The sequence below is a fragment of the Hippocampus guttulatus genome, chromosome 17, assembly GCF_054856545.1.
Source record: "Hippocampus guttulatus isolate MCC_2025c chromosome 17, RoL_Hgut_1.0, whole genome shotgun sequence".
In the NCBI taxonomy this organism is placed as follows: Eukaryota; Metazoa; Chordata; class Actinopteri; order Syngnathiformes; family Syngnathidae; genus Hippocampus; species Hippocampus guttulatus.
Genome location: NC_141277.1, coordinates 891,100 through 1,120,945, shown reverse-complemented (window position 1 = coordinate 1,120,945; position 229,846 = coordinate 891,100). Strand labels below are relative to the sequence as shown.

The 229,846-nt window shown below is 46.4% G+C and overlaps 30 protein-coding genes and 1 long non-coding RNA gene across 50 annotated transcripts; 14 read left to right on the top strand and 17 right to left on the bottom strand.

Moving 5' to 3' along the window:
• Positions 1-7,464: 7,464 nt before the first annotated feature.
• Positions 7,465-13,976, bottom strand: LOC147191384 (uncharacterized). Of its 2 annotated transcripts, XR_015103555.1 has the most exons (4): positions 13,776-13,976; positions 11,582-11,712; positions 8,408-9,915; positions 7,465-8,315 (listed from the first exon to the last, which is right to left on the bottom strand). It is a non-coding gene; the product is annotated as an uncharacterized LOC147191384 (long non-coding RNA). The 2 variants fall into 2 exon arrangements; XR_015103556.1 differs by lacking the exon at positions 11,582-11,712.
• Positions 13,977-14,449: 473 nt separating this feature from the next.
• LOC147191383 (protein FAM240C) lies at positions 14,450-17,640 on the bottom strand. Its single transcript, XM_086135100.1, has 3 exons — positions 17,191-17,640; positions 16,972-17,107; positions 14,450-15,134 (listed from the first exon to the last, which is right to left on the bottom strand). Exons 2-3 carry the CDS (start codon positions 17,091-17,093, stop codon positions 15,005-15,007), a joined length of 252 nt encoding a protein of 83 aa, XP_085991226.1. The 5' UTR covers positions 17,094-17,107; positions 17,191-17,640; the 3' UTR covers positions 14,450-15,004.
• Positions 17,641-18,379: 739 nt separating this feature from the next.
• tdgf1 (teratocarcinoma-derived growth factor 1) lies at positions 18,380-22,232 on the bottom strand. Its single transcript, XM_086135090.1, has 6 exons — positions 21,879-22,232; positions 21,715-21,770; positions 21,117-21,305; positions 20,386-20,500; positions 19,968-20,077; positions 18,380-19,580 (listed from the first exon to the last, which is right to left on the bottom strand). The coding sequence occupies exons 1-6, from the start codon at positions 22,040-22,042 to the stop codon at positions 19,477-19,479; spliced, it is 738 nt and encodes a 245-aa protein (XP_085991216.1). The 5' UTR covers positions 22,043-22,232; the 3' UTR covers positions 18,380-19,476.
• A 1,633-nt stretch (positions 22,233-23,865) lies between these two features.
• Positions 23,866-29,752, bottom strand: LOC147191381 (leukemia inhibitory factor receptor-like). Of its 2 annotated transcripts, none has more exons than XM_086135803.1 (18): positions 29,459-29,752; positions 29,219-29,389; positions 28,640-28,791; positions 28,401-28,554; positions 28,047-28,319; positions 27,799-27,925; positions 27,119-27,255; positions 26,873-27,018; positions 26,634-26,787; positions 26,471-26,532; positions 26,167-26,383; positions 25,820-25,999; positions 25,642-25,743; positions 25,386-25,547; positions 25,016-25,144; positions 24,807-24,900; positions 24,657-24,723; positions 23,866-24,453 (listed from the first exon to the last, which is right to left on the bottom strand). In XM_086135803.1, the coding sequence occupies exons 2-18, from the start codon at positions 29,286-29,288 to the stop codon at positions 24,052-24,054; spliced, it is 2,628 nt and encodes an 875-aa protein (XP_085991929.1). In that variant the 5' UTR covers positions 29,289-29,389; positions 29,459-29,752; the 3' UTR covers positions 23,866-24,051. The 2 variants fall into 2 exon arrangements, with proteins under 2 accessions (XP_085991929.1, XP_085991930.1); XM_086135804.1 differs by having other exon boundaries at positions 29,219-29,300.
• A 707-nt stretch (positions 29,753-30,459) lies between these two features.
• crata (carnitine O-acetyltransferase a) lies at positions 30,460-39,229 on the bottom strand. Its single transcript, XM_086134665.1, has 14 exons — positions 38,967-39,229; positions 37,538-37,834; positions 37,243-37,361; positions 36,967-37,020; positions 36,399-36,564; positions 35,764-35,938; positions 35,413-35,591; positions 35,193-35,293; positions 34,099-34,218; positions 33,900-34,022; positions 33,319-33,454; positions 32,467-32,529; positions 31,876-32,013; positions 30,460-31,640 (listed from the first exon to the last, which is right to left on the bottom strand). Exons 1-14 carry the CDS (start codon positions 38,988-38,990, stop codon positions 31,425-31,427), a joined length of 1,911 nt encoding a protein of 636 aa, XP_085990791.1. The 5' UTR covers positions 38,991-39,229; the 3' UTR covers positions 30,460-31,424.
• Positions 39,230-39,517: 288 nt separating this feature from the next.
• Positions 39,518-52,669, top strand: ptpa (protein phosphatase 2 phosphatase activator). Its single transcript, XM_086134667.1, has 10 exons — positions 39,518-39,556; positions 40,318-40,421; positions 40,886-40,972; positions 41,178-41,303; positions 41,380-41,497; positions 42,428-42,527; positions 43,273-43,397; positions 43,725-43,825; positions 47,511-47,618; positions 51,541-52,669. Exons 1-10 carry the CDS (start codon positions 39,532-39,534, stop codon positions 51,613-51,615), a joined length of 969 nt encoding a protein of 322 aa, XP_085990793.1. The 5' UTR covers positions 39,518-39,531; the 3' UTR covers positions 51,616-52,669.
• Positions 52,670-58,674: 6,005 nt separating this feature from the next.
• On the bottom strand, positions 58,675-64,527 carry ier5l (immediate early response 5-like). The gene is made up of 2 exons (XM_086135906.1): positions 64,439-64,527; positions 58,675-64,344 (listed from the first exon to the last, which is right to left on the bottom strand). The coding sequence occupies exon 2, from the start codon at positions 59,552-59,554 to the stop codon at positions 58,697-58,699; it is 858 nt and encodes a 285-aa protein (XP_085992032.1). The 5' UTR covers positions 59,555-64,344; positions 64,439-64,527; the 3' UTR covers positions 58,675-58,696.
• Positions 64,528-71,008: 6,481 nt separating this feature from the next.
• On the top strand, positions 71,009-74,426 carry ntmt1 (N-terminal Xaa-Pro-Lys N-methyltransferase 1). Its single transcript, XM_086135270.1, has 4 exons — positions 71,009-71,263; positions 71,826-71,982; positions 73,243-73,495; positions 73,735-74,426. The coding sequence occupies exons 2-4, from the start codon at positions 71,827-71,829 to the stop codon at positions 73,989-73,991; spliced, it is 666 nt and encodes a 221-aa protein (XP_085991396.1). The 5' UTR covers positions 71,009-71,263; position 71,826; the 3' UTR covers positions 73,992-74,426.
• A 431-nt stretch (positions 74,427-74,857) lies between these two features.
• ndor1 (NADPH dependent diflavin oxidoreductase 1) lies at positions 74,858-79,290 on the bottom strand. 5 transcript variants are annotated; one of them, XM_086135267.1, is made up of 15 exons: positions 79,191-79,290; positions 78,500-78,639; positions 78,344-78,421; positions 77,844-77,941; positions 77,662-77,760; positions 77,318-77,419; positions 77,021-77,224; positions 76,708-76,835; positions 76,380-76,591; positions 76,185-76,292; positions 75,923-76,037; positions 75,663-75,806; positions 75,461-75,579; positions 75,272-75,366; positions 74,858-75,203 (listed from the first exon to the last, which is right to left on the bottom strand). In XM_086135267.1, the coding sequence occupies exons 2-15, from the start codon at positions 78,632-78,634 to the stop codon at positions 75,059-75,061; spliced, it is 1,782 nt and encodes a 593-aa protein (XP_085991393.1). In that variant the 5' UTR covers positions 78,635-78,639; positions 79,191-79,290; the 3' UTR covers positions 74,858-75,058. The 5 variants fall into 5 exon arrangements, with proteins under 5 accessions (XP_085991393.1, XP_085991391.1, XP_085991394.1 ...); XM_086135265.1 differs by having other exon boundaries at positions 76,185-76,591; XM_086135268.1 differs by having other exon boundaries at positions 76,185-76,591; positions 78,500-78,595; positions 79,191-79,289.
• Positions 79,291-79,569: 279 nt separating this feature from the next.
• lrsam1 (leucine rich repeat and sterile alpha motif containing 1) lies at positions 79,570-88,875 on the bottom strand. The gene is made up of 25 exons (XM_086135430.1): positions 88,590-88,875; positions 87,670-87,876; positions 87,486-87,542; positions 87,247-87,291; positions 87,047-87,124; positions 86,699-86,767; positions 86,526-86,610; positions 86,324-86,445; positions 86,110-86,200; positions 85,812-85,921; positions 85,671-85,700; positions 85,190-85,312; positions 84,922-85,061; positions 84,806-84,850; positions 84,573-84,643; positions 84,382-84,481; positions 84,191-84,278; positions 83,981-84,055; positions 83,370-83,450; positions 82,898-82,993; positions 82,233-82,331; positions 82,009-82,140; positions 81,656-81,722; positions 81,198-81,397; positions 79,570-81,096 (listed from the first exon to the last, which is right to left on the bottom strand). The coding sequence occupies exons 2-25, from the start codon at positions 87,739-87,741 to the stop codon at positions 80,974-80,976; spliced, it is 2,199 nt and encodes a 732-aa protein (XP_085991556.1). The 5' UTR covers positions 87,742-87,876; positions 88,590-88,875; the 3' UTR covers positions 79,570-80,973.
• Positions 88,876-90,070: 1,195 nt separating this feature from the next.
• lmo4la (LIM domain only 4-like a) lies at positions 90,071-93,802 on the top strand. Of its 2 annotated transcripts, XM_086135673.1 has the most exons (5): positions 90,071-90,290; positions 90,946-91,183; positions 91,504-91,600; positions 91,852-92,010; positions 92,662-93,802. In XM_086135673.1, exons 2-5 carry the CDS (start codon positions 90,951-90,953, stop codon positions 92,668-92,670), a joined length of 498 nt encoding a protein of 165 aa, XP_085991799.1. In that variant the 5' UTR covers positions 90,071-90,290; positions 90,946-90,950; the 3' UTR covers positions 92,671-93,802. The 2 variants fall into 2 exon arrangements, with proteins under 2 accessions (XP_085991799.1, XP_085991800.1); XM_086135674.1 differs by lacking the exon at positions 90,071-90,290 and having other exon boundaries at positions 90,298-91,183.
• Positions 93,803-100,360: 6,558 nt separating this feature from the next.
• cdk9 (cyclin-dependent kinase 9 (CDC2-related kinase)) lies at positions 100,361-107,070 on the bottom strand. 2 transcript variants are annotated; one of them, XM_086135247.1, is made up of 9 exons: positions 107,005-107,070; positions 103,535-103,691; positions 103,299-103,412; positions 102,861-102,942; positions 102,371-102,461; positions 101,998-102,164; positions 101,658-101,829; positions 101,237-101,385; positions 100,361-101,140 (listed from the first exon to the last, which is right to left on the bottom strand). In XM_086135247.1, exons 2-9 carry the CDS (start codon positions 103,573-103,575, stop codon positions 100,775-100,777), a joined length of 1,182 nt encoding a protein of 393 aa, XP_085991373.1. In that variant the 5' UTR covers positions 103,576-103,691; positions 107,005-107,070; the 3' UTR covers positions 100,361-100,774. The 2 variants fall into 2 exon arrangements, with proteins under 2 accessions (XP_085991373.1, XP_085991372.1); XM_086135246.1 differs by lacking the exon at positions 107,005-107,070 and adding an exon at positions 103,974-104,076.
• On the top strand, positions 103,962-109,743 carry fpgs (folylpolyglutamate synthase). The gene is made up of 15 exons (XM_086135245.1): positions 103,962-104,126; positions 105,082-105,210; positions 105,353-105,406; positions 105,653-105,717; positions 105,876-105,990; positions 106,540-106,617; positions 106,807-106,868; positions 107,032-107,134; positions 107,258-107,335; positions 107,618-107,765; positions 107,852-107,935; positions 108,256-108,406; positions 108,485-108,560; positions 108,670-108,736; positions 108,912-109,743. The coding sequence occupies exons 1-15, from the start codon at positions 103,980-103,982 to the stop codon at positions 109,292-109,294; spliced, it is 1,740 nt and encodes a 579-aa protein (XP_085991371.1). The 5' UTR covers positions 103,962-103,979; the 3' UTR covers positions 109,295-109,743.
• Positions 109,744-110,242: 499 nt separating this feature from the next.
• On the top strand, positions 110,243-114,472 carry skp2 (S-phase kinase-associated protein 2, E3 ubiquitin protein ligase). Of its 2 annotated transcripts, none has more exons than XM_086134409.1 (10): positions 110,243-110,353; positions 110,932-111,194; positions 111,611-111,722; positions 111,883-112,026; positions 112,186-112,320; positions 112,484-112,582; positions 112,832-112,959; positions 113,291-113,342; positions 113,599-113,706; positions 113,785-114,472. In XM_086134409.1, the coding sequence occupies exons 2-10, from the start codon at positions 110,975-110,977 to the stop codon at positions 113,990-113,992; spliced, it is 1,206 nt and encodes a 401-aa protein (XP_085990535.1). In that variant the 5' UTR covers positions 110,243-110,353; positions 110,932-110,974; the 3' UTR covers positions 113,993-114,472. The 2 variants fall into 2 exon arrangements, with proteins under 2 accessions (XP_085990535.1, XP_085990534.1); XM_086134408.1 differs by having other exon boundaries at positions 110,243-110,370.
• nadk2 (NAD kinase 2, mitochondrial) lies at positions 114,473-118,597 on the bottom strand. The gene is made up of 12 exons (XM_086134406.1): positions 117,618-118,597; positions 117,446-117,534; positions 117,254-117,342; positions 116,938-117,019; positions 116,688-116,771; positions 116,119-116,258; positions 115,933-116,026; positions 115,764-115,859; positions 115,548-115,603; positions 115,415-115,468; positions 115,218-115,341; positions 114,473-115,144 (listed from the first exon to the last, which is right to left on the bottom strand). Exons 1-12 carry the CDS (start codon positions 117,837-117,839, stop codon positions 115,006-115,008), a joined length of 1,269 nt encoding a protein of 422 aa, XP_085990532.1. The 5' UTR covers positions 117,840-118,597; the 3' UTR covers positions 114,473-115,005.
• An 825-nt stretch (positions 118,598-119,422) lies between these two features.
• Positions 119,423-123,973, top strand: LOC147191369 (excitatory amino acid transporter 1-like). Its single transcript, XM_086134401.1, has 10 exons — positions 119,423-119,536; positions 119,745-119,887; positions 119,973-120,110; positions 120,293-120,497; positions 120,590-120,632; positions 121,015-121,301; positions 121,400-121,633; positions 121,726-121,920; positions 121,997-122,131; positions 123,106-123,973. Exons 2-10 carry the CDS (start codon positions 119,749-119,751, stop codon positions 123,314-123,316), a joined length of 1,587 nt encoding a protein of 528 aa, XP_085990527.1. The 5' UTR covers positions 119,423-119,536; positions 119,745-119,748; the 3' UTR covers positions 123,317-123,973.
• Positions 123,974-124,174: 201 nt separating this feature from the next.
• LOC147191368 (sepiapterin reductase-like) lies at positions 124,175-126,306 on the top strand. Its single transcript, XM_086134412.1, has 3 exons — positions 124,175-124,581; positions 125,499-125,789; positions 126,013-126,306. The coding sequence occupies exons 1-3, from the start codon at positions 124,290-124,292 to the stop codon at positions 126,201-126,203; spliced, it is 774 nt and encodes a 257-aa protein (XP_085990538.1). The 5' UTR covers positions 124,175-124,289; the 3' UTR covers positions 126,204-126,306.
• dqx1 (DEAQ box RNA-dependent ATPase 1) lies at positions 125,984-143,259 on the bottom strand. The gene is made up of 19 exons (XM_086134398.1): positions 143,141-143,259; positions 142,659-143,041; positions 142,355-142,548; positions 141,135-141,588; positions 140,686-140,985; positions 140,064-140,163; positions 139,753-139,911; positions 139,182-139,373; positions 138,934-139,059; positions 138,568-138,758; positions 137,953-138,143; positions 133,019-137,652; positions 132,834-132,915; positions 132,400-132,502; positions 130,275-130,864; positions 128,963-129,357; positions 127,555-128,266; positions 126,318-126,399; positions 125,984-126,152 (listed from the first exon to the last, which is right to left on the bottom strand). Exons 1-12 carry the CDS (start codon positions 143,145-143,147, stop codon positions 137,439-137,441), a joined length of 2,511 nt encoding a protein of 836 aa, XP_085990524.1. The 5' UTR covers positions 143,148-143,259; the 3' UTR covers positions 125,984-126,152; positions 126,318-126,399; positions 127,555-128,266; positions 128,963-129,357; positions 130,275-130,864; positions 132,400-132,502; positions 132,834-132,915; positions 133,019-137,438.
• On the top strand, positions 127,606-130,996 carry LOC147191367 (sepiapterin reductase-like). Its single transcript, XM_086134411.1, has 5 exons — positions 127,606-127,752; positions 128,104-128,268; positions 129,035-129,341; positions 130,210-130,500; positions 130,725-130,996. The coding sequence occupies exons 1-5, from the start codon at positions 127,744-127,746 to the stop codon at positions 130,913-130,915; spliced, it is 963 nt and encodes a 320-aa protein (XP_085990537.1). The 5' UTR covers positions 127,606-127,743; the 3' UTR covers positions 130,916-130,996.
• Positions 131,676-136,695, top strand: LOC147191366 (histone-lysine N-methyltransferase Smyd1-like). The gene is made up of 10 exons (XM_086134405.1): positions 131,676-131,957; positions 132,410-132,586; positions 133,342-133,555; positions 133,629-133,759; positions 133,836-133,874; positions 134,152-134,338; positions 134,436-134,528; positions 135,025-135,188; positions 135,633-135,801; positions 136,477-136,695. The coding sequence occupies exons 1-10, from the start codon at positions 131,821-131,823 to the stop codon at positions 136,528-136,530; spliced, it is 1,365 nt and encodes a 454-aa protein (XP_085990531.1). The 5' UTR covers positions 131,676-131,820; the 3' UTR covers positions 136,531-136,695.
• A 380-nt stretch (positions 143,260-143,639) lies between the features above and the next one.
• thnsl2 (threonine synthase-like 2) lies at positions 143,640-150,467 on the bottom strand. 3 transcript variants are annotated; one of them, XM_086134404.1, is made up of 10 exons: positions 148,611-148,749; positions 147,931-148,159; positions 147,635-147,829; positions 147,311-147,463; positions 146,415-146,654; positions 145,993-146,141; positions 145,763-145,888; positions 145,500-145,654; positions 145,194-145,281; positions 143,640-144,650 (listed from the first exon to the last, which is right to left on the bottom strand). In XM_086134404.1, the coding sequence occupies exons 2-10, from the start codon at positions 148,148-148,150 to the stop codon at positions 144,627-144,629; spliced, it is 1,350 nt and encodes a 449-aa protein (XP_085990530.1). In that variant the 5' UTR covers positions 148,151-148,159; positions 148,611-148,749; the 3' UTR covers positions 143,640-144,626. The 3 variants fall into 3 exon arrangements, with proteins under 3 accessions (XP_085990530.1, XP_085990529.1, XP_085990528.1); XM_086134403.1 differs by lacking the exons at positions 143,640-144,650; positions 148,611-148,749 and adding an exon at positions 150,328-150,467 and having other exon boundaries at positions 145,065-145,281; XM_086134402.1 differs by lacking the exon at positions 143,640-144,650 and having other exon boundaries at positions 145,065-145,281.
• On the bottom strand, positions 149,039-161,372 carry tbc1d13 (TBC1 domain family, member 13). Its single transcript, XM_086134410.1, has 15 exons — positions 161,233-161,372; positions 158,891-158,971; positions 158,460-158,506; positions 155,181-155,346; positions 154,111-154,184; positions 153,988-154,028; positions 153,778-153,839; positions 153,252-153,351; positions 153,014-153,096; positions 152,714-152,873; positions 152,143-152,353; positions 151,772-151,935; positions 151,430-151,590; positions 151,287-151,344; positions 149,039-150,757 (listed from the first exon to the last, which is right to left on the bottom strand). The coding sequence occupies exons 4-15, from the start codon at positions 155,201-155,203 to the stop codon at positions 150,692-150,694; spliced, it is 1,203 nt and encodes a 400-aa protein (XP_085990536.1). The 5' UTR covers positions 155,204-155,346; positions 158,460-158,506; positions 158,891-158,971; positions 161,233-161,372; the 3' UTR covers positions 149,039-150,691.
• On the top strand, positions 156,937-166,812 carry zer1 (zyg-11 related, cell cycle regulator). Of its 2 annotated transcripts, XM_086134399.1 has the most exons (17): positions 156,938-157,044; positions 157,129-157,260; positions 158,035-158,252; positions 158,370-158,520; positions 158,826-159,280; positions 159,514-159,687; positions 159,764-159,878; positions 160,537-160,683; positions 160,788-160,961; positions 161,190-161,405; positions 161,492-161,533; positions 161,702-161,821; positions 161,942-162,057; positions 162,333-162,521; positions 162,909-163,006; positions 163,187-163,289; positions 163,949-166,812. In XM_086134399.1, exons 3-17 carry the CDS (start codon positions 158,086-158,088, stop codon positions 164,034-164,036), a joined length of 2,355 nt encoding a protein of 784 aa, XP_085990525.1. In that variant the 5' UTR covers positions 156,938-157,044; positions 157,129-157,260; positions 158,035-158,085; the 3' UTR covers positions 164,037-166,812. The 2 variants fall into 2 exon arrangements, with proteins under 2 accessions (XP_085990526.1, XP_085990525.1); XM_086134400.1 differs by lacking the exon at positions 157,129-157,260 and having other exon boundaries at positions 156,937-157,044.
• A 263-nt stretch (positions 166,813-167,075) lies between these two features.
• Positions 167,076-176,528, top strand: sh3glb2b (SH3-domain GRB2-like endophilin B2b). Of its 5 annotated transcripts, XM_086134474.1 has the most exons (13): positions 167,076-167,250; positions 167,977-168,118; positions 169,844-169,855; positions 170,117-170,245; positions 170,451-170,584; positions 170,666-170,758; positions 171,352-171,414; positions 172,171-172,236; positions 173,277-173,300; positions 173,410-173,499; positions 173,710-173,810; positions 174,643-174,880; positions 175,171-176,528. In XM_086134474.1, exons 1-13 carry the CDS (start codon positions 167,188-167,190, stop codon positions 175,276-175,278), a joined length of 1,263 nt encoding a protein of 420 aa, XP_085990600.1. In that variant the 5' UTR covers positions 167,076-167,187; the 3' UTR covers positions 175,279-176,528. The 5 variants fall into 5 exon arrangements, with proteins under 5 accessions (XP_085990600.1, XP_085990601.1, XP_085990596.1 ...); XM_086134475.1 differs by lacking the exon at positions 169,844-169,855; XM_086134470.1 differs by lacking the exon at positions 172,171-172,236.
• A 267-nt stretch (positions 176,529-176,795) lies between these two features.
• Positions 176,796-181,589, bottom strand: pip5kl1 (phosphatidylinositol-4-phosphate 5-kinase-like 1). Of its 2 annotated transcripts, XM_086134469.1 has the most exons (10): positions 181,469-181,589; positions 180,221-180,421; positions 179,649-179,699; positions 179,422-179,576; positions 178,740-178,864; positions 178,243-178,277; positions 178,110-178,165; positions 177,749-177,861; positions 177,492-177,654; positions 176,796-177,302 (listed from the first exon to the last, which is right to left on the bottom strand). In XM_086134469.1, the coding sequence occupies exons 2-10, from the start codon at positions 180,419-180,421 to the stop codon at positions 176,876-176,878; spliced, it is 1,326 nt and encodes a 441-aa protein (XP_085990595.1). In that variant the 5' UTR covers positions 181,469-181,589; the 3' UTR covers positions 176,796-176,875. The 2 variants fall into 2 exon arrangements, with proteins under 2 accessions (XP_085990595.1, XP_085990594.1); XM_086134468.1 differs by lacking the exon at positions 181,469-181,589 and having other exon boundaries at positions 180,221-180,801.
• A 793-nt stretch (positions 181,590-182,382) lies between these two features.
• Positions 182,383-191,983, bottom strand: dab2 (DAB adaptor protein 2). Of its 2 annotated transcripts, XM_086135418.1 has the most exons (15): positions 191,821-191,983; positions 188,417-188,704; positions 187,585-187,724; positions 187,326-187,424; positions 187,047-187,178; positions 186,885-186,968; positions 186,512-186,538; positions 186,410-186,445; positions 186,172-186,234; positions 185,158-185,706; positions 183,934-184,057; positions 183,249-183,833; positions 183,017-183,174; positions 182,744-182,826; positions 182,383-182,662 (listed from the first exon to the last, which is right to left on the bottom strand). In XM_086135418.1, exons 2-14 carry the CDS (start codon positions 188,679-188,681, stop codon positions 182,761-182,763), a joined length of 2,328 nt encoding a protein of 775 aa, XP_085991544.1. In that variant the 5' UTR covers positions 188,682-188,704; positions 191,821-191,983; the 3' UTR covers positions 182,383-182,662; positions 182,744-182,760. The 2 variants fall into 2 exon arrangements, with proteins under 2 accessions (XP_085991544.1, XP_085991545.1); XM_086135419.1 differs by lacking the exon at positions 185,158-185,706.
• A 4,221-nt stretch (positions 191,984-196,204) lies between these two features.
• Positions 196,205-199,769, top strand: c9 (complement component 9). The gene is made up of 11 exons (XM_086135851.1): positions 196,205-196,351; positions 196,688-196,778; positions 196,992-197,142; positions 197,346-197,487; positions 197,578-197,716; positions 197,781-198,002; positions 198,215-198,455; positions 198,532-198,663; positions 198,729-198,904; positions 199,030-199,264; positions 199,428-199,769. The coding sequence occupies exons 1-11, from the start codon at positions 196,287-196,289 to the stop codon at positions 199,583-199,585; spliced, it is 1,752 nt and encodes a 583-aa protein (XP_085991977.1). The 5' UTR covers positions 196,205-196,286; the 3' UTR covers positions 199,586-199,769.
• Positions 199,770-200,468: 699 nt separating this feature from the next.
• LOC147191357 (fructose-1,6-bisphosphatase 1-like) lies at positions 200,469-203,164 on the bottom strand. The gene is made up of 8 exons (XM_086135852.1): positions 202,916-203,164; positions 202,329-202,491; positions 202,076-202,168; positions 201,839-201,979; positions 201,620-201,757; positions 201,409-201,528; positions 200,762-200,951; positions 200,469-200,626 (listed from the first exon to the last, which is right to left on the bottom strand). The coding sequence occupies exons 1-7, from the start codon at positions 203,083-203,085 to the stop codon at positions 200,763-200,765; spliced, it is 1,014 nt and encodes a 337-aa protein (XP_085991978.1). The 5' UTR covers positions 203,086-203,164; the 3' UTR covers positions 200,469-200,626; position 200,762.
• A 1,305-nt stretch (positions 203,165-204,469) lies between these two features.
• trim23 (tripartite motif containing 23) lies at positions 204,470-210,217 on the top strand. 2 transcript variants are annotated; one of them, XM_086135849.1, is made up of 11 exons: positions 204,470-204,600; positions 205,236-205,398; positions 205,631-205,752; positions 205,822-206,100; positions 206,193-206,375; positions 206,462-206,677; positions 206,760-206,894; positions 207,658-207,787; positions 207,876-207,986; positions 208,352-208,476; positions 208,693-210,217. In XM_086135849.1, exons 1-11 carry the CDS (start codon positions 204,502-204,504, stop codon positions 208,870-208,872), a joined length of 1,743 nt encoding a protein of 580 aa, XP_085991975.1. In that variant the 5' UTR covers positions 204,470-204,501; the 3' UTR covers positions 208,873-210,217. The 2 variants fall into 2 exon arrangements, with proteins under 2 accessions (XP_085991975.1, XP_085991976.1); XM_086135850.1 differs by having other exon boundaries at positions 204,484-204,600; positions 205,819-206,100.
• A 115-nt stretch (positions 210,218-210,332) lies between these two features.
• ppwd1 (peptidylprolyl isomerase domain and WD repeat containing 1) lies at positions 210,333-214,102 on the bottom strand. Its single transcript, XM_086135848.1, has 11 exons — positions 213,950-214,102; positions 213,561-213,663; positions 213,364-213,467; positions 213,111-213,231; positions 212,436-212,883; positions 212,062-212,252; positions 211,792-211,981; positions 211,500-211,681; positions 211,349-211,430; positions 210,617-210,799; positions 210,333-210,533 (listed from the first exon to the last, which is right to left on the bottom strand). The coding sequence occupies exons 1-11, from the start codon at positions 214,074-214,076 to the stop codon at positions 210,390-210,392; spliced, it is 1,875 nt and encodes a 624-aa protein (XP_085991974.1). The 5' UTR covers positions 214,077-214,102; the 3' UTR covers positions 210,333-210,389.
• Positions 214,103-214,402: 300 nt separating this feature from the next.
• Positions 214,403-228,142, top strand: cwc27 (CWC27 spliceosome associated cyclophilin). Its single transcript, XM_086135871.1, has 14 exons — positions 214,403-214,577; positions 214,669-214,765; positions 214,850-214,962; positions 215,136-215,279; positions 215,351-215,449; positions 215,522-215,625; positions 215,727-215,796; positions 215,866-215,945; positions 216,148-216,178; positions 216,247-216,371; positions 222,712-222,812; positions 225,504-225,613; positions 225,720-225,829; positions 227,746-228,142. Exons 1-14 carry the CDS (start codon positions 214,536-214,538, stop codon positions 227,906-227,908), a joined length of 1,389 nt encoding a protein of 462 aa, XP_085991997.1. The 5' UTR covers positions 214,403-214,535; the 3' UTR covers positions 227,909-228,142.
• Positions 228,143-229,846: the final 1,704 nt, after the last annotated feature.

Below are 229,846 nucleotides of genomic sequence, written 5' to 3'. Positions count from 1 at the left end.
TTTTTAGCCGGAAAAAACGACCATGTATAGTAAGGCGTTTTTAGCCGAAAAAAACGACCATGTATAGTAAGGTGATTTGGGACGAATTTATGGCGAAAAAAACGACCATGTATAGTAAGGCGTTTTTAGCTGAAAAAAACGACCATGTATAGTAAGCCGTTTTTGGACGAAATATTTAGCCGAAAAAAACGACCATGTATAGTAAGGCGTTTTGGGACGAAACTTTTAGCCGACAAAAACGACCATGTATAGTAAGGCGTTTTTAGCCGAAAAAAACGACATAGTATAGTAAGGCGTTTTTGGCATGGAAAAAACGACATAGTAAGGCGTTTTTGATCCGAAAAAAACGACCATGTATAGTAAGGCGTGTTTAGCCGAAAAAAACGACCATGTATAGTAAGGCGTTTTTAGCCCGAAAAAAACGACATAGTATAGTAAGGCGTTTTTGCCCCGAAAAAAACGACATAGTATAGTAAGGGGTTTTTGGCCCGAAAAAAACGACATAGTATAGTAAGGCGTTTTTGGCCCGAAAAAAACGACATCATATAGTAAGGCGTTTTTGGCCCGAAAAAAACGACATAGTATAGTAAGGCGTTTTTGCCCCGAAAAAAACGACAAGAGTATAGTAAGGCATTTTTGGTACGAAAAAAACGACATAGTATAGTTAGGCGTTTTTGGCCCGTAAAAAACGACATAGTATAGTAAGGCGTTTTTGGCCCGAAAAAAACAACAGTATAGTAAGGCGTTTTTGGCCCGAAAAAAACGACATAGTATATATAGTAAGGCGTTTTTAGCCCGAAAAAAACCACAGTCTATATAGTAAGGCGTTTTTAGCCCGAAAAAAACGACATAGTATAGTAAGGCGTTTTTAGCCCGAAAAAAAAACGACATAGTATAGTAAGGCGTTTTTGGCCCGAAAAAAACGACATAGTATAGTAAGGCGTTTTTGGCCCGAAAAAAACGACATCATATAGTAAGGCGTTTTTAGCCCGAAAAAAACGACATAGTATAGTAAGGCGTTTTTGCCCCGAAAAAAACGACATAGTATAGTAAGGGGTTTTTGGCCCGAAAAAAACGACATAGTATAGTAAGGCGTTTTTGGCCCGAAAAAAACGACATCATATAGTAAGGCGTTTTTGCCCCGAAAAAAACGACATAGTATAGTAAGGCGTTTTTGGTACGAAAAAAACGTCATAGCATAGTAAGGCGTTTTTAGCCCGAAAAAAAACGACATAGTATAGTAAGGCGTTTTTGCCCCGAAAAAAACGACATAGTATAGTAAGGCGTTTTTGGTACGAAAAAAACGACATAGTATAGTAAGGCGTTTTTGGCCCGAAAAAAACGACATAGTATAGTAAGGCGTTTTTGCCCCGAAAAAAACGACATAGTATAGTAAGGCGTTTTTGGTACGAAAAAAACGACATAGTATAGTAAGGCGTTTTTGGCCCGAAAAAAACGACATAGTATAGTAAGGCGTTTTTGGCCCGAAAAAAACGACATAGTATAGTAAGGCGTTTTTGGCCCGAAAAAAACGACATAGTATCGTAAGGCGTTTTCCCCCCGAAAAAAACGACATAGTATAGTAAGGGGTTTTTGGCCCGAAAAAAACGACATAGTATAGTAAGGCGTTTTTAGCTGAAAAAAACAACAATGTAACCTAATGGTTAGCCGAAAGAAACGACCCTGATTAATAAAAAAACACAACTCCACTGTTCTATGTGGTGCTTTGGCTCAGTGGTAGAGTGATGGAGTGCCACACCACAGGTTGAGTGTTCGATCCCTGGTTGTTGCAACAATGTCTACTCTTTAACCACCATATACAACTTATTTGAGGACAAACACAAAACAACCCAAAGGTTCATTGGAGTGAATTAGCTCAGTGGTAGAAAGCTGAAGTCCCAAATCCAACAGTCGGGTGTTCGATTCCCAGTGTTTGCAACAAGGTCTCATCTTTCTTTAACCACCATTTGCAGCTTTATTGAAGAAAACACAAAACAAACTCGAAGTTATGTGGTGGTGTGGCTCAGGGGTAGAGAAACCATTTCCCAAACTAGCGGTTGGGTGTTCAATCCCCAGAGGTTGCAACCATAACCATGCTTTCCTTGACCGACATGATAAGTAAGGCTTATTCAAGTCGTTTTTTTGTATCGTAAGGCGTTTTTCGCCCAAAAAAAACGACCATGTATAAAGGCGTTTTTGGCCGAAAAAAACGACCATGTATAGTAAGGCGTTTTTAGCCGAAAAAAACGACCATGTATAGTAAAGCATTTCTAGCTGAAAAAAACGTCCATGTATAGTTAGGCGTTTTTAGCCGAAAAAAACGACCATGTATAGTAAAGCATTTTTAGCTGAAAAAAACGACCATGTATAGTAAGGCGTTTTTAGCCGAAAAAAACGACCATGTATAGTAAGGCGTTTTTAGCCGAAAAAAACGACATTATAGTAAGGCGTTTTTAGCCCGAAAAAAAACGACATAGTATAGTCAGGCGTTTTTAGCCCGAAAAAAACGACATAGTATAGTAAGGCGTTTTTAGCCGAAAAAAACGACATAGTATAGTAAGGCGTTTTTAGCCCGAAAAAAACGACATAAGTATAGTAAGGCGTTTTTAGCCCGAAAAAAACGACATAGTATAGTAAGGCGTTTTTAGCCCGAAAAAAACGACATAGTATAGTGAGGCGTTTTTAGCCCGAAAAAAACGACATAGTATAGTAAGGCGTTTTTAGCCGAAAAAAACGACATAGTATAGTAAGGCGTTTTTAGCCCGAAAAAAACGACATAGTATAGTAAGGCGTTTTTAGCCGAAAAAAACGACATAGTATAGTGAGGGGTTTTTAGCCCGAAAAAAACGACATAGTATAGTAAGGCGTTTTTAGCCGAAAAAAACGACATAGTATAGTAAGGCGTTTTTAGCCCGAAAAAAACGACATAGTATAGTAAGGCGTTTTTAGCCGAAAAAAACGACATAGTATAGTAAGGCGTTTTTAGCCCGAAAAAAACGACATAGTATAGTAAGGCGTTTTTAGCCCGAAAAAAACGACATTGTAAGGCGTTTTTAGCGGAAAAAAACGACATAGTATAGTAAGGCGTTTTTAGCCCAAAAAAAACGACATAGTATAGTAAGGCGTTTTTAGCCCAAAAAAAACGACATAGTATAGTAAGGCGTTTTTAGCCCGAAAAAAACGACATTGTAAGGCGTTTTTAGCCGAAAAAAACGACATAGTATAGTAAGGCGTTTTTAGCCGAAAAAAACGACATCGTATAGTAAGGCGTTTTTAGCCCGAAAAAAACGACATAGTATAGTAAGGCGTTTTTAGCCCGAAAAAAACGACATAGTATAGTAAGGCGTTTTTAGCCCGAAAAAAACGACATAGTATAGTAAGGCGTTTTTAGCCCAAAAAAAATGACATAGTATAGTAAGGCGTTTTTAGCCCGAAAAAAACGACATAGTATAGTAAGGCGTTTTTAGCCGGAAAAAACGACATAGTATAGTAAGGCGTTTTTAGCCGAAAAAAACGACATAGTATAGTAAGGCGTTTTAGCCCAAAAAAACGATTTAGTATAGTAAGGCGTTTTTAGCCCGAAAAAAACGACATTGTAAGGCGTTTTTAGCCGAAAAAAACGACATAGTATAGTAAGGCGTTTTTAGCCCGAAAAAAACGACATAGTATAGTAAGGCGTTTTTAGCCCGAAAAAAACGACATTGTAAGGCGTTTTTAGCCGAAAAAAACGACATAGTATAGTAAGGCGTTTTTAGCCCCAAAAAAACGACATAGTATAGTAAGGCGTTTTTAGCCCCAAAAAAACGACATAGTATAGTAAGGCGTTTTTAGCCCGAAAAAAACGACATTGTAAGGCGTTTTTAGCCGAAAAAAACGACATAGTATAGTAAGGCGTTTTTAGCCGAAAAAAACGACATCGTATAGTAAGGCGTTTTTAGCCCGAAAAAAACGACATAGTATAGTAAGGCGTTTTTAGCCGAAAAAAACGACATCGTATAGTAAGGCGTTTTTAGCCCGAAAAAAACGACATAGTATAGTAAGGCGTTTTTAGCCCGAAAAAAACGACATAGTATAGTAAGGCGTTTTTAGCCCGAAAAAAACGACATAGTATAGTAAGGCGTTTTTAGCCGAAAAAAACGACATAGTATAGTAAGGCGTTTTTAGCCCGAAAAAAACGACATAGTATAGTAAGGCGTTTTTAGCCGGAAAAAACGACATAGTATAGTAAGGCGTTTTTAGCCGAAAAAAACGACATAGTATAGTAAGGCGTTTTTAGCCCAAAAAAAACGATTTAGTATAGTAAGGCGTTTTTAGCCGAAAAAAACGACATAGTATAGTCAGGCGTTTTTAGCCCCAAAAAAACGACAAAGTAGGGCATTTTTGGTACGAAAAAAAACCACAGTATAGTAAGGCGTTTTTGCCCCGAAAAAAACGACATAGTATAGTAAGGCGTTTTTGCCCCGAAAAAAAACGACATAGTATAGTAAGGCGTTTTTAGCCCGAAAAAAACGACATAGTATAGTAAGTAAAAACAACCATGTATAGTAAGGCGTTTTTGGTCCGAAAAAAACGAACATGTATAGTAAGGCGTTTTTAGCTAAAAACGCCTAACTATATACATGTTCGTTTTTTTTCGGCTAAAAACGCCTTACTATACATGGTCGTTTTTGTCGGCTAAAAACGCCTTACTATACATGGTCGTTTTTTTCGGCTAAAAACGCCTTACTATATACATGGTCGTTTTTGTCGGCTAAAAATTTCGTCCAAAAACGCCTGACTATACATGGTCGTTTTTTTCGGCTTTTAACGCCTTACTATACATGGTCGTTTTTGTCGGCTAAAATTTTCGTCCAAAAACGCCTTACTATATGATGGTCGTTTTTTTCGGCTAAAAACGCCTGACTATACATGGTCGTTTTTGTCGGCTAAAAACGCCTTACTATACATGGTCGTTTTTTTTTTTCCAGCTAAAAACGCCTAACTATACATGGTCGGGTTTTTTTCGGCTAAAAACGCCTTACTATACATGGTCGTTTTGTCGGCTAAAAATTTCGTCCAAAAACGCCTTACTATATGATGGTCGTTTTTTTTTTCGGCTAAAAACGCCTTGCTATACATGGTCGTTTTTGTCGGCTAAAAATTTCGTCCAAAAACGCCTTACTATACATGGTCGTTTTTTTCGGCTAAAAACGCCTTACTATACATGGTGGTTTTTTTCGTCTAAAAATGCCTTACTATACATGGTCGTTTTTGTCGGCTAAAATTTTCATCCAAAAACGCCTTACTATACATGGTGGTTTTTTTCCATCTAAAAACGCCTTACTATACATGGTGGTTTTTTTCATCTAAAAATGCCTTACTATACATGGTCGTTTTTGTCGGCTAAAAGTTTCGTCCAAAAACGCCTTACTATACATGGTCGTTTTTGTCGGCTAAAATTTTCATCCAAAAACGCCTTACTATACATGGTGGTTTTTTTCATCTAAAAACGCCTTACTATACATGGTCGTTTTTGTCGGCTAAAAGTTTCGTCCAAAAACGCCTTACTTACTATACATGGTCGTTTTTTTCGGCTAAAAACGCCTTGCTATACATGGTCGTTTTTGTCGGCTAAAAATTTCGTCCAAAAACGCCTTACTATACATGGTCGTTTTTTTCGGCTAAAAACGCCTTACTATTCATGGTCGGGGTTTTTTGGGCTAAAAACGCCTTCCTATACATGGTCGTTTTTTTCAGCTAAAAATGCCTTACTATACATTATGGGTTTTTTCTCCCCAGAAGGATACCAGTATTCACTGCAGTACAGTACTCACAAATACAGCGTACCGATACCGCTAGACGCCAGCAGCTTTCTCAAGACGTCCTTCGGCAAGTTCCCCTACCCGACCAAAGCCGAGCTCTGCTACCTGACGGTGGTGTCGGAGTTCCCCGAAGAGCAGATCAAACTGTGTACGCCTTACTATACATGGTCGTTTTTTTCGGCTAAAAACGCCTTACTATACATGGTGGTTTTTTTCGTCTAAAAACGCCTTACTATACATGGTCGTTTTTGTCGGCTAAAAACGCTTTGCTATACATGGTCGTTTTTGTCGGCTAAAAAATTCGTCCAAAAATGCCTTACTATACATGGTCGTTTTTTTCGGCTAAAAACCCCTTACTATACATGGTCGTTTTTGTCGGCTAAAAACGCTTTGCTATACATGGTCGTTTTTGTCGGCTAAAAAATTCGTCCAAAAATGCCTTACTATACATGGTCGTTTTTTCGGCTAAAAACGCCTTACTATACTGTACATGGTCATTTTGTCCGCAAAAAACGCCTTACTATACTTGGTTGTTTTTTTCGGCGAAAAACGCCTTCCAATATATGGTCGCGTTTTCTTCGGCTAAAAATGCCTGACTATACATGGTAGGGGGGTTTTCAGTTAAAAACGCCTTACTGTAGATGGTCGTCTTTTTTAATCAAAAAAGCCTTACATGGTCTTACATAGGGACAATGTAGAGTGTTCATGACCTGCCTGGTAGTCGAATGGTTTGTGTGTCTGTGTCACAGTGCAGAGGTGCAGCGTTCGATTCCGGCTCCGGCCTTCTGTGTGTCATCCAACCTGCGTAAAATGTCCAGGGGAAGACAGTCGGAAAAAGCGCAGGAGCACCATAAAGAGCCGATTCACCAGACAAGTCAAGTAAAGGAGCAGACAGAACAGTTAAATCCGAGCTCGGAGAACAATGAAATGCGCGCCAATCTTGCCTAAGGCTGACATTTGAGGTAAATGATGGAACAAAAAAATAGCAGCAGAAGAGAGAAACTTACAAAAATAAATAAAATAACAGACGAGGCCGAGGCAAGATAGACACTTTTAGTTGTTGCTCGAGCAAGCCTGTGTTGAGGGGAGGGTCACCGAGAGCTGGCGGCAGATCAAGAAAAGTGCTGATGGAGCACCAGTAGAAAGATCCAACTTCCAGGGTTATTCATAACGTCCGCCTAAATCTCAGAAAAGAAGATCAGCGGTGTCATGAGAGTCACGTTAACGTGGGAGCGAAAGGTCTGAAAGTTCCTGGCCGCATGCCGGATTGAGCATAGGAAAACCGAATTTGCCACCGTGTTGAGGATGACAGCGGTGGTACAGGTGGCAAACCTGCCCCCCCACACCCCCACACACCCACACACAAGGATTTGTCTTCTTAAATCGCGCAGGAATTGAGGTGGGCGCAGCTGAAGTGTAGCGAGGTTGAGTCCGTGTTGAGCGACCTCCGTCTGGCGTCTCTTCAAAGAGTCTTCATCCACTCCGGACGCGCGTTCCCGGCGGGGAGCCGCTTCGGGCTGGAGACTGACCCAGTCGTGGTGAAGTCACTGGTCCGTATGCCACAGTTGCTGTACTGCCGGGGGGGGCGACCGTGAGGGGTTAATTACTCTTCGTGTGTGAAATTAGGTGAGGAGAGTGCAATCGGACAAAAAAAAATGCACGCTGCTAATTTGTTTCTTTATTTCAAATGATAGGCAGAGCATTTGGGGGGGGGGGGGGGGGGTTAGAACAAAGCCTGTAAAGCGGAGTGACATTTGTTGTTTTTTTCGTTCAAGCGTTGTGTTGGACAGGAGAAAAATTGTATTCCAGCAAAACTCTTTGAATTGAAATGCAATCCTTTTTACTTTCATGATTGTTCTCCATCCATTTAGTTTCGGAGTCACAAATTGTCACCGATGTTGATCTGTCTTGCGGCGATGCTCCCATTCATCTTTGCGTGCTTTTTTTTTTTTTTTTTTTGCACTCTGCCCGTGCGCTTTTCATTTCTCTTTTGTATGTTGTTGTATTCTTCATAATCTCTGCAGGGTCTGTTTGTGTCTTTTCTATTTTCACCCGCTAGTTTTAAGCCTCTTTGTGTTTCCCTAAAGTGCATAAGAGGGCGTTTTTTTTTCTTCCCCCCCCCCCCCCATCAGGGATGGAATATTGCAGCAGCAATTCTTTTGAGATTATGCTGCGCCCGACCATATTTTCTGTCACATCTTAATCCGACGGCTGCGTTAATCACGAGCGCAGATTTTAGAAACTGCAATTCAGACATTGAAACCTTCGTCATTTGCTGAGGTGACGGTTGCCGGGTCGCAAGGTGGCATGCGTGCGGTTTTCAGAATCCATTTTCATGCTGGGCGCTTGCCAAACACCATGAAAATGGATTCGGCGTGCTCCTTCACATTCTATTTGACCGATGGCCAAGAGTCAGTCGTCTTTCTGTTGGGAGCGACGGGAGGAGGAGGAGGAGGGGGAGCGAGCTCTGCACACGCTCGTGACACGTCAGCACGGAAGCTCCTTTGAACAAAGCTGAAAAATCATTCCAAGAGCCAAACGTCACTTTCAAGTTGAAAACATTTAAGATGTTTCTCTTGCCTGGGATGAAGCGGCGTCAAGCTGACCTGGACAAAGGCACGAGCGGATGACGACCGACAGTGCCGGCGGAGTCTGGGACTGACTCACACTTTCTGATCCCATTTGACTGCAAAAAACAAGAGGTCACTGCAGATGACTTTTTCAGCTTTTTTTTTGTGCGCGTCTTTCTTTTAGATATATTTAATAATTGCCGATTTGATATCTTAATTGTATGCCCATATCTCTCTCAACGACGTATTCTTCCGCTGCCGCTTCTTTTGCTCTGCATTTTCGCGCTTTTCTCTTCAATGAGATATTTTCTTTCACCAAAATGGGACTTTTGGGAAAGCTCGAGACAACATCAGCATTTGTCATGATTCCTTTCATTTTGACAGGGATGGGAATTTTATTTTTAACTTTAGAGGGGTGAACATATTCCTTTTTCAAAAACGGTATCTGTACATAAAAGTTGACAAAAGCCTTTTGACGTTTGCTGCGTCCGCCGTGCGGTGCAGGCGCGCGGGAATATTTGGCCACGGTCATCGCCGAGCACGGCGCCGCCGTTTGCTTGCGTTTACATTTTCTAATCCGGCCGCATCGAAGCTCACGAGAAGTCCTGCAACCAGAGGACTCTCGTGACTTGAATCTTTCAAATGGTGTCATTGATTTGCACGTTTCTCTGAGCGATTCCAGCCCGTCTCGTTTGTTCTTGTCAGACCGCCAAGAGGGGTGTTCCGGGCAGACAAAAGAAAATCCCCGCTTTGATTCATTTCAGGCTTCCATTTGATTATTTTGCTCTTGAAGGAAAGGGAAAAAAAAAAAAAAAAAAAAAGAGCAATGCCGAGTGATAGCGCTAGGCAGGACCGGGCGCGTTTCCCAAACAGGGAAGAACAAGCACACACTCGCTCACAATGAGATTCAAGCCGAAGCGCGCGAGCGGGCCGGCGCTGGCTGTACAAACGCGGCGTCCAAAGCAGATGGTGCAAGGAACTCTGTGAGCGCCATGACCACGTCTTTGCCAACTGTGTTTTCCAAAAACTCGCTTGTTTTTTTTTGGGGGGGGGGGGGGTTTGTGAGTCCAACAAGATTGAAAGAAGATGCGACATGGGCCCTTCTAAGCGGTGGAGTCAAAAGTGGGTTCAAAATACAAAGACGGCGACGCGAAAAAGAACGGAAGCGCCTTTGGCACTGTGAGCGGGGTCAAAGGTTGCGGCTGGTGGACGCTTAAGAAATGATCCCAACTGAATGAATAATTGCTTTCGCATCTTGCGCGCGCGCACGCGCGCGTGCGTTAATCCCCTCAGTTTTGCTGCTGATTTCCTTCGTCAAGCGTGAGAAAGTAATTAATCAGATCTGAAATGAGATTCTCAAATTAATGCCGTGGTGTGTGTGTGTGTGTGTGTGTGTGTGCGTCACCGTTTTAGCCCTAATTAATTCTGACAGGCAAATGATGTCAGTTTGCAGCTCCTCATCAGTTCTTCGCCGCGCACCGTCTCCGTCTGGCTTTTCTCCTCACTTTTCGGCCACATCTTGGACTTCCGTTCTCGTCATTTTCCTGATTAGACAGACGGACTTGATTAAGTTTGATCATGTTTCGGTGCTTCTCATTCCGGTAAGTATACTCAGAAATAAAAAGAGTCAAATGACGGTAAGGCGGGCAACATTTTGGCATCGCACATCAATTCGCGGTCCGGGAATAGAGTCGCTTTCATTTCATTGTGCAAAGCGGGCTAATTGGCTGTCAGTTGGCGAAGGCGGAGCTGTCAGATTCACTTCCTGTTTATCGCAGAGAGATTCGGGCCGCGGCGGGACAACAACAGCACCTGCCGGATGCTTTCGTTCCGTGTTCAATACGATCGCGATGGAGCGTTCGTACAAACGATGGGAGCAAAGACGAAGGTCTGACCGAAAGGTCTGACTGGTCATGTAATCTAGCGATCGACTTTATTCTTTAGATGAGTGCCCCCCCCCCCCCGATCGTTTTTGAGTCACGGAGCGGTTGAGACGAGTGCGTTCTGTTCCTGGACAGGCAAGCTCTTTTGGGTTTTCTCCGGGTACTTCGCTTTCCTCCCACTTTCCCAAAACACGCACGGCAGCTCGATATTGCGCCGAGATGCGATCGCGAGCGCCAATGGTCGTTCGTCTACGCGCGCCCCGGCGATTGGCTGGCGACCGCCTCCTGCCCGAAGACAGCCGGCATCGGCGGCGGCACGCCCGCAACCCCCGCGAGGACAAGCGGCTCGGATAAGAGATGCTTGCATCATAAACTTGAGAAAAGATGAAAATTCGGAAGATCAATTCAGAGCTTCCTCCTGGCCGCAACCACGGCTTGCGCGCCGTGCCAAATATACACGAGTCGTAAGGCTCTATTCCTGTAGGGCGTGCACGTGCATGAAAATAGCCTGAAATTATTCTTCTTCTTTTTTTTTTTTTTAGATCCCCCGATTTCAAAATTGCATATAAATGCCGCGAATGAATAATCAGAGCTCATCAAAATACAGCAAGTCAACTGGCGGGCTATTACACACAGGTGAACGCAAACATAAAGAGGCACTGAGGCATCCCACTCATGATTAAATCAAGAGGCACCGCTGGCGTTGGCGCGAGACGGCAGATGGATCAGACCTCGTGTGTCTGGAGCCCAGAACTGAAGATGGAGGCGGGGGTAGATCGGGTCCAGCCCAGAGCGCAGCCTCAGGATGGCGGCGCAGAGGTCTTGAGTCAAGTCGCAATCTCTGGACTGACCTTTTTTCTTTCACCCCAATGGCAAGATTTGTCCCAAATTGTAGCTTAGCATCGAGCAAAGAAAAGTTGGCATTTGACTTTTTAGCGTCCAAACTCCTCCGAGATTCCAAATGGAAGACTTTTAAAGAATTTGTCCTTTTGTTTTGCTCTCCATCAATCATCTGGTCCGCATTTGCGAAACACGGTAAGCCCTCACCAAAACGGGACCGCTAGCAGATTTGAACTCATGGGCGAGCACTCATTTATTTTCATTCAATCTTTTTTTTTTTTATGTATTTATTTGTTTGTTTATTTATTTCCTTCTTCTCTTCAAAGACTCACAAGCTGTACTGATTTTTTATTAATATTATTTATGTAATGTAATATTTTTATTATATATACAATATAAATATTTATATCATATTATTTTCATAATATTATCACTTTTTATTTTTGTTGTTGGTGTATTATTTTGGGCTGCTGTGACAGCACTTTACCTTGCTGCGGGGATGTTCCCATTCTGCCACAAAACCAAAAGTGAGGTCCGACGCTGATGCGAGCTGATCACGTGGGTCCGGTTGAGGGGGGGGGTCGTGGCTTTGTGCGAATGACCCCCTTCCAGAGGGAACTTCATGAACCGCAAAGTCGTTGGCGTGTTTGGACGAAGTGAAAGCCCGGAGAGAAAAAAGTTGAATAAATAACCCGCGTTGCACTTCAGTTTCATGAAAGGTTGTGGCAAACGCTTTCAACACCAAACTAAATTATGGGGAAGGACCATTCCACGTAATTGATCACAGAAATGACTCGCTGACATTTTACCACTTGTGGGTTGAAATGTGTGTTGCTGTTCGCTAGTAGTTAAAATAAGTAAATACTAAAAAGATTGTTTGTAGTAGCCACAAAACCTCTCTCTTACATCATTTTGCTTTCTGTGCAGGATGTCCCCTTGGCTTAAGCTCTCAGAATGCATTCAATCAGTACGGTAATAAAATAAACAACATATTTCTTTGTTTAGAGGGCCCACCGTCTGGGTAATTGCCATTGTCACCTTTGCGCAGGCTGCGAAATTCGCTGCTCCTCTGTGAAAATGGATTGAATTGTAAAATCACGGAAAGTTGAGCAAAATAAGCAAAAGGGCAACTGTTTTCAGAATCATTTCCTTAAGCGTGTGTGCGTGTGTAGAGTAGAACAATGTCTATTGTGTTCCTGGCCAATTTCCCCGTTTCTGTTGTGTGGAAGAGCAAGTTGCCAAGGAAACGGCATAATGAGAGCAGACCTAACTGACATCTGCCATTTTTAAATTGGGCAGAATTGTACCAATTCTGCAGTCGTTGTCGGAGTCCTGCAATTCTAGTGAGCATTTGAATTTGCACTGTTGCCATAGCGAGAGTACTCGTGTTGAGTCTTTCAGCGCGATAATGTATTTCGATGCTCTTTTGGACCCAGAAAATGTCAAAGCTGTGTCCTTGAAGTGCAATAATTTGATGGTATGAATCAGCTAGTGACTGGGAAATGGTTTGACACAATTTGCTGGCAGCTCATGAAAACAGGATAGCCAGACTGTGTCAAAGTATTACAAGTCAACGGGAGCACTTAACATCGCATGTACACCGTGACTATAACTGGAACCAGTGGAATAAGATATGTTGTAAATACCTGGCCGGATTTTCTCACGGCAGAATGTATGTACAGCATGGCATCAAGCGATGCCTTTATTTGAGCTTTCTTGGTGTATTAATGTCACCCCTCTAATTTTAGACGTACATTAAAATACCATGACGTCAGCAAACCAGTATGACACCCTTGCTGTAACCGACCCCCGTTTCGAATGGGGTGGGCTGGGGACAATGAGATGAGCAATCTTGCATACTACTTAAGGAATCTCCCCTGAGGGGGCCCAAAGGTTGACATGATACCATGATGTTGAAATGGCATGGGACTACTTCAATATTTCGTCACCTTCTAAAATGAACGGCCTAAGTCACACACACCTTCGTACAGTGCTTTGCAAGTTGAGGTACAACAGAATTCGCAAAAAGTAACGGTACCAAATTGACCAAATGTGCAGCGAAACGCGGAGGTGCTGGGGCAGCCGAGATTTTCGAAGATGAAGCGATTTGGACAAGAGAGTTCCCCCCTAGCGTCGGAAATGTTGTGTGTGCGCTATGACGACAAAAACAGACGAGAAACCGGTTGAATCATTTGAACGAGTAGCATCCAAGTGATCAAGTGGGAAGCGTGAAAATGCGCCCACCGAAACATGAGCAGTTTAGTCGCTAATGACGAGCCGGCAGCCACCGGATAAACGCAGCAACAAGCCTGGCGTCTTTGAGCAGTCACGTTTGCAAGTAGCAGTGATGCTAACTTTCTTTGGCCCATAGTTACAATACCCGTCACTGTTATCACGGTAACAGCGCTGCCTGTCACAGGAGTGCAAACCCGGAAGTATGTTGGCTTTCTCTCAGGAGTAACAAGCTGGCTTTTAAGAAGCTGCCTTTTGAGGAGCTGGCTTTTAAGGCTGCTCCTTAAATTTGCCAAGAGGACAAATTTACGTGCGCAAACAAGTTAGAAAGTGAAAAGAATCGTTTGATCCTGATCATATGCATAACAGTAAACCGTTCAATCAAGGCTAACTACTGTATTTTATGCAAATGTTGGTTTAAAATGTGACAAATAGAAGAGAGGACATACCTTAGCTCTATCCATTATTTGGGAAAGCTGTCAGATGAGGTCACGTTCTGCATGTCGTGGGATTCGTTGCTTTCCTCTTCTTCTACTATGCTAAAAAAGTGGTAACAGGGTTGCGTGCGTGCGGTGGCACACGCGTCGCGTGAATATTAATTATGATTTCAAACATTATGACGTGGAAAAATAGGTGACTCTTCCACCTTCTTAAAAAAATACATTCTTTGAGCAGACTCGTGCAACGTTCATGTCGCAATCAAAGACCAATTTAATGCAATGCTGACCTCCAGTGGAGGTTTGTAAACTGCCGGTGATGATTTCATGTACGGCAGTCTGCATTCAAAATATATTTTGGGGGTGGTGGGGTCTGTCACTCACGATAAAATGATCCATGCTACTTGATTACTTTAAAAGGCACTCGATTTTTCTTCATCGTTGTATTTACATTTATTTCCATGCACGTTTTGTCATCAGCATGCAGCTGACATTTGCATCCAAAAATGAGTACATAAACAATGATTTCTGTATAGTTGTACTACTACTGATACAATCTCTCATGAAACGCCGAGCAAAGCGGAATCGCAGCTTTGCAGATTATTCCTTAATTTGTCCTGTACAGTCATAAGTCGAAACTCATACAGTTATGACTATAACATGTGAACAAAATATATGATTAAAAGCATGGTACAAACTGTTGGAAGTTTTATTTCATCGTTAGCATCAACATGGTTTGCAACACTACAAATGTGCAACGTCCGGCCGTGACAAACAATTTGCACTTCTCAAGACATTAAACGGCGAAGAGAGATTCATCGCAAATCGATTTTAGATGGATTTAAACTGCGTCAACGATGCAACCGATATTGAAATTTTGTAAAGATCATTTTCACGTTTCACTTCTGGCACGAACAAAACACTGATAAGGCAAAAAAAATTTTGGTTCAACAGTTTTAACTATGAGTTAATTTTTCAAGTTTTTATTTTCATTTCAAATAGTTTGTAACAAGGACAAAACTCAGGGGTTAAAACCATCTTTTGCTGAGAAAATGAGTCATTGCTTTTGTTGGAGGAAAAAAAATTGAAGCAAAATCAGGAATTGGAAATCGATTGCAATCGGGGCTTGCGCGTGAACGGTGACGTCCCTAACACCGTGCACACGTCGTGATTCTTCCCTCAGTCTCCATTTTAAAGCTGACCTGGAGCACATTGGATGTTTTCTTTTTCGTGCGTTGCGGTCACGGTGAAGCAGAATGAAGTTCTGCGAGCCGCTGCCGGGCATTCTGAGATCGCCTGATCCTCTCCTCCAAAAATCCTCGCTGATGCTCGTTCCTCTGATCCAACTTGACTAACCACTGCATCCTCAGCCTGGAGAGAACGGAAGAGAGGCCTGTTGTACACGCCCACGCCGCAATCGTTGCCAGTAGGACACGATCAATACGGCCGGTTCACACTTAACCTGCGATTGGAACTGGCCAATGAAATCGCTTAGCCCGGGGCCCCCCCCAACCACCGGTACCGGGCCCGGGCCCATTTGGGACCGCTGTTTGGGGAGAGATGGACCTGTGAGCAAATTCACTCACTTAGACGTGGTGCGAACTGGTCCCAAATCCATCCGTTTTTATTTTTTTTGTTCGTTTTACTGAAATCCCTGTTCACCGTTTCTAAAGGACACATCTTATTGAGAAGCGTTTGCAAACGTAGCGAATGTTGTTGTTTTTTCCTTTCTCATCAGGGTTCAATCAAGCTTGCAAAGATATCCGAGAGCCGTTCACATTTTTTACTTGTCGCAACATTCGCTACGCGCGCACAAGCTATCGCGAACAATCGCGAGCAATCGCCGCTCGGTCGGGTTCGGACTTGAGGAGAGGAACGGCGGCAAGACTAAAGCCGGCATTTCCCCTGGTACCGTCCATCTCGGGTTTGGGCTGGGATTAATCGGGCAGGCATCTACTGCAACTTGAGCTGAGGTGACTGCTGCCAGGCATAATTAAATTGTAAAAAAAAAAAAAAAAGGGCACACATCAGTACGGTGCCGGTGTCTCGATCCGCGTTGCGATGTCAGTGAAAATCTGTCATCGCGCACCGTCACATCTCACTTGATGTGAATCATTCTACTCATCTGTCCTCGGATATTCCCACTGATCTGGGGGATTGAAATGGATGGCCAGGCGGCCCTAATCAACATTCCCAGGCTACTCCGTGTTGACAGACAGGCGAGCTGTAAACATCAGCGAGACAATTTGGAATGAAAGTTGGCTCTCGCTACAACGAACACAACGTACAAAGCTTATAAAAGAAAAGATCACCTCGCCAAAGAGATATTGGAATGCCGCTGGAACACTCGTCAGCTGCTTCTTTCCGTACCGGCACCATTTTAAAGAGTGACAATAAAGCCATCAATTATTTGAGTTGCGTCGTATATTTCGGATGAAGCTGCATGACAAATGAGAGCTGCTTCCAATATTTCTGTTTGTTATTCAAGCGTAAACCTATGTTATTAAACATTATCATTTTATGTTTGAGCATCATATTATTTCATGTTTAGAATCCCTAAATTATATTCTGTGGTTTAATAATTGCTTCGACATGTTTTTATGTTGATAGGTTCTGATTGGCTGTTGAAGTAAGAGAAGCAGGAAGTGATGTGAGTTACGAGGGTGCGGACGTCTTTTTTTCCCCTTTTAATAAAATTGCATTTAAAGGATTCCATCTCTCCTTTTGCCGGTCGTAAAGCAGAGCTATCAACTAAAAACAACGAACCCCTCCATTTACACAAGCAAATAAGACCGTTTGAAATGTAAGACAGAAACAATGCTGCTTCCCATCACCGAAAACAGTAAACCCAATTGTCAACAGATGAATCATTTTCTGACGGCGTCACTCAAATCAGATTATTATCTTTTAACGGAGGTGTTTTTAGTGCGTAGTGCTTGTATGAGTTGACACACCGCGCAAGTGCGCCAAACATAGCGTGCGTTGAGCGTCTGCTCGAGTTGCTGACTTTTCATCAGAAGTGGCTTTCCCACTTATTCCCAGCGCTAAATGTAGCTAAACAGCGAACCCCCTAAAAACTCAAACCCCGAATCCCCTTAATCTCCGCAACTGGAGTCCATTGGCTTCTTTCTCACGATCCATCCTGACCAAATTGGTGCCGATCGTCAAAACCAAACAGCATTTTCGACGTGTGTGGTTGGGTGCCGACCTTGTCAGGGCGCTGCTCTTCCTGCGGCTTTCCTCCTCGACCATCTGTCGCATGTGCCGGTCGATCCTGCGCTCCCAGAAGAACCTCAGGTTCTGTTTGTCGTGGATGCGAGCCACGTTCATCCTTTGGCAGCAGCCTGTCAAAGCAAGATGAATTTACGCCCGCTTTGTTTCGAGTTGATTTCTTTGCAATCTTCGACCGACTGGTTGAATGACTTACTGATACTTTCCAAGGAATTGGAGTCTTCCTTCCTCCGCGCGCTGCCGTGTCTCACTTCTCACTATTCTTGCGATTCATCTTCCCTCATCCTTTTCTGTTCTTTTTTTTTCCTCCCACCGTCAGCCTCTCTATTCCTGTCTTTTAACTCCACCCCCACCAAATCTTCGGCATTCTCTTTCATTGTCTCTCACTTGTCATTCGCTGCCACGCCTGTCATGAATACAACAAATTTTTTTTGTCGGCCCCCGCCCCCTTCCAAACTGCCTACTGTTGCATTAATATCATTCATGTCTGTGAAGGCTTTGAGACATTCATTTCATAGCCTCTGGTTTTTACCCTCCAGATAGAATTTTTTTTCGTAAAGATACAGTGGCTTGCCAAAGTACCCCGGCCCCTTCTTTCGTTAATCCTTCTGATCACTCAAAAAAAAAAAAAAAAAAAAATCCATTGCTGTTCATAACATCGTAACCACTCCCTCCAATGCTACGTGAAGCTTATTAAATCTTCTCCAATCCTGCCCCCCCCCACCCACCCAATCAGAAGACCATTACGACATTCCGCCACCAAAGAGATTGGGGAGCTTCCAGAAATGTCACGTTGCTCGCGGAATTCTTGCTTCGCCAAATCCAAAGACTTTTTCCCATCTTTGGAAATCCAACCCTGGTGAGAAGCTTTCAATGGAGATTTTCGCTGAACCATGAATGATGAAAACCTTGTCGGGGGTTCTTAATAGGATCTGTGGGTTTAAGTCACCACTTCATTCTTGGCGACGCTGCTCGCTCGCCCCGAAAGGTTGCTTAACAAAAGGAGGATTACAGTCATATTAGCGGGAGATTTATGATGTTCAAAACAACTGAAAAGCGCTCCACCCTCTCTGCCCACCTTCACCTTTTTTAAGAAACTTTGTGGCCCAAGTCAAATGTCATTTTTTGTTGTTTTTTTTTTTGGTCAGGTCATGGGCCGCTGACAAATGGATGGCGAGCCGTAGCTTGAACACCGCACTGGGTGTCATGGACGGCATTTGTCATTTGGATATCTGCTCCTCAGTTCTGAGATTCCAGATTGGACTCGTCTCGTTTTACGTGTTCTCCCTGTGCTTGTGTGGGCTTTCTCCTGGTACTCCGAACCCCCGCGCCGCCCCCCCCCCCCCAGCCTTCCCAAACATGGAAGTTAATTGAAGACCCTCAATTGTGCATCGGTGTGAATGCGCGTCTGTCGCTATTTGCCCTTCCGATTGGCTGGCAACCTGTCCAGAGTGTCCCGCTTAAAAAATGAAGGATGCAGCCGTAATTCACACGATTGTGGGCCACATGTGACCTTTTGCATTTATTCGTCATTATTGAAGTAAAGATAAGACCGAGCGTGCCAACAAGCAGAGCAACAACTGATGCGCGTGTTTAAGATAAGAAGGCAACAGAGATTCAATTCGAGCGCCATCACCAAACTGGAGATAAGAGACTTGTCACTGAAAATTAGATAAGAGGAGGAGGAAGGGACGCCTGCATGGGGAAAGAGCTTGGAATTTGGGAAATGCTTACTCTTTGAAATACTATTAAGTGTGTAAACAAAACAGAAAAAAGTCATAACTGCCAGTAAGTAGTTCTTACACTACTTTGTATTAGTGAATGGGGGTTTTTTTTTGGCTGGCAATGACCTCCCTCCCCGCCCCCCCCCCTCAAAAAAAAAAAGTTGGAAAAGATGTGACGCATGAGGGACAGTTGAAAACATTTTCTTTGAAAATTCTTCGGACGCAGTGATTTATCCCTTGTGCAAACCAAAGACAAAAACTTTTTATCTTTCCTTCACGAAGAAGCAGCCTGCAACATAAAATATAACGGAATGAGATCATTTTCATCAAGCGTTTTTTTATGTACCGCCGTCTCACGGGTAAACGCGCACAAATTTGGATCGTGGTTGAATGTCTGGGAATAAACATTGCGTGTTCACTTCCGTTCACAAAGGAAATTTTCAAAGCCCGTGATTGAGAAGCACTTCATAATATTAATCGCACGGCCTTGCCTGCCAAAAATGTCCGTCGGCGTCACCCGGCAGCTCCGCGGGCCATAAAACACACCAGTCGCTGAACTTTATGGCTACTCATCAGGGTTTGAAAGACTTCACTCATCAGGAACAACGTCTGGCTTCCAGTTTTCCAGAGATGCTTTTCATCTTCTGCGAATGACACTTTGAATAAAATAAATATTTTTAAAAACAGATTTGATGCTCGGACCGCTGCGGACATCCGTCGTATCTATCCGGCCTTGATATCGATCTATCCGTCTCCCTTCATAAGAGGAGACGCAGTAGAAGCGGCGTCAGACTCAGCACGCGGCTGTACCGAAGTACCCCGACAGCAGACGAACGGTACCACTGCACCTCCTCGGAGTCATCTGGAAACGACACAAACACACAATTTAAAACGTACATCGAGCGATAATCAACTGTTCTCATCGTAGCGCCGTGTGATACGACTAACTTTAGTGGTGGAAAAAGAAAGAACTAGCACCTAACCCGGGCACTGGCCCGGAACTAGCGTGAGCGCATACGTGTGGGAAAAGGGGAATGAGGGAATGAGCTTATGGGCTGCTCGTGGGATGCAAACTGGGAAGGTTTGAAACATTGCCGTCTAACTACCGCATGTTTATGCCTCGTCGACACACAAACGGAGAGAAATGCACTTCAGTTGGGAGCTTTGTACTTGGGAAAGCAACAAAGTCCGCCCGACGCGCTGCGCACCAAATAATAATAAGAAGAAGAATAATGTGTGGCGTCCATACCGCAGTCTTTGTGGAAGACGCGGGGAAAGCAGTGCAGCAAACCGTACCCACAACGACAGTATGAGCAGCCCTTGCGCACCCATTCGCCATGTGGAACCGGACCACAGCGCCTGAAGACCAAAGAGGAGACGAGGCATCATTTCACCGATGCCATGATTTCAATTACATGCAAGAAGCGGATTTCGGTGATTTCGACCATCATCTGGCTTTTCTATGAATGTGAAAAAAAAATGGCATCGTTAATGACTTTTCAAAATATGATACAGCGTATTTCGGTATGACCGAATTATGTGAAAGTGACATTTGGCCTCAAGTATCTCTGCGAGGGTGTCGGTCTCATTAGAAGGTGAATGGAAAATGTGTTGAGAGCGGTAATTCGGCTGAGTGTGGGTGCTTTTTTTTTTTTTTTTTACATTACCTGATGCGCTGGTTGTACTCGCAGCTGCGACCAGTAAAGAAAGGAGGACAAGCACAGAAACTGCCCAGAATGCAGGTTCCTCCATTCTTACAGCAGCTTCGACTCTGCTCGGCGCCTAGAAAACAAAGTGAAAGTAAAACTACACTTCTGCAGGATTTTTTTTTTTTTGGACGTTGTTTCACAAAACCATCAAAAGAACCAAGATTTAGGGAAATCTGTGTTCATTTTGTGTTTTCAGTTTTTTTTTGTCCCAGATCTCAGATTGGGCCCCTCCGTGTATGTGTGTGTGTGTCTGTGACGTAATCCATTAACCACACACATACACGTACACAGAACCACACACACACACACACACACACATTCTTGGGGTGCATCTGTTTTACGTCAGCAGACAAACACAAAGAGTCTGAACAAACATCTGAAAATAACAAAAATACACTAAAACTCCCGTGACTGTGTGTCAGCCTATATTGTGGGTGGAAACACACGTGCTTTGAAGTGTGTTTTGTTTGCCTCGGCGCATGTAAAAAGTCTTATGCGATATCTTTATTTCACAATGTTGATTTAAAAGTTGGGGGGGGGGAAAAAGTATTGTCAGTCATTAATCAATTAACACAGCAACAGAAAACCGTCGGTCATGAGAAGTCGAGGCCGTGTGACAAATGTTGCCAACGCGCGGGCAGGTTGGCTGCCGGCGTCTGTGCACACGGCGACTAATTGGACAAACTTACTGTTGGTGAGGCCGACGAAGGGCATGACGGCGTTGGCATCACGGTGTTTACGGTCCCCGTTGTTTGGCAAGTTACCTTGGGCAAATTGATCAAGGAAGTCTTGAGAGGGCTCCTGGGATTTGACCTCGGCGGGGGACAACAGAGGAAATGGAGGAGTCGGGCCTTTGTGGCACTCCTCTCCCATACAACCTAAAAAAAAAAAAAAAAAAAAGCATGTCAACCAGAATTTTTTTTTTTTTTTTTTTACTAACCTCTTACTTATCCTTACGCTTTTCTTTGTGGGTCCTAATCCTTTTGCCAATTATTGAGTGTGTTCGTTGACAACTCTTGCAAGATTTCGGTTAAGCATAGTGAAAAATTATAACGATAATACTAGATAGAATAACAAGGTCCAGAGCTGTACTTGAAGCCGTGACGCGATGGAAAAGTACCTTTGCCGAGTAAAGCACAAGGCGAACCACACACACCAAGTTGTACTTGTAGTTCTCGCGCGATTCACGACAAATCGCTGTGCGGCGAGCAAAATAAATACTGGACGGCGAATGGACGACAAAAAAAAATGAATGCCACAGACATGGTGCCGAATTATAACACTGACCTGAATTACGGAAAGCAGCAGAGGAACCGAGACAGATCAGAGCGAAAAACACAATCCTGCAAAAACAAACAAACAATTTAAAAAAAACACATAACGGAATAATTACTGAGCAGCACTCGCAACAACAACATTCGTCACTGTTTGGTCGGTTATTTCAGACTCACCTGCAGAGAAGCATCGTTGTATTTTGAGTAGAAAAAAAATGCTTGGGGAATGAAAAATGGGGGGGGAAAAAATTAAATCCTCGCGCTATCTCGCTCTGGCTTGGCTGGGAATAAAATACTACAAGACACGATTCACCACAGCAGAAACGAGCATCATGTTGCATTTGCCGTCCGGTAGCGACAAATGCAATCGTCTTTGATCTAATCCTGGATTTGGGTTGAAATGAAAATCGCCTCCGGCGGGGCGGAATGAGGAAAAAACGAAATGAAGTCCTCCCCCCTGAGGCTCCTCTCGGCGAGGAGTCTTCCGAGAGTGTGAGGCTCACCGCAGGTGACTCTCATCCAGGTGGAGGCGTCCCCCCCCCCCCTCCCGGAAGTCACGCCCACCGCCCGTCTCGCTCTCTCTTGCTGCTTTGGCCCAATCAACAACAACAACGCGAGAAACTCGTCAAAGTGCCGAACCGAAAGTGACCTGGATCGTCAGCCCCCCCCCCCCACCGATATTGCGCGTAAAACAATACGGAGACGCACAATTCGGGTTACCATCCAAGTGACAATCAATCGACGTCATTTCGATTCAAATGTATCTTTCATATATTTCTTTCCTTTCCAAAGTTCACTTTGTGTTTTTGTCGAAAGCTTGAAATTTTGACTGCCCCCCCCCCCCCTCCTTCATACATATGGAAATGAGCCTCACTCGCCCATTCGGCTATTCACACGTTAAGTAGGATGCCCACCACCAGGAAACCCATTTTGCAGCATATAAATCTTTTTTTTTTTTTTTTTTAAGTGTCTCGACCTTCTTAAAAGGATAACAGGAACAGATATTTCAGGTCAAGTTTAGATTTGAAGGTTGCTACATTGTGGTTGTTTGTGAACGCCGCACTGACGCTTGATCAAGTTTTTCCAAATGATTTTATTTCAAACCAACGAGTACCGTTTACAGTACTGTATTGTAACCTTTTTATGTAGACACCGTATTTAACATATTCATTTATGCTGCTAAATAGCAAAAAGCATTTAATGTCGCTGTGCGTAAAAACAAAATTCCCAAAACAACTTTTTTATCTTGTTGAATCTTGATAGGGTACTGAGCACATTCAAATATCAAATGCGTATTATTAGACGCTCTCTACAGCATATAATTAGAATTAGAATTTCTAATCAACCTCAAATTATCTTTGGTGTCAGTAGCGGTGCTTTAAAACTGGCAATTTAAAAGCATTTTTTTTTTTTTTAAAGGGTTTCGGGTCCAACCACGAACAGCATTTACTTGTCTCAACTGGTCGGTGACACAAAAAAGGTTGGGGACCACTGCTCTAGAACAACAAGGCCACGTACTTGTTTGTTAAAAGATATTATTGGCTAATCAATCTTAAAAGATGATGATTATTCCATTCCATTTCCGATAATCTGAACATAACGCTTATGTCCTTGTTTTCATTCTTTCTTCGACTATACCAACCCCCCACAGCCTAAGTGACCATTGAGGGGACAATCAAGAGGTGGAAATGGGTGTTTTGTAATCTGTGCAGCATCACAATGTAGTCTGATCTCATGCTAATGCACAGCAGGAGCACCAGCAGCATGAAGGCAAAGCTCATCTGAAACCTCCAGGAAATCTCCATCCGAAAAGCTAAGCCAGGAGCAAGAAATGAAACGCGAGAGGGTACGTGAAGACAAAAAGAAATGCACCATGGGGCCGGAGGGGGGCCGGGGGGGGGGGGGGGTTACTGCTGTGCGTACAGTTGTGTGACTTAGGCGAGTCAAGGGGTGTACGTAACATTTTTTTCTTTTTTTTTCTCTGGGGTTGCCCTCATCCTTTTCGTAATAGTTTTGTTCTTGCTCGCAGGCCGGAAGCGGTCGGCGGAGATCCGGGGTCGCAAAAAAACAGGGCTGCGTTTTCCCGTGCTCGGTGTGCCGTTATTTTCAAATACTTATTATTTATTTTAGATCTACGATGGGTAGAAATAAAAAAACAAAGAAAATCGACATTGACTTTTAATGTAACAGGAATTTGTTAAGTAAAGTGACATGCGATTTCAGCGAAACACTGGATGCGGTAAAGTGCTTGAGCCGGTCTGTAAACTACTAAAGTGCTATTGAGTGTCGTGACTATTTCCATACTGAACGGTACGTCGTCATTGCTACCATGAAAAGGAGTGCGCAGAAACTATTCAGAAGGCAACTGTGGCAACGAAATGTAAGTTAAGACACAAGGCAAAGGAGTATCTGGAGCTTCTTCGAGCTGTCCCTTTTGCTTCTGAGGCTGATATCCATGGGGGCCTTCCACTAAGGAGTCCGTTGAGCTCAGGTTGTAGGAAGGGTTGAGACGTCCATCCTTCGGGAGAGATGAAGACAATGGTGGTGGTGGGGGGAGTAGCGGTAACTGACACGGAGCAGCGGCGCGCCGTGCGGTGAGGTTTTTAACTGGCTCGCTGAAGCATCCGTTTCCCTGGTCGGAGCGATCCAAACCCGGGGCTTCTGATTTGCAGTGCAGCTCGGGAATCGCCATCAATTCTGCCTCAGTGTGATGACTCATTTCCACAAAAACAGGACGGCAACTTTTTTTAGTCTGGGGAGGGGGGGGGGGGGTTGACAAAGCGATTCACACGAATTTCACAATGGGACAGTGTGAAACACTTTCCTGAGACGTTTGTCAATGTCCACGACTATACTGGTTTGGTTCCCCATTGCCCAATTAGGTTATTTAAATGTCATTGACATTTGTTAGCTCAACTTCACGTGTAAGCCATAACCTGTAAAAAGAATGCTTACCAGTGATGTCATCCACTTGTCCTTCAATACCGGCATTGGGATCGGAGGATAGACCTTCAGTTTGATACTACAAAAGGTAACAATGGACAAGCAATATTTGAAGGCGCAAGATGAGTGTCGCATGATGCGAAACCGTGCTATGCTCCTCACCATTCCCAGTTTCTGTAGCAAAGGATAACAATCAAGCAGAGGAGGACAAAAATAGTCGCGATGGTGATGCCGACGGCCTTGATCAAGTTATCAGCTGGTGGAAGACAAACGGCGCGGATGAGGAACCAGGGAGGAGTGTTCAGATCGATGGGTTCTTTTCATCAATATTTTCCATGCACTTCTAAGCCAGTTTCTCGCCAGCGACATACTCAGTGAATTCAGGGTGACGGTGATGGACGTCGCACCGCATTGTCCAACGGTTGTATTTGCCTTCACCGTGAACGTGTACGAGTTGATTTGGAGATTTCTGGCTGTCAAGCTGGTGTCTCGAGGATTGTCTGAAATAAGAGAGAGTTTGACATTCTACATTCACACTTGGAAGCTGGCCTTGATCGGAACACCGGCCAAATGCGGATGGCCTTCCGCAGTGCCGAGTAACACGGCTCCCCCTACTGTCCATTTTAGGAAACGTTTTCATATTGATCACGTGCGTTTGCGCGTAATGGCGTAGGCGCGCGAGTGTGTGTAATTTTGCGTTCGCTGTGTCCATCTCAGAAACGCAATTGAGTTCCACATTACCGGTGCTGATATTCACGACGCTGCTGTTGTTTTCCCAATAGTATAAGATGTAGCCTTGGATGAAAGCAGACTGCTCTTGTAGGGCGACAGGATCCCAGGATACCTCAACATCCATATCCCTCTGTTTCCAATTCAGTGTTCTAAAAAGACCGTCTGGTATGACTGGAAAAGCAGAGGAATCGGGGAAACCCTTCACAAACAAAGTAAACATTTGATAACCCTTACATCGTTCACAGATGCCACAGGCAGGTCTTACTTTTTTCCTTGACATATCCTTCTCGTCTCTCAAGCAACACGGGAGCTCCGGGTGCGCAGCCGTAGATCGACAGCAGGTATCTGACGCCTTCGCGGAAATTTTCTGGTGGAGACGTAACACACAGCGGCATGTCATTCTGTCAATGCACCTGAAGATATCTGCAGGAACCTGAACTTACTTGAAAATATACCGACATTAGTTTCACTCGGCGGGACCCTCAACCAGTCGATTGTGCACGGCCCTCTGCTTGGGCACCAGTCCACAATGTAGCCACGGCTAGCGATCGGACTGGCGGACCAAGACAGGTCGAAACCACCGTTACTGCCTTGGGTCTTTGAAGATTTAACTCGACCACTTCCTGTCAGAAAATATGCCTTCAAAGTTAGTGAGGTCATAAGTTACATTAGTTACAGAGACCAACCACAATGGGGTAGGTAAAGAGATAGCTAGCTAGCAAGCTGGATGGATCGCTAGCTAGCAAGATGGACAGATGGAATTTACAATGATTTATAATTCGTCGCACACCTGTATTGAGGACAGGGATGGTGATCGTTGAAGGAGAAGAGTTTCCATATTTATTCCTGGCTGTAACACTGACCACATGTTCTCGCGTGGCATCCAGACTGAGCGCTAAACAGCGATTTGGGTGCAACACTCTGGATTTGTTGCGTCTCTCGGAGGTTGGTTCCCAAGTAACTTCATAATCTATGATGTTGCCGTGGCTTTGGTTAGCCAGTGGTAGCTACAAAAAGTGAATATTAGCCATTCTGTGAAGCAGAGCAGAAGCCCGCGCGCATGCGCGCGCACCAACACGCACGCCCGCACTTACTTTCCAAGTGATTATGGTTTGGCTGTCGTTTCCCTGCATCCATACATCGAGAGCGTCGGGAACTGTAGGACAATTAGGCGCAATCGGCAAGCGGAAAAAAAAAAAAACCCCGTTCGTGCGGCGCGCTCGTTTCATCTATCGCCCATTTTCATGAAATACCAACCATCGCCCATTGTGAGGAACTCGACACTTGAGCTCCACTCGCTCCACTTCCAGAGATGTTGAGCTGTTCCACATCGCATCGTCACCTTGTATGGCCAGTTGGGAATCAAGTCATCCAAGACTGCGAAACGAAGAGCCACTCCAAGGCATTCCCTCTAGGATCACAGTCAGGACAAACAAAGGTTTTATTTCGCGGTTGTGATCATCGATGCCTTTCTGACACTTGCTTTGTAAACTTACCACCGCGGATGTTTGATTATCACTAATCTTTAGTTGGCATCGTATGCTGAGATCGTCATACATTTGTATTGCCCAATTCCACTCTAATCTGACACTACTGGCATTCACTGATGAGACCTTAACTTCTTGGGGAGCAAACATGTGCACTGGAATGACACAAACAAGAATTTAATGAATTTGTGGATGATCGAATGCAGACCCTTTCCACGATCATTTATTATTCTTTGACTTTTTAAACGGATCTACCTCTTCTCATAAGGTCCGCTCTATCCGTGAGATTGACTGTACCAAGTTGGTTTCGTGCTGTTAAAGTCCAATTCCTCTCTCCAAAATCCACTCGCACTTTTTGAGAGCATCTCCCATCGGACCCCTCGGCACATGTACTGGAACACAAAACGCCAAGAGGATTTTTTTTTTTTTTTTAATCGGACGCGTGTCAAGTACATCGATTCACATTTTGTTTCATTCTTTCTTCAACTCAACCCAACTACATTGACAGAGAGAGCACTTTTAAAACAACCACGGCTGTGTACACAGAGCGAGAATAATTCAAACAACAAACCAACTGATTTTTTTACTACTTTTACTTTCATTTAAATGTTGAATGGAAAAAAAAATGTTGCAAACTTAAAAATGTGGAAGTTGAAAAGGACAATCTAACCGCTGACGATGACACACCGTCAGCACCATTTGAGCCCTTCTGTGGAATCAAGATGTCGGCCGTCCACTGCAGCAGCATCAGTGGTGGCGAGTTAAAACTTCACTACCGTACTTTAGATCAGGGGTGCCCCAATAGGTCCATCGCGATCGGCCGGAAAAAGCGCAGCGTAAATCAAGTTTTACAATCATGAAATCATACGGCCCCTCTTCAACTGAACAACTTGCTCAGGTGCAACCTTTCACAGAGGAAAAAGGGTTTTCAATACCTTCCAAGTAGTCGATAGGTCGTTGGACTCTTGAGAGCCAAGTGTGTGTTTCGCCCCACGGTCCACAGGCACTCAACCGATTGGAAATCACGAGTTTCACAGGTGAGATCGTGATCGGCGGGTGGGTCTGGTCAATCATCAAAAGATGTGAAAAATCAAAGGATTCGCCGACGACGCAATTCTCAGCCCCCTCATTCATCGACATCCCAATTTTAAGGAGGGGGAAGTACGCCGTGTCCCGCACTTACATCCAATGTAAGCACAAGCGCCGTTGTGCTCCGTTTGCGTTTCACAAATCACATTGGCGCCGCTTTCCACTGACCCTTTGATCAGGTCGACCGTCAGGGAATGCGTACGATTGCCGATCTTGCGACTGACCCAGTTGGTGCTGCTGTCTCCGCTGACATTCAGCGTTATCAAAACTTGGCCCGTCGGTAAAACACAGCAGAAGGTAGCTTGAGTGCCAACTTGAAACACCTTGTCTCGTGGATAAACCTCCGGCGAAAGGGAGTGACCGTTGCCTGCCGTTAGACAACGCAAGAACGCCGTGAACATCCGACGTCAACCAACCTGTGATCATGAGAAGCGGAAGCATTACGAACCGGGAATGATCCGCTCCATCCGCCACGGACTTGTCCGGCCTTGGGATCGAGACCTCAGCTTCAGTGTGAAGGGAGCACACTCCAGCGCTAAATGGGGTGACCAGCTCCAGGAATGAGGAGATCCCATCTCGTCTGGCCTCACAGCCACTTCCTCCTAAATAAACGGGCAACCGCAAGGACCAAAATGTTCACGTTTCGACTTCTCTGTAGCCTCCCGGATACGATGATGGCAAACTTACGTTATGTGCCGGCTCGTCAGCTATGAGCACCTCCAGCTCATACGTCAGCGTATCGCGCGGTGACGTACATGATGGGTCATCCTCCCATGTTAACAGGATGACCTGGTCCGAAGTGCTAACGGTTACATTCTGTGGTCCGCAGGGAAAAACACCTAATGGAATATCAACGTATGATCATGACAGAGAGCCATCCGTTCAAATTGCAGGGCAATTTAACGAGGGGTGTCCAGAATGTTTCCGTGTATGAAAATAGGTCATGTTTCTTGACCCCCCCCCCTCCCCCCACCTCGTTGGGAGGGTCGCTGATATTTGCACTGCCAGTCAAAAAAATTAACTTTACATTTCTTTGTATTTACGCTTGACAACATTTGTTTGATGCTACGCCGAAACTGCCACGGTAAAATGTGAAATGGAAGCACAAGGTGGGAACAAGAGCGACTGTGTGAGTGAACGTTTGTGACAAGCAAAGAAGTCTTAGTGACGCCGATGTGAAAATTCTCTCATTTGGAGTAAACGGCAACAGAGCCTGTTAAAAGCATGTCGTGTTTCTCATCGAATAGACAAGTTTGGGTTACTCACCGGCGTCTTTTAAACGTCCATCTTGCGCGCTGCTGCAGAACAGTGAGACAAGTAACAGCCACGCGATCATGATGCTGAGACTCTGTGGCCAAGATCCGTGGAGGACAACGTTTCAGTACATCTCCACACAGAGTCAGTGCAATTATTTGTCTTTTTCCCGAAGCCGCTTAGCTGTGGAAATTCATTTTTGTTTAATGTCACTCATTATCATTAAAGATGAAGTAAATCAAATGGTCTCACCTGAGAAAACGGTTCCAGAAGAATGAGAACAAATCATAAGGGCAAAAAATATACGGTATATATATATTTTCTGAATCCAGTTTGTCCCTGTAGCACCGCTCGGACACGCTGGAGTCCATTTGCTGGCTAACCTTCTAATGATTGTGAAATCCACGGGGATAGGAATGCAGGAAACGGAGAGGCTACTTTCTCGTAACCATTAGTCATAGTGGTCAGATAAAGACATGAACTCTCAATGCTCGGAAATGGAGAACTCTGTTTGCAGCGGGGTGGGCCTCAGGGAGGGGGAAAAAAATTTCTACGGGAGGAGTTAAAGGGATTTGGGGTAAGAGTAAATTGTGGTTGGGGAGATGCTAGTTTTCTTCTAGACATCCTGTCGCGGTCCCTCCGAGCAAGGCACGGAATATTGAAAGGGGAAGTCAAACCCCCGCCCCAATTCTTTACAACAATAAGTTCTATGCAGCCCTATTAGTCTAAAAACGGTTGGTGGAATATGAGTCTCTTCCAATCAGTAGTTGAGACAAGTGGCGTATATCATGTGATGGTTTGAATCTCGCTACGGATGGAAAGAAATTGCAATTGTTTTGCTTCTCCTGAACACGCAGCCCCCACCACCTCCGCATAGATTTCTCTCAGGGACCTCAGGTGACATTCCTCTCATTATTTTGAAGGCACTACCTTTGAAGTTGTGGTTTTGCGCATCTGACTCACTCAGAGTTTGGGATTCTGATTTCGACACCGGCCTTCCTGTTGTACTTTGCATGTTGCGTGGGCTTTCTTTGGATATTTTCCCAAGCACCCGTGACCACGATGTCCATTTTTTTTCTTTTTAATCATGACGGATGGCTATTGTTTAATCTTCTCAAGGGAATTTCACTTTCTGTTAAGTACAGCCCGTCGGTCAAGGAGAAAGTTTCCTTCCTCTCATTGTTTGCATCCGACCTCCAAGAAGTGGAGGCTGCATTTCCATGCGGTTACGGCTTAAACGTTGGTCGCGCCAGTTCAGTTTTGCACTTCTTTAATTCTTGACTTGCACAATGACAAAACATAATTGCAAACTTGAAAAGCGCGTTCAAAGAAAAGAATCAAAATTATTGGCCAAGTATGTTCACAAACAAATAAAAGAAATCGAGTTGCCCAGTTACAACCGGTCCAGAGGAAGAAAGGCAAAACAATGACCAATAGGGGGAGACAGAACGGGAAGCCTGGCGGCGGATCGCCCCGAAAAAGGTGCCCTCTCCTGAGTCGTTTAATTCCTCAGTCAATAACATGAACTAAAAGCCTGAACTTTGGTCTCATGTTCAGTTCGTCCGAAACCCAAATGTCTTCACAAAAGCCAAAGAATTGACCTTGCTGTTCCAATACTTTTGGAGGGCACTGTATCTGCACTACTAACACATCTGAGCATTTTCCTTTATAATAAAATGTTGCAAATGGTCATACAGCAATGGTCAACTCTTGATCATATGATATGACGTGTCGTTTACACAATATCATTAAACGCACAAAAATACATCCTGCCGTGTCACAAAAAAAAAAAAAAGATAACTGGCCATTCAAAGTAAATATCAATGCTGCACGGACCGCGTCAAGTGACAACTTCAGTGAAGGCATAAGTGAGTCTTTTAAAACTGGCAAGTCGGACAATAAAATCTTTTGAAGTAGGGATAAGGGGAAAAAACAGAATAAATATTTGACCGCTAGCCCACAATTTATCTGCAGCGCGCAGGTACGTCTTGCAGAAAGTAGAAGCGTTTCTGTGACATGCGATATTTTCAGCCATTTTAAACATCACTAATTTGACTGTGCTTCAAGCTTCTGTTCACAGACAAACTACAAGTACATTACTTAGTTGTGTTCAATTAGGATTTTTTTTAACAGTAGCAATCATTGGACTCTTGGACTCTCCTTCAAGTTTTTTGTTCCCCAGCGCTCACTAAACCTGATTTGCGATCGAGAGCGAGCATCACAGTTTGGCTCTGGGAGTTTGTTCCAGCAGTGTCCTCATGTCGACGAGTGCGCTCTCCACAGCTTGAGCCAAATCGGCCGCGTTTGTTTCTTGACACCCATTGAAAGACGATACGGCAAAGTTGATGTGGTCGTTCATGGGATTGTAGCAGACGCCATATCCGTTCGGTACAACGGGGCCAAAACACATGACGCAGTCAGTCTTGGACGGCACCTTTTGGGAAAAAAAGAACCGAGGGTTTTTGAAGCCCACACATGCGAAGCGCAGGTCACCCCTCCTATTTGTGTTCTTGTCCAATGAAACCGATCCAACACAATACTTTATGTCAGGGGTGTCATTTTTTCTCTATGCGGCCCTCAAACGAAAACAAAAAAGTTCAGACACCCCTGCTGTAAATGATCATGTTTCCTTTTCATAATTCAAGACAATACAACCTAACAAAGTATACCTGACTTGTAGATAAACGGTAGTGTAAGGCTTTGGCATAGGAGGGATCTTTGAAGACATCGGGAATTGAGATCTTTTCTTCGGCAGCCTGCATCTTCAGCCCAAGTAGGTGTCGGTCGATGGCTTGACCGCCGATCGCCTGACAAGGCAGACAAAGTTGCGTCGTCCGTGTCAATTTCTCATACGTGCCGACATACAAAACGAGAACTTGCCATTCCTCAAAAATCAATGCTGGGTAATTCGACAGTATATCCCCGGCACATTAGGCAATCGAACAAGCTGGGGCATGATGACACGAGACATGATGACATGGGGTACTTTCTGGGGCATCGTTGCAAATACCGCCGATCTTGCTCCAGACACAAAGTTAGGGCAGCACCTCTCCCTTCGTGGATTTCACATTTGAGACGACGTAAGCCAAGGAGGTTTTCGATCAAAATAGCTTGGGCGCGCCTGATGTAAGCGGTCCAATCAAATAACAAATTCTGTATTGCAGCAACATTGCGTGCCAATTCAACACCCGGAACCAATTCGTAAATGCGGAAAACAAATCCTTTCCAACGGGAACCGAGAAGGCAACCGAATCACTCACCAGGTTTGTATATGACCTGTGTGCTACGACAGCTTTCTCCAAGAGGTCCACCTTCTCAGTGTTCTGCAGCAACGAGAAAGATGACAGACAGTACATCACTGTTCGACAAGAGGACGCCTCAATACGTCATTCAATTTTGCACACTGACCCTTTGTTCGGTGCCTTTAAAACAAGTGTTGTTCAAGTGCTTTGACGACAGAAACACATCGGTACAGATAACACGAGGAGGAGGAGTGCCATGCTCATAGACTACCCCCCCCCCAAAAAAAAACATAAAGGATTTGGGAAAACCTAGGCAATCCAAGAACCCAACAGAGCCAACTGGGACTCGGAGGGGAAGATGTGGGTGGTAAAAATAGATCAATACATTTTAAAATACATAAAAGCCACTCTAGAAGTCAATATGATGAAGGAATGGGGATTTTGGATGCCAGTCCCTGTCCTCATTTGAAGTTGCAGCTGAGTATGAGTGCGATTCATCGTCAGAAAAATACAGTAAGATTGCTGAGAAAAAAAATCTCAGGGGGCTGCCATTTTGATTTGCGCCGCCACTTGCTGTGGACTGTAAATGACATCACATTGTCGAAGGCCTCAGCTCGCGCACGACACATGACCAAACCCGGACAACGGGTGAGCTGCGGACGTTCTTCGTTTTCAAAAGCGGGCGTTTGAGTCATCTCTGGTCACTCACAAGACTTCTTTTACCCGCCGGGTGACCCTACGAGGGCCATAAAGCCCATGACAATTTGGCTCTTGGCGACACTTGGACACACAAACTCCTCCGCCGGAATCAAGTGACGGCTCCCGGAAGAGTGCTCGGAACATCAGGTTTCAAAGTAAAGGTCACCGCACCTGCTTGTTTGGATCATCGAAGGACTTCACAAAAGCAGCAGAGGCACTCGAGGCTGATCTGATCGTATCGGTGCGACCGAGTCGAAACATACGCAGGGAGGCGCTTTCATAGGTCGCGCAACAATGCTGATACATTCTGCAGAGAAAGAAAAATGGAACCAGTGGTCAATGAAAACATACAATACATGATACGATGTGACTTCAGTCATCATCAGCCATACGGCGAGTTTTGGATTATTGCTTCGTTGGCCAGAGAGGGATGTCTTGATCCTGATCGCATCGTCGGAAACTGGGCCCAATCACGTGATCGGAATTGGGGGGAGAAAAAAAAATCGGGTTTAAAAAAAAAAAAAAAAGTTTATTCTTTGAAAATATTTTTAAGGGCTACAAAGCAACACAATAATCTGGGGGTAACAAAAGAAATTGCCAAAACAAAACAATATGCATTTTTGGGAAGGCACAGAGACATGATACAACCCCCCCACCCCGGGAAAAAAAAAAAAAAAAACACCCTCTTGGAGAGAAATACCTGTGACTCAACGGCTTCAAATACCAGCGGTCGAGGTTTTCAAGCAGCTCACCTGTAGTAAGCCAGTTGTAATGCCACCTGTATGAATGCGTCGGGGCTCATTTTGTGGGCTTTTGCAATGTTTTTTCCAAAGTGGGAGAACACAATAACCCTCATATCCAGGTCATTAGCCAGTCTGCGGGGAAAGCAATGCGAGGTGATTACTTAAGTGACTTCATGATCGATCCTGAAGTGGAAAAGGCGGTGCTCACTCATTCATTTTCTGTTTGGCCTCTTCGATATCCTTCTTGATCTCAGGGGTGATGTTGAAGTGGAGCTTTTGGGGCGTAGCCAAAGGCACAGTAGGAGAGTGAACCATCTCTGGCTTCCTCCTGTTTTCACACGGGATGCAAATCATAGGGCCCGATTCACTACCATCTCAGATAAGCGGGCCCCAGTTTACGCGTTCACTCCAACAAATTGTCTATCGGCATTGCAATCTTCGACTGGGATCCGAAAAGGCGGCATTGCAATCTTCTACTGAGATCCCCCCCCCAAAAGCGGGCAATAAATTGTGTGTTCAATCACTTGAACGGATGGCATACGTTGTTGGCAATTGGTGTCCAAGTGGTAAGGACGGTAGAATTTGAAAGAGGCTTTTGTGCTTTCGGCAGTTCTGATGACTTTCACCGGGGAAAATATGGGAGAGCGCTGTCAGCGTCCAATGGCATTTGAATCATATGCAGAGTACTGCATATTATACTGTTGAATATTATCCTCAGCTCTCAACCCAAAAGAGTATTTCTAGAGCACTTTAAAACAACCACCGCTCTATTCAACGTGTTGTACATGGAACAAAAACGATTCATATAACAAACAATGAATTCATAACAAAGACAATAGAAAGCACAAAAACAGTCACGTTAAAATGAAGTCTCACGCCGAGTCCAAAACCAAAGAATAAAATATTGTTTCAACAAGTGTTTGAAGGATGGGCAGCGAGGGGGCTTGCCGAACGTTCAGCAACAGGTCATTCCATGAAAGACGTTTTCTTTGGAGTTTACTTGCCCCAAAAGCATGAAAATAGGAGTTTCCTGTCCGTCCTGCGTTTAAAATTTTGGAGAGGCCAGCACTAATTTATTGTCACAGTGTGTTGGCAATGACCCGGACGCAAGGAAATGCCGACTCGATTATCAAAGGAGACTTTGCGACTAGCTGCTAATTGGCTCTAAAATCACACTTGCCGAATTTGCGGCTGCTTTTTTGCAAAACAAGCCCTCACAATTTGGCTCAAGTTCAATAAAAATGCACAGCTATTTCAAGATTTACCGTGCCCATGTCGTGATCGACAACTACCAGTACCTACGTGTATTCCACAACATGGTCAATCAGAGCGACAATGGGTGGGCCCTCTGCTGGCGCATGCTCATAGTTGGCCCCGCATGTCCCGTCTTCCCCGACAATGAACTGAAACAAAGAATTTATTTCTTGACAACAAACATCATTTCAGAACGCACGATTCTAGACGCGCTTCCATTCAGGAAGCTTTTCTCAACTGGAGGCCCGGTTTGAGAGTGGCACGTCACCTGCAGTGTTTTGTCAAACCAGCGGTTGCCGCTGTTCCACAAACTGCCGCCTCCGTGCAACATCTGCACTGCCGCGCAGCTGCGATAAGCGTCCTCTGCCACTCGAGGCATCGGCCCATCCAAACACAGCGTGAATATACTCCTTTGAATAGCCAGCACCGACTCTTTGTTGGTCCGATCTAAATGAACAAAGAAATGATGAAGTCAAAAGGAATCCAGGGGGAAGACTTGACATGATACGGTTGACTTTAGTTATTTTATGTTCAATGCTCGTGATTGGTATTGAACGGTTACGACCGCTCGAGTAAGCAGAATGTACCGACAAAAAGGCCACACGTTTGCACGTTTTACCCTCGATGAGGTCAGCGTAAGTCTTGCCCCAGGCGTCGCGATGTTGGGTGGTGAGGATGCCCACGGGCTCCGCGTTGGGCGTTAGGGAGGCGTCGCGGATCCGCTCCAGCTGAACACAGAGCTGTTCGCTCGTCAGCGGTGTTCCATCACTGTTGTAAACATCCAGCATGAAGAACTAAATTGCAAATGAGACAAAGAAAAGACCTTGTTATGAAGGCAACGGCAATATCGCTCTATTAAAATTGCCGCCATATCGTCATCCAATCACTATATTAACAGCGGCGCCTCTGTTCAAAGGGCCAAATTGTCTCTCATTTATGCAGTTGCAGCACCCTCGGGTGGTTAGTTTATTAGTGCAGTTTAATTTGAAGCAGGCGTGATTCGGCCACCGACAGACTTAATTGGAACAGAAACAAATATTCAAATGAATAATGGATTTGATTTTAGCTTTGACTAAAACGGACACATTTTCCAAACATTGTAGAAAAAAAAAAATCAGCTGGTTTCATGTCCGTTTAGCAGGATATCATTTTGGCGGCGTGTCAAACGTCCCAGCGTCACCGATATGAGTCAAGAGCCCATTCTGTCAGGTAGACCGAAGTCAGATGAGAGTGAATCATACTTGTGCTCCTCACCTGAAAATTGTGGACAACGGTGATATGTTTCGGGGGCCTGGAGCTTTTTGCATGATTCACCACAGCATCCCTCTTCAGACCAGGGATACGGCAGGACGAGAGCACTTCATAGTACTGATTCATACACAGTGGCTTCCCTCCCAGGTACTCCACCGGGATGGTCTCGCTGCAGTAGTACAACAGCTCATTTTGATTCCACCAGGGACACAGCATTCATCTGGGTGTTCAAGTTATGTGTACTGCCGTATGAGTTATTTTATGTTGAATGTTTCATAGAGCGCTTTGTGATAACGGCAGCTCTTGTGAAAGCGCTATAGAAATATAAGATTTATTGTATTTTATCGTAAAGAACAAATTGAGACACGGGCACGTCCTATTTTATCAAAGAAATCATGTCAACATTTCCAATGTTTTTGACTGTTTTGCTGAAGTGACCGAACCGAAACCCTGACTGTGGTCGTGCTATGAAACCAATGCGCTTTAATAAGCAGTGTATTCTACAATTGATTCTATTCGACAAAAATGTGGTCGGTCTTAAAACAAAAGATGCTTCAACATATGTGCTTACTTGTCAATCATTGTCTTGAATTCCAAAACACCTGCAATCAGTTTGGCAGCAAACCTGTAGACCGAAAGTGAAGAACAAGGCCAATTATAGTGTAGATCTCGACTTTTATTCGACGAGTCGGTGGCCACTTGCCATAGGGGTGGGGAGAAAAGATTCAATACTTCATAACATAGCGATGTGAATAGATTAAGCGGACACGAGACAATTACCGTAGTTCTCTCATAATACAACGGATAGAGTGAGTCTCTTTCAATGCTGGAAGCATAGTGTGATCACCTGATTTGTCCCTGCTTATCACTGAAGTTCATTCGAGGTAAAACCAAGCCGGGACTCGAATGGATCACCACCGGCAAACGGTAGTCAAGGTAAGCGACCTGCACCCACCATTCTGACAACTACAAAGACACAGTGAACCACCTGAAATTCTATGCACCAGGTATATCCCATTCTAAAAATTCATTAACTATCTCAATAATTTTGTACAACTAATGGAACAAAATCAATGTTATGGCAACAAGTACTGTCCAAAAGCTGGTCGATTTTCTATGTATTTATTTTGCCACAAGCTCACCCAATTCTCTGCATTTTGCGCTCTCCTCTCCAGGCCCCGCTGCAGTTTTTCACCAACACCTCCAGGTTTCTGAAAGTCATTCACAAGTTCCTTTGTGTGCATCAACTCGTCCACCTCCACGATGGGCTCCAGAGCTGTGATGTAGCGCTCAAAGGTCTGCTGCAGAGGGGGAACAGGCAAAGTGGGCAACCCCTTCTGGTGGGTCAAGTATCTCCCAGTGATCCGGGTTGCTGAAACTGGCTTCACCAAGTGGCAAGGTTTGACCAAGCCACCGGGTTTCGCAACGCCCGCCTTGACCTGGAAGATGAAAGACTACCATTAAACATTTAAATTCCGATACGTCATGGCGGTTTTGGTGGATCCACTTCAATTCCTTTGGGTACGATGGTTTCTTCCCTCTTTACACCAAATTACCCATCAGTGTGAATATGAGTGTGAATGGATGCCTGTCTGGATTTGCCCTGTGACTGCCTGGGGGGTGGTATCTTAGTATATTGGTTGTGTCTTCTTGCCAAAAGTCAGCTGGTACGAATGACTGAAAAAAATCAACGCATTCCACTGCAAAACTCACCTTTCCCCATCCAAATAGTCGGATAAACAAAGATCTAAAATGCCTTATTTTACATATATTTTTTAGTACGGTCAACATATAATGGGGCACCACAGATACGCCCATAATGTTTTATTACTAATTTTGCAAGTTAATAACGACAAGTGCACCGATTGCTTTTGGGTCAATCTGATTTCTTTGAAGTACAGTACTTTGCTGTATTATTTTCACCTGTAGAGGGCAAAAGCTGCACTTATAATCAAAGAACGGTGACGAAAAGACGTATTACCGTATTACACAAATAAAAAGAACGCAACGTTTTGTCCCCTTGGTCTGACATAAATATTAACCTCTTCAAACTGTTTTGACAATTCTCTCTAAGGACTGAACTACAAGCACCGACTGTTCTGGAAAACAAACAGCGTTGTACCGCCAGACCGAATGAGGATACAAGCTTCTGTTACTTTTAATGATGTAACACAGATTTCACACTCCTTGGTGTATTCGGTTCCGTTTGATAGCGTTTTAAATCTTGTGTTTGCATATCTCGCCGACATAGTACACACAAAACGCTCCTAAGAGACCCCAAAACACGAGAAAAGCGTTGCCATTAATTGTTTCAATTTTTATGCTAGCTATGCTGAAGTTTAAAATTGCAAACAAAAATAAAGCCACAAATAACCTTTTACCCAGTTAGCGTGCGTGCTAGCCAACGTACTAACAGCGAGTCTGCGCAAATGTTGCTGTGAACTGCCACCAACTGAGACCAAACACATCAGTCGAATGTCAGACATTATGTTGTTCATGACACAAACGATCAACCGGTTATTGGAAAATGTACAACGTGATAGGGCTCAACTTTCAAGGTCAATTTCTTACCATTCTGCTGCAAATTCCCCACATTCTGAATCTTGGAAACGCCCACTTCACAAATCATCAAAAGTCAGTGCCCGAAGTCCATCAGAAAGATTCGATTCAGTCAAGTCCGATTATCTTTACTTTGGACCCATCAATAGACGGCAAACTTAAACACGCCACCGCAGCTGCACAGTGCGGGTGCCGAGCCGCATGCAGAATACGACTCGGAAGTCGCAAATGTTTTTCATGCGTATATTGTGACCATTGAGAATTCAGGCAAAAACTCATTTTTAAAAAAGGATCCAAGTACAAAAGTCATGTAAATTGCACTTTCCAAGCACTTCCGGTATGCATTGGTCGGGGAAGCAAGTACAGTACAACTGTTACTTATTTCATGAGTTTATAATTTGATGAATAACACGACAATAAATGGAAAATCAGCATGAGTATGTGTATGTAAGGCACTTATATAAAAATGGCATTTTCGAAATGTTTTGTATAGTTAGCCAACAACGAGGGCGGTAGTGAGCCATAGTTCCAGTGTTTTCTCCCTCTGTAATCCACGAAGAAGACTGACAGCTTCAAAATGGCGGAGTCAGACCAGCAGTCCGGTAAAACTGAGTTGGATGTTTGTTGTCAGCATCTATGAACTTTGTTTTGCTTCTGCTCATGAATCTCGAACATTTAGGAAGATTTGAATGTATGCCGCACGTTCACATTGCACATCAACATGTAACCGTCTAGTCATTGTATAATTATCACAACCGCAAGTCTTGGGGAGTCCACAAAAAAAGCTTTATTTCCCTCGTTATGCACGTTTAAATAAACGTTTATGTCAGTCAATACCAAACATAGATTTTTTTTTCCGTTTAGTTACTAGCTACAATCTGCCATAAACCCCGAGTCTGTCGGTTTTACTGAGTAATCACCTTTGAATTGTATTTATACAGTTCAATACTTTTAATCATAAATAAGAGTCTTTAATTATGCTGTGACCTGCTTTTGAGTGTCTGAAAAATAGTCATTGTTAACTCACACAGGGAGAACATGCATTCTCCGCATAGGAATGTCAGTACCGATTTCAAACCCTGAAGCTCAGTGAGGCTGACGTGCTTGCCGCAATCGAAATTGTTATCAGATACAGCATGATCACCATCATGGATCCTTGTCCCACATCCATCCATCCATCCATCTATTTATCACCCACCCATCCATCATCTGAACCGCGTGGCGTAAAAGAACTAGCAAGAATATTGAGTACCGGTATATTCACAGTAGATGCCTTTTTTAAAATATCTATTGTGCTCATGTTATTTTACTAGCAGACAACTTTAAATTACTGCACATTTCCATGTGACTTCATCTTTTGTAGGAGCCATTTCTGAGAATGAACCACTTGAGGTCACAACGCCCTTCATGGTACCCAAGAAAGAAATTAGCATGGTGCCCGACATGGGCAAGTGGAAGCGGTCTCAGGTGAATGAATGTCCTGTCAGTCGAATCGGCACGTCCAAATGCATAACGGTAGAGCTTGGAATTATTCACCTGTGCCTTTTACAAACATTTCACAAGCCAAGTGCACATTCTCACAACCGATGCAGGTCATTTCCTTGATATAATTCAATTAATCAAAACCTTTCGTCAGCGAGAAAATGACAACCCGTTGAGACCGAGGTCTCTTTTCCAGGGTGATCTGTCCCAGCACAATTCGTATAACAATAACAGTCCAATGTATACATAAAAGAACTAAGTATACGTAGAAGTAGAAAATAAAAGAAGTCAATATGATCACAAACAGAAAACTGACGTAAACCTCTCAATCGGTGATCTGGAGAAACACATTGAAAATGCTTGCTTAGATGGTCAGCGTGAACGATTGTAATCTGTTGCAGACATTTGCCTGACTGCGTATTCACTGCAAGTTTTTTTCCTTATTACAGGCTTACGCTGACTACATGGGATTCATTCTGTCTCTTAATGAAAGTGTGAAGGGAAAGAAGCTAACCTGTAATTATAAAGTGTCTGAGGTATGATGGGGTTTTTTTTTTTAAACGAGTGAAATGGTTTTCTGATGTTTAATAGCATATTCTGTTTTGGGGATTCTGGATTGAATGCATTCTTCATGTTTTACAAGACTAACATCCAAAATGAATGAGTAACAAAGAAGAAGTAGTGGTGGTGTTGATTGGTGGTCTCGTGTCTAATTCCGATTGTTGTCCTTTTGTATGACAGACGGTGGAGAAGTTACTAGATCTTTTGGGGACTCTGGAGCGATGGATAAATGAGACCCCTCCTGTTGACCAGCCATCCCGTTTTGGTAATAAAGCCTTCAGAACCTGGTTTGCTCAATTAGACAAGGTTAGTCAGCACACATACACAAAACACTCCCCCACATTGCGCGGCTTGTTATATGTAGCAATGTTGTTGTTGGCAGGAAGCAGAAGTCTTGGTGTCAGCTGTGCTACCCGCTGACAAGCAAGCCGCAGCTCCAGAGATAGCCGTCTACCTGAAAGAGTCTGTGGGGAACTCTACCCGGATAGACTACGGAACAGGTCTTATTATTGTTTTGTTTATTTTTTTATATTTTTTTTATTGTGCAAAAACAAAAGGCACTGATTAGCAGAAACTATGCTCGTATGTGACGACCTGTTGTCACATACGAGCAGGTCGTATAATGTCATGCTTTGATGCACGACGTTACACCGTTGGCTCGCAAAAGGTCAAGTGCCCCTCTACAGTTAACGGTTGTATATGTCACCTGGTTGACTCTCAAACAGAATACTGGAAAATCCCTTAGTGCTTGCGGGGGGGATACGGCCCTGCTGAGAATAGTGAAAAACCACCCAGACCCCTCTTAGAAAGCTTCCTAATTCTCTACAGATGCCACAAGATAGTGCCATTGCACTCCTTTTCTATTAGAAAGGCCTTTGGCATGTCCGAATGAAGCTCCTCTGTTCATGTGAACATATTTCCTTGGCCACAAGATGGCGCCAAAGTACCACGTTTCTTTCAGAAAAATCTTTAGTGCCATCTTGTGGCACTTTTGGGTCTTTCAGAAATAGCAAAAAAAAAAAACACAAAAAACTGGAAAGGCAAGTAACAGGATAGATTCCTCCCGAAAAAATACCAGTCAGTGGGGGAGTTCATGTGTAGAAAGCCTGAATAGTTGGAGGCATATTATTATAAAAAAAAAAAGACACTCAAAATGTGAACAAATTGAATTCAACTTTCCAATGTTGTTGGTTAAACTGATTTTGCATTGTTCACCAAGGGAGTTCTATACAAGCGCTTTCATATGTGAACCGGCCATTAAACAAATTTATTGTACATAAATAAAGAAGTGACATACTGCATTGGTAATTACTGACTATTTGAATTTATCGAAAAAAATGATAATCATTATAAGTTCTTTAAGCGCCCCATTTCACATTTGGCTCACAGAGTGAAATTGCACATTTCACATGTCATGTTTTTCTTTTCAGGTCATGAAGCTGCGTTTGCTACATTCCTTTGCTGCCTCTGTAAGGTTGGCGCTCTTAAAGCGGAGGACCAGCTCGCTATTGTTTTCAAAGTTTTTAACAAGTAAGTAGTTGCTACTGTGGACCTGGTGTTATTGGGTTTGTTCTTCCCATTTAACACAATAAAACAAATCCATGACTTCCAATTCTGTTTTCTTCAAAACCATGGCATTCCACAGCTTTTTGTTACTGCCTTTCATATCTCCCAGTCCATCACTTATCACTTTAAATTGGTGCTGCTGTTAAATCTGGCGTCTTTCATCTGAGGCAGCTGGCTACAGTCAAGCCTCTCCTTTCTCGGGAGCACTTTGAAACAGTCTTTCTTGCCTTCGTCACGTCTCGGCTGGATTACTGTAACACACTTTACTTTGGAGTCAGCCAATTCTCCATTCAGCGTTTCCAGTTGGTCCAAAATGCTGCTGTTCGCCTCTTCACTGGCCCCCCGATACATTTTAATAGTTCTTCTATTATTTGTTTTCAAATCTTGAAATGGCCTTGCCCCACCTTACCTGTCCGCACCTGCCCGGTCTGCCTCGGGTCTGCGGACCAGACACTATTAGAGGTACCGAGAACTAAGTGGAGGCTCAGAGGGGTTGCCTGTCCCTCTCTTTTGAACGACCTACCACTGAACGTTCTGCAAGCTCACTCGCTGCCTATCTTTCAAACCCATCTCAAAACTCATTGTTTGTTGTTGTAGTAAATATTTTTGCCCCATGTACAGCACTTTGTATACAGCGGTGGTTGTGCTCTAGAAATACACTTGAGTTGAATTACATCAAATCATGACCAGTTTAAATACTTTTTTTTAGGTATCTCTTAGTGATGCGGAAACTTCAGAGGACCTACAGAATGGAACCAGCTGGAAGCCAAGGTGTCTGGGGCCTTGATGACTTCCAGTTCCTACCTTTCATATGGGGTAGCTCACAGTTTGTTGGTACGAAGATTTTCAAATAAGAATTTACAAAAGAAATGTTCATATTGCATTTTCCCAGCATCAACAAACAATGGTTTGTTTTTTTGTGTATCTAATGAACATACCAACAAGTGCTGGTTGACTATTTGGAATAGCGAACGTCTTCAAACGGAATTTCTGGATCTGGACCATTAGATGCATGGTGGAGTAATGCTTGTGCTTTCATGAGTGCATTGTTGCTCTCCCGCCTGACCTCCACCAGTGTGAGAGCGTTGAAATGAGAGCATGACAAGTTAACTAGCGACACCTGATGGCCAAGATATACAATTGCAGCACTGTCTCCCATAGATCACCCAACCCTCGAACCTCGGCACTTCGTGGATGAGAGGGTGGTCAACGAACATCAGCAAGACTACATGTTTCTGGAGTGCATCAAGTTCATTAACGAGGTGGGACAATGAAACTCTTGACATTTGACCCCCCAAAAAATAATAACAATGATTGCAAAGCAGGATTTAGTTGCAGGAATGCAACATCAAATACTCATTGGTCATGTTAAAACTGGCTTAAAACTAATGTTAAAAAAAAAAATGTTGATTTTAAATTCTTTGAATCGGTGGTGCCCAAAATACAGCCCGGGGGCCATTTGTGGACTACCCATCCATCCACCCACCCATTTTCTGATCCGCTTATCCTCACAAGGGTCGCGGGGCGTGCCGCAGCCTATACCAGCTGACTTCGGGCAGAGGGCGGGCTACACCCTGAACCGGGTGCCAGCCAATCGCAGGGCACACAGAGACTGAAAACCATCCACGCTCACACTCACACTCACACTCACACTTAGGGACAATTTAGAATGTTCCACTAAACTGCCACGCATGTTTTTGGAATGTGGGCGCAAACCGGAGTACCCGGAGAAAACCCACTCAGGCACGGGGAGAACATGCAATTTCCACAGAGGAAGGCCAGAGCCGGAATGGGACCTTGCATCTCTGCGCTGTGAGGCCGATGAGCTAACCAGTCGCCCACTGGGCCCATTTGTGGGTCGTCATCCATTTTACAGCGGCCCGCGACGACTAAAAAAAAAACAAACAAAAAATGACATTTGACATGGGCCACGAGATGAGTCAAAAAAGGTGAGGTGGGCAGAGTGAGGCATATCTATACTTGAAGATACAAATACATGATTAAAAGAAAAATGCAATTGATTTTCAAAACACGAGTGAATCAAGATAATTCAATTTTCAAGGCAAAAATTGTTTCTCGCACTTCGTGCTGATTGATGAAGGCATCACATGAATGAGCCTCAAGAAACTGATGGGATTTGGCTGCATCTACTCTATGAGATAGACGGCTGTCGGCCACCACAAAAACTTGGAAAAATCCTCAACTAATTTCCTCAACACCTTCAACAGAAAGCCAATGACAAACGCCATACATCGAAATTGCTCTCTTGACTGACATTAGCGGGTATCAAAAAGCTGACAAATTATTTTTTTCATGCGGGCCTCCACCGAAAAAGTATGGACGCCCCTGTTTTAAAATGAAGACCGCCCACGTAATCTGCGTTTTGTGTCAAATCAAAGCTCGGCTCTCGGATGAAGCACATTGGTGTGAAGCTGGCAAATGCTTCCCAATCTAGTGACGCCGACTTCCTCTGCACACCCAGCCCGCTCTGAGCACCAATCTGATTGGCCCCGCAAATGCGTCAATGCAAACCTAGCCGGGGGCCTTTTTTTTTTTCTTTTCTCAAGCACTTTTGGTGAGTAAGGCCCACCGTCTTTTAAATGGCGATCGTAGCGCATGGAGGCTCTGATTATTTAGCGCCACTTAGCTTTGTTGACATGTATCTGCTTTGTTTTAATTCACCCAATTGACTTATTTTGTCTTTTAGAATAACAATTTAAGTGGATAATCTGGAGCCGAGAGCTGTTGCAAATGGATTGTAGGGCAATAGCTGAATAGGGTCTTCAGGAAAAAGGAAGACGGGGACTTATTCCGGGAAAAGCAGATGGAGTCTGTTGGTCATGTGCCAGAGCAGGAACTGTACGCTTTGTTTTTGTTTTGGGGAGGAAAAGGAGGGGAGGGAAGTCAAGGGGAGGGGTATTGGTAGAGCATGCGACATCCTTTTCCTCCTCCCCACTCAGACACGCTGCCTCCTTCCCTCGATCTCCTCCTTTCCCCGTTTGACCTCTTCCGCCCTCCTCGCAGTTGTCAAAGGAGTCTGCGCACGCTACTCTGTACGCTTACAGCCTTTCGTGGAAGCCTCCGTACATCGCAGACAGATTTGGAGAGCATGACCAAATTGCCTTGGACCACTCCGCCACGATCTGGAAAAATTGCAACAAGAGTGCCACTAACAAAAAAAAAAAGGGGGGGGGGGTTGTGGTTGAAGGGGGGGGGGGGTAATTAGTATTGTTTTGGTTTTTACTGTGGTTCCAGGCCCAGTTTTGCCTATTTACAGTGGAACGGTTTTGTATTCAAGTGTTCGAAGGCACAGAAATCTGTCTGATTCTAGTTTCAAGCAGAAAATCTACTTCAAAATAGTTTTTGGCCTTGGTTGTGTGTCTTGTTGTAGTGGTATATTTGGAATATTCTGTACTGGGATGAGCACAGACATCATGCCAAACCACATTTCTGCAGGTGCTAACAGCGTGGCTTCGTATTAAAAGAGTGCGAGTACAGTACTCAACTGGCCTGCCTGCAGTCCAGACCCGTCTCCCGTTGAAAATGGGCGGCGCATTAAGAAGCGTAAAATATGACAACGGAGACCCCGGACTGTCAAACTGCTGAAGCTGTACATCAAGCAAGAATGGGAAAAAGAGAACGTTTCAACAAATTGTGTGCTCAGTTTCCAAACATTTATTGAATGTTGTCCAAAGAAAAGGTGATGAAACACAGTTGTAAACATGTAAACATTTGTTTGTATTCACGCAATGTCCCAACTTCATGGGATTACATTTTGTTGACCGTTAGCATACAAACTGCGTATGTCTACCGGACATTCCCGCTTTTCACACGTACGGGCACTTCAACTCGACGCAAATTCCGATTTTGAATCACACACATAAGGATTTTTATGTGTGCGTGCATGCATCAGCCTAAACATGAGTCACTTCCTTCCCCACATGCTGCTGTGAATCACTCCTTCCTCCGGGGAATATGGGCCGTCTCCTCCCCCGCCCCCTTTCCTCCCTCTTCCATGCCCCTCCCCCCTTGTGTTCTCATGCGAGGCCATGGAAAGTCTCTGGAGCGGTGGGGGTGGAATGGAAAAAGGAGGGGGCTGTTAGATTGATGCCCCAGGGTCTGGGTTTGGGTTCCTTTGCTCTGGGGGGGTGGGGGGGGGGTATATTTGGGGAAAACAGCATCGAACTTTATGTTCATTGAGATTTCCATTTGGACTGAAATTACCTTTATCGTTGGTTTTCTGTCCTTTAGATGCTGAAGTGCTCCCGGAACCCACCCTCTTGGGCTATTTTAAAAAGCTGCAGTTTAGTGGGACGATTACTAGCTTCACATATAAAGCATATGTGTGTGCGACGTAGTCGTCGAGGGCCTCAAACTGAAGTACATACTGTATATCTAACCGGCCAGTCTGTACTTGTCCGTGCTGGAAAGTCGAGTTCCTTTGTTGGTAACTGTCGGAGCTGAGTCTGCAATTCTGCTCACGCATCTGTGCGAAGGCTTCCTACTTAATTGTTAAATAAAAATCACAAATTGCATATTATCGTGTTGCTTATCTTCAAGTACAATGTGAATCATTTTAGCCAGTACAAAGACTCAAATTGAACTTTCGAGTCATGCAAAGAAGAGACTACAGGTACATACGCGGATACAGTATGAGTGTAGTTGTTAAACAATTCCAATTTTTAAGAAATCTTGGACGGCTAAACCGTCAGTTCCGGAACAATTGCATGTTTGGATGGACGTCGGCTTTTCAGTCGGTCGTCTTTCGTTCAAATTCCTTCCGGTTATGTTCGGTTGTCGTTCTCATCCGCGTCCAATCGCAAGCAGGCGTCTATATGTTTTTGTCATACAGGGACGAGGACGACTTCCCGTTTCTGCCTCTAAGAATCATGGGAAATGCCTGCGCTATTTTATGTTTTGTCTTCCGTCTTTTCTTGGATTTTCTAGATGAAGACGGGTCCCTTTGCTGAGCACTCCAACCAGCTGTGGAACATCAGCGCTGTTCCTTCCTGGTCTAAAGTCAACCAAGGTCTGATTAGAATGTACAAAGCAGAGGTGAGTTGATGGATTTAACGCTCCGGTTCGCCTTCCTATCATCGATCTTAGAGATTATTTCCTTTGTATGAAATGAATCCGATCGTGCGTCATTGAAATTTCATTATGCGAATTTACCGATCCGAGTCACAGCAGTGAGAACAGAATGGAAGTGCCCCACCTGGTGGAAACATGGCCGAGGGCTGACCCGGACTTTGTTTCCGGCACCTGAAATGGAACTCGGCTTTCCCAAAACTGGAAGCGGGCAAATACTATTTCACAGCACTGTCTATAGTTTGGTTGGACAAAGACCTCATCAAATTTCTTAGTGGAATACATTTCCTTGAGACGACCTCAACGGAAGAACACTCGGCACATGCGTCTGTGTCTCTGAACAGGCGGTTCTACTAACTTCCCGGTCACTTTACTTCAAATGCCGGATTTTCCCGACCAGCCCGTGCTCACATTCACTGTTCACTTTGACTTGCTGTTCTGGTAGCCGTCTACTCCCCGCTCCACTCTGCTCTCGTGTCCGCCTCCCCCTCCCACTTGCTTCCACCCAGAGCATTCATGCCTCACTTTCTTAAAGGAGCCGCCCTTCTGCTTCAACACTCTTCAGCCACGTGGATATACCGGAGAAGATGTTTTGAGTAGATACACCTAACAAGGAATTCCACGAAAGGCGCAGTTTACCAGCTTTCTATTGCCTACTATTCAGCCCGTACTGCCCCGGGTTGTTGCAGTTTGCCATTGAGCATTTTGCGCTGGACACAGTCCATTGATTGGTCAGCACTGCACAGATCCTTATTGGGTCTTTCCTTCTCCGTTCAATTCCTTGACCTGCGACTACGAAGTCACACTACTTTTAATACTTAACGGAGTTAGCTCCACCCCCCCCCCCCCTTTACTTTTACACCCGGTGGTGGAAGTCCAACGTTGACCAGAATCTACAGATCTCAAGCACAATGTCGCAAAATAAACCGAACCGGTCAAGTGGGTAGAATTTGGCTACGTCTACCCATCTTCGGCCATATATATGAAAGCAAAGCGCCTTCCCGGTTCTCTGTCCTGTGTGTCAGTACTGAGGAGGTTTGAACCAGGATTTTGCCGGCTTCTGACATAGTAACAGGCGAACTACTGACTGTCGCGAGCAGAGTGTGAAGTTTAACACCCAAGACTCACTGCCAATGTCCCTTTGTGTCACCGTCTCGCTGACGTTGCCACGCATGTAATTATTTTAATGGCACGAGCCGCGATTGCCGTGAACGGGCGAGTACATCTCGACTCTACTCTTAGGCCTTTGATGCGCTAATTATCCGGGTATGCAGTGTCAAAGCAACGACTCTTAATTGGGATTAATTGATTTGCTGTCGGAGGGAGAGACTTCTTTGTCTGGAATGTCTCAAAGTTAGTAGTAATGTCAAGTCACATTTATCTATTTAATCCCAAACAGTCTCAAAGGGCTTCACGTGCCCACAGTTGATATAATATTAATGACCGCCCCTGACTTTAAGCCCCAGAAGGGCAAGTAAAAACTATTAAAAAAAAAAAAAAAACATCTGGGGAAAAATGAGAAACCTTGAGAAGGGTTTGCAGATAGGAGAATCCCCCCCCCCCTTCCGGGAGGAGCAGGCTGCAATGGATCCCGAGTGGGCAACATTTGACACAATATTGGACTATACAATGCTAGTTGGAATGACATTTAACAAGATAAACGCCTTCGGAGAGGTGGGTCCAATGTAAATTATAATAAAAAAATTATAAACTAACAAACAGTTGCCCTGTGACCATTCTTTGGGTTTCGTTTAAGTTTGGATTCACGTTTTTTTAACTGTAAATTCGCATTGTACGATTTGGGGATATTGCATCGCCTCGGGCTGTGAGCAGTATTTTTAAATTCTTTCTTGTTGAACATTCCATTGAGGAATATGTATCGATTTACTTGCGTCCCGTTCGGGAAGCGCTAATTTCTCGTGACTTTATGCAAATAATGATATAGGAGAAACCCAAGACTTGAACCGTCTGCAAGCAAGGGAAGAGGCAGGAAAGGGTTAACAGAGGACCAGCGAGAATGGAATTGTGTGCATGTGTGCGTGTGTGTGGGTGGTAGGGGGTGGGGAATGGGGTCGGGGTGTGTGTGTGTGTGTGGCGGGGGGCGGGGGGTTGTCCAAGCCTTCTCCCGCCTGCATGCCCACATCCTGTGTTTTCCAGTGCAGCCTACGAGTCTTCCCAAAGAGCTGAGGGGCCAAACTGTCTGCCCCCCCCCTCCCCCTCGTCCTTCTCCACCGCCATTGCCTTCATTAAATCCACCCCTCCCTCCCTCCCTCTCTGCCGACCTTCCTCCAAGCCTGGAGCAACCATCAGCAGACTCGCATTCCTCACTCCCTCTTGCTGGCCCCACACAAGGTTTCGGGCAGAGTTGTACTTGGCCTGGGGAAAAGCAGGATCCTGCGCCTTTTCTCTCTGAAAGGGGCGAGCCAATGTTTCCAAAGGCACAAACTGACACATTTGGATGGGGAAAGTTTTGAACTCTTTTCTTTTTTTTTTTAATGGTGTCTTTTCAAGTTGTCCTGATCCAATCACGTAATTTTCAGATGATCCATAATTGTGTGAAAAAAAGGACTAAATTATCTCCTTAATTTTATGAGATCATAAAGCGGCAAAATAATCTTGAGTTTCAGATCTTGTGAATTTAACATCTTAGACGAGTTTTCTACGACACAATGTCATGGAGACGTGAGGCGGGAAAACCACGTCCACACGAGTTCCACAAACTTGCTTGTCATTTATTCTGCAACTTTTTTTTTTTTTTTTTTGGACAGAAGCTCTTTGCTCATACCGTACATGAACCAAAAAAAAAAAAAAAAAAAAAAAGGAATTACGGGGTGAGTGAAGTGACAAAATTGAAGAGGCCATATCCAAACGCGTTCTTCTATGAGCAGGCGTGCTAAGACAAGATTTTCGAAGAGCGCAACCGCAGTCTGAATGCCTTGCCAGAGGTTTGGCCTGGTCACTTTGCCGGGAAAGACCAATTGCTTGTTCCCCAAAAGTAGGTGAAGCGTCTCTGCCGGCCACACTAGTGGTGTCATAAATAAAAACACACTGCCGCCGTTGTCTGAAGTGTTATCAAACTCAGGACCCGGCTTACACAATACGGAACAAATTGTGCTGTTTTGATCCCATGCTTACTCAACAGCTGTCTTTGGAGGAGGAGAAGGAGCGCCAACCTTTTGAAACCTGTCCCCAAAATGTTTTGGAAAACCCCCACAATTATTGTTGCCTTCAAACACAAAAATGCTGCCAAAACAGAGATGCGCAAGACCTCGCAGTCAAGTCACGGAGGTTACAAAGCACGACTCCGGTGGGTGGGTGTGCCGCTCGCAAGTCACCAGCTCGCTAACGCTTCGCCACTAAAGTCCACAGTGCCTTGCAACGTGCAAGGTCAAGGTCAACTCCACTCAAGTGTATATTTCGAGCACTTTCAAACAACCACCGCTGTCTACAAAACAATTAAATAAGCAATTGCAAAGACCGTCGAAAGCCCAAAAACCATCCAGCTAAATCTCCGGTCTCAGGCTGAGTCAAAAGCCAACGACTAAAAATGAGTTTTAAGACGGGTTTTCAAGATGGGCAGCGAGTGAGCTGGCCGAACATCCATTCCGAAGAGAGGGAGCGGCAATGGAAAAAGGCTCCATCTGTCCAGGTTCTCGGTCCCTCTTAATAGTGTCTGGTCCGCGGACCTGAGCCGCAGCGCAGGTTGCGTAGGAGCTCCGAGAGCTAAGGTGCGGCCATGCCGTTTCAAGATTCGGAAACAAATCGTAGGATCTTCAAAAGAACTCGAAAATGAGCTGTTGAGGACACTCTTTAGAATGAGCATAAAAGAGACGTTTTGTTTTGTTTTTGGTGTTAATGTTAACTTTTGCCTATCTGCACGAATTCTTAGTGTCTGGAGAAGTTCCCGGTCATCCAGCACTTCAAATTTGGGAGCCTGCTGTCCATCCAGCCGTCGCAGCCGTGACGCCGACGGCCGCATTCAAGGAATGAATGAAAAGACCGCAATCGCCAGCACGCCGGCTCCACCGTTTCCCTTTCTTCCAACATCCCGTCGTGGATTGGTAACAACCTCCGATCAGGACAACAGCGCTCGTTGGAGCTCGCGGCGAAACGCAACCGGAGCGTTGTGCGCGCAACGCAGACAACCACGACATTCACCTGCATCGATCGGCACCTTCCGCACTGCATGTCACAACGCACCTTTGTCAAATAAAAACGGACTTCTTCATTGCCGTCGTGTTCCAAATCGGAAGAAAAAGGTGAGCAAGGTCCTAGACCGGCGGCCCAAATGTCGGAATCCACAGCAATGTGCTTGTGCGTGCATTCGTTCTGCGAGGTGACGCTTTTGTGGCGCGACGAGGTTGAAAACCGTCCATCGTTTGTGGAGTTGTCATTTTCTTTTCATCTCTCTATTCCTCTCATTGTATTTGTGTCCTGCATCAACTTTGGATCCGACTCCGATTTAGGGGCAATGAAATGTTATTTGTCTGGGGGGTTTTTTTGTTTTGTTTTTTATGAGCGCTTGAGTTGCTTTCAGATTTGCATCCTTTAGTGACTGAGAAAAATACTCATTTAGACATGAGATTGAATATACGGTCATGTGATTTTTTTTTTTTTTTTGCCAGATTTGGGGTATTCTCATTGTATTGATTTGAAAGTCAAATGTTTTCATATCTTTCCCAGTGTAAGTTTTTTTTTTTGTCTCATTCGTCTTAACATATAAGGCACAAAAAGTCAATGAAGAAATAGGCATCATTTTTTGATCAATCATTTATTTTAATGACGGGGAAATTATTGTGCCTAAAACATGGGCTGCTTTTTTTTTTTTTTTTTGGAGGGGGGCAGGGGTCACTCAGGTTTGATAAAAATGATGATTGTTGCCCAAATTCCAACGTTTTTAAACGACGCCATCTTGTCTCTTTAATTTCTTTAAAGAGTGAACGTGCAACACCGTGCGTGTGTTTATTTTTGCATTCACTTGTCGTGATGTAATAAATGTTGCTGGCTGCACCTTCCTATGTCGTTTTGCTTTTTAGTTCATTGAGAATTTGTGAAGAAATAGTCTTGGATGATAACTTGCTCGTAGGAAACTTGATTTTGTGTTTGTCAAATTCCCAAGTGCCGTCTGGCGAAAACCAGGAAGCGGCGATTCCATTTTGAGCTGGATTTGTGGGTTTTGCTTCCGGCCCAAATGTCCAAAATTTGTTGTTTTTAAAGTAAATGACTTCCGTCACAAAATATTGCCATGCAAATCCACAATTCCGCTGCAAAAGATTTTTTTTTCTTTTTCTTTCCCTCCCCCTCTTCATACAATGAGCCCTCTCAAGCAAGGACGGAGGTGGAAATCCCCACGCATGGAGGAAGTTAGACGGCAGTGAGCGCCAAGCGGCCCAAAGATGACGGAAGGACTTTGCAAACGTTCAAACGCTTGGTCCAGATTTCTGAATGTTGAAATCTTGAAACGTTGCCTTTTTCGACAATTGGAGACGTTTGACAGACGAATCATTGATGTAACACACAAACACTTGTCCTTTGACACACACACACACACACACATTCAAAAAAAAAAAAGCAGCGGACCATTCGCTAATGTCGTTCTGCTCATTGTGTACCGCGTCTCCGTGTTGAGTCGAGCACTTGAACTTCCAAAAGGCAGAAATCGAGCTTTTGCTTGCTTACAACTCTTCGCATCGATGCTGCCCACCCCCAAAATTCAAAAGAACGCACATAATATCTCTTTCTGAAAGACACATCCATCTTGCTGCCCTCTGGAAGACACAGAAGCTATCGTTACAAGCAAGGGCCCCAATCATTTCCATGTTGACCCACCTTCACTTGTTTTTATTATTATTATTAATAGCAGTGGTGTGGGAGACGGGGGAGGGGGATCATGTTGCGGGGCTGCTGAAAAATGGATGGCGAGCCATAAATGGCCCCCGGGCCGTGGTTTGGACACCACCGATTTGGCCAACAACGGAATCGCCGTGACCAAGCGCCAACTGCTTGAAAGTGAGGGTGATTTCCGGGTGTCCAGATCTCTGAGCCGAGTAGGACTGAATATCCGAGTCTTGTTGGGAAGAATGTCGGGAATGGGGGAGCCGCGTTTACCCGTCGCAACGTGTCAGGTCTTGAAACGGCGACGAAGGCGGAGGAGGCTCGTGAAATAGAAGAGCAGCGCAAACTCCCGATGGTGGAGGGAAGGAACTTAGAGCCCCTACCAAAGTGCAGCTCTCTTCCAGGCCTTCACTTTTGCCCAAAGTGTTGCAATGTGCCTTTTTTTCATCGCCGCAACAGCCCGCAGTGGTTGGCCGCTATGGGATCTCAACGTTTTATTGGTTGTTTTTTTTTTTTTAAGTGAAGACAATTTGGATTTCACCCTTCATAGTAATTCTCTTTACTACCACCTATGGGACTGGAAATTCACATTATTGATCACTATTTCCGACAGTTGCATTATGGATAGATTGTGTGTGTGGGGGGGGGGGTATTTTTTTATTTATTATATATTTGATACTCTTCCAGCGCATGTTCCACGAGACACCGCAACTTATTTTGATTCGACAGACTCTGGTGTGCATCACATCTCAGACCGATGACCTGTGCGATCTCTGCTGCCACAGTCTGACTCCCCCCTCCTAGTGCACCTATTCCACAATCCCCCCCACTCCCCACTTCCCCCTCCACACACACACACACACACACACACACGCACACACGCACACACTCCTTCTGCTGTCACATGTGGTCTCTGCAACCCCCAACACATCTACCCCCTTATCCTAACAAAGCGCCCCCCCCCTCCTCTTCTCCTCTTGCTGTGCCCCACCCCCACACCACCCCTCCTGACTCTCACTGTTCTCTTGCCTTCCCCTCCTCCCAGGACCTCCTGCTCCACACACACACACACACACACACACATTACTGTGCCACCTGGTATTGTCCTTTTGTCATCAGAGGATATATATATATACATATATATATATATATATGCATACACACACACACACACACACACACTTGGATTTTATGATCAGATTTGTTTTCTAATGCATAATCTATAATCAAAATATTGCGGGAGTCACTATTATGAGGTAAATATAAACAAACAAATCAATAAATCCATCCATACATCGGGCAAAGGACTCTCTGAAATGCGTCTGGTGTCATTTTCTTGTTCACTTTTATCTGGGCTGCATGAACTAGTCAATCGTCATCAGGCAGGGGTGTGCTAACGTCTTCGTTGGAGGGCCGCGTAAAGAAAAATGGAAGGATGAAAGCGCCACTTTTAAATTGTTCAACTTTTTGAAACGCTTAAGGCAGTCAAAAGAGCACTTCTGTATGGTTTGTTTTGTCTCGTTCATCGTTCATTTCATCATCTTTCTGTGAGAGGTGTCAAAGGAAAATAGTTGAGGATTTTGGGGTGGCCAATAGCCCTCAATCTCACAGAGTCGATGCAGCTCTCATTTATTTGTATCTTGAGAAAAGTTCTACTGTACGCCCTCGCTTCTCTGCCCACCTTCACCTTTAACGAAGCTTGCGGCCCATGTCAAATTTTGTTTTTGTCATGTTGCGGGCCACTGAAAAATGGACGACGGGCCGCAAATCGCAGCCGGGCCGTAGTTTGGGCACCCCTGCCAAAAGCTATCATTACAACCAAAGGCCCCACCATTTCCATATTGACCCACTTCCACTTGTTCTTCTTCTTATTAGTCATATCATAATTACTAGTAGTGGTCGAAGTGTCAGGGCACGCTTCCGTTTTGCTGGGGAAGCAGCGGACAGCCGAGGGAGCAAAGTGCCATCGCGGGAGACGCCATGCGTTGCGGTAGAGCGCGCCGTTCCCGTTTGAGAAGCGGAAGGAGCCAGCCAAGAGGAGGGAGGAGGAGGAGGAGAGGGGCGGATGCAGGAGGGGGGGGGGGGGGGGGGAGGGAGTCGGAGGGAGGGCCCCCGCCAGAGGTGCCTGCTCTCTCTGCATACGGAGCCCTCGTGATCAGCATTCATTGATTTTAAAGAACACCACCAAGTGGCACACTGCAGAGATAACAGGGCTCCAACCTTTTTCAAGGGATATTTTGGGAGTCCTTTCCACACGCGATGCAAAACTGTTGTGCCGGCGAACCGAATGATGACAAACGTCTGGAAACGCGAGTGATGAACAAAAGTCTTTCAGGTTAGAAGGCATGAAAAGTCAACAATCAGGCAATTAGCTTCCGCGTTGACTAAAACGTCGATGTGACATTTTCTTTTTCTTTTTATAAGGAAAAAAACATTTCCAAACTGTGTTCACAATGTTTGCTCCTATCTCCCATCTATGAGTGTTAACTCCCCCCCCCCCCGAGCTTTTATGATGATCATCATGTGACCCAAGTGTGCAGAAATCAACAAAGTGTTTGTCATCCATTGCGGAGGACGACTTTTTTTAAAGGTCACAGCGTCACAGCGTACTTATGACACAGCGTGGCTAGCTTTGCTAGCTACGCTAGCTTTCGAATGTGGAGATTCCGCTGCTTTGCTAGCTACGCTGTGTCATAAGTGGTTCAATGATATCCACTTTGTTTTTTTAACGTGTTTTCAGTTGTCGCCGTTGAAAAGTTAGTTCACGAAATGACTCATTTGGATGGCGCGTATTCAATCCACGCGCTCCTGTTGAACATTTTGCGCCTGTGGCTGCAATCGCTTTCCACCCCGTCATGATGTGGTTGCTGCGCCTTTAAGAAATCCTCCCACGTTTTCGGTGACATTGTGAATTTCTTTCCTCGATGTGAACGGAAACCACTTGCTGACTGACTCGCCTCGCTAAGCGGAGGTCAACCGCGTGCTCGTTCAATGCTAACACGAAACTTGAAAAGTCCACCCCGGTCATCGGCCACCTTTCAATCGGCTGCCGTTTGCATTTCAGTTGTTTGCATTTAAAAAAAAAGAAAACTGCGGGAAGTTGACCACTAAGCAATGTTAGCTGCATCTCCAGAATCCAACGGAGGTCAATGAAGAATCGAGATTTTTGGTGGTGGGGGGCAATGGGACAATCTCAAAGGCACCTTCCACTTTTGTGATATTAATACATTCCTTTGTTTGAGATGATGTCATTTTTTTAGTACATAATCAGTAACAAGAAGCTTGTTTTCATGATTGACTCGGCGCCCAGTGTGTCCAAATTATGGCCCGGGGGCCATTTGTGGCCCGTCAGTGGCCCGCGACATGACAAAAAAATATATATCCTAAAAATGACATTGGACGTAGGCTACAAGATTAGTTAAAAAAGGTGAAGGTGGGCAGAATGAGCAGGGAAGGTGTCAGAAAAATAGCTGCCCTTACTATTAATACATTTGTTTATATAGTGTCAAACTTTTCTCTATAAGAGAAGGTTTCAAGAAACGGTTTTCTCTTTTTTGGGTTGTGAATGTGGAGATGGGATTCGGTTGCGTCAACGCCTTTAACAGAAGGCCGATGAAATGAGCTCGACAATACAGAGAGCATATCCAAAAAGTTGAAGAAGTTTAAAGTTCACCCTTCCATCCGAGAGCATGCAAACTAACTCCCTTCCTTTAAATCCTTTCGACAAGTCATAAACCTGAAAACAATCGTGATCATTTTCTGAATATTTATGACACTGCTGATGTCTACGTGCAACAAAACAGGCCTCACAATCACAATGGAGATTTATTTTTTATTATTAGATTATACTTTTTTTTTTTTCTTTTTTTTTTACAAATACTTTCTGCAACAGTTTTACCCGGCAATATACAATTTTCAAGCACAAAAATACAAGAATAGCAACAAAATATGCAGAGAATGGCAGAATATTCTCCTTTATTTTGGTACACGTAGTGCTCATAAAGCTAACGCATGGATTTTCAGGTTATGGCTAAATAATGGCTTTGCCTTTTTTAAAACAAAAGGACAAACATTATTCCTTGACAAAAACAGAGTAGAACTCACAAAACCAAGACAATTTGGAATCGTTTTGAATATTTGACCTTGAATGCTTCAAATGGCGAAAGATACTGTGCGTGTCAAACTCCCAGTGAAACTGTTGGCTGTCAGGATTTGATGTGTTGGCACTGAATCACAGTCTTTCAACAACAACAAAAAGTGTGAGCGAAAAGAGAGAACAGTTGACATTCAGTCACTTTCCTTAAACTTGCCATTTTATTTTTGACAATAGCTAGCAAGAGTGTGCGTTTGTTTTGTTTTTTTTAAGGCAACAGAAGTCAATCCACCATCAAGCTCACGAACGCCTGCGTGTTATGCCGTTTGTGACACGACTCCGGAACATTTCTCAATGTTAAATAGGTCTTTGCTGCAAAATTCTTATTTTCTAAAAATCCTTTTCACTCCGACCTCGTAGGGGAAAGTGGGCTCAATTGCTGCCGATCAGGAAAAAAAAAAATGCGAGTGACGTCATTGGGTAGGGACTGATGAGGAAAACGAGGTATCGATTCTTCATCCCTTCATATCGAACACACTGCGGGTCTTGTGCTTGTTCGTAGCCGTCGTTCAGAGGGTTCCGCGTTCGGAGCCGGCTGCCGCTTTGACCCAAGCGTGCACCTCCTGTTGACTAACGTGCGGCGCGGCGCACGTGTTCTGTGGCTGCGCGCGTCACGCATTGCGAGAAGCACATCCTCGGCCACTGACTCACAAGTACGCGCGAGTGGGGGCCACTCGTTCCCGACGCGTTACGTTCTCGCGCGGTTCCGTTCAGTTGTACAACAAGGACGGCTTCCTGCCGATTGACCTGTTGAAGGGTTCAGGTGACTTCCACCATCGCGATGTCAGTCACGTTCGCCCAAGCCTGTCCTTTTCAAATGTCTCCATCTACAGAACATTTGGAGAACCACCCTGCGCCACCTTTTATTTTTTTTTGTCACCACAACTCCTTTGGGAAGATCACCCCGCTCACATTCGGGACCTTTCAATGTGCTCAAATAAATAAGCGATTGCAGTATCCCCCCCCCCCCCCCCAAATCGGTGACGCGCGGGGAACGCGATGCGGTTGAGACAAGATACCCCCCCCCCCCCCCCGCGCCTTAAATAAAGTTTTGGATTCAAAACGCCACGATGGTTCGAGTCCACGCTCCCAGACTGGCCAGCGCCTGTTTGCTACAGATCTGCTCCAAGTCCGCCTGCCTGCTGAGCAGCCCCGTAAAGCCCGAGCCGAAGATGGAGATCAGGTTGGAGATGTTGGAAGTGTCCGCGTAGTCCGGGTTACAGTTGGCGTACTCCTCGCGTTTCGGCCGTTTGCGCGAGAGGGCAAAATCCGACACCTCGTCCACGTCGCACAAGCAGCATCCAAAGTCAACCTTTCGTTTCTTGCCGGGGGGCTGCGCGCCCTGAGCCGCTTGGAGCGCGTCGCAGCAGCAGTCCTGGTGGAGGTAGCCGTTTTCCACCGTGGTCACCACATGCGTGTCCAAGTCCAGCACGGTGGTTTTGTTGCAGTGCGCGTTGCCGTTTGCGGGCGACGGCTCGCAGCGGGACGCGTCGGAGACCTCCGCGCAGCAGCTTCTGTAGTAGCAGGGCTCGGGCTCTTTGCAGGCGTCCGCCGGAGAGGCGCAGCCGGAGAGCGCGCTCGCCGGGCGGCCGGGGAGAGCGGCTTCCTCGCCGCAGCACGCGGCCCGCGCCCGCTCCTCGTTCTCGGCGTCCTCCGCGTCCGCGTCCGCGTCCAGCGGGTTGAGCTCCTGGATCTCGTCGCAGACCGCCATCACCTCCTCGTATTGCTGCATCCGGTAAATCTCGGCGTATTTCTCCTTGATGTAAAGCTGCCTGGCGTTTCTCAGCACGTAGGAGACCAGCAGGTTTTTGTGCAGCTTGATGCCGCCTCGCTGAGTCCTGGAGTTGTGGATCTTCATGAGGGAAATGGAGATCAAGCTCTGCGCGTCAACGTCGCACTCCACCGTGTTGATCATGTTTGGCTTCCTTTCGGCCAACTCCGACTTCCAACTATCTCGGGAAGGTTCTTTTCGACTGAGGAGAACGCTTCGAGTCAGCTCTGTGAAGAAACATCGGGAGCGAGGACCCTCCTCTGAGCGCGAGCTTAGCAATCATTTGCAGATGCCGTGAAGCCACAAGATATATATAAATATATCGCGAGGGAGAGGGAGAGAGAGGGAGAGAGAGCGAGGCGGGCTTCGCCCCGCCCCTCCCGCTTGGCGAGCCAATCAGGGGTCGGGAATTTGTTGAGTGACGTGACTCAACGCTGGAACTATGTCGCTCCCGACCAATCGGCTTCTGGCGGTTCCTCTGTGCCATTCAAATTCCGCTCAGGCTGTCGAACAGGAATGTCCTCATTTCAGCAGCCCCGTAACTGAAACTTCCAACAAGCGGTCCACTTCCTCGTCGTTGGAAACGTATGAACCGGCTGTTCCGGGTAGACATGTTGCAGTAAATCCGACCGCGACGCAAGTGAATGTCAAGCTAGCGCAGCGACGGTTCAAGTCGACCTTGCCACCGACGTGGAGGTGAGCAAAATCCGAAAACATCGACAAGCGAAAACTCGGATGGCTTCAGTCGTCGTATTTGCATTCATTAATTACGTTCATGTTTACACATATTAACTTGGGAGACTATTTGAATTTCTGTCAGGTATTTTTTTTTTTTTAAAATCACTCCAAACTGTGTTTGATTTACTTCCCGTGACACCCTATGGCCTCTGCTCACAAACTGGCCACCCGAACTGGCACGAAGACAAAGTAGCAACTACAGTCATGCAGAACGAAACATATTTTGGCTCCCTCGTGCATCTCAATACGATATTTGCACCCGCCCCTTATTAAGTAGTTTAGTTCACCGCAGCAATCCGCCGTTTATGTTGCTCACTTAGCACCTCATCAAAACCTTTGGCGTCGTTAATTTGTGACTCCTGCAATCGGCCCGGCGGCCAATCCCAGGGTGTTTTGTGCCTCTCGTCCAAAGGCTTCTCATCCATCCATTTCCGAAACTGCTTATCCTCATGAGCGGGATCTGGGGCTATGCAAGATGACTACTGCAGGCGAGAGATGGGGCCAACCCTGGATTGGTCGCCATCATATCGCAGAGCTAGCATTCGACAGCAGAGAACAACGGATAGAGATTTCTTTCTTTACTTCTTTTTCTTTGTGATGAAGGGGATATCTAAATCCATTTGACTCGACTTCAGGCCACCCCATCTGGAATGTGATGCAGACGCGAAGCGAAGCACGGGGGGGGGGGGTGCCCCATCTGGCCACTAGATGGTGGCTTGTCGGGGAGGAGACATACCGCAGAGCTCCGGTCAAGATTTCGCCTCTTTCGTGCTTGATGCCGCGTTCAGGGCAAACACTTTTATTCCGCCATCACGTCATCATCGTAATAGCCTGCTTCTAAACGCAAGGTGTATTTTATTTGCTGAAAATCTCTTGAATAATGAACGTCGACATCTTTTACAGAATCGGTGACGATTGCGGATCTTATAAAATACAAACACTGTTGGAATCATTCTAATCTGTGGCTTTGTTTTACAGCGCGATGACCCCCATTGTCATCGCTACACAATAACCCCACATGACTGAACAGAAACAAGGCCCTCTCACACGCATGCCAGACGCTCATACCGGCGCCCTAATAACTCCCCTAACTTGTTATTCTTATTACTCTTTTTTTTTTTTAATCGTTTGTATTCTTTTGAAACACAACACATTTGTCATATCGTTGACTCTCAGGACCAGATGGAAAAACGAACCGACTTTCCATCCTTACCAGTTACCCGTGCAAATTGCTTTTCACGTCAATCAACAGATTCGGCCGATAAAATGGCGTCAGGGGTGCAATCATTGATCACCACACTCAATGAGATACTATTGAGAAACGCGCGTCAACGCGCGAAATCGGAGCGCAGAAGAGACGCCGCACTCGATCGGGCAATCCGCTCAAGCAGCATTGCAGTGGCCTCTACAGATCAATCATAGGTTGAAATGTTTTGCCAAATGAGTGCAATAACCCGCGTTGAACCTGTAGAGGCCAGTACAGCTCTAGTTTTCCTGGCGTGTGATTAGTATTTTGTGACGGTTCCTAAATTCTCCCCTTGAGGAGAAAGTGACTTCATACCCTGCAGAGCCCGCCCCGACATTTATTTTCAGACAGGATGAAGTGTGGCAGCTCCACGAGCAACTTTGACTGCGAGCCACCTGACACTCGTGTTCTCACTGCATGATGAAGATCTGATGCAGGTTGGGACTGCTGTTTTGTTTTGTTTAGTTTTTTTTTGTTTTGGGGGGGGGGGGTATATTAGTTTGTAACTTGCCGGGTGAAATGGCTTTTCCTTTACTTTTCATGAGGATCTCCCCTCACGAGATGGAGGCTCGCGAAGCCGAACAAGGGCCGATAACCTGCGAGCCGCGAGCGAACGGACTCCCATCGGAAATGTGCGCGACTCCAGCCAATCGGAGTTGCCACTTCGAACCGTTGTTTAGCAAGTTGAAATCAACCGAATCCGCCAAGGACTGAAAGTAGAAGTAGCGAACGGAAAACAATCGGAACCAAACGTACACAACTAAACGTAGAGCCGACGGGGCAGCCGTGACTTCCGAAGATGAAGCCGTTTTGACAAGAGAAGTTCCTCCCCTGGCGCGACGCGGGAGGAGGAAGCTGTCGTGCGTGCTATGGGGTCAGAAACAAGGCGATACGAGAAAGTCGTTGAATCATTTGAACAAGTAGCACCCGAGTGAATCTTCTTCACAATAGTTTTGTTTAGCGCGTTGTCACTTGAACGCGGAACCCGAGATATGTGACGGGGGCAACGTCAATGCTTGGCGGCGGGCCGGCTCCTACCCGTGACACACCCGCAAGCGGGTCAGTGTCTGCGATTAATTGGATAGCCAACTAATGAGCTTGAAATCAACCGTTCTGCTCTGCGATCATCGAAGCCCATCTCGACACCGTCCGCAACCCCTCCGTCGTTGGTTTTCTACCGGTTTCTCTCTCTCGCTTCGTCAAGCACGGCCGCGAGTCGACTTCAGCCCGGGAGAGAGAGCGTCTCCCCAATTAGTTAGCTCGCCTAGCGATAGGATCCGGCTGCTCCGTCCTCTACGTATAATGACTACAATTAGCGCTGCACCGATGAGATAAAAGAGGAGTTGAAATGTCCCGGTTGAACAGCGCATCCGCCCTCGGGCGGCGGAGGCCGGCACGCCAGAAGGAGCTTCCCGTTTGCCCGATACGGCGTACGATATCACCGAGTCCCATTTTCCGTCACTGAAATATGCGCGCCGATCATTTTTGTTCTCGCCTGTCCGCGTTTTCCTTCTCCTCCTTTTTCTATTTTCAGTCTTGCCGTGTTGCATCCGCACCGCCCTCCTCTCCCCCTCGCCCATTTGTGTTCTCCCCTCATCGCTTCAGCCTCGCTGCTCAATTGTTCACCACTCCCCCCTGTTCTTATTTTCAGCCCTCTGTCTCTCCCTAAGCATGTTTATCTCTCTTATGTGTCTCAGCGTTGGGGGGGGGGGGCATTTGCAGGTGTCAGCAAAGCACAGGTTGATTTCTTCTTTCATCTCCCATCTTTTCCTCCTTATGAAGGCCCAATTGCCATTCTTGGTTCGCTATCGCCACACAACGAGCGCCTCTTTTTTTTTTTTCTTCCTCCCTCATTGATTTCAGAATTTCAAGTATTCCATGACTCAACATCCAATTACTGCACTTGAATCCTCCTTGCACCCGCCTCGCTCGTACCTGCGCTGCGGTTTGTACACAAATAGACGGCGGCTCCAGGGTTTACTGCGCGGCTCCCTTCAACAGCACAAGACTAACGACGCAAATTTAAAGGACACGCATTCAGCCAGGTCGCCAAGTCGACGCCAACAGAGAGCGGATGAAAGGATAGGGAGAGTAAAACAAGTCGGAATTGGTAACTTTAGATTGCGGTAGTCTAGAAATATTTGTGCGGGTCATTTTCCGGAATAAATAAAGTACAAAGTGAGGCTACGTTGGAATTTTGCTAGCAGCTTGAAAAGGGCAAATTCCACCTCCAGTTGCAAAGGATTTGGCAAATACCCAAACGACAGCTCCGAGACCCCCTTTAAGAACCACTCACTGCTTACGGGGACTTCAAGTAAATCATACTTTGAAATAAAATTACATGGGGGGGGGGGGCGACCAAAACAAAATGCTTCTTTGGTGTGCAACAGCGTTCCTAAAAGCGCTCACTTCGCAATACCCGTTCCAAGCACGGACTCGCAAATCCTGATTCGTTCTCTCTCTTGCCTTGTGCCGTCCAAAAAAAAAAAGAATTTGCGGAAAGACTCACGTCACGGCTTCCCGACGTGCCGCCGTCGCGCTCGCTCGTCCCGCCCGCCAACGAGCACAGGCGGCGACTGCATTTTCGTTGACTTTGATCTTATTCGTTTGGGGTTTTCGCACCGTTGTTTTTTTCATGGCATCGGCATGCCAGGAGATCTCCTCTCTCGCGCATCAACATGACACAGCGCGTCTTTCCGCAATATGGTTTCCGAACATGGCAGTATTTTTTCATTTTATTTATTTATTGGGGGGGGGGGGCGCGAATCACTGAAGCCGCAAAATTTGAAGGGCAAAGCGGCAAGGGATCGCGGCACTATCGTAATCGCGGGCGTCTAATTTCTCTTCTGCCGCAACAAAAGGATGTCGGGGAGCGTTTCCGCCTGTTCTTCTGGCTTCGAATCGGGTCGCGTCTCTTCCCGTAGACGCCGGTGCCGACCCAACATGTCGCCTGTCAAAAAACACCTCAAAGTCATCCGAAGGAGCGCTCGCGGAAAGCCGCGCTAAGAAGGCCTTTGTGACGACAGCCGCTTCGGCGGACTTACTTTCAAACATTAGCCGGACTTGAAGGTGTAGAGAGCAGGTAAACCCGAACGGCACGGACGGGCCTGCTGCAGCAGCCCGCAATCCTTCCCTCCCTCCCACCCTCCCTCCCTTCCTGTACTTTGGCCGGCTCTGCTTTCATTCCACCCCCCCCCCTCCATCCTCCCTCTGGAGAATAGGGGTCATTGCACAAATGATTACTCAGACCCCGGTCGCCATGGCGATGCTGCCGAGTAACAGACGACAGGCACGCATTGAGCACAGCAAAGACGCCGATTAGTAAGCTGGCGACGGAGAGAGCAAACGCTGCTTTTGTGTCTCCCGCTTTTGCCTCCATTTTTTTTTTCTGTACGTCTCCAGATAACTCGGGTGGAGGCAACGAGGGAGGGGCGCGCGAGGGGGGCGGGGGTGCGCGATGCAACGGAAAGAAAGCCAGCAAACATTCTGCTCACAGCCCTCCAGCTTTGTCTCCGATTTTGGCTCGCCTTCTCGTCTCCGAATGAGAAGCGCCGTTGGAACGACGGTTCCAAAAAAAAAAAAAAACGGGTTTCTTGAACGGTTCTGTTGGCTTTTTGTACCAGCGATCTCTCAGGAGAGATCCACAGTTTGCGTTTTCACAAAAGACTGAGAACTGGAAGCAAAACAAAATGCCTTCGAATCATTTGCTGCTGAAGCCTCGGCGAGGTTTTCTCTCGACTGTCCTTTTGATCAACCGAAGCCACCGTTTGTAGGTTGAGTCACAGTTCAACAATAGGGGGAGCTGCAGCACCGCTTCCGCTCGAGTAGATTGAGAAGAAATGGCAAACGGAAAGGAAAAAAAAAAACAACATGCGTTCATCATGACCACTCCGTCTGAATCGGAATGTAATGCACAGAACGGAGTCGTGGTCAGAGGGAAGCAGACTCCGGCGCCTTGCGATCTCAAGACAAATAGCGCCGCAAGAAAAACAAGACGTGGGTTAAAAAGAAGGTTGCCGTTGCTTCATTCCTCGGCTAGCAAGCGGCGAGACTTGAGCTAAACGCCGAAAAACCCGACACTAGCCGATCGCTTCGGCACGGGCCGAATTCAAATCCGACTCGGCGCGAGCTAACGTAGCTGACGGAATTCGTAGCCCATTAAAAGCAACGCGTCCGCTTTCCTCCCGCGTTGCCCAAACGCGCACGCTAGGTAAAGTGAACACCCCAAATTGCGTGAGCGCAGATGGTCGTTCGTCTCGGTGTGCCCTGCGATTGGCTGGCAACCGATTCAGGCTGTGCACACACCCCCCCCCCCCGCCCGCCTACTGCCCCCAAGACGGCTGGGAGAGGCCCCAGCCCGCCCGCCGCCCTCCCGAGGAGAAGCCCCATTCCAAAATACTTTCTTCAGTGTCTCCACACAAAAAAACTTTTTCCACATTTGCTGTTCACACTGCCGTGTTTGTGCACGGTTCCGTCGGCTTTGCCCCACAAAGAGACGCCCCCTCCTTCTTTTTCTTTTTCTAAGAGAGGAGAGAGAGAGCGAGAGAGGGGCTGGAGCCAGGCGTCTGGAACAAGCATGACAGAATTTGAATTATAGAAGCAGCACAGCAAAGAGGAAAAGAGGCGGGAGGGGGTGCGGGGGGGGGGGAGGGGCATGTCTTTCTGTGTGTGTGTGTGCGCACAAGTGCCGGGGAAACAGAGGGAAGCAATTTAATCATCCAGCAGAGGAGGCTGTTGTTTTGAAGGCATGGCTGAATTGTTTGTGAACGTGTCGCATGGCTTCTTTTGAATTGAAGCGGGCGTTGGGATGGGCGAAAAGGAAAGCGCGACACTTAGGGTGGCGCAGCATCCGATAACGACGACCGCATGAAACCAATCCAAATAACCTCCCAAGCCACTTGGAGGTCCCCATCACACCGAGGGACAATTTTCATATACCAGCCAGATTCCGTTTTTCTGGATGGATGTAGTACGAGAAGCGCCATCTGTGCACATTCAAACGGTCCTGAGAGCTTTTTTTGGGGGGGGCTAGGGGGGGTCACTCTATGCGCTCGGTGGTCCTGTGCACGCAGTCCCACTATATGAAGCCAGCAGCCTGCTGAAGCTCCCCGTCAGAGGACCTTTACACGGGGCAGGAAAGAGAAAGGGAGGGAAGGTGAGCTTGTGTGTGTGTGTTTGTGTTTTAAAGGGGGGGGGGCGGCATTCCAGAGTAGGCAGACAAAAAGAGAAACAGAGAGAGGGACAGACATCATTGTAATGGCATGCAACTCGATACTCTTGCATACTGAATATTCTCCCCCCCCCCCCCCCCCCCGCCCCCCCATCAAGCCAGAACGATGAAGTCGTTTCGCTGTTCCAGACCAGCTTTCCCTCCCTTTCTGCTTTTGCTCTTTTTTTTTTCCACACACACACACACATTGTGCAAATGTAACCTTTTGCAAGCAACCCCCCCACGGCCCCCGCCCCTCCCGCTCCCCATCCCTTGGAAGCTGGCTAGCCACTTTACTGGCGAGAAATAGGAAAAACTGGCAGGCTGCCCGTTTCATCAGCAAACACACAGCAAAGGGGAGGGAGGATGGAAACGGCATGAGATGGGGGGGGGGGGGCGGCGAGGGTGGAGGTGACACAGAGGAGAAGGAAACGTTGCTGCTGCTGAGCCGAGTGAAGCAAACAGAAAAGGAGCCGCAGTCAGAGAAGGGACGGAAAGAAGAAGCCGCCTGACTGACTCAATCGAAGCGCACCCGCACACGCACCCGCACACGCGACTTAGCAAAACGCGGGTTGTCATATGGGAATGAAACACGAGCTACACTTCAAAGTGGCACCTGCTCCGTCGGGCGGCTGGGAACCCGTACTGATTTTCCGACATTCTTTACAATCCCAAAGTCGGGCGATGCGTCTGCGGGGGTTCGTCAGCGCGCACAAGATTCTTTTCAAAGCGCGGCACCGGCCGGCGCCTTACATTGACCCGCTAAAGTCACGTTTAGGGATGAAACATTGGGCTCTATGATGGGGGGGGGGGGGGGCAAACTTTTTTCGCCAACACATCTTGTAGCTCGTCATTGTTGACACTTCAGGAAGTCGTGGAAATCGCAACTCCGCCTTTCAATTCAGCACTTCCCTGCCTTTCAACTCGTAAACAAAATTCCCGCTTGAGGTTGGCGGACGGCGCGGATGCACCCCAGCACGAAAATCGGAGGATCCTGAATTTGATGCCGCCCGCCGCGAGCCTTTTGGAGGAATTTGGGTTCATCTCGGAAATATTGTTACTGGCGATCATTCGAATATTTGAGGAATTTTACATGTTAATGCAGCTGAAACTTCATGAAGCCGCAGCGGGGACGACAAACCGAGAAAAAAAGGGCCGCCGCTTCAGAAGGACCTTCAGAAGTATCTTTCACGGCAGAACATCTGGGAGATGAGTCTTTTTTTTTTTTTTGGCGAGCCCTTCCTGTGGTTTTCTTGCCGGCAAGAGATGCCCTTCCTGTCTGTTGCCTGGCAACAGAGCGGGAGAAATAGATGAGGTGATGAGTGAAGGTGAGCAGGGGGAGATCGGAGGAGAGGAAAAGAAAAAAAATGCGGGGGTGAGAAGCCCAGTTGCTGTTTTCTTCTTGTCGAACTGGCGCAAATTGTTCAATATCCATGCAAAGACCTCGCGGATCAAACAATCACAAGGCCGCTCGTCATTGAAGCAGAGATGAACTTTGGCTAGCAAAGGTTAACACAATAGAAGGTGGAATCCCCCCGCACCCCCCCCGCCGCACACGTCATCTTTCGCTCCAGAGTACGTTGAGACCGAATGCGGAATATTTTCATGCTGAAGGAAACCAGATGGCGGAGTTTTAGTGGCCGTTTTGCCATAAATGTATCGAAATGCTAACATGATGTACAATTATCCAAAGTATGGCGAAATAGGAGCCGGAAACGAGGGGACATGAAGGAAAAAAAAAAAAAAAAAAGAGTCCCAATAGGGAAGATTTCCCTGGAGTGACGAGTAAGAAGGACGAAATGAACTCGAGGGAATGTCCACAAGGGGGGAGGGGGGGGGTGGAGTCTCAAAACTCGTGAGCGTGGGTGGAGAACGGGGTGGAAGGATCAATATCTAATTTCAGTGCCGGGCTCACCGTGGACGCTTTTCCAATAAGACTGTGACGGAACGGCAAAAGTTGAAATGGCTTTGTCTGTCTCGGCCTTTTCTTGCGTCGCATTGTTCAGCGCGTCTTGAAGACAAAAATACAAGTGCCATAAATGCTATAAAACCTGCCTAGGTTGAATCTAAGTAGGGTATCTGAAGATGGCGGACTTCATCGAATGCAGGGTGTGGTCTGGAAGGTAACCCCCGTGATGGAGTGGGGGGGGGGGGGTAGGAGGGGGTTCACTGTATCAAATTCAGGAAACAGCAGCCCGGGAACACCAAATTCTCAAACTGAGCTCAGTTTCCTGGAATCGGCTTCCCGCTCTGGAGCTCCCCTCACTGGTGGCCGATAGATGACAGTTTGCAGACAACCCAAAGGCTCCATGCATTTGAATGTGGGGCTCTTTTTTTTTTTTTTTTTTTTATAATGCAAGTCAATGGATAATGATGGCCTATCCCAGCCGACTTTGGGCGGAAGGCGCACTTCGCCCCGAACCGGTCGCAGAGCACGCAGAGACCAACGAGCAATCCCACCGCCGCCGAGCGGGAACCGATCCCACGCTGACCGCGCGCAAGTCAGGCAGGTGTACCACGACACCCTCAGCGACTTTATCTCTGCTATTTACGTTGTATCCCGGGGGTGGGCAAACTACGGCCCGCGGGCCAGATCCGGCCCGTTGGCCTTTTTAATCCGGCCCGCCGAAGGTCGGTCGACAATTAAGGTTCGATGTGAATGATTGCATTCATTTCATTTGGACTTGTAATGACAGGCATTTCACAGCCAGGTGGCGCATTGACTTGAAGTTGCAGAACACAGGCTGACCTGGCCCTTCTGTCAAATTTTAAAAGTCAATGCGGCCCCCGAGCCAAAAAGTTTGCCCACGCCCGTTGTATCCGAATGACAGATTCAGTAAGTTCTCACATTATTTCCTATTCGAAAAGTAGTTTCAAAGTCCAAACAGTTCGGAGATCAAACAGCATCAGTGAATTCCAATCGCAAGACACGACAAGACAAACGACGGAGAGGGATAATACCGAGCAAGATTTGTCCACAGGGACCTCAGATTAGTAAAAAGAGAAAAAATCAATACATGACAGGGCGATAGAGAGGAAAGTTCCACCTCTGATCAACGTCTGCCATGCAGTGTGGCAGAATGTGCTTCCACTGTTTTGTGTGTGTGTGTGTGTGTGTGTGTGCTGTCCAGTTGCCATGCCAACTGGCCGGGCTTCTTGGCATGAAAGCCAATGTAAAGATTCTTCAATCGACCAAAATGCTGATTCAGGTTTTGGTTGATGGTACCTCTGCAGAAGTGGGCTGGGAGGCCTTCATAGTGTAGCCGGTTAGAAGGAAGCCTGACTGCACCAACCTCCCCGCTTCCACACCCATGGCGGGGTTTTTTTGTTTGTTTGATTGTTTTTAGGCACCTCGAAACAATTTAGAGAGTGGGGTATCCTGGACAGGAGTGATGAGCTTTTCCGATCACTTTGGTAGTGTAAATTCTTCAAAGCATTTTCATATATTTGCTGGAACTGCACTGTTTAATAGGTCTTTTTCTCCATGTGAGTGTGTGTGTGTGTGTGGGGGGGGGGGTATGAGAGCTTCTGCTCAGATCGATCATTAAGCAAATCACACAGACAGTCAAAAAGACCAATTCTACATTTTAAGACAAATGTCAACTCACGCCATGCGGTCCATCATTTCCTGTAGCTTTTAACTCTCGTCTCAGGCTCATCAGCCAATAGAGGTGAGTTAGTTGTCATGGAAACACGGCAAAATAGAAATAAAACCGAATCCGAATCATTCGTTATAATTTTCCCCAAGCGGTGAGCGAGATACGACGACTGTGTGATTGAGAATTGTTCATGAACAACTCTGATCAAATGTATCACGACATCTTACGTCACGATGTTAGAAAGTGTTGTTCCGTTTTTACTGTCGACCGATGTGTTAATGCTGTTGCTTCCCCAAAACAGTCGCTTTATTTGTTGCAATTCTTGGTGATGTTGGCTGGCATTTTGAGGCAGGGAGATGCTGCTGCTGCTGTTTTTGAACCCCACAGACAGAATTGCAGAATATCAAACTTTAGGTGATACTATTGGTATTGGTATTATTTGGTAATTATGGTTTCAACTTAGCAAGTGGACCCACGAGGGTTACGTTCGCGCAGGTGAACTAGAGCGATGAGTCCGTTTCACGATCTTATGTGGCTCTTTACTGCCCTCCAGTGGATATGAGAGCGGTCGTCGACGGTGAGAATGACCTTTCACCTCCTGGGACGGCCACAAACTTGTAGAATGAGTCGACGACGTGTTGTTCCGGAAATTGAGCGAATACAAGTTTGAAATACTGCATAAGGGTAAATATGAGGACTAATTTGGGAAGAACAAGCGGTTGTGAGCACTTTCTGAAGAGATGCTGACTTGTTTTGTAAGCACTGTCAACGTATCCTTGAGCAAGAACCCCCCCCACCCCCCCCCCCCCACACACACACACACACACAAAGTCAAACCTCAAGACTCTCATTTTGGTAAAGGACAGTGAAGGCAAATTGAGGCTTAGCTAAAACCGGCCAACAGAGGGCGCCCGTGACGTCCCCTTTTCTGTCGGACCCAAATAAGGAAATGACGTCTAGCGTCACGGCGATGGTTGCAAATAGAAAACTCGAGACCTGACCCCGGACGGGTTGACGTGGGTTCGAGGGCTAGCTGGTCCGTTGAGCTAACAGAGAACGAGGTAAATCTTGATCCCGTTCATGTGTTTTCTGTCTGTGTTTTTTTTCCCCGCTGAAGCAATTTGCTGTCGGTTAGCGAGCTAGATGCTAAAAGCATTGCATTGCACTGCGATTTGGAAATACAGTAAAGTTCTACTTATCATTCATTCATTCATTCAAGTCAGTCTGTGACTAGTACATTTGCTTTGAGACTGTATTTAACATTTAACTCGATCAAACGCCTGCGTTTTAAAAGTTAATGTGCATCCAGTGGTTGTTGTGTCGTTATTACCACGTGTGTGTGGAAAACAGAAATACTCCGTGAAAGGTTCCATCTCTACTTTTGAGTCGCGCTCGATTTTGGTTTCGATGAATTTGTGTGCCTGGGGTTGAATAGACAAAACCGAGTATTTCTATTTATTTGCAGTATTGCTGGTTACAAAATTGGAGATGACACAAAGAGTTCCATGTTTTCATGGAAAATAACAGGCACATATTCAAAGGACACGGAGGGAAACGTTGAACGCAGTTTTGGGAAAATTTGCCCGATTGGTAGGAATTTTACGTCCTCTGTATATGTATAAGGATGGGTGACACAGCGGGAGAGACAAAGTTCTACTCCAATGCTGAGGGCTACTGGAAGGAGGTTCCGCCCACAGTGGACGGCATGCTGGGAGGTTATGGGAAGATCTCCAGCATCGATATCAATGGATCCAAGGCTTTCCTTCGCAAGTTCCTCGGAGTAAAAACTCTTTTGAAACTATTCTCATTGCAACACACAAGACATCCCAAGTGCAGTTACGTACAATAGTTTGTCCGGATTGTTTTCAAAAAGGCACTGCTGTCTTACTAAGGTTATAATAGTTCACCAAATAACGAAAACTAAAATTGGAATATATATATTTTTGTTGACAAAATAAAAATGAGAGCGCAAATTTTTTTATGGTGATAAAGTAAAATATAATATGTACAGTACTGATTATTTACTAAAGCACACAGCAGGTAATAAATTAAAAGTAAGCATGAGTGCAACAAAAAATAACGTGCCTATCTTCACACATCACAATGTAAATAATGTAAAAAATAGACATGAATTTGTTACAAAAGAATACATTTTTCTTTCAACTGTATAGCGCTTTCACAACAGCTGTTAATTCCTTCATCTTAATAATTTTATCAACCATGATTTTATCACAACCCATTGATTTTAGCATGGTGTATTATCATTGTCATAATCACAATTATTTACAATGTCATCAAGATTCAGAGTCTAAACACACCTAGAAAGCATCCACGTGGAACCGAACAAAAGGACTACAAATCCCAGCAGTCAAACCCGGAAGCAAAACGCCGGCACGACCAAATGGAGCCGTGACGCAAAATCAGCCTTCAAACTTTCCAATGCAGCCGGACAACCGCGGTGTGGCAACACTCCAACAAAACACAACTAAACGTGGACACCACTGCAATTCCAAGCCTTAACTTTAAAACTTTTGCCACACGTTGTTGAAACGCCACTCCAGCGAGTGTTTGCACTGCCGATTGCGAACAAAAAGTAACGTTAAGCGGAGTGGCAAACAAAGCGCCACGGGCAAAAAGCAAAGCAGACAAACAAAGCAAAGCAAACAAGCATGATTGAATCCAAAAGACAAAAGAAAGCGAACATAACAAGCGCAGCTTACCGTTGGCTGATGCGGGCGACGGAGTGAGTAATTTCCGAATGAACCAAACCGGGAAACCATTTTTTTTTCTTTTTTTAATACGTCAGGTGAATGGTCACCTGTCAGTGGTAGCCCCGCCCCATCTTAAAGGCACAGATATGCAAATCCAACAGCTATGCAACTAAGAAATGCACCGTGAGCGCATCTGGCTCGAGTCAGCTGCTTTTTTTTTAATGTTTGTTTTACATGCCAGTCTACTACTAGACACCGGATTGAAGCTGAATCTTGCATCACGCCCTCAATGCATTCTTGACACCCGTGGCTGCTCGTCACCGCTGCAGGAAGGGGAAGGCAAGACAAGCGCCGGCTGCGCTCTGGACTGCGGCGCAGGCATCGGCAGGATCTCCAAGCGTCTGCTGCTGCCTCTCTTCAAGACGGTGGACCTGGTGGACGTGACGCAGGAGTTCCTGGACAAAGCAAAGGCGTACCTGGGAGAGGACGGCAAGAGAGTGGGCAACTACTTCTGTAGCGGCCTGCAGGACTTTGTACCGGAGAGTGGACGCTACGATGTCATCTGGATCCAGTGGGTCATAGGTGATTCCGCTCGACACCAACGGACACTTCATTTGCTGCGCACTCGGCGTCTTCCCTCGTCTCACATACTGTATCTTAGTGATGTGTTCACGAGAACTTTTTTTTTTTTTTGGTTCGCAGCTCTCTGGTCCCCATTAACCGCCAAAAACAAGGGATTACCGTAGCAATAAGGACAGAAATGCAGATTGCGGTTATTTCTTTTTTAATTAATGACAGTGGACTCAAATGCTCCTCTCCAGGCCACCTGACCGACAACCACCTGGTGGAGTTCCTGCGGCGCTGTCAGAAAGCCTTGCGGCCCAACGGCCTCATTGTCATCAAGGACAATGTTTCCTACGAAGGCGTGGTCCCGGATGAGGTGGACAGCAGCGTGTGTCGAGACCTGCAAATTGTCCGCAATCTGGTGGGCACAGCGGGTCTAAGCGTCATCTACGAGGAGCAGCAAGTCAACTTCCCAAAGGAGATCTACCAAGTCCACAGTCTGGCGCTCCGATAAGAAGTGCTCCGATATTTGAAAAGTGCCACTTTTTTTTTAAGAGGACGCTTCTCGTCCACGCCCTGAAACGATGTGATCTTGTTTTACTACGTTTTGAGCAGAGAGGTTTGATTCATCTTGTCCGACCGCGTCTTTGCTGCGGGTCTTATTTATTTTTTGAACGCGTTTGTCCCAGGCTCAATAATCGGTCGGATCCTTTTAACTTGAAGCGGACGGCGGTCCATCGCGACCCCTTTTTCCAAGAGGACTGCGGGTCAGAAACTTTTTCTCACTGACCAACAACTTATATCCGAAAGATGAGAACACCTTTCGAATTTACTTCCTCTGAACAGTCATCGCTTGAATATCCCGCGTTTCAGACCGCCGAATGTTTTTCCACAAGACGTTACACAGCAAGGTGTTAGCGACATTAAAAAGCATGCGGTTTCTCACGACCCCCCCCCCCCCCCCCCCCCCGTTGACTTCTCTATCGCAGCCGACTTTTTGCCAACATCAACAACGCCCAGCGTAGATTGTTGGGAGTGATGAGAAAATCAAGCGCTCGTGATTTCTTTGTACTCCTCCAGATGGCACACTTACTTGAAAGATGCAGCGGAAATGCAATCCATTCCCATTCCACTCGCATTTATCTTTAAACCAAGAGCACCATCTCGATGAGTTAAAAAAAAAAATTGTTGGAAGGAGCAAACAAGAAATTAGCAACATTGCGCTCTAATCAACAGAACACGCACCTCCACAGCTCTTGTCATACTAATATACTGTATATATCATCTGTTAACATTCCCCGAGGACAATTGGGCTGAATTTCCACGCCGCGGTTCAAGTGAACAAAAAATAGTTACCCGAATGACACTTTGTAACTTGGCTTGAGGTTTTGGTACTTATTTATTGCTGCAGTGGCAGCTTTGGAACATCCTTTCTTCTTTTCCAACCTTCCGTTTTGAATTCGGTGCAAAGACGCGGCAGATGCTCCTCCCTCACAAGCGCGCGGCGCACCGAAGGGCTGGCCCGATGCGACGCGCGCTTCTGCGGCGGAACGTGAACGTCGAAGGTCTGACGCCAGCTGATCAGGACCAGGTCTCGCTCTGGAATCTGCCGGACTTCTCCATGGCCGCCAGCATCATGTCGGCGTCCTCGTCGGAGAGGCCTCCCCGCTGTCGGAAGCCCGCCTTCAATGCGTCGCGCACACCGTTTGGCATGTCTTTCGCATTTCTGTACGGATAAATCGCCGTTAGGGAGCGTTGACGGACGCGTGGCCGACGCAAGTCCGAAGACCTCACCCGGCGATGTAGAAGTAGGCTCCGTCATTCGCGATCAGGTCCCAAATGAGAGCGGCGTTCTCTCGCACACGCCGCTGCACATAAACCTTTTCCTCCTGTATTGACAAACAAATCGGTTTCACACGACAGCGCCGAGCTGTGAATCGTGGGTTTGAATCAAGTTCAAATGCGGACGGGGAAGCGTTTGACCTGATCACGAGAGAAGGCGGTGAAGAGGGTCAACTGTCCGGCTTTGGTCATCTCCTTCCACTCGGACCTGAAGTAGAAGTCTTTGGACTCCGAGCGACAGCCAAAGAACAGCACATTGGCTGCACCGTGAAAAACATCGCGATGACGTCACCGCTCAGCGAAACGCACTCAGGAGCCCCCCTGCAAGGGGGGACGTACTCACCGTTTTTCCCCTCGGCGGTCCTCTCCTGTAAAGCCGAGCGAAAGGGGGCCACTCCCGTTCCCGGTCCGACCATGATGACCGGGGTCTTTTGGTCCGCGGGAAACCCAAGCGTTCCCTTTTTTACCCAGAGAGGCACGTAAACATCTGCAAGACGATGGAGGGGACGCGCATGAGGACTGCGCGAACGGCGCTCGGGGGCTTCAGCTGACGCAGCAACGCAGTTGTGGATCGGATAGAGATCAAGAAATAAATGTGAGGACCTTTGGCGGGATCAAGGGAGGCCAACCAGGTGGAGCAGTGACCTCGCCGCGGTTTGTACATCTTGGTTTTGTATTTGACCACGGCGACCAGAATCTGGAGCCTGTGCGGGTGCGCCTGCGTGTCAGAAGGGAAAATCACGGTCACTCGCTGCACTGGGACGATACAGAGATGTCGGGAGAGACCCCCCCCCCCCACCCACCCCTCCGGTCTCCCCCCCCTTGGATGTTCGAATCTCTGAGAAGAAGCGGCCGCCGAGCCTACCCGCAGAGAGGAAGCGATGGAAAATGAACGGGGCTGGATCGCAGGGAAAAGGTCCAGCAGGTAGTCGAGCTTAAGTTGTGCCGTTGTGCGGGGGAAGTCTGCCAAGACCTGAAGCACAAAAAGGACATTGCGTTTTTTTGGGGGCCGGAAAAAAAAGACGAGCGAGTTCAACGTAACGCAACTTCTTGTCAGCACCTCCAGCGCGGTGCGGCGCGGCCGGTTGCAGTAGCCGCGCAGCTCCTCCTGGCCTTCGGCCGAGCTGAACTCGGCCAGTTTTTCCCGCTCCAACTCATCATTGGAGAAGGTGAGGAGCTGCTCAAAGAAGGAGCGGCGAGGCACGGCTGCAATGTCCAGGTAGCTCTCAACCAGGTAACGCAACGTGCGCGGCTCTTGAAGCCTCGCCGGAACTGAGCGCAAAAAAAAAAAAAAAAACACACAGACAGCGTGTGGTGATCGGTGAATTAAAAACAATATCATTGCGCTCGACGGGACCGAATGGTACACAAACGCCCTTTGCGCTTACCTGCGGAACCATCCGTCGCCGTCAGCGAGAATGTGGCCTCGGGGTCTAATCGCAGCAGTTGACAGAATTCTTCAACGTCTTCGGCCGCATTGCAAGAACGCATCACAACAACGTCACCTGCAGTAAAACTACACAGAGCAACGGCCCGCAAAGGTCGAGTCAATTGAATTGATGCAAAACTTTTTATTTTTTTTAAAAAGCAATCAAGAGGAGCTCTCGGACGAGCACAGTTGAGGAATTACAGTGAGCTGCGGCAAATCACGGTAAGGGGATCGTCATTCAAACAAGTTCTTCCCGCCAAGGTCAGCCTTACTGGATGTCGGACCCCGCGATGTCAAACTCGATGCGCCTCACATCTTGAAAATGTTTCGGGTGAGTGACTCTCTCGTTGGACAGCAGTTTGGCGGCGAAGGGATGCGACCGGGAGAGGCCGCTCGCTTGCGCGGAGATGATGAGACGGTCGTCTGTCTTCTCATTGACATCATCCAGAAAGTGAAACGTGTACGACGGAGGAAGCCTGGAGAGAAACCGGACCAAATTCAGACCGCATGTTAGTAAAAAAAAAAGAAATCTCACCTAAGAATGAAACGAAATCGGATTCAGTACTCACGGCTCCTCTTCCCTCAGTGGGATCATCTCTGCAAGACGTGGGTACAGAGCTAACACTTTTCCCCAAAATGACGAGAGCCAAACATCAATCACTGCATCGGGCCTGTTTGAGAAACACGTTTTGACGCATCGCCTACGAATGACTGCAACGGCACATCCGGCGCTTCGACCTCCAGCCGATGGAAGGATTCAACCGCAGCAGGTTCAATATTGAGAGCTCGCCGAAACGGAAAGAGTGCGCATTGCACGTGGGGGGGCTTTTCCATAAAACAAGAAGTCGTTTGGGCCGAATGAACACGCAGGAATTTGGGGTTGCCGTTCCTCAACACTCAAAGTGGGCGTTACCCGAGGTCATGTTGGTCATCGGCGAGGCCGACGGGCAGCAGCAGAGTAGCGGCCAACTGCGCCAGACGCTTGTGCAGCTTCTTGGCCACAAAATTGAACCTACAAACAAAAAAATGCAAGTTGTAATCGCCAAAGTTGACGGGTCATTCCGAACGAGCGCTCGGATGGTGAACAAGACTTACTTTGGGTAGGACGAGTCCCCCAGACCCAGCACGGCACATTGCAGCCGGCGCAGAGATCCGGCCGGTAAAGACTTTCTGAAGAGAAACCTCCAGAAGCTCTTTGGAGAGAAACGTAAATGGCCACCGTTAGAGACTTTGGAGGGGCCAAGAGTAGGTAGGCCGCGGTACATGAGAAGTTCGTCCTCAAATTTCACACGGTGGCGGAATACCCCGAACGTTTTCTAAGCGGGGGATATCAATCCCAACAAATTCTCACAAACTGGATTTGTTTTTTTCAGGCTGTTGTGCATGACGGCGGTTATGGTAAATGACTGGCAGATGTGCTCAGCGCAGGTTGCACTGCGCCGCTGATTTTGCCCATGTAGAATAGAAAGTTAGGGCTTTTTTGGCGCAATAAGTCCATTTAAAAATGTTTGAGGTGATAACATTTCTACAGGTCTGTTTGTCCTGATGAAATTTGCAGAGCAACCAGTTGAAGCAACGGGGACTTGATGGATTACCTTCATGTTGTCAGGCGGGTCTCCTTGGCCAGTGGTTGAGCAGACAAAAACAACCAGTGACTCTGAGATCAAGTTGGCCTGTTAGAAGAGAGGGAACACCACAGGGCACAACCACTGAGCGCAGTTCTATTTGCCACCGTGTCGTACACAACTTACAACATTGTAGTCATCGAGTGTTGACAAATGCACCCGCAGGCGCCTTCTGACGGCCTGCCTCGCAATCCTCTGGGCTGTGTCCTGGGCAGTCCCAGTCTGGCTCCCGTACAGGACGAGCAAAGCAGGGACTGACATTGTGACTGAAAGAGTCATATTCAGATAAAAGCATACAAATGCCATATGAAATTTATTGCGTGTCTTTGCGATATGTATATGCGATAGTTTCACTATATTGTGCAACCCTAATTGTGTAACAGTTGAACATTTTTTCTTATACCGACTTCCGATTTCTTCATCAATATGTCGTGTGTAGTTTGTGGATATATAAGGGCATTATGCATTTTTATGTGTTCACTCATTACGGCCCTCCAAAGGAAACCATAAAAACGAGATCAATGAGTTTGACAACCCGACAAACAGTACTCTTTAGCATAATTATATTAGCTACATTACCCACCTCAGGCCCTGTGTGAGCTCGATCGTTCTCAATACCGACCTAAAGTTGTCTAAATTATAAAACCAGCAATTGGAACATACTTTTACGTCACCCAACTGTGCGTAGCAGTCTTATGTTAATTCACGACATTCGTTAGCAACTAGCAGGATAGCAAAATAATGTGACATCGTGTGTGTCTATGTTTCTTCCCAGCTTATACATTAATTGAAAGCATCCAAAAAGCCAGACACTTACGGTTCCCGACAACGTCAATGACGAGAATCGCTAAAAAGTGAAGAAAAGTCCGTCTCGGACAGATGATCAGAGTTCATCATTCTTGACATGACCGTCACACTTTACGGCAAAGAAAAAGTCGCGCTGTGGTTGGTCGGTCAACTGACGCGACGTTCAATGTTCATGAAAAGGGTCGGAATTATCAACCAAAATTGCATTTTGTCAGAGCCCCACCGCAATTTTTAACAAGAAGCACAGTAAAAAAAAATTATACATAATTTGATGATGCTAATCATCGGTGATCGCTTTCCCCAACATTTATTTTCACACACTTGGTGGGATATCATAACTCCAAGTTATTACTCCACCCACCTGAATAGTTTATAAGAAAACAAGAAGCCATCTTCTCACCTTTTATTTGTGATAATACTCATCAATTAATTTAGACAGCGATATCAATATATACAGTGAGTACACAAGAGAGTAAGAGAAAGTGGCATATATTTTATATTACATCATATTTTGACATATGTGCACAGTAAGAGCACTTGGAGAATATAACAGTTAGTGACGGCTGCAAACAGGATTTCTTAGTTCATATATATAGTGCATCACATACAATCATAATAAAAGTGACAGTGGTCCAAAACATATGGATAAGGCTGGAGGGCCATGCCGGCAGGACTTAAGTCCTTCCCCCGATAGGGAACTGTAGACAACATCAGTTTTAACTGCTAGTTGGTTGCTTTACCATTGCTTTTCGTGTGTTGGTTCACAAGAATGAATACACTGAACACACGAGCACTTACATACTCCGGCAAGCATAACGACTCTCTTATGGTGCTTTCGGCATTTATCCATGCTTCGAAGTGATTAAAAATGAAAGAAATGCTCGGAATAACAAGTTGTAAACTCGCAGAGTCATTATCAGCAATGTTTGCCATAAGTATAAATAGTAGAACGTTTTCCAAATAGAAAAAGAATGCTGAACAAATATACAATAAGTATTACATTCTGCAACTCAAACGGTATCCAATTTCTCTTTTGCACACCTGCCAAATTTTGCATTTGCAGTCCATTTAAGCTTCCGCTGAGAGCTGTTGCCATGTATCTTTTTTTTATTCTTGTTCTTCTCATTCAAAGTTTGCTTCGTGTACAATTCACCGAGGGCACTGGTAAAGAATGGCCAGGAGAGGCGTTTCAAAAACGGTACACGTACGTACGATGGTTTCTGCACTTAAGACGCTGCCAAAGTGCGTGGCATGCCTCCGCGTCAGGCCTCCACTACGGCGGGCAGCGATTTCCTTTTCACAAATTCACAAACTCTCGTATCGGCTTTATTTTTTGGTTTTGTACATGTTGGGCTCCACTCTGGCCGCTGCTCATCATGGCGCGCACACATTTAATGATCTCTGTTCAGGTAAGAGTATTCGATACAGCTCTTGGATTGGACATTATATTGTGCAAGTGGTCATATAACGTTATGGCTCGTCAGTGTTAAGTGCGTCGGTATGTCGTGATGGCGTGCAGAAACAAAAGGTATTGTTTGGACCCAAAGAATCTATTTTCACAAAACGGCACCTTATCCCTTGCGTAGAAAGGTCAAAACGAGTCCATCGAAATGAATTCGACATCAAATGAAAATAGTCCAAACGTCTTGCATAATAATGCGGCATCGAGTTTTTGGTTAGTATGGGAAAAGTGACTCGGCATTTTTCAAACACCTACTCAAAGCGCGCCTACATATGAACTCGGCAGCAGCGTTGTCGTCATGCACGTTTCCCGAAAAAAGTCGCGGTCGCTTTTAAGTGCGGTAAAGGCGTATGCGCTGCGATATGGCGCCTCGACACAGAGGGCAGTTCCGCAGGGCGTCGCTACAAATCTGACAACAGCAAACGTGGCCACAGGGCAGAAAGATGACTTGGGCCTGGGGAGAAGCAAAACCAAACAATGAGTCATTTGGCACCAAGTCAGAAGGCTCATTCAGCTTTTGTACGCGAGAAAGATTTTTTAAATTTTTTTTTTTACCCCCGTCTCCATGCAGACCACACACTCGGAGCCTCCCGGTCCCTCCACTGGGCTCGGGGCCGAGGGCGTGATTGGGGTCCCGGGAGTGAGCGGCGGGCTCGGTGTGGAGCTGCCGGAAGTGTTGGGAATCGATGGAAAGAAGGAAGAGGACGGCTCCGCCGGGGGGATTTCTTCGCTCGGCTGCGCCAACTTACAGGCGCCTACGAGAACGGGGGCCATCGACATGCAAATATGAAATACAAACGTCTTGCAGCGCCGTCAAATAAAAGTTTCTATTCAATATACCGTACGCCAGTAAGGCGAAGGAACCGCAACAGCATCACCGGCACGTTGCATAATTATATTCGGAAGCGTGTTGAAGAGCATCTTCTCCTTTACGATCGATCATCAAGATGAATTTGATTGCGCGCGTGACGTGCGGTCGGTGTAACGTGCGTGACTGCGCGCGCGTGTTTTACCTTCAGGCTGGCGTTCTCCAGCCCAGTTCAGAAGAGCTTTTTGGATGCCAACTTCAGCAATGCCAAGCTACAAAACCACAAGATATGAAACGATGAGCCAAGAGACCACAAAAGCGCGGAGAGATTTTCCTCTTTGAATACAAAGCAAACGAATTATGACTGAAATAATGAATGATGACTCGATGATGAGGCTGCTTCGTGGCACCCTTTCAGTAGAGACTCCAACACAGGGATGCCAAACTTGCGCGTGCAAGGTCAGGCGATTTTAGATGCCGAATCGTTGTTTATCGGTTAAAACGTGGCACAAATCCAAGCAAAAGCCGACACGTTTCGAAATGGCGTTGCCTTCAGACCTTCTTAAGGTCAGCTGAGTTCATGTGGCGAAGGGCCTCTGTGGTCACACGATGGTGGGCCATGATGGGCAAGTAATGCTGCGCGGACAGCTTGCACAGTAGATTTACTAACTCTTTTTCCACCCCGGCTTCCTGCGACAGACGCACATCGGGAAAGAAAAAAAAATTGTTTGCAGATGAGACGCTCGGGCCAATCCGACGCGTCGAGATGCGTGACGCGGTACCTGCATGCGCAGCGACAAGGGCTTGGCATCCAGCAGTCTCTGGTACTGAATCATCCAGTAGTTCTGCTGGGTGGACTCCGACTTCAGCTCCATTTCCGCCTAAAATCCAAACGTGATCAGCGCTCTCATGAAACCACTTGAGTCACAGCAATAGGGGTGGGGGGGGCTCTAATTCCCATTTGTGCAAACTGAGCCAACAAAAGCAAACACTACAAATAATGTCTTTTTCGCAAAGGGGAGAAAAGAAATCGTAAAAGTCAAGGATTCAAAGTGACATGAATGCCGAGACATTTCATGATTTTTCCAGCCTTCGGATGACAACAAGCACTGCCAGCACTGTGCTTTACTCGTGGCATCGTTTTCTTTTGATCAAATGTTGTGCCATTTTTACGCCAGAGGTTCGGATTTAAAAAAAAAGAATAAAATTTTGGGCCTTAATAAATTGAACTGTCATTTGAAAACTGCATTTTGTATTGCCGTGGGCTGTCTCCGGTTTGATGATTTGAAACCATTGTGTGTGCTAGATGTGCAAAAAACCCCATAAAACATCAGAAATCAGGAGGGGGGGGGGGGCAAGTACTTTTTCCCCGCGCTGTAGTACTGACGGTAGTTGGGAAGAAAGCAGAGCAATGACGCCGTCATAAGAACGAGTTGAGTTTGCTTACCAGAACTTGCAGTAGTTCTTGCTCTCTCTGGTGCTTCTGTTTCAGCAGTTGCTGCAACAAATCGCCGAGAGCCGTGCGCTGGTCCGCGAGCACTTCCTGCATGCGCGCGCAGGCGCACGCAAAGGGACAAGAAGATGCACACAATACAAGAATTCATTTTCACGCAGCCATTAATTATTGGGGAGCCCACCCCGACAACTGGCGCGGCAGCGCAAGAAGCGATATGAAGCGCGTGTTCGGTCAGAATTGCGCGCGCAATGCTTGGACAAAGCAAAAAACAACGCCGCGCATTTACCCGCTGAAAATACCCTGCCGATAATGACGATGGCTTCCATTAATCCGTGCCATGTTGAGCTGGGACCAAGGTAGCAAAGCGTGCCATTACAACCAAAGTATACCGTCGTGGAAAAGAAAGATGAAACCAAAGAGTGGATGAGTGCGGGCAAATGAAAAATGAGGGGGTGACACCCACCTGCAGGCTCTCGGCATCCAGATTGCGTCTTTTAACTTCGAGTTTTGTCAGCTGCATTAATTCGCCCTCAATAAGCTTGATCTGGAACAGTGAAAAAGCAACATGAAACTAGCGGGGGGGGAAGCGGCATGCTGCGGACTGCGAAGGTTAGGATGAACAACTTGGGTGACTTCATGAAATGCGCTTTTAGCCGCAGGGGGTCGAGATGTTAAATATCTTGTGGAGACTACTTGAGGTGCAGGGTTCGATTCCGGCTGCCGCCTGCTTGTTCGTCTCCGCGTGCCCTGCGATTGTCTGGCAACCGGTTCAGGGTGCGCCCCCCGCCTGCTGCCCAAAGGCGGCCGGGAGGGGCGCCGGCACGCCCGCGACCCTCATGAGGAGAAGCCGATTAAAAAAAAAAAAATGGACGGATGGATGGATGGTCTGCCCACATGTGCAATGTAACGGATTGAAAAAGGCTTGTTCCCCCCCCCCCCAAAAGAATAACGACGACATCTTTAAAAGTCAAACGTGTCTTCAGCAGTTTGGATAAGCCTGCCCATCAACTCCGCATCTCAAAAGAGACGCGGAGCGAGGACGGCTTTGACCCGTCTGCATTCCTCCAGACCGACCTGGTTGCGGATGTAACCGTGGACGGAATCTTTCTGCAACTGCAGCGCTTGGAACGCCGCTTTCTGCATCTCCTCCTGCGGAGGGTCGAAACGCAAGTCGTGAGCGTTCGCGGGGCTTCAAATCCCGTTTATAACGTCTCAAGCGAATGATAAACGGCGAGCGATAAAAAGACAAAGAGCTGCGATTTGGCGAGTGAGGACATACTGTACCTCCTGTAGAATCTGGGCAATGGCTTTAGATTTGTCCAAAACTTGGATGGAGAGCATCTTGTCAAACTTTTTCTCCAAATTCTCCATGCTGTTTACACAACACGTGGGGAAAGACCATCGAACAAACATCATCAGACTTGGATTGGGGGTGGGGGCGCCGTTCTTTCTGTGTCTGCGTGTGCATCCGCAACCTTCGGTAGGCCTCGGACACCAAGCTCTTTCTCCGATAGTCGCTGGCCTCTTGCAGGAGGCTGACGGCGCAGCCGTCCGACAGCATCTTCTGCATGGCCGCTACAAACGATACCGAGGGAAGAAAGAAGAATGGCTTCCGTTTCTACAGTTTCAAGTCGGCCGTTAGAAAAGGCGTGAAAGGCGTCCATACCGGCCACCTCTCTCTTCCTCAGTGAGCTGGCCTCTTCCTGGGTGACGGCAGTCAGCTGTTCCAAACGGATCCTGTCAGAAAAACAGACAATCGGTGAGGGCGGAGAAATATTCATGAACATAAAGACGGCGCGCTTGATTCATGCCGTGAGGAAAACGAACGCACGGCGATGCTTGAATTGGACTGAATTGTTTTTTTGTTTTTTTTTGCGTGACCGACGATCTTCCACTCACCGATCTTCCTCCATGGCTTGGAGAAACTCGGCGCTCTTTTTCTGCCTGCAGAGGTACAAAAAGCAAGCGGTTTATCGAGCGAGCAGCGCGTCGGCGGGCTGGCCTTCAGGCGCTACCTGTCGTCATCCAACAGCATGTTGCTGATGCGACCGCTGATGTCGTCTTCGGCGCGTCGCACTTTTTCCAACAGCAACAACCTCTCGGACTCCTGCGCCCGCCGCTGCCGGGTGACGCCGTGCTCCAGACGCTCCTGCTCCTACACGTCGGTGCGAAGGGTGAGCCATTGAGCGGTTTGCGGGAGAAAAAAAAATCATCCTTATAATAATAACAAGCGATGACTGCGCCCACCAGGAAAAAAAAAAAAAAAAATTGAGAACGGCGTACCTGACGAACCGAGTTGAGGATGTTTACTTTCCGAGAGGTGTTCATGAGCAGAAGCTGAGTGTGCTCATTTTGTTTTTCCTCTCGGTGTCGCTCAAAGGCCAGTTTTTCCTCCTGCTTCTGAATCTGACAAAAAAGGGACAGGCAATTTTGCTTTTGACATCATTTACAACTTTTTTTTTTTTTTTTTAACATTTGAGCTTCATTTAGGGTTTTTTTTTTTTTTTTTTTTTTTGCAATTTGAAATTGCTGCTGTGCTGAAAAGGCGGGACGCTTGCAGTGATGCAAGCGCAACATGTTGGAAGAACCAAAGTGTTGGTCAAACATTGAGGACAATAAAGCATCAACATGAGGGCAGATGAGTACGGCTCTGTTGTGCCAGGAAAGCGAATCTCTAATTCGAGCTCCGGCTTTATTTCAGTTTGGCTGCGGTGAGCAAGAAACCTTAAAGGACAGGCTGGTTTTGGAAGTTGAAGACACATACCTTCCTCTTCTCATAGTCACTGAATTTATTCTGCAACGACAGTGAGGAAACATTTCATCGGCCAACTGAACGGGACGTACTTGGAAAAGGTGACGATACAAAGTGGGAGTGAGATTGACTGGAACGGAGGGAGTCATCTACCTGCCAGGCGGCATCCGAGGCATCCACACAGTCGCAGCTTTGTTTGCCACTGTCATTTTCCAGCACAGGCAGGAGATACTGGGATGGAGGACAGTACTCCTCTCCTAGCTCTGGGGGGGAAGAAATCATTTGTTTTCAAAAGTACAGTTAAACCTCTTAAGAAGAACCCCCATATTAAGCAGAGGTGGACCCCCGCCAGCACTGACGGATGCCCGTTTTGCTGACGATTGACAGGAAATGATGCATCGTATGTCTAGTAATGATATCTTTTGTGATTATGACTTAAATACGTCCTCACCGGAGCACAGGAAGTGTTGGATGCTCGCTGTACCTTCCACGCATACGGATGCGGGAGGATAAGTCATCGTGGCTGCATCCAGTATGAGGTTCTGTCGCAGCAAGTGTAGACACGCAACAGAGTCACACACATTCACTCGCTGTGAGAAACCGTTTTGTGCCTCGCAGCTTTTGAATGCGATAGTCTGAACTGGGTTCCAAAGGCGAACGTGTACCTCGAGCGTGCGGAGGTAAGCAAAAGTTTGGGGAATCTGGATGATGAGGTTGTCACTCACGTCCAGAGTGCGTAAACTGCATAGAGAGCTCATTCCCGACGGTAACTCACTGAGACGGTTGCCTAAAGCGACAGGGAAAATACCGGGCTCAATTCAAAAGGACATGAGAATTAAATATGACGCTCAGGCGTAAGAATTCAACCTTTCAAATTGAGAGTCTGCAGGAACTTTAGATCCTCAATGGATTCCGGAAGGCTCTTTAAACGATTCTTCTCCACATTCAAAATCTAACAAAACACAAACGGCAACAGAGGAGGTGAGGTGACGCGCATTCTGAACTTCCGTTTATCTTCAAGGGGTTCGGAGGGGCTCTACCTGCAGACACGTCAGCTTGCCAATGTCTTGCGGGAGTGAGCAAAGCTTGTTATCATGCAAATCCAAAACCTTGATTAGATGAGAGACGGAGAGAAATAGTTTTGCTTGGTCAGGAAGCTTCAAAGAGATAGAGAAGTTCATTGCCCCATTTTGTGACATCTGTTTGAATTAAACCCGTCACGCGTGGTTCTGTTTTGATAAAGAAGCCAGTTTCTAATCATTGTGCCACATTCCACGTTACCAAACAGCAGAGTATTGCACTAACTATACTTCCCACCTGTCACCCTTTAAATGGGCGGACTGACCGATTTGAAGTTTGAAGACGCCTTTGATGCGCAGTGACTTTACCTTTAGAGTGCCAAGCGAGGCGACGTCGCTTCCTTTGGGAAGCAACGACTTGAGCTCATTGCTGTGTAAGATGAGGACCTGTGGAAAATCCCAACGAGAAATGTCTGTTCAAACGATACGACATCGTGCCTTGTCGGCGAGAGGTGCGGACGCACAGTTGCGTGTATTCCGTTCTTTTTAGCTTTTTATTATGCCCTTACCTTTTTCTGGAGAAATTTGCAAATCGAAAAGGCACTCAAAGGGACCTGTGAAAAAAACAGAAAAAAATTTTCGGTTCAAACTTCTGACAGGGTCTTCTAAACTTTTAAAATATTATTATTTTTGCGTTTGTTTGTCAGTTTACGTATGTTGAGCTGAGAGGAAAATACAGCTGAAGGTTACATGGGAAAATTGGCGGATCTAATTGAGCACACAGAGAAACAGGACACAACATTCTCACCTCTAAAAGCTCGCAAGATGAGATGTCCAGGATGTCATCAGCACCTGCTTCCTTTGACTGGAGGAAAGAAGTTAGTTGGTTTTGCATGCATTTCAACATCCTTTAATATTCCTCATTGCAAGCCGTTTTGTCACTGTACAAAATAACAAACACTGTAGTATCCACTCATTAGCACTTTTTATACCCGACACAGCTGATATTCAAGTCTCTTCTGGGAGTCATCGCTGGGTTTCTTCTTTCTGAAGAACAGAGGCATCCTGTATCCTTCTTGTACTGCTGTGAGTCGGGCCTTCTGGGTTTCACTTCAGCGAGTGCACTTCAATTAGAGCTACTCACTTGAAACGGCTGATGGACCGGTTGGAGGCACTCAAGACACCTCCCCCCCCGTACTCTAAAATGAAGAGACAACGTACATAGGTTCTGTACTGCAGAGCAAAAAAGATGGCTGACCCCCAGTCGTCCTGACATAAGGACAAGCAAATCCAATTTATCATTAAAAATAAGTACCGTTTTGCTTGTCTTCAAATTAATTATCATCTTGACATCATACTCCAATACTATAGACATATTATTTTCAACACTTCTCCCTTAGCTAATATTATTCCTATTGCACTAATTTGACAACAGAAGGGCGTGTCTACACTGGAGAGGAGCGCACATCCACTTGTAGCCTCAACAAACAGCATCAGGCGTTCGCTATGTTTGACTACTTGGTTACTACTACTAGAGACTTGGTTTAAAATGCATGAACTGGAATGGATATGTAATCATTTTGGATATATGTATTTGAAAGAGGCAAGCCAAGAGACTGCGCACACGTAGTTGAAGGTCAGACGTCAATCGACGATGTGAAGTGGGCGGGTCAGTTCCCGAGCTAGCAACGCAAATTCCCGTAAGACATAAATAAATAACAAATAAACTACACTAACTTAGTCACCCTTAAAGCAAATGCGTGAAAACTAGTATATATTTTTTCTCCAATACACTCGGTTACTTAGCGGCCACACTGGAAATAAAGGCTTATTATGATATTGTTCGTTAGCAAACGCTGCTAACCCCAAACGTTTACGAACAACAAACACGGAAGTATATGTTAATACTCACGTTGAGTAAGTTCCCACGTTTCCTTGTGGACGTTTCTTGAATTTAAATTGAGATCTTTGACCTTACTAACACTTTGCATCAACCATCATTTGAACAACGCAACGGACAAAGTCGATCGATCACTGACACTTTCTTGGGTAACACCCGCCTACTTGCCAACGTCCAATATATCCATTTGAGTTATGGATAACAAGTCATCAATAATCCTTTGGTAAATCCCTGGTGGTCTTGACCGCAACAAAGATGCTACTGTCCAAACACACGGACACGGACCTTGTACTTCTTTGTTTTGAGTTTTGGTACATAATACTTTACAACGGCATATTGCTGCCCACTACTGGTCAGTCGTTTTAATGCACACCTCGAACAGATAAAAATAAGCACGTCAGGGAGCTACCAACTAACAAGTATAGTGCAGTACTTCATATTTGCATGTGTACTTGAAACACTTTGTGCCTTACGAATAAATGGTGCTTGTATCGAACGGGGGTCGAGGAATCATCTTGGTTTCCCTTTTCAAATCCCAAAATACCAATTCCCGGTTGTAATAAATTTCCCAAACTGATTGCAGGCGACTCAGACGAATTTGATTATCTTTCAGACGAGGTTGAAATCGTTGACTTGGTGACTAAGGTGTCGGATTTTATTGCCCTCCGCTTAATCGCCAAATGGGCTAATTTTGAACTGTATAGGAAAATTAAAATAAGCTTTATATTTCTATACTGCGAGTGGCTGGCAACCGGTTCAAGGTGTACCCGCCTCCTGCCCTAAGACGGCTAGGATCGGCCCCAGCACGCCCGCGACCCTAGTTGCAAAAGCAAGCTCCGATTGATTTGTTTACTTTTGGCAAAACTTTAATATCTGCGGACATCTGTCTCTTTTGCGCGCCTCGTAGTTTGTCCGCTGGAGGTCTCCCTTTACTTGGATTTCAACACAATCCGCTGGGTTTTTTTTTTCTTCCGCGACATCTGAATGCTTATCATGGGTGGAGGACAATTTTGGCACCGACATGTTAGAAAAACGCACAATTTATTTTGCAGCTGTTACCAAACCATCCAAAAATTTGGGGAGTAGTGCGGCTCAGCTATCATCAATAGACATTTTGAGGTATTTATCATAGTACGAGTATGACTCTACTCACAGTTAACAAAGTTGCAAATCACAGCTCATGGTAAGATTTTTTTTTTTTTGCTCAAGAATACGTCCTAGTTTCTACACTAACTGTTTTTTGGAGTAAAATAACAGTTTTGGGGAGGAAACTCCCAAAACGTTGATATTACGGCGTATAAGCACAGCATAATTGGGGATCAACAAGGAAATAATACAAACACACATTTTCGTGTAGACTATGTTTTAAAAAAAAACAAACTGATTCAACTAATATACGAGTTCATTTCGCTTGCGCACAAAAGCCACGCCCCTTGCACGCAGTTGGCTGGGCGGGTGGCGATGACGTATTTAACAAGGCAAGCACGCGCTTTTTAGCCAAAAGAGCAGCTTGTCAACAGACAAAAAGAAAGCGAAAGTCCGCGCCTGTCAGCTGGGCTGCGTGCTGCCGATCACAAGGGAGCCGTTGCTGGGGTCTTTGATGGCTCTCGTCGGGAATGGACTGAAAACCTTCGGCATTTCGCGGACTTCAAATTCGACAATTTGATCTTCCCCCCCCCCCCCCCCCCACAGCATCTTCCTGAGGCTACTGGTGTAAGTTCAATAACTTGGATCTCTTGACTGGTTTTGCTTTTTCAACCACTGAAACAACTGGTTTCATCCGTGATGATCTGTAAGGTTTAACTTGAATTAATTGTCAAGGATTTGCTTTCCGCTTTGAGCGGATGATATTTATTACGCTTTACAGATGAAGAAAAATGACCAATTAAAATTTTGTAGGGGAAGTGGGGTGTTTTTTTTTTTTTTTTGTCTTTTAGTTTTTCCTTGCCCTAGACGCAGGGGTGGCCGCAGAGTGGTCAGCCCCACCTCTGCATATCCGGGTCACCAAAACCAAGTCTGGTAACTTGAGTTTGTCAACGATTGCAACGATACTATACAACACATGTTTCTTCATCTCGCGCCGCCTCTTTCGTAACAGCTGCAGCTGTAACGAAGCGCTTTGTAGAGATGAGTTCAAAAATGGAACATTTTTAACCGAATCCACGCGATCGCTGTCAGTCGATCGCACTCACGGATAATCGGTATCGGCAGCTCAAAAACCTTGATGGCAACATCCCAAGTGTGTGACGAATTAAATATTCGAGGTGAAGCGCGAATAGCAATCCACTCTTGAACATTTTTTTGTGGCGTGCGCATCAATGTCGCGATTTCTCATTCAGCACTCTGCATTTTTCGTGTCCCTCTCTAGTCGTCATGGTGAATAGCAGGTTGGAGGTGCCCGCGGTGGCCGTCGTGGGGGGTTCGGCAGGTCGGTCGTGCGCGGGATGCGGGGGTGGAATCGCAGACCGCTTCCTGCTTTTCTCCATGGAGCAGTACTGGCACACGCGCTGCCTCAAGTGCTCCTGCTGCCACGCTCAGCTGGGCGAGTACAGCAGCACCTGCTACAGCAAAGGAGGGATGATCCTCTGCAAAAACGACTACATCAGGTGAGCGCGGCTCGCGCTTTAGTTTCAGCGTCGGCGCACTGTTGGAAATTCCATGACTGCAGCCTTGCATTTCGATAAAAGAGACTCTCTGGTTTTCGATTTATAGCCACAGAGAGCCCGTTCCGAAAAACGGCCTCGCGACGCGTAACATCACTCTTACGCCCAAACACGGCAACGTGTTTGGGTCGCAAAATCGGAGCCTCCGGTGACTGGCACACATCTGGCGTTGTTCTGGGGCGCTCTCTTGTTCCATCAACTCTCGTATTCTCCGGCATACACGCCGATGTCATTTTTGATGTTTGGTTTGTACATTTCCGTAGGCTGTTTGGACACAGCGGCGCTTGCAGCGCGTGCGGACAGGCGATCCCCGCTAGTGAGATGGTGATGCGGGCGCGAGGAAACGTGTACCACCTGAAGGTGACTTTGATGATGTACATTTTGTCACGCCCTTGACTTTGGAGTCCGCCAATCCTCCATTGAGCATCTCCAGTTGGTCCAAAATGCCGCTGCTCGCCTCCCGGCTGGTATTCGTAGGAGGGAGCACGTCGCATCTTTTTTTAATTGATTTATTTTTGCTCCAAGTAACGCGCTTCGTCTACAAGGGGTGGTTGTTTGAAAGCGCTCCATAAATCCAGTTGAGTTGACGGTCGATGTCTTTTATGCGTCAGTGTTTCATTTGCGCAACGTGTCGGAACCGCCTGGTCCCCGGCGATCGCTTTCACTACATCGACGGAACGATCTTCTGCGAACACGATCGTCCAGGAGGCGGACTCCTCGGCGGGCACCCGACACAGATGCAAGCGAATGGCGCCATGTCCGATCAGAAGGTGAGAAGCATTTCTGTGCCGGCGTTGATTAGCGTATCGTGTCACGGATTGCAATTCATCGCTAATTATTTTTGAGCATCAATTAATCATTTGAAAACCGCAACGCCAATCGATGATCAGATGTTTATCTCTGCGCGCCGCCACTCCGCCGAGACGAATATTCCCAGGCCCAATTTTGGTCCCAATACGTCTTTGCTCTGTACAGTACCTACTCCGATTTCTGCAGACTGATGATCTCAATTTGAATGATCAATCGATCAATAGGTTGAAGGTTTCCTTTTTTCAGACAGTGGTCTTCTTTTTTTTTTTTGTGTGTGTGTGAAAAGAAAACCTCTTGCCTAGCTGACAGTTTTGGCTGTCACTTCAGCCTTGGTCGGAGCTGTCACACAAAAAAGGAAACCTTGAAGCTATTTTCACCAATAAGACGACGAGATGAACGCCATCGCGTCAATCAATCAATTTTGCGCCTTACATGTGACAGACCAATAATGAATAATAATCAATTTGTGTTTTCTGTACCGGGACTTTCAGGCAACAAATAAAGGAAATGGAAAATAAATCGTTTGCTCACCGATTAATCGTCAAGATAATTAACCGTCAACGTTATCGCAATTTGTATTTCTCTGAGCGTCTTTTTTCCGTGATTGACAGGTGTGCTGAGAAAGCGGATGGGAAACCCCCGAGCGTCTCCTCCCTTGGGCGTCTTCTCTCTGCCTCCTTTTGTAAAGCGGCTCGTCGCTCTTTGCGCGATGAGAGAAGGCCCAATTGTTGCTTCATTTGACACCGAGGACGCTTTGAAACAGCAGACAGAGCGTCCGTGTTCTGGAGCTCGGGCACGGCAAAAAAAAAGGAAGGAAACGGACGTTGGCATTTCATGGCGGTGATTCCAGCAGCAACCCGGCTGTCCTTTGCCCGCCCTTCCCCAACAGTGGATGCTAACTCTGCAGGTAACGCTGTTGTTTGCGTGTTAAACAGTAAAAAGGCACAATTCTGTGAGTCGAGTAGTCATCTTAATTAGCGCCGAAAGTGGTGGTGTTTTTTTTTTTTCTTATCGCCGTGTTTATACTACTCACAGAATAGGCTCCGACGCTTTTTATGTCTTCTTTTTTTCGGGTTCTATATATATATATATATTGCATGGACGTATAGGTGTGACCGACCGCGTTGTGTTTAAGACTCGCGACGACGGCACGGCAGGGTATCTTGTTTTGGGCGCTGTCGGAGGGAGAGAGTGGCCTTCTTTCCTCCGCGTCTTCGTTGATTTCCACGGATTGGTTCACAAAAACAAAAACAAAAAAAAGTCATCGGAACGATCGGTCGAGTTGGTTCGGTCGATCTCGGTTCCATGAACCGAGAGATTGTTCAGAATTTGACCAATGGGGTTGTTTACGGGACCCCCGCCTTTCACGGTCGGCCAAATGAGCGACGGCTTTTCTCCGAGCACTCCGGTTTCCTCCCGTCTTCCAAAACGCGCATGGCAGATTGATCGGGGCACTCCAAATTGTCCCGAGGTGCGATCGTGAGCGTGAACGATGGTTTGCCTTTGCGTGACCTGCGATCGGCCGGCAAGCGGTTCAGGGCGGACCGAAAACAGCCGGGATCGGCTCCGGCATCTCCCGCGACCCTCGTGAGGATAAAGCGCTTCAGAAAATGGATGGACGGATACCCGACCAACTCTTGTACCTAACCGGCGAAGATCATCCTTCACACTTTGGACTTTGTATTTTTATTATCGCATATCTTGTATTGTACTGTTGTTGAGACGAAGAAAATAAACGAGATGTAAAACCTCGGCGGTGTCATTATTTTTCTCCGCACAGTCAAATTCGGCGGCGCCCTTCGGCCGACTTGTGTGCGAGCAAGCGTGGGATCGAATTCCCGCTCGGCGACGGTGTGAACGCTCGCTCGTCTCCGCGTGCCCGGCGACCGACCGGCGACCGCTTCAAGGTGAAGCCCGCCTTCCGAAACACGCTCCGTCCCAACCCGGCGTGCCGTATCTGGGCAGCGTGAGATAACAATCCGTTAATATGAGTCGTTACGAAAAAGCGGGACTTTGCGGTTGAGGAGGTGTGCTAGAGATATTTCATCCAATCCGACTACTTGGAATAATTCAACTGATCAACTTAATTAGCTTAATTAAGTTGATTTGACTACGGATCACTGCCATATGGTGCGGGGAAACAAAAAGAGAGGGGAACTAATTAAAAGTAAAATAATGAGCATTTTAATTAACTGGTTCCCCAGACATCAGCAAGTGGGGGGGGGGGGGGGGGTGGATGCCGAATTGTAATTAAAAAGTCCTGTTGTGCTGGCAACATTCGAGCCCTCCCTGCTTTAATATCGGCGAGGGCTCCATCCATCTAATTAAATCTGTCAATGAATTAGGAACGTGGAAGGTCCCCGCCTTCGTTTGCCGTCCAACCTTTTGGTTGCAAAGCTTTAAGGCATTCGGAGATTTCTTTTGGCTCAGAAGTATGTCAGGGACATGCTTTTAAGGCAGCGGCAAAGCGGGAATTCCAAAATATTGCTCGGTGTGTCTCCAAGGTTGTTTTGACGACGCGGCGCTGTCTTTTGGAAAGAATATCTTCAACAAGTCCAATTTGGGAAAGTCGCTGCTGAATCGCGCTCACTTCTAAATTGCCCTCGAATGAAGGGCGCGACACAAGATTGAATCTTAAGGTTGTATTTGTTCTCGCTAATGCAAACGTTTACCTTCATTTGCTTTTCTTACGAGTGTAACGACAAGGCAAAATAGAATCGCTTCTCGTTGAACCTTCGGCTTCGAACTCGACCCAAGGGCGAAGGATCCATTTACGAATAAAACGAGCAACCGCGGATGATCCGGAGAGACTCGATTCACATTCGCAAAGGATAAAGCGAGCATCTGTTGAGTAATTAAGCGTTTTCATCGGGTGCGGGATAACGCCGCTTCATTTAACCGAACGCGATTGTCATCTGTGGGAAATTGCTTGCGAGCATTAAAAGCTATTGAAGCATTTTAAGAGCAAACAGAAGGTTGACCAGATGAGTCCGCGGCGTGGGAAGCGCGTTCCATTTCGACCGCGTCTTTGCCGATCATCGGGGTGTGAAATTTGAGCCATATTCTGTTTGCATCTCCTCGGTCCGCCCGTCTGTCATTTTCTGGCTGCAACCATTTTCACGTGGGCTCCCGTTTTCTGAGGGGTTTATTTTCTTTTATTTTTGGAAAGCAGCTCGCTGCAAGTCAACCGTCGTTCCTTACTTTGACCGGAGACGATGAGACTCCCTCCCGGCGGCCGTCACGTTCGCTCCTGCGCATCCGGACTCCGAGTGAATTGCGAAGCTGCCGCTGCGAAACAGAAAAGGCGTCGATTATTTTCACCAAAGCGCCAAGTGACCCTTTTCAATTAGTGTTCGGATCTATGCGTGCCGCGCATGCGGCTGGCACCTTCCCAATGTTCATCAAGTCTTTCCCGCTTTCTGGAAGATGCTTTCATTAGCGGTTGTATTCGGAGCTTTTACAAAGTCTCAGTGGGTCAATTGCTCTTACATGGTCCACCTTTTGCTTTCTTTCTTTGAAACGACGATTTGGGAGTTCTATTGTCTGGAGTCAATGTCGTGCGGTGCGCGACGACTGATTGATTTTGCCGTCTTTCGTCAGTTTCACGTTCACCGCTTTGACCCGGAGCTGTCTAAATCCTGGCTAAAAGCTGAAAACGCAGGAAATAAAAGGGCAGTTGTCCCGTCGGCACACCACGAGGGCACTTTTAACTAGCTTGGCTGATAGAAATCTGCGCTGACATTTTCCTCTCCTTTCTGTCTGAAAGAGCTCCGGACCGACATTACAGTTAAGCATTTCAAAGGCCCGGTGAAATTGCTCTTTTTTCAAATTTACCGAGGCCACCTCTCCTGGGTCATGTCACTCCGGGAGCCGCATGAAATACGACATGAAAAGGTGTTTCGAAACCAACATTTCCCAATAAAGCTGCGACAATTCGGTAATACGGGAGCAGAAAGAGTGAAACGGTCTCTCTGAACACGAACCACGCAGCGGGGAAAAACAGGTCACAAATGTTTGAAATTGTAAACGAGCAAGATAGAACTGCGAGTTCTACATTTTATTGACGTCTGAATGTCGTTCAAACATTCGTGTCTTAACGCGATGTGAAAATGTGACTTTTGTAAAACGTAAAGAGGTTGCAAACACGTGTTAAAACGATACATTGACTTCATTCATATTTCATTTTTCTCTTATTGCTGTGTGGTGTGCTCAAGCAGTTCCCTTAATTGTTCTGCGCCCATATTATTATATTATATTTTCTTTTCTGTGTCATTGCTAGTGACATTTTGTCCACAAAATATTGCCTCGCGATCAGAATAGAAATAAAATTGTATTGTAAGAGTATTCGAGATTACTCCGTGCTGCCCTCTGCTGGTAAATTAGTAGCAAGACCCAAAACCTGTTCTCCTTATGATTGCTTCTGTTCTGTAAATATTTTACGTTCGTTATTAATAAATTGTCATGACTTTCATCTCGCCAAATTCGAATCTGACCCTTTTATTTAACATCCACATATATATATATATATATATATATATATATATATATATATATATATATATATATATATATATATATATATATACACACACACACACACACACACACACACACACACACACACACACACAGAATTACTTGATGCCTCTTCACATGTATGGATGCATGCAACATTTAAAGTCTAAAGTCTAGCATTGGTTCTTCATAATGCCTGTCTGCCTTTGAGCAATGTAAGAAGAGAAGAACTCCGAGCGCGCCCCAGGATTTTGACAGCCCCTGGGTGCGTGCCCTTTGATTGATGAACCTTATTGCAAATGTTTCTGCATCCAAGTCAGTGGGAGTTCAAACGCCTCGCGCATGTTAATACCAAACAAAACATTAGCCGGAGTGGTCCCACTGCTAACTCCCTCTCGGATGATTTCATCAGTCATCTCTCCGACGCTCGGCATGACTCCAGGAGACAGACAAGGTGGGGGTTAAAATGGAAGGGGAATTGGGAATTTTAGACTCACGCTGATTTCCATAACTGCCATCAAAGTCAATGTATCTGGATTTGAAACGGGGGAAAATACATTGATGAATCTGATGATGTTGAGTTGAGAATTACGAATCAATCTCTTCATAAAATAATAGCAATGTGCAGATGCAGATGTACTTGAAACCGCAGATATCTTGGACCCGGAGAGTGAATTGGAGCGACGTTGCAAGTGGCAGCCATCTTCCCCCAAAAAGTCTCAACCCTCCGCTTCCTTTAGTTCTAGTGCCCTCAAGTGATGACGAAACAAATTAATTGCACAATATGAGTAGATTGGGATTCAAACGTTGTTGTCATGGCTTTCTTCGATCATTCGATGTTTCTCCTGTAAAATAGAATTGCACCAAAAAAAAAAAAAAAAAAAAAAAGATCAAATCTGACTTGACCGGCATCTTTCTGAGCCTCTTCTCACAGAACCAATCGTGTGAACTTCTCGCTTACAGGTTTAGTTGCCTGACTACATTTGTAATTTCAACCACTTCCTGTCAAATCCCAAACACCCCGCACGGGCTTGCATCCGAGCAAACGGCATTGTCTCTTCGATTCTAATCATTGTTCAGTCATCAAGGTCGAAAGTCTTCATAGTGTAACACGAAAGTCAGAATTTCGCCCTCCCTGGAAAGACCTTTCGCGTATTCGGATGATCAAGCGAGAGCTGCAATGATCTCAGCACAGCTCTTTGAGTCGCCGCAGTTAAAGCGGCGTGTAAAAAGTGCCTCGGGAGCGAAGCAAAGGGCCCGATTCCTCCTAATGACTTAACGTGCCCCCCCGCCCCCGACTGTGTTCATTTCAGAGCAAGCCAAGCTCATCTTCTCCCCACTGGGCACCTAATGCAATTACACCCTTGTATCTGCAGGGGGCTCTCTCTCTGTCTCCTCCAGCTCCGCATCAGCCCACCGCTATGACTTTGCGCGTGTGTGCGCGCGCGGCGTGAAGGAAAAGAGGCAGAAACCGAGACTGGTAGGTCTCATGCCCACGATACGGTTAATCAATCATCGCGCCGCCTTAATGACACCCTGCTGCTTCCCTAATGTCTTCTGGCAGAGGCGGCCCGCTGCTGGCGCGGAGCTCACGCAGGCACACATATGCTTGCCTCCAGTTGAGTGACAGGACCCCTTTCGCGCGCGCTGCCCCGCACGCCGGTTGCCATCGGCCGCGTATAAACGCCGTTGGCTGACTGAGAGGGTTGGCCAAGGAGCGAACCGAGAAACGAAAGGGAGCGAAGAATGATGGAGTGATGCGCCCGGCAAGAAAGAAAAAAACAACAACAATATTTCCCACCTGACTGGCTTGGCCTCCAAGGCTCCCAAAAAAGTAACTTGTCAAGAACAAAGTAGCCTGACAATACAATGCACGGCCGCTATATTCAATACCCCCCACCCCGCCCCCCAATGCAAATTGTAAGCAATCATTTTTGTTGGTTTTCACAGTGTACGGTAAAGTCTGAATTAAGATGGCTTGTGGTACCATTCGGTGAGGCAACATGTCAGGAAGCGCTGAGCTCGACTGGAGGAGATGCGGCGCAATTAACGGCAATAAGAAGAGGCGGAGAAGGCCGCCAACTGAGCTCCGGTAATTGTCACTTCGAACAGAGCGGAAAGAGTAACTGTTAAGTATTGTTGTATGCTCTTTGTAAGCGTTGCTGCTCCATGTGTGAGGAGCAGCAACGACTTGAAGGTTTAGAACCATTTCAACATCCATGCTAATTTTCACGAGTCCGTCTGTAGGGTTTGCATTAAAATTCTCTTTTGTTTTATGCGTCGGTTTCAACTAGTCAACTAGAAGTGAGGAATATATCGACTCTCAGATTGCCCTCTGTGACCAAACCTGTCAGTCAGCCAACAGCGTTTATGTGGCCCAAATTAGCATGTGCCCCAAGCAAAGCCAAGTGTATCTCCAAAAAAAAAAAAAAAAATACAATACAAAAAAACACCACAAGCCATTTGGACTCGTTTCAAAGTTGAAAATCCCGTGGCACAACCTGGCAGAGCTGACAGCATCACTTTGCTCCAACCTCTTATCTATGCAGATAAATCGTGCGGTCCCTATGACATGGAAGAGGTGGAATCCATTTGGTATGCAGGATGCTGTCGGAGGCCCATCTGTCCACTGGAGCGCTCTGTAATTTATGTTAGTTGTTGTCGTTGCTGTCAGCTTCTTTCTCTATGGATGCGACAGTGGCGGAGCGCTCGAATTAAAAGAGCAATCCATCATTCGAGTCGAGTTTGAGCTTGACACTTCACACAGAGTGAGGAGAAAGGGCCGAGGTGGTTCATGGCAAACATAAGAAGTCAGATTCAAGTGACTTTAAAACCCACTGACTGACTACAGTATAGGGCAGTGTTTTTCAATCTTTATCGTGCCAAGGCACATTTCTTTCCTTGAAAAAAATACCGCGGCACATCACTTGTTGAAAATGTGAAGAAAAAATTTCATTTTAACAAGTAAGTTTTATATTGTTATTAGAATCAAATCAACATCAATGCCATATTTGATCATCTTTCATATTTATTCTCACTCGCTGTGATAAATGGTTTGGATGAACACAGATCTGGTATCCTGGCAGCAATCGATGAAAGACAAAACTCCTCTTCTTTGTATGTTTTTAGTTTTTACACTATTCAGGCTATTTCTTTAGCCGCTTCGGGTCAGAACATCTCATTTACAATGACTTGAATTGCTCGGCCACTTTTTGGATTTAGCCACAAGTTCAGCGACACGGTACCTTGCTTTCAAGGATCTCTCGTTTACCTTTGCGGTTTTCTCATGCACGTTGCTTGTTTCTCCTGTGTGTTCACACAGGCGATTAAAATACTCCACGTTGTTGTTTCGAGGTGAAGGGCGTTTTGTTTGGAGATGGACTTTAAGCTTACTTGGGACAATAGTGCTGTTGGAGAGTTGCTTTTCACCACATACCGAGCACACCGGAGTCTGCGCCGTTGCATCTCCGGTAAAAGTCAATCCAAATGAAAGCTTTCGTCGTATTGGCTGGCGCCGGAAACTTCGCTCGTCTCGAAACACAAGGCAATTCGCTAGCAGCTGCTGCTCTCTACCGGCATGGAAGAGTACTACGACAATTACTCTGCCGGGGGGGGGGGGGGGAAGCCCGCACAGGCAAACATGTTGGATAATTTCCCACGGCACACCACAGGGTTTGAAAAACACTGACCTAGTGGACTTCCATACAGTTGAAAATACCCGAGGACAAATCTTAAGACCGAATTTCACCATCTAAATGCAACGCTCCTGTGACTTTCAAATAACATTTCAAAACATACACGTATTCCAGGGTTTTGATTTGATTCAAAATAGACACATTTCTGTACAGAACAAAACCCACTATATCCACAGTCCTTCAAGTTTGATAATTCAAAGTCCGACCTGGCCACTCTTTGAGCGGAATGTTCTCATCAGTCTTTTCACCTGTAAACCAAGTCTCATGTCAAAGCACAAATGTACGTTGTGCAGGTTTTGGGATTGACTGAACAGCAGTCGCAGTTGCCTGCAAGGCGGCCATCCCAAGCAGGAAGCTATCATGCGGCAAAGCCGGACACGATATGATCAAGGAACATGTCGTTTTCCTTAAAATGAGGCCACTTGCCTTTTGTTTTCAAATCAAACATTCACCAAGTTGTGCTGCTTAAAAAAAAAAAAAAAGAAAAAAAAAAAAAGAAAAGTTTTTTTCTTGTCTAAAACACTCGATCAAACTCAGTCTGACTGGTGGTGGCAGGGTTTCTGTTCTGGTTGGGAGGCTGTTGGGGCATGTGACCTCTCCGCCGAGGAGGAGCCAGATATTCAAACATGGAGGTGTTGTGGGTGGAAAGCATGTTCTTCAGGTCCGACGGCATCGGGTCGGACCAGAAAAAGTCATGGTTGAGCGCGTCGTCGCTGTCTGTACGCTGGGCCGGGTCCAGGACCAGCAGCTTGTCGATCAGATCCAGGGCGTAGGGGTCTTTGACGTAAGCTTTGAGGCGATCTTTCACTTTCCTCTTTTGGCCTTTGGGGAGCTCCATTTTCTGGTACAGCTCGTACTTCTTGTCTACGCCTGGCCAAACCTTCAGAAAACAAAGGCGATCAATGAAAAACGGCGCTACCTTGACTAACAAGCGGCCCGTTTGTTTTTCAAGCTGTAACGAGGTTGTTTGACGTACGTCAGCCGTGATGGAGCCACAAAGCTGGCTGATGAGAGTGAGCTGGTGCTGCTCGGTGTTCCCTTGCATGATGGGACTTCTCGTCCACATCTCTGCCATGATGCAGCCTGCTCCCCACAAGTCGATTGGGGGGCCGTAGTCTCGCTCACCTAGACCACACAAAGCAAAACTGTTCACGATAATCTTAGTCAAGGCTGCGGTTTGTGGAGGAAAGGAAAGGGGGTGGAAGCAGTCAGACAGTTGGCTTTATTTTTTTTTCACAACTTTGCTCGGGCGGTCCACGCTTGCATCTTGTTTCGTGAAACATGAAAAGCTGAAGTGAAAAAGCCACAGAGGTGTTTGCATAATTGTCGTCATCTGATTTATGAGTTACTGATGAATGTTTACACCGCTCTTGTTCGGCAGACTTTTGTCTTCTTACCAAGCAGCAATTCCGGAGGTCTGTACCACAGTGTGACCACACGGTTGGTGTAGCGGTTCCCTTGGCTGTTTTTGGCCAGGCTGAACGCTCGAGCCAAACCGAAGTCAGCCAGTTTCAGGACGCCGTCTCTGGTGATGAGCACGTTGGCCGCCTTCATGTCTCTGTGAAGGATCTGACAACAAACAGCATCATGTACTCTATTAGTAAGGTAAAGAAGCAAACTGGTTGACTTTGTCGTTCCCGTCTGTTTAACAACAAACATTTACTTTTTTTTTTCCTTGACAACCCTGCGTATTTGTACAAAACTTTAAGATGTGCTCCAACTGTGAATTTTCCCTACCTTGTTTCTGTGAATGTAATACAATCCATTGAGCAACATTTGCATGACTTTCTTGATCTCCGCCAGGGTGAACTTCACATTCGTGTTGCTAAGCAGCCCGGCCAGGTCGTGTTCGCAGAAGTCAAACACAAGGTAGATGCTGCCTTTGTATCGATTATATTGGGTAGCTGGAAGAATGATTGCAGACAAACATCATCCAAGCAATCAAAGTTTCACAACATATATTGCATTTATGGTCTTACATAAAGCATGCCACTCTTAGTCAGTTTAAGTCAAATTAAATGTAACATGAAAAGAAAAAAAAAAAAAAGGGCCAAGCGGTTGATTGACGTCACACCTTGAAAAAGATAGCAATGATTGTTTTGACACCAACCTTTGGTTCTGCAGATCTCAATCAGATTCACCACATTCTCGTGTTTGAGCAGCTGCAGGATCTTTATCTCTCTCAGGGCAGTGATTGGGAACTGAGACAACAACCAGAGAGCAATTTTCCTAAGTCAAAGTTTAGTCACTTGGACACACAATGACAGGTCTAGAAAAACGGTGCCCAATTAATTGAAACTAACTGATGCGCAGCGCCATTAATGCAGAGATGCTCAGAAAGGTCAAAACCTCTGAAAGTGAATCAATGATCCTAGAAAATCTGAATCTGGGGATCGGTCTCTAAGCTTGGTTTCCTTGCAATAAATTGATTGATTGATCGAAGATTAGGCTGATTCATGCCATTGAGAAGTTTGAGGCCGTCTAAAATCGCAGACTGTCCGTTTCCAAAACAAATGCTGTCTGGACTTTCCCCTGTATGGAAAAAAATCAAATAGCGGGGGCCAGACTAGCTTTAAAAAGTACTGAGGAAAACTTCTTACCCCTTCCTTCTCATTTTCCATTAAAACTTTCTTCAGTGCTACTTTCTTTCCAGTCTGTCGGTGTTTTGCTTTGAACACCTCCCTGTGAAAAACATGTTAGATTAGACGAGTTGATCACGGGTAAACTCGCATTAAACAATTGTGTGGTGTATTAAACTTTACATTTATTATGATTTTCTTATTAAAAATCCGACAGAGTATATTACAACAGAAAAATACACACACCCAAAAGTATAACCACCCACTCAGCTGCAACACGTTTGTTAAATAGTCTCATAGAAGAGGTCATCGTTATTCGTTGGCCGACCAGCTGTTAATATTTCTTGACATACGCTTAGTCAATGGTTGCTTTGTTTACAAATCGTTAGCAACTAGCTTGGTAAGTCACGTTGAAACGTGGCGACGATTCTCTCTTAGGTATGTACATATATTACTCACCCAAATGTCCCTTGTCCTATTTTTGCTAGTTTCTCATATTTGGAGAACTCGTCACAGAAGGGGAATTCAACTCCATCGTAGTATTTGGACATTATGGCGGCCTCCCGGTCAGGCCTGCAGAGGAGACATTGCACTTGATATTAAGCGAACTATACACACGCTGAACAAACCAAAGTGAACATTAGAATGGTAAGTAGGAAAAATTAATTAGGTGCGTTTGGTGTATGCAATCTTACTTTTCAGCCCCGCCGGAGTTATTGTTTTTTTCTCGCTGCATGACTGCTTTCTCAATTGAGTCCGTTGTTTAGCATGTACGAGGAGTGCAGCACTTTCTTCTTCGTTTTGGCTTCGGTTTGCAACCAGCGTTCATGCGCATTACCGCCACCAATTGGACTGCAGTGCGAAACAGTCGCTCGTTGGAACACATCAGCGCGGCTTCCGGTGTAGCGAAACCAAACATTAGCAACGTGGGAATGTCAGCTATTGCAGGTTAGAAGAGAAAACGCCCCTCATCGGTAAAGAGATTTGTTTTCAAAGGTCTCCCATATTTTTTTGAGTGAAAATCTTTATCGAGACTATAAACAAACATGCTGCATAGTAATTTGCTTCCGGAACGTCATGATAGACGTCACGCCCCAACACCATATTTGGCTCCAACTTCCCTTGACAGCTCACCATGCAATGATGGTTTGCCTATCGTGCGTGTGGAAACCGTCCGTGTTCGCGGCGAGGCTCAGAAAGCGAGTTTGGCCGTACAGGTTGGCGGGCTTTTCAGTTCCACACTACAGCACGAAGACTGCTCCTCATATTCCGGGAATGGATTACCAGGTCAGCGCTGTCCGTACGAACCTTCCGCGGCACGCCGCTCGCTAGCTCGCCGCTGGCTAACTTCTCAGACAAATTTGAACCGCAACTTTTGAGTTGCGTCAAAGTTTTCCCTCGGTAGTCATCATGGCTGACAGGAGTACGCTCCCAATAGGCCTTATTTGAGCCCGTCGGCGAAGCCTCACGACTGTCCAGTCTTGATCTCGTGCGTCTGTGTCATCCGAAGCGTGGACGGAACTTTTGACTCAAACCGAAAGGCAACTGCCACATGGAATGATTGTGCCTTAGCCAAACGTCAAAGTGCAATTAGATAGCAAACCCAACACTGCTATCCTCTTTCCGAGTTAAATAGAAAGAGGCGGAGTCGAGGTTATTATGATGCTGTTTAATCGTCGCGGTGATGCCAAAGACTGTTATGTGAACTCGCAGTAAACGTTAAAACGCTGCTTGGCACCGCAAGCGCGTCCCCGTGATTACTAAATTGCGATTCTCTTTCCTCAATTGAATATTTAATCGCAATATTATAATTGTCAAGGTCCGCTCCCTAATTGTGATTAATATATGGGTGTGGAATACTGCAATATCAATTATTTAGAAATGTACTGAAAGTAAAATACATTTTTATCATCCAATGAAAGGCATACATTTTTTTCATGCGGCAAAATAAAGAGGCTCAATGTAGTCTTGGTAACTCAATTGTAATATGTAAAATGCTTCATGTAATTGTGGACAGCTTAATTGGGTTTCTAATCAAGTAGTAGTTGTGTTCTTTAAAAAAAAAAAAGACCTTTGTTTTGTTGACAAAGGCGGTACCTCATCAATGAACGATAAGAGCTCAATTTAAATCTGTAAATCAATACTGTATTTACAACTGTATTACATCAGCAAGATTGGGGTGATTGCATGATGAATTCCATAGTAGTAGCGGCTTGTAAAGGCTTTGCCGCTTGTGTTTTAGGATGCCGTTTGTACCCTGAACACGCTCCAGACAAATGCCAGTGCTCTGGAGCAAGTACGGCGAGACCGGAGCCAACCTGAATTGCAGCTTCAGGCCATGCGGGGATTCCTGGAACGGGCCGGCCTCACTGTAAGTACTGTAGTAAGCTCAAATAGTCCCAAGGTCACATTCTATGGCTATAATCATTACAAACAAAGCTATTGCTGTTTGCTGTGATCCATTCATTACTTATTACATTATCCAGGTTATCCTGTGTTTTGTTTTTCCAAAGGTGAAGGAACTAGACCACCTCAACATCATTCACGTGACCGGAACAAAGGGCAAGGTGAGTTGACCTGCTGTGAATGATGAAAGCAAAGCAAAGCAAAGCATGTTTTTGGAACATGGGAGTTGTATGCTATAATTAGAAAATATTTATTGAGTTATTGATGATTGCGTTCTTGGATTTAACTCGTGCACGTCTCATGTTTTATGTACATCACTTTGTGGTTAAAGTGCTCTGAGAATAAAGTGAAGTCATTTAAGAAGGAATTGCCTAATACAAAATGCAATTTCCTTTTTTGTGTTTCAGGGGTCAACGTGCGCATTCACCGAGCACATTTTGAGAGGTTATGGTTTCCGAACAGGATTTTACAGGTAAACGTTCACACTGTTTTATGATTCAATCGACTCGCAGTTCTGCATGTGCAGATTTGGATTTTCTTTTTTTTGTTTTGTTTTGGTGGAAAGCGCGTATCGAATGCTTATCGGCGCTTGTTTGTTTTTTTTAATGTTTTTTTTTCCTCTGGTTGCAGTTCACCACATTTGGTGGAAGTAAGGGAGAGGATTCGAATCAACGGACAGCCGATTGGAAAAGACCTCTTTACCAAATATTTCTGGCAGGTTTATGGACGGCTGGATGAAACAAAGGTGGGTCGTGCAACAGGTCGCGCGTGTAAGACTTGACAGTGTTTCATTTCACATGGTACTGTCGTTAGCGAATAAGTAGAAAACCTGCCAACCATTAAGGCTCGTGAAATGCTATTCAGTTTAGTTGTCTCGTCCAAAATGAGGCCCTTGACATGGCGACGAGGATGACCCGCACGTGACACCGGAATTGCTTCGCATGACTTGCGTCAAGTGACGTGGAATTCTCTCGTGACTGTTGTCGAAAAGTGCTATCGCTTGCTATCCTGAAACTCGCTGGCATGTTAATTGACCCATTCGCAAATGGGATGCCAAGCTGCATGTGGCGTGGCTGGGCAAGGTGTGGAGTTGTTGGCTCCCCCAAAAAAACAAAAACGGATTTCTTTTGAATTTTGCACTTGAAATGGAACAAGTTGAACACTGCCTTCCTCCACTTTTAGGGGACCGCGTAAAGGACAAATCTCCTGGGCCCAGATTTAAAACAGTGTCATTGACATCGTTGAGCCGTTCTTATTCAAATGATTTGATGTCCTCTTATTTTTTCTTTTTTAGGAAGCCCATGATGGGACAATGCCCGCGTACTTCCGCTTCCTCACCATCTTGGCCTTCCACGTCTTCCTTCAGGAAAAGGTGGGCATTCAGATTACAGCAGGTTTTCCAGTTTGAAGTGAGCCCAGCCAGATTCCATCGCTCCCCTGCCGCATAGCCAACAACTCGTTCCTCTACTTATCCAATGACATCGCGCAAGATATGCGGAACTACATTTGGAAGGAATCCTGCCAGTCTGATGGACGGGGATGTTTCGGTCCTTTTGTTCAGGTGGATTTAGCCGTGATTGAAGTTGGGATCGGTGGCGCGTATGACTGCACCAACATTATAAGGCAAGAAACTATTTCTGCTGTCATCATAAGCTCCAGGGAGGAAAAAAAAAAGCGATGGACAGACGGGCTTTGCCGTTGTGTTTGGATGTGTATGTAGTGTAAGCGCCAGTCGCAGTTAGCGTTTGCTCATATTTACCCTTTGCTTGGCTGCGCATCTCAACAGGAGGCCGTGGGTATGCGGCATCTCTTCTCTGGGGATCGATCACACGCAGATCCTTGGAGACACCATCGAGAAGATTGCCTGGCAAAAAGGGGGCATCTTTAAGGTCAGCACGTCATTGCTTTAAAAAATTGGGTTTTCCCATCACGCGGCGGGATTTTTGCTCTAACTCCCCTGCCCTTTTTCCTCTGTGTTTCTCTGTCCAATTTTTTTTTTTTTTTTTTTGTAGCCAGGAGTCCCTGCTTTCACCGTCAAACAGCCAGTAGAGGCCATGGAGGTGCTGAGGGAAAGGGCCAAAGAAATCAGCGTAAGCAAGCGTCCATTTGACGTACCCGTTTTTGGGACGGGGACCATATCGTGGAAAACAAATGTCGAATTGCTAGTTTACATAGAAATTGGCTCTCTGGAGTGCCTGCCCACCAATTCAATATGGAACCATTTCAAGTCAATTCTTGAGCCTTTGTGCAAATTTGGCCGAAGAATGTCTTGATACCTTTCTTGATTTCGACACCTGGGAATAGTTTGAAACGGTGTCAATCATCCGGTCTGGGTGTCAATTGATTTCGTATGACTGACCTTATCGTCGCAGTGCCCTCTGCGGGTGTGTCCGGACTTTGAGGACTACCAGGCCAACTGTGGACTTTTAAAATTGGGCTTGGCGGGACAGCACCAGCGATCCAACGCCTCGCTGGCCCTGCAGCTGAGTCACACTTGGTTGCAAAGGAGATGCCTACCGGGTAAAGGCTTGGAGACTTGCGGGAGAAATTTAATCCTAGGGGAAAAAAATTCAGAGGATTCTAAGCTTTTGTTTTGTTTTGAACAGATGAAAAGTTTTTATCTGCCGTTGTTGAGACTTCAAGTATACCTGCAGCAACTCCCTTCACGCCCTCGCCCGTCATGAAGAAAGGTACATCTTTGGAAAAGTCTCTCTGTCAAGCCGGCCAGTAGCATGCTCTATTTTGGGACCTTGAAAAAGATGATTGTGTTTCATCATTTTGTTTTTTTTTTTCCCCAAAAAGAAACGAGCACAGTCATTTCTGGACTGCAACGCACACCCGATTGAAAGCCACCGTAGCAACATTTAGTCATAAAAACAAATGTGCACATACGTTGGCCGCTTTGAATAATAAGCCTACGTGGGTCTCTGTGTTAAAACATGCGATATTTGCAGAGAAACGGGTCACGCCGGCGGATTGACTTCTTACTGTGCGCGCGTGTGTGCGTCAGGACTGGCAGACACCGAGTGGCCCGGACGAAATCAAACGATTCGACGCGGCGCAATCACGTACTTCTTGGATGGCGCTCACACCATGCGCAGTATGCAGGCCTGCGTCAGTTGGTTCCGAGAGACGGCAGCCCAGCGCGAATTGAACACAAGGTGCGCGCGCGAGCGTCGGTCTCGGCGGTCAACGCTGGCGGCCCGCCGAGAAGATGAACCTTGAAATCTGTGTTGCAGTGGACCCGTTGCAAGAATCTTGCTGTTTAATGCCACAGGGGAGAGAGACTGTGCGGCCATGCTAAAAGTTCTTGCGGTGCGTAGCTGGATGTACTGCTTGAAAAAAAGAAAAAAAAAAGTATTAGGGTACATTAAATTTGAATAAGAACACAGGGTTGACACTTTTTTTTCCTCTTCTTTTTCAGCAATGCCATTTTGATTTTGCCGTGTTTTGTCCTAACATCACAGAGACCACCACGTCGGGTAATGCAGGTAAGATCACCGAGTCCTCCGCTAGCTTCATTCACCGAAAAGGTTCTTTTGCACGATTGTAAATGGCAAACGCTATCCGCAATTTCTCAGTGTGGATGCGTGTGTGTGTTCATGCATGTCGTGTCGTACTTTTACCTCGATAAAGGTGAGCAAAGCTTTCCCTTTTGCTTCTCAGACCAGCAGAACTTCAACGTGTCCGTGGAGCACATGCTGACTCGCTGCTTGGAGAACGAGAGAAGCTGGCGTCTGCACGAGAGCACGGGGAAAGCCAGTGGCACGCCGCTGCTAATCGAGGACAGCCTGCCTTTGGTCCCTGAGGAGAAAGAGACCACGTTGGTGTTTCCCTGCATCCTCAGCGCCCTCCAATGGATCGCACGGGGAAGGGACGCGGCGCTGTCGGACCCTTCCAAAAACGCCATGCCCCTGAAAGCCAGCGCCATGGCCAAGGCCGCCCCACTGTGCGACGCAGCCGAGATCCACGTCCTGATCACTGGAAGCCTCCACCTGGTGGGAGGGGCACTCAAACATCTTGTCCCCGAATCCTCCAAGTACATTTGAGGCTGTTCAAATTGGAATTCCAACGCAGGAATATGAATGTCAGTTTTAAAATGGACATTTAGTGCGATCCACAATAACGAAAGTGAGACTAACGATACCCCGTGTCAGTCATTTGGAGCGAGGCAGTTTCCCCCCATTCAGAATGGCCCAACTCGCATCAAACCTTTTGCACAACAGGGCCGAGCTCAAGTCTTAAGTCCCACTTGAAGTCAATTGTGTTTACATAATGAGTACATTCAGCAAAACGAGCTGACGTTGTTTGTACGTCACTCATTCCAATTGCTACCCGTTGTATTTTCAATAAAATAAAAACGTCTATACTGTATTGGAAGAAAATTTATATTTGGAATACTTTTTTTTTTCTTTGAAAGAAAGCTGCTTCCATCTTTTTTTGGTCCATATTTAAATTTCATTTGTCCATGTAAATTAAAAAAAAAAATCAAATTCTGTACAGTGTCTTGTATTTCGATTGTCGTAAGAGTTCTCTCCACTTTCATCGGATTGTAATACATGACGTTATACGTCCTGTTTATTCGTGTCAGGTGACCAAAATGTGTAGATTTCACACGAACGCAGGTCCTTACTTTAAATTGGTATTCAGTGGCATAAACACGACATGTGCACCCTGCGCAAGACTCAAGTTAACGATTTTTAAATGACCCTTTTCACTTTCAAATGTTTGTTGGGCATGAACGTCATTTGTAAGTAGCGCTGCATTGATGAATACATCTGCTGACATCCGAGTGTATGAAAAATGACAAACATTTTTTCCTCTCTCACAATAGTTCCTACAATGATATGAGTGTGATAAATCAAATACAAATGACGTTATTCTCGAATATGGATTCGTGTATTTAGTGGCAAAACTTGGAGAGAGCGCATGCGTGGATTAACCTGGACGAGACCGGATGTAGAAATTGGCGCGCCGTACGTGACGTCACTGTGCAAGGCGCACTGCAGCTGGCGGTGAGTTTAAACGCGTCAGAGTTGAGGGCTGCAGGACGTAAAGTCGTAGGTGCCGGGGGGTTTTTGGTCTACTTTTTCCACGCTAAAACAGAGGTGATGCCAGGAGACGGGTAATGTTATATTTCTTCATGCTTGATTGATTAAAAACTGAAGTTTGGGCCATTCCATCCCCCGTGTAACGAAACAAAGTTCCTCGGCGATGTTCCCGTTTCCGAATGGCTATGTCTTTCATGCTTAACTCGTTTCTAAGTTCAAATTGTGCAACGCTAAAAGTGTATCCGGTAAGACGTCCACTTTAAAATTGCCGGATCGCAAAATGAACAAGATTTAGCCTTTGCGTCCGTCCAGCCCACCGTGCTGAGTGGTGGTGGAGCCTTCCGCGCTATCTACCCTTTCTCCGGAGTTTAAAAAACCTTATATTCGGGGAAGGCCTTGCAGAGAGAGTGGTTTCTACGGTCGCTTTTCCTAAAGGTTGTATGCACGCGCGTCCCAGTCATTTAAATGACTGGTTGAGAATTTGCGCGGTCAAAATGTTGTCCCAATATGGCGGGCTACGCTATCTTGCAGGGAAATGTTGTCTCGCGTTGCATTGTCCGCAGATCTTGAACGGCACCTTGTCATCCGCAATAAGGACGCAAAACGACACGCGTATTGATTTATCTTCCACCCAGCGTGCCTCTGCGGGATTTGCTTCGCTTCGATGTGCAAGGCTCCATGTTGTCCCGGGCCAAGAGCAGCAGCGGCGGCGGCAGCAAGCGCGAGTGGCAGCACGCCCTGACCGAGGGCCTGGACACGGAATGCACCCCAACGGAGCTCATCCAACAGTGGTCACCCGGGCCCAAACGCCAACACTCGGGGTGGAAGGGCAAAGAGAACGACGGAAAGCCTTTTGTCATTTCCAGACGATCGAGGAAGAGGAAGGAATCCGTGCTGGGTAAGAAGAGTTTGGGTTTTTTGAAAGTGAGCTATTTCTAAACGCGTTTTCACAGCGGGTCGGTGGGTTTCGATTTGTTTGTTTTTTTTCTTTTTAAACGCTTCGTTTTAACAAAGAGGAATGACATCCCCTGATCTTAACCCCTTTCTCCGGTGAGCGGTCACGCTGTAAAACTGCAAACAAATCCATTTAAAATCAACCGCAAAGCTTCAGGTGTGACCGTAGTTGAAAACTAGAATAATAGTTTTGTGAAACATAAAATTGAGTTTTCCTTTTTCTAAGCATTCTTATTTTATTTCGCTAATGACTGTTTTATGTCGAGTCATTTTGTTAGTTTTCCTCAACTAAAATAACAGCAGACCCTGTCCTGTCCTCATCATATCTCGTACCAAGTGGTGTGTTGATGGTGTTCGCAGAGGTTTCATGGGACCACCTACCAGATGAGCTGATCCTCAGGATCCTCTTCTTCCTCCCGCTGCAGGACCTCCTCAAGGCGTCCGTCACTTGTAAGCGATGGCATCGTTTGGCGTAAGTCTTGAGGGCCCCCCCCCCCAAAAAAAAATATTTAAAATTTTTTAATGCCGCACACATGTTGTAAAATGATATTTCCGATTGCCCAAACCTGACTGGATGATTTGAGAACCCCTTGTGTTGATGGTCTCGCTCGTCCCCTGCATGCGCCTTCTAGGTTTGATGAGTCACTGTGGCATAGTGTGGACCTGGAGGGGGTGACCGAGATGGCTTCGGCGCTGCGGCAGGTGTTGAAGACGGGGGTGCGCAGGCTGCGATGTCCTCGCTCTTTCATCAACGACCTGCAGCTAACGGGCATGTGGTGAGTTCGGGCATTCATGTGGCTTGTCTAATCTGAGTTTATTATCTAATTGGCCGTAATCGGTTATGAACTTTTTTTTTTTTTTTTTTTTTTTAGATCAACACATTTCCCCGCGTGCCGAATTCTACCAAACTCAATTGCGTTTTGTCCCGTTGTTAGCGCACTGCAGATTGCTGAAATGGACCTTTCCAGTTCCATCATCACCACGCCCGCCCTTGAGAGTATCATCTGCCGCTGTAATCTTCTCCGGTGTCTTAGTCTGGAAGGCCTGCAACTGTCCGACAGCATTATCAGGTGAGTTCTCTCCTCGCCGCCGCCGCCTCCTCCGGAGTTGTGATCACGGCTTGCTACAGCCACGAAATTGAAGAGGTGCCTTGCAACTGCTGCTAACACGGACGTGGATTTCTCTTTATAAAATGGGAGGACTCACATGTCGCCGCTTGAATTTCTCTCGCAGGAGTCTGGCCCAGAATGCGCATCTGCGGCAGCTCAACCTGAGCGGCTGCTCCGACTTTGCTGCTGATCCTCTCGCCCACATGCTGCGATCCTGCTCCAGGTCCAACGACTCATGATGTGAAATCAAGCTTCATGACACACTTATTTTTATTTTTATTTTTAAACTCGCCGAGATGGTGCTCTGGGTTTAAAGATAAATGGGAGCGCAATGAAATTTCCACTGCATCTTTCAACTAAGGCCGCCATCTAGAGGAGTGCCAAGAAATCACAAGTGTTTCACCAAGCTTCCTATTCCCATCAGGAGCGACAACCTTCATCTTCCTTTCCTTTTGTCGTCTCCTTGCTACAGAATGGAACAGTTGAACGTATCCTGGTGCCAGTTCACCAACAATCACGTGAAGAGCGTGGTCAATCATGTCGGCGCCACCGTTACGCACCTCAACCTCAGCGGCTACAGAGACGGCCTCACGCTAGATGGTGAGATCTTGACATCTTTCAACTACGATTGAATCCCGTAGTTTATATCAAAAGGTCGGGTCTCGTCTGAGAAAAGGCTGCTTATTATTCTTCTGTTGATGTCGCGTCGAATTTTTTTTCTTTTTAAGTGAAAGCGCCAAGATTCTTCGGGTGCAGCGTGCACGAACACAAAAATATATCGTGAATAACGCGCAAATCTTTTTTCGATGGACGTATGGGGCACCCCTGCGTTCTGGTATGAAAGCGGTCGCGCTTCCCGGCGCCGCAGGTGCAAACGGCCGTGCCCGCGCTTCCTCCAGGCTGACTGTTCTCACTCTCTCTCTCTTTCTAGATGTGAAGGTCTTGGTTACAAGATGTCCTGATATTCATACACTAGATTTGAGGTATGTTTTGTGTGCATCAAGTGTTTGGCGGCACAGGCATGTGCTTCCTTTACTCGCCAAAAATGACAAGGGCCTAGTGGTCTATTTTCATCAAGCTGCAGCCGCCCAAAAAAATAGTGTTCAACTCTCGTCGAAAAAGTCGGTCTGCCGTAAGATCGCGTTTACCTTCAGATGCCGCGGTAGAGTACTGGAGGAGGATTTGGTTTGTTCGCCCGACCCCTGAGTTCTTTGCCGCCGCCGTGTTGCTCCATTGCAGCGACAGCGCCCAGTTGATGGCCGACTGCCTCCCCGCGCTCTCCGGGCTGCCGCGTCTGCACCATCTGTCCTTGAGCCGCTGCTACCACATTCACGTGGCCGCCCTCAGGTGGGTCCCGCCCGCCGTCGGCGCCGCTCTCGTTTTAGGGCCGTCTCATTCCAGTCGACTTGCGTTCTTGCTTTGCAGTGACCTCAGGAAGACCTTCCCGGCGCTGCGTTACTTGGAAGTCTTCGGCCTCGTGAACGACGGCCACTTGTCCTCCTTGAGGAAGGAAAGCCCCGGCGTTTCCATCAACGGCATGCCTTTCTCGGCCGTCGCCCGGCCCACGCCGGCCGGCGGCCGCGGCGTGTGGAACAGGAAAATTCGACTGCGCTTCAAGCTGTCGGCCTTTTGACGTTTGACCTCCGCGGTGCAGGAGGTGATTGCCGGTAAGGATGTTCTAAGTCCAAAAACAAACGTTTGTAGGTCGCTTAGGGAATTTATAAACCGACTCGTGTTGTTAGCGAGCTTTCGATGGCACGTTGAATCTGCGGAGAGGCTCATAACATGTTGGATGAGGTCCTTCGATATTTCTGAGAGTTGGTCTCGAACCCGTATTCTATTCAGTGTTTAAATGATATTTTTCTACATGGAACTCGAGTATAAGTCGGATATCTTCTGACAAATCCGCCAAACTTGCATCCGATCGGCCACGCCGCCGCCGCCGAGTGTGTTCCGAACTGAACCAGGTCCCAACAAAAGCTGCTCTTTGCAAGACCATCAAGTTGGACCTTCTTGTCCTTTTGGATGAACAGTTGCCGTTCGTATTTTCTATTCAAATGGACTTCACTTGTGAACTTGTCATCTGCAAATAAAACAAGAGAGTGCCAAAGCCTTTCCGAGCGTCATTTCCATTTTATTAGTGGAAGTCGAATGTGCTCACGCTTGACCTTTTTTCTTTATGCGCCAAATAGTACGGCGGCGCAACGGTTTGGCTCGGCGGTCCCCAACCCCCCGCCGGTACCGGGCCACGAGCCGCACACAGCCAAACCGGCCGGCGGGCTTGTGCCGCCAGCACATTCCTGCCATCGGGCGTGGCGGAAATGTGCGCCACTCGAGCTGACTTCAACATAACAGGCACTCCATCTCAGAATCACCAAACAAGCTGCTTTTTCCTACTCGACATTTGACCGGGAGCAAAAGGCCCCTCTCGCCGTTCAATTCTCTTTAGCGCGCTCATCTTTCTTTAAAATCTTATTGGATGCTAGCACAACTACAAAAATACGTCCCAAAAATATCTTTTCAAACAAATCTGTGCTTCCAGTTTCAAAAAGATGCGGGGGGGGGGGGAATAAATCGGAACAAAGACAAAAAGTATTTCCCCCGAAACCCGCGGTTGCCTCGTTGTCGGTCTTACGCGCTGCGGCCTCAGTTATCCAGAACAAGCGTGCGGAGGCGATCGTCCTCGCTCATGCCGATGGTCGCGATGGCGCCGTCGTTGAACTCGAAGGAGCTCCCGCCGTCCACCACCATGCAGGCGTCCCAGCAGCGAGAGCGAACGCACACTCTAAGGGAGAGAGCACAGTTGAGCCAGAGAACGTTTGGTGTCCGCGCGGGAGGCGGCGGCGGCGGCCACCCACTTGCTGGCGAAGCCTCTCTGCCGGCTACTGGAGAACACTCTGTTCACAATCGGCTCCCGGATGCTGAAGAACAAGCGGCGGTCCTCGGGACTGAACACCAGCGACTCGTTGTACTTGTCGGTCACTAAGCGCGCAAAAAAAAAAAACGACGGCGTTGAGAAACGCCAACTGTGAAGAAGGGGTTCGGACAAGCTGACCTTTCTCGATGAATTCAAGGTGGAGCGGAATGGCCAGGCCCGTTTGACATTTTCCTGAAAGAAAGGAGCAACGCGCTGACGGGCGACCGGACACGTGCTTTGGTTTCACAGACTTTTTAATAAGACGCGGTACCTATTTTTAAGATCTCGTTCACCGCTTGCTCAGCAAGTTTGTTGATGTTATATGACCTGGAGGCAGGGGAGGAAAAAAAAAAAAAAAAAAAAAAAACAAGTCTTCAACAATCAAGCGATCGGGCCTCGATTCCCCTTACGGAGAAATAAAAGAACCCACGCAAACGGCCGAAAACCCCTTTGCAGCGTATCCACACACACAGCTCGGTGTGCTTACCAGGCTTTGGATCCTGTTCCTGTACAAATGCTGAGCCCAGAACTCTTTTGCTTTTCCCACGGGCCGTCATCCACCGAGATCTCATAGTAGGACGCCCTGAAGGAAGAGAGCAAGTTCAAGCGGCGACAAGCCGAGACGGACGACCTGACGGCGGCCGCGTCGGCGCCACCTGGACGAAAGAGACTCTCCGATGAAGATTTCATTCAGGCTCCTGACGGGGAGTAGACTGGGCTTGGAGGACCTTTGGTTGGGCGTTCCAGTTTCTGGGAACCGGACAAGAGAAGCCACGTTTGAGAGCAAACAAAAGCCCGCAAAGTGTGGCGAGGGGCCAAAAAGGAGGCGGGCGAAGACCTACTCTGTCGGTTGCCGACGGTGGTGATGCGATGGGCCTGGCTGTGCTGCTCCAGGCTCAGCTGCTGCTCGTGCAGGTCGAGCGGCGTGGGATTTACGCCGGTGCCCTCAAGGTGCAGTCGCAGCCTTTGGCGCCACTGCCACCTGAAAGCGACATTGAGAAGCTCAGAACCGGATGCGCTCCCCGATACGACTACACAGCCACGCTTTGATGCCGCGTACTCGGCCTGGCCCGTGAAGGACATTTTTCATTGAGTGGAAATCAAAAAGTACATTCCCCCCTTTTACCATTCTCTTGTCAAGAAAACATTGCCACGTGTCTCGAAAAGTCCCGCTTCCGAGAACAATTCTGAGGAAGATGGCTTTTGGCGAAAAGGATGCATTTCAAGCGCGGCTTTCACTATGATGCAATTTTTTTTTTTTTTTTTTGCTTTTACATTTGTGAGACCTCAAATATCGAAACCACGCTCTCCTAACTCAATAACATCAACAACATGAAAACAGTCAGTGATTGCAAAATAACAGCTCCTTGCAAGATAAATGACGCACCGATGAACAAGAATATTTACGCACCTGAACTCACCACGGAAGAGTTTCCCCAGCGCCTCTGGGAATTTGCGAGTGTACTTTACAGGCAAGCACAGATGACCCTCCGACCTTTATTAGAGACCAAAATACACAGAGTTTGTGATTTCTATTTTTTGGAGGGGGATGAGGATGACAAGACAACTAGTTGGAGCAGAGCCACGGAAGAAGAAATGGGGTACTGTATTTGAATGAATTGTGTTGTTCCCAAGTACAACTCTGCTGGGTTGTGCGGTACCTCTCCGGGTCCGTGTTTACTCCAACAACTGGTTTGTCCTTGCTCAAAACCTTACTGGCAACAAGCAGCATTGTCCCGTCACCTAACAAAACAAGCTGCAGTTAGAGAACATGGAACTTGACAAGTTTTTGAAGTTTTAGGAAGGAAAACAACAACAGGTAGCCACCGCCATGCTCCCGCTCTACTTTGCAGTTTGATAGAGTGGCAGATCGTGTATGTGAATGCGTGTAAAGCTCCTGATGGCAAATAGTGTGTGTGTGTGTGTGTGCGTGTGTGAGAGAGACAAAAGAACTGAATGAAACGTACACAAACTTACCTCCAGCAGATATGATGGCATCTGCCCACTGCACTACTTCGGTATCATATTCGCCCCTTTTCACCACTTTCACTTCAATTCCTTCATTCCTACAAACACATTTCAAAGTGCCTTACGCAGTAGCACCAACCGCAAGGCAAAAAACACCATCTCCAAGTTTAGCTGCGATGATCTGTTTGAGGGGCATCTTACTGCAGGCTTTTCACAATGTGCTCCACGTTGCTTGTGTGGATGTTGTGTCTTTCCAGCAGGCCGCTGTAGCTGGAACCCTTCATAGCAAGCTGCGAAAAACATTCAAAGTTCATGTTTTTTTTAAAAATCTTTAATCAGCATTCAGCATCAAGTAAGGACACTCAAGTCTTACCAGCTGCTTTAGATCCTCCTCGGAGAGTCCCGCATAACGATAACGTTGCTGTTCGAACTCGTATCGAGTCGTCTTGGTAACCACCGCGACTTTGCCGGGTTTGAAGCCGTAGTTTGGTTGGGTTGAAGAGTAGCACGAGGAGGTGTGACTTGGGCGTAGGGAAGTTCGACTCGCCACGTGACGCCCAAAGCACACCAACGTCGTCACCGAACGGCAAGCCATACTTTAAGAAACGCAAAAACACTCAACTCCGAGTCCCCCAAAGTGTGCTGAACGACGCACCCGTTCGGTGCGACTCGTAAGCGTCCAACAGAACGACTCGCGTCAAGTTTGTTCATCCATTTGTGGTGGCGAGGGTCTCTTCAATAAGAAGTGGGAGTACTACGCAAAGTCTGGAAGGTCAACGTGTCCACAGGCTTACATGAATTGTGGAGAACTTTTAATAGTTCCCCGGTCGCTAACATGTAACACTGGTGCACATGTCATAAACGAAGTGCTTTTCGTGCCTGTCTATGTTATTGCGGGTACCAGTACAAAGCTAGCACGTTGTTAAAATATCGTAAACAAGAAGTCCCATGCTTGATGTAGCGACTGGATTCAATCTTATCGTAAATTGTACTGAAACTGCGTCCTACACACAGACACACACTCCCACTAATGGCTTTAATAAACGACGGGAAAATTAAAATTCCAAAACAAAGTGTGGACCTGACCGCTTGATACGACCGTGGAGCTTCTCGAGCAGTCCAACGAGCACGTATTTTTCCTACGTAATGACGTCAACGCACTCTTATTGGCTACGTGGAGGATGATGTCAGATTGGTGGGTGTGTTGTTTTAGTAAAGTTGTTGAGCAAGTGGTGCGTTTCCAATGAGGTAAAATAATTGGAATTTAAAAACACTTAGGTTCATTACTGTTCATCTTAAAATTTTGAGTTACAAAGATTTTGTATTGAATATTAACATGTATTTTATAGTCTATGTTTTGCAGATAATACATTCGATTAAACTTTAGGTATTCTAAAATACAAATTACATTGTACTATCATGACGCCTGTGCCAAAAGTATGAAAATTACTCCTGCCAAAAGTGAAACCTACAGCTCTGTTTTCTTGAATCCTTAAGAGGAATCATTCCATATTGATTATTCATCCTGCTTAAAAAATAACAGCATCAACACCACCGTGTCGTGCAAGCCATTTGGAATTTGGTCTTTGTTCAAGTTCAGCTTCCGCTTTTGAAATTGACACAATGGAAATCAAACAAAAATTGTAAACAACAGCAAGAAACATGATTGTTCTATTCGTACTTTTTGTAGAAGAAGAATTTAAGATGAGAAAATCTGTGCTGCATTGTCCAAGATGAATGCACTTTCCATTTTTAGTATACAGAAAATATGGCATATAGTACCTACATAAAAACGTGGACAAATTTGTCAGTAGCCCTCTGTAAATTGCAGAAAACCCGACAGTGGTCAGAGAATTTGAATATTGAAAAAGGAAAAAAAAAAGCTTTGTCAGGGACTATTTTTCCATACAGTGAGCTCATGATGGAAGAAGTTCTACTTGTTTTTAGCTAATTGCTGCGTGGCGTATTCTTGGTGGAAACGGTTCAAACTATAACATGTCCCCAGTGCCGCGATGTGTATCCTTTAAAGCTGTTTGATTTCATGTGGTGGAAACGGCTACATAAAAGCACCAAGCAGAGGGTAGTGTGTCAGAGGGATAAGCGACCAATGGGAGATCATTTTCCAATTTGTCTTCTTTGGTGTCCCGCCCTGTCCCTTTTGCTCCCTCTCTCTCCTCCCGATTATCGTATGGGTAGGAGAGCACCATCTATCTCTCCTCATATTCTGCATTCTGCAGTTTGACAGGCTGTTCCTCAAAGAACCCCAACGGCTTTTTTCAGTACACCTGCAAGGTAGGCCGTAGTTAGCTGAGAAGTACTTAACGGCAAATCTTCTGCCTTGAAATGACCGGCTCACATGTTGTGCATTGCATGAGGTGCTTGTGAATTGTTAGTATTTGATTTGTGCGTGTACCAATCCGATTTAAATAAATCATCCCAAAATGCGCTATCCAAATCGACTTCTCAACTTCACCGACTGTAAATTTGTGCTCGACTGCAGCAGGATGCAGCGTTTCAGAGAAGGCATCCACATCCGCACCATGAAAGCCAAGAGGAAAGTGGAGGAGATCTCCAAAGAGGACATCCAGACTTTCCTAAAAAAGAATGCCTTTGTTCTGTTCACGGTCGGTGCAGTGATTGCAGGTGGGTATGCCTCATCAAATTAAACAGAGGGGGCGGGGGGTATTCACATGATACGGAGGCTCCTTCACCTCCGTTGCCTTTTCAGGGATCATTTTAGGCTTTGCGTTGCGTCCCTACAAGATGTCCTATCGAGAGGTGAAGTACTTCTCTTTCCCTGGAGAGCTACTGATGAGAATGCTGCAGATGCTTGTTCTACCCTTACTGGTCTCCAGTCTAATAACAGGTATAAAAAAAAAAAAAAAAAGCTGTCTTGGTCATAAATCTGTCAGCGGATCACAGATGATATTTTGTTTCGTGTCGTGCTTTTTTAAAATTTGTTTGTTTGTTTGTTTGTTTGGATTATGTGGAGCTTTCACATCCAGATCCTGAAATACCGTCTTGTTTGTCGACCCCGGTGCGCTTTAGGAATGGCAGCACTGGACAGCAAGGCCTCGGGGAAAATGGGCATGAGAGCTGTGATTTACTACATGACCACCACCTTCATCGCCGTCTTCATCGGTATCCTCATCGTCCTGATCATTCACCCGGGAAAAGGATCGAAAGAGGAGTTTGGGAAGCAACAGATGATCGAGCAAGTCAGTCCAGCAGATGCCTTTTTGGATCTGATCAGGTAGCTGGCAATGAAATACCAAAGTAGACTATCGGACGCTGCTTGAAACCTTGCTACCCAGTTCAACTGTCTCTAACTGACTGCATTTTCAGAAATATGTTTCCTCCAAATTTGGTGCAAGCCTGCACACAACAGGTGAGCCACCGGAATAAGAACGTCACGCGAAAGTGGCCCGTCTTCGTTCCGTATTCAAAGCCGTGTAAACATTCACCCTCCTGCTAGCCACCAAAAGTCTCCCGCTTCACATATTAGCATCGTCACTTCTAACATAGACTTTTTTTTTCTCCGTTCAGTGTTATTCTACTGCATAACAAATGCATAATGATCGAAAAGAATGCAGAGAACTACCAAAAAAAAAAAATGGACCAATCCGGAATAAGAAATACGCTTTACAATGTAAACAGATTCATTTTGAAGTTATGAGTCTCCATACGCCGTTAGCATCCTTGCTACTTGGAAACGTGACCGATCAAAATATGATATGAGTGATTGCCGCTTTCGTCATTTCTTTGTCCAGTTCAAAACCAAATATGGAAAACGAGTCATTCACGTGAGCGTGAGCGTGATCGTGAACGACACCCTCTTTAACACAACCAACGGCACCGAGGAAGTCACGGAGCTCACCCGAGAGGAAGTGATCCCCGTGCCCGGTCAGGTGAACGGAGTCAACGCGCTGGGCTTGGTGGTCTTCTCGATGTGCTTCGGGCTGATCATCGGCAACATGAAGGAGCACGGCCAACTCCTGAGGGATTTCTTTGACAGCCTCAACGAAGCCATCATGCAGCTGGTTGCTCTCATCATGTGGTGGGACTTCACGTCGTTTGCTTTTTTTCTGCTTCCTGTACCACATGCATCTCCACCACACACGCACCTCTCTTAACTTGACCTCCTTCCGCCGTCAGGTACGCTCCCATTGGTATCCTGTTCCTCATTGCGGGAAAAATAGTGGAGATGGACGATCTTACGCAAATGGGTGGCCAGTTGGGCATGTACACCATCACGGTCATCATTGGTCTGATGATCCATGCCATTCTTATTCTTCCCACCCTGTATTTTGTCATCACTCGGCAGAACCCTTTCATTTTCATTGCCGGGCTCTTGCAAGCTCTGGTCACCGCATTGGGCACCTCTTCAAGGTGAGTCCCGAATCCGACCGCCCATCGCGGAAATCGTAGTAATCGTCTCCCACGTCGCCGCTAAGTCTCATTTCCGCGCCGTCGTCTCGCAGCTCGGCCACCCTCCCCGTCACGTTCAAATGCCTGGAGGAAAACAACAAAATCGACAAGCGGATCACTCGCTTTGTGTTGCCGGTGGGTGCCACCATCAACATGGACGGCACCGCTCTCTATGAAGCCCTGGCGGCCATTTTTATTGCCCAAGTCAACAACGTTGAGATGAACTTTGGACAGATCATTACCATCAGGTAAGAATGTCCAAAAGGGGGGCTATGGCAAAGAAGACCAAATCCATATGGATGAAGTCTCTGCCCTGTGATCAAGCATTACAGCGACGGCAGCAAGTATTGGAGCCGCTGGGATCCCGCAAGCAGGCCTGGTCACCATGGTGATTGTGTTGACCTCCGTTGGACTTCCGACTGATGACATCACTCTGATCATTGCGGTCGATTGGTTTCTGTGAGTATCCCGGGTGTTCAAGAATGTGGCACCGTGAAGAGCCGAGCCAGCAGTCAGACGCGGACAGACGTGAATGACCGTTGTCTCTCGAAAGGCCCAAAGTATCCCCATCTCGACCACCACCACCTAGTGACACACTTTTTCATTCTCCCTCAAGTCCTGCTCCACATCTTTCCCTTTGCGTTGAATATTTTCTGGAGTGAGTTTTAACATAGAAACATAATTAGGTTTCCCAAATTAATAATTCCAATTAGAAGACCCTGCTGGGCTAACTGGGGCAATGTGGAAAAATCCCTGTCTTCTCTACGAGGCTGGTCCAAATATGAACATCTCTCCTTTTTATAGACCACAGCAGAACAGACGAGTACCGAGCAGTATTTATGAACATTGTTATGATTTGGATTGGATTGGATTTCCGTTTGACGTGAAATCGGAGAAGCGTGTAAAGGATAAAGAAGAGGGGGCTGAGCACCGGGCCATGGAGGACACCTTGGAGGACCGGGGCTGTGTCGGACTGAGATTTATTAATGCTGATGAACTGGTGGCGGTCGGTGAGGGCTGAGAGAGCAGTGCCAGTGATGTTAAGAGTGGACTTAAGACGGGTGCGGAGGATGGAGTCATTTACGGGGTCAAGAGCGGCACTGAGGTCAAGTCGGATGAGATCGGCGTCAGAGGAGAGGAGGCGGTCGTCGGTGACTCTAAGAAGGGCTGTTGCCGTGCCACGATAGGATCTGAAGCCGGATTGAAATGGCTCGTAGAGGTTATGGGAGTCGAGGAGGCGACAATTCGTTCGAGTACTTTTGAAACGACAGAGGACGGTCTAAGTTTGCAAGTCAGACTTAAAACTGAGTAACGGGTCACAAAGATTCAACCACATTGCCCCCACTAAAATCAAATGTTCACGCAGTTTAATTTGGATTGCGAAAAACGTACCATCCAGTGACGTTGCGCGTCCTCTTTCTTTTGTGTGCTAGTGACCGCCTGCGTACCACCACCAATGTTTTGGGGGATTCCATTGGAGCCGGCATCATAGAGTTCCTCTCTCGGCACGAGCTTCGCAGCAAGGATGTGGAGATGGGAAATTCTGTCCTGGAGGAGCGAGAGAGAAAGAAACCTTACAAACTCATTTCACAGGATAGTGACTTGGAAAATGACAAACGCGGTCACAACGAATCAAGCATGTAGTTCTTCATCAATAGCTGCTCCAGCTTTTGAACATGTGCAACCGATGCCGCTTTGTTTTGCAAAGTCTCGCTTTGAATTCACACCACGATTGGTTTTTACGTTGTTCCACAAAAGGCACGTTGAATACATTCCTCTTCCAGCCAAAATAACCCAGACTGGTTGCTTTAATTACATAGTCTAGGACTGCTGTTTTTTAATACTTATTATATGAATGAATGCTCATTGATGTAATGTCATATGATCTTCATGCAAGGATTGTGTGCGTGTGCGTGTGTGTGGGGGCGTGCATGCATCCACGCATAGCTTTGTGGCCAATTAGGTAATTGGAATGAAGTGCCGCAGTGTATTTTTAAAATAAAGCCAAAAACACTTAAAAAAGTAGGTTGCAGGTTAGAACAGTGTCAGACTATACTGATTTTTTCCCCACCAATCGTTCTTATCGCTTCAAATATTGTTGTGCGTAACTTCCTTAAAGGCTTTCTATAAATCGACTATGGTCTCCTATTGCTATTTAATATTACTATGTTCAAAATGCATGTGTGGACGTTGAGATTTTTAATCAACCCAGACAAATAAACACGATATGGGAGGCAATCCCTTTGACTGTTGGATGGAAACTATTAATATTTTATCGCAAAATAAAGTGTTTGCATTGTCTACGTTTTGTGTTGTGTTTCTGTGGCCGAACTGCTGGTTCTCTGGATTTCTCCCATTGGTCAGATTTCAAAGTAAAGTCCTTTTTGAAATGGACGTTTTTTCCCCCAACAAAATCTCAGTCGGGGAAAATGAATGGGTGTCAAAAGTAGCGTGAAACCGAGAGATGGCGATAGAACAAGCGGTGGCGCGCCACGCCTATTGAACAAAAGAAGAAGAGCCCCAAGTATGCCTTTGCAAACTGACAGCCTGGAGAACTCGTTCGGTTCCGGCCCATTTGACAAGTGTACTCCCCGCGTTGCAGTGCGCCCCCGAGGCAATGGCGACTCTTGGCCGAGCTCTGTGCATCATCACCGGGGCCTCCAAAGGTTTTGGCCGGGCCGTTGCGAAGGAGATGGCCCGGCTGGTGGAGCCCGGTTCGGCGTTCGTCCTGGTTGCCCGATCCGGGGACGAACTTCGGACTCTTCAGACGGAGCTGGCCGAGTCCGGCCTGGAGGCTCGGTGTGTGGTCTTGGATCTGTCCCTCAACGAATCACCGGAGAGGGTCGTCCGAACCGCGAAGGAGGTTTTTTCACCGGACATGAAACATGTTATTCTCGTTAATAACGCGGGTAAGATCATCTTGTCCTGTTGGGCAGATTGTTTGGAACCGACATCGGGAATTTACAGCTGGCCTTTATGTCCCCCCCAAAAATACTCAACATGTCTCAGATTGTGGATACTTGCAAAACACAATTATGAAGTTATAAACCCTCGTTTAGACGAAGGGTTCGGGAGCAGTATTTAAGATGGTTCCACATTGGTCAACCGCAACGCACATAACAAAAAAAGATTTTAAAAATGTTTTGTTTGATCGAGCATGCGCGATACGGCTTTTACAATGAGTTATCAAATATACTGTAGCTATGACGTTGCAGAAAATAAAGCGAGCAGTTGCCGAACCGAACACAATTACATATACAGGTACTTTACTCATAAATAGTACAAAATATACAATAAGATATAAAATAAGAAAAAGCGAGGGCAGATTCAGAATCAGAGCAAAAATCAAGAGTTGGCTCGAATCTCTGATTTTAAAAAAAAGGTCGTGACAATGTGTGTTATCGTATAGCCCGCATATTAAAATCGACGTAGTCTTAACATCACATTTTAGTCGCTACTGGCAGAGAAGCGTTGATTTAACAATATTTTAACTCATGTCGCTAAATCCATGACTGGAGCATCGAGATTTATTGCCTGCAATTCGTAATGGCAGTTACTGTGGTTTTCCGTTTCCTTTATATTTATGAATTATTATATTACTTGAATGTATAGGCCACGTTTAAATATAATGAAGAGTGTTATCGGGGTTGCACAAAGATAATAAATAGAAAAGTGAAAAGAATGAAGAACGTTCAATGAGCATTAGAGAGCCAACAGCTCCTCTTAGTGGCAAAGCAAAAGTACAGGTAAACTTTAAGAGCGGAGACAAAAGTTTGCTGCCAAGTAAACTATTCCCGGGCGCCCCTGCCTCATTGTGTCTTCTCAGCCTCACTCGGTGACGTGTCCCGTTTCTCCAAAAGCTTCACCAGCATGGCCGAGGTGGACTCCTACCTCTCTTTCAACGTCGGCTCAGCTTTGTGCCTTACTGCCGGCGTGCTGCAGGCCTTCCCCAAGCAGTCGGGTCTGCGCCGCTGCGTGATCAACGTCTCCTCCCTGTGCGCCCTGAAGCCCTTCGCCTCCTGGGTGCTGTACTGCTCTGGCAAGGCCGCCCGGGACATGATGTTCAAGGTTCTGGCAGAAGAGGAGCCGGACCTGCGTGTGCTCAACTATGCTCCAGGTGGGGAATCCGTTACATTGATGTCCATGTATTTATCCTATCGTGTCAATTATAGCTCAATGAATACAAATGTAAACTTTTTGATGTATCAAGAAATAAAGGAAAATATGGCCATGAGGTAGCGCAGATATTCTGCATGTGTTACACCGCAGCGGTGACGACTTTGGCTTATTTTCTAAAATGTGTTCTACCTCCCTTTTTTTTTTTTGCTCCACGTCACCAGGTCCTTTGGACACAGACATGCAGGCGGTAGCCAGGACCGAAACGAGGGACTCGAGCTTAAGGAAGGCCTTTTCTGACATGTTTGCCGAAGGCCAGCTGCTCACATGCGAGGCCTCGTGTGCCAAGATGATGAAGCTGCTCCTGGAAGACAAATACAAATCGGGAGATCACATTGACTTCTACGACGTGTAGATCGGGCAGCGGAACACGCTTTTGCGTGCACCCACTCGTGCCACAGTGAGCAAAAGCCAGAAGGGCCCCAAACATGAATAAAGCAGAGTTTGTGAAAAAGAAATCACGGCCTACCTGTCGAGACCTGACGCGGAGGCACTCTTGCAGCGTCTTGAGTGCAGAAACGATCGTACTCCTGGCGCTCCAGATTGCCATTCTTTGCCAGTGCCGTCGGCGAATTGGGCATGAAACAAACGTTGAACGAGAATAATAATTACAAAAAAGATAGACATCGCAGGCTGCAATCGGAGACTACTGACCACTAACAACTTCCGGCGATGCAGATCATGGCGTCAACGGAGGTTAAAGGTCACCGCTTTTTTTTTAAATGCTTTTTGGGTGAAAGTGAAACTGAGAGGAGCCGCGAGGTTGGATTTGCCCGGCCCCCCAAGGAATTTACGTGCATATGGGTACCAGCATGCTCAAAATATGCAAGCAGTATTTATATTTTACACATTTGAGACAAAGACCACAACAGATTACATTAATGCTAAAACCTTCTACAGTCATTAACAAAAGCCAAACTTGAAGCGCCAAGCAGGGGCGGTTCTGGATCAATTTCACTGAGGGGGCCGGGCTGGGGCCAGGGGTTTTGATGGGGGGGGGGGGGGGGCACATTCAACCCAGGGCTAAAAAGACAGATTCGAAATCTTATTTGACTTTTTATTTCTTCAGACTTTGAAATTGTAGTCATAACATTACAGTGATGTGAAAAAAACTGTATTAGGAGGGCTAAAATGTCTGCAAGCGTAACAATACGTCTGTTGAGAATATTCAAGCCAGGGGATGCTATGGTACCAGCCTGCCGGGGACAAAAATTGCAAATACACTGAAGCTAGATGTTTTACATGCATATAATTATCCAAATTTTAAAAGGCAATGTCTTATATATTGATCCTGTTAAATAAAAATTAAAATAAAAAGGGAGACTAAAAAAGTTACACACACACACACACGCGCGCGCACACACACACACACACTCACACGCAAATAGCACTCGTGTCGTGGTAATTTCCTTCTCTGCGGACTGCTTCTCATTTTCCCGCTCATTTTTAAATGGTGCAGCGCACTAAAGGGTCCGACTAGAATGTTAAATCACGCACTTTGGTTCCACCTTTCGCGTCGGCGACTCGGCACGACTGCGTAATCTGCGGTCGGAGGGGGGGCCAGAATCGGTGCTACAGGGGCACTGGCCCCCGTTGCCCCCCCCCCCCCACCTTCATGTGTGCCACTGGCCTGTTTCTCCTCTCAGGTGGTGAAGTTGTGTGGTGAGTGCTTGGAGAAGCAGGAGAACGTCCTGGGTGACACTCACTTGCACAGGCTGCGCGCGCTCAGCGTAGCCAGCGAGGCGCTTTCCCGCCAGCGGTTGTTCTCCGAGGCTGCGGCGTACGCCAAGAGGATGGTGGACGGATACACGTAAGGCAGGCCTCACTGCAGTGTCCAGCGCATACCTGAACGCCGCAGTGCGCTCCCCCGCAATCTGGTTGTTTTCCTGTTCTGAATGACACAGGCAAGGCAAATGTGCTAACTGCTAATAATAATGAACTGGAAATATCTATTGCACATTTCAAATGCATCCGTGCTTAGTTGAAGACGAAATTGTCCATCGGTGTGAATGTGTGTGGGATTGTTTTTTTTTTTTCAACAGTGGAGTAAGCAGTGGAGTTAGCCGGCGCGACCTCAATGGTCTTGCAGGACGTTGTGCGCTCGGTGTATGTGTACGTGCGCATAAACAGATCATTTGTACTGCGTGCGAGATAAAATATGTATTAGAACTAAATATACACAGGGTTGCAAGTTGAGGAAATCATTTGAACCTCAAATAGGTTAACTGTGTTGACCCCCGCCCCCCCTTCAACAGGAAGTTATATCCCCACAACAACGCTCAGCTGGGCTTGGCCATCATGCGCGCAGGCGCCATCCACCGGCAGTCGGGCCAGACCGAGCTGGGCCACAGCTTGATCTGCAAAGCTTACGGCATTCTCATGGTCACCCACGGGCCCAACCATGCCATCACCAAAGACCTGTAGGTACAGTGAGACGAGACGCGAGCGAAAGTCAAGCTAAACGGAGCAGAATGTGGCGTTAGCGGACTTGTGTGCGTGCGAGTGTGTGGGCGTGCAGGCATCCACGCATGGCTTTGTGGCCAATTAGGTAATTGGAGTGAAGTGCCGCAATGTATTTTTAAAATGAAGCCAAAAACACTTAAAAAAGTAGGTTGCGGGTTAGAACAGTGTCAGACGATACTGATTTTTTTTCACCAATCGTTCTTATCGCTTCAAATATTGTTGCGCGTAACTTCCTTAAAGGCTTTCTATTAATCGACTATGGTCTCCTATTGCTATTTAATATTACCATGTTAAAAATGCATGTGTGGACGTTGAGATTTTTAATCAACCCAGACAAATAAACACGATATGGGAGGCAATCCCTTTGACTGTTGGATGGAAACTATTAATATTTTATCGCAAAATAAAGTGTTTGCATTGTCTACGTTTTGTGTTGTGTTTCTGTGGCCGAACTGCTGGTTCTCTGGATTTCTCCCATTGGTCAGATTTCAAAGTAAAGTCCTTTTTGAAATGGACGTTTTTTTCCCCAACAAAATCTCAGTCGGGGAAAATGAATGGGTGTCAAATGTAGCGTGAAACTGAGAGATGGCGATAGGACAACATGCGGTGGCGCGCCACGCCTATTGAACAAAAGAAGAGCCCCAAGTATACCTTTGCAAACTGACAGCCTGGAGAACTCGTTCGGTCCCGGCCCATTTGACAAGTGTACTCCCCGCGTTGCAGTGCACCCCCGAGGCAATGGCGACTCTCGGCCGAGCTCTGTGCATCATCACCGGGGCCTCCAAAGGTTTTGGCCGGGCCGTTGCAAAGGAGATGGCCCGGCTGGTGGAGCCCGGTTCGGCGTTCGTCCTGGTTGCCCGATCCGGGGACGAACTTCGGACTCTTCAGACGGAGCTGGCCGAGTCCGGCCTGGAGGCTCGGTGTGTGGTCTTGGATCTGTCCCTCAACGAATCACCGGAGAGGGTCGTCCGAACCGCGAAGGAGGTTTTCTCACCGGACATGAAACATGTTATTCTCGTTAACAACGCTGGTAAGATCATCTTGTCCTGTTGGGCAGATGTTTGTTTGTCTCAACATGTCTCAGATTGTGGATACTTGCAAAACACAATTATGAAGTTATGAACCCTCGTTTAGACGAAGGTTTCGGGAGCAGTATTTAAGATGGTTCCACATTGGTCAACCGGAACGCACATAACAAAAAATATTTTTTTGAATTTGGGTTGATCTCGCATGCGCGATACGGCTTTTACAATGAGTTATCAAATATACTGTAGCTATGACGTTGCAGAAAATAAAGCGAGCAGTTGCCGAACCGAACACAATTACATATACAGGTACTTTACTCATAAATAGTACAAAATATACAATAAGATATAAAATAAGAAAAAGCGAGGGCAGATTCAGAATCAGAGCAAAAATCAAGAAATGGCTCGAATCTCTGATTTAAAAAAAAGGTCGTGACAATGTGTGTTATCGTATAGCCCGCATATTAAAATCGACGTAGTCTTAACATCACATTTTAGTCGCTACTGGCAGAGAAGCGTTGATTTAACAATATTTTAACTCATGTCGCTAAATCCATGACTGGAGCATCGAGATTTATTGCCTGCAATTCGTAATGGCAGTTACTGTGGTTTTCCGTTTCCTTTATATTTATGAATTATTATATTACTTGAATGTATAGGCCACGTTTAAATATAATGAAGAGTGTTATCGGGGTTGCACAAAGATAATAAATAGAAAAGTGAAAAGAATGAAGAACGTTCAATGAGCATTAGAGAGCCAACAGCTCCTCTTAGTGGCAAAGCAAAAGTACAGGTAAACTTTAAGAGCGGAGACAAAAGTTTGCTGCCAAGTAAACTATTCCCGGGCGCCCCTGCCTCATTGTGTCTTCTCAGCCTCACTCGGTGACGTGTCCCGTTTCTCCAAAAGCTTCACCAGCATGGCCGAGGTGGACTCCTACCTCTCTTTCAACGTCGGCTCAGCTTTGTGCCTTACTGCCGGCGTGCTGCAGGCCTTCCCCAAGCAGTCGGGTCTGCGCCGCTGCGTGATCAACGTCTCCTCCCTGTGCGCCCTGAAGCCCTTCGCCTCCTGGGTGCTGTACTGCTCTGGCAAGGCCGCCCGGGACATGATGTTCAAGGTTCTGGCAGAAGAGGAGCCGGACCTGCGTGTGCTCAACTATGCTCCAGGTGGGGAATCCGTTACATTGATGTCCATGTATTTATCCTATCGTGTCAATTACAGCTCAATGAATACAAATGTAAACTTTTTGATGTATCAAGAAATAAAGGAAAATATGGCCATGAGGTAGCGCAGATATTCTGCATGTGTTACACCGCAGCGGTGACGACTTTGGCTTATTTTCTAAAATGTGTTCTACCTCCCTTTTTTTTTCTTTGCTCCACGTCACCAGGTCAATTGGACACAGACATGCAGGCGGCAGCCAGGACCGAAACGAGGGAATCGAGCTTAAGGAAGGCCTTTTCTGACATGTTTGCAGAAGGCCAGCTACTCACATGCGAGGCCTCGTGTGCCAAGATGATGAAGCTGCTCCTGGAAGACAAATACAAATCGGGAGATCACATTGACTTCTACGACGTGTAGATCGGGCAGCGGAGCACGCTTTCGCTCATTCGCCGGGTGCGGACTACCATATATATTACATCACCAAATCAATAAAATTGCACAAATGACCTTTTTTTTCGTCTTGATTTCTTGTTCACCACATTCAACCGCCTCCTGTTTTGCAGTGACATTCCAACCCTGAGTTACACTTAGCACGAGTATGACTTGAGTCGCACGGTTAGTTGAAAAAGGTGAAGGCGGGCAGAGTGAGAGAGGAGGTGCCATGACTATTCATAAACTTGTTTATATACTGTACAACTTTTGGAAGATCCAAATAAACCATTTATGATGAGAAGAACACAATTTATCTTGAAAACACTGGAGTGACTCAAGATCATTGAATTCTTCTGTGCTCCCCTAATTTCACCTCAAAAATGTTGTGTCAACTGCTTTTGTATTTTTGGAGCGATGCGACTCACGCCCTTTGCAACCTCCGTGACATCATTTCAAAATGGCCGTGACCTTCACCTTTTCAATCCATCCTTGACTTCTGACTTGCCTATCGCTGTGCTCACCGTCCAAGAAAATCAAAACAAGTGTCAGCGTTTCTCTTGCTTTTCAGAGATGGAAGGTGACAGGTGCCGCCGACAAAAATAACTCAGAGGGAGGCACCCCAACAAGGGAACAACTCCCACCTTGGCCCCTCGGCCCCCCTCACCTCTCTCTGCCGCTTTTCCCTCCCACACTTCGGACCCCTTAGAGGAGGCAAATGTATTTTTGGGCCATAGCAGGGGCTGGGCCAAGGAGCCGGGCCCCCTTAACGTGTCTGAATCCCGTGAGGACCTCGCACTTCCCGAAAGATTTTCCAGGCCGCGGCCCGCCTTCTGCGACTCTTTTCTTCTCGTCTGTCTCAGTTTTGTGGGGGGGCTTGTTCAGCCCGCACAATGACGGTGGGGAACATGGTCAGCGTCGAGCTGTTTGACGCTGGGGAGAAAGGTCGCGGCCTAAGAGCGGGCAGAGACCTCAGCACCGGGGAGGTGGTCTTTGCAGAGGCCAGCTTTGCCGCTGTGGTCTTTGACAGGTAGGAGGAGCCTCTTGTTGTTGTTGCTCCGTTAGAATCTAGCAACAATTGTTTCGCAGTGAGCATGTTTTGGTTTTTTTGACTGCAGGTGCTTCCACCAGCCCTGTCTGGGTTGTGACCTTGTTTCCAAATTTTCCAACTGCCATGACATCAGCAAAAATAAGATGCCTTGGCTGACAAGGTGTCATTTCAACCTGAACGTGACTTTATTTTGGACTTGCGTGTGTTAATTGCTCACTGGAATCAAATCCTTTGTAGTTCACTCGATCGGTCTCCGCAAACATGAACGGTAAAGTCAATTTAAAAGGAGTGATGGGAAAGAAAGTGCTTCATGAAGCTTCATGAAGCACTTGTGATTTGTTCGTACTCCTCTAGAAGGCACGCGTACTTAAAAGATGCATGCTTTTGGTGTCATGCGTCAATAAAACGTTTCTGGACTTACTCTCCCTCAGCACGTTCACGCAGGTGTGCCACAGCTGCTTCCGTCAGCAGGCCGAGCTACATCGCTGCGCCCAGTGCCGGTTTGCCTTCTACTGCAACCGCACCTGCCAGATTGCATGCTGGGATGAACACAAGGAGGAGTGCGCGGCCATCAAGAAGGCTGGCAAGGCACCCGCTGAAAATGTTCGGTAAGAAAAACATTCTGGCGCCGAACGAGCGCCAAGTTTTGGGGGGTAGAAAAGAGGAAATGGAAAGACAATTCACAATAGTGCAAGCTTTTGCTCTTAGCCATGCTCGGGTTTTTCCATCCGTCTTCATTTACCGCAACGTGCTCGCATCCACGCGCGCGCACCCACTCATGCCACAGTGAGCAAAAGCCAGAAGGGCCCCAAACATGAATAAAGCAGAGTTTGTGAAAAAGAAATCACTGCCTACCTGTCGAGACCTGACGAGGAGGCACTCTTGCAGCGTCTTGAGTGCAGAAACGATCGTACTCCTGGCGTTCCAGATTGCCATTCTTTGCCAGTGCCGTCGGCGAATTGGGCATGAAACAAACGTTGAATGAGAATAATAATTACAAAAAAGATAGACATCGCAGGCTGCAATCGGAGACTACTGACCACTAACCTCCGGCGATGCAGATCGTGGCGTCAATGGAGGTTAAAGGTCACCTGTTTTTTTAAAAATGCTTTTTGGGTAAAAGTGAAACTGAGAGGTGGAGTGCACACTGACACAATAATATATAATATTAATAACACACGGATCATTTTTTGTTTGTTGTTTACCATTCTGCTTGTGGTGATCAGAGCGGTTTTGTGCATCATGCGCCGCAAGATGAAGGCTCCTTCTTGTCTCAACATGAGCCCAACGGCGGAATGAACCAAGCCCCTTTTTGAGTTTTGAAAAATGTATTGTTCTTCTCCCGCTTGTATTTCACCTGCAGTCTTGCGGCTCGTGTGTTGTGGCGCCTTCACAAGGACACCGGCATCGTGTCCGACAGTCAACTGATCTCAGTGGAACAGCTTGAGGACCACGTGTCCGACCTGCCGGAAAAGGACCTTCGACAACTCCAGAGCGATGTTGAGAGTTTCATGGGCTACTGGTCCTACGGGAGGAAACGGCACTCCGTCGACTTCATCTCACATATCTTTGGCATTGTAATATCAAACAACGCCACCTGTGACGTTTCCCTACAGCCTTCGTCTTGACACGCCCCCTTTGTGTGCGCAGATTACGTGTAATGGCTTCACAATGAGGGAGCAGAACGGGCTGCAAGCTGTCGGCGTGGGCCTTTTCCCCAACCTGTGCCTGCTCAACCACGACTGCTCACCCAACTGCTCCGTTGCCCTCAACCACGGCAAGTAGGTATCACGCACGACCACCGAGGGGAAAGAATTTTGTGGCCCATAGAAACTCATTTGCCGCTTTCTTTTGCAGCCAAACTGCCGTGAGCGCTGCTCTCCATTCTCAGAGGAGGTATGTGTTTCATCGAGAGAAATGGGAGAGATAAAAGCACTCAGCTGGTTTGAAATATCAGCGATCTGAACTATAGGAAGGGATAAGCAAGTGGGATACACAGTCGGGGTCAGACCTGAATGAAAACTGGTTCGGTCTGCCCGGGGCGCAAAAGAACGTCCTGAGTGACACTCACTTGTACAAACATCTTTCGATGAAACAGTATGTCCGTTCTTTGCTTTGGTCATTTTCCCCTCTTCCACATGATAATTCCAGTCGTGGGGTCTTCTCGGTACAGGATTGAGCTGCGAGCTTTAGGACCAATCCCTGAGGGTCAGGAGTTGACTGTCAGCTATGTGGACTTCCTAAACCTGTCGGGTGACCGCCAGAAGAAGCTGATGGAACGTTACCACTTTGAGTGCACGTGTCAACGCTGCAGCGGGCGCCTCAAGGATGACCTGATGATGGCCGCAGCGGAGGGCAAGGTGAGAAGGGGCGAGGAGGGGTGAGGGTGCATTTGATGGAACACAGAGCAAGAATCACTCGAAATACATGTGCCCCATGCTTGCGTGTCCCTCACAGCCGTCTGCTGAGAAGCTGAAAGAGGTGATCGCCTTTAGTGAAGATTGTCTGGAAAAGATGGACAAGTACCGTTTCGAGAAAGATTTCCATGAGGTACGCTTTTGTTGTCGTCTCGTTTCTGAATCTGCTCTGTCACATTCCCGCTTCGGATCCAAATGCACAAATCAGCACAAGATTAAAGTCTTTCATTGACACAAAGAGGAATAGGCGGGAGAAACATTTTAACGGCAGAGGTGGATGGCGTTCCGAAGAGGACGGTACAGGTGAGTGCAATGCAGCAAGAAGATACAAAACCTCCAAATTCATATTACAGTCATCCTTTGCTTTTCGCGGTGAAAGCCGCGAGGTTGGATTTGCCCGGCCCCCCGAGGAATTTATGTGCATGTGGGTACTAGCATGCTCAAAATATGCAAGCAGTATTTATATTTTACATATTTGAGACAAAGACTACAACAGATTACATTAATGATAAAACCTTTGACAGTCATTAACAAAAGCCAAACTTGAAGCGCCAAGTATCATTGCACTCATGAGAGCGAGCCCCCCCCCCCCACCTTCATGTGTGCCACTGGCCTGTTTCTCCTCTCAGGTGGTGAAGTTGTGTGGTGAGTGCTTGGAGAAGCAGGAGAACGTCCTGGGTGACACTCACTTGCACAGGCTGCGCGCGCTCAGCGTAGCCAGCGAGGCGCTTTCCCGCCAGCGGTTGTTCTCCGAGGCTGCGGCGTACGCCAAGAGGATGGTGGACGGATACACGTAAGGCAGGCCTCACTGCAGTGTCCAGCGCATACCTGAACGCCGCAGTGCGCTCCCCCGCAATCTGGTTGTTTTCCTGTTCTGAATGACACAGGCAAGGCAAATGTGCTAACTGCTAATAATAATGAACTGGAAATATCTATTGCACATTTCAAATGCATCCGTGCTTAGTTGAAGACGAAATTGTCCATCGGTGTGAATGTGTGTGGGATTGTTTTTTTTTTTCAACAGTGGAGTAAGCAGTGGAGTTAGCCGGCGCGACCTCAATGGTCTTGCAGGACGTTGTGCGCTCGGTGTATGTGTACGTGCGCATAAACAGATCATTTGTACTGCGTGCGAGATAAAATATGTATTAGAACTAAATATACACAGGGTTGCAAGTTGAGGAAATCATTTGAACCTCAAATAGGTTAACTGTGTTGACCCCCGCCCCCCCTTCAACAGGAAGTTATATCCCCACAACAACGCTCAGCTGGGCTTGGCCATCATGCGCGCAGGCGCCATCCACTGGCAGTCGGGCCAGACCGAGCTGGGCCACAGCTTGATCTGCAAGGCTTACGGCATTCTCATGGTCACCCACGGGCCCAACCATGCCATCACCAAAGACTTGGAGGTACAGTGAGACGAGACGCGAGCGAAAGTCAAGCTAAACGGAGCAGAATGTGGCATTAGCGGACTTGTCTCACCACACGCTTAATTAAGTGTTTCAGTTCTGGAAGACGCTCTATTTTTAATGCGGGTGTGCGGAGGCCCGCGGACAGGCGAAAAACAGACCTCCATCGCAATCGACCCATCTCAATGTAGTGTTAAGCGTCACCTGATATTGTAATTCGGAAAAAACAAAACAGTACTTTTTCTTTGTACTGTATTCTTGGGGCATTTTTTTGTTACCGTACAATACCCTATATTTTTATTTCTTCTCGGCGTGACGCTAACAGGAGTGCTGCCAGGGATTTGCGGGGTGGAGATGGGCGCAGGCTGTAAAAAATGGAAAAATAACCACGACAATCTGCAAATTGAAAAACTAACACTTGCACTCCTGTTGGTCATGGGCCCTTAGAATCGTTATCAACGCATTCCATCTCCCCATCCAGCGCCTCTGGGCCTTCAATTCTGCTGAACTACTTTGTGTTGGTGGCAGGAAGGCCATCAAAAAAGTACCGCTATTCATTTTAGGGTTTGCGTATTCCTGCAATTTATCGTGAAGTACTACCGTCTCATTTCTACAGCCACCCAAAAAAAGGGGGAGGGTTGGTCATTCATGCGGCGTTTTTCTGCCTTCCTCTAGTCCATGCGCATGCAGACTGAGAAGGAGTTAAAGAAGAGGAAGACGTTAACCTGAGCCACGCTGATGTCAAGAAGCAGCTTCTCTGTGGCTCGCAGTTGTAGCAGAAGGTCAGCTCATGTAAAAAGATGGCTGCTCAAGCACAAGCACAGTCAAGACTGATTGTTCAAAGCAACTGGAGGACGAGTGGAAAAAATAAAATGTGCTGTCGTGATCGCGCAATGAGAGTCATTCGTCATTTTTATTTCGTTCTTTTTTCTTTCTTTTTTAACAATGTCAATTTATTTCGATGTGAGGCTCTTTTACAATCATAAATATCCAACGGAGCGCATGTCAACATGTAAGACGACTTCCCAAGACTTTTGAAAGATTGATTGAAGACATTTTAATGCCAAGGAAGAACTTCTTTTTAGATTCATTAATTCAATACCTTTTAAGACTTCTCAAGGTTTCCGTGGAAAGTTCAGAAGCATCCAATTAGATACAAATCCACTTTTCATTATTCCCAGAAGAAGGAAGACAGTAAAGTCTTTTTCAAAGTCTTAAAAAAAAGTTAAAATATTTTGTCTGGAAACTTTTTTTTTTTGTAAAAGTGCATCGTCACACACTGCATTTCGAAATTGCAGTCCAAAGGTGAATTTCAATATTGTCAGCTTCCCTTTCCCTACAAAGACTCTCCAAAGTTGCTGAAGGGTGGATAGAAAGAAAGAAATCCTCCATCAACATACAAAGTAAAACACCAGCGAGTTTTTGTTTTTCCCCTAAATGGACATAATTCTATAAATAAGTCAACAGTAGAGCAGCACACCTGAATCAGGACAAAAGACATATGAGGTTTGCATTTTCCCCAAATGAGAGAGAACTTACTCAATAAAATATATACGAGTGTTTTCCAGTACCGGTAAATGATAAAAGTCCAATTTAAGATTTAAAACCCTATCAATCCATCAACGACATGTTAGTGTTCATTGCACAACGCAGAGCTCGGTGCTGGCCTGATTTTGATCATCCGCAGCGGCGGCGGCGTCCGTGTCTCTGCGGGCGCCGCCGCGAGCGTCCGTGACGCCATCTTGTCGGTAGGAGTGAGGCTCCGTATCCTGCCTCAGCTTCACGAGCAGTTCCTTGCCATCGCTCGAGGGCAGGTTGCCCAGGAAGTACTGCGGCGTGAGCTCCACAAGCCTGCAATACAAGACGGTGGAAGGTGAAAATGAACAACAAAAAGCATTTTTTAAATAGCCACACACTCAGGCCAGGAGGCAGTGAGGCTCAGTACAGATGCAATGCAAATCTAAGCATCCTCGAGCCTTTTCTTGTTGATGTTTTCTTTTTCTTTTCAGTCACATATAATTGATAATATTTCTGACAGTACGTTGAATATCGTAGCTATCGCAATGTTATCGTGGGCCACATATCGTCCCAGTAGCAAATGGTCTCGTCTCAGCCCCGAGTGCAGAGTCTTGAATGCGCCAGTTGACTTACATCTGTGGGTGGACCTCAGATATGATGCGTATGCAGTTGTCACAGGAGATAGTGAATTCGTGGTAGAGGACCCAGGTAGGGGGGGCGGGACGGGGCTGACGACACAGGTATGAGGACAGCGGGTGCAGGTGAGCCACGTGGCGGTGAGTTAACAGGAGGTAGTTACCGGAGCCGTCGACATCATGAGCCACCTGAGGAGGAAAACAACCCCAATCCTAATGACTGAAAAGAAATGTACTGTGTGTACGGATAGCGGAGGATTATTCTTTTTTTTTTCCTCGACAATAATGAGTGAAAATAGGAAGGGTAGATGGATTTGCTTGCGGCCCGGGCTGAACGATGAATTGCATGCACTTGATGGAGCACTGCGGGGTTTTTTTTGGAGAGAGAGTGGAGCCTCATTCATTTTCATGTTTTTTTTTTTTCCCAGATCCCCTTTCGTGCTGCGAGAGTCACTAAGTTAGCGGGCCGTTTGTGTTTACTCAAAGTAGAGACACGTTTTCCATCCTGCTAAAGTGGTATTGTTTACGTTTGGCGCAGTGCATTGTGGGAAGCGAGACGTCAACATCCGGAGCTGAATATGGTTCAATACAGTACCTCAAAGTGGGAGCTTACTTTAAGGAAGAGGCCGGAGATGAGAGCCCTCTTGATATTTGTGCAGTTGTCTTGGCATCCAAAAGCAGGGTGTGACACAGGAAGTTCAATTCGCCGCATGACCTCCAGCAGTTCGGCCCTGATCACCACGGCCACCCGCAAGGCCGCGTGGTTCAGGAAGTGTGTGGTGCACCATGCCTCATCCTGATTATCTGCAATTAGCACGGGCGGTACAAGTCAGCGATGCGTTTGCTGAGCCACTTCACGGCTATAAACGACGCGCATTTTATTCTGTGAACGTGTCTTGATAATATTCCAGTACATTCCCAAATCACTCTGCAGCAAACAAACTGCGAATGACAAAAATTGGGCGCACGGGCAACTTACTTTCCACGTAGGCGTTGTAAATGTGAATGAGAGACATGTGATCGCCTTCCGCGTGGATTAGAGGTCGCCAGTGAGCAATAGCAGCCTCCTCTCTACCAGAATCTGGCCTCATGAAGCACGAAGGAGCTGAGCCATGACAAAGAGGAGACCATTCACTTACAAAATGAGCTGATTTAAATTGATTGGGGGTTTCCAATTGGGTAACACTTGTCAAATATATTTTCAAGCTTTGAGTTGAACTTCTCTACCCGTCAGCATGGCAGCTATTGTGAGTAGCTCATCCACGCAGTCATACTCGCAGGCTGCGATCAGGGCTTTCGCCAAATGTGGCTCCAGTGGCAGTTCTGACATGATGATGCCCACTTCTGATAGGTTGCCATCGTCATCCAGTGCTGCTAGGTAGTCCAAGTCTTCCAAGGCCTGCATTAAAGCCTCTGGGGCTGCGAGCGAGGGAATGAAAGACGGACAGAGAAAGATCGAGGAGAGAGACCACGTTGAGCACGCAAATGGGCCGCCACAGGTGTACTTTAAGTTTGGGCTTTTAGCAGTAGCGCTCCAGTTCGAAGCAATTAGGCGACTGTTGCCCCTTTGAAGTGTAAGAATAAATCGGCCACAAACTTCTTTTAGCATCAAGGACTACAGTGAAAATCAACTCTACCCAATGCAATAGGGCACATGTGTGCAGCACTTTCAAGATTTTCCATTCTAAAAATACATTTATGAATTTACCAGGCCATTTTTCAACCATCAGGTTAGCGTGACGCGCGCACGGGTTAGATTAACACAGTATGATTTTTTTTGCGACATACAAAAAGGTACCTGGTCTGTCTAAGAATTTGCATTGACCCATGTCGGCAATGTCCAGTCTCTTGAGCAGCAAGACTAAATGGCTGAGATTTTCCTCCATGACCCCTGGACAATGCGCTTCGCCCATGCCATGATCATACACGGACTGGGGGTAAAGGCGCAAACACAGCCCTACATGGAAAACAAAACGGAAAACATTTAGGAAACTCTTCCGACATCCGTGAGCAAAGCATCCACACAGCAAATCCGATTGTTTTTGCAAAGGCAGGTCATTTGTGGAAATGTGTGCGATGCATACGGTGCAGCTGTAACCTTTAGCCTACCGGGAAGGTTGCTATTCACTCTTTGAGCTCGCATGTCCGCCTGGGTCTTGCTGATTGTCTTCAGCATCTGTGAGTTTGCTCTTATCTGAGGATTGTAAACCTAAGGAGGAAAATTAAGAAAAAAACATTTGACATGTCAGAAATGTGTGTTATTTCCGATTAGGCTTACTCATTCTAGAGTGACTTTAAATGAGCGCTACAGACAACATTGCTTGACTTGCGTCTGAAATCAAATCCAAGGTGCAACTGGCAGGCAGATTTGTTCACAAACAAATGCTTTTCAAAGTTGGTGGAGGTAAAAGTGTTTGTACCCAAGAGGTTATCAGTCGATAACAGGGGTGACCAATATATCGATCACGATCGCCTGGTAGCCCGCCAATTGCCAGGGGTCGAGGGGGAATTGGAAGTCTGTGTGTGTATATTTTTGTTTGAGTGCACACTGCACCCTAAGCATCCTATCAGTTTCACTTTCACAAAAAAATAAAATAAAATAAAAACAAAAAAAGCAGGTCACCTTGAACCTACAGTGGCGCATGATCTGAATCACCGAGAGGCATTTTCAAACCGTAGGCGCGCATCCGATAGTTTGGGCAAACCTGGTCTGTCATGACCGCAAACTTACAGTTTTGAGTTGAAGGCCCGTGTCTATGACATAGCGGATGTCTGGCAGGGAGAACGAAGCCTCAGCCAGGCTATGAGTCAGGATGACTTTCCTCTGGATGGCCGGATCTTCCACACCCAGCGTTGTGCCGTCCTTTCCCTCTGAGCCGTCATTCTCCTTGTGAGCCGACATGTCTGCGTTGTACACTCGTTGAGTCAGCCCACCCAGTCCAGCGTGGAGGGGAAGGATCTTGAGCGAACCAAGTTGAGGACTCAGGGACACACGCTCCGCCTCGAGCTGTGTAGCGCACTCCTCAATTTCCTACACAACAAAACAATGAACAGACTATTCGTCAGTTCTTTCCAACATCCAGTGATGGACTGCTCAGCAAAACCAGTGGGGTGATTTTGGGATGTTGACAAGTTATGATGCCCGGAAGAATCGTCAAGCATAAAACGTAAAACATGCACCTGCGCACTAGCAAGAAACACCATCATATCGCCCTCCTCTCCCCTACGGTGAAGATCGAGAACCATGTGACAGGCAGCTCCCACAGCATCCTTCCCAGGTGAAAGCTCCCGATACATGGTCTCCACCCCGTTCCGGTTCATAGAGTTCCTCTCCTCTTCGACCAGGCTTTCTTTTTCTTCTCCACTTGTAGGTGCCTCAGAAGAGAGGTTGTCCATGTGGAGGTGAGGGACGGCGGGTCCCAGGAAGGAGGCGAGCCGAGGGGCGAGACTCGGGTGGCTCAGAAGAACCACGCGGAAGTTATCCGGCCTCTGGCGGCAGACGTCGCACAGCAGGCCAAGGAGCACATCCGTTGCCACGGTGCGCTCCTGGAGCTCGTCCAAAACCACAAGGCCATATTGATGCAGCAAGGGATCCGACATCATTTCCTCCAGCAGAAGAGTGTCACTGACAAACCTGAAGACAGAAAAAAAGGTCAACTCGAACCATCGCAGAGCACACCGGCAGACAGGCAAGGACAGGTGTCAGCGCTGCACTTCCCGAGCTCCAAGACGTGGGGGGGAAAGGTGTCGAGCCAAAGGGCGCCTCGACAGGCGTCTGGATTCGCACCTCGCCAATATTTACCTACTGTTATTTTATCCCGTAGCGGCTCGAACCTTCCGTTTCTGTTCCTAAATGTTCTTCTGGAAGAGCGAACCCTAACCAAATATTAATGTTCTAGAGTTGATGTAGTACAATGTTTCCGCCGTTTAAAATTGCGGGGCGGCCACCTCCAGCTAATTTTGTCTCCGCCCCCCGCCCAAAAAAAAAAAAAAAAAAAAAAAAAAAAAAAAAAAAGATTGATGATTTATTTTACAGAGTTTGAGAGTGCAGTGAAGGCAACCCAGGTGTCAAATTACATTGCCGTAACACATTTACCTCCACCTTTGACTGCAAAGTGCAGGGAACAAAGAACACTCAAGGCGTGGCAGCAAGTAAAACAGGGATCATGTGACATCATACAAAACTGGCGAAATCCAATAATGTCACCGAGTTGGGGGATAACCATGACGCAGGGCATGTTTTAGATGTGGGGGAAAATGAAATCGTTTTAGGCTGGTGAATAAGAGTCCTGGCGAGCAAGTGGCTTTAAAAGAGTTTTCAAAAGTAACAACTACTGTATTATTTTTGAAGATTGAGAAGTCCTCAGGTTTGCAAAAGACAAAATGTCACGTGTCCTGACCTGAGCAAGGTATCTGGTGTGCAACTGTCATCATGAGCCACCCCGTAGCCCACCTCCAGACCCAAGCTGAGGTCCATCTCATCGGCCACACGAAGGGCCAGACTGACGGCCGCCACCGAGTAAGGCTGGGAACAACACACCGTGCCCTGAGAGAATTCGTAGGACAAAGCATATTCCACACACCACTGTGGCACCTGGAAGACAAGAATGAGGCAGAGAAAAGTCAGCAAGAGGAGGAAGTCGTAGCATGCTGTATCACAGAGGTACAGAGGCATGCGATGCACTTTTGATTGAATCGAGTTACCTGGGTGCTTTTTCCTACTCCGCTGGGTGCGCTGAGCAGCACCATGTTGTGACTCTCCAGGTGCTCCAGTAGAGTGGGCCTTAACGTCCATATGGGAAGTTGTTGCCTCTCTTGCAGTAAGGTGTAGTAGCGGGAAGAAAAAGGCAGCCCATCATATGGGTTCACTTCAAGGTCTCGAAGAGCATCCTCATCCTGGCCCCCATCTTGTCCTTCTACCCCGTCCTCTTCTAACTCCCCAGATAGAAGGGAAGACATGGATAGAGAGTCCAGCGCTTTTGAAAGCCCAGACTGGGGACAGGGCTTCGCTGGTGATGAGGACATTAGCAGCGGGTGGCAATGAGGACTAAATGAGAGCGAGAGGCTGGTTCGCAGTGGGAGTTCACCTGCACAACGGTGAAAAAAAAAAAAAATCAATCAATGACAACAAATGCACAGGATTCCAACCGAAAACATTTTGATAGTACGGCTGAACAGAAGCTTACGGTTCATTTCGAATGGTGCGTGCACACCAAATCCATCATTACTTTTTCACAAAGGGTGCATCCAAAAGCACCCATCGAATATTTTGTTACAGAAAGCCCTAACAAAACCTAAACAACAGGACATAAGTGAAGGGTCACACAATGCAAAATGCTCTTTAGTTGTCATTTGCACACAAACAGTGTGATAGAGGCAAAGAGTCGGGGAGAAGGAGGGGCAGGAGAGAAGAAGCGCGGAGATTGCGAGAGAGTCAGGAATGCAACTCAAATGTGCATTTCAGTACTAAAATGTGGGGAAATGGACAAAGTTCAAGCAAAGATGAGACACCGTCAAGAATGTTTACAATGAACACCAGGGCCAATTGCTTTGTACTCTCGTTTCGTGAAATGGGGTTTATTTCCAAACCCAAGTTTCGGGTTTTTAGTCTAAAAATTATTATTGTTGTAAAAAAAATATTCCTGCTATCCTGTGGATTGTAAACAGACAAGGCTTCAAATCATCTTCATTCACAGATTGATTCATTTAATCAGGTGACTGCTGAAACACAACACAACCAGTCTAATGACGATCTACTAATTTATGATTGGAAGTAACATCGGGATGTCAAAAGATTTGCAGCTCAATCACTGTAGACCACTTTAAACCATTTGTGTCATACAGAATTACTGCACTGGTGCTGATCTGTTGTGTTTACTGATCTCAAAATGTACTTGAAGCGGGTTTACAATGAAATACAGACATAGCAATTCATATCATACAACTACTTTTTAGTAAGGCTGAGGATGATTTCGAGCTTTCAAGAACCTATGTAAATATGTTCCTTTGTTTGCATCCTGACAAAATTGCTCGAGATTTTAATTTAATTTAAAAAATCGAGATTAAAATGTTGACGACTGATGGTTGGCCATTGTTTAATCTGATCAAATGCCAGCGAGTTAGTTTCATCTGTGATCTTTTACATTCATATTTTAATAGTAGGCCTACTCCTTTACTAGGTTCTTGTTTTTTACCAGACTTATGTAACGATTTAAGCGGTCAATCCAGGTGAGGTCAGCAATGACGCCACGGTAGTGACGTCACCATTAATAAAGGCATTGGACCACTACACTGTTTGTGTATCCTTCACTCAATTTTCAAAATTTCACTTTGAAAGGAGAAACTACTGTGTCGTTGAGGCAATTACTTTGCAGACGCCCAATTGAACGTATGCAATTCATTTTCAGTATATTCACTTTGTAAGCAATCGTTTTCGAAAGGACACTTTAGTCGTTTATATTCTTCCCTTTGTCCGAAACGACTGCTCTTGGTTGTACATTTCCGCTGACCAAAACGAGTCATCAAGTCACACGCGACATTTTTTTCCAGCAAAGCCCCAAATAAGCAGGTAGAGTCAAATCATGTCTGACCTGTTTAACATAACGCCTGAAGTGAGGAAACCAAGTCGAAACTGTTTATGCCCCGTCCAAAGATGTTGTGGCGGTCGATTCCCTATCTCACAGGCCGCCTCCTCATCTTCAAAAGCAAGTCGATTAAAAAAAATTAATACGGAAGGTGGAAAAATGCCAACAGCTGATCACAGTCACTTCCTACTAATCCTCACCCATCCAGCTTCCTCCCTGACAGCTGACAGAGAGAGACAGTCAAGAGGTGTTGACGGCACTCTCTAACAGGCGCCATTTTTGCTAGCACGCTGTCAAATGGAGCGTTGCGTTCACAAATCCTCGGAAAATACAACACCTTCAACATGGAAGCACGTTTGGCTCTGCCTTCATTAAATTAAAGGGAATCTTTCTGGCTCACATCATTTGAACTTAAAAAATGTTTTCATCTCCGTTTGATTATGAATTACTTGTGCAAATGATGTAAAAAATGTCAAAAGATATAAATTATAGCAATCAAGCAAATAAAATCTCGGAGTAACTCCTACAATCATCTGTAAAAAGCCACTCTGTTTTTCCTGGCTGAGCTCACAGACTGGATTGTCATTCTCAGTCTCTGCTCCCAGTCAGAGGTGCGTTCCAGGTTCTGGAAACGCGAGGGTAATTTGTCCAAAACCTTGATTGCATCGGGTAGGTCGAAGTTCAAGCCGGCCCTCCTTAATGTTGCTTGAAACTTGGCTGGGGATGCTGTGGCAAGGTAACACCTGGAAAAGATCACAATCGGAATCAAATATATTGGCCAAGTATGTAATAAACACAAGGAATTGAGCTTGAACATTGGTCGACTCGTCAAGTCTTTCTAAACTAGGGGGAAAACCTTTGGGAGCAGTTACAGATGCACAGATTTTCCCTCTCGCGAGTTCTTTTTGGAACGTAACCCCCACGATATGCAAGGCTTCACTGTATACTAGAATGACATCACCTTTTCACAGCAGGATCATGGGGACAGTGGTAGTGATGCCATACGGCCACCGCAGTGTGAGGGCACAGCACATATTGGTTTTCCTCCCAACATCGCCTCGTTGTCGCTAAGATGCCTTCATCAGTCACTGTTCCACTTGACAGCGTACGAGACAACTACAAGTACAAAAGTGTGAAGAAAATGCAATGCTCGGTCAAAGTATTGGAATGTTACTTTGTGCATTGTTGAGCATAGTGGGAGCAAGAAGTCGACATAGTCTGTACCAGTTTGTGGTGCTTTTCAAGCAGAGTGTAATGATGTAACTGTTGAAACTCCTCCATGATATTCTTCACCGCAGCAGAGTCTCTTTCCAGAAGCAGCCAAAAGACTCGCTCCATGTTATAAGGGTCCTAAATCACAAATCATCATGATCAAAAGGCATTTCCACTGTTTTATGTGCGACCGGGTAACAATATGCGACAATGTCAGCTACTGACAGGTGCAATAGCAATACCTGGATGTCAATGGCAGGAGCCAGTGTCCGTGTGACATTACGTGCCATGGTGAAGTCACCGGAAGTTACTGTCCTGTGAACAATGTCATTGGCATTCACCATGGCCACCAGCTTCAGGGGCAACCCCATCTTCTTCACGATGAAGCCAGCTGAGACAAAGATGGGCAAAAATAAGAGATTAACGAAAGAAAAATCTGTCACTTGCCTGGAATATCCACACCTGTCCTGTTTAAACGCCCTTTTAAGTGATCCTGTTCCAAGTTTTTAATGTCATCATGAAACCTCCTGCCTTACGTTTTACACTCAGCAAGGGCCAATTGAAAATGGGATTCTTTCAGAGGTGACGAGTGATCTCAAACCAATGGTACGTGAGCATTGTGACATCTTTTATTTTGCATTTGTACTGTGGGTCATCAGCCTACCTGCAATGTTACCAGCTCCCCCGGTGGGCACCACCACCTCCAGTTCAGGAAGCGGTTGGTGAACCTCATCCTGCGCCATTCCACTTAGCTGCAAGTACGCATAGATGAAATGCGCAAGCTGGATCAGGATACGAGACCAGTTCACAGAGTTTAGGCTCATGAGGCCATAAGATTTCACCAGTTCCTGATCAGCAAATAAATGACGCAGAGGCTGGTCGATGTCATCTGATGAGCCGTCCGCTTTGAAAACACAAAAGGCATCCGGTTCAATCAAAATGTGCACTATCGATTCAGCTCCAAGAGTATTGCACCGGTGATACAAATCCTTTTTTTGGGGGGGCGTTCAACATAGCCAGTTCTCTGGTTTTCAAATTAGTTACACTTTTGACAAGGATAAATGTAAGATTTAAATGTAAGCAAACACAAATCTAAAACTGATGGTAGATATGCTGCACTATTTCTTGTTTGAATGATCAATGTAATCCGAACACAGGGTAAGAAAACACACCTGTCACACATGTCAGGACTTTTGCGTAGATGAAAAAGGTTATCGTCTACTACACGGGTCACAGACCTTTTTGACATGGAGCGCTACTTCGTCGGTCCTGTTTTAAGGAAAGGGTAACCAGTTTGAAAAAAGAAAAAATCTAAATCAACTACATGAACATTGTTTATACTCCCTGAGAACATGCTGGCAATGAGCACAGCACTGACATCTACTGCAGTGGATGTACAATTACACTACGACGGGAAAAAGAAAAAAAACATGTTCCCTGGGCGTCACATGCGCCAACCCCCGGCATTACACTGCACGCTCCCATGTGGTCCCGCCCCATTAGTTGAGAAGGAACGGTCTAGACTCCAGACCAAATGCTGACAGTTTGCAGCATGTTCACCTGCAAAGACATGGATATTATCCTCCAGGCAAGTGATCATTTGTTTCTCCTGGACAGGGGTAATGCGTCCCCGAGGGTAAACCACCACCACATCCACGCCGCAGAGCCCTTTTGCACTCTGGATGGCCGAGCCACCTGTATCACCTGACGTACCTACATTGGAATGCAAGTGGAGAGAAGTCACAGAAGAAATATTTAAATTCTGTTGCAGTATCCGCAAGTTACCGTGACTACTGTAGCCCACCCCAAAATAAATACATAAAAAAAAAAAACAGCCCACATTACAACATTCAATATTATTCATTACAGCTGCGACTTTCATACCAACAAGAACAGTAGCTCTGCGTTTCTCCTTCTGCAGGAAGTAGTTCAGAAAGCGCACTGTGCAGGTCATAGCCAGGTCCTTAAAGGCGAGCGTATCTCCATGGAAGAGCTCCAGGATTGACAGGCCATCATTCAGCTGGACAATTCTAATCACATCAGGCACAGAAAATCCAGACAAAGCAGAGTGCACGAGAACTGTGACAGGGAAAGAAATGCAATTAATTGTAAGTTATAGATTTCCCCCCAAAAGCATTTCAAATCCTGTAGTCCTCTTTCCCCTCTGACAGTGAGCTCACCATTCAGGTCCTCTCTGGGAATTAGCTGAGAGGGAATGAAGATCGAGGCTACTTCTACCACCAGTTTGGGATAAGACAGTCCACTCCAGCATCTCAGAGTTTCTGGAGTCAGCGTGGGAATACTCTCGGGCATGAACATCCCACCGTCAGGAGCATAACCTGAGAAGAGTACATCCCGGAAGTCCCATCCGTGGACTCCACGTGTACTGCAATACTTCATTAAACAAACCTAAATAAACAAAAGCAGGTTATGTATTAACTGGAGTGTGATAACGCATGTAATAGTTGGTTTCATCATAGGAATACAATTTAAAAGGCCACAAATATCTGTGACATCAGTACTTTTTTTTCTTGCTTACATTCTCATTCATAGCCATCCTAAGAAGCTGCCTGTTCACAAAGACCTGTGTGTAAGTAAATTACTAACTATATACATACTTCTAAAAGTTTCTGGCCGATTAAGGGTTGACAAACACAATTACCTCTGTACTGTACAAGCTATGCAGGGAACCCCGGTTGAAGATGGCGGCTAAGTCTGCACGTCCCTAAACAGCCAGAGCTCCCTCTAGTGGGTATTTACCTCTATTACTGTATGTATACGCAACAAACAAGCAAGGATAGCGGCTAGGGTTTAAACTTTAGTCGAATGGATTCTCTTCTGCACCGCGACGATTACATACCAGTCAGATACTTTTCAAACTTGTCGGTTCGTCCGCACGCTCACACAATGACGAAAAGACACGCCAAGCGACCTTTAAACCTTCGTCTTCGTCATTTTTTTTACAGTATGTACATGAGTGATCCCTGCCGTTAATGGCAACTTAAGGTCAAAGGCCAATCTCACCTCGCTCTCGCGCTGAGTCGCGCCTACTGTGCCTTCAGGCACCCACGGAATTCAGAAACACCAACATTAACCGCGTCATCCAACCATCCATCCGTTCAGTAAGTCCTTGGACATTACGTTTTTTTAAATTCTAAAAAAAGATATACTCTCTCTGCCATTTTATTCAGTGTATCTACACTTCTGGTTTCAACTGTATGCTCAGCTTAACCTGACATGGTCAGCGGCATCATTCCGGTGATACAAATCAACTGCCTGTAAACTAGGTTACACCATCATTCATTTTAATGCACACCTGAAAACGAGTAAAAACATATATACAAGTATTAACACTGGAGCCATTACAAAATCATGATTATAAAGTTTGAAACATGCAACTCGACAGATTTTACATCAAGTACAGCAGGGGTGTCCAAACTTTTTAGTTTGAGGGCCGCGCAACGAAAAATGGAAGGATGAAAGGACTTTAAAATTCTTCAACTTTTTGAAATGTGCTAACGTCAGTCAAGAAAGCAATTCTAGATTGTTTTATATTGTCTAGCTAATTTCATCCTCTTTCTGTTAAAGGCAAATAGTTGAGGATTTTTTGGAGTGGATAACAGGCGTCCATCTCACAGGTAGATCCAGCTCTGAGACCCCAAAAAAAGAATAAAACTGTAGGAAAGTGACCATTGTTTCCCCAAAGAATTTCTTGAGGATCATTCACATGATGTCTTCATAAATCAGCCACAGAAAAATGCCCCCCTCAGGCTGTAGTTCCGACACCCCCGCGGTAGACCAAGGTTGCCTTGCTGTGATTTAATCAGTCAGGAACCCGCGAGGAAGCATTCACAAATTAACAAGTGTAATATCCTTCACGGTTATCGCCACAGTAGGAAAACGTTGAACGTCCCCCAAAAGTGAGTTTTGAACGATTGCACGAAAGGCACAGGAGCCGCAAACGAAAATTAAGATGGATCACAACAACCCCCCCCAGGTGCTCTCTCCTCATCGAGACAAACCGAAACGTACAAGCCCGTAGTCACATTCTGCCACATCCAGGATGTCGCGTCAAATGTGCAAAGCGGAAGACGTGTCCCGTCAAAGCTTTCGCTAGAGTTTTCACGTGTGACGTAAACCTGGCTCCGTCAAGTAGTTGTAAAACGTTTGACATGTAAAAATAAATTTACCGCACTGGCAGCATAACATCTTCGGTAGTGTGAATTATTTTGGGATGTCTTTTTCAATCCTTTCAATATTTCATGCGGTCAAGGGCGATCAAGAGGAAAACATTTTGAAATTCATCACAGGGCTAAAGGCACAATGCTGAAGTATCGTCGTCCTTATTTTCCAAATCACCTTGTCTGATCACTTAATTACCTTTCAAGTACCGTCAGTGATCAGAAAACTATAGACAGGATTCATCACATATCAAAAACACGCAACAATCAAAAACGTAGGAAAGGGGGAAAAAAAAACATGCGCTCCTGCTCAAACCAACCGAATATGCTTCAAAATACGAATGCGGTGTTCAAATGTCGACTCCGTTGTTGCACATCTCTGGAATGTTTTCATACCGATTGGTTGGAGCGATGTAACAATGCCTCCTGGTGTCCCCGAAGCAAACGTGGTCAGGACAAGTCTCCGCGGGAGAGATGGCTGAGGACAGGGAGGATGACCTCGCGGGACCCGCTCCCCCACAATGCACCGAGACGCGTTTTCCTCCTCACCGCTCCATCATTCTCTTCGCGGTCCCCTCGGACCATCATATCAGTCATCCTGTTAAAAGGCAAGTTTTTTTTCTTTTTTTTCCGTGTGTTTTTTGTCCTCCGCAACACATGCGTGAAGGGTTTTAAACATAATTGCTAATGCTTTGTCGTCGTTCGGGCCTCCGCTCGACATCTGACAGGAAGCAGCGGATTGGAAGCGTTATGAAGAGGCTTATGAGTTGTCCTGCAGCTCTTTGGCCTTGGTCAGGATGGTATGGACATCTGAGATGGGGTAATCCTGGGGACAAAATGAAAGCGTTAGCAAGGGCAGCATCCTTTACCTTGGAGAACATCTCGGGGTTTACATTCCGTAGCTGTCCCTAAAATTTTGTCGCGTTCTTCCCACCCATGACCGTTCCAGTCTTGACACTTGGTCATTTTTTTTCTTTGTCGCCCAACGTAAAACGAACCACGAATCCTCTCGCCGCTTCCTACCATCGTTATCGTATCTATTTTAGCTTTTGTTTCATTTTTGTCTGGAAAAAATATACATTTGTGAGGAAGTGAATAATTAAATTTTTTAGTCCACAAAATTAACACTGGTTTAAAAGCCCGTCGGCAAATTGCAATTTTGCTTCAAGATCGGTTTAGACCGGAAATCTTCTTCCCGTTTACATTCTGACAGCCAATAAGAGTCTTCTCGTTTGGTTTGTTGTGATACATCTGAGTCTGCTTGGATTTTTGAGGACCGGGAATAAAAGAACACCAGCGGAGAGTTTTCAAATCAACATAGTGAACGTTTGTTGCATTTTCCAAAAGACACCCACCTGTAGTAATCTCATATTCACTGTGAAGTCTCCTGCCAGAAGGTTCACCCGGATCAGTCTGTCAATGTGTGATGTGAAAGAGAAACCGTGAACGTGACGCAGCACGAGTACTCATTTCATCAATGTGGGCTATAGTCTCTCACATGAGCATTGCACAGCAGACCAGGATGAGGAAGTGGAAGCGATCCTGGTCAGAAAACAGAGTATCCCAAATGCGGATGACATCTGGTAAGAGGAACTCCTGTGATAACAACAGGGTCAGCCAGCGGAAGGTGAAGTACTGAGGCTTGATATTCTGTTCTAGCTATGTGCAAGGAAAAGGAGAAACACACCATTAATGACAAAAAGAATCTCCCCCCGTTTCCTCCTTCACGCCTCGCGATTGACAGTCTGCGGGGTACCGGTCGATTGCGATGGACATATCGGGCACCCGTGATTTAGGCGGGAAGACAAACTGAACTGAGAACATTTTCTTGTATCCTTACAAGCTTGAAATAGAGCTCCTGGTCTTTTTCTTTGAGCATTGAGTACACACTCTCCATCTTGTATGTTATGCCACACTGGGAATCATCCAGGCTCTTGATGAAATTATCTCTGTTTTCTGACATGAGGTTGGTAAAACAGAAGAATGTGTCTGCTTCTGCATGCTCTGCAACGGGGGGAAAAAAAAGAACACAATTTCAAGATTACAAATGCAATAAAAAGTCAGTACAAGTGTTGACTTTGACCTTCCGGTTGCTTCAGTCAACATTTTCAAATAATATGAATTACCTGTATTGTCAAATAACTGTGCCTCAACTAGATGTGTCTACGGTTCAACAAATTGTTTCACTTGAACGAAATGTTAACCACCAACCTTTCCATTGGCTGTTGGGGTCTGTGGCAAAGGTGTAGTAGATTGGACCAACAATTTCATTCATGCCCTGGACGTAAGCAATCCCAGGATTGAGTTTGGCATAGATGAAGAGGATACGTTCCACCACTTCCCAATGCGCTTCACTCCCATTGGGCAACACCTCGTATTCATTAGATGGGTACAGGTTCAAAGACTTTCCAGGGGAGCTGACCTTGGAGGACAGATGCGATTCACTCAAGTGGCTTTATCGTGGGCAATGACTGCATCAAAGCTCAAACAAGTGGTTTCGCATCGCAGTTTGCAACGTCAAATTAGCAACTGCTAACTTGTTTACACACGTCACACATTTGATTAAAAAGAACACGATGCCAACATTGAAGCATGGTGGTGGTTTTGTGACCCATCACCTGCTAATTTCAGCAAGGAGTCAGTGTTCACAATGCTAAGACGTGCTTAGCAAATCATCACCTTCAAGCTCCAATGGTAAATGTGGAGAGATAATCTCATCGCGCATAACTGATCAAACGTGTTTCCCCAAATAGAGTGTATGAAAGAAGAACTTGACACTTACATTGGTTACTCCGCTGCGGTTGCGATTGACCGTTTGTGCTTTCAGGGTGGTTTGTTCCACTCGTCGACGCAATGTCTCATAATCGTTCTGAGGGTCTAAGATGAGTTGGCAAGGGTAGTCTGTCGGACGCTGAAAAAAGGCCATGTCTGGATACAGCCTCCTGTTAAATAAAAGCATTTGTATTTTACTGCAGGTGCAAGAAACCCCACATTCAGGAACTCAAGTGTACTTCTGATGTAAGAGGACAAAGAAGATTTTGGAAGAAGAAACAAATATTACAGTATTAATTTAGGTTCGTACCTTACATCCTTATCAATTTGAAGTAGAATTTCATTATCTTTGAAATATGTATTCCACCTGCTCTCTGGATTCGGATTTAGAGGCTGAAAACAAAGCAAGAATAAACAAAAACATTTGCTTGATTTGAAACCTTGTGTGTGATAGATATCTGTGGCTCAGACATCTGTCATGACAGGCATTTGAGCACAAACTGTGACATGAGTGCCCCATTGCAATCTATTTGGCGATTTAGACTCACATGGTCTTCCATTGTAACGTCTTCTCTGGATAGGCCCAGGTTGGCCTTGGCAATGCCAGGTTGGATGATCATTTCTTTCAGAAACTGTGAATACACCTCCCTGTATGTAGTCAATGAAATGTTTAGGACAATTTGACCTTTTCGAAGAGGTGTGGTATTATTAATATCAAGAGATAAACTAGAGTCTGGATGAATCGTTTTCTTAAAAAAAATGTTTAGAATCACAAAATGAATGACCAGCTTTGGAATATGATCTTACACTATTTTCTTCTTCATGACCAACATATAATGAGCTCTGGAATCACTGATCATTAATAGTAACAGACATGAGGATTCAAGCCGGGCATTCATATTAATTGGAATGAGGATTTTATTTTATTTTTTTAACTAAATAGGAGAAGACAAATGTAACCAGCTGGGGTTTGTATGTCATATCCAACACCACTGCCATTTCTCTTATTTTTCACTGCATTTTCCATCCAATCATTAGCAGTGTTGCATTGAACACGTACAATGTTTAGCCTACCTCTCCTTTTTGAGGAACGAGTCCCATCGTGTCTGATCAAGAGGAAGGTAATTGAGAAGGATCTGAAAAGAGTAGAGTAGAAAGCAGATTTTCGACAAACGTTTGTGAGCAACTTGAAAAGTTCATCAAAAGGGTCATCCACAACTCGATGTTGGGCTGCAGTATAGAGCACGCTGAATAATTGACCTGTGGGTCATAGATGATGCTTACCTTCCAGCTAAGTGCCCGTATGCCTCCTTCAAATGGAATTCCTGCGATGAATAAAGAAACGGACGCTCAAGGGCTGTTCGGCAATGACTTACCAAAGCAATAGGACCCAAGACAGAAACTTACCATTGAAGCACAGCTCCCTCAGTGTTTGCAAGTTTATGTTTTCTTCTGTCAAAGCTACTTTGAAGTCCTGTATTCTACGGAAAAACAATGGAGAATGTTTTTATCTGAACCTTCCTAATGGAATTGGAAACATGTTGTACATTCTGCATACCCAAATATTTTCAATTTGAGAATATCTACAGGATAGACTATACTTCACAGAACTTAAGCACATATATGCACACATGCATATGCAGTGTAAACCCTGTACACTTATACATATGGATTGTTCTCAGAGAACTTGGTCCAGGTGTGTGACATTTGAACCCAAGAGTAAGCTTGTGCAAACTAGTTAAAGATATATATGCTTTAAATCAAACCTTCCTCCAGTGCAATACGAATAAGTAAAGATAGTTCACGTTCACTCAGCCCTGGAGATTGTTGAATGCTATAATTTTTTACTACGATGTCACCCATGTTGACACGAAGCACACCTCCAATTTGATATTTGCTAATGGTTAGAGAAATTAAAATGTCAAACGTGATTTGGATCCGTTTCTGAATTTATCACGTGCTTATGTCCCGTTATTAATTAAAGCAAGACCTGTAAAAATAAATAAGCACAGAACACAAATAGTTATTTGAAGGCAAAATACCATGAAATCATTGCAGAAAATGAGGGTAGGTCTGACGGAAAACGGGTTTGAATGCCAAATGAGCACAGTCGGTCGATTCAATTAAACCGAGCCTGACTTTTTGAATTTAGCTTGGAACACGTTTTCACAGATAACAAGAGAGCAAAACGTTTGACGTTAGAGGCTCGTGTTAGTTGGATGTTATCAGCTGACATGCTAACGGGAAGCTAGCATCGCTAGCTTGTCAAGCGAACACCTAAATATTAGTTTTTGGGACAATACCACGATGTACTGACGACATACGTTACATTTCAACACAACACAAAAGTGAAATGTAAGCGGTGCGGTCCGCAATAGCTCTTGAATGCAAGTTTACGGTTCTGCTAGCCCGAATTGTGGTCAGGATGCTTTTGTCACTGTAGTAAATACCGATCGTGTATTGCACGCTATACGTACCTGTTTTTGTATGCAACGGACATATCTGGACAAGCGGCGATATTTTCATGCAACTATTTCCAAAAAGGTGCCTGAGAGAAGTCGTCCTGTCACTTCCGTCTTCACAACACAGTAAGAAGGCACCACACTACAATCTACGCAGCCCGGTGTTCTTGCTTGCACGTGACTGTACAGAGGAGGGGAGGGACATAAGTAAGTACGGTACACTGACTTTCGCGTTTAAGTCATTCCGTGACCAAGTTTCGAACTCAATTTTACTTGTATAACAGATGATTTTCCCCATTGAAATGCCCTTCTCCAAGTGCCGCAAGACTGCAATCAAGTGGAACCGGAATTATGTGGACATCTGTACTTATGCCCACTTCTGTCTCTGAAAATATAAAAACGACCCCCTTCCAATATTCTATTTTGGATTGTTCTTCCATTCCTCTGTGAAAGTGTGGTTTTCTTACCCCTAGTTCGCTGAATGGGTGTCTTAATTAACTGCCACCTTAACCACTTTTAGGTTGCACATTGTTAACATGAAAACCGTGACTGTGACTGATTTGAAAAAACATTGAAATCCCTGTTAGTTAGCTTGGTGCTAAAATAAGAATGCTCGTGATCTAGTGCTGCATCTCTACGTGTGATTTTGCACATCTGATGCATACTATAGATGGGAGAGCTTTTACCTTCTTCTGTATGTTGGCAGGGTTGTTTTTATCTTGTATTTTTCTGCACTAATGGAAAGGAACAGGTGCAAGTGCGATTAACTGAAATGAATTAATATAGTACAATTCAAAACTCATTAAGTGTGGCAGCGGAACCAAAGGAACAAGCGGATAGTTGCTGACACAGGTAGTTGCTGACACAGGTGTACAGTCACTGTGTGGAACGTAGACTGATTTATGTTAAAATAACATTTACAAAGAAGTGTCAGGCACAACTATGTATGTGTTTTATTTTATCTCTCTGACTGTGGACGGTCTGATAATGACGCACAGATTTACAGTCAACCCTGGCCACCCCTCACTGGGGTGTTGTGTCACTCTGGCCACCCCACGGAACCATTTCTGGCTACGCCCCTGTAAGAGCGCTGCATCCTTTTTTTCATTCATTCATCTTCCGAACCGCTTTATCCTCACTAGGGTCGCGGGGGGTGCTGGAGCCTATCCCAGCTGACTTCGGGCAGTAGGCGGGAGACACCCTGAATTGGTTGCCAGCCAATCGCAGGGCACACAGAGACAAACAACCACGCACGCCCACACTCACACCTAGGGACAATTTAGAGCGTCCAATCAGCCTGCCATGCATGTTTTTGGAACGTGGGAGGAAACCGGAGTACCCGGAGAAAACCCACGCAGGCCCGGGGAGAACATGCAAACTCCACACAGGGAGGCCGGAGCTGGAATCGAACCCGGTACCTCTGCACTGTGAAGTCGACGTGCTAACCACTGGACTACCGGGCCGCCGCGCTGCATCCTGCAGTGCACAATCAACATAATACTGTAGCAGACGATGCATTTTTAAATTTGGCACATCAACTCACATTTTTGTTCATTTCTATAAAACAGGCATAACTGCACCACTGTACACAACAAAGCTGCAGTACCACAAACTGATACTGCGTATATAGCCTAGATGTGATCTGACTTTTTGGGTACTAAATCTCATTGCATTGTCAATCATGTTTGTTTTTCCACCCCGTGCATAGCAACGCGAGGAAACGAGGAAGAGGAACAGGAGGAAGGGAGGACTTGTAGTAGAAGTAGGAGGAGTCTGTTTGTTGACATCAGAAGAAAACGAAAATCAGATGAGCGAAGACTGGTGATAATAACTCCGTTTCTCGCCTTTAGCCAGACGGAAAGCCTTGGCGAAAGCTAAGGTAGACCATCAGATGACGACTTGTCCACTGAGACACCGCTGACCACTGACTATTTTCTGTATTTCCACATATGTTTTGGGCTAGCGCTAGCCGCACTGCTACGTTCGCTAACACTGCAAGGAAAGTCATCGTTAGCCCAAAGCTAACGTAACCCGAAATACACAAGTGATGTACACTACCGGCTACTGGAAGCCCAATTCAGAATAACAACTACCTGTAAGTCGTGTGAGTCATTACGGACGCGCAAATAACCTTTCGCTACCCGATCATATCTGACTCTGTCGCGTTGGTGTTAGTTAAGTAAATTGTTCCACTTCATCGCTAACTAGCTTGTTTGCTAACTTAGTGGCTTTGGATTCATTGATTTAGTGCTAACAACCTCGTAATAGCCCAGAGAAGACGAAGAAAGTACACATTTAACTGAGGTGAACCTGCAAGAGTCCCTTCGCTTAATCATACGTCAATAGGTCATATTGTTGTAAATGTTTGAACAAGTTGCAAAGTAGCCAACTTCAGTCGTTAACAAGCACCAAGATGGCCAATGTTGTGTTTTTGCTTGGCATGTAAATTGGAAGTACAGATTCCGTGGAGTGGCTTGTGTCCTTCACCGCGTGACATTATTTCCCCTTCACACATTCCTTTTTTATGAATAATTTTAACATTAGTCCTATAGATAGAATTTAATGAAACAATGTTTTTTTCTTTCAGTGACAAGTGTCCCACTTGCAGCAGCCTTGTGTTTAAACATATAGAGAAGTACTGATTATATTGACACTTATATTCAGCGGTGTTAAAACTTTTTTCCTAAAATATTTACCCCATTATTTTCCATTGTGAAGTTAATCTCTCCTCTATGTGACTGTAATGTGTTTCTTAAGCTCTGGAGGAAAAACAAATGAGCAAAGGTTTATCAAAATTGTGGTACTGCCCACCCTCACTCAAGTCCTCATCCTCACCATTCATTTAATTCGTCGCTACTTGTCTCATCAGGTCCCCTGCACTGCCAAGTCTTGGATCTGAGCCAGACAAAAAGAGGCTAATATGGCAGCCAAAGCAGGAGACAACCCCGACAGCCTCATGACTCTGGCAACGGTATTCTGCCTGAGGAACCTGAGAAAGACGATGTGCTATCAGGGTTCGAGGGACAAGCTCTGCTTGCGCTCAGACATCTTTCTTCCCAGTGAAATCTGTGACAAATTGGTCAACGTGTATGTATATGGCCTTCCCACGATGACACGTTGCTCATTTCACTGAGTTAGTCAGTTGCGTGTGCCCTGAATGTATTGCAGAGCTCATGCATCCTACGTTTTTGTTTGTTTAAATAGGTACACGGAGTTGGTGCATACAGAGAGTAACTTTGAACCAGAAGAGAACTTTTTCCAACTATTCTCAGAACCTCGGAGCACCAGACTCACCAGGGTGCAGCTGAAAGAAGACTTTGTCCGTGACAGAGACTTGGAGGCTATAAAGAAACAGGTAAAAGGCTGGACTGTATTATTCAATGAAGATCACTTTTCATAATGATTGTTAGGTTGTAATAGAACGGACCATCTGTGGGGATTTATTATTGACTTAATGCTGTTTGCGTAAAGTGCGCATCCAAATTTGTTTGGCCGTGTGTGATGTCGTGTCAGTTGGGCTCGTGTTGAAAGAAATATGCGATTAGAAAACACTTTTGGGGGGTTGACCCCAACACTCAGGAGGAATGATAAGTTCTTGAAAAATAAATAAATTTGTCCTCCATTAAAAGTCCTTAAAATATGTTTAATGTTTTCTTTCAGGACCTGATTGAGCTTCACCTCATGTACTGCAACAGTCTGTCATCCCGAAGCTTGAAAACACTGACCTGCTTCCGCGAGACGCTGGTCTCTCTTTGTCTCTTTGGCTGCAGCAACATCTTCTATAGGAAGGGCGGCGCCCCACTCGCCTGCAATGAAGACACAGAGGATGACGAGGAAGAAAGCCCCGTGTCGAGGCAGGCGTTAAAGACGGACTTTAACTTTCAGGGTTTCAACCGCCTGCGGTTGCTCAACCTGGGTGGCTTACCAGATGAGATGCATGCCGAGACGCTGCTCAAACCCTTGAAGTCGCTCACCTCACTAGATCTGTCTAACGTACAGTTATTAGGAACAGCTTTTCTCACTCAGTGGAAAGACAGACTGGCATCTCTTGTTCTCTACAATGTGGACCTTTCAGAAGAGTTGGTCAATACAGTGGTGGAACTTGTCAATCTCAGGTCAGTACCAAGGTCTGCTTGCATTTTTTTCCATGTCTATGTCAGTTGCCGAAAACTTGGTCAACATAGTGTGGATACGAAAATAAATTCATGGGTTTTTGCACCATACTCAGTTTGTTTTTAACTCTCATTTTAATACCCGATCAAACGCAAGCTTAGCTTAGTTGATAACCAAATAATTGTGTTATTCACTGTCCAAGTCCACCAAGAACTCATGAACCTGCATTCCTCAGGCATCTTGACATCTCACGTGAGTGTCGGAGGACCTCCAAGTTTAAGATGACCAGGAAAATCTTGACCGCTATCGTTCAGCGACTGGTCAATCTGGTCTCACTGGACATCTCGGGTCACATCATGCTTGACAACTGCACAGTTCCACACTTAGAAGAAGCTATGGGTCGGCCGAGGTGGGTAAATAACACAAAACGAAGCAGATATCAGAACCTCTTCCGTGATTTTTTGAGATCATTTTCTCTTCTCCAGTAACGAGCCTTGCAAGAGCAGCATCTACCCTTTCCAAGAGCTGAAGAGGCCTCTGCAGTTTTTGGGTTTATACGACACCACCCTTTGTAATGTGACGCATATTCCTGCTTATAAGGTACAACTGACAGAAATGCATTAAATCTTCTGAAAGTAAGCTGTCTCGAATGCATGATCCTCTCGATTGAATTCAGTGACAGAGAAGAGGCTCGAAAGCAATTGCAATCCTTGGCATTGGTCACTGCTGTTTATGGACAAAAACACAAGAGTGTGCCTTTTTTTTTTTTTTTAAACCCATGTTACCCATGCCATCAGCACTTACACAGCCCCATAGCATCACAGATGGATCCAAAACGGTCCGGATGGTTCTTTTCCTCTTTGGCCCGGAGAACACGACGTCCTCAATTTCCCAAAACAATTGAAAATGTTTTTGCTACTGCCGCCTACTCTCATCGAAAGTTTGCTAAAGGATACTTAAAAAGGTTCTCAATAGGGTTGATCTTCAGGGGAGGATGGAGGCCACACATTTGCATTGACTATTTATAAACATCTTAGAGTAACAGCATTTACAGAATCATTTGGAATGTGGTGTGCAGACTGAAGCTGAAAGAAAATCTCTTGGGGGGAAACGGCTGCCATTCAGGCAAAGCTGTTTCTGAGGGGACCCTAACACGGAAACAAACGACCTGACAAAATAAGACAAAAGGTTGCGTGTATTCATAATGCTTATTAACAGCTTTTATTTTGTGCTTGTTGGTGTTGTGGCGCATTGGCAGGTGACTGGATCAAAGAATGAAGACCAGGTCCTGAATGCTATTGAAGCTTACACCGAGTTTCGCCCTGAATTGGCCCACAGAGCCATCAATCAACTGTTTGACATCGCCAGGATACAACATTGCATCCAGCTACTCCGAGCGCTGCGGGTATGAGAAGGACATTGACTAATCGACAAAATTCTTTATGCCCCCACCCCCCCAAAAAAAAAAAAGTGTCTGTTTACATGACTGCTAAAAATGTCTCGTTTTAGCTCGTTATAGCAGCACTGAAGTGCCATAAATACGACAAGAGTATTCAGGTGACAGGTAGCGCTGCACTCTTTTACCTGACAAACACCGAATACCGCAGCGACCAAAGTGTCCGTCTTCGCCAAGAGGTCATTCGAGTGGTTTTAAATGGAATGGAACAATACCAGGAGGTCACCGTAAGTGTGCTCTTCTTCCGTTTTTTCCGACACAAGGGTCATCCTTCAAACAATTCTCTAAAATCTGAAATGTACCTTGCTGTTCAAAGTATCTTCACAAAATCGGAAAAGTATTGACATAAAATTGATTCTTCCCCATAGTGAGGATGTGTGCTGTGTCATTTGTTTGTTTGATATGATTATAAATGGAATAATCTTGCCCCCCCTCCACCACCAACTCAACAAAAGGTTCAAAGGAACTGCTGCTTGACTCTGTGCAACTTCAGCATACCTGAGGAGCTGGAGTTTCAGTATAGTCGGGTCAACCAGCTGCTGCTCAAAATCTTGGAGCCGGCAAGGCAGGACGAATCCATCCAGAGAATCGCTGTGCACCTCTGCAATGCTTTAGTCTGCCAGGTCGACAACCACCATAAGGAAGCTGTGGGAAAAATGGGATTTGTTAAGGTAACATCAAAATTCAGTTTTCCACCCCCCCCATCCCTCTTAATATTTCTTCTTGTGAGGTTTCACAAGAAGTCCTTTGTTCCCAGACAATGTTGAACTTGATACAGAAGAAGTTGCAGGATCGATTGGTGAGTTACAATGTCACGGAGTGCAGATCCTGAGATCTCAAAGTTTTCTTTGAAGACCTCAGTATGATTCAGAGGTTTTTGAATTCTATGGTCATTGATTTAATGGAAAGTAGATATGCTAGAGCTACAGGCTCAAGAAATCACATTGTGCGTTTTGTTTGCATTCAGTGTGACCAGGTGATGGAGTTTTCTTGGAGTGCTCTGTGGAATATTACCGATGAGACACCAGACAATTGTCAGATGTTCCTCAATTGTCATGGGATGAGTCTCTTTCTGGACTGTCTGAAAGTGAGTGTGGTCCCACAAGTTCCAAAGACTCATAAGGACCTCTATGATATATCTGTTGCGCTCTTAGTTTTCTTTTATTGTGAATCAAGCTTCTTCTGTCTTTTTGAAATTTAATCAAAGGGGTTTCCAGATAAGCAGGAGCTGCATCGCAACATGCTGGGGCTTCTGGGTAACGTAGCCGAGGTCAAAGCGCTCCGACCAAAGCTGGTGACACCGCAGTTCATCTCTGTTTTCAGGTAACGCATTACTGAGGCCAGCGAGGCGTGAAGTCAATTCCTATTTTTGCACATAAAAGTACAAATTCTCTGTTGAAGCGACGTACCGGAACAGGTACTCTTGACCAAAGTGCCCTCATGAAAATATTTGTTTTGTTACCTCTCAAGAAGTTTGACAATTGGAAAGCAAAACTTGCATGCACTTCAATTTTTCCAAATGGTATACAATGCCGTACTTCCTTCTAAAACATTTGTCATAATAGTCTTTTCTGTTTTTCCCGTCACTCACATGGCAGCAATCTACTAGACAGTAAGGCCGATGGGATCGAGGTGTCATACAATGCATGCGGCGTGCTTTCCCACATCATGTTCGATGGACCAGAACTTTGGTCGATGGAAGAGCCGCTAAGAGACACGGTGATGGACAAAATGTGGGATGCGATTCAGAGCTGGGATGTCAGCTCACGTCGCAACATCAACTACAGGTGACAATATCTTCCTCACCAAGGAAATAACGTGGCCAGTTTACTTAGTTTTGATTTTCATACAATAAAATGATTGGGGGGGAAAGCTTGCTCCAAAAAATGTGTTCATTCAAAATGAAGCAATCGTGCGGCAATCTGATTTACCAGTAGAAGTGTGAATCATCATTTCCTTAAACGTGCCACCCGTCCGAAATAATTGTCATTGGTTGTGATTTGTGAACGCAGACATAAAAGGCAACAAATGTGTAATGTAAAGCTCATAGAAAATTACAGTCAACACCTGCCTACTCGCATCGCAGTTCAGCAAAATAAAATGTTTTTTAATTGATCAAGGGGGCATGCAGCTGTCATGGGGTTTCCTCCGTTTAAAATGTTCTATTCTCTCAGGTCATTCGAGCCCATTCTGCGACTTCTGCCTCAAAGCATTGCTCCAGTTAGTCAACACTGGGCCACGTGGGCTCTGTACAACCTAGTGTCAGTTTACCGTGAGTATCTTAAGATTCAGCCTACATGTCAAAACATAACATTTCACTTTACTGTACTGTTTTTTTCCTCACTTACACACATTGACACACATAGTCAGTGGCCTGCCGATCTAAATACATTTTGCGATATCAGGAATAATGTTCGCGTTGGTCCAACCTTTGCTCCTGTTCCGTGTGCAGCGAGCAAGTACTGTCCCCTGCTCATAAAAGAAGGAGGAATCGGCCTTTTGGAGAGAGTTTTGGAGTTGGAAAGTTCGCAGCCTGAGACGAAGGATATGGCCCAGTAAGACAATCTTTTTCACACACCCATGCAATTTACATGTCATCACATCATAAAGTCAAACACAAAAGATAAATAGCTCAACAAAACAACTTCAAACTAAACACAACAGCAAATGGGGGGAAAAAAAGCACCCCAAAAAGATTGGATTAAACAAAACAACAAAAAGCTCCCGGCAACAGCAAATCCCCAAAACACGTGAACAAATGACTCAACCCAACAACATTTTCCAACCGACTGTGGTTGATATGCGGGGGGGGGGGGGGGGGGGGGGCTCAATAGCTGACTCTGACTCAATAGCTGATTGAACGAGAGGGACAGTACCGGAAATGGGGACTTTACCCTCTTTTGCCGGTCCGTCCCCCATCATCCGGCCGCAACCTGGGTCCCCTTCTGTCATCATCCCTTCGTCCTTATTCATATAATAATCATCCTTCGTCCCTGTCCTTTTAACGCGCTTCCATCCCAGATGTGAGGAGGGAGCAATTATCTCCATTTCTAAATAAATAAGAAATTGGCCATATTTGGACATCATAATGTTTATGTTTAACTGCTTCGTTTGTCGTTTAAAACACAAAATAGAGCCAAGTAATTCCTTTATGGAGGATTGCATCATCCCACAGATCTCTGCGGCCAAGTAAATCTCTTGACTTTTCTTTCAGGAAAGTAATGGAGCAGTGCGAGAGCTTTAAGGAAGACCCCATGGAAACAAATCATGCCCAGGAGGTAAACTACGGACAAAGAGGTTGACACCGCTGAGCCTCGGTATCCGGCAAACATCGAGCAGAACAACCGAAAGCTCCTCGTCATTACCACAAGGGTCAATGTGTGCATTTTCTTATTGTGATTAGTTTTCATTTTGTTGGCAGAACTGTCTCTCTGACCCTTTTCACAACAGTTTGGGCACCAGCTTCACATATATGACGTCTAGGGGTTAAGGCACGGTGCATGGTGTTTTTACCTTTGCTGCTCACAAGCCTCTCATCTGATGGGATGGGGGTGGGGGTAGGGGGGGTCGTGTGGATGGCGATTGTTATCGCCCAATGTGTGTTTTGTGAAATATTTCTTGATAGAACATAGCAGCTGGATTGATGCTTGATTCTCGGCGGAAGGAAACAGACATGCTCCGCAGCACACAACAATAACCAGGTAGCATTGACCACGGCGGAGGCTAAAGGTCACGTGGTGTCATGCGACACCCGCATAAGGTGGCCACCCTCTCCCAGTTAGCTCGCTGAGCTGCGGTCACATGAAGCTGAGCCAAGACGCACGTAGGCTGAGGTTGGCTTGAGGGAAGACTCTGCAGATAGACTTTTTGTTATATATGTAAATATTGTTTGTCCCTTCCTTTTACCGTGTGTTTGTTTTATAATATAATTGTAAACAACCACGACTGTACCCTCTATTTAAAATTATTTAGAGGGCCGGCAAATGCTTCTGTGCATACTCAATCACTCAAACTACGGTTTAACGATCCCTGGTCGCTAAAGGATCGTTTGGATTTAGTTGCGGCATTTAAAAATGGAATGCTGTCCTTGCTTGCCGTCGGTGCAATTGGATTGATTACCTTCATATTTACATTACACATTTGTTGCCTTTTATGTCTGCGTTCACAAATCACAACCGATGACAATTATGTCGGACGGGTGGCACGTTTAAGGAAATGATGATTCACACTTCTACTGGTAAATCAGATTGCCGCACTATTGCTTCATTTTCATAAAAAACGTAGAAAATCATTTTGAATGAACACATTTTTTGGAGCAAGCTTTCCCCCCAATAATTTTATTGTTTAGAATGTGAAGGTGTCAAATGAAGGTTATCTTGCAAGTAGTTGACATGTGTTGCTCTCACTTGTGGGTGCAGGAGTCCACATACCTGACTTCTGTGTTGCATTCACTTCCCGCTCAAGTGTGAGAGTGGGTGGTTATCTGGCGACCGGTCGAGGGCGTGGTAAACCAGGTTAGGCTTTAGCTCACCCGTGACCCTGAAGAGCACAAGTGGTCAAGTTGTCACACAAGGATTACAAATGTTGCTGTGAAAATAATAGCACCCGTTGTCGAGGTTCAGATTACAAAGCTTTGCAATTACGCCATTCAATTCTGTTTGTCATTTTGGTGTTGGTGAGGAGCCAAAGTGAACATAATCCCTGAATTGTAATTTATTTCTATGTTAGTTGGTTTTTTTTGGGGGGGGGGGGGGGAGTTGTAAGTTACTGAAAAGATAAGATTTCCGACCCGCACGATGGAATGTTTTGTTGATGGAATTTTCAAAGTCTTTCAAATACATCTCTTTCAAATACATCAATCGGTTTTCTGTAGCGCTTAAGGTCATCAGGGCTACAAGTGAGCTGGAGTTTAACCCGTTGGACTCGGGCCGCGAGGCAGAGCACAACCTGAAATGGTCGTGCCCTTCTACATGCAGATGGAAAAGAAAGACGCATGATTACACTGTTTAAAAAAAAGTGTGAACTCAAAATTTGAAGGCAACAAATTTTAAATTTGGCAATTCAAAAAAATATTTTAAGTTTTGTCAATGTGAAAATTGGCCTTCCCGCATTTTCAACAAAGAATCACGAGTTGACAGAACTAATTGCCTTTTCAATTGCCCCCCCCCCCTTTGTTCCCATGACTGTCAATAATTTATATTTTAAAGTTGTAGCCTTAAAAAAAATACAAGTTGCATTCTTTAGAGTGTATCGACTAATGATCAAAGTTGCTTAAATGTATGCGTGCTGCTCACCGGCAGGAAATAGTGGGGTTTACTATTTATGTGCAGCAATCAAACAATTCTCGCTTCAAAGTCCACTTCCACAGCAATCAATCAATCAACATTCACATCATAGCCACTGGCAGCTGACTTATCCGATGATCGAATGAAAATGCATCCTGGTGTGGGTAGCGGGAACTGGTTCCCAGTATTAACTAAGCTCACAGTGCATCACTGAGTTCTCTTCCTCTAGAACCATTTATATTCATGAGTTCTGAAAGCCATGTCATATCAGTCAAGGATCCACGCTGGCTTTACTAACTACTCTTCTCGTGTACAGTTTTTATTTTTGCGGTGACTCAAGGCAGTCTCAAATCTCTAGTCGGCAGTGATCTGAGAAATAAATGCACTTCATGACTTCAATTTTATATTTCTGTGTGTAGGATTCATCACCATTGACAAATATGTTCATTAGGGTGGAGTTTTCAGCGATGAGGATCACGATTGCTCAGTTTTCCTAAGCTTTAATAGGAGTTGAAAATGTGTCACGGCGCTGTTGCTACTGTTGAGACGCCGTCTTTCCTGTTCACATATTTGTATTGAAAGTAGAAAAAATCACTTGGGACTCTCAAACCATTTGTCAGTTTCACCAATCGTCATAAAAAGCCTGCAACTGGTTTCTTCTGTAACAGCAAGTGTAATCCAGATTTGAATGAACTTCATCCACACGCTATGGATTTTTTTGGTTCCCGATCTAAATTGTACCAGGCAATTAGTGTAAAGATGAACAAGCAATAAAGATGGAGTGGTAAAGAAAGTGTGGTATGTTTTTGTTGTTTTTTAATTCGGTTTTAGTATTAATTATTGTTTGTTACTTTTCATTAACTATATTAGCCCTGGTTCACACAGCCTCATAATATTGTATTATACTGAGCCCGGATCCACTTATCTGGGCCTTTCAGAAGGGACGCTTGCATTGTAGCGTTATTATTTGTTAATGCTACTATTACTGAGAGGGGAAGAAAAACAGACTGTCTCTTTAAAGGCAGGGAAGGGAGTCGATTTCCGATCGTTGGATGGGGCGGATTTACTGCTTCAGTCTGCTGCTACATCATCTCAGCTGATTCAGAGGATTCCCTCTGCTGGGAAACGACCAAGTAGCCCCTGTGCAAGATTAGCACAGCCGACCAGCATGGACTTTAACGTCAAAAAACTGGCTTCCGATGCAGGGGTCTTCTTCACCAGGGCGGTGCAGGTAAGCAAAATCGCTTGGACAGTCCCTGCAAGATCCGCCTCGATTTACCGCGTCAGTGTGGAACTGCATCAAACGCTGATGAATGCCGCGGGCCTCTGCTCGATGTACCACCGCGCCACCCCAAAGTGCGGCGTTCTAATGAATTTCTGTTTGTAGAAACGCGAAACCACTGGGGTTATTTTCGCGTCGCCGATAGCACTGTAAGCCGATGAACGTCTGTCAAGCCTCCATTTATTATTCATAACTGTGAGGCTTGAGTCACGTGATTCCACGCTCTGCCGGGTACCGCCAACAGGAAGCTCCAAAACTCGACAACTCCAACGCCAGACGTAATGTATTCCAATTTTAACAGGCACGCAGTTTTCAAGTGACCAAGTGGACATTCATCGAAATTGTATACTTCCCGATAAAACTCAAAACGCATGTACTCCAGTGCCTCTGTTTAGGGGGTGGGGGGGGGGGGGAACGTTCTTTTGGTTACCACGCACACAGCTCACCATCATGCGAGTAGGAGCGTACATCAATCGGTAGATCGGATTCTCAGCAGACCGATGCAGTCATCGCAGCACTGCAGACGCTGCACCCAATGGCCTGTCAATGTCCAACTACTAGGACCTGAATGATTTGATTGATATTGTGTTTCTTATTTTATGATTATTACTTTTTTCTACTAAGATGTGAACGAGACAAATGTAATTTACATTGAGGACCTTGGAATCTCTTAAGTTCACAGAAGAGAAGTTGGGCCAGGCTGAGAAGACTGAACTCGATCCTCACCTTGAAAACCTGATCGCTCGGGCGGACTGTACCAAGAACTGGACTGAAAAGATCTTGAGACAAACAGAGGTGCTCCTGCAGCCAAATCCAAGTGAGACCTCTCATAGTTTTCGGTGGGGGGAAAACAAACAACAACAAAAACATAATATCCCGCCAAGAAGTTGTATTTTACACCAATCGTCCGAGACTTCAGAGGACGGCTTGTTCACAAACAGGGACACAGAGAGTTCTTTTGCACTGATGTTTACTATAGTCTTAGTTTTCTCTCTTTCTACCACAGGCACAGTGCAGAACTAGAGAGACAAACATAATGGTGTACAATTAAATAAACAAAGCATGACGGAATATATAGAAACATAAAATACAAATGAAACACACACACCACTTGGCCACCGAGTAAACAGACGGGGGTGTTTAGTAGTGAGGGGCAAAATGACACGGGGCTTCGATGCTTGTATCGAGTAAAAGCGGGCGTGGAAAAGAAGGTCTTGTTTCGAGGCGCGTGTCAGTGAGGTCATCGTCACATGACCAGGGGACAGCGACGTCTCGTGCCGAGCAGAAAGCGTCACGTGATCATGTACGACGAGCCTCGTATTTGTAAAGACGGGTTGAATCTAGCGCCAAAGCGTTGCGAGTTGAGGTGTTCGGAGAGAAATTGTACTCCTCGTATTGTTTTACGAGGTATTAACCTTGAGTTAGTTGTTACAATCATTACATTCAGTTAGCTATGCATTAATTGTAGTCAATCACACAGTTAATTCAGTAGCTCAAACATAGTTTAATCGTCTCAATCACAAAGCCTGACGAAAATAGCAGAAAACAATGTCTTCCCCTTAATTAGAGCGTAATTAGAGCGATTCAGCGTGTCCCTACACAAATTATGACACAACAATGTATTAAAATACTTAAACTTGGAAATGAAAACACGTTTTTTTCCAGCTCTAAAAATGCTTACCTTGCCTTGGACATCCAGAGAAAAAGGAAGGAGTCAAAGGCGGGAGTTCTACTTTACAGAGGCAGTGCCACATTAATTATTGAAGTAGGGAAACACATAAAAATGTTGGTTCCACCCTTTCATAATGGAGGATATAGTAAAAGAACAGGTATTTATCATTTCACAAAATTGTGAAATGATAAATTCTGTCCAGTTGAGTCATTCAGTTTATTTGCAGTATAGTGTATAGAGTATTATGATTAGTTTATTCTTTCATAACTTTGCTGCTGTGAATTGGGAATTTCTCCATTGCGAGACTAATAAAGGTTTTCTTATCTTATCAAATACACAGAATTTGGAGTGAAGTTTACATTATTTCAATCTCAAATACAAACTGCAATACTGCTCACTGTGCAGCAGGTGTCCTTAAAGAGCTATATTTTAACAACACTTCACCCCAGAAGGATTTGGGAAGTGAGAACACCAATTGTTGAAGCTTTGTAGGTAAAATGCATTGCCATTCTTGCCTGATGTACAGTTTTAGTTGCTCAACTGCCACGGCTCTCCGTTGTCATATTTTGCACTTCATCATTTTCAATGGGAGACATGGCCTGGACTGCAAGCAGGCCAGTCGAGTAGCCACACTCTTTTAAAACGAGGCCACGCTGTTGAAACACATGCAGAATGTGGTTTGGCATCGTCTTAAACATGGGCGTTCATGAAAAAAAGATGCTGTTTGGAGGGCAGCGCATGTTTCTCCAAGTGGATGGCGGCCCTAGTTTGAACACCCCCGATTTAGAAAGGAGATTGGTAGAAATAGTGTAGTGGTCGAGATGTGTGTTATTAACTTTGTTTTGTTTTTTTTAACCCTTCACGCTTCAGTTGACCACACTGGTGAGTTCGGACTTTATTTTCCAATGCAAGTCATATTAGTATATTGAAGAAAGAAAGAAAATGTTGTGAGGAGCATTGACGAAAAACATTTAAGTTGCCCATTTCTGCCGTTGACAATATTTCATCAGGTATATTCTGCGACGACCTTGTGGTGAACATAGTTTCTTTGACATCTTAATTTGACTTCTGAGAAACCTAATAATTAAACACACCTATCGGGCATTTCAATTAAAAGTCTGTCCTCTTTCATGGTCTACGTAGGTGCTCGAATAGAGGAGTTCATCTATGACAAACTGGAGAAAAAGCTTCCTTCTAGGACAACGAATGCAGAATTGCTCGGCCAATACATGCTGGACGCCGCCAATGAATTTGGCTCAGGGACACCTTACGGTCAGTTGATTGGTTTCTGACATGAACACGATGAGACTTTGTAGCATGCTGCCATTGACGTTGCCAAATTAATAATACTCAGTGTGCGGTGGTGATTAAACATCATGATTTGGGCAATCCACTCAACAAATCTTGACACACCGATTGATCATTATACACCATCTGAACATAATTTGAGTTTGTTTGCGCTTGCTGCCAACTCTAGGTAGCACCCTGATTACAGTCGGCGAATACCAGAAAAGGCTGGGAACTGCCGAGCGAGAGTTCCTTCAAACCTCTGCCACGACCTTCCTCGCCCCTTTGCGTAACTTCCTGGAGGGAGACTGGAGGACTATATCGGTGAGTGCCACTGTCACCAACATTCACTTGCCTTTGCAAGCCCAACACGTTTTCTGGCCGCATGGCACCCGCCTCCCGCAGAAAGAGCGGCGAATTCTGGAGAATCGGCGGCTGGATCTTGACATCTGCAAAGCACGCTTGAAAAAAGCCAAACAGGCAGAGGCCAAAGCAGCAGTGAGTTGGATTATCATCATCATTATTATTATCTTTTCCCCTATCCAAGTAAGTTCGAATTCAGTGAAATGTAGTGAAGAGGTGTTAGGAATTATTGTCATCCGAATCGCTCACTTTGCTCTGAAGACTTCACTTTACTTCATAAGACATTATTTTACTACTTTGTTTATTATTATTATTATTTGTGTGCTTCATCAACGAATTTACGACGACTGAACGAAGCGCCCCAGATTTTAGCGGAGCACGCGTACCAAAGGAGGCACGTCGCTTTTGCATGGCCCCTTCCTACACGGCTTTTCAAGCATGACAACTCATCTGGTCTTGGCACAAGCGACGGCATGTGTTGCTTTTCCACAAGCCTTTGGTTAAGTTTGAGCGAGCGATTGACTGATTTTTGAATCTCAGACTATGTGATATTGGTGCTTTTGGCTCATCTTTTAAGACTGGCGCACAATGTTGGTCACAAGTTTTTTTTTTTTTCCTCCCTGCACATATGATGCTTTCGTCGGCGAAGTTGTTTTGCTTCACTAATGACTGAAAACGCACGACTTTGCCAATGTTTGTTCCCTCCTCCCTGCTCTCGTTGTTTGTAGGCTGCACCCGATTTTCAGGAGACAAGGCCTCGAAATTATGTTCTTTCCGCCAGTGCATCAGCGGTAAGAATCGCAAGCAGAACCACTGGCACAGACACGGGCCACACGCTTTCGATAGCGGGAGCTAATACGCTTTAGCTACGTGGAACTTGATGGTTTATTGTTTGTTTGTTTTGGGGGTTTTTTTGGTTTCATTTGTGGTTTGATGCACATGCATGTTGGAATGAATGCTTTTACGTGCATGCCTACTCCAGGGGAGGAAATTACTGTGCACCACATATGACATCGAACATATTTAGGTTTTTCTTGGTTCGGTTGTGTTTTTAATTGAAGTGTTTTCTTTGTTAGCATTTATTGGTAGTGTTTTATTGTTAGTATTATATCTTTATTTTGTTTTAAAATATATTGTGTTTATGAGGGCATCACAGGAATGATCCTCATGTAACTAATTGAAAAATGGTCACTTTACTCCAATTTGTTCTTTTTTGTTCTGAATGTGGAGATGGGATTCGTATGCTTTTCAGTGCAGAGCTGGATCTATCCTGTGAGACTGAAGGCTGTTGGCCATCCCAAAAAATGTGTAAAAATCCCAAACTGTTTTCCTTAACACTTTTCACAGAAAGGTAATGAAACAAACAACGTAGAATTGCTTCCTTGACTTTTTCAAAAAGTTGAATTTGAAAGTGGCCTTTTCAAATGGCCCTCAAATGAAAAAGTTTGGACACCTCTGGCATAAAATATACATTTTGTGATATCATCAAATGTTACTTCTTTTAGTTTGTTTCTTTCTTTCGTTTCCTTGTTTTATAACTGAATTAGATACAGAGCGGCTGGGAGAGTTGGGATGTGGAGGCAGAGCCTCCTAGTATATCAGAGCAGCAAAAGGTTGGAAACATGGGCCTTTAGTCTGATGTGTCAATTTTGTGATGATTCTAGCTCTAGCTAACATTTTTGTAGAGATGTAAACCCTGTTTTGTGAACGGTATTTGGACAAGAACGTGCTCGGTTCCGTCCCTCATCAAACCGGAGGTCACCTGTAGTCCGTGTCACCAAAACGTTTTGCGCACTGAATTAGTACAAAAAAGATTTTTAAACATTTGATGAACATGGATTATATTCATTCATTTCAAACACTACTGCACAACAAATGTAAAATAAATTAACGCACTGAACTACTAAGAAATGGCCCAATCGGGAATAATAAATACGATTTATAATGTAAACATAATATTTTTGAAGTTATCATCCGACATACGGCGTTAGCATCCTTGCTACATGCAAACGTGACCGATCAAAAGACGACACGAGTGATTGCTGCTTTCATGCTAGTTCTTCTTCGCGACTAAACTGCTCACGTTGACGTGATCAAACCGCGCTCGCATTTTCACCCTTCCCACTGGATCACTTACGTGCTACTTGTTCAAATGCTTCAACGGGTTTCTTGTATCGACTGTTTTTTGACGACATAGCATGCATCACAGCTTCTTCGTCCACGTCGCTTGGGGAGTAACCTCTCTTGTCAAAATCGCTTCATCTTCGAAAGACATGGATGCGTTTCGTCAATTTGTTACTACTGTATATCTTTCTGTGTACTGTCTTCTTTCATTTCTCGGCCAAATCTGTTCACTTGAGTTCACTTGCAAGCCAACGTCAGAAAGGGCGACTCCGATTGGCGAGAGTCGCGCACGTTCCCCTCCACGTCCGTCGATTTGCTCACAGCTCGCAGGCGTGTCTCCGTGCGGACCGCTACCAAACGGGCCGAGGCTATAATATGTCAGGAAAAGATGACTTAAAATTCTACATTCCATAATCCTCCTTTTTATAGTTCCCCCTAATAGTTTTAGATGTGCGGTCCATCGATATTTCCATTGTTAAGTTGATGTGGTGTTGCTGAGAACGTTTTTTTTTTCTTTCTGCTCTCTCAGCTGCTGAGTGAGGAAGTGGACAAAGTAAGTGAGACTTTCACAGCTCATTTGCCCATCAATACAACACAAAATTGAAGTGCGTGTTGTTTACTACTAATGACAAATACCTCAATTCTTCCTGCTGCGTGTGCAGGCGGAGCACGAGCTGCGCGTCGCCCAAACCGAGTTTGACCGACAAGCTGAAGTCACCCGGCTGCTGCTTGAGGGCATCAGCAGCACCCATGTAAGCGCTCAAGCATTAACCATGACTCGCACGCGACCGTGCAGAACAGCCCAAAGATGCAATGTTGGATGTGCAGCCTCAGCTAAGCGTGATTTCACAAGAAGCCCTCCTTTGACGCGTGTCGTTTTCGTGTGAGGGTCGATTGCTGCGACTGTAAATAATGGTCAAATCATTTGGCCGACTCTTGACGCTCTGCTCTTTTGTCCAAAGCTGAACCATCAGCGTTGTTTGCAGGATTTTGCGGAAGCTCAGGCCACCTACTACGCTCAGTGTCATCACTTCATGCATGAGCTCCAGAGGGAACTCAACAGGTGAGCGCAAAAGACAATTCCAACATCGTGATATTACGGCAATGATGTTTCCCAAGAACTTACTGTCCTTTCCAGGGGCGGTTCTGGATCAATTTCACTGAGGGGGCCGGGTTGGGGCCAGGGGTTTTGATGGGGGGGCACATTCAACCCAGGGCTAAAAAGACTCGAAGATTCGAAATCTTATTTGACTTTTTATTTCTTCAGACTTTGAAATTGTAGTCATAACATTACAGTGATGAGAAAAAAACAGTATTAGGAGGGCTAAAATGTCTGCAAGCGTAACAATACGTCTGTTGAGAATATTCAAGCCAGGGGATGCTATGGTACCAGCCTGCCGGGGACAAAAATTGCAAATACACTGAAGCTAGATGTTTTACATGCATATAATTATCCAAATTTTAAAAGGCAATGTCTTATATATTGATCCTGTTAAATAAAAATTAAAATAAAAAGGGAGACTAAAAAAGTTACACACACGCATGCACACACACGCATGCACACACACACACACACACACACACACACACGCAAATAGCACTCGTGTCGTGGTAATTTCCTCCTCTGCGGACTGCTTCTCATTTTCCCGCTCATTTTTAAGTGGCGCAGCGCACTAAAGGGTCCGACTAGAATGTTAAATCACGCACTTTGGTTCCACCTTTCGCGTCGGCGACTCGGCACGACTGCGTAATCTGCGCTCGGAGAGGGGGCACAGGGGGGGCCAGAATCGGTGCTACAGGGGCACTGGCCCCCGTTGCCCCCCCCCCCAGAACCGCCACTGGTCCTTTCTATTGACTGAACTTGGGAAAATAAATTGTCCGCGCTCTTCATGCAGATGTGGCAACGCGGTGGGCACCCCCCAGCAGTCCGCCGCCTGTCCCAACCCCGTGTCTGCTGCGTTCCCATCCGGACCACCGTCACCTGCTACCGGAGCGCCCACCTCTTCCGGCGCTAAGGCCAAAACGCTGCTCGTGGAACAAACGCAGCTTCCTATTACAGGCACCAGAAAGGCCAAAGTCCTGTACGACTACGACGCTCACGATTCAAGTGAGCTGTCCCTCTTGGCTGATGAGGTACGTTTTGTCAATCTCATCGCATACATAAGCAGAAATGTCACCAGCCCGGCTCGAGTTCAACTCGCCCTTTTCACTTTCGTTGGTTTGTAGCATTGAAATTTTGGAACGGGACTTGGGGAACTTTGGCGCTAAGAACGTTTTTGTGGAATTATTCAGACAACAAAAATTGAGACGAAATAACACGGGATGGTAGAGGTGATGGTGCAGCTCATCAAACTCGTTGAATATGATTGGCAGCCCGTATTGTGGAATAAATGATGTCTTATTTGCTTTTGGTCACGTTTCAGCTTATTACCGTCTACACCGTACCCGGAATGGATCCCGACTGGCTGGTTGGCGAACGAGGCAATGAAAAGGGAAAGGTCCCCGTCACCTACCTTGAACTGCTGAGCTAAAAGGACCAAATCCCAATCCAAACCGAAACATGCAAGCGGCTCTTTCCACTCTCACTCTGTATACTAACGTCGCGCATCGGCATCATGGCTAATACTTTGCCTGATATTTGTAACACGCAGTCAAACGGTCTACGAATACAAAAGGATCCCATTGGCTCTTTCGCTTCGGCGATGGATTGAGTTCACATCGAATTGTAAATGCCGATAGTTTCGCGGTTTAGCGCCCGGCGCGTTTATTTTATTTGTTGTCCGGAAACAAGTTGAAACATTCTCGTGATATTTGCGTCCACATTTCTAACTGGTTCACTACGGTTCCTGCATCCTGACAACCGCGGCCAAGCACGTCGCGTCACCTCGTGGTGGCTTTTCCAGCTCATCCTTCATTTCTGAGTAAAAGTGTCCTCCGTGGCCACAAATAACAAAGTATTGATAACTTACGAGAGAGCAGGAGAGTCTTCAAAGTGGTCTGCTTGACGAGCCCTTGGAGCTTGGGAAACGGGAAACCGGGGAGGTTCGTCCGGCGTGTTCTTCTTGGCCCGGAGCTGCTGGGTGCTTAGGACGTAGCGTGCAGGTGCGTTGTCACGGGGGGGGGGGGGCTTCCGAGAGTATCGCCTCACCTCTTCTCGCGCGGCGAACCAAGTTGACAGCGCGGCAACGCTTTTGTCGATGTTTTTCTGGCGCTCGTGGAGGGGAAAGCTCAGTTTTGTTTTTGCGACACCTATCCCGGACCTTTTCGAACACACCGTAGATTGACCTTGACCAAAGTTCAACTACAAAAAAAATAAAATGAGCTTGGAGAATCGTAGCGCTAGCCAGCGCCGTTTAGTGTTCATAAATTTCAGTTTGAAGTGAGCGGAGTTCCGTGAAATCGTCAATGTGATCGTACTTCATCTGTGGTTGGTTTCTGTGCAAAATTGATGGTTGGAAATAACTCGTGACGTCAAGTGCTGGCCGGGTAATTGTCTTCACAAATGATCATGTCATAGTTGGACTCGGTTTCCCCAAAATAAGGCCACATATTTTCAGTATGCACAGACAGTTGTTGCGCATGTAACAATACAACAGAGTGTTGTGTGTGTGGGGGGGGGGCATGTTGGTGGCAGCGTGCGCACCACAATTTGGAATTTCCTTCGGCTGCTCATGTTTCGAATTGGATGTCTTAAGTGGAATACCCCAAACTCTTTGCACTTGCTGTTGACCCAGTTTTTGTTTGGCTTGGAGCGCAATAAACTTGCATGAGTGGAATGGCAGCTGCAGCGTCGCCTCTTGATTTTCAACGTTTTAGTCAAGTCAGCCATTAGTCGCTGACATTCATTTGCTGTGAGGAAAAAAAAAAACCCCCCACTGGAATTTATGGATACCATCGTGACCACACCCACCAGGGATACCGTGAATGGGGGTTGTAACTCCTCCAACGCCCAAAGCTTATCAAGTGGCTCACCTAAACCAGAATCCAGCCGCGCATCGCGGCACGCGAAAGGTCGGAGGCGAGATTCAAACCTTCGGAGTCACAACTGTGAGTTGCGAGTGCACCGAGTTGCTTTAATTGCTCGCAGATGAGTCGTCGAGACAGGTTTGGTTTGGAGTCAGCGGCCACCTACTTGGTATGCTCCAGCACCCACTGGCAAAGCCGAGTGCAATAAATCTGCGGACTGACCGTGGAGAAGGTGCGGCCGGGATGCCTCAGTCTCTTCCACCAATATTCCAGTCTCTTCTTCAAACTGTAAACTGTAAAAATGTCGATGATGCCAATGAAGTAGCGTTGCTCGGGTCCATCGATGACATGCAGGGCGTTTTTTAAGTTGAGCAGTAAACGTCTGTTTTGGACCTCCGAGTCGGGGAGTCCTTCGGTTTCCCTGGCGGCAAGGTGATGCGCTTCTCCGCCTTGGCCGTCTCCTGCTTGCGCTCGCTTCGAAGGCTCGCTCTCAATTTCGGACGAAATGCAAGTGGCGTCGTCCTGCGGGACGGCTCCGGGAACACAAGGCATGCCCTGGGCGGCGGGGCTGGTGCTTGGATTCACCGATCTAACAACAAGTGGTGCACGGAGCATTTTGTCGATGAAAAATACATTCTACCCCCCCCCCCCCCCCCCCGGTTACATTTTCCTGCACTTGTAGCGGAGATAAAATGCGAATATCTTTGACAATTTCGGCGGTGTTCTCATTCCGAGAGTACAGACACGCGTCAAGTGGTGAAAAAAATCGGTTACTCACCGCTTCGTTCGCACGATGAGCGAAGCGAAGGAGAGCGCGTGGTGGCGCTCGTCTTGCTGTAAAGGTTGGTGGGCGAGCAGAAGGCTGTAATCCAACACGTTGAGGCTTCGGAGAAACTCGGTGTCGATCTCCATTTGTCGCAGGAGCCAGTAACGCTGCCGCTCTGTGTGCAGACATTCCCAGATACCTTCCGTACAGTCCACGCGCAAGACGACCCAAAGGTCGAGTACAAAATGAGATGCGGCACTTCGCCCTACCGAGAGTGATGTACTGGCCTTCGAAATTGAGGTCTTTGAGGACCACAATAATCTGGCATCCATCTGGCGATGGATCCGTCCAGCGACTCACTTCGCAACCTTTAATATCGTACCTAGAAAGTAGCGCCACATCATCCCGATCAACATGCTTGGATCTCAAGTACATTTTCAGATGTAACGTGAGGCGCGGTGGCTGGTGTGCTCCCAAAAGGGGGAGTTTGCCGACAAAAAAAATGATTTATGCTTTTTTTTTTTTTTGGGACGGTTTGAATGGGAGACATCTAAAACAGGGCGGACCGGGACGCTCGGATCTCATTTGGATTCCCGCTGTGCCAAAGCCTTGAGGAAAAACGGTTCTTACCTGGCACTTATGCGATCATCTGGATAAAACACACTTTGCATCACGATGAAGTATTTCTGCAAAGGAGAGCAAAACCTACTTTACAGCCATGTTCTGTTCCACCGAAATATTTGATGACGCAAACATCCGGTACCTTTTGCATGCAGGAAATTTTGATTCTGTGAACACCTTGCAAAAAAAAAAAATAATAATAATAAATAAATTAATGCATTAATTAATAATCATGTAATACAAATGAAAATCAGTTATGTGGTGTCCGAGTGTGAACGGGAGAGGCACCGTGTAAAAGGTATTCATCAAGGGTGTCCGAACTTTTTCATTTGAGGGCCGCCGACAGAGAAGCAGAAGAATGAAAGGGCCACTTTAAAATTCAGTCCAAAAAAGAAAAAAAAACAAAAAGCAATTCTATTTCGTCTATTTCATTTCATCAGCTTTCTGTCAAGGGTGTTCAGGCAAACAGTTTAAATGTTTGCTGACTCCAATCATCTTAAATTAGCAGTCAAAAGTGGAATTACACCCAATATATACGGGAAAAAAAAAATCGGAAATCCCGGGACGGCAAAGCCAGAACCCGCGACAGAGGGCGGGTTTTCCGTGTAATGCCCATTTCAAGGGTGTTTCCTTGCATACCGAGCAACTTGACCAGAAGAGAATGGGGGTACTTCTGCAAATGTGCCACATAGTTGTTCAGGTTGTCCAGAAGGAATCGGATTTCCCGTTCATTCTGGGTCTTCAAAAAGAAGCGTTTGTCATTCCTAAAATGTAAAGACACCAAAAAAAAAAAAAAAAAAGCACATCTCAATGAGAGCTCATTCACCCAGATTATTTCTTTCCCGTGTTTGTCAGTAAGTAAAATGCCGTCTTTCGAGTACGCCGGCCAGTGTCAACACATCGCACGTGATGACACAAATGAATCTATTTGCCGTTTTGCTGCTCAGGCCAAAGCCACAAAGGGACAAAGGTGGATATATTGTGAGGCAATCTTTTTTTTCCCGCCAGTGGACGCTACAGCTTCTTGTTTACTTTCAAACTTGGCTTGTAGCAGCAGACGTGTGCATATTTTGAGCAGGATGTCTCTCATCCACTGGTGAAAGGACGCTTTGATTCTTTCCCCTTTCATCGAGAACTGCTTCAAACAACAAGGCGGATGCGGGGAAAAGTGGCTAAGATCGCATGACTGTCGGGGCGAGGTGGCGCGATGGCCTTGTCAGAAATCTGCGTCACCCCAATTGACCCCTTCCAGCATTTCTGGGGGATATTCTAGACCCTAGAAAAAAAGAAGAAAAAAAATACTTCTGCAGAGGTGACTCACGTGAGGAAGAAGTCGGCCTTGCTTTTGGAGTTGCTGATGAACTGAAGGTAGCACTTGTCAGAGCAGAGCGACTGCTGATACTCCTGCTCTGTCACGCCTAAAGAGCGCCGTAGGTTGGCAAACACCGGGCCCGCAAACGTCTCCCATGCAAAACCCTACACAACACACACACACACGTAAGCCGGCAAACCATAACACTGTGAATGAGACCATGACATTCGCCTCGCCTTGTGAATCCGAGTGTCCTCCGCTCTGAAATCCTCTTCGACCTGTTGACTCTAAAGTGAAAGAGAGAGTTTTGCATCTGTAGTTTCTTACTTTTTATGATCATTCCCGTCCCACATGGTAAAATGCTAACGTGGGGAAACAAACAACGTGCTTCTCTATTGTTTTCGGTCTCAGTGGAGACATTGTTATCTTGTTTTCAACTCTAAACACGACGGCAGTTGAAAATGTGCATTGTTACGTATTTTTTAGACAATGATTTTCTCTTTCGTCCACTGCACGGCCCTGGAGTGCGTTGGGTATTTTGGTGGGATTCCGCAGTCGATAACAGACAGGACAATCAGGGAAAAAATCCGGGCAGTCAGCAGGCTGTGCTCCACTGAGCTTCACCGTGACGTAGCAGCGAACAATAGTCCGTCCATACCGGCAGTACAATTATGACCGTTAGTCCAGCATTGCCGGTATGGACTCTGCTTTCGATTCAAGGGGCTTCTTTTGGGACCACTTCGTACGTTGATGTTTTTTATTGGAGACGCCATGTCTCAAGTCCCATGAGCATCTGCCAGACACTCACCGTAGATGCACGCTCAATGGTGGTTTGGATTGATGAAAACAATCCCTCCTTCATCATGCACGTCAGGCTGTAGAACTCGTGGTGCTGATCGATTTCAAATAAGCCCAGAAGCTCCCACTGCCGTCTCAAACCGCCCCATCTTTTTCTCTTGAGTGCGCCGGAGTGCTTGCCGGAGCCGCGAGGTGCCACCGCCCCCTGCATCTGACGTCCAGAAATAATACAACAAATAAAGACCATCAACCGTGAAAACTGCACACCGGTAGCAGACAAGATATTCAGGTTGACGGATTTGCTCTCGGTTGAAGAAACCTAACGCGAGAAGAAGAAAGAAAGCGTCAAGGCTAGCGACAAACTAGCAGACGGCCGAGTGCTCGTTGACTCTTTAAGAAGGTAACTATGGCGACCGTCACAAAAAAGGATCATCCCTCGTCGCTACAGTTCCACACCGATTGCCGTACGGCCTTGTTATCCTTCTAGACATCCACCCATTTGCACATAAATTACTTGACATTACTCCCCACCACACCATACTAGCGTGTACTGCAGTCTAAACTCCGGCCGTACTTAAGACGTCAAGTTACCTTTTTGGGAACCGCGCTAAACAGGAAGCGCTAGACAGGAAGTGATCATTCAAATTCGTATTCAAAATAAAATAAAACCACTACTGCTGTGACTTAATTACAAAGATGATTAGGGTTATTTACACTTCTCTTTTATAAATGTATGAGTTAAATTGGGTGGGAGCGCTACACAATGAAAGCCCTGAACCTAGAATCGCCCGTGTGTGGATCAAATAGTCACCTCATGGACTCATCGGTTGAAATGTGAATACTAGACAATATTGTGATTGTCAGTTTTACCGACAACCCGAGTGCATCTGTACTCTCACACCGCTATACCCAGACCTTGTTTTTGTAACATTAACGGCACTGCGCTCTCACCGCGGGTCCCGGGAGTGCAATTAAATTTCATGTGACATTTCCGAAGAACAATCCCTCGGTCACCCGTCCAAAAAGTCTGATGACACAACCCGTTTTGAGTTAGCAATAATCCTGAAGGAAGTCAATTCTGTGCGTTTAGTCCGGGGGGGTTGGAAATGTGATTCCCGAAGCTCTATCACTCTCTCCATCGTGTGTTTAAAACTCTTGCAGGTTACAGTTTACAAGACAAACACATCCGTCATTTTACTCTAACTGTGGATGACACACATTTTATTCACGATAAAATCTTTGAATGGACAAGTCTTACCTGACTGCTGTGGCGGACGAAAGAATAGAATGCGCGCGACCCATCACGTGCCAACTCACATGCTCATGGTGGGAAGCGCAGCCTGTTCCAGAGGCGACACAATATCCAACTGTACGGCGTGTCTCGCGCGCGCGCGCGCGTGTGTGTGTGTGTGTGTGTGTGTGTGTGGTGGTGGCGTAGTTTACGCCGTTGGGGAGAGGGAAAGAACATACACAAATAGGCCAACGTGGGTGGATATTTTGTCAGACAAGGTTTATTTAAGCGATTTCTTGAATGAACAGGCCTGGGGGCAATCAGCTCAGTGAAAAAAAAACTTTCATACAACAAACAAAATAAATGATAAGAAGAGTAAAACTAAAAATCAAGACTCATGCAGAGTGAAAAGCCAAAGAATAAAGAGTTTTAAGAGAGGTTTTAAAGATGGGCAGCGAGGGGGCTTGCCAAATGCTCAGCGAGACGACCGTTTCAAAGTGTCCTTGAGAAAGGCGAGGCTTGACTTTAGCCAAGCTGCCAAAGATGAAAGAAGCGGGATTGGACAACAGCGCCGATTTGCTGCTTCAATTTCACCCAAGATCGAGTTTGTTTGCTTCAGAGAAGGAGCCGGCGGGCCCGGAGTCTGCGGGATGCGATGTCCAAGGGCCACCATCCTTCTGACCTCGTTACCTTATGAAATTCAACAAACGTTGTGCCATCCAGGTCTTGATTTTCCTCCCGACAGTATCAAAGCGTCTTTTTTGCTCAGTGGGACATCGAACTCCATCCGCATAGCAGTGGAAGGAAATTCCAGGTTTCCTTAAGATGGAACCCAAAGGGAGCAGATGGAGAACATCCACGATATTAAAAAAAAAAAAAAAAAAAAAAGGGGACCAATAGGATTTTCCCCCAAACAGCTTGAAATGAAGTCATCCTCAGAGTGCTGCTTTGTCATTATTTTATTTTTCTTTTCAATACATGCAACATCTTTGGACATTTCTCTCATACTATGTTTTTTTTCCCCCTCTCTTTCTCTCACTTCAGCAGATCATGACGTAACATGTGTTGGATCAATGCTCTTAGGAAATAAGGGAACGACTAATCAGACAGAGCAAATAACAGAGACGGCGACGTGGAAGAAGGCTGGACGAGGCCATCGTTTGATTGTCTCACGGCGGTTTGTCCCCGAGATGATGTTACTTCATGCGATCTCCATTTGAGCTGGGGGGGGGATGACAGAGAATTAAAAATAAAATAAAGTAGACACGTAAATCGAATAAAATGACCGAACTGGTGACTTACAACAATTTTAAGTATGGTCAAGCAAAGGGATTTCCAAAGGGATCTCCAAAGGCACCCGTGGAGTTCTGAGCAATAGGAGCAGTCTGCCGTTCAAAAATAAAACAAGATGAATGATTACAAAGAAAGCAGAGTGCTGCAAATGCGAGGAAAGCCCCAAAAGCGGGATTGCGGACGGATTTGACGGCAAACTCAATGACAGCTGGCCGTTGCTCGATTGGCAGCTTCTACCACGTTTAGGCGCGCAAGTATTGGGAACGAGGATGAAATGTGTACCGCTGGGACAGGCGGGACCCCGAACGCAGCCGCGTTGGGGGCTCCAAACGCCTCGTCAAACTTGTCGAGGCCGAGGCCTCGCCCGTGCGCCGAGCTGTTGGAGGAGAAGGCGTCGAGGAGGAGGCCCGGGGCGTCAAGGCTCAAAGGCGGCGGCGCGTCTGTACGGGAAGGCAGGAGAACAACGTGAGGACGGGCAACGTGGAGAGTGCGCGCTCGCATTGCGCCCGCTTACCGTTGGCCGGCGCCGACATTCGATTGATGTCAAAGTCGTCGTGGTCCGCCACCTCTTGAGCCAAGCCCACTTTCTTGGAGAAGTACTGGTCGAAAGCCTCCGATTCCGAAGCCGAGGCGGCCACCCGCTCGCCTTTCCGAGCGGGGATGGCGGGCGGCTTGGCCAGCTGGAAGTCCTTGAACATATCTTTGCCCGTCTTCTTCTCTTTGTCGCCGAGGGGGTCCAAAGCGGTGAAGGCGTTTCTCTCCGGCTTCGCCGGGGCCTCCTTCGCCGGCGGCCGGGGAGGCGGGCGGGACGGACCCTGCTGCTCGCCCAGGCCGGGGTAGGGCCCGGGCTGGAAGGGGTTGGTGGCGGCCGGGTGGCCCCAAACTGCGGCCGGCGGCGCCGGCTGGCCCCAGGCGAGATGCGGCGCGCCCAACTGTGGAGGGGCCATCTGCTGACCCCAGCCGTTGGGGGGTATGGGAAGACCACCGAAGGCCGACGGTTGCGGGTAGGCGGCGTACATGGAGGGGGCGACGGTGGAGGCGGGCCACATGCCCGCGGTGGCGATGCCGGTGCTGGCCGGCGGAGCCAACTGAAGATCTCCTGGAGATGAAAGAACACTCCTTTAAAAATGTCGCCGCGCAAACGAGGAGCCCGCCGAGCGGGGGGGGAGGGGCTCGCCGCAGGCGCCGCCGTATCTTACCCAGGGCTGCAATGGACGACTGAGCCGAGTTGGCTGGCGCGGCGTTGTTGAACAGGTCGCCGCCGGCTGACGCTCCATCGGCTCCGGCAAACAGTTCCGCTCCAAACAAGTCGCTTGCTGCCGACTAATTGGGGGAACATAAGGAGCCCCCGCCCCAAACAAAACGTCACAAATATATTTGAAGTACCACATTACATGAAATGTTTTCAGACTCGGGGGTGCAGCTCCACAGGCCCGGTGCCAGACCAGCACCGAAAATCCATCACTAAAAATCTTAGGCAAGTGTGGCTTTTGGCTCTACGGCGCATTGAGAGGCCACAAGGCGGCGCCAAAGCCCCGTTTAAATAGGCTCGGATCTCAATAAAGCACGCGGGGCTTCTCGCCAAAATGCGCTTGCTCAAATTGCGTCTTTTCAGAACTGGATACGTCCTACTAGTCCCTCTGCTGTGAGTGCACCCCGAATCCAAAATTTCAAATCTATTGTCACGCTTTTTTTTTTTTGTTCCCGCCATGCATTGTCACTTACCGGCACTTTCATCGGGGCAAGTGTAAGCGTTAGCAAAAAACAAGGAAAGGAGGTTACAGCACACAAAAGACACGGTTGACATTTATGATTGTCTCAAAGGAAGCTTGTGACCACAGGTGCATGCGTTCAGACAGACACCCCCTCCCCCATCCATTCTACCTTTGGTATGGAAAGCCATTTGAGTGCTGCCTTTTTTTTTTTCCAATATCCTCGATATCCCGGTGAAGGTCCTTGTACAAGTTTGCTCTTTGTCCTCACTCGTAAAGCAATTCAAGGCACAAGTAGTATGAACCGGTAGAACAACTGACTTACTATTCACGTCTCCCCCATTACCGTTTGACACTTGTGAGGCAAGACGTCGGTGTGCTTGCCGTACGACGAGCGAAGTGCGCGACGCCAACTACCGGGAGTGGAATTTTGGGTCAACAGTCAACCGGCCCAAAAAAAGTTGACGGACGCGTCGCATCGACGTTGACCGCTTGAAATCGACGAGTAGAGTCGAATCTCATTTCAGCGTCGGTCGGTTCCAACTTTTCCACCCGTATAACGTTCGCATCAAAGGGGACGGGCTGAATGCGCAAAGGGCTTTCCATACGTCGCGATTCCCCCGGAGAACCCGGTGCGACCGGTCAAGACCTGCATGCGGCCACCCTTCAGGCGTCACGCATGCAGCCGACGCCGTCAAGCGACATGGTCACCTTCTGATTCCTTCGACCTCGTCCGGCCTTCGAGCTCTGCGGAGGCGGGTTTAGAACCACAGAGTCCTTGCTCGCAATCTCCGCGACTTGGCGGCTCGCCCCGTTCGAAAAGGCGTCCGAGTCGAAAAAGGGGTTTTGGGCCGACAGAGCCGATCCGGGCTCGCTGCCATCCATCATGCCGCCGGGTGTTATTTTGCCCCCGAGTGGCCACTGGCCGTTACTGAGAGCGAGGATCATGTTCTTACTGGTTAAGCCCAGCATCTGCCGGCCGAGCCGCTCGGCGTCGCCGCTCAAAGGGTCGCTAACGGCCGTCCTAGCGGAGACCATCGGGCCGTTGTCGGGGCGGGGGGGCGTTTTGGACAGCGGATCGTCTCTGAAAGGGTCGCTGTCCGGGGTTGGAAAGTAGCCGAACGGCGAGCAGAAGGGATTCTCTGTCTGGGGCGGCGCCCTGTGGTCGGCGGCACAGGAAGTTACAAGCTTTCCCTTTATGCGATTCTGATTGCTGTCGACTTCAGCAGAAAAGTCCAGCAAGAGAATAGCATTAGAGTCCTGGTTCACATGAGAGGGAGATGCAGAGATCAGATCAACACACGGGGGTCAATAACATGACAAATTAATCACAAAAGAGAAAACGTTTAAAGCTGCTACGTGCAAAAGAAGACAAATGTAGAAATTGTAGCGCACGGTCATTGTTGGAATTAAAAAAAAAACAAATCAACATAATTTCAGGAGAGTCAAGTTGTAGTCGGATATTGAACACATTTCAAAAAGCAACTCTTCCTCATGTAGCAGCTTTAAATGTTAAATGATTTAATGGTCAACATCAACTCAGTTCTAAAAAGGACAACATTCTACTCTCCTTTTTTTTCCATGACAATTTGATGACAAAATGTGCTTTTTAGAAATGAGTTTACACAGAGATCATTTTGCAACATACTGCCGTAAGTATGACTACAAATGTTAATGAGAGATAGCGCGACGCCGGCCGAGGCCGAGGAACCGCCGCACACTCACGTTCGGGGCTCGGATGTCCGGAGGGGTCGACATGTCCCCAAACAGGTCCAATTGCTCCACCGGCTGTTAGCGACAAGCGGAACAAAACATCACTGCGGGATCATTTATCCCGTGAATAAAATCGACCCGACAGCGTCAGTCGACCGATGTGAATACAAACGTCAGGATGGGACATCATTTCATGCCCTTGATTGCACACCAAGCGATTTGCATCCTCATTTCAACACAGTTGACTTACTTGAGCGTCTTTTACCGGTACGGCATGACTTCCGTTCTAAAAACAGATATAGTATAAATTATGAATAGAAGTGAATTACAGAATACGCTTCCACGTGCTCACCTCAACGACCGTGCTGCCATTTTCTCCCTGAAAATAAAACACAAAAAAGGAAGCAATGTACTTCAGCGCAAAATTGAAAACAATGAGCCTATGTCAACAACATACCAAGAAGGAAGTGCAAATATCCGTTTTCAAATTTACTGACAAATAAATAGTCATACAATAAGTAAAAACTACAATATCGTACTGAATAAAAACAGTAACGACATCATAGAGCGTGATCGTGACCTTTTCCTTCTGCTGTGCCCGCCTTGGCCCACAGAGGGCAGTATAGCGCAGTCTTGCAGACTAACGATAGACGTAGCCCGTCAATGGCATTTTCCATTGTACGTTAGCACAAAGCTAGCTGGGACATTCTTACGGCATTCCTTACCTTCTGGGAGGCCTCGGCCTCTTTCTTCCTCATGTTGAAGATGACTTGGAAGAGGTCCTTCAGATCCAAGACCAGTGGCTCCGCCTGCCAGGTGAAAAAGGCAACGGCGTGTCAGCAACGGCGCAAGAGGAGGCGGACAAACGTCGCAAGGCGCTCGGGAACCTGCTGCGCCGTCTTGATAGCGAAAAACTGATGCTGGCCCTCGGCTCCGCACACGTAGCCGAAGGCCCGGTTGTCCGTCACGTCCCTGGCGATGAAGGAAATCTTGTTCACCGCGTGCTCGTGCTCAATCGCCTAAAGCAGAGAAACACAATTGAGAAACTAAATAATCGAGGGGGAGTGACAACTACACATAAAAGGTGCTGAACTGAATTTCAACAACAGTAGCCATAATAGCATTGTGAGTGGAAAGGCATAATTAATAAGAAATATAGAACCTACTCCTGCTTTCTCATCAATGATTTTGATGCCAGACATGGATATATTGACCCAAATGCGCTGTTTGTGTTTCCCTTGTGAGCGAGCGGCTACCGCCGTTCCCTGGAAGATAAGAAAAAAAGAAACGACATCCGGACGGAGCCAAATGTTGAATGTTTCAGTGCTATTTGCATGTCCTTAGAAGCGGTGCTCATAATAGTCATAATATTTTTAAAAAATAAATAAAGGAGTTGTATTGAGCGCTTTTAAGAGTAGTAGTCACCTTTAGCTTCATCATGGAGTCCTGGCACATCTTGTCTCCTCGTGCTTCGGGCACATCGTCGATTCCGATCAGTTTGGCTTTGTACCTCACGCCGTCCCCTTGAAACCTGGCCAGCAGGTACTCGTCGGTTTTGTCCGGCACTGAATGAGAAAAGTCCAATCGCATGTTGGTCTTTGGGTCACGAGACAAGTTGGCGCCGTCATTTGTTACTCGGCAGAAATTGCGGCTCCAAAGAACGGGAAGGAAATGACTCGGTTAAGTTAATGGCTTTAAGTAAACAGCCAAGCCCGAAATGAGGAGTTCCGCCTCTGAAGCAGTACCACGGAATTCCGGGAAACTCTTGAGGTATACAAACGGATATCATAATAAAGAGCTGCAGGAAGAGGAAAAAAGCGAAGAGAATCCATACTTGCGAGGATGCCGTGTCCACAAGTGCTCCGTAAACTCACATGCTAATTTCAGTTAGCCCATCTATTGCGTTTCGCATTATACGTTAGCATTAAGCTTGGAATCTTTCGCTAGACCAAATGATATGGTTGGGTTGAATTTTTTTGGTGTTTGCATATACAATTTTGAATTCTCTTTTGTTTTTTTGGTGTTGGCTTCACAGAAAACATCAACAGGTAGTGACAAGGAATGAAGCCAAACACGCTGAGCTCTCATTCGGAAAAGTCTTCATTGTGACCCCGCGGAGATCCCGAAGCCACAGTTTGAGAACCAATGCCTTATACATGAGTTGGGAGGCCGGTATTAAAAAAAAAAAGAAGACACTTTTGACTTTCTACTGCAGTTTTTTTTTTTTTTTTTTTTAAAGTGTACTTGAGCATCTCACCTTTCTTCTTGTCTTTCCTGAACGGGACCTTGGATGCTGCGGTCGCAGGGGAGGCGGGAGGGGAGTTGGAGGTCAAAGCTGCGGGTGGCGACACCGCAGTCGGGTCGGCGGCGGCGGCGGCGGCGACTGGCACGTTGGCCTCCACAACGGCAGACATAGTGCGGGGAGGGGGGGGGGGGGGGGTTGCGAATCTCACTGGAGGAGGGGGTCGTCTGTCAGTGGCTCTGACGAAAGGCAGCTCGGCAGGCGGGAGTGCTTTTAGCATCCGCGCATGCTTCACGTGGTTATCTGCGACGATAAATCGAAGAACTCCCATCACAAAAAAAAAGAAAAAGAAAGCATCAGGCAAAACTTCCGCTGGGATCATTTTTCCACTCGTACTAAGAGGCACGCAACAATCCAAGCAGAAATAAGTTTGCGTGATAGAGGTGAAAAGGGGAAAGAGTCGATAAAAGAATATTCAAGGACAGACACGGCACAGCAAGGAAAAAAAAAAACACACGTAAGAAGCCTTTTAAAAGCAGGACAAGATCAAAGTCATGACAGTAGAACATAGTGATCCCAACCCTAAAAAAAATTAATAAATAGATACCAGGACGTCCCATGCACTTGTTCAACAATGCAAAATTGCTATTCATCCTATTAGTTGATTCACCGATGGGATAATCGATAGAATACTCGATTAAAAAAAAAAAAACATAGTTGCAGCCCTAATTTACTGCTCAGCTACCGAACAGACTAGATTGACAACCCGGCAGTAAACATTTACAACCTTAGCAGGAGCGCAGACATGTGACCCATAAAGCATCTTGACCTCCAAGACGACAAAACACGCCGAATAAGCCAAGGCGACTGCTTTTACAGTCAAGACAATAGTACACCTCATTGTTTTTTTTTACTTCCTCCTCTCATCAGCAAATCAACCAACATCTTCAATAAGTGAAACACAGCAGGCAAACTACAAATGCAAGCTCATAGACGTCGCCGGACATCCTCCCGGGGTTGCCGGATTGTGTCGTGTCCGCCAAATCAAAATGAGTGGATTCGCATCACCCGCTGCCATCGAAGATAACCGACCACGGTTGACGCAAAACGACCCCAACCGCACACATGGCCGACACGCAACGTACCTCTCGGCGTCGTTCCGCGGCGCGAGGCTAACGCGGAGCAAAGCCGGGAGCCGCGCTGGACCGAACAAAGGTTGGAGGCGGGGCAAAGGTCCAGCAATTAGACCGGGTTAATCCCACGCCGGCAACGTAAAAGATCTCATGACTCTCAGCGGAGCACCTGCTGATGCTGATCAAGAGTCGAGCCAACGGACAGTAAAAGCAAGCTCGCCGCAGATAACGCCGGAAACGTCGAAAGTTTATGGGCTGTTTGCACCTTTGTTTTGTGAAGAACCACGCGAGCACACGGAATGATTAACGCTCATGTGGCGATGGATGACCCATGGAAAGCCATTTTGAGATTGACGCCATTAAAGTCACGATGATGCCAATTTCTGTTCGCCTGTCTAGAGCGTTTCAAATGACGCTAGCGTGAAGCTAGCTGCCCTTTGTTAGAAGAAACTGTGTGGTTTGCGTGAACATTTTGGTTTTAAAAATCGATGTTCAGTTTTATATAGACGTCAGCTTTAGTCCAAAGAGATGTTATTCGAGTCAGCCACTTCGAGGGAGCGGGAACGGGTGCGAACAACATGTTATCAGTTCGAATGTGTAGAAAAGCATTCGTCTTTCTAACTCAGAGGTGGATCCGGCAAACTACGGCCCACGGGCCAGATACGGCCCGTTGGTCTTTTTAATCCGGCCCACCGAAGGTTGGTCCGCAATTAAGGTTCGATGTGAATGATTGCATTCATTTTATTTGGACTTGTAATGACAGGCATTTCACCGCCAGGTAGCGCATTGACTTGAAGTTGCAGAACACAGGGGGGGGGGATCTTATCGACCACCTCGGACCTCTGTATCGCTCTACTTCTACTGGTCTGATCACAACCCATCTACAGCGATGCACAGGCTAAAATAGGTCATCAACAACACTGTTGTCTTTTAAAAAAGGATATTAATACAGTACGTTCATGCTTTTGTTCTGTTGATGTTTGATATGGACTGTCAACAAATGCAGTTTTTTTTTTTATGTACCATAGCTCGTGCTGACCTGGCCCTTCTGTCAAATTTTAAAAGTCAATGCGGCCCCCGAGCCAAAAAGTTTGCCCACCCCTGTTCTAACTTGTAGATTTGTAGCCATCTTGGGAGCGGGACACAAACCGAGACGACTTCCAACAATGACAATGAGCCGATTGTATAAAACTGTTTGAAGATAGCGCTGGCGGCCTTTGACACAACAGGGTGAGAAAATGGCTTCCTCTGCTTCATTTCTTTGCATATCTGACTTAGTGACTGATGCTTACTCAGTGTTTGGTAGAATTTTGGGACGTTGTCAGAGAGAACACTTGTCAAAAAATGTTTAGTCAATTAAGTCTAATTGAAGTCAACAAATAAACTTTGTCATGCCAGTTCATGGTTCATTTCACTTTATTTTAGCGAAAGCCTATCCAGTAAGACATAGTGCATTCATATACTGTATATGTAATTTTTTTTAAACCGTAATCCACATTAATTTAATGATTGTGTTTCTTAACACAGCACATGGGAAGAGGACCTTGGGAAAAAAAAAAAAGATCGCATATTAAATAGCAATCGCAGTAATGATTCCTAAGGCATTTCGAACTCCACTTTATGAGAGCATTGTTGGGAAGAAAAAAAAAAGAAATTCAGGACCGAAAAGTTTCAAAACCCCTTGGTCTCTGCATTAAGTGTCGATTGGACACCTGGCTGGAGACTTTTTTTTTTCCCCCCCAAATGCGGTTTTTGTCCCTCCGTTCAAACGTAATCCTCGTCGGCCATAAAAAGTCAGCTGTTAGTCGCCAAATTACAGTTAAAGGATAAACTTCCCAAGCGAACGTCAGCAAAACGGGAGCAGCAGCGGGGTGGGGGGGAAATGTCACAATCCTGCACATCTGGAGGAAATCAGCCCGTGAGTCAGCGTGCTAGCGAATGAGATGTGTGGAGAAAAAAAAGCCAAAGCACGAACACGAACCATGCATGCATGACGAGAAGGAGAAGAAGCTGCGTGGACTTCAAAGTCACTTTTGGACTCCTTGCCTGGACAGTCAGCAGAACCAAAGTCCACCCCCCCCCCAGTCCAACCCCCGTGATTTAGTCTCTGGTGGATCAAAAAAAAGAAACTTTGACAAAACCGTAAAACAAAACTCAGTGAGATTGAAGCCCACGAAAGGTTGACGACAAACAAAAGCTTGGGCACGTCAAACCTTCATCTGTGGATAGTTGGAAGAAAAAGGCACACGCGTGCACGAAAAAGTGGGAAAATGGCCGTGGACTTACCGTGTTTTTCCGTGGGAGTTCCGCTTGAGGAGTGGACGTCGGTGTGAAGCTGCCGGTCAGATGTTTTGCTCCGAGGAAAGTGGAGCACAGGAGCGCCTCAAACTCTGTGCCGCAAACTTGTCACACTTGAAATCTTCCTCGCTCGTCTGCAAGCTAACGTCGCTTCGGGGTGGAGGGGGAGGCGGGGGGGAAGTGGGCGGTCCCTGTCTGAGGCGAGATCGCGCAGGACTCGCTAATAATACCTTGGACAAGACACATTCAATATGTATTTGCACCCCCTCATGCTTCTGTGTCACTGTGAGAAATGCAGTATATATATACTTCATAGTATATATGTATATATAAGTATATACCTGTATATATATTTTTTATACATTGTACATGTGGATTAAAGCCACTGGCGTCCTCTGTTGCCACTAGAGGCCGCTGCAGGAAGACATGAAGAGTACCGTTACTTGAAAACGATTTAATTAAGTTAATTAATAGCGTGTGTGTGTGGGGGGGGGGCACGCAGAGAGGTGAGCGTACAAATACAGCATACAATAAAACTCAAAGGCATCTTAAACATGGGGGTGCAAAAAATGAACTACAATATGGTGGGGGGGGGGGGGGGGCTCACTGCACAGCAGTGTGACATTGTTTTTTTTTGTTCGCACTTGAGAAGTGATTTTGCAACCCACTCTCCATGATTCAACTTCATCCCAAAAAATAGAAACAGAAAAGTTGGATGTGAATGCATCGTAGTGGGAATCCCGCCATGTAGCTGGAGGAAAGAAAAGTAAAAATTCCGCTGCTGCCAAGATGAATGGGGGGGGGGGGGGAACAAACAAACAAGGAAAGTCATGATGGCATTTCCAAAAGTAGAGCGGGAAAAGGAGTAAGCAGATGAATTTGTGTCATCGCCTTTGCACAGGAAGCGTTTGACCATTGACGCCGTTGTTGCTGATTCCCGTCAATGACGGTGCGCCGCGGTGTCCCAGTTTCAAGGACAGAAAACGTCAGTGTGACTATTTGCTCCAGTCCCACAAGGACTTTCACTTCTGTAAACTGCGCAAGGGGAGTCACATAGCAACGCGGTCACATGTTAGACTCGACATACCACCCCCCCGACCCCCTCACAAAAAGTCGGGCTTTTCCGCTCGAATTTCAGGGTGAACCGCAAATGCATTGTGGTCTTTATAGGTGAACTTTCAGTGCCTTGTACACAACTTACTGTTCTCTACGGCACAATTCACAGCAGGTGTTTGAATGAATCACATATATTTCCTTTTTCAGTTCTGATTGGTATTCATATTATTTGTTCATCATTAAGTGGCCCATTTTTGCCATGAGAGGGTGTAGTTAGCTAGCTAGCTATTAGCTAGCGGATGCATCGGTTTATATGAGACATTTGGAGGCCCCCGTAAATGTGGAGACCAAAGGCAATGCTCGTGCTTGCCAAATGGTATGTCGGCCCCTGCGCGCGAGTGGGCTCGGCGGCTCATTTGCGTGAAACGGGACTGCCGTCAGACGCCCAAATTTCAAGAGTGCACGTATCTTTTTGTCCGTTGTGGCAAAAACATTGTGCGTTGTTCACCTGCTTTGTCCCCCCCCCCCCCCCCCCCCAGTTGCCATTTTGTGGAGAAAAAGTATCGGAGGGAATGACAAAAGAGTGCAACCGAGACTACGAACGGAGCCAAGTCATTGCAATCATACAGTTGTCAGGAATTTTGAAAATTTGCAGTGATCGAAGCTTTCCAATGGTTTTGATGAGACTTAGAAAAGGAAGGACGTCCTTCCTGGTCTTGTCGCATCCTGTCTTCTGCTGACAGAAGCGTTTTTGTTTTTTTTCTTTTACATGACTTGAACCTCTCATGACTTGCATATTGACGATTCTCTGCAGAATATCACAAGTTTTAGTCAAAACATCAAAAGGAACAAACAAAGTAAGGGGCTTGCAGTTGTTGTTAGGGATTTTCTTCTTTTGACTTTCGAGTGTGCTTGAAGAAAATTCCAATTTGTGTGCAGAAAATAGCACAGACAGCTGTGACCCCTTTTTAGTTTGTTTGTAACGGTGGGTCATCACAAAGCTGATAATATGACTGTGTGCCAAATTGTCTCAGACAATACTAGCGTAAGAAATCCATGTACAATGTGCGGTGAATTCTCGAGTACACGTTTTGACGAAAAAAAAAGACACAAAGAAAAATGAATAATGTCAATGTCATTTCCTTTTTCCAAGGAGGGGGGGGGGGAATCGATTACAATAGAAAATGTGGATTTCGAGGGGGGGGGGGGGTTGGGACGTCATATCACGAGCCTTGCCCAATAATTCTTCATGGAAGCCTTTATGGCTCAGAGTACCGCAGTACATTGTTAAAGTAGAAATCACGCCTTACGCGTGAGTGATCATCTGACGCTTCCCCCTCGATTATAAAAAATGAAAAGCACTCCTAAGAAGTGACGGTCACTTTGACCAGTTGTTTTCCACGCAAGTCTTACACAACTGGCTTGACTCTGATCACAACAAGACACAGAGTCACTTTCCGAGAAACAATTCATCACAAATATGATGTTTAACATTAGCACTCATATTTTGTAAACAGTTGTCATTTTCATTCAAGTGTAGAAGGAAGTCAAACGTAGCTTAACTTCGATAACAAAGGGGTGACGCGTGGAACTGCTTAAAAGTCAGCGGCCTGCATCTTAGCACTTAACATGAGCAACAACTTTTTTTTTTTTTTGACAGTGTCAGTTTAAAATTTAAAAGAAAAACCGACCGTATGTGTAGCTACCGCCTAGCGAGTTAGCACTCACAAGTACTTCATTACTTACTGTAAAAAAAAAGTGCTTTTATTTTCGGTATCTGATTTGAGTATTTAACCTAAAACAAGTAAAGTGTATTTCATTTATCGTTAGCTAATTTAGCATTGTTAACGACTCCCACAGCATACGTCGAGTCAACATTAGCTAGCGCTTGATCAAAATTTTTAAAAAAAATCTACCGAAACCTTTTTCATCCATTCAGGACCAACAACTATGTAAATTCCCAAAAAAAGAATACATCTATTTGGTGCGCAGAAAATTATTTCTTGTGCCAAGTGATGAAATATAAAATTGACAATTTAAAAAATCATTTTAATCTTCTATTCCACTCCAACTGAAATTCAGAGCGCGAGTACTTTTGCCTTCTCTCTGATCATTTGTCATGAAATCCCGACGGTTGAATTGCGTTAGACCTCCAGTTTCATTGCACCTCCCCCTCCTCCCTGCCCCCTTTTGGCCCGAAAAAAAACAGGAAGTCTTTCGAGTCAGGAGAAACACTGGCCCAGCACCTTGCCCTAGCCTCCAGCTTCCTGCTCGGAGGAAACTGCAAAATCTTGTGAAAAGTGGTCACATCAGCACATATTTGTGACCGCACAGTCCCCTCTCCGCGCTTTCCCGATATGAAGAACTCGCACTTGCTGCCCCCCCAAACTGGCAGCACAGTGCTCTTGTAACTCAGCAGAAAATGGCTGACGTTGTTCCGATTGCGCTGGTCCACTCAACAAGATGGATGCGCGTCAAATAAAGATCGGCTCATTTGCTGGCATGCCTACACCAGGAACGGGCGGTCATTAGCATCACTGGCCTCCATTAACAAGATAACTTCTCATTTTTGAGATACGAGCGCTCATTTGATTGATTTTTTTTCCCCCGCTTTGACTTACGAGCGCAAACTTGAGATACAAGCACTGTATGGGGACAGTGGACTGAATTTGACTCCCTTCACAATATGCGACAGTTTGGCAGAAAATGAACAATTCCATATAAATAAAAAAAAGCTTCAAGCCGTTTATTGCTACTCTCCGTTTAAGTTTGCTCTCAAACTGAACATAAAACAAAGAGAATGACACAGATTGTAACGAAAACAACTACATGTCTTGGCCTTACGAAAGTCCACTTAGCCTAAGGCTACAAACAATGCAAAATGTCCATGAAATGCTAACAGCTAGCGCCAATAGTTGCGCTTTTAGAAGCGATGGGTATTTGCGCACAAATTGTGGAGCAACACACATAGACAAATCATACAAAACTCACATATATACTTTTTATACTGTAAGAAAACTAGCTAATATTACAGCATCTTAAGTGAGTGTTTTACGGTAGTAGGACAAGTGTATTCTTCGCGGATGCTAAATTAAATTGGCTTCAGGGGCTGTTTTTTTTTTTTTAATCCGGTAGACAGGACAGAGTGAAAAAAGAAGAACCGCTGACTATTTTGGTGCCAAATAATACAGAACAAATCATTCTGACTTCTTAAAACAAACATTGTCTCTGCACTTTGGGAGATTCCCAGCCACTGATCAATATCACCAAGCCGAAAATCCAAATGAGAGAAAGTGCGCTTTTGCAATGTGACAATCATTGACAGAGTGACGGCTTAAAAGTCCCTTCGGTCCACAGCTTTGTGTACAGTCTGCTTGTCCTTCACTTGCAAATTCAAGATGAGGTTGGCATTTGCCGCCCTGCTGGGTCTCTTTCTCACGCTGGCATTCCCCGGGGAAGGAACGTACGTATCTTTTTGTATATTTTTAAAATACACATTCCGACATTTCAACCACAGCAAAGGCGAGCGGACCCATTTTCACAAATACAAGTAGAGGAGAAGTCAAGGTAAAGAGTCACGAAACAAGCTCGGCTCTACGTGATAGCTGGCGTGTTTTTAGTTTTGCCCGCATATGTTCTGCCGCTTCCAACTAAAACATCTGGACAAAAAAAAAAAAACATGTTTCACAACAGTTGCACGGTAGATTTTGAGGCGATAGGCCAAACGACGCCATTCTTCGGTTCCTCCCACGGGAACACTCATTTCAGCTAATTCCGTCACAAACGGCGTCCTTTTCAGGGGCGTGGAACTTCCTGATCCACCGGCTGTGGACTGCGTGTGGAGCCGCTGGTCCGAGTGGAGCGCTTGCGATTCGTGCACGTTAACCAGAGTGAGTCCAGTTGGGTTGTTGCGATCGAAGGCCGCGGCGTCCCGTTCCCCTTGATGTCAGGAGTTGGTCACTTTTGTTTGAGCGGCAGCAGTGACCCTCCTCCTCATCGAAGGCCACGATGCTTTCTTCTGCCGCGTCGGGGAAGCGGGGCAAAATGGAGACGGTGGCGGGTCAAGCAACTGATCTTGATTTCCCTTCCGCGTCATTCGTCAGAGGCGTTCTCGGAGCACCGTGGCGTTCGGCCAGTTTGGCGGCGAGTCCTGCCAGGGTTCCATCGGCGAGCGGGAGTCCTGCGTAAGCGACGCCACGTGTCAACAACCTCCGCGTGCCGCCTGCTCCGACACGCAGTTCCGGTGCGAGTCAGGTGCATTCCTCTCTTAAGAAGTATGATGAGCTGCTCTGGATAAAATACGGTCATGCCAAGCGAATAGGGATCGCGCCGTGGCCTGAAGACTTTGGAATTAAAATCGATTAAAAAAAAAAAAAAGCGAGCATCGCAAACGAAGATGTAGCCACCGTCGTGGTCCAATGGCCATCCTTGGCAAAGTGAGCGCGCTCTTCACGCAGGTTCTTGCATCAGTAAGAGGCTCATGTGCAACGGGGACTACGACTGCGAGGACGGATCCGACGAGGACTGCGAACCCGGCCGCCACCCGTGTATCTCCGCTGTGCTGGAAAACAACGAGCAAGGAAGGACGGCAGGATACGGGTACAAATCAGTTGATTCAACATATACATACACACGTGTGTGTGTGTGTACTGCAGTTCTCCAGCTCGTCCTCCTTCGCCCTTCCACCAGAATCAACATTTTGGGGGCGGACCCTCGCATGAACCCCTTCAACAATGATTACTTCAATGGCCAATGCAATCGAGTCAGGAATCCGTACACCACAAAGTTCGACAGGCTTCCGTGGAACGTCGGCGTGCTGAATTATCAGGTGAGTCGGAAAGACGGTTCGGCCCATCGGCGCGAGATGGTGACCGACGCCTTCGGTTCCTCAGACGCTGGTGGAAGAAACGATCTCCAGGGAAATCTATGAGGACACGCACAGCCTGCTGAAGGAGATTCTCGGCGAGATGAGCAGGAAGGTGGACGCCGGACTTTCCTTCAAGTTCAGCCCCAGCGAGGAGTCCATGTCGGGCGCACCAGCCAGCGTGGGCTTAGAGTATCAGTACGAGAAGAAAGCCATGATCAAGGAGGTGGCCGAGTACTCCAACATCCGGGTATTTTTATTTGCAGTTTTTTGTCACACGCTCATTCAGTTCGATCCATGTCGTGCAGCTGCTCATTCTGTTACGTGCCCCTTGGCCACTAGGGGGCAGTATGAAAGCCAATCCACTCTTCTGTGCCTGGATGATTTTGCCTCCTGACCTTTCTTAGCCGTCTCAAATTGGGTAGGGTCGCTGGATCCTTCATTCTTCTTCTTCCCGTTCAGAACAAGAGCTTCATGAGGGTCAAGGGGAGGATCCAGATGAGCACCTACAGGCTTCGTTCCCGTGAGCTCCAACTGGCCGACGAGTTCCTGGCGCACGTCCGCTCTTTGCCTTTGCAATACGACAAGGGCATCTACTTTGCCTTCCTGGAGGACTACGGAACGCACTACACCCACAACGGAAAGTCTGGCGGAGAATATGAGCTCATCTATGTTCTCAACCAGGACGCCATCAAGGCTAAAAGTACGCCGGTCATCGCACACTGGCCGAGGTGTTGGCAGCTCCATTACATGTCTTCTTTTTTTTTTTTTACTTCCAGATCTAACAGAGAGAAAAGTTCAAGAATGCGTCAAATTGGGCATCTCGGCAGACTTTAACATGGAGAAAGTTGAGGATGGGAAGGTTCACTACAAAGAAGACAAGTGTAATGACGTATCCACGAAAGGCCAAGGTTCGTCTTGACTCGCTGGGATTTGAAAGTGCGTTTTTTTTGAGGAAGACTTTTTTTTTTTTCAGCCGAGATCGCCGGCAAAGCCGTGGTGGACAAGGTGATGACATCCGTGAAAGGAGGCACCCTCGCTAGTGCGGTGACCATGAGGGCCAAACTGAACAAGGACGGGCTGATGGACATCGACACCTATCAGACGTGGGCTCGCACCATTGCCGACGCTCCTGCGCTGCTCAACAGCGAGGTAGGAAGCAAGAGCGAGGACGTTTCGGCTTTTGCCAGCCCGAAGAACCCGAGTTGTCTCGCGCGCTTGTGTCCGATTGTCGTATGGGACTTTGATGAGGCTTTTGCGACCCGTTTCTTCGCCAGCCACGGCCCATCGATACGCTCGTTCCCTCGCACATGGCCGACGCCAACGTGAGGATCGCCAACATCAAGCGGGCCACGGCGGACTACGTGGCCGAGTACAGCGTGTGCAAGTGTAAACCGTGCCACAACGGCGGCAGTGTCACACTCATGGATGGAAAGTGCTTGTGTCTGTGCCCGCACCTCTTCGAGGGAATGGCTTGCCAGAACTTCAAAGGTGACAAAGCCAAGCACACAGGTGAGAATCCCATCGTGCGGTGCGTTCCTTAGTCATGACCAACCTGAACCGACGGTCACTACGGTAGATATTTCCTGCCGACTAACTCCGCTGACCATACGTCAACTGTACTGACCCCCTTGACACGGTTTTTTGTTACTCACGACCAACATTTCTTGTGCAGGCGAACGGCCTGAGGTCTCCCAAGAAGGCAACTGGTCCTGTTGGTCCGGCTGGTCCGAATGCAGCGGGGGCAAACGGACCAGGACACGAAGCTGCAACGTAAACGGGCTGCTCGATGCCCGCTGCAAGGGTGACACCAGCAATGAAGAGTACTGCTGAGGAGCATACACTGCCGCCTCGTGGTCGGTCATGGAATCGGCATACATTTGCCGTTGCGTGGAAATCTTTTTTTTTTTTTCTATCGGCGGGTTTCCCTCCCTTTTCAAATTTTCTTTAATATTTAATACAAAGCAATGATTCAATAAGCTACATCGATGTGTGTAAATAAACTTGTTTCAAGTCATTATCGTGTAGTACTGTTTTGAATTAGCCTACGGCTGTCCTGCCTGTTTTCCAGCTCTCCAAGGAGCAACGCACCTGAATCAAATCATCAGTATCGTTCTAATGCTGCTTCAGAGCTGGCCGATGAGCTGATGATCATCTGAATCAGATGTCTTGCCGCCGGTAGAGCTGGAAAACAGGCAGGCCATATATTTTTAAGAGTGTCCAAGTGAAGAGATCGCGTGTGGATGCGCACTTCCCGAATTAGCAGAAGAGCGCCGAAATAAAAGCAAATACAATATAAAAATAAAGCATGGCAAGAACAGGATTTTTAACAGTAGAAAATAAAAAACGTGTCACGAGTCATAAGCAGATGAAAATGAATGCGAGTCCTTCGTTTCAGCTTCATGCAAAACATTCTTCAATGCTGCTGAACGCACTCGCATACTTTCCTCTCCTCGGCGTCACACACGCACGTCTTCATCCGGGCGGGGGCAGACGTCGCGCATTCGTGCTCTGACTTGGCTTTAGCTACCGAGTTTCCACGAGAGGATCGCCAGTGACGGGCTGTGATGTTATTTCAAAACCTCATTTCAACGTCACATGCCGGTGGGCCGTTTTCCAGGAGTGATGTGGACATGGGAGGGAAACAAATTATGCGCTTGTGAGTTGTGAGAGTCACGATTTGGAGTCCTGACGGAAGAACGGTGCAAAACCAGAGTTGTATACCAAACTTTTATTTGTCTTTCTCTCTAAAGAAATGGAGATGAATCGACTTTGTGAGATGCAAACGGGAAGATCCGTCACCTTTGGAATCTGTGTGTCCCCCGAGGGGTTGTCGTTGTCGCTTGGCGGTTTCAGTGCAGTCGAGGGAATGAGCTGGAAAAAACAAACAAACAGAATGAGTCTCTTTCATGTCAAATCTGAAAACACGTTTTATGTTTATTCAACTTATTATTTTGAATCGGCAGATTGGGTTGAAAAGCGATGAACTATTGGCTCCGTCCATCTCACCTCATTTGTGATGCTTCTTATAGATGGCAATGTACTCTCGCACGTCGTCGGGCGAGCCCAGCACCACGGGGACCCTCTGGTGGATGTCGGTGGGCTGGATGTCCAGAACGTTGGCGGCCCCCGTGGTGGCCATGCCGCCCGCCTGCTCCATGATGAACGCCATGGGGTTGCACTCGTACAGCAGCCGCAACTGACGGACCGCAGCGCGGCGGGGACGGACGGTTACAACGCCGGAAGGTTGGAGCGTCGTCATCGACAAGAAGGCGGCAAAGCACGACTTGAAGTTCCTCATCTCACTTCAACATAGTTCCGAGATGCGACGGGACGATTCTTTATTCGGCTTATTATTTGGCTTGAGCCCAGAGACGGTTAGCGGGTGGGCTTTTTCAGCAAATGCGAACTGAATAACTCATTCAGTATCGGCCAAATCTAGACCAAGTCTGAAAAGACGTTTAAAAACGTCTTTGGGAGTGAATGAGTTAAAGTAGCAGTTGTTTGAAAGATTCCCATCATTGTGATGCTGATTTCCATGAGGCCCTCTGTGTCGTTTTATATTGTATGCTAGCAATGAGATGAAACGGTGACATCGACCGTGTCTTTAGGACAACGTGACACGCGGCAGTGTTGTTACGCAGTCAAATGCTCACCTTCCCCTTTGGACTCTTCGTGTTGGCGGGATACAAAAAGATGCCGCCGTAGACCAGCGTGCGATGGACATCGGCGACCATGGAGCCGATGTAGCGGCTGCCGTATGGAGCGGAACCGTCCTGCGAACGCAGCTCAGCGGTCAGTAGCGTCACTTGAGAAGGTGACGAGATCATCGGCGTGTTTACTCTTCACGACGAGGAATCAATTTACCTCAGGGTACTTCTTCTTCTGAATGTATTCTGTCACATCGGGGTAAAAATGCTGCGCATAGCCTTCATTCAAGCTGTAGATTTTCCCTTTCTTCTTGATTTTTACGTCTCGATCCACCAGGATGAACTCGCCGATGGCCTGAAGGCGAAATTATTTTTAAAAAAAACAACAATACGTTTTGCCACATCGCAGTCTCGGCTCGACAAGTCTCGGGCTTACCGGGTCAAGCATGAAGCAGTTGACGCCTTGTCCGGTGGACAGGACCAACATGGTGGCGCTGCCGTACAGAGCGTAACCGGCGGCTACGAGCTTCCTCCCCGGTTGCAGGGCGTCCCCCTCGACGGGCGCATCGTCTGTGCTCTGCGGAGGACATGGAATGACTGCATTTGCAGTGACGGCGCCCTCACTCTAAACAGCACTTCCGCCCTGAAAATAGCATTTTACGTTTAGGCCCACCTTCTTGTAGATGGCAAAAATGGTCCCGATGGAGACAAGACAGTCGATGTTTGAGGAACCGTCCAGCGGGTCAAAGCAGACGATGTATTTGCCCTGAAAGGGAACGATTTCACGGCTTACGCGACGGGGGGGGGGGGGGGGGGGGGGCGATAGTCTGCCGAGTCACTGCGCTGATGCTACAGCGACGTTCGGGTGACACGTCGATGCGATGTCACGAATGTCGTGCCGCGTGCGCGCTTCCCCAACTTCTTACTCTCTTGTCCGCTTCCACGACGATGGCCCGCTCGTTTTCTTCGGACACCAGCACGCAGGAGGTGAAGGATGACTTGATCATGTTGATGACCATGTCGTTGGACAGGACGTCCAGTTTTTTCACCTGGTCCCCCGTCACATTGGTGCTGCCGGCGATGCCGTACCTGCCGAGCCACACGCGAGAAGGAGACCTTTGACTTTGTTGACACCGATAAAGGGCCGTCAATGCAAAAAAAATACAAATGATAATCCCCCGGCCCCTCGTCAGCATGTACCTTTGCCCAGGTTGAAGTACAAAGTGCTACTTGTGGGTCCAAGCTAATTCTGGCTGGCTGAGGATTCCACTTTTAGAGAATTTCCCAAGAGTCACGTTTTTATGAAACTTTATGTCAGAAAGTGTCTATACTACTGAAACGTATTACTAATGTGGGCAAAGAGCATACTTGGAGATGCACTTTTAAGATCAAGGATATGCAATACATGGTCAACGGCTTCCCGTTTCCGCGGCTACAAAGAAAAAGAAATCTTTCGAGAACCAACCGAAGGCACCTATCAACTGTGAGATGAAAGAACAAAATCATTTCTCACAGGTTGGCGATGCCGGCCTTCCTGACAGCGGTGGAGATGGCTTTGACGGCCGTGCAGATGGAGTTGAGCAGGTTGGTGAGCTCGCCGGTTCCGTGGGCCTTCCTGCCCTCCTCCAGCACAAACCTGGTGAGGGTCAGCACGTTGGTGTCGAAGGCTCCCTTCTCGGACATTTTTGCCGTCAGGTGCGAGGACCTCGTGCCTCGAGGGGAAGTGCAGCCGCAGTTAAAGGTGGCCGATCGCGCTGGGAGAGTAAAGAGGGGGAGGGGGGGGGGGGTCGGAGAGGCCATTGTGGGGGGTGTGAGAGCATGCCAGCCAATCATAAGTGACTGCATGTTTGACTGGGCAAAGTCCAACAGATACAACAGTCAACCCGAATAAATGTTTAATCATGACACTGCATTATTACTTGTACACCACAAATTGATGGATCAGTACATAGGTGTCAAAGTCAGGTCCCGGAGGGCCGCTGTCCTGCATGTTTTCCAAATCTGCTTGCTGCAACACACCTGATTCAAATGATCAGATCATCAGCAAGCTCTGCGGAAGCCTGACATTTTGAAGCCTGACATTGAACCTGAAAATGTCAGGCTTCCGCAGAGCTTGCTGATGATCTGATCATTTGAATCAGGTGTGTTGCAACAAGGGAGACTTGGAAAACATGCAAGGCAGCGGCCCTCCCGGACCTGAGTTTGACACCCCTGGATTATTCATTCATTCATTTTCCGAACCGCTTAATCCTCACGAGGGTCGCGGGGGGTGCTGGAGCCTATCCCAGCCGTCTTCGGGCAGTAGGCGGGGGGCACCCTGAACCGGTTGCCAGCCAATCGCAGGGCACACAGAGACGAACAACCACGCGCACTCACACTCACACCTAGGGACAATTTAGCATGTTCAATCAGCCTGCCATGCATGTTTTTGGAACGTGGGAGGAAACCGGAGTACCCGGAGAAAACCCACGCAGGCCCGGGGAGAACATGCAAACTCCACACAGGGAGGCCGGAGCTGGAATCGAACCCGGTACCTCTGCACTGTGAAGTCGACGTGCTAACCACTGGACTACCGGGCCGCCACCCCTGGATTAGTAGTTTTGAAATCAGTCAACTATCCCTTTGTTGTTCGTTCAATTATTGAATTTTTTTTTGTTGTCGTTGAATGCGACAGTTACTCCAATGGGATTTTGGAGGTCTGAAAAATCTGGAATTCAAGCGAAAGTCGCAATTCCACTGTGAAATGAAACCCTGTTATTTTGGGAACTTGGGAATCTTGGCATGTTGAAAATAGTCGTTTTGAAAGAGCTGAACATTTTGAATTCGTAAAGGGGAATGATGAGGAACTTCTTTTTTTAAATATCTCATTCTCTTGAATGCGGAAATGGTTTTAGGTTTTAAAAAAAGCAGAGAGTTGAATGAAAATATAATTTTATTCTAGAATAGCCTATTTTTAAAGTTTAGGGGATGAATCACCGAATAATGAAGAATACATCATAGGATTTGAAATCAAGATGTAAGGCAAACCCGGAAGTGTGGCGGGGCCGGCTGTGTGTACGTTCCGCGCATGCTCAGTAGGCTCAGCGCAGATGTATCGCAATGGCTGCCTCTGCAGCAGGAATAAACAAGCAGGTCTCACTGACTACCATGGAGCCGTGCGGTCGCCACGGTCGGGTGGCCAACGGAGGCACCGTCAAGGTCGGCGAGATTTACAAACTACAACTCAAACACGATCAAAAGGTTTTGTTTGGACCATTTCGCCGCAAGCCTTCTAAGGGAGGCAACGTTGCCTTCGTGGGGTACTGACGCGAGACTGAACGCCGCATAGACGTCTCCGAGATCACTTAAATAGCATCTCGTTGGAAATGTGATTGCTAAATATCACACCGCAGCAGCGTTTTAATTGGAATCTTAATCTGCCGCTCGTTGGTTTCATGTAGCATTTTGAGAAGGACATCACACGAGTGTGTGTGTGCGCGTGCGTGCAGAGCAGGCCCACGGCTCCATATTTATTTCTGTCAATAACATACATATTTAGTTTCATGAAATTGTATTCATTCATTCCCTAACGGACTGCAGTGAATCCATCAGGCTCCATTGACCGTTTGCTCTCTTGGGGCCCCTTGTCACCGCATTCTTATGCGCAATCCGTGGACCAACTCTTACTGCGCGCTTTTGTGTGCGCTGATGAATCTAAGCGTGCAACTTTCTCCCAAAAGAAACAATCACACATTGTCCTAAATCACTGTGCATGTGTGATGTAATTTGTAGTGACAACTTGCACGGGTGGTGCAGGCAAGTGTGGTCTTGATCTTGTGTGTGTTGACTGGCAGGTGCTGGAGTGCGGCGTGTGTGAGGACGTCTTCTCCCTCCAAGGCGACAAGGTGCCCCGCCTGCTGTTGTGCGGGCACACCGTGTGCCACGACTGCCTCACCCGGCTACCCCTGCACGGCCGGGCGGTCCGCTGCCCCTTCGACCGGCAGGTGACAGAGCTCGGTGAGTTTGTTTTTTTTTTGGATGCAGAACCACAGAATTTGGTGAATTACTGCATGCTTAAAAGTGTTTGGTAAGTTAGCAACTGTAACCCAACGGCGCTGCAAAAGCGGCATGTTTTCACAGGCTATAGCCGGACTGTTTCCAATTAAAAACACCCTAAAAGTTGTCGAAAAACGAACTGAATCAGACCGCACGGTGTAACCGGTGCTCAACTGTTCATCACTCCCTCTAGGTGACTCTGGAGTGTGGGGTCTGAAGAAGAACTTTGCTCTGCTGGAACTTCTGGAGCGACTGCAGAACGGCGCCAGCAACCAGTCGGGAATGGCAGAGGACGCTCTGAAGGGAATGGGCGAGGTAAGCCGAGCGCGGTCCGCACGGAGAATGAATGTTTGAATGGCATTTTCTTATCGTCCGCTCCAGCAGCGCGTCATCCGCTGCGACGAGGACGAGAGCCACACGGCCACCATGTACTGCACCGTGTGCGCCACCCACCTGTGCGCCGAGTGCTCGCAGCTCAGCCACTCCACGCGCACGCTGGCCAAGCATCGGCGCGTGCCGCTGGCCGACAAGCCGCACGAGAAGACGCTGTGCCCGCAGCACCGGGTGCACGCCATCGAGTTTGTGTGCCTGGAGGAGGCGTGCCAGCCCGGCCCGCTCATGTGCTGCGTGTGCAAGGAGTATGGCAAGCACCAGGGACACAAGGTCAGTTCAATTTCCATCTTTCCGCTCGCCCGGAGTGGAGCCTCTCCAAGCAATCGCAAGGTGTTTGTCGTCGCGTTCTTGTCCTTCTTCAGCACGCCGTCCTGGAGACGGAGGCCAACCAGATCCGGGCCTCCATCCTGGACATGGCGCACTGCATCCGCACCTTCACGGAGGAAGTGTCGGAGTACTCCAGGAAGTTGGTCGGGATCGTGCAGCAGATCGAGGGCGGCGAGCAGATCGTGGAGGACGGCGTGGGCATGGCGCACACGGAACACGTGAGAGTGCCAATCCGCTGTCGCTTTGCAAACCTGTTGGCGTGTTTCCAAAATGCAACCTTCCTCCCTCTCCGCGTCCCGGCCAGGTGGCCGGCACGGCGGAGAGCGCTCGCTCCTGCGTGCGCGCCTACTTCGCCGACCTCCACGAGACGCTGTGTCGTCAGGAGGAGATGGCGCTCAGCGTGGTGGACGCCCACGTCCGCGAGAGGCTCATTTGGCTGAGGCAGCAGCAGGAGGACATGACCATCCTGCTGTCCCAGGTGTCCACCGCCTGCCTGCACTGCGAGAAGACGCTTCAGCAGGTGGGGGCAAGAGGGGGGGGGGGTGCTTTTCAATGCTTAGCGACCGGATGACTCGTCCGATCCAAACGAACTGGCCTTTTAGGACGACTGCAGGGTCGTACTGGCCAAGCGGGAGATCAACTGTCTGCTGGAGACGCTTCAGAAGCAGCAGCATCAGTTCACGGAGTTAGCCGACCACATCCAGCTGGACGCGGGCATCCCGGTCACCTTCACCAAGGTATACCCTCCCGACCGAGTCTCACAGCCGCACCCGAAATCGCTATTTGAGCACTTCTCAAATGTCCTCGATCGTTCGGTCTCTCTAATGAGACAATTCAGCACGGGATTGTGTCTTACGAGTAACATGTACTCATCCTACTGCTCAAGCGCAAACTCGGCTCAAGTGTATTTCCGGAGCACTTTAAAAACAACCGCCGCTGCGTGCAAAGTGCTGGACGTGGAGCACAAATCATTCATGCAACAACAAGCAATCAATTAATAATGAAGGCAGTCGTCGGCACAAAAACGGTAAAGCAAAAAGAAAATCAAGTCTCATGCCGAGTCAAAAGCCAAAGGATAAAGACGGGCAAGCGAGGGGGGGATCGCCGAACGTTCAGCGGGAGTGAGCGGCGACGGAAAAGGCTGCGTCTGCCGTGAGCCTCCGCTTAGTTCTCGGTCTGCGGACCTCCGGGAGCCAAGGTGGGGCGATGCCATTTCAAGATTTGAAAACAAAAAAGAAGTCTAAAATGCATCGTGAGCCAGAGGAGGAGTGACGTGCTCCCTCTTACGAGTAGCAGTCGGGAGGCGAGCGGCGGCATTCTGGAGCAACTGGAGATGCTTCATGGAGGACTCCAAAGCAAAGTCCAGCCGAAATGTGCCAAAGGCGAGACTGACTGTTTCAAAGTGCTCTTGAGAACGCAGAGGCTTGACTTGAGCTCGCCGCGCCCTAAGATGAAAGACATCCTGGTGCCCAAAGGGCTTTCCATCTGCTCCGTGTTCAGGACAACCGCGTTCACATCGGTCCCAAGATGGAGATCCGCGTGGTGACTCTGGGCCTGGATTGCGCTGGCAAAACCACCATCCTCTTCAAGCTCAAGCAGGATGAGTTCATGCAGCCCATTCCCACCATCGGTACGCCAAAGATCACTTCAAGAGTCAAATAAAGTCGCGCCGTGCATCGATCGCTACAAATGACAGTTTTTGTTTGTTTTCAAACAAGGTTTCAATGTGGAGACGGTGGAATACAAGAACTTGAAATTCACCATCTGGGACGTGGGCGGAAAGCATAAGCTGAGGCCGTTGTGGAAACACTATTATCTGAACACTCAAGGTAAGAGCGGGTAGACGTGTTCAGAAATGATCCAATATTTATGATATTTCACTCCGTAATGTGGATCTAAAGCCTTCATTTTGAAAACGCGAGACTCGACGAGCTTTTTCGAGAACGCGTCGAACAGATTGAAGACCTTCGCTAGACGCCCGCGGAGTGGGCGGATAGATTGAGAAATGTTCCTATTAATATCATTGACATTCAACGGATGTTATAAGCCTAAATTTCGGAAAGGGAAAATCCACTTTGATCTCTTTCACAAGATCTAATATCGTATCGACCAATATTTGGACCGGTAATAAATAACAAGGCCGTCTCGATGATGCCCGAGTGTCATGGCTCTTTTCCTCCCGTGTTGCACGCAGCGGTGGTGTTTGTTATTGACAGCTGTCATCGGGATAGACTGATGGAGGCGCACAGCGAGCTGGCCAAGCTGCTGACAGAGAAGGAGCTGAGAGATGCCCTGCTCCTCATCTTTGCCAACAAACAGGTACTGGATAGCCATACGGTAAAAAGTAGATCATGTGCAGAGTTGCCTTCAGATGAGAGTGACCTTTTCGAGATCCGCCTCGCGGTTGGCTCCAACAAATTAGTGCCATTTCCATTCACTTCAATGGGGGAAGATGATTTGATGTGGTCACGGTGCGAATTTGCCACTGTACTGCTCTTTCAGGATTCTTTTTTTTTGACATTTCAATCTGCTCAGGACGTTCCCGGGGCCCTTTCTGTGGAGGAGATGACGGAGCTGCTGAGCCTGCACAAGCTGTGCTGCGGCAGGAGCTGGCACATTCAGGGCTGCGACGCCCGCAGCGGGATGGGCCTCCACGAAGGCTTGGATTGGCTCTCCAGACAGCTGGTGGCTGCGGGCGTCCTGGACGTGGCCTAGAATGTCCCGCGGACATCGGCGGTTTGATGACGCCCCGGCGGTGCTTCTCTGCCAACAAAAACTTGACGGTACACGTTGGAAGAGCTTTGACAAGTACTACCGCTGTGTTCCTCTGAGGGGAGACGCTGAGCTACTGAAAGAAGCCCGCCACCTCCCCACCCTGCAAGAAGATTTTTTTTCTTCTTGTGGGGTGGGCTTTAAGCACCAATCCAGTATGGAAAGCAGGTTATGGGGCAGAGCGATTAAGTGCTCATTCATTCGCCATTCTTAATATTGTTAGCCCAGTAATGTGATTGCCTCTTTTTTTTTTTTACACACCCTCACGGACTTATGTGATTCCGAAAAGAGTTTTTTCTTGTTTTCCCAAAATGTTTAGATATGACTCGGGCAACTCTGCTATTAAGCTAACAATATCCAGCGTAATCGTAATTTCTTTGTCCTCACTAGTAGATAGTTCAGTGCACTAGTAAAACAACAATGCCGTGCTGCAATTATTATTTTTTTTTTTGCAAGACCCCTACCGCTTTGGGCCTACTAGTGTGAAATTAAACATTAAGTCAACTACTGTGCTGCACTCATGACACTGTCAACTTGTAGGCGCGCGTGTCATGCACGAGTAGCCACGTGCAACCCACAAGCGGCACCACAGTCCAATTTTGGAAACGGAGGATTTCTTCGATTGAATCATATAAAGGTAGAGGAATGAATGTGAATATTGCACCCTAGGTTTTTTTCTTTTTAACAAGTGAGGACAAACAGCGTACTAGTACATGGATCTTAAAGCTGGATTTCAGTCATTGAATAAATGCTTGGTGCAGGGAGGTATGCAATAGTAGCTGATGTTTCTTGGGCAAGTGAATTCTATTTGGGTTTGTGCTGTTACAGAACAAGTTTACTGACAATATTTATTGTATTGAATTCAAACGTTTTTTTTTTTCCTTTTGCACATTAACATGGAGCAAAGGCACTTGCTGTCTGCTGCCTCGCTGTCGTCGGGCGGGCAAATTTTCGAACGCCTCCTTCCAGTATTGTCGTGACGACTCTGGACGCTCTTGCGGAAAAACGTGAACCCCCCCCGCCCCCCTCCTGCCACTTCATCAGCAAGTACACACAACCTTTGAGCTTATTCATTGCTATCTACAGTAATGTTAACTACTTGTGTAAACCCCCCCCAAAAAAATAACTACAGTAAATGTGTGAAATGCTTTTTTTCCCCGCATAGTTGACAAAAATGTAGAAGCACAACGCGCCTCAACAACTCGTTACCATCCAACTCTATAAGACGGCTTTTTTTGGTTGTAAATTATTCGTATTGTGATGCTGTCAAATAAAGTGACTGATCATAGTTTTCTGAATGTGTTTTTTTTTTTAACTTTCAAGGAGTAGGAAGTGATTGAGCTGCTTTGACAGGAAATGCCTCCATTTTTTTGTTGTGACAAGGTGAGTCAAATTATCCACCATTTAATGTACAAAGTATTGTTTAATATAAAAACGATGTACAGGAAGCGGATGTCCGATCATTTAATGGTGATGTTGATGATGCTGATGTCTTCATACGGTTTGTCCGTTTTGGGATGAACTTTGGCGTTAGAGATCCTCTGCACAGCCTCCATGCCTTTGGTGCACCTTCCGAACACCGTGTGCTTGTTGTCTAGCCAAGGCTGCCGAGCACATACAACTTCAGTACTTTTGATTATTCTGCACTTCTCACAGCCACTAATTGTGGGACGCTGGCTGAACTCACCGTGGGCACCACGGTGATGAAGAACTGCGAGCCGTTGGAGGCGGGGCCCGCGTTGGCCATGCTGAGCGTGTAGGGCCGATCGTGTCTCAGGGTGGCGTGGAACTCGTCTTCAAACTCGCTGCCCCAGATGCTCTCGCCACCCATGCCGGTGCCGGTGGGGTCTCCGGTCTGGATCATGAAACCCTGAACACACCAACCCAGTTTTGCTTCCATTTCAAACTGCACTTCATCCCTTTTGTGGGATTTTGAAAGCGTCGAATCGAGATAATCTAATCTAGAAAATGGCTTGCATTATATTTTCTGCCACGCTAGCTTTGAGAGTCGTGTTTCTACGTGTTGATCAAGTACATATTAGCTCCTGTCAGTCTGTAACAAGACCTCAAGAATTTACAGTTTACAAATCGGAGTTTTGTCATCTATGATATTTCCATCTTTATTCTTCCCACGCTACTAAACTAAATGATCTTATGTCCCCCTCTCCGCTTTGCATTGTTACGTTAGCATTAGCCGCAGTTTTGCTGATTCCAGTCAGAGTACCATTACCGCAGAAAGTAGTCACATGATACGCATATGGATGACAGTCATCTTCAAGGATTGGTGGGAGATAATTTACAGAGAGCGTAGAAATCATCAGTCCTAAAATAGAGCCTTGAGGGACTCCCACAGAGCAAGCCGTTTTGGGCGACGCACATACAGATCCCGGCGTGGTATGATCCTGCCGACAGCACAAACCTTGATGACTCTGTGGAAGATGTGTCCGTTGTAGTAGCCGTTCCTGCTGTGCACACAGAAGTTCTCCACCGTTTTCGGACACCTACAAGGATAAGGAGAGGTGAGCGTTCGTTGGAACGTCTGAGGCGCGTCGGCAATGGGAGCCACTCACTCTACGGGGAAGAGCTTGATGTGGATGTCACCCATGGTGGAGTGAATGATGGCGCTGTCTGACACTCGCTTGGGGCCTTCGGCCTGCGTGGCGGCCATCACCTCCTCCTTGGAGGGCTTCTCGTTGAAGATGTCTCGGTCGGAGTCGGCACTCTTGGTGTCCTCGGGTTCCCTCTTTGAGAACTTCAAGAGAGAATATTTGTGTGAAAACCTCACCTGTTGTCAGTTTTCCAGTACACTTCAACTGGGGTGACAAACGGCTCGTCTCTCTCTTCTCATCTACAGTTTGTCACCATGTAGAATCGGTTCTTCTTGAAGGCGGTGCAGAATACGGTGGGGTCCGGCTCCACGTTCTGTAAAGCCGGATTGTCTGAGGCCTTCATCTCCACGGTGGGCGCCACTTGCATGGCCTTTGCGACCCCTTGAAAGAGACTCAGCTGGACCACACGGATGTTCTCCTGCTTCCCAAGTATGCGCACGCATCTGCAGGGGAAAAGAAAAATAATTCTGACGTTTGCCGCTCGTCTTTTTTTTTTTTCTTCTTCTTTAGCTTGAGCACTCACCTATTGGTTTCCACGTTGATGACCTTGATACCCAGCATGGTACCGTACAGGACGAAATGGCCCGTTTCGTCAAAGATGATGTTGGTGAGTCGGATGCCGTCCACTTTCTCCAACTCTCGCTCCACCGCCATCCGCCGGCCAAACTCCATGTCTGGCAGCTGTTGCCTCATTTGCTGCAGCTCTGTGAACATCTGGCGCGGCGGCCAACAAGCCACAGTGGTAATGACAGAGTTTTTTTTTTTTAAATCAGTAAAAAAAATTTTTAGAGACACATCAAGCCGATTAAAATTTGCCGTCGAGCAGTGTAATTAATAAAATGTACTCAAAAACAAGTCACCGGGGGCACTCTTTAGACGGTAACCTTAACTACTTACCGTTAAGGATTCGTCAAACACTCTCATAAGTTTCCCCGTGAGAAAGCGGAAGATTCGGACTTTGCGGTCAGACGCCATGGTGGCCATTTTCTTGCCGTCAGGCGAGAACACCAGGCCGGTAGGGTACGTTTTGTGTTTGGCGAACTCGTACAAATCCGTGTCAGTCTTGTATTGCCACTGCACGTGTTTGGGGAACTTGAATTCCGAGGGGAGGCCAGTCCAGTACTCCAGCATTCCCGCTTTGTCCGCGGAGACGACCACTCGAAATTTGGCATTCAGGCGGATCTGGGACAGCGGCGAGGAGTGCATCTTCTCGAAGACGTGGAGAGGCTCGCCGCTTCCCCGGCCGTCGTAGACAAAAATCCTGCCGGTGGATTTTTCCGAGCAGGCCACCGTGGAAATGGCATCTCCGGGATTGTGGATCCACTCGCTCTGCCCTGGGTGGAAGCTGCAATGAAAAACGAAATGGATGAACCTCTCAATTCAACCCCAAGGAATTTGCGATATCACCATCGCAACAGTTCATGGCAATGCAACCAATTGTTGTGAATTATGCGCCAGGTTGCAATGTCATCCAAACTGCAACGTTTCCCAAAAGGTACCAAACATCAGAGGTTCCGGCCACTTTCAGAGCCGAACAAAATTGCATCTGTGCGATTTGTCTCGTGGACTCACCCCAGCTTGAGCATGTTGATCATGTCAAAGTTGATGACGTCAAAGACCTTCATGGCCTGGTCCTCGCCGACCGAAGACAGGAGAGAGCCGTCAGCACTCACCGCGATACTCTCGATCACGCCTGCACAGAAAAAAACCCACACGCGGACAATTTGGAGCGTGCTCATATTGTAAAATCTTACGATCTCATTTTGGGCAGATTTCTGTGAGAAGACAAAGGGGAGACTTTCAAATTAAAAAAATCACAGCTTACCAAGATGACTCCGAAAGTGTTTGACAAATTCGATTCCCTCGTCCTCCTTTTTCTTCCAGAACTTGACGTGACCATCCTGACTGGCTGTGATGACAAAGTCTGTCCTAAAAAAAAAAAAACAACAACAACATAGTCAAGGAGCCATTAGCATCCACTGATGGACGCACAGGAAAGAGCTATAGAAAACAGAAACTTACTTGGAGCAAACAATGTGTGTGATCACATCTCTGTGCATGTAGCTCCTTTCATACATGGCAGCTGAAGGCAGGTTGTCCAGGTAGACGCGTTCGTATTCCAGAACTGGGCCAAACAGTGAAAGAACTGTGAGCATTTTGTAAATATCTTCCCACACCTTATTGGTTGTAGCATCTTCTCGTGCAATGACCGCAGCTAATGCTGCAGGATCTCTTTGTAAACGTGCTAGTTGCTCGGCTGCCTCATGTTGAAGAGAAAAAACGCGATAGTTTTTGGTTTGATATTTTCTTGCAGCGTGTACATATATCATGGTATTTTCTAAAACGCCGAACCATTCATTTCGGGTTATTGCGCGATGACTCTGTCTCGGTGTTGAACAAATCACACCCACCTTTCCTCTTCTTGGTCGTCGCGGCCTCGCTCGGCATGGGGCCGACCCATTCCTCATTTTCTCCGTCCTCATCCTGAGTTTGATCAGCTTTTCGCTTCAGTTCCACATTGTTTTCAGCTGCCGCCATTGTCGACGAGCTTCCGCCATGTCCCGTTCGGAATTACGGTACTTCCGTTCGGCGCCCAAATACTCGGAACCCTTTCGATTGCCGCTGTTTCATGGGGGGATGATTTTCAAACGGCACGTGGGTCAAACCAACCCATCACTTTTAGGGGTGCAGGGAGAATTTCTTTCCTTGTATGTCGCAAATGCACGTCCACCGATGTACGCCTCCAATCCAAGCATATATATGACGTAAATAGTAAAAGCACGAAAGTTTATTCAAGTGTAAATACTGGATAAATAAAGAATCAATAACCGTCACAATATTATTATTCCCCCCTCACACAGGGACGTAAACGATACGGTCGCACCAGGCAGGTAGTGTCGCAAATTAAACTATCTTCTGCCCCAGAGCGTCGTTTTGTTCAATAAAAACTTAAAGCCCGCCTTTAAAAAGTAGTGGGAACCAGCCGTTGTCGCGAAAATGAGCAATATATACATCCAAGAACCACCCACGAATGGAAAGGTGAGTGGACTCAAATGTGTCACATTTAACGACAACGAGGGCCTTTTCAACCACTATATGTTTCACCAATCCACTTCACTTGTCGTGGAAGGTCTTGTTGAAGACCTCCGCGGGTGACATTGACATCGAGCTGTGGTCCAAAGAAGCTCCGAAAGCATGTAGGAACTTTGTACAGCTGTGCATGGAAGGTAAACAGTTACACAGTTCAAGTTTGAAGTCGTTAAATGGACACAGTTGCTTGAATAATGGCTCTCATTCTCATCGTGGCAAAGGTTACTACGATGGAACAATATTCCACAGGGTGGTGCCTGAATTTATCATACAGGGTGGAGATCCAACTGGGACCGGAACAGGAGGAGAGTCCATCTACGGCAGGACGTTCAAGGTTGGGATGGAATGCCAGTCCCTCAAACTCACGGATGAAAATGTTTCCATAAGACTATCACCATGACGTCACACCTTCTACCAATAGCCACCCATTGGTTACAAACATTGGGTATTGGCCTGTATGGAAGACGTGTGCAGCGTAATGTTTGTCTTTACTGCTTCCACCCTCAGGATGAGTTTCACACCAGACTTCGCTTCAATCGAAGAGGTTTGGTCGCCATGGCCAACGCTGGGACACACGACAATGGGAGCCAGTTCTTCTTCACGTTGGGACGTGCCGATGAGCTCAACAACAAACACACCATTTTTGCCAAGGTGAGTTTGAAACGAAGCTCTTCCTGTTTTTGCGTCCAGACGTTCGACTCAGACAAAAGCGTTGCTTGCAGGTGACTGGAGACACGATCTACAACATGCTCAGGTTAGCGGACGTGGAATGTGATGGCAACGAAAGACCTTTGAATCCCCACAAAATAAGAACGGCTGAGGTAAGATATTCCGGATTCTCAAATCATACACGATTCACTCATTTGATTTTCTTTCTTTCCTCTACGATCTAGGTGCTGCACTGTCCTTTTGACGACGTTGAGCCACGTGAAACAAAGAAAGCAAAGAAGGAAAAAGAAAAAGATGAAGGAAAGAAATCACAGTCAAAAGCCACAAAGTAAGTCACGCGTAGTCACGATTCACATGAACGGGTGATTTTTTTTTTTTTTACTCGTAAACCCATGCGTCACTGTATATATATTTGTCCGTCAACTGAAGGAACTTCAGTCTGCTGTCATTCGGCGAGGAGGCCGAAGAAGACGAGGAGGTGGTCAATCAAGTTAGTCAGGTAGAGATGGCTGCTTGAAAACATTCTGTGTTTCGGATCGGTTTCCCTCTATCTTTGTTGTCGCCCCAGAGCCTGAAAGGAAAGAGCAAAAGCAGCCACGACCTCCTGAAGGATGATCCCAGGCTGAGCTCCGTTCCAGCTGTTGATAAGTAATTGGATTCATGAAGTCATTCATCAGTGCTCCACTAAATCATTGTCCGCCCAAAAAAGAGTTTTTATTGAATTTTTAATCAGTCTGGCAAATTTCAGAACTGGCATCGGCCTCATAAAATTCATATTGGGCAGGCACTGATAATAATTTGATAACAATAAGCAGGACTAATGACATGTCATCATGTTTGTCTTTTCAAGAGGAGAGAAGACATCTGGAGATGAAGCTGGGGTACGTTCAAATTAAACTCGAAAGACACTCATCAAATATTACCCAGACGTGTGGTCGCATTCTTACAGGAGGATGACAAGAGCGAGAAAATGAGCGAGCTGGTCAGGGCCAAGCTGAAGAAGGAGAAGGGTGCCGGGAAAGCCAGCGAGCCCCAAGACGACGACGAGGAGCGGGGCAAGAAGAGCAGCCGCAGGTATGACTGCACACGTACGTGTATTTTACACAGAGCCCAGCTGCCTAAGTGTCACTCTCACTTGATGTGGGCTGAAAAAACTGTAAAACCGACACATAAAATAAAAAAGAGGGAGACTGAGACTGTGTATATTTAAGCACCAACATTTTCGCCCAAAGCAGATCAAAAACGGGCTTTTTTTCCCCGCCCCTGGTATTATTACACTTGTACAGTAAGGTTACTCCCTGCTGGGGGCGCTGTTGATCTTCACTTTGCTCAGTGGGCGATCTGCACCTCTGTTAAGTTTGACTATGTGAACCCTTTTGATTCCAGTGCAGAGTCTCAAGTATTTCAGGTTTGCTGTTCCAAAATAGTCATTGTTAATTTACTTTTATGGGCTATTAAGCACTCCCTAATTACTATACCGGGATAAAAAACAATTATACAGTCAATATTCTTGATCCATTACTCGGGAGTGCTGTTAATTACGACATTGCTAACACATAATTGCAACATGCCAGATCAAAGTGTCTTTTGCATCATAATTATGGAAACACATTTCCATGCGTCTAATGGAAAGCTTCTAATTTGCAGTGTTCCCAGAATTCCCCGTCTAAAGTTTCCACCATCATCTTACCTCATTGAATTGAATGGACATGCCATTAATCCCCCCCCCCCCCAACAAAAAGAAACCTAACTAAAATTTTCATGCTTGTTAATAAATGTATCTATAATCGACAGTATATATCTGTAATATTTCACAGAGGATAATCAAATGGACCGTTTGTAGATCATTACATGGATCATTACGTTTGCTTTTAACAATGCGCAGCTTGAAGCCTCTTTTTTTAATGAATTATTCACCATTGAAAGTGAGATAGTACCATTGAATGCATATGCAAAGCGTCGACGATTGAGAGAGAGAAAGCGACTGTCGCGCTCGTCTCACCCGTCCCGTCAACAGGTAGCCCTCTCAGCACATCGAATGGAACTCGCCCTTCTCATTAGTGCTAATGGGATAAACTTGTGTGTGCGTACCACGTGTGTCTGCGCGCTTGACTGAAAGCCAGGCCCATTGTAGTTTATTAAACACAAGCACAGATTGTTTTGCGACAAGAACTTTAACCCAACACAGTAGTTTGTCTTGGCATGGCATCACAGAGCTTGCAGCAAGGTACACTGTTAGTCCTGCACAAAGGGGGCATTGTTATGTTTGAAGAGGGGCTGGCGGGTGGGCGGGGAGGAGGGGGGTTGCTCTATCAGGCCACCATCCCAACACTCTGCCGCCATCAACTGCTTCAATATGATTCGACCAGAGTTCATATCCACTCAAAAGTTTGGTTATAATTGGAACTTAGCGCGCGCGCGCATGCGCGCGTGTGTTATGTGGTAGCAAAGTGCCTCCATATGTCTGCTCACGCGCATCACTTCACCATTGGTGGCCGAAGACAGCAGTCGACTTCCTGTTAGTCATCGTCATGGTTAGTTAGCTCTGTACTGGCGTTTTCACGCTAGTACTCTTTCGTCTATTTTTAATGACCCTCTAGTTGGTTTCGCCCTCTGGTACGGACCAAATCGACCACAGGTGGTGCGAGTAGGCTTCCAAACGCTGCCTCGCCTGCTTTGCGTGTGATGTTAGAACCAGCCTGGAGCCTGCTTGCTTGAGTGGAGAATGTTTGCGATTTTCGAATTTGCGAGATTCATGTATTCACTCAGGCCCCCGCTCCAGACTGCCCCTAAATGGTGGCAATTTGTTTTTCGACTCGTGCGTGTGCATCCAGTAAATTTCCTTTTTTTAATTTGGATTATTCTGGGCTATTATTTTGTGTTCCTGACAAACTCTGGCTCTACACTTCAGCCCATTTATGATGACTGTAGTAAAAATGAGTGGAAAACATTTACACAAGTGAATTTACAATGCCTGCCTCTTTAATGTTCAACTTGCGCTCCTAAAATTTCAGGTGAGGGGCCACTGTGCTCCTAGTTAAAGAAAAAAAAAGAGTTAGTCTGGTATTTTGGGGGAACGTATCCTCGACTATTTGCTGAGAAACTTGCCCATGAGCTGTTTTTGTGCTCAGGCCAAAGCACTGTCTAATATAAAAGTTGTCCTATGGCGCCATCTTGTGGCATATCGGTGTCAAGGAATTATATAGACGCAGGAGGAAAAACCTGGATTGCCACCGCCCAAATCTCTTTGATTTGCTGCCATCTTTTGGCATCAATAGGGAATAAATCTTTTCGCTGAGGTCTCAATACCATTTTGTCTGCATTCAATGAGTCCGTACAGCAAATTTTCTTCCTCTTTGCGTTCTCGCGACCAATAAGAGAAGACAACCAAGTCACATGGCAGGGTGGGGCGACTTTGTGTGAGAGCTGTGGCTGACAGCAGCTGCTGCGAGAGTGTGCTCGCTGTGTTTAGCTTTGCTCCCGACAGTCCAGTCCCCGCACCCGAAAGGTTTGCGAAACCCCTGCCTTCACCGTCATATTACTTTGCCATATTACATCATCATCCTCATCGCAAGCCACAGAGTCATGGACGGCACGCCCCGGATCATCTGCATCCAAAGTGGGTCATCAGACACAATGCGCGGCCCGGCCAGCAACGCTGCGTCTTCGCCGGCTTCATTGGATGTGAGCCGGCGCGTTCTCACTCACTGAGGCCTTGCAGAGTTTATGCAGCCTCGGTCGGTGTGTGTTTGCGTGCGTGTGCGTGCGTGCGTGTGTGTGGAAAACCACTTGAGATAATCCAGCGCTTGGCTGCGGGATTGTGTACGTTTGGGAGCTGCCAGGTTTACAGAACTCTGGCCCAGTGCAACACAGCTGCGCCGCATGGGTCGCTCGCTCCCTGGCCGGCTGGTCGGAAAGGCTTCCAGACAGACTTGCACCCCGAGGGGTTAAAATAAAAAAGAATGCGTAAAAATTACAGCAAAATACCTCAGACCGTGTACGAGTTTGGTGTCCCACTCGCCATCGGTGAAAATCTACAATAGCGAAACACTTTTATATCGTTTTTCCCTCTCCCACATGTTTTCCATCGTTCAGCTTGTGAAAACACACTCTCTTCCTTGCTCACGTCTCCAAATAAGAGGTACAGCGTGCTCGAGCTGTTTGATTGATTTTATTGGTTCTATTTAAAGACCAAAACGGTCACCCGAACCATACAGTTTTATCGAACGAAATTCCGCTGTCTCAAAGCTAATAAAGTATTGCGAAACATCCTAGATGGACCAATGCAAGGTAACATTGATTTTGTGTGTCAAAGGTCTGCAAAATAGCCGGGGCGCATAGGGTAAAACTGCGTTATATTTCCATTATACCCTCGTAAGAAAGATGGTTTCCCCCATAGAGGGTGTAAATACAACCCGCACTGCAGCGTACTGTATACATTGGAAGCATACGCTTTGCTGTCTGGCATCATGGCGGCGGCCAGATAGGGAGGCGGTTGGGGGCCGTAGTGTAATATTGGGGCCGGGTTGTTGCAGGGGAGGGGGTGGTCCTTGCGTGGCAGACGATGTTGTAAAACAGGGACCCGCGGTGGGCCGCGCGTCGGTCTGGAGCGCTGTGCCGAGTCATGCAAATTCCTGCGTGGAGCTTTGGATTCCTGCTCTCCAGCTCACAGTTCTCTTTGGCCCGGGCCCAAGCCGTGGAGTGCCCCCCGAGGCGAGTTCACCCAGCCCGTTGGTCCGCATCACTCGCTCGGTCGTGACAGGAGACGGCCTCGGCCATCCTTGCGGTCTCCTCGCTGTGCGCGGCCACATAGCGAGGCGTTAAGTTTGACTTGTTTTAATAGACCTCTAACTCATTTCAACGGCCGCTTTATTTGAACAGTTGGCCTTTATTTCTTACTCCAAGCCCGTAAACTGAGAATGCGGAGAAGTCCAAAAACGACAAGCACGCCCGCACCGATATTTCGGAAAACGATCGGGTTTTCGTGCAGTCATCGCGCGGCTATTTTAAGCTTTGTAAAAGTCCCGCGTCAGCCTCAGACCTTTGCCAGACACCCGAGTCTTCTGGAGGTTCTGGATCACCGCCAGTCTCCTCGTATGCTTTCTTTATGAAAAGGTAATCGCCCGCAGCTCTTTCTTTGACTTTCACTCCCTCTTATCATCCTGAGAGAGGGACAGCAGCTGCGCAGTATCTTGAGAAGATCCGGAAGCGGACGCATTTAAGATGTTTGTCTGTACAGACCGTCGCGTCCTGCGGCCCTTTCATTTTGGAGAGCGTGCAGTGTAAAGTCACCATACGTTATCTCACACTGTGGCTGTGTTTGGAATTGTCCACTCATTTCCTACTCCCTAGTCACTATGTAGGGATTATTATATACCGCAGTGGCATTTATAGGTCAGGCATCGGTCAGAGGAAGAACAGTTTTTCAACATTACTCGGGCGGGCTGTTAATTTCATTGTCGCTGTCACATAATTACAAAGTACCGGATCAACCTCAGCTTTCCATAATAAAAAGTCAAATCACATTTATTTTCTCTAGCCCTTAATCACAAACGGTCTCAAAGTGTTTCACGTGACCACAGTTGACAAATATTCACGACATCCCCTGACCTTAACCCCCAGGAGGGCAAGGAAAAACGGGGGGCGGGGGACATCTGAGTAAAACCTTGAGAAGGGGCCGCAGATGGGACAATCCCCCTTCCAGGATGACCAGGTTACAATGGATGCCGAGTGGGCACCATTTGACACAATATTGTACTATTGTGCAATGTTAGTTCGATGCCTGCGGAAGAATTCGTGGAGCCCTGAAGTATGTTCAAATTGTTGTCGGGACTTCGCCGGTCCCTTTCTGGTCTCCTTCCCTTTATTGGTGGCAATCTTTTGGCCGTCGCGACAGAGTTGTATTTTAAACTATGCGTAAAACAGAACGCTTGCACAATGCACACTGTGTATTTAAAACAACCGCACAACTTTTACTTTGGAAAGGCTGCTTGCTTAATTCGTAAACACATGCAAAAATGTGTCAGTCAAAGCATTGCAGCACCCCATGTGGATCAAGTAGACCTTCCACCAGGGCTAAACATCTAATAGAAGAAGAAGAAGAAGAAGAAGAAGAAAAAATGGACAGACTGAAGAAGCAGACGTCAGAAACAAAGGCCGTCATTGTTTAGTCTGGAGATGCTTCACGTTGCTGCTCCGGGGGCCCAGACGCTGCAGCTTACCTGAGCTTTGAGAGCATGGCAGCAACACGATAAGTGTCAGGCTTACCAAAACATCATCAGTCCCCAGCTGAACATCTGCAAGCCTGCGTCATATGAGGCGGCGCGGGCCGACCTGACCGGCACGTCTCGCCCCGCGGGAGCCCCGCTTTTCGGGCTGCCCGCCAAGTGGGTCGGCTCCGCGGGTCAAAGAGGCCGCATTGCTCCCCCCCCCGCCCCGGCTTGCTCGTGTTATCCGCCTTGCTTGAAAACTTTATGTAACGACTCCACATTTGAAGAGGGCGAATATAAACAACATTTACTGGCACGCATACAGAGGTGTCATGGAGTTTAAAGACACAGTCGTATCCCAAACGATCCTCTTCTCTACGCGGATGACCGTTGAGAGCTTTTCCCTCAACGCCGCAAACCACTTAAGAGAGAGGAGGAGATGTTACTCATAACTGGAAGACATGTAGCTCCATAAATAATGTGCATAATGATGATATACAGTAGAAGGTGGTGACGCCGGTCAGCCTCAAATTTGTTGGGATTTAGAGTAAACTTTTCCCATAGGAGACGCAAATAGACAGACCACACTAATATATTAGTACTTATTTGGAGATGATAAAGAATATATGCCTGTGACTATTGTTATATTATCCATCGAAATGTTTCTTCACTGTTTGTGTTCAATTGCCTGCGTACGGTGTTTGAAGCCACATCGACTTTACTGATATGCAAAGCTGTGTGATTGTTTACAATACACATCCTGTAGTTCTCCTTGTTCACTTTGATAGTGAACTTGGAACAGTTCCAGTTCGTCACTATCAGTATATCCTACCTTACTGTACGATGGGCAGTTTATTGATTTTTTTTTTTTTTGTAGATTACATTTGAATATTTGTAACTTTGCATGTGCAAAAACAACACTATACATGTTAATGTACAGGGAGATTGCTGCGTGTGGCAGGGAGGCGAGTCTCTTCAGACAGTGACTTTGGTCTGCTGACCTTGCCTTATACCAGACATCCATTTTCTACTGCTTATGCCATCCTTGTCATCGTCGAGCAACTGTTTTCTGGGTGATTTATGCAGTTGCGCAAAACCATTCTTCATTTTTTTTGGGCCCTTCAGATGGAGGCTAGCGCCACCCGGGTATGGACAGTTCTGCCAAATCCTCTCCTTTATTCATTTGTTTGTTTCTCCCTCCCCAGCCAAGAGTTGCGCAAGGAAGTTCGCCAGTTGAAGAAGGAGCTGAAGGCGTTGAAGCAAAGAGAAGATGGCCCTAAGCCCGCCACGGATGAAGTCAAGGAGGGTATGTGGGCCATGTTTCTTCACTCTTATTGTTTTTTTTTTTTTTTTTTTTAATACAAGGCACATTTTAATGGTGTTTTAAAACCGCCTCCAGCAAACTCTTACCACTCTGAGAGCCGGGTGGTCCGCGCTGCATTCTCAACTAATGGTCACTAAGACAGACGGGGAAGCTTTTGATTGTGTCAGTTAGTTGCAGATGTCTATTGTTATCTCCTACGGGGTTCTGCATTCTTCTCGCAGAAAATTACATTTGGAAAAAACAAAACACAAAAATCGGTGAATACGCAAATCTGCGGGGCCAAGCCGCGAGTATACGGGAGTCTGCGCTTTGTGCTTCCACCTTGGCTGCAGGACGGGGCTCCTTTTTGGAGAGCTTTGTCACTTTGCTCCCGCATTAGGGACAGAAGTTAATTCCACCATGTTGGAATTGTTGCAAGTCACGGGCCGGTGGCCGCACCATGTCTGTCGGGGGTCTGTAAATTTCAGCCACAGTGCTGTGCAGGCTGCACGTATTGACAAGACCGTACTCGCCATCTTAAATCACCCTCCTGCCTTCTCGCCAGACCCCCAAGCTGCTCACTTCACTCACGGGGGGAAGCACTTTACATTGGCACTAAAATATTTGAGGGCTGCAATAAATGATTACTGTGCCACTCATTGTTCTCGAATAAGTCATTGACAAATCATCAGGCTTTTAAAGTGTCAAAAAAAACAAAAGAAGTTACAAAATCTCCTCGGCGCTCCAAACCCCAAATATTTTACTGAAGCAGCAAAATCAAGTAAAGAAGAGCTTGCGACCAAAGGAATGTTTTGTATCTTGGCACCGCACTCGTGTTGTAAAGCTCCAGATGGGATGGACCCGACTACCGTATGTGGGCCGCAATATCGTCCGCCCTCATGGAGGTAACTGGCAAGGTTGTTAGAGTGAATGCAAAACGAATAAATTAACGAAAATTGAAAACAACTTTTTGTAATGATGAATGAAATAAAAAGGAAAGTGCTGTTCAAAAAAGAAACGGAAGCTAATTTAAACTACATTGTCATCAGTGTCTTTTTTGATTGATGATCGAAAGCGAGGCTGCTTCAGAGATTGGCGTTGCGTCGCTCGCCAAAAAACAGATTGTGATCTTATAAAAGACTGGTTGCTACAACACAAGGCATCTTGATTTGTTGTCCTGGCAGAGCCCGGGTGACTGGAGAGGGCAGGAATCTAGCTCGAAAGCCCGTCAAACTTTAAGCTAGTCATGAGGGGCAACAACCGGACAGGCCAATGCGAGTTCAAAGACACATTTTTCCTTGAGATTTTGTCTGTACACAAACAACATTTTTGTCTTGTTTCCACCAAAGAACCGTTGACAGTTCGTTTGATGCGCATAAGGAGTTCTCGTCCTCGAAAAACATGGACATATTCAATGCTTAATATTTTGCAAATGTTCATGGTGGCTTATTTGGCCAAGCGCGTGTTGCGAGAGATGCCGATGGAACACATCGGTGACACATTTTTACTGCCCTATTCTGTAATGTGTTCAGAGAGGTGACCCTGAGGCAGCCAGACGATTCATTTTCTGATTTTAAATGACATGCAGGACAAACATACGTTGGTGTAGTGTTAAAATCTTTGAGTGAATTGATTTTTTGTGAAAACTTTGTGAAAAATATTCTTGTCTACGGACTCATCCCGCCTTGATCACAAACTTGACATTGAAGCATGCGACGGCTGCTAGCTCGCTCGCCAGACATGAAGCCGGCTTAGCTGTGGTTTCTGTTAGCTCATTTGTTTGTTAGCGCAGCACAACATGAGCATCGCCACAGACGTCTGTCATGCGCGCCCCGCAACAAAACATCACATCACGCTGCATCTTCCGCCAGCCAGACCCAGACCGTCTGCTGCTCGGTGACTTCACGTCGGGAGTTTCACACCAGGCACCGCCGCCAGAGGTGGGGTGGAAAAAATATTCTCAGCTGCATTTAGTACACAACACTTTCTTGTCGTGTTGGACTTGCGGACGGGTATATGACTCCCGAGCCAGTCAGAAAATAGTACTCATTAAAAGCCGCGCTTCCGCCAAGTTCGGTTCGCTACACGGGGCCGGCTGCTATTACTTTGTTGTACGAAGTACCAGAAATCTTAATTCTCATCTGTTTGAATAAACCAGGTGGTGACAATCTTTTCTCTCTGATCACGTTATCCACATTTTCTGGCTTGCCATTTGTCAACGGCTAAGATGTGAGGCTGGGGAGAAAGTGCTCCTTCAAAAACAAAAGCCGCTGGCTCTACAAACCTGCCATTCAAAGCAGCGATACGCACTGACTGAAAATGTGCGCATTTCCCACCCTTCCTATCAAAGTGGGCCTGGTTATCAATTGGTCTTAAAAGATTATCCCATGTCTCAAATTTTCAACTTTCCAAAGTATTGGAGATGTAACATGGCCCTTTTCCAGCGCGAATGTGGGGGCTACGTAATGACGTAGCCCCTACTTGGCTCTTTGCCGGTGGAAAAGCAAACACGTTCTTGGTAAGAACTTGTGAAGCACCAACGAAGCACAGCACTGGCCCTGGTGCCGAACGAGTACCAAGTTTTTTTTTGGAATGGAAAAGGGATAAAAGAGGTTGAACGTGGCCCCAGTGCGTTAGCCGAGGCTCAAGTTGTGGTGTTACGTACGGTCGGTAACACGTCGCCCGTTTGTCCAGAGACCAAAAAGCCGACCAGCGAGGCTGTCGCCGAGTATCTAGAGGAGAGGAAGAAGTACGAGGAGCGGAGGAAAGACAAGCGCAAGAAAAGCTCGGGCAGAGAGGAGCAGGTAAACAATACCAACATCAATGCCCGACGGGTATGAACCCTGACTTGCAGTGCAGCGGACTTTGGAAAAGAACCCCCGCAACGTTCATGTTGAATTTCCTCAACAGACGATGGAGCTGCTCAATCGTTTCAAGTCCAAGCTGTCGACGGCCATCAGCGAAGCCCCGGAGGAAGAGGAGGAGGAGGAAGAGCTGGCCGAGGACGACGACAAAGGATGGTGAGCGCCCCAATGGGGATGGCCGTGGGCTATTTTAAAAATGGGCTTGCAGGGGAGCCTTTTATTGCTCTAATTAAAAATAATAATAATAAATTGGACAATTTCCAAGATGAGTGCAGTCGTGTTAAAAAAAATCTTTCACAAATGGTAAAGATTCATAAAAAGTTTCATTTTCTTATATTGTTGCTGTTTGGCAGAACCCTTCTGTCTATTTCAAATGTTATTGTTGATACTCTTAGTCTGTCCCCGCATTGTCTGCTATTTCTGCTAATTCAAAGTGTTGAAAATAGCTTGAGAAGAAATGTCTTAACGCTCAAGAATGCTAAACTGTCCCTGAAGTATTGTACAACATCGCCTCCTGCCTCACTCTGCGGTAGCCGTGTGGCAATATGTCACCTCAAGATTGAAAATCTTGCTATTTTTTTCGACAGCCAGTGAAAATGTTTTGCTAAAAATGAATCGCTGTAATGCTTCGGTGCAGAAGAAACTAGTCAGCCATGAAGGCAAGCACACGCATTGAAACTGCCTAGTCAGCTCACCGATGGCATCGCTCATGACTCTTAAGACCTCCGAAAAAGAGTTTCCAGACACTCATAAAGTCAGGAGGATAATGAGGGCCCCGCTCATACTGAATATCTTGATCACGTGAGCTTATCATGCTTCAATTTGGCAAAAAAGTTCAGGACGCGGGCCCAAATTGCATGTTTGTAACTGGCACCTGCTACGTTTCACCGTGCCGTTTTCCGCCCGAATTAAAAAAAGCCGCGGCAGCGCATCCAACCTTCCACTCGCTTAGAGGCGTGTCATAGTTCAGGGGGTACGTACAGTATGTGCACGCGTCAGCTCGCCGCCGCCAGGAAATAGGTCTTGACGCTCTGTTCTGCTCTCATATTCTGTTTTTCAACGCGGATCTTAAGAGCAAGTCCAGTTTGAAATGAATACCATGTGTGTGAATGAGAGATTTAGAATAACACAATCTGTTGTTGCCATTAGTCTCCAGGAGTGTGTGCGAGCGAACGGTTGTTGGGGTCGGGGGGGCTAATGAATTTGAGAGAAGCCTTGGTTGGTAGACACCTCGCCGCACTGCCCCCGCCAGGTATGGCAAAGACTCAGGGGGTGGTTAGCCGCGCGTTCCTGGAAAAACAGCAGTGGGAAATGTGTGCCACTGCAGGAGCTGCGCACTCAGAATGTGGGTTACAACAGGTCAGACACTGGAAGTCAAGTCTGGGACAGAGGAGGTAAACTATTCCATCTGTGTCGGCGCAAAGACCCCCCCCCTCCCACCCCCAGGCCCCCCTCGCCCTGCTGCCTCGACTTTTACGAAACCCACCTCCCCACCTCGCCAGAGAGAACAAGGCCAGAAAAATAAACAGCAGAGGCTTCTGTAGCTTTGCATCACATCCTCCGTCTCGCCGTAACCCCTTTCTCACAGACGTCCAGAAGACACGGTCGAGTGGATGTTGTGTGGAAAATGGAGCCCTTTGAAAATGGACCCCGGGGTAAATATCTTGCTGCGGGTTTTAGAAATCTGCCACATTTCGCCTTAAGGTTAATCAGGGTTAAGCTCTAATAGTAACTGTGGCAGCCAGAAATGATTTTTCATTGATGCTTATATTTGTTCATATTTTATCATTATTAACACTTCAGCGTCGAACTGTGACCTCACATTTACCTTTCGCACAAAATCCAGATAAGCGGGTGAAACTTTGACTTCACTTTACCTGGTGAAAAAAGTTATTGTCTTCAAACCCCCAATATTTGTTCTCTGGACCAATAAAAGTGGCACTAACAGTATCTCTCCTCATAGTTGCTAAATTAGCAATCTCAACTAGCTAGCCCTCCCGGTACAATTTATGCGAAGAAATCAATGACCCGGCAAACTCATTGACCTGCTCTCCCATCTCCACCGCATCCAGGCTCGGCCACGTGCTGCAGTTTGACGAGCAGTCCCGCAAGGTCAAAGACGCTAACATGCAGGACGAGGACACCTTTGAGATCTACGACCCGCGGAACCCCGTCAACAAGCGGCGGCGGGAGGAGAGCAAAAAGATCATGAAGGAGAAGAAAGCTAAGAGGTGAGCTCGTGGGGGGCGGGGGGTGGTGACGGGTGGTCTGTGGCTTCGAAAGCTCGGGTCCTGTTCGAACCAGACCCTTCTTTATTAAGCGATTCCCAAACAAATCGATTCAGGGGACCGACTGTGTTGTGACCGGAGTGGGACACTTGTGGACAGTCGCTTACGAGTCATTTGTAATGTTTTTGTGATGAGCGGGTTGACAATAAACTGGATCGACTAGTGATTGATTACAGACTAATTATTAGTTTTTGCCCTTTTTTCTTGCTTGTGGTCTTGGTACAGTGACCCCACCCCCCACTGTATCGACTGGAACACATATACAGTATATATACTGTATATATATATATATGTATATACACTGTAAATATATCCCTACAATAAATGGGATTCACTGTACTGTACTCAACAATGTTGAACTAGTCATTGTAATGCAGCAGATAAAGCAACGTCCTGGTTCAGAGCTCCAAGATGTCAAAGCAAACACTTTGGTGGTTTTGGGCGCGTATGTCCAGAAGCTGCATTTGGCAAGCGCGCCATTTATTTATTTATTTTTTTAAGTTTTAACCGCACTTCTGGGATTAAGTTTAAACATGCATGTGGAACAGGAAGCAGAGTTAATGTTACATGAGCCGCCACTAATCTAAAACAGGTGTCACCGCGGCACCAGTGCGCAAGTCGGGATGTCGTGGGACACGCCCACCTACATGGTGTGACTTGACATGACATTCGGATGGATCTATCACATAATCAATGCCCACCAGTATTCATGATGACCGCTACCTTGCACGATAGCAATATATTGGACACTGCACACACAAAGTCACTGTATGTCACAAAGTCGGGAAAGTTGAAGTAATACAGTGTTGGATGTTGAAGTGATGAACATTTAACAATCTAACTTAACTGTAGATTGTTGCTCCCACCGCTTTTTAATGATAACCGCCTCCTCACACAAAAGCAACAAACAGAACTTCAACTCCTGTAAAGCATAAAGTCACGTTGTTGCGGTCATGCAGTGTTGTATCATGAGGCGAAGTTTTCCCCAACGTGACTGTGAACGTAAGCATTGGGTGTTGTTGGCCACCTGGCGACTTGCTGTGAGTAAAGTGGGTCAGCAATTCAAGAAGTAGGTCACTTGTTTGCTATCAGGGAGGGGGAACCCCCCCTGATATTCTCACCTCGGTGGTCTTAATTGCAAGCAAGTCTCTCCAGACTGTGCTGGCTATGTGAGAAGACGCAGGCGTGAAGACGGAAGGTTCCGGAAGGGTCCATATGCTGTCGGTTGACTTGAGGGCTCAAAGGCCTCTTGCGACAACACGTGAACTGGTTGCCAGCCAACATGTTTTGTTGAAAATGCAAGTGTGCCGTGACTTAAGCAAAATTGCTTTGGGCATATCGGCTTGTCATTTTTGACAAAATGAATAAAATCAAGTTTGATGAAGAACGCTAGCTCTTCAATCTAGCGGCTTCAAGGTTGCCATCAAAGCCGAGACTGGACATCCTCATGGATGTCATGAATGAAGGACACGAACACTGTCCAAGTGGGACAGGAGCGGCACGTCGATGAAAGCCTTCATTACCATTTGTCCTCATTACCCGTCCGTCGTTTCCAGGAGGAGACGCTCGTAATTCACCCGTGATGGATTTAGTGCTCTTCTCTCCTCGCTTGCTCAGAAGGACCTTCGAACCAAACGGCACCGCTGTTTTTTCTCCGCTCTCTCGGCCTAAGTGATTGACTATCGATTCTTTATGAATGTAATCCACTTACCTGGAGCCTGTAGAGGTGACACGGCAATCAGCAGAAGCTCGGAACCGAGACGATGAAGATGGGCCTCTCCCGGCAACAGTGAACATTAGCAACGCTGTCTGAGGAAGCGGCGCAAATCTTACCGAGCATTGTAGTTCATTGGTTCAGTAGCTTAGTCGGCCAGGAGGCGGGGGT

Bases quoted from the DNA above. Each gene is read 5' to 3' on its own strand.
- LOC147191367 (XM_086134411.1), top strand. The intron at 128,269-129,034 runs GTAGGTACAGTG...CCCGCGTTGCAG, and splicing joins CATGCCATCACCAAAGACCT to TGCACCCCCGAGGCAATGGC. The intron at 129,342-130,209 runs GTAAGATCATCT...GTGTCTTCTCAG, and splicing joins TATTCTCGTTAACAACGCTG to CCTCACTCGGTGACGTGTCC.
- ntmt1 (XM_086135270.1), top strand. From the start codon at position 71,827: ATGGGTGACACAGCGGGAGAGACAAAGTTCTACTCCAATGCTGAGGGC. The intron at 71,983-73,242 runs GTAAAAACTCTT...TCACCGCTGCAG, and splicing joins TCCTTCGCAAGTTCCTCGGA to GAAGGGGAAGGCAAGACAAG. The intron at 73,496-73,734 runs GTGATTCCGCTC...GCTCCTCTCCAG, and splicing joins CTGGATCCAGTGGGTCATAG to GCCACCTGACCGACAACCAC.
- LOC147191381 (XM_086135803.1), bottom strand. From the start codon at position 29,288: ATGATCGCGTGGCTGTTACTTGTCTCACTGTTCTGCAGCAGCGCGCAA. The intron at 26,384-26,470 runs GTAAGTGCGGGC...CACTTTTTGTAG, and splicing joins AAACCATAATCACTTGGAAA to CTACCACTGGCTAACCAAAG. The intron at 25,548-25,641 runs GTAAGACCTGCC...CTGCTTTTCCAG, and splicing joins AGGATATGTCAAGGAAAAAA to TCATACCAGACGGTCTTTTT.
- lmo4la (XM_086135673.1), top strand. From the start codon at position 90,951: ATGGTGAATAGCAGGTTGGAGGTGCCCGCGGTGGCCGTCGTGGGGGGT. The intron at 91,184-91,503 runs GTGAGCGCGGCT...ACATTTCCGTAG, and splicing joins TGCAAAAACGACTACATCAG to GCTGTTTGGACACAGCGGCG. The intron at 91,601-91,851 runs GTGACTTTGATG...TTTATGCGTCAG, and splicing joins GAAACGTGTACCACCTGAAG to TGTTTCATTTGCGCAACGTG.
- dab2 (XM_086135418.1), bottom strand. From the start codon at position 188,681: ATGCTAAAAGCACTCCCGCCTGCCGAGCTGCCTTTCGTCAGAGCCACT. The intron at 185,707-186,171 runs GTGAGTGTGCGG...CATGTGAACCAG, and splicing joins CGGACATCCGAGCCCCGAAC to GACTCTAATGCTATTCTCTT. The intron at 183,175-183,248 runs GTAAGCGGGCGC...CTTCCCGTACAG, and splicing joins AATGTCGGCGCCGGCCAACG to ACGCGCCGCCGCCTTTGAGC.
- tbc1d13 (XM_086134410.1), bottom strand. From the start codon at position 155,203: ATGTCCGTTGCATACAAAAACAG. The intron at 153,097-153,251 runs GTGAGTCTAAAT...CTTTGTTTTCAG, and splicing joins ACGTTACAATGGAAGACCAT to CCTCTAAATCCGAATCCAGA. The intron at 150,758-151,286 runs GTGGGTGTCTTT...TTTTGTCCCCAG, and splicing joins TGAATATGAGATTACTACAG to GATTACCCCATCTCAGATGT.
- thnsl2 (XM_086134403.1), bottom strand. From the start codon at position 148,150: ATGAAGTATTGCAGTACACGTGGAGTCCACGGATGGGACTTCCGGGAT. The intron at 147,464-147,634 runs GTATGAAAGTCG...ATTCCAATGTAG, and splicing joins CAGAGCTACTGTTCTTGTTG to GTACGTCAGGTGATACAGGT. The intron at 145,889-145,992 runs GTATTGCTATTG...TTTGTGATTTAG, and splicing joins CTCCTGCCATTGACATCCAG to GACCCTTATAACATGGAGCG.
- LOC147191369 (XM_086134401.1), top strand. From the start codon at position 119,749: ATGCAGCGTTTCAGAGAAGGCATCCACATCCGCACCATGAAAGCCAAG. The intron at 121,302-121,399 runs GTGGGACTTCAC...TTCCGCCGTCAG, and splicing joins CTGGTTGCTCTCATCATGTG to GTACGCTCCCATTGGTATCC. The intron at 122,132-123,105 runs GTGAGTATCCCG...TTTGTGTGCTAG, and splicing joins ATTGCGGTCGATTGGTTTCT to TGACCGCCTGCGTACCACCA.
- pip5kl1 (XM_086134468.1), bottom strand. From the start codon at position 180,457: ATGGTCTTTATTTGTTGTATTATTTCTGGACGTCAGATGCAGGGGGCG. The intron at 178,166-178,242 runs GTACCGGATGTT...TCTCCTTTGCAG, and splicing joins AAATTTCCTGCATGCAAAAG to AAATACTTCATCGTGATGCA. The intron at 177,303-177,491 runs GTGAGTAACCGA...ACTTGTTGTTAG, and splicing joins CTCATCGTGCGAACGAAGCG to ATCGGTGAATCCAAGCACCA.
- ier5l (XM_086135906.1), bottom strand. From the start codon at position 59,554: ATGATCAACACGGTGGAGTGCGACGTTGACGCGCAGAGCTTGATCTCC.
- fpgs (XM_086135245.1), top strand. From the start codon at position 103,980: ATGATGGTTTGCCTATCGTGCGTGTGGAAACCGTCCGTGTTCGCGGCG. The intron at 106,618-106,806 runs GTGGGCATTCAG...CCTTTTGTTCAG, and splicing joins ACGTCTTCCTTCAGGAAAAG to GTGGATTTAGCCGTGATTGA. The intron at 108,407-108,484 runs GTGCGCGCGCGA...TCTGTGTTGCAG, and splicing joins CAGCGCGAATTGAACACAAG to TGGACCCGTTGCAAGAATCT.
- lrsam1 (XM_086135430.1), bottom strand. From the start codon at position 87,741: ATGCCTCTGTTCTTCAGAAAGAAGAAACCCAGCGATGACTCCCAGAAG. The intron at 87,292-87,485 runs GTGAGAATGTTG...TTTTTTTCACAG, and splicing joins CATCTTGCGAGCTTTTAGAG to GTCCCTTTGAGTGCCTTTTC. The intron at 86,446-86,525 runs GTTGAATTCTTA...CTGTCGCTTTAG, and splicing joins GCAGACTCTCAATTTGAAAG to GCAACCGTCTCAGTGAGTTA.
- LOC147191368 (XM_086134412.1), top strand. From the start codon at position 124,290: ATGGCGACTCTTGGCCGAGCTCTGTGCATCATCACCGGGGCCTCCAAA. The intron at 124,582-125,498 runs GTAAGATCATCT...GTGTCTTCTCAG, and splicing joins TATTCTCGTTAATAACGCGG to CCTCACTCGGTGACGTGTCC. The intron at 125,790-126,012 runs GTGGGGAATCCG...CCACGTCACCAG, and splicing joins TGTGCTCAACTATGCTCCAG to GTCCTTTGGACACAGACATG.
- trim23 (XM_086135850.1), top strand. From the start codon at position 204,502: ATGGCTGCCTCTGCAGCAGGAATAAACAAGCAGGTCTCACTGACTACC. The intron at 204,601-205,235 runs GTCGGCGAGATT...GTTGACTGGCAG, and splicing joins CCAACGGAGGCACCGTCAAG to GTGCTGGAGTGCGGCGTGTG. The intron at 208,477-208,692 runs GTACTGGATAGC...CAATCTGCTCAG, and splicing joins TCATCTTTGCCAACAAACAG to GACGTTCCCGGGGCCCTTTC.
- ptpa (XM_086134667.1), top strand. From the start codon at position 39,532: ATGGCGGAGTCAGACCAGCAGTCCG. The intron at 39,557-40,317 runs GTAAAACTGAGT...CATCTTTTGTAG, and splicing joins GGAGTCAGACCAGCAGTCCG to GAGCCATTTCTGAGAATGAA. The intron at 47,619-51,540 runs GTGAGTTGATGG...ACGAATTCTTAG, and splicing joins TTAGAATGTACAAAGCAGAG to TGTCTGGAGAAGTTCCCGGT.
- cdk9 (XM_086135247.1), bottom strand. From the start codon at position 103,575: ATGCAGCGAGAAAAAAACAATAACTCCGGCGGGGCTGAAAA. The intron at 102,462-102,860 runs GTAAGAAGTTTT...TTGTTGTCTCAG, and splicing joins TGGAAAATGAGAAGGAAGGG to TTCCCAATCACTGCCCTGAG. The intron at 102,165-102,370 runs GTTGGTGTCAAA...TCATTCTTCCAG, and splicing joins TGAGATCTGCAGAACCAAAG to CTACCCAATATAATCGATAC.
- LOC147191383 (XM_086135100.1), bottom strand. From the start codon at position 17,093: ATGAACGTGGCTCGCATCCACGACAAACAGAACCTGAGGTTCTTCTGG. The intron at 15,135-16,971 runs GTCGGCACCCAA...CGTTCTCTCCAG, and splicing joins AAGAGCAGCGCCCTGACAAG to GCTGAGGATGCAGTGGTTAG.
- LOC147191357 (XM_086135852.1), bottom strand. From the start codon at position 203,085: ATGTCCGAGAAGGGAGCCTTCGACACCAACGTGCTGACCCTCACCAGG. The intron at 202,492-202,915 runs GTGAGAAATGAT...GTGGCTCGGCAG, and splicing joins AAGGCCGGCATCGCCAACCT to GTACGGCATCGCCGGCAGCA. The intron at 200,952-201,408 runs GTGAGCATTTGA...GCGGTCCGTCAG, and splicing joins CGAAGAGTCCAAAGGGGAAG to TTGCGGCTGCTGTACGAGTG.
- ndor1 (XM_086135265.1), bottom strand. From the start codon at position 78,634: ATGTCAGTCCCTGCTTTGCTCGTCCTGTACGGGAGCCAGACTGGGACT. The intron at 77,761-77,843 runs GTAAGTCTTGTT...TTTTGTTTGTAG, and splicing joins GGGGACTCGTCCTACCCAAA to GTTCAATTTTGTGGCCAAGA. The intron at 77,420-77,661 runs GTAACGCCCACT...TTTCTCAAACAG, and splicing joins GATGACCAACATGACCTCGG to GCCCGATGCAGTGATTGATG.
- dqx1 (XM_086134398.1), bottom strand. The intron at 142,549-142,658 runs GTAACTCGATTC...CTTGTCTTCCAG, and splicing joins GAGTAGGAAAAAGCACCCAG to GTGCCACAGTGGTGTGTGGA. The intron at 140,986-141,134 runs GTGCATGTTTTA...TTTGTTGTGTAG, and splicing joins TGTTTCTTGCTAGTGCGCAG to GAAATTGAGGAGTGCGCTAC.
- cwc27 (XM_086135871.1), top strand. From the start codon at position 214,536: ATGAGCAATATATACATCCAAGAACCACCCACGAATGGAAAG. The intron at 215,797-215,865 runs GTAGAGATGGCT...TTGTCGCCCCAG, and splicing joins TGGTCAATCAAGTTAGTCAG to AGCCTGAAAGGAAAGAGCAA. The intron at 222,813-225,503 runs GTATGTGGGCCA...CCGTTTGTCCAG, and splicing joins CACGGATGAAGTCAAGGAGG to AGACCAAAAAGCCGACCAGC.
- sh3glb2b (XM_086134474.1), top strand. From the start codon at position 167,188: ATGGACTTTAACGTCAAAAAACTGGCTTCCGATGCAGGGGTCTTCTTC. The intron at 170,246-170,450 runs GTCAGTTGATTG...TGCCAACTCTAG, and splicing joins TGGCTCAGGGACACCTTACG to GTAGCACCCTGATTACAGTC. The intron at 173,811-174,642 runs GTGAGCGCAAAA...CTCTTCATGCAG, and splicing joins CTCCAGAGGGAACTCAACAG to ATGTGGCAACGCGGTGGGCA.
- LOC147191366 (XM_086134405.1), top strand. From the start codon at position 131,821: ATGACGGTGGGGAACATGGTCAGCGTCGAGCTGTTTGACGCTGGGGAG. The intron at 131,958-132,409 runs GTAGGAGGAGCC...ACTCTCCCTCAG, and splicing joins GCCGCTGTGGTCTTTGACAG to CACGTTCACGCAGGTGTGCC. The intron at 134,339-134,435 runs GTGAGAAGGGGC...TGTCCCTCACAG, and splicing joins TGGCCGCAGCGGAGGGCAAG to CCGTCTGCTGAGAAGCTGAA.
- tdgf1 (XM_086135090.1), bottom strand. From the start codon at position 22,042: ATGCAACATGATGCTCGTTTCTGCTGTGGTGAATCGTGTCTTGTAGTA. The intron at 20,501-21,116 runs GTAAGTTTGTCC...TTTGTTTTCTAG, and splicing joins CTTCGTCGGCCTCACCAACA to GCGCCGAGCAGAGTCGAAGC. The intron at 19,581-19,967 runs GTATGGACGCCA...TGTCGTTTCCAG, and splicing joins CGTCTTCCACAAAGACTGCG to ATGACTCCGAGGAGGTGCAG.
- c9 (XM_086135851.1), top strand. From the start codon at position 196,287: ATGAGGTTGGCATTTGCCGCCCTGCTGGGTCTCTTTCTCACGCTGGCA. The intron at 198,905-199,029 runs GTAGGAAGCAAG...TTTCTTCGCCAG, and splicing joins CTGCGCTGCTCAACAGCGAG to CCACGGCCCATCGATACGCT. The intron at 199,265-199,427 runs GTGAGAATCCCA...TTTCTTGTGCAG, and splicing joins TGACAAAGCCAAGCACACAG to GCGAACGGCCTGAGGTCTCC.
- skp2 (XM_086134408.1), top strand. The intron at 111,723-111,882 runs GTAAGTCTTGAG...TGCGCCTTCTAG, and splicing joins AAGCGATGGCATCGTTTGGC to GTTTGATGAGTCACTGTGGC. The intron at 112,321-112,483 runs GTGAGTTCTCTC...TTTCTCTCGCAG, and splicing joins CTGTCCGACAGCATTATCAG to GAGTCTGGCCCAGAATGCGC.
- zer1 (XM_086134400.1), top strand. From the start codon at position 158,086: ATGGCAGCCAAAGCAGGAGACAACCCCGACAGCCTCATGACTCTGGCA. The intron at 159,879-160,536 runs GTACAACTGACA...GCGCATTGGCAG, and splicing joins CGCATATTCCTGCTTATAAG to GTGACTGGATCAAAGAATGA. The intron at 160,684-160,787 runs GTATGAGAAGGA...GTCTCGTTTTAG, and splicing joins AGCTACTCCGAGCGCTGCGG to CTCGTTATAGCAGCACTGAA.
- crata (XM_086134665.1), bottom strand. From the start codon at position 38,990: ATGTGGGGAATTTGCAGCAGAATG. The intron at 36,565-36,966 runs GTAAGCACATAT...GTACTACTGCAG, and splicing joins TTCAAGACAATGATTGACAA to CGAGACCATCCCGGTGGAGT. The intron at 35,592-35,763 runs GTAAAACGTGCA...TTGTTCATTTAG, and splicing joins TTACGCTGACCTCATCGAGG to ATCGGACCAACAAAGAGTCG.
- nadk2 (XM_086134406.1), bottom strand. From the start codon at position 117,839: ATGGCTTGCCGTTCGGTGACGACGTTGGTGTGCTTTGGGCGTCACGTG. The intron at 116,027-116,118 runs GTAGGTCTTCGC...TCCGGTTCCCAG, and splicing joins CACCGTCGGCAACCGACAGA to AAACTGGAACGCCCAACCAA. The intron at 115,342-115,414 runs GTCAGCTTGTCC...TTGCGCGCTTAG, and splicing joins CCTTGAATTCATCGAGAAAG to TGACCGACAAGTACAACGAG.
- ppwd1 (XM_086135848.1), bottom strand. From the start codon at position 214,076: ATGGCGGCAGCTGAAAACAATGTGGAACTGAAGCGAAAAGCTGATCAA. The intron at 212,884-213,110 runs GTGAGTCCACGA...TTTTCATTGCAG, and splicing joins ATCAACATGCTCAAGCTGGG to CTTCCACCCAGGGCAGAGCG. The intron at 210,800-211,348 runs GTTTGTGCTGTC...TGGTGTGTTCAG, and splicing joins TCTTCCACAGAGTCATCAAG to GGTTTCATGATCCAGACCGG.